The sequence below is a fragment of the Indicator indicator genome, chromosome Z, assembly GCF_027791375.1.
Source record: "Indicator indicator isolate 239-I01 chromosome Z, UM_Iind_1.1, whole genome shotgun sequence".
In the NCBI taxonomy this organism is placed as follows: Eukaryota; Metazoa; Chordata; class Aves; order Piciformes; family Indicatoridae; genus Indicator; species Indicator indicator.
Window position 1 is genome coordinate 74,408,113 of NC_072053.1, and position 261,940 is coordinate 74,670,052.

At 43.6% G+C, this 261,940-nt stretch overlaps 6 protein-coding genes across 12 annotated transcripts; 3 read left to right on the plus strand and 3 right to left on the minus strand.

The window, feature by feature from the left end:
- Positions 1 to 15,700: 15,700 nt before the first annotated feature.
- On the minus strand, positions 15,701 to 33,272 carry HSDL2 (hydroxysteroid dehydrogenase like 2). Of its 6 annotated transcripts, none has more exons than XM_054397447.1 (11): positions 33,250 to 33,272; positions 28,384 to 28,547; positions 27,855 to 27,953; positions 27,614 to 27,728; positions 26,817 to 26,920; positions 25,823 to 25,921; positions 19,620 to 19,814; positions 19,238 to 19,276; positions 17,745 to 17,903; positions 17,090 to 17,218; positions 15,701 to 16,534 (listed from the first exon to the last, which is right to left on the minus strand). In XM_054397447.1, exons 1-11 carry the CDS (start codon positions 33,264 to 33,266, stop codon positions 16,422 to 16,424), a joined length of 1,233 nt encoding a protein of 410 aa, XP_054253422.1. In that variant the 5' UTR covers positions 33,267 to 33,272; the 3' UTR covers positions 15,701 to 16,421. The 6 variants fall into 6 exon arrangements, with proteins under 6 accessions (XP_054253422.1, XP_054253418.1, XP_054253417.1 ...); XM_054397443.1 differs by having other exon boundaries at positions 17,745 to 17,915; XM_054397442.1 differs by having other exon boundaries at positions 17,745 to 17,915; positions 19,205 to 19,276.
- LOC128979411 (hydroxysteroid dehydrogenase-like protein 2) lies at positions 33,265 to 39,110 on the plus strand. The gene is made up of 6 exons (XM_054397626.1): positions 33,265 to 33,300; positions 33,354 to 33,539; positions 34,588 to 34,735; positions 37,183 to 37,353; positions 37,880 to 38,008; positions 38,564 to 39,110. Exons 1-6 carry the CDS (start codon positions 33,265 to 33,267, stop codon positions 38,674 to 38,676), a joined length of 783 nt encoding a protein of 260 aa, XP_054253601.1. The 3' UTR covers positions 38,677 to 39,110.
- Positions 39,111 to 88,831: 49,721 nt separating this feature from the next.
- On the plus strand, positions 88,832 to 133,815 carry KIAA1958 (KIAA1958 ortholog). The gene is made up of 2 exons (XM_054398099.1): positions 88,832 to 89,987; positions 133,694 to 133,815. Exons 1-2 carry the CDS (start codon positions 88,832 to 88,834, stop codon positions 133,813 to 133,815), a joined length of 1,278 nt encoding a protein of 425 aa, XP_054254074.1.
- Positions 133,816 to 164,300: 30,485 nt separating this feature from the next.
- INIP (INTS3 and NABP interacting protein) lies at positions 164,301 to 182,816 on the minus strand. 2 transcript variants are annotated; one of them, XM_054397929.1, is made up of 6 exons: positions 182,767 to 182,816; positions 182,139 to 182,246; positions 181,611 to 181,697; positions 171,452 to 171,554; positions 168,816 to 168,906; positions 164,301 to 164,576 (listed from the first exon to the last, which is right to left on the minus strand). In XM_054397929.1, exons 3-6 carry the CDS (start codon positions 181,633 to 181,635, stop codon positions 164,481 to 164,483), a joined length of 315 nt encoding a protein of 104 aa, XP_054253904.1. In that variant the 5' UTR covers positions 181,636 to 181,697; positions 182,139 to 182,246; positions 182,767 to 182,816; the 3' UTR covers positions 164,301 to 164,480. The 2 variants fall into 2 exon arrangements, with proteins under 2 accessions (XP_054253904.1, XP_054253903.1); XM_054397928.1 differs by having other exon boundaries at positions 168,816 to 168,915.
- A 12,349-nt stretch (positions 182,817 to 195,165) lies between these two features.
- SNX30 (sorting nexin family member 30) lies at positions 195,166 to 243,049 on the plus strand. Its single transcript, XM_054397877.1, has 9 exons — positions 195,166 to 195,327; positions 215,540 to 215,728; positions 220,806 to 220,916; positions 224,284 to 224,442; positions 226,742 to 226,937; positions 227,577 to 227,776; positions 234,379 to 234,465; positions 240,984 to 241,136; positions 242,990 to 243,049. The coding sequence occupies exons 1-9, from the start codon at positions 195,166 to 195,168 to the stop codon at positions 243,047 to 243,049; spliced, it is 1,317 nt and encodes a 438-aa protein (XP_054253852.1).
- Positions 243,050 to 249,651: 6,602 nt separating this feature from the next.
- Positions 249,652 to 255,823, minus strand: SLC46A2 (solute carrier family 46 member 2). The gene is made up of 4 exons (XM_054398117.1): positions 254,671 to 255,823; positions 251,906 to 251,989; positions 250,132 to 250,288; positions 249,652 to 249,709 (listed from the first exon to the last, which is right to left on the minus strand). Exons 1-4 carry the CDS (start codon positions 255,737 to 255,739, stop codon positions 249,652 to 249,654), a joined length of 1,368 nt encoding a protein of 455 aa, XP_054254092.1. The 5' UTR covers positions 255,740 to 255,823.
- Between the last annotated feature and the right edge of the window lie 6,117 nt (positions 255,824 to 261,940).

Consider the following 261,940-nt stretch of genomic DNA (forward strand, 5'->3'; position numbering starts at 1 on the left):
CAGGGACTCACTCCTATTCTGAAACACAGCAATGAGATTATCCATGGTTTATGGTTTGTTTGGTTTGGTTGTTTTGGGGGTATTTTTGTGTTGGGGTTTTTGGGGAGTTTTGGGTTTTTTGTTCGTTTTGGGGTTTTTTGGTGGGTTTTTTGTTTGTTTGGGGTTTTTTTGGTGGGTTTATGTTGTTGTTTTGTTTTGTGTTTTTAAAAGTGTGACAGAGTAATGCTTTGATTCATTGTATGGTCTGTGTGGCAATAAATGTCTCCTACTACCATCAATATTTATTCCCCAGAAGGGCTTCTTAGCTGAAGCTTTAGCTTGATTTCTGACTCTTCATATAATGCTGCCTATAGATTCCTTTCAGGGTTATAATGTATGAAACCAGAATGTAATTCTCAGCCAACCTTCAAAGACAGTATGACATATGATATTAGTGAGACAAATATTGAATACAGACAGAAAATGCCATATCATTTCTGACAGTTTGATAGTTTTGAAAACAATTGGTAAATCCAGAAATAATTTTTGTACATGACATTTTACATATTATTTTCACTGTTCCTTTTCTAGCCCATGACTAAACCAATCTGCTAACTGTAAATTCTGAATTAGTTGTCTTAAGGAGATGAGCTAAAGTTTTAAGGCAGTAATTAGGTGGGTATCTCGGGGTTTGGTGATGGAAATCTTGCACAGACAGGATTTTACTTTCAGCATCCCTGCTTAATAGCTTGGAACAAGCCACAGCATCACTTCAGAAACAAATCACTTGCTCTCAAAAGAAACAGTAGTTAACATTTAAAGTTCTCTTTGGTTCTAGTTTTTAACTTGATGTTGTCTTAAGTAAATGAGTCATAATGTCTTCCTTTCAAAAACTTGGTGCTTCATAATACATGTATGTTCTAAATGTGGCTCTTAACCCAGACTTTGGCTATATTGGCGTCATATAATGGTTAGTGAATTCTGTACCCTGTTAGTGAATCCTGTACCCTGATACCTATCTTCTCCACTGCTGTGAAATATACCCTGTTGAATTCTTTGTTGTTGTCAGCTCCTAAAGGATGAGAAGCTTTGGAGTTATCAAAGCAAAAACCACACACATGAAGTTCAACAAGGCCAAATGTAGACTCCTGCACATGGGGAGGAATAACCCCATGTATCAGTACAGGTTAGGGTCTGACTTACTGGAAAGCAGCTCTGGGGAAAAGGACCTTGGAGTCCTGGTGGAAACCAGAATGACCTTGAGCCAAAAATGTGTCCTTGTGGCCAAAATAGTATCCTGGGATGTGGTCAGCAGATCAAGGGAGGTTCTCTTCCCCTTCTGCTCTGCCATGGTGAGGTCTCATTGGGAATACTGTGTCCAGTTCTGAGCTCCCCAGTTTAAGAAGGATGAGAAACTACTGGAGAAAGTCCAGCAGAGAGCCACTAAGATGGTTAGGGTACTGAAACATCTACCTTAGGAGGAAAGGCTGAAAGGGATCAGCCTGTTTACCCTAGAGAAGATCAAGTGGACATCTTGTTAATACTTACAAATAAAGGACGAATGTTGGGAGGATGGAGACAAACTCTTCTCACTGATGGTCAGTGACAAGACAAGGGGCAGTGGACACATACTGGAACATGGGAGGTTCCACGCAACAAATGGAAAAAACCTTGTCTTTGAGGGTGGCAGGGAACTGGAGAGGCTGTGGAGTCTCTATCTCTGGAGGCATTCAAAATCCACTTGGACATGTTCCTGTGTGATTTACTCTGGGTTATCCTTCTCTGGCATGGGGGTTGGACTCAATGATCTTCAGATTCTGTAATTTCAATGTTGCTATGAAATTCCCTGATGGAGTTTCATAGGAAATAGCAACTGTTAATCCGTTTTCAAAATGTAACCAAAGAATATCATACATATGAATTCATAAAACCTGCAGGACATACAGTTGTCAGATTTCTGAGTTTTAAGTCTGATGGCAGTTTATGTCAATACAACTCTTAAGAACTAAACTATTTGAAAAGTGTTTTTTTCCTCCTGTTGCTCAAAAGCTAAATGCTTAACTTTACAAATCCTTCCAGTGCCTGTGCTATGTTTCAAAACATTAGAAGCAAAAATGCACTTAAGTGCTTGTGTTATTAGACACCATGGATGTACCCTTCAGCAATTTGTACTATCTGGACTGTCCTTACTTACTTTGTCAAAACAGAAGATACTTATTTTAGAATATTTATTTAAATCATAGTCTTGTATGATTCTCTCCCTCTTATGTTTCTAGTCTATTGAAACAAGAGACAAAACTGGAATACTTATCAGTGTACCTTGCTTAAATCTTTCTCTTGGTTTCTCTTGGCTTCAGACTAACCTCTAATGCATGCTGAATGAACATAACAAGATTGAACTGGCTGGAGTTGGCTGGATGGTCATATCCAGAGGGTACAGTGGTCAATGGCTTGATGTCCAGGTGGAGAGGGGTGGCAGGTAGTGTCCCTCTAAGGTCTGTAATGGGACCAGTGCTGTTTAATATCTTCAGCAATAACAGACCATAGGATTGAATGAACCCTCAGCAATTTGTAGATGACACTAATCTGATTGGTACAGTCAACATGCCAGAGAAAGATGTTGTTGAGAGGGACCTGGACAAGCTGGAGAAGTGGGGCTGGTGAATTTCATGAGGTTCAACAAGGCCAAGTGCAAGCAAGGTCCTGCATCTGGGTCAGGACAGTCCTTATTATCAAACTCAGGCTGGGTGATGATGTGATAGAGAGCAGCCCTGCAGGAAAGGACTTGGGGGCAGAAGCCAGCAATGTGCACTTGCACTGCAGAAGGGCAGTTGCATCCTAGGCTGCATCAAAAGAAGCATGGCCAGCAGACTGAGAGAGGTGATTCTGCCTCTCTGCTCTGGTAAGACCTCACCTGGAGTACTGCACCCAGCTCTGTAGCCTGCAATATAGGAAGGACATGGACCTGACGGAGTGGGTCCAGAGGAGGGCCACTAAAATGATCAGAAGGCTAAAGCACTTCTCCTACAAAGTCTGTCTACAAAGACAGGCTGGGAGAGTTGGGGTATTTCAGCATGGAGAACAGAAGGGTCCAGGGAGACCTCATAGCTTCTAGTATGTGAAGGGGCCCTACAAGAAAGGCACTAGAACAAGTTGCCCAGGGAGGCAGTGGAGGCCCCATCTCTGGAGATATTCAAGGTCAGGCTTGATGGGGCGCTGAACAACCTGATCAAGTTGGGGATGTGCTTACTGCAGGGGGCTTGGACTAGATGACCTTTACAGGTCCCTCCCAACCCAATGCATTCTATGATTCAGTGTAATCAGAAAGAACACACACCCTACATATTCACCACTGCTTCAATATCAAAATCATACCCTGTAGATCTCACATGTGAATATTCATCTCCAGGCTTCCCATTTATAAGAACTAACTCACCCACTTATTTTGAAATAATGGAAGACTTTCTTTTATTTACTGATTGGTAAGAAATAAGAAAGAAACTTTGATGTCCTCCCCTTGGAACTGTTGTAATATTTTAGCTTAAGACTCCTGACCTGATTTGTAAGGGTTCAGGTCATGAAGATTAAAATTTTCAAATAAGTGAAAAACAATCATCTACTGCCGTCTCCTTTTTGGGATTATTCTCTTACCACCAAGGTCAGGTAAAAACAGCAGGAGACTAGAAATACACTGTCTGTGAGATAGCTGAAGATGACTTTGTAGTGTTCTCCCAATTTAAAAAAAAAAAAATTTTCTTCCTCATTTAAGCCATGTGACGAGGCTCAGCACAAGTTTCGATCAGCTTCCAAACTGATAGACCTTAGTTAACTTCTCAAGCTCTTTCAAACATCTTTCACTTTCTGTGATGAGTTTTAACAAGTAATATTTTCACAGGATGTTATTGCTCCAGTATGGCTTTCTCTGCCTGTTACACTTTATTTTGTTTTTAGATTTACATGCCTAGTGAGCTATTTGCAAAACCCACTTTCTGTTTTCCTTAAGAAATCAAGGAGGATGCCTTCTGCAGATTAATTCCCTGCCTCATCATTGTTCTAGGTGTAAAGGAAATGTTTCCTTTTTGCAGCAGAACACAGATGAAAGGAAGATCTTAAAGATATCTTTCTGTGCATCACAGACTGGCATCCCTAAGCCAGCTGCTAATGAAATCAGGATGTGCACTCTGTTCCTTTGCACTGTCCTCCCTTTTTTTTTTTTTAATTGCTTTTATTATTTTATCCAAGTGATCTTTCATCTTCCCATCATCAGTTAAAAATCCTTTTGATCTGACATCTTGCTTTACATGACTATGTTTTAAGTGTTGTTGTGTCCATGTGTCCATCCACACAAAGAAAAATACAATACATTCTTTATTTCCACTGAGTACTAGGTGAAGACAATGGGAAAACCTGTGTGGTGGGATGTATCTGCATCTTGCTCCTTGAAATACTTCAGCAACCTCCTGCCTCGTCCTTACTACTCACACACACTCCACCCTGGTGTGGGCAAATTCAGTATCGTTCCCTCCTCTTCCTCCTGGTTTTAGAGTCCATCACTAAGGTCAGAAGAATCTTGCCAGCTCATCATGGAACCCTCTAAAAGATTGAGAGGATCTTTGACAAATTAAAAAAAAAAGAAATAAAACTAAACAGATGTGAATCTCTCAGTCCACGTGCTGCGTTTCTCTTGGCTGGTGCTGAGATTCAAAGGCGTTACAAACCCATGGAACTACCTTGACTTGCACATGACCAAACTAGATGGAGGAACACAAGAAAGAGGATCTTGCCTGTGAATGCTACAGTCATGCTTTAAACAGGAAAGCTGGAGAAGCAGGCCTTTAAGAGACACTGATTTAAAAATTTCCTAGGGAAGAGAGAAAATGCTTTGCAAAGGTGTACTACTGACACTCATTTGGTAAGAGAGACTATTTCATGTCTGGTCAGGCCTGTGTTTTTTATTCGTGAGCGTGATGGTCTTTACATACCACACCACACCATGTATTCTTCTTTGTTCATACCCTTAAGGAGAGAACTGCTGGAATCATAGAAAAATGACACCGTATTCTGATAAGAGTTCTGTTTTCCAGGTGTACTTATCTCAACTCAGTATGTTTGCCATTCCACAATTTTGTTCTCACATGTGACAGTTTGGGCTGGGTGTCCCCTGCCACTGCTGCATGAGATACACCTCTGGTGTCCCAGGTACTCGCCCACTAGGGGTGGACACAGGAAACGGTGTTATTTCTACCCATAAATCCTGCACCCTATAAAGCCATCTGCAGAGTCATCCTCTTTCTCTTGCTTCCCTCTCTGCTCCCATGGGAGATGTCCTCTCTTATCGAGTAATGCCGGGGGGGGGGGTATCTCAGGCCTCTTAGGCCTGACTAGGCCTAATGCCAGGAGGAGAATGGGGCGGGGGGGGGGGGGGGGGGGGGCAGTCTCAGACCTGGCCAGCCTGAGACTTGCCTAGCAGTGGGAATGGGGGGGAAGGAAGAGCCCTGAGGGATTGGGTAGACCCACAGGTGGGAGGAAGGGAGGATTGGGAAGCTTTTGGGAATTCTGTGAGGGGGTTCTATGCTTTGTAGTTTGTAGTTTTCTGTAGCTTCACCAATCGCTTTTCCATCACTCTCCAATCCATTTGTGTGTGTCATTCTTTTGTCCCTTTCGGGGCAAGAGATGTTCTGGCTGGCCTCAAACCAGCACATCACAGTAGCAGTCCGTGGAAACCTGCAATTAAGCCAAGTGTTTCAGAGGAAGTTATAAATGACTGACCTTGATACTAATCATCCCAGTGTAATAGCATCTGAGGCAGCCATGTAGTTAAGTGAGAACTTCAAGGCAAACATACATGGCTGGATGGTGAAGCAGAGGTATTCAAGGCCACTAGGTGGTGAGAATGTTCTTAGAAAGACACAGCAAAGCCTACTCGAAAACATTGTATGTCCACTGGAGTCAAATCTACACAACTAGGACAAAAAGTAAGGAAATCCTTGCTGACTTTAGTAAATCAGAACCACACTCTGAAGGAGTATCTTAGAACAATGTAGCAGCATAAGAGGGGTGTGAATTCTCAGTATTCTCTCTGTTCTGCCACAGGAACAATGCACAAACAACCTTACATATCCACCTTCCACTCTTTATTTCATACTGTTATGGAAGAAAATTTTAACCAGATTTCTCTACTGTGTTGGTTTGGTTTATTTACTTAGGTTTTCTTGTCTGCTGGGTTGGTTGGTTGTTTTTCACTGTGAATGAAGTTGCAGAATTAGTATGGCCTTTCAAGAGAAAGGAGATAATTTCACTAGCTGGATTTCCCATTCTGGTTCATAGCAGGACCACACAGATTTATACCAGCACAGCAGAGCCACAGGCACCATGCAGGACAAAGTGTTGGGGTAGGTTGGAACTCCCTCTGCTGGCAGTGGATGTCTTTTTTCTGTATGTAATTTTCCTATTCACCTTAAACACGAAGAAGCAGGGAGCTTAGCTGAGAAAATCAGAGTGCAGCTCCAGCACATGAGAACATTGATTCCTTCTCTAAATGCCCCAGTCTTTTGTTTCATTTGCTCTGTGTAGATCAGAGCATCCTAGATGATGTCTTCCTGGAGAATCTTCAGAATTCTGTGCTTCTCTGAGGCCAAAAATCCGTTTTGCATTATGAGGCCCTGAGTAACACCACACGAGTAACTGACAGTGCTTTGCACCTTCTTCTTTAGTCCTCGTATTTTCACCTCTACTGACATGACCAACCACTAATGGCTGACAATGGATGTGTTTGCCTATGTGAAGGTATGTTACTGCCCTCTGTGAGAGCACTAAACTTGTGGATGCACACACAGACTAATGGCAATCACAAAGTGTGAGGAAAAGCTGATAATGGTTTCAACTGGGACTAGTCCAAGTAGGCTTTGACATGCTTAATCAGACCTTAGCTAACGTAGGGGCTGGAAAGTCAGTGTAGCTCTATGCAGAATATTCAAAGGCTCCCTTCCATACAGAAACATTCTGCAAATCCAAACCTAAATTTGCATTAAATGGAGAAATAACTAATCCTCAACTTCAGTAAACCAGTTGAACCTGAAGTTTTTGTGGAGATGTATTTTACAGCTTTCTTCTCATGGATCTGGTTCATGTTATTTATTATCTGCATTGTAAGACTGCTTTGCTGTATTATATATAACAATGCATAATACAGTCCCCTTCCCTCTTCTGCTCCAAGACCGCTTGAGGATCATCACATTTTCCAGCAACTCTAACTGCATGAAGTATTCCTAACACAATAATCACAATTAATGTTTCCAAAAAAACAGATAAACTGTAAGAGGAGTGCTGATATTAATATACATTGGTCCAAATTTAATCTGAGATGTAAAGGAGGCTCTTCATATATGGGAGCTTAAAACATACTTAAGATGACAGATTTACCTTCCTCCTGTATTCTGAAAGAACATTTGTATCAGTCAAGGATATCTAAATATCCCAGGCTTTTCCAGGGAATGTTGGAGTATAACATATAAGCAAAAAAAAGAGAGAAAAGAGAATCTCAGAGCACACACAGTTGGTTAATGCTGGTGCAAGATGTGAAGAAAAACAAAACACAGCTAAAGCAAGAGAACATTTGACTCAGCAGCAGAGCAAAATTTCAAACACTCTTTAAAAATAAAATAAAATAAAAAAGCAGTTATGAATAAATAGGATCTTCATTTTAGAAGCTTCTCTAAGGTAAATCAGTTAGAAAAGATGCAAAGGCATGCAGTCACTAGTGGTGTCCCCTGGGGTTCAGTACTGGGGCCTGCTCTCTTTAATATCTTTATCAGTTATCTGGATGAGGGGATTGAGCACACCCTCAGTAAGTTTGCAGATGACACCAAGCAGGGTGGCTGTGTTGATCTGCTAGAAGGTAGGGAGGCTTTACAGTGGAATCTGGACAGGTTAGACTGATGGGCCAAGGCTAACTGCATGAAGTTCAACAAGGCCAAGTGCAAGGTCCTGCACCTGGGTCACAACAACCCCATGGTAAGCTACAGACTTGGGGATGTGTAGTTGGAAAACTGTGACTTGGAGAGGGACCTGGGAGTGTTGGTTGACAGTAGATTAAATATGAGTCAGCAGTGCCCAGGTGGCCAAGAAAGTCAATGGCATCCTGTCTTGTATTAGAAACACCATGGGCAGCAAAAACAGGGAGGTGATCATCCCTCTGTGGCACCAGTGAGGCCACACCTCGAGTATTGTGTTCAGCTCTGGGCCCCTCACTACAAGAGGGACATTGAGATGCTGGAGCATGTTCAGAGAGGGGCAATGAGGCTGGTGAAGGGCCTGGAGCACATGGCCTGCAAGGAGCATCTGAGAGAGATGGGGTTGTTCAGTCAAGTAGAAGGCTGAGGGGAGACCTCATTGCTCTCTACAACTACCTGAAGGGAGGTTGGAGCCAGGAGGGGGCCAGCCTCTTCTCCTTGGTGTCAAGCGACAGAACTAAAGGAAATGGTTTTGAGCTGCAGCAGGGGAAGTTAAGGCTAGATGCTAGGATATACTTCATAGGAGGGTTATCAAACATTGTAATGGTCTGCCCAGGGCAGTGGTGGAGTCACCATCCCTGGAGGTGTTTAAGCAGCATGTGGACCTGGCATTTAGGGACATGGTTTAGTGTTGACCCTTCAGTGCTGGGTCAAAGGTCAGCATGGATGATCTTTGAGGTCTCTTGCAACTGGGTGTTTTCTGTGTGGTTCTGTGTGATATGGTAAGTCGTCTCCTGCCTATACTTGTATCACTGCCAAAAAGAAACCCTAAAAAGGAGTGCTTAAATGGATCCTGAAAAATGGGTAATAACTAGTGCTTACTTTCTCATGAAACAGCCTTTTTTTGTCCCCTTTTGGTAGCAGACAAAAAACTTAAGACTGTGCAAGTGGTTAACATTCTGGTCATGATGCACTGAAAATTCAGTCTTTCAGTTTAAACAGACTGTACTTCTTGGGTAAAAACAGCACATAATGCTGGCTACAAAAACAGCTGCTCCACAGGAGATGCTTGAGGTAGCTGCTTGGCTCTTCAGAATACCGATGGAAGAAATGCATTGCCTGTTGCAGTTCTAAAAAAGTTCTAAAAAAACTCTGCAACTTCTAGGATTTTGTTAAAAGTCCCAAGATTGCACTAACAAGACTTGCGCCAGTTATTTGATCGCTTCATTTCCTGCTGCTGAATGAATGAACTGCTGTGGAGGGCCTGGTGGAGCTTTCTGAAAAGCATGTGTGCCACCTCTGGAGTGGCTGTTGCAGTGCTGAACAGATTGAATACACTTCCACATCCTCCAGAGCAACTGGAGGCCTGTATTATACTTGTGGGTGGTGTAATTCTTTTAAATAGAGTAGAAATATTTCTGATTAAAACAAGCTTATGGAAGTTTATATCATGAGACAAAAATATCACTTATGGAGAAATTACTTATCATTCTTCTTCCCTCCTGAAAACAAGTACACTCCGAAGACAGTTGATTCAATGGCAACAAAATAAAAAATTTCTGTGAGAGCAACTGTGTCCAAAATACAGCCAAAACCTACTATTCCTGAAAGACAGTGCATTCCTAAACAGTGCAAGACAGGTAGTGAAGGATTTTTTCCCTAAGTGTTAATGGAATCGAGGCAGGGGCAGCATGTGCAGACTTACAGAACACACCAGTAAAACACACAGGACACAGCCAGTGGCTGGAAGAACAGAGGCTGGAAGAAGCAAATTTGTTGGGATTGTTAGCTGGAGGAGATGCAGAGTTTTCAAGCCAGTACCTGGCCTGAAAGATTTCACTGCCTTGAAGATATTCTGAGCACAGATGACCTCACTCATTAGGACTATTCTTGTTATCTCCTCTCAATGGCTACTTTCTCTGCTTCACCTTCCTCAGGTGAAGCCAGGTGAGCCATGGGGAAATACTGGGGAATGAGAAACAGATGGAAGGGAAGGGCAGTGGCAAAGGCAGTGGTCTTCAGTGGCAGGGGAGGAGTGGCAGCCAGGGAGGTGTTGCTGCAACACCATGGCAACAGCTGCATAAATGAAAAGGCTGGTGAGGAAAACACCTAAATGCTCACAATTAAAGTAGTTCCTGAAAGAGAAGGGCACACAACCTTCTCGGGTGAGCAGCTGTGGGGTCAGGGGCTAGCTCTCCTCCAGGGTGAACGCTGCATGGTTTCTGCTTCTCAGGCTAAAATGCTTCCTGGGAAGTAAACTGGTCCTCCTGGTGTAGGAACCACCCCCCAGATCCCATTTCCCCTGTTAAATACTGGACACAACAACCACTTGAGGGGATTAAGGCTGAACATGACTAGGAGTCTCTCCTGCAGGTACTTCTGTGCATGGCTGAAACCAGCAGCTCCACACAGCCACGATGGCTCTCTTCCACACAGCTCATGGCAGGCAGGAGGCTTCAAGTTCCAGGACAGCGCTGCCAGTCAACCCTGCCTTACTCCTGGCTTGGACTGGAGAGAGGCTGAGGAGAGTTGTGCCTGAAGATATCTCAGCAACAAGTTTTTTTCTGCTATCTGTGCAACATGCCAACCTTGGGAAAGGTTGCCAAGTGTTCAGACAGCCCATGGGCCCTTGTGGCTTGGTCCTGCATTGTTCCTGCAGGGGTCTGCAGCTCCGTAGCAATGGGAATGGCAGTGACAGTAAAACAACAACTGTCATTATGTCAGCACACAAGGCCTAGTGCATCTGCTTGTGGCTTCATTTGATTTGTAAGTCACTAAAACCATCTGCCTCAGCTCTAACACTGGCTTCACGCCCACCAAATGATCTCTCCTTCTGGCACCAGCTCACTGTGAAAACCAAACCTCACTCAGGATGTTGTGTGGGATCTCTGCATGAAAGCTGAGGGGCAAAAGACAAGCCAAAGGTGGCAGCTGCTGGAAGAGCTCCAACTGCAGCAACAGGTGGGCAGCATGACAAGAGCATGAGATCAGGGAGGAGGTGTAGGAAGAGCTACGTGCAGACGTGGGGTGCAGGGTTTGGAGGTGACGGACAGCCTCACACTTGATGTGACATGGGAGAAGGAGGAGGTGAAGGAGGGGACTGGAATGGTTGGGTGATCAGAAGGTAGATGACACTGCTGCAGGCATTCTGGTAACTGGAAAGGCAGAAGGTGAGATGGAGGCAAAGGCTACAGGGATTTCAGCAGGCCTGAAACAGAGATTAGCACAAAGTGAAAATTCTCACATTCATTAGAGAATGAAAGGATGAGGGAGGCCACTAGACTCAACAGAAGATGGCCAACAAGCATCTATTCACAAAGGCCAACAGGCTTGAAAACAGAGCCCATGCTGTGTTGCAGGTGAGCAGTGTTGCTAATACTTAAATACCTATTTTTTCCCGATAACATAATTTAATATTGGGCAAGAGGGTGCAGTGCAACACCTCAGCGCCCCTTACTGAGCTTCAAAGAAGAGACATTGAAATTGGCTCCATTTGTTGTTTCCCAGCTTGCAGTTCTGAGGAAGGCCAGCAACCTACACTCAGGATCTCTTCATTTCATGTAGGACCCCATCTAGTCTCAGGTTGGCCTATGTCTGTGACCTAAGCAGGCCACCCCTGCTCTCCTCACAGCTGTTTCATACAGCAGGGGTGGTCTCATCCCTAGCCATACCTTCCTGTACAGTGGGCTGCTTCAGTCTGCTGTCCATCCCGTTGGAAGCACATCACACGATGCATCAGACCATAGGTACTGATGAAAAACACTTCCCTCATGTTGTTAGCTAGTACCATTGTCCATTCAGACTTCACAGCAGAGCTTCCCAAAGGTTCTCTAACTCTCCATTCAGTGAAACCTACATCAAATACAGCCCACAGCTTTTTTATCCAGATCTAACATCTAAAACAGTCTTGAAGCTCTGTGTGGGTTTTTTTGTTGGTGGTTTGGGGTTTTGAGGGTTTTTTCTGGTGTTTTTTCTAATGTAGCAGTTTCCTCTATATAAACAGGCAGAGCATGCTGTGGCAGGTACAACTGCCCTGACAAACACAAAAGCCTGACAGACAACTGACAAAGGTCCAAGGCTTGCTGGAAGCTGGTATGGTCAGCCTGATGCCTCTCAGACATCAATTGGTGCCTCCAGGCCCAGGCTCTTACCCTCCTTCTGTGAGGCTTGGCCCTCCAACGACTTGAAATTACCACAGTGCACCCTTGTCTTAGGGCGTAAATGGAATCCATCACAGAGACATTTTGAGTGGTGTCCATGCAGCAAATGGCCTGGCAGTCAGACTTCTCCCCTTAGAATGGGATGCCAACTAAGGATACTTCAGCAGACTGAGTCCTCGCCCCACCTTTGGTGCCTGTTCTGGGTACCCTTGATGGGGAGGTTTCCCCTTGATGAGTGAGGGTGTGCACATTTTGGCCCATCCTGCTAGGAAGAATATTCTTTAAAGCTTTAGGTTAAAGCTTAATTGGTTGTGTAGCAGAATATTCCTGACTGCCATCCTAACTTGTAGTTTATTTGTGGCAGAAGGAGGGCTGAGTAATTTTGGTTACAATGAATGCCCACTCTGGGGTGGCTGTTGATGTCTGTCTTCCTGGTGCCTCCATGACACATGCAAACCTTTTTGCATTGCATTACTGCACTATCACTTCGGACATTTGGTCTTCTTATAAGACTCAGATTTCCAGAGCTGGATCTTCTTTCCCTTCTGTTCCACATGTGGCCTAATATATGCCAGTGCTCCTGCTCTCCTTTATCTGGCAGGACTGTGCAGGTTGACACACAGCAGGCCCATGGTCAGGGACAATCCAAGACACCAGGATGGAGGGGAAGAAGCAGACACTGTCACTCAAGGACCAGCAGCACTGGCAGCAGGGGCATGGTCAGGGAGGGCTGCACAGCAGGCATGGATGTCATGGGGAGCCCCAGGCCAACAACCACGCTGCTGGCTCAGCCAAGCTCACTACCCAGCAGGGATGAGCACACTACAGAGCACAGCCCAGTGCAGCTGCTGGACTGGGAGCAGTCACACAGCCCAACACTGCCCTCTCCTGCTGAGGCCGCTGCCATGCTGCCCAACATGGGGTCAGCCACCCACTCCCTACCACCAAGTCCTCATGCCTGGTGAGAAAGGCTTCCAAGCAGCTTGTGGAGCTGGCACTTAGAGACATGGTTTAGTGTTGACCCTTCAGTGCTGGGTCGAAGGGTGAACTGGATGACCTTTGAAAACATCATCTTTCAACCAGATGTTTTCTGTGATTCTGTAATCCCAGAGACTATAGACACAAAGGTAAATTTCCCACTTTCCGTCTTCCTTCCAGAATGCAATTGCAATGGAGGCACTAAAGATGCAAGCTTTGTAATAAAAAGCAACCTTTGTAATACAGGTCATCAACAATTTTAGACAAACAGGGGCTTTAAAAACATGTAAACTACTGGACTGCTAACTGAAGTAGGAAATAAATCCTAAGCTTTACAAGCTTCTCAGTTTGTTTAACAGAGTCGAACACTCTAAATTCTGTATAGTTCTTTTAGGGACACTGGATAAACATTTTAAGAGATTGCTGCATCTGGCTTTGTGCATGCTGTTGCACGAAGCGGCAGGCCATGCATGCACTTGTCCACTTGCAGAGGGGGGGCTCATGTGCTTTCACTATTGAGCTTCATTCCTTACCAGCTCAAGGGAGGGAAGAGGAAGCGTCTGGCTGCAGTGATGTAGGCTAATCCCCGTAATGCTACGGTAAGGTGCTGCAGAAGGCAGTTGGTGGCAGGGGAGTTTGTGTGGTCTGTGCATGTGCGTACCTCTACACAAAAAAGAAAACTTGCCTGCCAGATGTCTGTGCAGCCTAAGCAATACAGAGCTGTGAGAACTAAGGTAAGTAGTAAACTCAGGAAAGCCTCCCCCCACCCAGAAAAAAAAAAAAAAAAAGAGACCTTCACTCACCAGGTGTAATTACAGCCCTGTCAAAATGACCAGATTGCTTTTAAGCCAGTGCAGGAATCTCTGCATGGCACTTCTATGGCAGAAACAGATCTGCAGGGTGACATTTATTCCCCCTACACCTTTCTTATTGGATGTGTGCAGGGCAGCTATGTGGGAAAAAACTCATTTCACATGTCCTGCATTAATCCAGAGGAAAAGAAGAAAAGAAAACATCTGCAACCTGTGTATTGTCAATAAGGGATTTGTTTAATTACATAAAATATCTTCTTGTCTTTAGACAGTTATTTCTTCCCTAAAAATCTCAGCTTATCTGTGTTGAAAAGGACCTTAAAGATCATCCAGAGTTCCAACCCCCCCACCATGGGCAGGGATACCTTCCACTAGACCAGGTTGCTGAAGGCCCCATCCAACTTTCAGGAAGGGGGCATCCACAACTTCCCTGGGAAACCTCTTCCAGTGTCTCACCACCCTCAGTCTAAAGAATTTCTTCCTAATATCTGGTCTAAATCTACCCTTTTCCAGCTTAAATCCATTCCCCCTTGCCCTGCCACTACATGCCCTTGTAAACAGTCCCTCCCCAGCTCTCTTGTGGACCCCTTTCAGGTACCAGAAAGCCACTATAAAGTCTCCCAGCAACTTCTCCAGGCTGAATAGATACCTGAAAATGCTTTCAATTGATTGTATCTGTAGGTTTCAAAAGATGTTTTGTGTTTTAAGGTGGCTCCCTAAAGAAACAAAATGTGTGTGACCATGCTTTGTTTGCAGATTGAGTTTTGCAATAGCATGAGATCATCAGCCTTTCTTAATGACATCTGGTAGAGAGGGCCAGCTCCTACAGGTTTTGTGAAACCAGTAAGGAAAGAAACCCACTGTTTCTCTCCCAGTCAGAGGAAAAGTTAGTACTGGGTTCAACTCTAATAGTACACTGGAAACAGTTGTGCACCCACTAATGCTGGGATCAGAACTCATAGCCCATTAGACATTAGGTTATTCAAGGATGAGATAATACTACAAGAAATAAATTTCAACTAGTTCTACATATCATGGTAAGAGCAGACAAAGTGAAAATGAAAAACAAAAATCAGAAAATTTCAGATGGCTCCCCCTTCAAATTTGGGGACATGATTTTTCCTTTAATCATTATAGCAAGTTACTAAGAAAAATGTGCTTGTTGTTGGGCCTTACAAGTAGACTGAGTTGTGTCTTCACTAACAATCACAGATTTCATCGATACTTACACTGCATTGTCAAATAAAAATGAGGACTGATATTTTAGAACAGTTTTATAGTTATATATGACAGGCCAGTGTCCTGCTGTTCTTCAAAAATTAACTGTGGCAGCATCTTTTCCAGACTCATTGCTAGCACTGTGTCACCTTTAACAGGTAATTTTTGTGACATGGAAGCCAGGATTTTGTTTAGCTTATCAGAAAAGAAGAAACAGAATCATTAGAAAGTGAGAAGGAACTGGATACAGGCTATGCACTGGAAGCAGTAGTATGGCTACAGTAAGACTCCACATTCTTCAGAAATTTCTCTTTGATGTATACTTTGTATTTTTATCCCCATGGTAAAAATTGTAATTTAGACACTGTGATTAAATCTCGTATCCTTCAAATATCTCAATCTAGCCAAGTATTTCCATATATCAATACCTATGTATATCTATATATCTCACAATATTGAAGCACTTTGCTGAAAAAGGAGGAGGCGAATTAATTAAAATAAAATTTGCTTTTACAGTCCATCTTTAAAGGTATTTTTGAGGACATAACTGTAAAGACAAACTTATTCTAAGTACATCTTTTTTCAAGATTAGTTTGTTCTCATTCCATTTTGAAGTTTTATTAAAGAAGGTTCAGAACCATTTTGAATAGCAACAAATGCAGAAACCTCACTTACAAAGCAGTGCAGTAATTTACATTATGAAAGTTGTGACATTGTCTCTTGTCCAACAAATACTTCACCAGTAAAAACCTTTTCTGGAGCCAGAAAAACTCAGTAAGAGGGCTAAATTGCATCAGATGCTTTGTGCTGTAATTTAATTAAATTATTACATTATGACTGATTTTAGCTGAGACAAGACCATATAACTCACATTTCTGGGGAGGAGAAACAAACCAGATTACTTTCCAGGTTACTTTCCTACCAAGCTCTTCTGTAAAAGCAGTGCACATTTAGCAAACACAGACTAGATAAATCCAACAGATTGACTGGATTCTTTCTGAGGCTACACTCGTTCCTAAAATTTCAGTGTATGGGTTAATAAAAACTTTTGTGTTCTTCCTATTCACAAAAGAGTTCAGAGAAATCCCAGGAGTTCTAGACTGTGAGCCACAAAATACTGAAAGTTCTTCCATCCCAGGATCAGCAAGGAAGGAGAATGTCTCCTTGTCCATCAGCAGGTTTTCTGGGTTTTCTCAGCTTATCCTTCTTACTATCACATTTTATATTTGTTATATTACATCAGAAAAGAACAAGGATTATCATTTTAAAACATATTGCAGTCAAATACGAAAGGCCACTGATCTGCTAGTGAGGGTTTACCCTCATAGTTTAGAGTTCAGCTTTGTTAGCATCTTCTCGAGCTTTATTGCTAGAGCCATGTTACCTTTAATCCTTAATTTTCCTGACATGAAGGCCATGGTTGGCTTTAGTTTACCTAAAACAAAAAAGAAAGAACCATTAGTAAGTGACAAGGGGCAGGAGACAGCCTGTGCTTAGGGACACGTAATGCCACTACAGCGAGACCCAGCAACTGTACCTGCTGCCCAGTTCTGCTGTGGAAGCAGTGCATGTTTAGTAGGCACAGGCTAGAGACATGCACAGGGCCAACCAACTGACTGGATTCTTCCTGCAGCTACACTTGCTGATAAAATACCATTACCAGTCTTCAATAACCCTTGGGTATAGAAGCTTTTCCTCAGGTCTAAACTAAACCTCTGCTGGTGTAATTGATGACATTCCCACTTGTCCTGTCGGTTGTGACTTGTGAGAAGAAACCAACCACCAGCTCTCTACCACCTCTTTTCAGGTAGTTGGAGAAAGCAGTAAGGGCTCCTCTCAGCCTCCCTTTCTTCAGACTGAACAACCCCAGCTCCCGCAGCTGCTTCTTTTCAAGACCCTTCTCCAGCTTCACTGCCTTTGAAGGCAGAAGGTTTCCAGGGCACCAGGACCTATACCTATACGTGCCCTGCCAACTGCCTCTGTCACTCACCTGTGAACATCTTCACAAAGTCAGTACTGGACATGCTCATAACCACATCAGCTGTCACAGGAGGCTTGCCAAAACCAGCACTCCCACTCTTGGTTTTCAGGTCAATGTACCAAGTGCCTCCATCATCACCTGAACAGACAGTGAAGAGAGGTGACAAGGAAGCAAAAAGCAAAACCCTTCTCAGTCCTCATGTCAAACAGCTGCTCCCACGTCCATCTGCAGCAGTTACATGACACTACCTGTGCTGCTAGTGCTCTGCAGTAAGCTGCCCCTCATCCCATGCTCTGTGTGCAAGCAAGGACGACCTCTGGCAGATGCCCACAGCAGACATCTCAGGGACATGGACAGTACAGCCCCAAAGCAGCACTTTGCTGTCTGAGGTGCTGGCAGCCAGTGCTTTGAATGTGACCCTGTGAGGTCTGTTGTCAGGCCACCCCTGTGCTGTGGGGCCACCACTGGGACAAAGCCCACAGCTGCCAGGACTGCCAGCAGCTTCCAGCAGGGGCTGAACTCGGTCCTGAGAAGGAGCAGCACACAGCCCACAACAGAAGGTGGTCTCTCCAGGGACCAGGTCACAAAGGTGTTTCTGTCTGAAAACACCCAGTGCCTTCCGCCAGGAGTGAGCAAGTGAAGGCTACACAAGTGATGCTCTTACCAGATAATTCAAACTGGTAGACCCCCTGAGTGGCTCTCACAAACTCTTCACTTATTGCCCCCTGAATAATTCCAAATGTTTCTGCAACAGGACTCGATGCCTTAGCTCCAGATGGTCCTTCCTGCTGGGAACCACTTAATTTCTTCTCCTCTTTGGATCCTTGGGAAACACCTACAACAAAGACACTGTTTGTCCTATGTGTCTCTTTCAGCTGCAAAACACTTCAAAACTGCACAGAGAACCATGGTAGAGAGCTCTGGGAGAAGATTTCAGATGCACAGTAGACACAATGGCTATTTCCCCATTTCAGTCTTAAGATAAAGGATGGGGTTTGCACCTCTCAATCTCAGCAGAAGTACCTCACAAAAGGTAAGTCTGCAACATGTTTCACTTCCTCATACATCAGAAATGGAAGGAAAATCACAGCACAATTTCAATTCTGCCTACTCACAGCTCATGGCAGAGGCTTACACAGCACATTTTTTTGTTTTCTAATGCAATCCACACGCTCCTGGCAGCATTCACTACAACAAAGCTCTATCTTTAATGTTTGAACACCACTTCCACCTCACAATTCTCCTGTCCTGTACCTTGCTAACTGCACAGGTATCTTCAGTAATTCTGCTCCAAAGGCTTCTAAGCTGTAAAGCAATTCACTGCTTTAATCAGCATTTTCCTCTACCACAGTGACCACCTGGGTTTCACAGTAATGGACAGTGCTGGCAATTCACAGGGCTGATGGAGCTGATCAGCCTCTAAGTATGTTGCAGAAAGTCTCTCAGGTGTCTTCAGCATCGGCGGTTGGGATTATTCTGCCAGCCCCTACTAAATAACAAGTGTTGTGAGGCTCAGGGAAACACACCTGTCCCTGGTCAGTGTGACTGCTCAAAGAGCATCTTCAAAGGAAAGGAACTGTTCAAACTTTACCTCCTCTGCCCTTCTGTGTTCCCTGTTTTGGCACTCCTATGACTCTGTTTGGCATCCTGAGTTCCCCTCCAACTTGACACATCACAATACTAGAAAAACAAAACGAATGCTTTTCTGGAAATGCATTAAGAAGCAATGGAGGGTCTACACTGTCTTAATTTGTATAAATTTTGCAATGCCAATGAAATGCTGCTCCAAAATGTGGTGTTTGCTATTTATTTTTTCAATAATGTTTACCTGTGACCTTTCTCCTATCATAATTCAGACAATTCAAAAAGGATTGTATAAAGTTAGGTTACCTGCAGCAGGTAACATTCTTTCCCTGTCTTTATGTACAGAGTCACTTCCGTTTGACTTCCACTCTTATTTAGAGTCATGGCCTCTCAACAAGAAAAGGGATTTTGCAAAGCAGCCTGAATGGACTCCAAGCTCTTGGGAGAAAATTAAGAGAAGCAAAACCAGCTTGAAATAGAGAGTGCATTCATCTTTGTCAGAAACGATTCAATTTTTTCCATACACTGTTCTCTCCCTACCATATATTTCCTGTTTAATGTCTGTTGTGTTACCTTCAAGATCCAAAAAGAAGTCAGGCATCAGGGGATGACCTAAAACAGAGGAAAAGTATAGTATTAAATTCAAGTAAACTTTCAATGCACAAACAGGAAATTATTTCATATGAAACTATGACTAAATTTGTTAAATAAACACATCTACTGTGTTGATGCATTTTCTTTTCATTAAAGTACTTTTTTAATTTAACATGCACTTGTCTATTAAAGTATCAGTGGACTTGTATGTTCTTCCCAGGAAGGCATGTTCTGAAAGCTGAGGAAAAGCAACTTTTTAGAGATTAATTTAAAAGCCTCTAGAAACAGAACTATGTTAATATTTTCCATATGCCTTTTCATCCTTCATGAACTTAATTCTCATCCTCCAAAGCTCTTTTACCTGGCACAATTGCATAGGCATCAAAATCCTTAACTCCTTCTTCTCTCAGCAGATCTTCATCAATAATGAAGTTTCCAGTGAAAGTTTTTGGTTTTGTTAAGATGCAATATGCAGCATCTGCAATGATGTCTGTTTTCCTGCACTGTTTTTCTATTCCAGCTCCACCCAGCATATCCATAGCAGCTGTATGTATAGCTATAAAGTTTGGAGAGTAAGAAAACAAAGTTTAACACCAATGCCATGAAATTCCCATTTCTCTGCTAAGTACACAAACTTTGGTTTCCTTTCCTGCAAAGGAAAATTGTAGGAAGACAAAGCTATGAAATACTAGTAACCAACAAATACTTCTCTACAAGCACCAGTTAAAAAAAGAAAACTACTGAAAGAACCAAAACAACGGAAAAAAGGGCAGGGCTTCTAATTACATTCACATCCATCTATCCCTTTATCAATATCGCTATGGACTTCCTCTAGGTTATTCAGGAGATGAAAAATTACCAGGACAACTATTTTTCTCAAAGTGAATATATGATAAATCATTCATTAAACTTCCTTTGATGATTATCACACTAAAAATCTCAGTGCTTGGAAGACTTCGTAATTACTCTCATGTGCTACCAAAGTGTCTCTCTTAAGCCAAAGAGAAACCAGATAAAAAAAAAAAAATCAGGTAAGTTGTTCAATATTCCACAGAAAGGCTGTGTTAGACCCAAGAATAAAACAAAGATCTCCTATGCTTCTAGTTGCTTTATTAAAAAATTATACTAACTTCTGCACCGTTCCACTGGTCTTCTTTATACTTCCCCTGAGGGAAGTACTAATATTGTGGCACATTCCAGCATAAGCCTGTAATTTGCTCTTCCAGGCTAAGGAATCCATTCCATTCTTCTTTCATCCTGCTTTTGGATTTTGCCATCTTTCTGCTTTCACAGAATCACAGAATTACTGAGACTGGAAAAGACCTGTGAGATCGTCAAGTCCAGCCTATGACCTAACACCACAACATCAGCTAAACCCTCATACAGCTCTACTTTGTGATTTTTTCCCATCTGCTGTTTAAGATGCAACACTCCGCACCCATGTTTCAGGACATATTCACAGAATCAGAATTGTCAGGGTTGGAAGAGACATCAAGGATCATCTAGTTCCAACCCCCCTGCCATAAGCAGGGACACCCTCCACTAGATCAGGTTGCCCAGAGCCACATCCAGCCTGGCCTTAAAAACCTCCAGGGATGGGGCTTCCACCAGCTCCCTGGGCAACCTGTTCCAGTGTCTCACCACCCTTATGGTGAAGAACTTCTTCCTAACATCTAATCTAAATCTACCCTCCTCTAGCTTGGACCCATTCACCCTAGTCCTATCACTACCCAACACCCTAAAAAGTCCCTCTAAAAAGCTTTCTTGTAGGTCCCCTTCAGATACTGGAAGGCCACAATAAGGTCTCCTCAGAACCTTCTTCTCTACAAATTGAACAGCCCCAACTCTCTCAGCTTGCCTGTTCAATCCTCTCCTGCCCCTGGGGCTAGCAGATCCTGGAGGCAGAAGGATAAACCTGATTTTAACTCAATTTTGTCCTCCTTTCAGTGTTTCCATTTCACACAAAGTTAGCAGCAGCTTTGATGCAGAAATGATCCCAACATCCCTCAAATAGCAAAGAACAGGCACTATGCAGGACACATCCCTCCAAGTTGGATCATTCAGCATCCAAAGTAGGAACTGCAAAAAAGGACTGCAGTCCTCAGTGTTTTCCAGGAAAATGGAAGAGTGGGATGATGTCCTTGTTGACTCCCTTATTTTAGTCCTCAGTGATGAGGATTAGGCCCTAGCTTTCCTTATCCTTTGACCAACATCAGTGGGTTTTTGTGGGTTTTTGTTTTTGGTTTTTTTGCACATACAAAAGGCATCCCTAGGTCTTTTTCTCAAAGACAGGAAACAAATTTGCCTTTCCTTGGTCCTCTGAAATGTGATCTGTGCTTGAAAGTTGATTTTTTTTTTTTTTAAATAACTACCAATAATTCAGAGAATGTTTCTGCCAAACACTCTGATGACATTTACCAGATTCTGTGGATCTGAGTAACTGAAGGATGGGACACCACCCAGAGGGATCAGGATAGGCTGGAGAGGTGGGCTGAGGAGAAGATCATGAGGTTCAGTAAGGCAGAGTGCAAAGTCCTGCATCTAGGTCAGGGCAATCCTAGTTATCAGTTCAGACTGGGGGATGATGAAATTGAGAGCAGCCCTGCAGAAAAGGACTTGCAGGTATTGGATGGGAAGCTGGACATGAGCCAACAGAGACCATAGAGTCCAACATCCCTGCCAAGCAGAATCACCTAGGGCAGGCTGCACAGGAACACACCCAGGTAGGTTTTGAAAGTCTTCAGAGGAGATTCCACGACCTCTCTGGGCAGCCTGTTCCAGTGCTTCTGATATCTGGAGTGCTATAGCATATGCAAACACTGGAAATAAATAATATATTCAACTATGCAACCCAAGACTTAATGCCACTTCTGCCTATAAAGTTAGAAGTCACAGAAATCACAGAAACATTCAGGTTGGAAAAGACCCTCGGGATCACCAAGTCCAAGTGATAACCCTACTCTACAAGGTTCATCCCTAAACCGTATTCCCAAGCACCACATCCAAACAACCTTTAAACACATCCAGGGTTGGTGACTCAACCACCTCCCTGGGCAGCTCATTCCAATGCATGACCACTTCTGTGAAAAATTTTTTCATAATGTCCAGTCTAAATCTGCCCAGTTGCAGCTTGAGGCATTCCCTCTTGTTCTGTCACTAACTACCTGTGAGAAGAGACCAGCACCAGCCTCTCCACAATGTCCATTCAGGTAGCGTAGAGAGCAATGAGGTCTCCCCTCAGCCTCCTCTTTTTCAAACTAAACAGCCCCAGCTCCTTCAGTTGTTCTTCCTAAGATTTATTCTCCAGGCCCTTCACCAGCTTCATTGCCCTCTCTGCATTCACTCCAGCACTTCCACATCTCTCTTGTATTGAGATGCCCAAAACTGAACGCAATACTCAAGGTGTGGCCGCACCAGTGCGAGTACAGGGAGACAATCCCTCCCTACTTACTCCTATTGGACACAGCATTTCTAAGCCAATTAAGGATGCCATTGGCTTTCTTGGCCACCTGGGCATACTGCTTGCTCATAGTCAGTTCCTTGTCAATTAGAACCCCCAGGTCCCTTTTTGCTAGTCATCCCTCCGAGAGATTTCTCACTGTGAGTGGGTGGACAAACTCCCCTAGGTTCTGTTTTCCCTTGCCATGTAAAACAGGAGGCTGAATTACTCACTCATTTCTACAGTAACAGAGGATGTTTCCTCCAGTATATCCAGAATCACAGAGAGGTGATGAAGAATCAGAAAGCTGTGAAAGGTACACATAACATGTCTGTGCAGCATGTAACTATGTGCATTTACAAGTCAAGTAATCTTCTAACACCTTTTCTGTGAGAAAGTAAGTTGAATTAGTCATGCTGTCTGAAGCTCAGTCTGAATGAGATACTCTGGATTAATTCCTTCACAGTCCTCAATTCTCATGTATAATTTTGATCACTTGGTCAGTCAGGTGACTGAAATCCACAAAATGGTAGGTAAAAGATCACTTCTGCTAATGGAAAACCAAATTATTCCTCCCTATAGGGTTCTGAGGAGGTATAAAACCCATTTAGCAGCAGCATTTTATGGAGAAGCCAGCAAGATGGACATGAAGTCCAGACAACCAAAGACTTCAAGAACCAAGTTTCATGGATCTATTTCAAAGGACAAAGACAGATCCTGGGAAATCTCCACTGAATCTTTTCTGTGGTTTCCCTGGAGCACTCAAGAAACATGTATGTGAAAACAAGTGCATGTTTCTTCTAACTCCTTCAGAAATAAAATTACAACAGAGTCCCAAAACCTGTAAGACGAGTTTTCACTCCTCTGCCAGGAAGGCAATCCAGACCCTGAAGGTGTATGTGTAGTTGCCTTCAGTACCTTAGAGATCAAGAGCTTATCCTCTTCAAAACAGACAGCACAGGTTTTGTAGTGATACAGTTATCATGAAGGATATAATTAAAAATTCAGTCCCTTACCAAAGTATTTCTCTGGGTAAAACTCATAATGTGAGCAGAATTATCAAGCATCCATTTACAGGAAGAATTTAAGAGGCAATACCCAGACCAATGAAAAAGGAACAGGTCTGTTAGACACACCAAGCAAGCGTTCAACTGAGTATCATCTAAAGCATTCAAGGAAGAAAACTCAGATGATTTTGTCTGAAATAATTCATTTTTCCAACTCCTAAAAGGAAAATGTTGAAAAGTGGGTCACACTGGAGCACTAGCCCCAGAAGTTCATATTTTTATCTCTTCTTCCTTCTTCCCTCCTTCCACTAATTAAGGTTATAAAGTCTGATGTTGCTATGTTTCATAACACAGTGGCTGGGCTCACCCCATCAAAGGGCAGGGTTACCCTCTGTCTTTACAAACTTTAACATCAGTGTAATTTCTGCACAGATGTACTTGAGTTGAAGAGACTGGCCTCTTTGGCACACAGGTCACCAGGGCTTGAACAGCAGCCTTGATCCACAGACAACAAACTGAAGTTCACAAATTCATAGAATGGTTTAGGTTGGAAGGGAAGATAATCTAGTTACAACCCCACTGCCATGGGCAGGGACACCCTCCACCAGACCAGGTTGCTCAAAGCCTAATCCAACCTGGCCTTAAAGACCTCCAGGGAGGAGGCATCCATGACTTCCATGGGCAGCCTGTTCCAGTGTCTCCCTATCCTCACTGTAAAGAATTTCTTCCTAATATCCAGCATAAATCTGCCCTCCTTCAGCTTCAATCCATTCCCTCTCATTCTATCAATACAAGCCCCTGCAAAAAGTCCCTTCCCAGCTTTCTTGTAGGCTTCCTTTCAGGTACTGAAAGGCTGCTAGAAGGTATCCCCAGAGCCTTCTCTTCTGCAGGCTGAACAGCCCCAACTCTTGTAGCTTGTCTCCATACGGGAGGTGTTCCAGCCCTCTAATCATCTTTGTGGCCCTCCTCTGGACCTGCTCCAGCAGTTCAATGTCCCTCTCATGCAGGGGGCACCAGAACTGCATGCAGTACTCCAGGTGGGGCCTCATGAGAGCAGAATAGAGGGTGAGAATCACCTCCCTCATCCTGCTGGTCACACTTCTTTTGATACAGCCCAGGACAGGGTCAGCCTTCTGGGCTGTAAGTGCACACTGCTGGCTCACGTTGAGTTTTTCATCAACTGACACACTCGAGTCCTTCCACTTGAGACTGCTCTCGAGCCAGTCCTCACCTAGCCTACATTTGTGCTTGGAATTGCCCCAACCCAGGTGTAGGACCTTGCAGCTGGCCTTGTTGAACTTCATGAGATTGGCTTGTGCCCTCCTCTCAAGCCTACCCAAGTCCCTCTGGGTGGCATCTCTTCTCTCCAGTCTGTCAACTGGACCACATAACTTGGTGTCATCCACAAACTTGCTGATAGTGCACTCAATGCCACTGTCCACATAACTGACAAAGACATTAAAGAGCACTCATCCCAGTACTGACCCCTGAGGAATGCCAGGAACTTGGACACTGAGCCACTGACCACAACTCTCTTAAGAGCATCCACGCAGACAATTCAATATTAATACAGCATGGGAGGACTGAGTTGTTTTCTTCCATAGAGGTCTTTAATTTCCTGTGAGTTGCAAGCAGATGGTTCTGTGAATAACCATTTGCTGTCAAAACTTCTAGGAACTAGGGTTTTTTTAATTACTTCTGTACCTGGTTAGTTCCACCTATGCTCTGGCAATTTAACTAGCAAGGAATTCTAAACGCTACCATATACACAGAAGTGTAATGCTTCCTAACAAAAGCATGCTAATACATCTGTGATTCTGTTCAACCCAAAACTCCATTGAGAAAGAGCACAGACATGCCAAGTACCACACAAACGCTTCAGGTAACTGGAAGTGTTGAATGGGTCACAAAGTAGCTGCAGATGAGTTTGGATCAAAGTGGCAATAGTCTAGTGAGAACTAGGAATGAGAGAGTTAGCACCCATGCAGGATGAACAAAGAACATGCAAAAGAACTGCTCAGTCTCATGAAGCAATCCCAGACATTGGAAGTATACTCAAAGTCAAATAAAACAAGCTGCAGAAGACACAAAATACCATTAAATAAAAATAAAAATCACCTGTTTTAGGCCACAAAGCGTTGACAGCAACTTCTCCTTTAAATTCTTCTGCCATTCCCAAGACACACATGGACATCCCATACTTAGAAATGGTATAAGCTAAGACAAGTATTAAAAAAAAAAAGAACAAAAAAAATCACCATTCTATCAACAGAACTTCAATTCTGAAGGGCAGAAAGCCATATAATTTGTTCATAAAAATTCAAAATCTTTCCCTTCTCCCCACTATTGTCACCAGATACAAACTCTTGACTGGTATCTTTTAATTAAAAATAAAATGAGAGCTAGGCATGTTTTGACCAAAACAATGACTGAAGCCTAGCTGTATGGTGGTTTTGTAGTGGTTTTTATACAAAATACATTGACAAGAGTGCTCAATTGTGGTGTGTTTTTTTTTTTCCAAGAAGCTTGAGGCATACCAGCTGCTAATGACCAAACTAGTATTCTAGAGAAAACAAAAAGGAGAAAAAACCATTCTACATCTTTGTCACCTATGAATTCTGAGAAGGGAAATTCTTGGGGGAAAGAACTGGGATGCAGACTTCCTGGAGGAGTTTAACACGATGTGTCCAAAATGGAAAGTTTTTTGGGATTTACAGTTTCAAAGTTAGCAAGATTAACTTCAAGATAAAACAAGGTTCCCTTACCCACCTTCAAATTAATTTCAGTTTTTAAAGACAACATTTTTCTGTATCTTTTCTGTATCAGATCAAATGAAGCTGAATCAGTAAGAAAATAGACTTGGGCTTCAGTTTCTATTTGGAACAGAAAATATTCTCCAGTCTTAAGAATTCCCATGAGAAAGCACAGGCTCTTGAAAACATATAGGATATATTAGGCCATGAAATAAAACAATCTGCTTTAGGTTAGGTACCTTTGTAATGTCAGCCTATATGTAGTGCTGACAATACCAGATCTGGCCTTCTGGGCTGCCATTCCTGCACACTTCACCAGATACTCTCAAATAACAACAAAGGCTCTGAGCGCTACTCACCACAATGATTTTTGAACCACAGGGGATTCAGATTCATAGGTGGACTGAGGTTCAGGATATGTGGGTTCCTACTTTTCTTCAAGTAGGGAAGGCATGTTTTAGACCTGAAAGATGGATTCAGACAAATTAGTCACCTGTTGTTTTATGGGACACCTATAATTATAGTAAAAACTGTGCTAGCAAACCAGTATTTTCATTTTCATGAAAGTCCAACACTAAGCTGAGACCTGCCTCTGTATCAATTATTTAACTCACATAAGGAAAAAAAAAAAAAAAAAACACCCCAAAGTCTGTCCTAGCTCACTTATCTCAGGCCTAGAATTAATTCCTGCTGAAAGTAGACAGAGAACACCTTAGATTAAGTTTTTAACATTTTGTTTTTAACTACAGTTGAGTTATATAAAGTCTGTAATAATAAGAAAGAAGCTTATGAGAAGGAGACAAACAAGAAGTTGCATTTGATGTGTGCAAAAAGTCATTTTGGTTGAAATGAAAGAGCAGACAGCATTTACCAAAACCAAGCTGGAGTGCCATTTGAAATAAACTACTTTCTGCTTCCTGCCTGCAGTGAGGAGCTTATGAACACTTAATGACTACAGAAAAAAGTTCCTATTTACTCCAGCTTGCAATTAATTCTTGCAAATATTAATTTCAAGCATGTTGGACAATAACTGAGCAATTTCCTCTGAGCACTCCAACTCTAAGGAGCAAGACAGCCACACAATTTCTCAGAAAAAAACTGAGATGACATCAGACACTTTGTTACAATTACTTTGCATCCTTGTCTCAGCACTTACGTGAGGTAGGTTCCTCGTACATTGACTTCCATCATAAGATTGACCTTCTTCGTTTCTGTTTCCAAAGTGCCAGTCAAGGAGATGGCGCTTGCGTTGTTCACCAAAATATCAATCCCTGGTTTTAAAACAAGCCATTTCACATCAGCATTTAAAGACAAAAACCACAAGTAAGGCAGGCTGCTCCTTCCTCTTTTTGTTCAAACAATCTGCCTGTTAAGGTCTCTGCCACATGTTAGCATACCTCCAAAAGTCTGCACAGCTTTCTCCACAGCATTAATAATTTGCTGTTCTTCCCTCACATTAACGATGCACGGCAAAGCCTTTCCTCCAGCTGCTTCAACTGCACAAATAAAAAATTAAACACTGTTTTAAAATTGCTTTCAGAAGGAAGGAATAACATGAACCTACTGAGAATCTCTCATTTAATGATGTGCCTGAAGAAGGCAGTGAAAATGTTATTCTCAAATTGCAACCCTTCTACATGTTGCATAAAGAACAGGGAAGCCAAACCCAAATGTTTACAGTGAGAACGTGTATGGTACACACAGGCATCTCAATTAACATAGAATTTTCACATCTATACACTTACATATTCATTACAGTAATATTTGATACTCCCAGCATCCCTTGGAGGCAGAAGAAGCATGCAGCTTAATTTATTAAAGGTGAGTTGGAGTGAAGAGATTCTGTGCAGTTTTCCACTCAGGTTATGGCATAGGGCATACACCCAGCCCAGCATCTGAAGCCCACCCTCATTTATTACAACTTACTCTCTGCTGCAGCAGTGTAGATAGTCCCTGGAAGAGTAGGATGGGTCTCAGCTGTTTTGGCAGCTATCACAATGTTTGCACCATCCTTGGCAGCTTTCAAAGCAATGGCCTTGCCAATGCCACGGCTTGCGCCTGTGATGAAGAGAGTGCATCCTGCTAGTTTCCTAAAGGTGAAGGGGGAAGTGGAGGGTAAAGAAGAGGGAGAACAAAGCAAAGCCTGTAAATTATTGACTCTGAAACACTCTTTAAGGGCAAAAGCATTTAGTGCAGTCTTCCAACTAGATAAATACCTTCATCACTTCACTAAGAAGGCAACCCCCACATACAGAATGGCTAAAGCTAGAGCAAGGTACCGTGTCACCAAAGGTAAGACCACTCTCCAAGTCTGCAAACACTCTAAAGCAAGGAAGTTACCAAATGCCAGTTTCTGTGAGACAGCATGCCTGCAGCTCTCTGTCATTTACTAGCTACAGCCTTCTATACACAAAACCCTGCCTTCTCACTCACTATAGTACACAGTACAAGTTCAGAATCACAATGCTGATACAGGGCACTGCATGCAAGTACCAAAACCTTGATTTTCAGAAATGGCAATCATTTCTAAACTCAACAGTTTCCTAGCAATCATATTTGATCCACTGAATTTCCCCAAAAATGGGTCCATCAAACCTCTGGAGAAACTAGTAAGTTTCAGAGTACCAGAAAGATGTCTGGCTTACACAAACAATGTCCCTGAATTTGTGACAAGGTAAAAGATCGGCTTTCCACATGAAGCAATGTGCACTTTGGTGTTCTGCATGAGGCCTGTGTTATTTCCACAGCTCCATGAACTCTTGGAAAAGAGCTGAGCCAAGAGGCCCCAAGTTTTCAACCTCATATAAACTATGTGCTACAGCAACTTCACTCTTTACTTGCATCACAAATACTACACACCAGGCTCCAACTCTGAACTGGTTATCTGTTCAGCCTGGGCCAGACTTGACTTACTACTGTTCTACCAGGTTTGTTCTTCCCTGCAGTATGAGAGGACCCCTTTTTGAAACCCCTCTATAGGAAGGTGTTTGATTTCAGAAGGCAGAAAACTGAGGTGGGGCAGGGAGGGGGAGGGATCTTCTCCTGCAGTGGCACATGGAATTAAAAATATCACTCGATCATATTGGGGTAGTGGAAAATCAAGGCTGAGGCACATAAATAATGTCAAGGACACAGGAGCAAGAACACAAGGACAGTGTTACACTGGTAGTAAAAGCAGGCCCTTTGCTCAATGAGGTGGGTGAAAGCAAGGCTTTCAATGCCATCTCTCACAACACTTCTGCATACAACTTAAGATATTATGTTCTGGATGGGTAAGCAACCTGAGAGGTAAAAAATCAGCTGGTCGGTCAGGCTCAAGAGAGTGGTGGTTAGTAAGTCATACTCTCCCTAGAGACTGGTAACAAGTGGGCTATCACCTCTCCTGGACAAGCCCTGTTACAGATTTTTACCAACAACCTAAAGGAGGTGACAAAATGCCCTGCGGATGGATAATGACCACTTCATAAGTTTGAGGGCAAGGTTACTATCTAGGTGGTCCCTGACAGGCAAGATGACCAGGAGCCTTGTGAAACTCAACATGGTTGGATGCACAGTCCTGCACCCGGGAAGAGAGTCCCTGCAATGGCGAAGGCTGGGGACTAAATGGCCAGGGTGCACACTCCTGCAAAGGCCTTGGAGACTTGTCAGAGAGCAAACTGAGAGTAAGTCAGCAGTGTGCCTGGCAAAAGAGGCCAGCAGCATCCTGAGCTACAAGAACACCATAACCAGGTGAAGGGAAGGGATTATACCCATCTATTTGGCACTCATAAGACCACATATCCTATAAAGAGTTTTGGATTCCTCAATACAAGGCTTGTGTTGACAAATGAAAGCAAGCTACAAAGGAAGATCGGTGGCTAGAAGCTCAGTGCTTGTGTGAGTGGACTTTAAATTAGGTACCCTATCTGTAATTTTATATATATTAAACTATTTCTCTCCCTGTCTCTTATTCCAAGTCTTCTGATCTGGTCAATCCTAAACCACATCCCTAAGCACCAGGTCCACATGCTGCTTAAACACCTCCAGGGATGGTGACTCCACCACTGCCCTGGGCAGACCATTACAATGTTTGATAATCCTGTGAAGAAATATTTCATATCATCCAGCCTGAACCTCCCATGATGCAGGTGGAAACCATTTCCTCTGATCCTGCTGCTTGACACCAAGGAGAAGAGGCTGGCCCTCTCCTGTCTCCAGCCTCCCTTCAGGTAGTTGTAGAGAGCAATGAGGTCTCCCCTCAGCCTTCTCTTCTACTGACTGAACAACCCCAGCTCCCTCAAACACTCCTTGCAGGCCATGTCCTCTATGCCCTTCACCAGCCTCATTGCCCTTCTTCTCTGGACACACTCCAGAACCTCAATATCCTTCCCACAGTGAGGGGCCCATTCTGAACACAGCACTCAAGGTGTGGTCTCACCAGTGCCGAATACAGGGGGATGATCACCTCCATGTTCCAGCTGGCCACAGTGTTTCTAATAAAACCAGGGATCCTTCTTGCCCACCTGGGAACACTGCTGACTCTAACAGACTGTCAAACAGTATCCCCAGGTCCCTCTCCAAGTCACAGCTTTCCAACCACACATTCCGAAGTCTGTAGTTTGCCACGGGGTTGTTGTGACCCAGGTGCAGGACTTGGCACTTGGCCTTGTTAAACTTTATCCATAGTTAGCCTTGGCCTATCAGTCTAATCTGCCCAGGTCCCACTGTAAAGCCTCCTGACCTTCTAGCAGATCGACACAGCCACCCAGCTTGGTGTCATCTGCAAATTTACTGAGGGTACACTCAATCCCCTCATCCAAATCATTGATAAAGATATTAAAGAAAACAGACTCCAGTACTGAATCCTGCTGTACTGAACCACGGGGAATACCACTACTGACTAGGCACCATCCAGACTTAACTCCATTCACCACCACTCTTTGGGCCTGGCCATTCAACCAGTTTTTAGTCCAATGCAGAGTGCACTTATCCAAGCTGAATGCCATGAGTTTCTGAAGGAGAATGCTGTGGGAGACAGTGTCCAAGGCTTTACTACAGTCCAAGCAGACAATCTCCATGGCACTTCCCTCATTCACTAGGTGGGTCATCTTGTTGTAGAAGGAGCTCAGTCAGTCACAACCTGACTTTCGTAAACCCATGCTGACTGGGCCTGATGGTCTGGTTGCCTTTTAAGTGCCGTGTCATAGCACTCAGGATGATTCCATTCAAAATGTCAAGGCACATATTAATATTTTATTTATTCCAGTTACACTCTGTCTTTCTCCTCCAATCTTTCCTACACTGTTCATCATCCCTCAGATAGTCTTTTCTTCTCAGCACAACTGCATCCCCAGCACACACAAATCTCCCTTTTTTCCCTTAGGTTTATTATCTCTCACACTCCTTTTATTTCTTTTTAAACACCCTTTCTTCTTTATTTTCCTTCTGTGTCTCACTCAAGAAGTTTCATTTGTCCTCTGCAATTTGGTATAACAACATTCATAAAGCCAGATGCACCTGGGTCTTGGGATGTTTATTCGGTGTCCCCAAAAGAACTGCCCAGAATTTAGAGCACTTTACTCTGCTAAGCAAGCTGAGAAGCTTGCAAGACTTGGCATTTATTTCCTCATTCTGCTAACAGTCCAGTAGTTTACAGGTTTTTAAAGCATTTGTTTGTCTAAAACTGCTTATGTCCTGTATTACAAAGCTTTTACCTCTGTTTCCTCCACTGCAGTTGAATTCTGGTAGCAAAACAGAAAACGGCAATTTGCGTCTGCAGTCTCTGGAATCTTGGAAAAAAATGAAGATGGGTGCCTTTCTCACCAGGCAAGACTACTAATAGAGAACCCTGTAGGGCACATTAGGGCTCCTTTTTACAGTTGCTTACACACATTAGGTATGTAATAAAAAATGCCGTTTGTAACGTACAAGAACAAATAATCACGAATTATCTTCCCATCTCTTAGAAGTGCTGGCTCAGAAGAACGGCAGAAAATGCCCCTAAATTAAAATCCTGTGCTGGAAGAAAATTTGATTGCCAGATTGCCAGCTCAGAAGACCTGGATTAAGACAGATAAAGTTTTCCATCTATGTATCTATCTAGGTATCTATCTACGTATCTATATCTATATATATATAAAAAAAATCACAGGTACGGTACCTAATTTAAAGTCCTCAAAGAGCTATCTCCATTGCAAAACTCCAATCAAGGACATTGCTTAACAACCACGAGGAAGGTTTCCAGGATCTCTGCCCCCTTTTATCTCCTGGACAAGACTTCCAGCCGCTGTCATGGAGAAACCCCTGCCCTGGAGCTGTGCGGGTGGACCCCGCGGCCAGCGTGACAGGAGGCCAGCGCGCCCCGAGGCGAGACCGAAACCCACTCCCCGACCCGCTGGACAGAAGCAGAGCTGGTGGGCGGCGGGGAACACCTGTGTGGTGGGGCAGGGCAGGGTAGCTCTACTCTCTGGAAAACCTCACCATTACGGGACCATTCCTGTCGTCCCGTGAAATATTTCACTTCTAGATGCTTATAAGCGCTGTTCCGTGTAACGCGGAGGTGAAAACAAGCCAATGTCGCGGTGAGTGCCCAGCAGCACACCGGCCCCTGTCCAAAGCCCACTTCGCCTCCTGCCCCGAGAGGCCTTGGGCGGCTGAGAAGGCACGGATTTTCCTTCAGCCTTGCCCCCACTGCCCGTTGCTCCGCCCGCCGCTGCCTGAAGAGTGGGAAGCAGCGGCCCGAAGAGAGGACAGGGGTGGGGGTTCTGCGTAGCAGAGTGTGCGGGGGAAGAAGGGCGGGCGACGGTGTCTTACCCGGTGTTGGGCAGCATGGCGACGCGGACACTGGCTGGCCCGGGGCGGGGAGTAGGGTGGGAACAGGCTCGGAGGAGCCTCTAGCGCCTCCCCGCTTCGCGCAGCCGCCGCGACGGCGAAGGGTGGAGCTGTCGGGCGAAGGTGACGGACGGCGGAGGGCGCTTCGTATCCGCCCGGGCATGTCAGGGGAGCCCACGGTGCGGCTACGGGCGAGGCGGCGGCATTATAGGCTGCGGCAGGCAGCTCATGCAGGGGGGGACCGACAAGAGGCTGCACAAGTGTATGACGAGGTGAACAGGGATGGCCTGCTCAGCCAACACTGACTAGCCTGAGACTAGATAGAGTCCTACACGAAATTAAAAGATCTTTAGTGGCGGTTGCTGGCCTTCCTCAGAACTGCAAGCTGGGAAACAACAAATGGAGCCAATTTCAATGTCTCTTCTTTGAAGCTCAGTAAGGGGCGTTGAGGTGTTGCACTGCACCGTCTTGCCCAATAAGAAATCATGTTATCGGGAAAAAATAGGTATTTAAGTATTAGCAACACTGCTCACCTGCAACACAGCATGGGCTCTGTTTTCAAGCCTGTTGGCCTTTGTGAATAGATGCTTGTTGGCCATCTTCTGTTGAGTCTAGTGGCCTCCCTCATCCTGTCATTCTCTAATGAATATGAGAATTTTCACTTTGTGCTAATCTGTTTCAGGCCTGCTGAAATCCCTGTAGCCTTTGCCTCCATCTCACCTTCTGTCTTTCCAGTTACCAGAATGCCTGCAGCAGTGTCATCTACCTTCTGATCACCCAACCATTCCAGTCCTCTCCTTCACCTCCTCCTTCTCCCATGTCACATCAAGTGCGAGGCTGTCACCTCCAAACCCTGCACCCCACGTCTGCACGTAGCTCTTCCTACACCTCCTCCCTGATCTCATGCTCTTGTCATGCTGCCCACCTGTTGCTGCAGTTGGAGCTCTTCCAGCAGCTGCCACCTTTGGCTTGTCTTTTGCCCTTCAGCTTTCATGCAGAGATCCCACACAACATCCTGAGTGAGGTTTGGTTTTCACAGTGAGCTGGTGCCAGAAGGAGAGATCATTTGGTGGGCGTGAAGCCAGTGTTAGAGCTGAGGCAGATGGTTTTAGTGACTTACAAATCAAATGAAGCCACAAGCAGATGCACTAGGCCTTGTGTGCTGACATAATGACAGTTGTTGTTTTACTGTCACTGCCATTCCCATTGCTACAGAGCTGCAGACCCCTGCAGGAACAATGCAGGATCAAGCCAAGGGGCCATAGGCTGTCTGAACACTTGGCAACTGAAGCATCTTTCATCCCCCTTCCTTTCCCAAAGTTGGCATTTTGCACAGATAGAAGAGAAAACCTTTTTGCTGAGATCTTCAGGCACAACTCTCCTCAGCCTCTCTCCAGCCATGCAGCCCGAGCCAGGAGGAAGACAGAGTTGACAGCAACAGCTCCATTCTGGGACTTCCAGCCTCCTGGTGCGTCCTTGTCTTTCAGAAATGACTTCTTTAACTGAGTGCATTCAGGTGTTTTCCCAATCAGCCTTTTCATTTACACAACTGTTGCCATGGTGTTGCCAGGACACCTCCCTGGCTGCCACTGCTTCCCTGCCACTGCAGACCACTGCTTCTGCCACTGCCCTGTTCTTCCAACTGTTTCTCATTCCCCCGTGGCTCACCTGGCTTCACCTGAGCAAGGTGAAGTTGAGAAAGGAGCCATTAAGAATGCAGTAGCAAGAGTAGTCCTAGTGAAGTAAGGTCATCTGGGCTCTGAGTGTCTTCAAGGCAGTGAAATCTATTAGGCCAGAAATTGGCTTAAAAACAGAGTCTCCTCCAGCTTACAAGCAGAACAAAGTTGCTTCTGTCATTTCAGCTTCCTGTGTGAATGAGTGGCATTTGCTATTTTACCATCAGTTGGGCCTCAAGCACTGTTTTTAATCATTGTATCTCAAAATCAATATAGAAGTAGAAGCATCCAATTTTTCAGATGGAAAGTGAGGCAAGCAGAAAAAAACAACAGTTTTGCAGGTTCACCCAACTCACCAGGGGGTAGATCATTGGTATTATTGTCCCCTGGCATGTATTGTATTGTTTCCTCCATCTATTCACTGTTAACAAATGTGCACCCAAATGAACAGTGTGGTTACTTCAACACATTCAGAAGAACATTTTTAGCAGAAGAACCCTTATATTTAAAATACTTCCCTTAAACATGTTACTATTTGCTTGGAGTAGTATTTTTGCTTGAAGTAGTATTTTAATACTTAGCCACAAAGTGTAAGAACATATTTTTGGGTACACTGCTGCTAGAAATGATTCCTGAATTTGGCTCAAACTTTAAGAATTTATAAGAAATAGTTAATGAGAGGGGAGTCGAGGTGTTTGGTTTTATTGTTTTCTTAATAACAAGATAATGACACACACACATATATATATATAAAAATTACAATATAATAAATTGATGGAAATTCCCCAACTCAAAAGTAGTTTTTTGGTTGCCTACAACAATGTATATAACACTGCATATGAGCTAATGACAGGGTTTCTCATCTGCAAATGCTTTTTCTCATCTTCAAATGCTTTGAAAGGCTTCTAGTTTAGATGGAGACAGTAAGGTAGAAAGATATAGTGGGGAAAGCACTGTGTGCAACTTGATGGTTTCTGGTGATAATGAATCCCCTCTGGATTTCAGATTGGTTGATGTTTGTTTTCTCCCAAGAACTTGGACTCCGTTCAAGCTATTTGGCAAAACCCCTGTTCTCCTTTAGAGGATAGGGTTTATGAAAGTGGTGCAAAGCCTCGGTAATTAAAGCTGGGGAAAGAATGATACCTTCCACAGGACTTTGAAATTTCTCTGGTTTATAATCAGTGCATTACTGAAAAATCCTTTTTTATAAAGAAGGTCAGAGGTAGATATTGCTGGAAAATGTCAAAAAGCATGTTGCAGTCTTGATAAATTAGTACAAAACCCCACAGTCTCTAATGTTTCTTAGATGAAACTTGCACAGTTTGCACAGTTTAAATATCACTTCAATTAAACTGAGGAAATTTGTTTCTTCAGAAAAGCATCTATTTTCCTTGAATTGTGGTTTGTCAACATGAAGGGGAACTAAGGATGCCAAACAATTTCATAGGAGTGCCAAAACAGGGAACACAGAAGGGCAGAGGAGGTAAAGTTTGAACAGTTCCTTTCCTTTGAAGATGCTCTTTGAGCAGTCACACTGACCAGGGACAGGTGTGTTTCCCTGAGCCTCACAACACTTGTTATTTAGTAGGGGCTGGCAGAATAATCCCAACCGCCGATGCTGAAGACACCTGAGAGACTTTCTGCAACATACTTAGAGGCTGATCAGCTCCATCAGCCCTGTGAATTGCCAGCACTGTCCATTACTGTGAAACCCAGGTGGTCACTGTGGTAGAGGAAAATGCTGATTAAAGCAGTGAATTGCTTTACAGCTTAGAAGCCTTTGGAGCAGAATTACTGAAGATACCTGTGCAGTTAGCAAGGTACAGGACAGGAGAATTGTGAGGTGGAAGTGGTGTTCAAACATTAAAGATAGAGCTTTGTTGTAGTGAATGCTGCCAGGAGCGTGTGGATTGCATTAGAAAACAAAAAAATGTGCTGTGTAAGCCTCTGCCATGAGCTGTGAGTAGGCAGAATTGAAATTGTGCTGTGATTTTCCTTCCATTTCTGATGTATGAGGAAGTGAAACATGTTGCAGACTTACCTTTTGTGAGGTACTTCTGCTGAGATTGAGAGGTGCAAACCCCATCCTTTATCTTAAGACTGAAATGGGGAAATAGCCATTGTGTCTACTGTGCATCTGAAATCTTCTCCCAGAGCTCTCTACCATGGTTCTCTGTGCAGTTTTGAAGTGTTTTGCAGCTGAAAGAGACACATAGGACAAACAGTGTCTTTGTTGTAGGTGTTTCCCAAGGATCCAAAGAGGAGAAGAAATTAAGTGGTTCCCAGCAGGAAGGACCATCTGGAGCTAAGGCATCGAGTCCTGTTGCAGAAACATTTGGAATTATTCAGGGGGCAATAAGTGAAGAGTTTGTGAGAGCCACTCAGGGGGTCTACCAGTTTGAATTATCTGGTAAGAGCATCACTTGTGTAGCCTTCACTTGCTCACTCCTGGCGGAAGGCACTGGGTGTTTTCAGACAGAAACACCTTTGTGACCTGGTCCCTGGAGAGACCACCTTCTGTTGTGGGCTGTGTGCTGCTCCTTCTCAGGACCGAGTTCAGCCCCTGCTGGAAGCTGCTGGCAGTCCTGGCAGCTGTGGGCTTTGTCCCAGTGGTGGCCCCACAGCACAGGGGTGGCCTGACAACAGACCTCACAGGGTCACATTCAAAGCACTGGCTGCCAGCACCTCAGACAGCAAAGTGCTGCTTTGGGGCTGTACTGTCCATGTCCCTGAGATGTCTGCTGTGGGCATCTGCCAGAGGTCGTCCTTGCTTGCACACAGAGCATGGGATGAGGGGCAGCTTACTGCAGAGCACTAGCAGCACAGGTAGTGTCATGTAACTGCTGCAGATGGACGTGGGAGCAGCTGTTTGACATGAGGACTGAGAAGGGTTTTGCTTTTTGCTTCCTTGTCACCTCTCTTCACTGTCTGTTCAGGTGATGATGGAGGCACTTGGTACATTGACCTGAAAACCAAGAGTGGGAGTGCTGGTTTTGGCAAGCCTCCTGTGACAGCTGATGTGGTTATGAGCATGTCCAGTACTGACTTTGTGAAGATGTTCACAGGTGAGTGACAGAGGCAGTTGGCAGGGCACGTATAGGTATAGGTCCTGGTGCCCTGAAAACCTTCTGCCTTCAAAGGCAGTGAAGCTGGAGAAGGGTCTTGAAAAGAAGCAGCTGCGGGAGCTGGGGTTGTTCAGTCTGAAGAAAGGGAGGCTGAGAGGAGCCCTTACTGCTTTCTCCAACTACCTGAAAAGAGGTGGTAGAGAGCTGGTGGTTGGTTTCTTCTCACAAGTCACAACCGACAGGACAAGTGGGAATGTCATCAATTACACCAGCAGAGGTTTAGTTTAGACCTGAGGAAAAGCTTCTATACCCAAGGGTTATTGAAGACTGGTAATGGTATTTTATCAGCAAGTGTAGCTGCAGGAAGAATCCAGTCAGTTGGTTGGCCCTGTGCATGTCTCTAGCCTGTGCCTACTAAACGTGCACTGCTTCCACAGCAGAACTGGGCAGCAGGTACAGTTGCTGGGTCTCGCTGTAGTGGCATTACGTGTCCCTAAGCACAGGCTGTCTCCTGCCCCTTGTCACTTACTAATGGTTCTTTCTTTTTTGTTTTAGGTAAACTAAAGCCAACCATGGCCTTCATGTCAGGAAAATTAAGGATTAAAGGTAACATGGCTCTAGCAATAAAGCTCGAGAAGATGCTAACAAAGCTGAACTCTAAACTATGAGGGTAAACCCTCACTAGCAGATCAGTGGCCTTTCGTATTTGACTGCAATATGTTTTAAAATGATAATCCTTGTTCTTTTCTGATGTAATATAACAAATATAAAATGTGATAGTAAGAAGGATAAGCTGAGAAAACCCAGAAAACCTGCTGATGGACAAGGAGACATTCTCCTTCCTTGCTGATCCTGGGATGGAAGAACTTTCAGTATTTTGTGGCTCACAGTCTAGAACTCCTGGGATTTCTCTGAACTCTTTTGTGAATAGGAAGAACACAAAAGTTTTTATTAACCCATACACTGAAATTTTAGGAACGAGTGTAGCCTCAGAAAGAATCCAGTCAATCTGTTGGATTTATCTAGTCTGTGTTTGCTAAATGTGCACTGCTTTTACAGAAGAGCTTGGTAGGAAAGTAACCTGGAAAGTAATCTGGTTTGTTTCTCCTCCCCAGAAATATGAGTTATATGGTCTTGTCTCAGCTAAAATCAGTCATAATGTAATAATTTAATTAAATTACAGCACAAAGCATCTGATGCAATTTAGCCCTCTTACTGAGTTTTTCTGGCTCCAGAAAAGGTTTTTACTGGTGAAGTATTTGTTGGACAAGAGACAATGTCACAACTTTCATAATGTAAATTACTGCACTGCTTTGTAAGTGAGGTTTCTGCATTTGTTGCTATTCAAAATGGTTCTGAACCTTCTTTAATAAAACTTCAAAATGGAATGAGAACAAACTAATCTTGAAAAAAGATGTACTTAGAATAAGTTTGTCTTTACAGTTATGTCCTCAAAAATACCTTTAAAGATGGACTGTAAAAGCAAATTTTATTTTAATTAATTCGCCTCCTCCTTTTTCAGCAAAGTGCTTCAATATTGTGAGATATATAGATATACATAGGTATTGATATATGGAAATACTTGGCTAGATTGAGATATTTGAAGGATACGAGATTTAATCACAGTGTCTAAATTACAATTTTTACCATGGGGATAAAAATACAAAGTATACATCAAAGAGAAATTTCTGAAGAATGTGGAGTCTTACTGTAGCCATACTACTGCTTCCAGTGCATAGCCTGTATCCAGTTCCTTCTCACTTTCTAATGATTCTGTTTCTTCTTTTCTGATAAGCTAAACAAAATCCTGGCTTCCATGTCACAAAAATTACCTGTTAAAGGTGACACAGTGCTAGCAATGAGTCTGGAAAAGATGCTGCCACAGTTAATTTTTGAAGAACAGCAGGACACTGGCCTGTCATATATAACTATAAAACTGTTCTAAAATATCAGTCCTCATTTTTATTTGACAATGCAGTGTAAGTATCAATGAAATCTGTGATTGTTAGTGAAGACACAACTCAGTCTACTTGTAAGGCCCAACAACAAGCACATTTTTCTTAGTAACTTGCTATAATGATTAAAGGAAAAATCATGTCCCCAAATTTGAAGGGGGAGCCATCTGAAATTTTCTGATTTTTGTTTTTCATTTTCACTTTGTCTGCTCTTACCATGATATGTAGAACTAGTTGAAATTTATTTCTTGTAGTATTATCTCATCCTTGAATAACCTAATGTCTAATGGGCTATGAGTTCTGATCCCAGCATTAGTGGGTGCACAACTGTTTCCAGTGTGCTATTAGAGTTGAACCCAGTACTAACTTTTCCTCTGACTGGGAGAGAAACAGTGGGTTTCTTTCCTTACTGGTTTCACAAAACCTGTAGGAGCTGGCCCTCTCTACCAGATGTCATTAAGAAAGGCTGATGATCTCATGCTATTGCAAAACTCAATCTGCAAACAAAGCATGGTCACACACATTTTGTTTCTTTAGGGAGCCACCTTAAAACACAAAACATCTTTTGAAACCTACAGATACCTGAAAATGCTTTCAATTGATTGTATCTATTCAGCCTGGAGAAGTTGCTGGGAGACTTTATAGTGGCTTTCTGGTACCTGAAAGGGGTCCACAAGAGAGCTGGGGAGGGACTGTTTACAAGGGCATGTAGTGGCAGGGCAAGGGGGAATGGATTTAAGCTGGAAGAGGGTAGATTTAGACCAGATATTAGGAAGAAATTCTTTAGACTGAGGGTGGTGAGACACTGGAAGAGGTTTCCCAGGGAAGTTGTGGATGCCCCCTTCCTGAAAGTTGGATGGGGCCTTCAGCAACCTGGTCTAGTGGAAGGTATCCCTGCCCATGGTGGGGGGGTTGGAACTCTGGATGATCTTTAAGGTCCTTTTCAACACAGACTTTTCTATGACTGAAAGTACAATTCCAAACACTATGAGAACTGAAGCAGATCAAAGAACTTGGGTATCAAGAGCAGGATTGTTTTAATTTCTACCTATTTCATCAGTAACACTGTTCTTTTGCAGTTTTTCCTTCTGTGAAAATTTTTCTGCCACGTCATTTTATTTTCAGGACTGTGGGGGTGGCAGGGACAGGTGTGCAGTGTTAACTATGTCCTGGCACCTGAAGGCAGTGCATGCTTATTTGCTTCCATGTCTGTCTCTACAGTTAGTGCTGTTCCCTGTGCTTCCTGTGCAGTCCTGCTCTTGCACAGAATGCCTGGTGGTTGTGAATCTCATTTGGTGGGGCCTGTGTAATCCTAGAGAAGGTTATCATCTTTAAAAGAAAAGTGCATTTGTTGGGAGATGGGTCCACAGCTGCAAAACCTGTCTTCAGCTGGCCACTGTGTTTCTTCTGTTTCTCTGGTACATCAGTAGTGGTTTTTGCATGATGGAAGAGTGAGAGCTCACCATGCTGCCCCAGGGGTATACTCATTGCGTCTGGCAGACAGATCAGAGATTACAAGTATTTGCATTATGTCATTCCTGGAGTTTTTTCTGTAAACAGATATGGATGAAAACCATGCCAGTCTGCTGTGCACTGTTAGGACAAGAGCTACAATGGGTGCTACAGTGGGTGCTGCAATGGAGTTACTGCTGCAGGTGTCTGCATTCTGCAGAGGATCTCTACATGATGGCAACACAGATGTCTTGCTATTTAATCTGTTGGTCAATTCACAGCTATTGAGGCCCATAAAAATGAAGTGACTAAACAAATTATGATTGTTCTGCAAGTAACTGGAGAGAAATATGCAGGTTCTTTGGGTGACAGCTCCAACTGCTAAATGAAGAAAACAGCTCTAAGACTCATGTAAAACACAGACTGTCTGCTGACATCTGATGATCAGAATTGCTGGCTCATTGTGCTGCAAATGAGATGTAAGCTCATGCTTCATGTACCCAAGAGCTCTGGTTTGATGCCTTCTGTCGCACCTTTCCAGCAGTTTCACTGTTTCTCCCCACTTTTGAGTCGAGCTGGGATGACTCCAGCTGCCCAGTGTCAGCAGAGGGAGCAGTCAGCACACGGTCTGGCGGTGCCCCCGCAGAATGCTGTTGTGCTGCCAGGCTTGCAGCAGACTTAACTGAAAGGTAACACTTACTAAGGTGCATCAACAGCTTTTTCTGGTCTTGGCAGGGTTCGCAGTGGGAAAGAACGGGATAAGCAGGTTGGTGGCAACAGCCTGGCTCCTCCCTTCCCTCGCTGCTGCCACAGAGTCCCTGCTCAACAGCAAGTGTGTTGGTGTTCTGCTTAGTGACACCAGGACTTGAAATACTTATTCCTCCCACCAAAATAATCAGTGAGAGTGCAATGCTTTGCTTTTGGGGAGAGACTTGGACTGGAAGAACGTTATCCTGAATGCTTAAAAATTTGAAAAAAAAAAAAAACCCACTGAAACTTGGTCTTTGTAATGGAATGTTGTTTAATCTTAGTTTTGTGTAGTGTTTTGTCCTACAATAAGATGTTGCTTTACATATCAAAGTTAAGCAGTAACTAACTATAACTGACTCAAACAACGGTATTGGAGTCTAGCTGCTCCTCTGTATCTCTGCTTCCTACCAGTCCAACTGAGGCATAGCCTTAAAACCACCACAGCTGGTGTTGAAGGAAGAGGATGGGGCCTTGCCACAGGGACTGTATGGGGACAGGATCACTGCACCTATTGAGACAGGTTTACCTGCACAGAGTTTTATCAGGGGGGTCTACACATCCACTGGAAGTTATGATAGGGGGAAATTAATAGAGAAAGAAGGGGGAAACTTGGCCAGCCAAGAAGTGAAGCAATGGGGCCCTCAGAAGAATATCCTTTCCAGTGTCAGCAAGTGGTGAGGATGAGGAAGATGACCATAACTATCCTTCTTAGCCTTTTTCCTCTGTTAGTTAATTCTGTGCCTGGCATTTGGATCCAGCTAAGCTCCCTCTTGGTTCTTCCTGTCTATGGTGCTGTCAGTGCTGACAGGATCACATTTAAGCAGTCACAGGTGGTGCAAGCTGGTCCCCTTGTGCATGCCCATGGCTAGTAATGGTTATGGGGTATTTGCATGAATATTATCTATATTTCTATTTGCTAACTCTTGGTTTTCCCCTAATTCAAACCAAAGTTACAAAACTGGTAGGAAATGCAGGGGGAAGACAGGGGATTTTCAAACTCTTAGCAATTGCTTACTGTAGGAACTTGTTGACATTTGCAGGTGGAAGACCTTGAAGGTAGCAGCACACAGGAAAAAGCATAGGAAGGAAAGAGACTGATACAGAAGCTCATGCAGAAGGCTGCAGAGCTGCAAGTGAAAGCTGGCCACAGAAAAGCACACAGGAGGCCCATGGCATTGCAAGGTGAAGGCACTTGTGCACATCTGTGGGCAGCAGTTGACATGTCTGGCATTTGGCATTTAGTGCTAAAATAGGGTTCACACAACCAAATCATGACTGCAAAACTAGACTTGGAAGCTCACGTATCACAACTTCATAACCAGTGTGCAAGAAAGTTCACACACTGTTAAGCTTACACTGTATGGTTAAGCTCTGTTTTGTGCATAGAAGATAAAGTGGGTTCTGTTAATTTTTTTTCTAACATGAGCTGTAATTTTAAGCTTGTTTCTTTGTTCTTATGTTCTCCCATTGACAGGAACCCCATACCATAAGCATCAACTCTCAAAACATACCTTTTAATTAACTGTCAGTTTTAGAAGGGTATGGGATAACTACTATATAATTAACTTCAGTTGCAGTTTTCATCTTAATTGTGTGTATTGAGAGAATAAATAGCATAAACCCAGTGTACAGAGTTCTAGGGTTTTTTCCTAGAAATGTAATTCATTTTCCATAAAAAATATCTTGTCCAGAAGTGTGCTGCCAACTATTTCTTTATAAGCTCAGAGATTGCTTTCTGCTAAACAATTAAGCATGATACAGTGGGATTTTGTGATCCAGATTTTACTATAAAAGCAGAGTGCATGCGGTCACCTCTATCCACTGAAACTTAGATCTCTCAAACTCCTAAGTTCATGAGGCCAAAAATGGAGGGAACAAAGGAATCACGAGGTTGCCTCACCCAAAGACAGAAAGGAAACAAGCCCAGCTGGCTCACTTGGCTATTTTCTTTGCCAGAGGAGTAAATGCTCCTGTGACAGTGACACTGTAAATAATGCCCTATCGTCATGTTTGCCACCCTGGCTGTTATTTTATTTTCTGTGAAGAAGGAGAGCCACCAAAGTCATGACATATGACATTGTTGTCAGCCTGTTACAGATGGGCAACTGAACCAAGGGCTGGAAATGGTCCCAGGATTTCATAGAAGAACTAAAAATCCTGTACCAGCCCAGCTCTGTCATGGCAAAGCTTCTCACCAGACTCTACTTTTTTGTTGCTGCATTGTGAGCTCTGTTAAGATATCCTGAAATAGAAGCAGGTTAAGCCTTCCCTGGTCAATGTTAAGAGTGAAACAGAAATGGATGTTCTGTGGGTCTGCCACAGCCTTCATACATGACTTGTGGAAAGCTACCCATGTGCTGAACCTAAGAGCTCACAGCTAGCAATGCAAGGGGGTGGAGAGCATGACTCAGTTATGTTTTAAGGCCACTTTTTGTGTTGTGAAGCACTTCAGGGAGTAACACGAGGCCACAGGCTGTAGACCAAAGTGTTATGGTTTCCTAGACATAGAAACAGCCCATTGTCCTTATCCTATATACAGAAATTACACACTGTACATTCTTACTAATGTCAGCCAAATCCCCATCCTATAATTAGCACATACTTAGGCTGCCAAGTCCCCTGCTTTCTTTCAAGTGGGTTTCTTGTTAAGCTGTTATTACGCATTTTTACCATACTCATTATTCAGTCTCTTGTTTAAATTGCTCTGCTTTACCTCTGTGTTTCTGTCATGCAACAGCTGACACTCACCTGATGTTGCCACAGATACATCCTGTTCCACCAAAAGCCAAGGTGTCTCCTTCATCATTATGGGTCTCCCCAAAAACAAACTGGGAGGGGCTATGAAGTTCAAGTGGAAACACAAGGACTCCAGTCCTGCTCCTCTCTGTCTCAACCCTTTCTGTCAGGCAGCTGCTCTGGGGAAGCAGTACAATGTATGCAGTTCATCAAGGCTTTCTCTGATTCTGTTTCTTATTTTCCAGATTAATTTTTTTTTCCTATAAGACATTTATGTTATTCACCTAAAGGAGAACTAATTTTCAGTACTGAAAGAAGCTCATTCTTTTTAGGAATATATTTGCAAGATCTGTGTCTCCCAAGCAAATACTGAAGAAATCAGAAGCTTTTCTGTATTGCATCAGTTCATATTCTGCCTGATTTATACACAGAGAACACCATCAACACAGTTTGTCCTTCCATGAGAAAAAGCAACCAAAACCACTTAATTTGTGTAGGAAAACTGTAGTGAGCACAGAAAATGAGACTTCTAAGACTCTCTGAAGCCATGTCAGACAATAGAAGCCTGGAAAGTAAACTAAATTAAAATCAAATTGAAATCCACAGGAATTTCACACAAAGCAACAACTCTGAAAGTGCACAGACAGCTTTCTCAAGGGTATTTCAGACCTCTGTGAAGTAGCACAGGATTTTCAAAAGCACTTTGGGGATTTATCTTCATAAGGCTTTTTCTGTGTTACTACTTATTGTTAGTTTTAATCTAGTAACAAATCTAACACAGGAAGGACCAGAAGGAAGTTATTCCTGCTGTAATATGCTCAGGTATGAATGTGAAGCAGCCTCATGCCCCCCGGGATGACAAGATTTGTCTGCAGTGTTTGCTACAGCATCATGCACATGTGAAGGAAAGGTAGCTGCCAAACATGACAGTGAGGTCTCAATCAGGAGAAAACTAACAGGCTCTTCTATCATGTTGTTAGCTGCACCAGATGGAGCAAGGAGAAAATTTTGAGCTGATTTTTGGATCTCTCTATAGGCTTTAGTAAGCTGTTACCATGTCATCAATACACACTTTTATTCACTCTGATTGAAAATCAGTTGATTGTTTTGTTTGTTTTGTTTGTTTGTTCATTGTGGGGTTTTTTTGGTTGGTTGTGGGTATTTTTTGAAGTTGGTGGTTAACTGCAATACTAACAAATCCAATCACTGTGTCAAGTGGTCTTTAGTGCTGGTACTTATTTCCACATGTTCCTTCAGGATGTCCAAAGGAAAATGGGATTGTCCATGTGTGCCACAGGGTTGTGATCTCTCTGGGAAGGACAGAAGTCTTCTGTTAATCAATGATTACCAGGAAAACAAAACAAAACCTTTGCTCTGCATTGTGATAGCTGAATCTCTGCTCCTCGGATTGCTTCTCAAGTACTAGGCAGCATGGGAGAAGCTTAGGACACTCCTTGACTGATCACCCTTTAAAATTCAGCCTGGTGTTTCCCATGGGACCAGAAAAGAGGTCTGCTTGAGTTCTTGAATAAGTCTGCCCTGCCCCAGTCAGGCAGAGCAACACCTAGTCATAGCAATCTGCTGCAGGTGGCAGGAGCAGAAGACCATTTTCCTCAAGCTTCCCTGTTCAAATCAGGCTCCTTGTGAGTTTATGTCCTCTGTTACTGACCCAAAAGGAGATTGCTTTCCTCTCCTGTGGATCCTTTTAGCTCTATTTTCTGACCTGTGGAGTAGGGTTGTGGGGGCTGTGTCAATAGCAGCATTACAAGTGCTGAATTAGTGTCAAGCAGAGTGCAACCAGGTGCTGTGGTAAAGGACTGGCTGAGCACAAGGACCATGGTATACCAAAGATGAATTTGTTCTGAAATCATCTCCAAAAGTGACATAAATCTTACAGCAACATGCAGTGACCCCAGTAGTAATTTTTGTGCTGGCAGGTAAGTGAAGGATAAATTAACTGGGAGTGTTTTGCTTTGAAATATTGTGTGTACTTAATTGCAGAGGTTCCAGGAATATGGATATGATGTTTCACAGATTCTGCTTTTAAAAGCTTTCCATACATCAAGAGAAGGCATGATGCTGTGAGGGATAAGTTGCCTGGTTACTTTTCCTCTTTAAGGATCACTCTTAAGCAAAACAATCATGTTGTGATTCTGCTCTGCCCATCCCTTGGTCCATTAATTGACCTTTCAAACACTAAATTTCCATTTTTTCCTGTAGGAAAACAAAACCAAACAAACAATAAAAACCAAACAAACCCCAACAAACCAAAATACTATTAAAGAAAAAACAACAACAAACCCCCCAAAAAACCCCAGATAAAAATCTTGCTCAGAGTTACATTCTCTTCTCTTTATTAGCAATTTCCCAAGGAAATTCCCAACAGCAGCAGCCCTGTCCTGTACTTTCCTCCCTGACAGTGCCAGACAGCTACTGCCCACAGAGATGCTCTCAGTCCTCTGGACAGTTTTAGTTCTGGCCCTGCCTATGCCAGTGTAGCTCTGCTAAACCATCACTGAAAACACAGGGATACAAAGCCCTCTGCACAGGCCATGAGAGAAGGATTCTGCTTCCAGAAACCCTGGGACAGCAGAATGGTGTCACAATACCAGATCTCCACTCTTCATACCAGTTGTCTGCAAGTCAGACACCAGTTCTGTTGGAACTGCCACCCACCGTGCTGTCCTTGACTTCCAGTCATCGTGGCTGGATATCTGGAAGCTGTACCTGCCCCACAGACCCCCCTCTCCAGTTAAAGAGGGGCAGGGATCTACTCAAGAGTGTCCAACAGAGGGCTACCAGGATGATTAAGGGACTGGGGCACTGCCTTATGAGGAGAGGCTGAGAAACCTGAGGCTTTTTAGTCTGGAGAGGAGAAGACTGAGAGGGGATTTAATAAGTGTTTATAAGTATCTGAGGGATGGATGCCAAGAAGGAGGGGACAGGCTCTGCTCAGTTGCACCCTGTGATAGGACAAGGAGCAATGGATACAAACTACAGCACAGGAGTTTCCACTTCAACATGAGGAGGAACTTCTTCACTGTGAAGGCCACAGAGCACTGGAACAGGCTTCCCAGAGAGGCTGTGGAATCTCCTTCTCTGGAGACTTTCAAGATCCAGCTGGATGCATTCCTGTGAGACCTGTGCTAGATTCTATGGTTCTGCTCTTGCAGGGGGGTTGGACTCAATGGTCTTCAGAGGTCCCTTCTAACCCCTAACATCCTGTGATCCTTCCACAGCATTGATATCCCACCAGGGAAATTAGCCCTTGTCCAACCCATTTACACTGAATTACAGCAATTGTCTCTCACCAAGCTCTTTTATCTAGAGAAGTGTGTGGTCAGAGGCTGGGTGGGTTACCTTGAGTTTAGTCCTCTATAGGAGGGCTCCAGACTGACACATGGATGGATGAGGTGGGTAGATGGTTCCCCAGATTTTCTGTGCTCCTATCTTTGAGCTAGAGGCAGTCTCAGTGAAGATCCATCTGTCTGCCTGCAAGCTGGAAGGCTGCCTACAGCAGGGTCCCCTCACAGTGATACAAAGGAGGCAGTTCTGACAGGCATTGCAGCTCACCTGTGACCTTCTGGGACCTCCCAAATATTGCTCTCTCCATACTCCAGCTGACTGATGGGATCACATCTTGCTTGAGTCACAGCAAATGGACTCAATGGTTGGACTTGGTGATCTTAAAGATCTTTACCAATCAAATTGATTCTATGAAATGAAATCTAACAAGGAAGACCTCTTTTAACTCACACTGCTGTCTCAAGGGGCTGCACTTTTTATCAAGCTATTGGCTGGACAAGGAATTTTTCCTGACTCAAAAGTGGTTCTAGGTTAACATCTCGCACTGAGGAGGTAGTTGGATGGGCACATGTTCCTATGAGGAACATACCTTTGAAAAACAGCAAGGTATTCCTACTGTGATGAGACATTGATTCATGGTCTGCATTTGGCTGATGCTAGCCATGATCAGCAGGCCTTGGAGAAGTCATGCCAATGGGAACCCCTGATGAAGTGATGCAAAAGCCTCATGTGGCAGTGGCCTGATCCTGTCCATCTTCCTGTGGTGCAGCCATATTAGGTCAAAAGCATACCTCTTGGCCATTCCTGTCTTCCAGTCTCATTCCAGCTGCTATTGTGGTAGGTCCTTAGCACAATGGGTAAATGTTCTGCTAAAACCAGAAGCATTTTCTGATGGCCTCTGTCTCCCTCCTAGACTGCCTTGCACCTGCCAAAGCATCTTCTCTCCTGCTGGAAGAACTGAGAGAATTTGCGGGGGTAATGTTTTGCCTTTGTGTCTCACCTGGCAAAGCTTCTGGCACACGGTCAGGCTTGTGACTGCTGATGGGGACTGACTGAGAGTCTGTGCATGTGCTGGCACACCCTGCTCAACTGGGCAGGAGGGAGCAAGCCCAGCTGGGGCACAGACTATAGAAATATGACTCATTCGTTGCTTCTTGCTGCCTGGGTCAAATGCAGGGCAGAGCTGGGCAGCAGAAGCGAACCTTTCAGCATGAATCCCAGCTCACCCACCAGTCCTGCACAAATGGGAAACAGGCCCTTGTCCATGTCACTGATCTAAGTCGGTACCCATCTCTTCTCACAGAGGACCTCCCTGGGAAAAGCCAAGCTCTGCTCCATCACTGCTTGAATGCTAGAGGGATGTTGGGGAAGTTGAGCAGGTTCATGATGAAGCCATGTGGTCACTGGGTGTCCATGTGTTCTCCATGAGGTGATAGCATCTGTGCTTTGATGCAGCTGTAACTTGCCATGACTGTGGGGGCTATTTTCAAGCAGGCAGGGGGGCAAGTCCCTTTGCTCCTGTTTGGCAACCGGTGCATCCTATTTCACAACCTACTGGCCCAGCTGATCCTTCCCTGTGGAAGACTTGGTTCTTGTAGGATCTATGATGCTTTTGCCTTTGCCCATTCTTTTTGGCCTACTGGTGGCATTGGTGTTAATGGGGTGGCAGGTAATGCAGCAGGCTGCCTGGTGGTTCAGGAGGGGAGAGCATGAATTTCCACTGAGCACTATAAGCATCAGTTTTCCTGGCTCTGGGGCCAGGACTGAGCAAATTCCTCCTTGTCACACAGCCTGTCAGGGCTGATATGTGGTCATAGCACAGACGGGTAAACAGAGGTTAGTGGCCAAGGTTACAGAAGAAAGTCTATGTTAGGTATGGGATGAGTATGTCATACACCTTCTTCCTCAGTCTGTTGCATTAATGACAAGACCCTACTGCCTCATCTGAGCATGAAGACCATCTATGAAGTGGTGCTTAGCACCTCTGGTAGGTGCACATGCCAACAGTCAGAGCTGTGCCTCGACATGTTTTATGCCAGGTAAGGAATAGGAGGAGAAATGACCAGCAATAACACCACCTCAGGATGGCAGTTCCTCAGCTGTGCAGAGGCCAGCACAGTCCTATCGAGTTAACATCAGCAGCTCTTTATCCCAGAAAAAAAACCTTGCTTTTACAGGAACACTGGTACACACTGCTTGCTGCCTTTCCAGTGCAGTTCCTAACACAGGCAGTGAGCTAACATGAGTTCACTTGAAATTGCAGTTCTGTGCTGAAGTGCTGGTGACATTACTGGGCTAGCCAAGCTAGCAGTGTGTATGATAGGAACCAGAAGCCTCTGATGCAATTACACCTCTGTGTACAAGGCTGTGATGCTAATAGAGCGCAACAGCCAAGCAACCATCTCAGAGGTTAGAGAAGCATTTTCAAACCCTCTTTCTAATTAATGAGTGCAGACATCACATTGACCTGGGGCTGCTCCTAACAATGAAGAAGTGAAGAACGAGTAGAAGAGGTGGGGGAGAAGGTGGGAGGAGGGCAGGTTTTGAGGCTACTTTGTCCTGTTGCCATACATGAGCATGAAAGAAAAAGGGAAAAGCAAAGCAAAAGTACAGTGGAGTTGGGAGAAAGGAAGGAGGGAAATGAGAACAAAGAAGCCATACAGGCAAGACAGGTAATGTCTTTCAGACTGTGGCTTGTGGGCTGCTTCCAAGTGCTCTGCAGAGTTGACTGCAAAAGCAAGTTCATGTCCAATTCAGTATCCTACAGAGAAGTTATGGCCAACAGAGTCTGTTCCTGCACTGCAGAAAGGATGTGAACATGTTGAAGATGCACAGTGATGAGCAAGCCTCTTATGTTGCCTGCCTGCACATGATGTGCCTAGTTTTAAGGTCTTCATGATGCAGACTGTCTAGAAGGCAGATCCCCTCTTCAGGAATTCCTTGTTGACATCGTTGTCAAAATGTAACTATTTGATAGTGAAAAAAAGAGATCAGCAGCCCCACCTCGGAGGCAAGCAGAGCTCTGATTTGAAATGTACAACCCGTGCAGCCTCTGCATAAGAGGTGTGCTGCAGGGGCATACACCAGAAGAGCAGCACTTCTCAGGCTCTGGCAGGACACAAAAGAGTCCAGGAAGGTGATGATCTTGTCCTTGATGATGCTAATGCTCTGACTCCAGATCAGCCAAAAGCATGAAGATGTGGAAGCAGTATGTCACGTGTTTAATCATTATGGATGGAGGCATACTCCCTTTACTCCCTGGAGGAATTAGTCCTTCTATTTAGAGTTCTCCATCTTTAGGAGTCTAACACTGTTCCCTTAAAGTATTAAAGATCTCTGCTGAGTTGCAGTGACACAACAACGACATCTTACTGAAAATAAACAAGAGCAGAAGGGATGGCAGTCTTCCCCAGGCGAGGTTAACACTGCTACCAAATTCCCCTGCTGCATCAGAGGCAAACCCAGAAAGAGCATTACTGCTGGCACAAACACACTTCCAGATTGCCTCCATTATACTCTTGCGTAAGCATTGTTGCCATCGTAGCTAGCAGCATGTGTTAGCCCATTCAAGTTTTGCAAATGTTGGCAGAAGGAAGATGAGGAAAGGAAACCTCTGGGGCATGAAGCAGCCAGTTTGGAACACTGATATTCTCCTAGCAGCAGTCAGGCCTGTCTCCTTCTTGGAGTGTTGCAACAAGGTGGAGGAAAATAAAAGCCCAACAGGAGAGACGTGCAGAGTTTGCTTTGGCACGCACCTCACTTGCTGGGGGAGCACAGGCATCCAGAGAAAATGCTTGCAAGCACATGGTGAGCCTTCCCATGATTAACTGCAAAAGAAACCCCCGATATGAGTAATGTTGCTGTTGAGATCTGTAGCTGCAGACAAATCAAGGAAGTTGCCGTTTTCACGACAGGCAAATTGCAGGTTTTATTGCCCTATATATGGACGTGGGAGGAGTGCATATGTATATATCCCACATAAAATTAATAAACACCTGGTGCTGTATCTATGATCTCATGCAGAAAAGTAAAATAACAGTAAGTGTTTCTCTGTGCCTTCACCAAACAACTGACCCTCAGTCGTGTGGACACAGCTCCTCTGAGTAACTCACGTGGTGCAAGTCAACAGATCTTCATCAGAACGGTTACGATGACATTATTTTATGTCAGCTGAGAGTGGGCTCCTCAGCAGCAGTGTGACAAGTCCGGGTTTGGGAGCACGGGCTCTCCCCAGCCGAGTTCTCAAAGTACGCATTCCTACCCGTTGCAATGCAGGCACGGCAGCTCCATTTGCCTGTTTCCACGCAGCTCTGCGTGGCCATTACCAACCCTCACAGAGCTTTTTCAGCTGCCTTGTGACAAACCAGCTGGCGCTGGTGTGTCCCCTCGGCCAGCTTCCGATGGCACCCGTCCTTCCCGCGGCTCTGTACCCCAGCTCCCCGGGACTGGCTGCGCGCCCGACCCCGGCCCGGGCCCTGCGGGGGGCGGCGGGGGCCGGTGCGGGGGGCGGCGGGTGTGCCATTGCACACTTCCTGCGGTCTGTGCGACCGGCGCCGGTTTCCGGTGGCTGACAGGAGCCGGAGCCCGCCGCTGCCTCCCCCGGCGCGGAGCAGCGTCGCGCAGGGCACCGCACACGCACTGCGGGGGGGGGGCGGAGGAGGAGGAGGGACCTGAACAGCCCCCCCCTTCCCAGCCCCCGAGCACTATCACAGTAAACCCCCCCACGCAGTGCGATGCTAGTGATATCGCACAGCCTCCCGCTCCGCGCTCTCACCGACAGGCACCTGCAGGTACGTGACCCGCCGGGATGCACCGTGGGTGTGCGTGTGTGTGGGTGCGTGTTGGCGTGTGTCCGTGTGTGAGCTTGTGCGTGTGTTTGTCTGTGTGCGTGCTCTTGTGTGTCTGCGCGCTTGTGTGCGTGTGTGTGTTTGCGTGTACATCCAGCGCTGGCCGCCGCGGGGGCGGCCGATATTCTCCGTATCTCTTTGTGCGCTGGGAAGGGCTCTTCAGGAGGCTGGTCCCCCTGCTCCCCGACCTTTCCGAGGGGCAGTGTGCTGGGGGCAGGGAGAGGTATGCCCCCACCGTGCTGCTCGGGAGATGTCGGTGCAGGGGGAGATGTAGGGGGAGGGCAGAAGTGTCTGAGGGGCGTCGAGGTTTGGCATAACACAGGGAGCGGAGTGATCCCCCTTCCTTCCACCCCCATCCGCGGTTGCATCCTCATAAAGAAAAGCGATCCTTATTTGCCCTCTCCCCGCCGCCAACCCGGAGCGGAGTGAGGGATCTGCTGTTTGGGGACACCAGGGTCTGACGGCTGCACCAAGCCCGGGGTGGTGACAGAGGGGCAGTTGCCTGGCAGTGTGTTTGGGCCCCCCGGAGATTCTCGCGTCCCCTGCCCCGGGCATCTGCCAGAGGAAGACAGGGGAGCTCCGGGGGAGCCCCTCTTGCCGCCCACCCGAGCAGGCAGTGGGGTGTGCGCTGGGGGTGGTAGCCCCCTCGCAAACTTGGCTTGTCACTGAAATGAGGCAAGAGCAATAAGGGAAGCTGGAAAACTGTGAAACAAGCTCGGAAAAGATGGTTAAGTGTAGAAGAAAAGACTGAAAACGATGGGGGGATATATAGAGCCTTCTACAGTTTAATTCTGGCTGACAGAAGCAAAGCCATCCCAGCCAGAGGAGTAACTGTGACACATACATTAAAACTCACCTTCCACCCACAGAGTTAATGGTTATAAATATCCTCTGAACACAGCTGGTTATTCAGTAGTACTAGCTGTGGAGTACGCCTGTTTCCATGCCAGTGAATGAAGGTCTGTCGTAGAAACAAAGCAATACACCAGGTAAAAATGAAATCCTCCTTCATATATGGCTGGCTTTCAACATTTGAATTGTTAATCAGTGAAGTTTGCTTTTGCCTGCCTTCTCCCCCATTCCCACACTATCCTTTCTCAAAAATACAACCTCTGCAAGTGGTGCTAAAACAAAGACAGATGCTGTGAACTGCCTGGGATAGTAATGGTTTTCCTCTTAAATGTTGATTTGAAGAGAAATGGGACCAGGCCTTTAGTGTGCTTGTTAACACAGAGTGAGAATTTGCATAAATTAAATTATTACATTCCTGTGCTACGTTCTGAACAATAGCTTTTCAGGTCAGGAGCTAGGCTTGGTTTTGGTGTTTGGTTGTGGGTTGGTTTTTTTTTGTGGTTTTTTTTTTTGTTTTGTTTGTTTGTTTGTTTGTTTGTTTGTTTGTTTTTTCCCCTTCTTTAAACAGCATAACCCCAAAAGGTCTTTTCAGGTCAGGAGTGAGCAGTTCCTGTTTCCCCTCCCCTGCTGCTGCTTCTATTCCTCTCCATGTAATTCGGAGCTCAGAGCCGACAGGACTGTATTCACGTGGTGCTTCAATTAACCTAATAACCCTGGCCAGCACCATGCTGGAGCTGCATGCCTGCCCCACAGCACATGTGCATTGGTTCAGACTGCCTCCAACTGACTGGCATCACCAGAAGCTGAGTAAAAACACCTTGTAGGTCAGGTCTGCCAGTTGTCCCAGGCTGTCAAATGGCATTTCAGCCTTGGCTAAATCTGTCTTTGGCCACTTCTAAAGCCATATAAAAGTCAAAGTCAGAAGCCAACAGTGCTGAGCCTGGCATACAACCTGGCTAAGTGATACCCACAGCTTCTCCTCCCCCTCCTTTGCCTGTGACTTTCAACAAAAAGCTATTTTCCAACCTTCTCCTCAAGTTTATCACCTTTTTGAAATAATTTTTAGGTAAACTAACAAACCAACTAGGTAAACTAACAAACTAACTTGATAGTTTGAAAACCTTGCACCCAAATGAGTGCAAAGAGGTAGGAACTGGCAAAACGATACTCTGTAATAGTAAATGTTCAGGGTATAGTAGATGGACTTACATGCAGGGTAAAGTTTGGTGTGTGTGAGAGAGACAGGCAGTGAGTTACTCCTTTTGGTGTTGCCAATAACTCATCTCAGGAATGCAACACAGTTTTTCTTCATATTCCACTAAAATAACTATTTCCAGGTGGTAACCTGAAAATTGTGGGAAACTGTAATAGCTCAGGTACTTCTCTAAGCCATTGTTAGCAATCTGGTGTGTTGGTTTGCTCTTTAAGCAAGTACATATTGGATCTGCTCCAGTACTGAAGCCTTTGTGCGCTGGTAATCTGCGTGACACCAGGAAGCTTCCTATTGCTGAACTTAGTGAAAGTTTCAAGAGCACATTTATGCAGCGATGATGGGTTTATAGTCAGTGAGTTCCCAAAGCAGTAGCAGTTTCCTGCGTTAGCAATTCACACCTGGCAGTCACCTCACACTTGACAGTCACCAAGTCCACCTTGCCTTGCCTTGCCTTGGTGCCAGTTTGGTATGTGCACAGACTCCAGCTCAGTAAAGACTTTCACAAGTTTCAGAAGTGCCATCTTTTGGTATTTGCAGTCTCCCCTCTGCTTCCCTTACTTGTCAGTTACAAAATGCAGAGACAGGAGGGTTCTGAAGGTCTTTAATATGGGCAGACCTGTGATCTCAGCCTTTGTACTTGTTTCCATGATGTCACTGTGTTTTACCACATCTGCACTCTGAGAGCAATAGCCCATCCATGCACATCTTACAGAGGTGGTGTGAAAATTGACTACTGTTTTTAAGACACCTCATAGAGATGTATATGGCAATTAGTCCTCTCCAGGATTGTTACATATCTGGTAGTTCAAGTGTAACTAGCTGAGCATAAGGCTCTACTGTCAAAGGTTACTGCTGCACACACCTTTCTGCAAAGTAAAATGGGGTGAGATAAAGATTGGTGAGTTAAAGTAGTGAAGATTTTTTTTACAGCCTTTCTGGCTCCTTTTCTGTGAAAAATATTTAAAAAGGAGTGTTAGTTTGAGTCAAATGTTTCCACAATGGATCTACATAGTAGCTTAAAGGCACTTGAAAGACTTAAACCTTATTAGTAACGAAGAAGCTCATGGAGCACAACTGCTTCATCTTCAGTTACTTGACCTTAACTCTGATTTGCTGATTTATTTCCTGTTGGGGCTGGTGAATTCTTTTGCAAGAACAGAAATTATAGCATGCCAGCCCTCTCTGGTTTCTACAGTAACACTTCATAGATTCCCTAATGAGACCCTTGGCTGGCCACTGATTGTCTGCATTTTTCTAGTTTGGTAATTCTGGGCCCTGAAGTAAATAAAAGATCTTGTATATATGACTGTCCAAATTCAAGCAAAGTGGAAGCAGAAATAAAACCATAAATGCCTTCAGCATGGTAAGAATGTGATTTAACCTCAGTTGGCTGGGCTGAGGATGGTATATAAGCAGATAACTTTCAGTGTTGTGTTTTCTTTTGAGAAGAGTACAGTGAAAAGCACCCATCCAGATCTTGGGCTTAGTTTGAGCTTTGTGCCGCTGTTCTGCAGCTGCCTGATGTGTGTGAAAAAAAAAAAAAAAGTAAGTTACTTGCATCATCTGAAGGCTATTTTCAATTACAGGTGTTTTCCATGTTTTCTGGTCTGCCAGTTTTTATCACTTGTATTACTGGAGGCAGGATCTGCAAACTTTTGTTCACTTAACTCGTGTTAGCTCAGAGTCATCACATGAGTCCTGTTGGACCCAGGCATCTTAGGGTTTTAGTCTTGTGAAAAGTTGCAGGAACAAAAGTTTTCCTGTAAGTGCAAAATCACAGGATTAGATTCATGGTATTCACAGAATGAGCACTGCAAGTTTTTGTTTCCACTACAGGAGTCCAAAGTAATTATTTCCTAAACATTGTCATTGCACTTAAAATCTTTTAAATACATGCTCTGTAAGTAGTGCCTAAGATAACTGAAAGAGATAAGAACAGAAAAGAGATGCTTCTCCCTTTCTCCCTCCAGCTTACTCTATTTCATTAATTTTCCCACTCTTTCTTGCATGGTCTGTCCTATTATTTTAATCTGTGATCTTCAGTAAAGTAAGTGTCTTTGTTTGGTTTGGACAATAAGGCAAAAACCCTTCAAAATGTTTTTATTAAAACAGGACCATAAACAAAGCAGTGGGCAAACATCCAAATGCACGTGTTGCTTAGCTTTAGCACCTGGACTAGATGAGAAGTCGTTTTCTTTTCTTGAATAATCAGTGCTGTAGTGTGAAGGCTTTGTTGTTCAGTCCCTTCACCTATGAACATCTGCATCTTAATGAAAGAAATACGCAAGAAAGGAATCCGTTACATAGTATCTTCTTTTTATTCAAAATACGTGTAAAGTTGGCTGCAACTGAACGAAAGTAGTAATTTCACATTTCAGTGGCTATCCTGTCATGGGTCCAGGCTGGAGAAAAGAAAAACCACTGACAGCCTAGTAGTTTACATTAAAATTCTGTCTGTACCCTGCCAGAAGCAGCATCCTGATGACCTGTGGTACTTTAGAGTGCATTATCTCATCCTGCCTTAACGACTGCTGATTGGTGTGACAAACGGAATCAAACTAAGGGGAACAAGTTGGGGGGATGGGGTAGCAATCCATCTTAACGGGAGAGCTCCAGTGGAGAGCTGTGAAATGGCTAACAGCCAGATATCAGGCTGCATTCTGGCTCCTGATGGCTGTCACCTTTGGGTTTAGAGGCAGCAGCGTTTTGAAGCAATGTTTTACCCTGTGTGGAGATGCAGTTGGGATTAATGCTACAGGGGTTCTGCTCTCTCAGCTGCCCCTGTCAAGTACTGTGTCCGAACTCCTGCACACACACCCTCTACAACAACCTTCCCCCGCCCCAGTCATTTATTTTGTAGGTGTAAATTTCCACATGGTCAAGGGATGTGGTTTACAAGCTGTTTTGGGAAATTACTTCCCAGTTTTCCCAGCAGTGACCCAAAATAACTGTGAAGATGTATTGCATATAATTATGAATACTACACAAATCTAACATTATAATAAAGATATGTTTTATATATATATATTATATATACACACATATAATGCTTGTCCTAGATATAGATACTTAAATTTGAAATGTTGTTATGTATTCTGGATTATTCTTATATTAATGTGGTAAATGTGATATTAATCATTATTTATTCCTATCCTATCCTATTCTCAGATGAGAGAGGAAAGAGGTTTCACAGATAAGGTATCTGATCTATGGGAGCTGTGGTTCAGGTGGGATCTGTCCTTCTCTCAGTCCTATCCAAGTGATATAGTCGAAGGAGTAATGCACCTCCCTCCGTACTGCCCCAGAATAGAGCACAAGGCTGGAAGGAACCACAAAAATATGGGAGCAGAAAACTGGGCTTCAAAATAATCTCAGCAGGTCTGAGATCTGGGCAGGAGGTGACAAGCTGGGAGGTATAAAATGTAGGGCTCATCACTGTGGTAGCATTAGGGAAATGGCGAAATTACAAACTAAGTAGGGGGAGGGTTGTTTGTTTGTTTTGTTTTGGCCAATTTTTTTTTCAGGAAAAAAAAATGTTCTGCAAAAGGGAAGGGAATAGCTTTGCACTATGGTCATGGTGGATGGGACAGGAAAACAGTAATTTTCAATAGAAAGGAAGGCCAGGGCTAGGCATCAAAACATGCTCTCCAAGAAAGAGGCTCACAAAGCTCTGGGATAACCTGCAAGGATGCTACCATGAGAATTCCTCACAAGGCTAAATGAGTTTCTGTCAGTAGGAAGAGAGTAACTGTGAGTCTTCTTAAAAGGATCCCTAATTTTTAGTGATTTTTCTTTCATGATTAAACCCAATTGTAGAAAGTTCTTCTCTAGAGCACGAATATAATGGACATTTCCCAACAGGACTGAAGAAAGACAATCAAAAACTAATTTTTTTTTTCAATAGGAAATAGGGATGAGGAGGAAAAGCAGCTGTCTGAAGTAGTAAGTGACTACAAAGCACATCCTTGTAACATAGAGCGGTGTGACCTGGTGTGGTGTGTTAATGCGTGCATGGAGGGATGTTGATGAAGAGGAAAATGTCCTGGTGAAAGGAAAACACTTTTCAATTGGAATATATCTTCACCTTTGTTCTTGTCAGGGTATTGATATCTCCCTAGAAGTAGTCCTGGTGCAGGAGTGCACTTCAACAGTTAGAAACCTCCTTCCTGTTTTGAGCAGCACCCTTACATCTTAGGGCTACAGTCAAGCGCTTCTGTGTAGTTGTGCACAGCAAGTTTCCAGAATGACAGCCAAAATGAGGGAGAGATGAGCTTTTGGCATATGCTTGGTGTTGCAGTTTTCTTCACTTTCTTGTTTATCTCTTCTCCTTAAACCTGAAGCCACAGACCATAATTTCTGTAGTCTGTGTATGGAAAGGAGAGCATGTATGTTCTCTGCTAAGTGTTCTTCTGAAGCTGTAGAGAAAACCCTCACTGCCCTGTGATAGTTTGCAAAATCCACTGCAATACACCATAAGGAGACAGCATGTTTTAGCTGGTAACACTCCAAATGTCACAGCTTAGAATTTGCAAAATATTGCAAGATGGAAAAGAATTAATGAGCTATTCTCAAAATGGGAAGCTGACATGTTTTTCCAATCTGTGCAGTTTTGATCCTTGCTGCTAAGCCAGTTTTGCACAGAAGATGCCAATGTACTCATTCAATGGAACATTTTCTATCCTCCATCATGTGGATTGTTCCCCTACAGCAGTCCATAGTCATACAAGATCATGCCACTCTACACTGTGAACTTAGATAATCACTCAGAATTTTATTTACAGAGTCTTGGTTTTTCATATTTAACTAGGAAAGTGAGTATTTCCTCTGTGACATTTACATTTCATACTGTCTTATTTTTAGCTCTGCTAGGAGCAAAAGTCATGTCTGGCCTTTTTTCTTGTTTTTTTCCTTTAATTTTTAGAATATTTTTTAGTTGAAGCATATTTTAACCTTCTTATCTATAGCTGTAAAGTCAAGGGTGCCTTTTGAATAACTCAGCCCTTACACATAGACTCAGCATGACATTTTTTTTGGCCCAAGAGACAAACTTTCATTGTGCAACTAGTAGATTACAATTGAAACTGTTCCATAAAGTGCTTTCTGTAGCCTGTGCCAGATGTGTGAATCCTAGCAGTTTTAGCAGCTTGTTGCTGATGTGTTGATGACTTAATTTTAAACCGATTAGGTTTATCATTTCCTTTCCAGAAATACAGATAACTGTTGTGGAACTAAACCAGTTAAAAAGAAGTAATATCTTTGTAACAAATGAATGAACATTACATAGAATCATAAAATGGTATGGGTTGGAAGGGACTTCCAAAGGTCATCTAGCCCAGCCCCCTCTGCAATCAGCAGGGGCATCCTCAACTAGATCAGGTTGCCCAGAGCGCTGCCAAACCTCACCTTGAATATCTCCAGGGATGGGACCTCAACCATCTCCCTGGGCATCCTGTTCCAGCGTTCTACTACCTTTATGGTAAAGAAATTGTTCCTAGCATCCAATCTAAATCTACTCTTCTCTAGTTTGAAGCCATTGCCCCTTGTCCTATCATTACAGGCCTTTGTAAACAATCTCTCTCCATCCTTCTTGCAGGCCCCCTTCAGGTACTGGAAGATCGTTATTAGGTCTCCCCAAAGCCTTCTCTTCTCCAGGCTGAACAACCCTAGCTCCCCTAGCCTATCTTTGTAGTAGAGGTGTTCCAACCCCCTGATTGTTTCCATGGTCCTCCTCTGGACCTGCTCCTTCAGGTCCACTAGCAGGCTGATTAATTTCCAAATCTTTTAGATTTCAAGTTAAATTTCAGTGTGGACTCTCCTTACAAGTTTAAAACCTGTGCCCCCATGTCAAGACATGCAAAAACCTCTCATGTTACTTGTGCTCAAGACTTTTTTCAGTTAAATCCTGTTTTCTGCACACAGCTTCACTTCATAGCAGGGTGTAGCTATGAACCCCATAAATGGCATATTTTTGCTGAACTGGATGTTACGAATTAAACAAGCAATGTAGGACTCCATCCACTTTTTCTGACCTGGTGCTTGGCATCAGCCTAAAAATCAGCCTGAGTGCTGAGTGTCTGCTGAAGAGGTGGTGTGATTTGCTTGAAATACAAGTGACTGAGATTTTTTGCCTGAGAAGAGCTGAGTCAGATATTTTTATTTTACAAATCTGTCTTGATTTGAGAGAGAGAAAAGATATTTATTATAGCACTGAGTAAAGAAAGCTAGGAAATTATATATGCAAGATATAGAAATCCACAGCATGTAGATTTTTTTTTTTCACTTTTGTCTTACCCCTAAATAGTCCAAGGGATCAGTCCCATACAATGTCAGACATTGTGGTGCTATCCATCAAAACACAGGTGAATGATCCTCCCAGAAACAGAAATACTGGTTAATTAATGCTTGCAACATTTAGTAGCTAATTAAGTTCTGAGCATTTTTTCTGTGGGTTTTTTCCCTGAAAATGTCTGTGAATTTGTTTCCCCTTCAGCTGGATTTTTTGTCTGAGATAATCTATTATAAAATAATGAGGCTGATTTCAGTATGGAAATGTACAGCAGCCCTTCTTAATAATGCATTCAGATGTATAAAATAATTTAAAATAAGGCTGTCTGGCAGAGGAAAAAAATTGTAATTTTGGATTTACAGTTTATTTTGTACTACAAGAGAATACATTATACTGAGCATCACAAATAAGTCATGTTTTGGAATAGCTCCACAAGATAGTGGAGCATTAGTGGAATACAGCTTCAGGCAATTTGTCTGGATGGTGGTTATTCACCTGGCCCTTTATTTGCAAGAAACATTCCACACTTTGATTGAGCTCTCTTCAGTATGATGCATCTGCTTCGATACACTCTGTTTGCTCTATGCATTTGAGCAGTCTCATAAGGATGGTCAAAATTAGTTTTGGTCTAGCCAGGAGTTGAGGGGAAACAGCAATTGGAGACATATAGCAAAGATAAGAACTATTAACCATTGCAATTTAATTGTGCGTGTTTGTGTCTGTATGCAACATTCAAACCTTTCCTGTTGGATAGTGAACTATGTAAAGCTTAAGTGATCTCTTTCTGGTCAGGCATCTCTAAAACAATCTCCACCTCTGCTGACCTCTTAGATACTGATTAAGCTGTTCAGCTGTGTTTGATTAGCTTAGTTTACAGACCATTTAACTGGTGCAGAAGTATTTACATGGGATGATGCTGTGAAGATTAAAGTAGGGCAAGTAAAAACCCAGAATCACTTCAGCAAGTTTTGTGAAACAAAGAGGACTGAGTCCAGCATATGAGTGTATTTTGAAATCTTAGGGCTCGGTGATTTGTTTCTCTTCCAGAGGAGAAGTCCCTCTTGCTCCTTCAATGGAAGGGGGTCATTTCCCTCAGTGTAGCAGTTCCCCTCGTGGCCATACCCTGCCAATGGTTCCCTGCCCGTGGCTGTGAAATTCACATAGAGCATGAGGAATTTGATTTTTAACAAGGTAAGAGCAGAGGAAATTGTTCCATGTTTTATTTCATTAGTACTAAGGCACTAATAGTGGGACACTAGGTCACTGTCACTGTCCTGGCACAACTGGAAACTGTAAAGTCTGAACATCTAGATGTCAGCTGTTCAGTATCTCTCCTTGGCTGCCTCCACCTGTGAATTCCACTATTTGCCTGTGTTGTGCAGTGTTGGAAGACAGGTTTTCCAGATCCATAAGTTCATAATACCCTGTTGTACCCATCCTTTCCATCAAATGCTCATTTTTCCAGCACTGCCACTGAGGAACGATCTTCATTGACATGTTCCAAGGCAGCCACGAGCCTTTTTTATCTCTCTTGTTTTTCTGGCATACCATAGCTCTTCAGAGAAATTGGCATTACCTGTGCCTGTTCCTTTCCTACCCAGGTCATTCATCATGATGGACTTAATTGTGCCTCTCAGTGAGGAGGTGGAGGAGCATCTGCATGTGGTTTCTGAGACTGCTATGCAGAGGAGCAAGCTGGAGTCTTTACTCAAATGCAACTTTGCCCTGGCCCACACAGGTGTCATTGTCAGGGTTTTGGGACTGGGTTGGCAAATCAGTAGGAAGGCTTGAAGGACACACCTGGTTGTCTTGGCAGTAGTATACAAATCTTCCTGTCAAATTACAGCAGCCTTTGGTAGCTTTGGGGAGGGCATTAGGTGAAGACATCTTGGCTGTGCAGAGGTACCAGTGCTTTTGTGTGGATAAATCTACCATTCCTCTAGGTTTTGTGTGGGTTGTCCATTTTGCACAGTGCACAGTTTGAAGTTGCAGTGAGTTGCATGCAGTCTTGCATGGGATTTTTGTCCCAGGAAGTATGCTTCAGCAGGGGCTGGTTTAAGCAGAAGTTTGCAGCACTGTCAGGTGTAAAAACCTCCTCCCAGCCAAACAGTACCTGGGAGAGTTGGACTCAGACCTTCACGACTAGTGCTACAGCCCTCTGTCAGAAAGGTCTTCAATACATGGTGAGGAGGTCTGCTGTTCCCACAGCACACTGCTTTTATGTGAATTAATACCTATTCTCTAAGGCATGAGGTACCTTGTTGGAGCTTTATCGAAGGTCAAGTAAATTAAGTTGTGTAGGTAATTTTCATCTTCTTAATTCACCTTTCCTCTGTAGTTAATGACTACTTTGAAAGACTCACAGCCATCAGGAGGTAAAGCAAGTTTCCCTCAGTGCAAGTGTGATTCTGTCTCCTTGTGTTTAAGTGCTGCAGAACTTTTAATTCTGCTGTGCTTGTGCAACATTGAATGATAGAATCATAGAATGCTCTGGGCTGTAAGGGACCTCTGAAGATCATCTATTCTAACCCCTCCTGCAGTCAGCAGGGGCATCCTCAACTAGATTGGGCCACCCAGACTCCTGTTGAGCCTCACTGTGAATATCTCCAGAGATGGGGACCCTAACCACCTCCCTGGCCAACCTGTTCCAGAGTTCCACCACGCTCATAGTAAACAGCCGGTTCCTAACATCCAATCTAAATCTGCTCTTCTCCAGTTTGAAGCCATTTTCCTTGTCCTGTCACCACAGGCCTTTGTAAACAGTCTCTCTCCATCCTTCTTGTAGTTCCCCTTCAGGTACTGGAAGGCTGCTATTAGGTCTCCTGGGAGCCATTCTCAAAAATATTATAAGGATGTTCAAGTAAAAATTCCACTGATAGAACATGCTATTTGAGAAACAATGTTTTTGTAATATGGGTTGGTTTGAGGGTTTTGGGGTGTTTTTTTTTTAATTTTGTTTTATTTTTCTGTTTTCAGGGGACTGACAAGAGAAAATGGCATTACCGTTTTTCACATGGTTTGACCCATTCAGATTGTTTGGTAAAAAACTATTTGAGTAGGCAGCAAATTGAATTGGTTTTACATTTTCAAGACACTTAAGACAGAAAATAGAAAAGACAGCACTAGATAAACCGTGCTGCATGTATAATAATATTACTGCCAGGGAAATTTAATTCAGTCTTCAGTGATGGGTTTGGGGAGATGTGTTGCATTCGGCTAGAGATAAGGTAATGCCTGCAGTGCAGTCTCAAGTAAGTAGGAACAGACTGAAACTGATATTTTGCGTTAGTTGTGTATTATTTATTGTATCTGATACAAGCCTACAGCAGACACCGGATCCTACTACCATCTGCCTGGTATCAGATACTGTGTCTGCATATAGAAAAAGGCAAGGTGGTGCTGTCTGGACTTTCTGTGCAAGAGTAGCCTCAGAAAAGCTTTTGTTTTGTAAACTTTGCTAGTGCTGTCCTTGGTAATTTTCTTAATTCACCAAGGCTGTATTTCTGTCATTAAAATTCTAGGTTTCCATTAGTTGTTGGCTGTGCTAGCCTGCAGTAGTCGCAGTAATTTGTCTCAAGATGGTGAGAAACAGCAGTTGTGATCAACTGTTGTATGAAAACAGTATTTATATGCTCTGGCTGAGGGAGCTGGGGGTTAGTCTGGAGAAAAGGAGGCTGAGGTGAGACCTTCTCGCTCTGTTCAACACCCTGAAAGGATGTTGGAGCCAGGTGGGAATCAGTCTCTTCTCCAGAGGAACAAGTTGCATCAGGGGAAGTTTAGGCTCAACATGAGGAACAGTTTCGTCTGAAAAAGGCCTGGATGCCCATCCCATCCCATTCCAATCCCTGGAGGGATTAAAAGCTTCGTAGATGTAGTGCTGAGGGGCATGGTGTAATGGTGCTGGGTTAGTGCTGGGCTAACAGCTGGGCTTCATCTTGGAGGTCTTTTCCAACCAAAACTATTCTATGGGGGTAGGGGACTTCAGGAAGAGAGTTTTGGGATAGTTCGGTATCAGAGGGTACTATGAAAGAGAACAGTCTTACGTTTTCAAGATGGACTTTGGAGTGCTCTGAAGAGATAGATGTCAGTATTCTCTTTATACAGCCAAGGAGAGAAGGAAGAAAACAATGCAAAAAACACAAGGACGTTTCCAGCCATTCAAATGGGAAATAAACTCATGGAAGGAAACTATCTGGTGCACCAGTTAACTTGGTGCTTATGCACCTTGGTGCTGTTTAGGTGGGAGATGAGGTGAGACTATTAAACTTCAGTTTGCCTGTAAAGCTGCACAATTTAGGATTGGTGCTTCCAGGAGAAGCTTGCCATGTTTTTAGTACAAGGGAAAACCAAGTTTTTGAATCCACCGTTCCCTCCAAAATGGTGCAGTCAGCAGTGGTCTGCCTTGGTCCTACCTTCTTTCCATCCAGCGACCCCTGAAGACCCCAGGCAGGACCACCTGGGATGTCTTCAGCGTGCTACCATTTGCACTACAGAAATGTGGCTCCCATTTTACAGAAGGGGAAACTAGGTGAGCGAGACCTGGACTAAAGCCTGTTTTGCTGCTAAAGGGCATGAGGTGCAGAGACCATTTGGTTTCTGACTGCATTCCAAGATGAGAAACACCTCTGGGGTGATGTGCTGGGATAGTCTTGCTCTTCATAAGAGCACTGGCAGCTACAGTTGTTTTTCCTTCCTGCATGCAAAGGGATAAGATCCAGAGAGTCAAAGAAGAATGTTGTAGTGTTGGGCTCAAGCTGTGCAATCCTGCTGTGTGTGTCTGCCCCAGAGTTTGGAGAGGTTTGTCTTTGAGCAGACCACCTTCCCCAAGGAGGAATGTAAGAGCAAAACCTCTGTATCTTAGGCTTTTCTTTTCTTTCCCAGTCCAATAGCTGGATTTTCAGCTATCCCAGTGGTGTCACGTTTATAATTAATGGAATACAGCCTGTTTGTCACTGCTACCTCAGTTTCTCCAAAACCAGGGTTGTTTCCAGAGCACAAAACCAGTGATCTGGTCCCCGAGGAATGGAAACCATGGGTCTGGCGGTCTTAACAGAGTGGCACAAAATGGGGAGAATAATCCTTACCCTCCCACCTGTACTACCAAGAACAGCTACGTCCTTCTTCAAAGTCATGTGAAAATGACTTGAGAGTGAAATGTGTGCAAGAGGCTTGTTCAGCTACAGAAGTGGGCAAAAAATAATGAGCAATGTGTTTTGGTCAATACATGGCACTGCTGAATAGTCATTTGCTGCAGTTCTGATGAAATCTCCACCTCTCCAGGTGGAAGGGAGAGGTACTTAAGAAAAGTGGTGCAGGAATGGTTTGTGATCTTAAGGAGTGCCTGACCCAGCACAGTTGGCTTCCAGGCAGGGCCCAGTGTTTATGCTCTTAAGCTGTGTCACGGGAGACACATGCAGCAAGAAGAATAAAGGACAGGGAACATGAATGAACAGTTGCAAAACAACCTGCACCTGGACAGGACCATGACCTGTCCTGGCATTTTATCAGTAACTCACTCCTTTTGCTTTCCTGGCTCTCAGTTCAGCAAGGTCTGGGAGTGCAGTAGAATCACAGAATGTTATGGCTTGGAAGGGACCTTGAAAGCTCATTGAGTCCAACCCACCTACCAGAGCAGGATCACCTTGAGTAGGTCACCTTGAGTAGGAATGCGTCCAGGTGGGTTTTGAAGTCTCCAGAGCAGACTCTGCAACCTCTGGGCAGCCTGACCTAGTAAAATACCCTTCATCCCCAGACAGGGCCAGAGTGGTAGGTTTGCCTGGTAAGAGGTGGGAACAATATTCAACAATGTCTTTTGGAGCTGGTATCTTAGCCAGTGATACCTTGAAGGGAAAGGGAATACAGATAGGCAGCAAAAAGAAAAAAGTAGGCAACGGAAGGGTTATTTGGTGCTTCCTGATCCTCATCAGCCTATGTCCCGTTTGCCATGCATGGTGTATGTGGACCTCATGCACTCCACTGCACCTGCAGTGCAAAGCAATATGCCTTCATTTTGCTGACAGAAATGGAAAGTTCTTTTGCTCTTCCTTATGGGATGCATTTACTTGCTGTGCTAGGGGAGTTTGGAGTAACCTGGGCAGATGGAGAGAATGACAGTGCATACCCTACAGCAAGACACAGTGTTTGTTCTGACAAAGTCCTGTTTGATTCTGGTTTGTTTTGTGTTTTTTAAAGGGCCTCCTCAGTGCATGCTGGGAATTGAGTGGGCTAGGAGTGGGAAGTTGCATACTGCTGGGGAGAGCAGTTTTTCAGGAACTTTTGCTGCTGTAAATGAAACTCATAGCCTGTCTGGTTGCCAGTTTCTTCCCAGTTACTAGCCAAGGTCCTCTAGAAACTGCCATAAACGGTAATCCTTGATTTTATGTGGTTAAGAGTGGTTTGAGAAGGTTTACAAGCATTGTGAATTTAATTTTACAGGCATCTGTGCATGCGTGGCTCACTGAGTGCCCCCAGTGGCAGTACTCTACACTCTGACCAAAATCACCCCCTGATTTCAAAACCAGGCTATCACACTAGCAAAATATGTCTTGCTTATGTTAAACTCAGTGACAAAGGATTTTAATGTGGCATGAATGAGGAAGTGCAAGGAAAATCAAGTGAGTGTCCTCATGATTTTGCATCACTCAGCATCTAGTGTGTGCCTGGCAACTGGGACTCCCAAGCTGTGACATACATGGCAGCAGCACATGTTATGAAAGTTCAGGGGCTGGATGGAGCTGATGAAGCTGAGCCAGGCAATAAAATTTCATTTTACCTTCCAGCAGTCCCTCTGTGCAGGCCTGGACATATATTTTTCCATGCCTGGATGCCTTGTGGTAGAACTGCTAACATTGTGTTGGGGCAATCAGATGCTATGAGGAGGTATGAAGAGGGTCACAGGTGGATGTGCATCTTGCTGAAGCTGACAGTGAGTGAATTTGTTGGGTAAAGAGCAAATTTCTTAATAGTAATTACTACACTTGGTCTTTGTGTGGAAGCACTTGTTAAAGTAGAGGCAAGTGACGGTGTTGCTGTGTTTCAATGAACAGTTTAGCCCAGTGATAACATGACTATTTGTGTTCTTCATAGATACTTGTTTAAAATATGTCTGTGATAGTTTTTTGGGGGAGGATTTTTGCTAACATCTGTTTCTTAAGTCAATCTTTTCCTAATGTTAACTGCTGGTATCACAGACATTGTACATTACTGGCATCAAAAATATTCCATAGGTATCACAAGTGGGTTGCTTCTTTTTAAAGTGTGCAACTAATAAATAAAGAATGACACCAAAACAGGGAGCCCCGAATGACACTAGAGGTTGCATAGTTGTGGCTGTGGATCAGCTTTGTACCATGTTCCAGTGATAAGCAGGCACTGCCAGCTTAGCTGTGAGGTAATCTGGTGCTGTCACTTGGTGCTGGCCTGAACATTCTCCATGCATTGGAGGGCAGCAAGAGAGAGGATTTTGTCTCCATGCTTTGTATCTTCACAGGGTTGGCTCACATACCAGTTCTCATCACTGAACCAACACTGCTTGCCAAATGATGTTTGTCCCAGGTAGTGCTTTCCTTCATCCTGTGCTGACTTTCTTGCACTGTCCCTTGGATTGGACTCCAAATCTGAAAAAGCAGAAGCTTTACCCTTAAATAACTGTTTTAAAAAATGGCTAGTTACCAAATACAATGTGCTTAGTTATGAAATGTTTACCTTGCAGAGCTGTGCTGCAGAGAGAGAAGACTTTTGACTTCCCTTTCTCCGTTATCTTTCAGAAGTGTACAGCCAAGAGATTTTAATTTCTTGCCTTTTTGCTTTTGGCAGATTTAGTCTTGTGCTGTGCAGCTGTTCTAAACACAAACCTTTTAAAATGCTTGGTGAGGATTTATTTTTGTTCGTTTCTGTTTTAGAAATATTCTTACACCCTTTTGTTTCAGTCTGGCGTAGAGTAAGTAGGTTAAAAGTCCCCTGACATCCCTGAATGTTTTGTTTGGTTTGCTTGGTTAAACTTCACGGTAGTGTAATGCTGGTGGAGCTCAAAATGAAACCTGATTTCAACAATGGTGGCACAACCTCCAAGGGCCAAACTGAAGACCATACTTTATGTTTTTAACTGATTGAAAAGCAGTGACATAAAAAGTGTTTGAAGGGGAAACAGAGAAGTTCAGTTTTATCTCCTGCAGCTGCTGGGCTTTGTGAGGCTGGTAATGTGGAGCTTGCCCTTTGTGAATATAATTTGGGGTGCTCAGACTTCTCAGATGTCCTGTTGTGTTCCCTAAAGTCTTGGAGTGCTTTGTTTCAGAGCAATTGTTTTCATGGAGGTTGGCTGTTGTGGTTTGGTTACAAACAGGCATGGTTACAGATGTGCTAACATTTTGCGCCTTCAGAAGCAACGTTTCAGCATTTGTGGTTTTGCTCCAGCAAAACTTGGGTTTGAAAAGGTGATTGCAGAGAGATCAATTTGTCTATATGGTAGATGACAAAAAGAAAAACACATATGCCTGTCCTGCAAGACTAAGTTGTGTTCTTCTGCTGGGTGTGGCAACATTTATTTTTCTAATCACTACAGGGAAGTATGGGCCAGAAACTGCTTCTAGCCTTTTGTCCAGCCAGGACAGGGGCATGTTTTGCCCCCACAGGATAGTGAGTGAAATGTGCCCTTCCACCTGGCACACCTGCAAAGTCCCCATAAATGGAGCTGCTTTGCTAAGGGGTGCTTTGCATCATTGTTTTTCGTTTGTATGTATAATGGAACTCCTTCTGGAAGTGCCAGATTGTTCTGACCATTCAATGTAACCTCTATAAACAAATGCTGTTGAAACCTTAGACTGAACTGGCAGCATCAGTAGGGTTAGGAAGCTGAATGTTGCAGGGACACTGTAACTTTTTCCTTCATTTCAGTGGTAAGACTCAATACTCACTCTGCACTTTCATCTCTTTTGGTGCCAACATGCACCTTTTACTTGCAGTTAGGCAGGTGGAAGTGGGATGGTGAGAGAATAGGGTATGCCCTTTGGATTTGATAGATGTTGTTTTCTTCTGTCTTCATGTTGTTTTCTTCTGTCTTCATGTTGCACTGGTTCTTGAGATGTTTGGAGCTAAAGCTGTGTGTCAGTGTGAGCTGAAATTCCGCCCCCCCCCCCCCCCCCCCCCCCAGCAATAACCAGGCTAGCTCAGTCTGGAAGCAAATGAAAAGCTGTATTTACAAGCAGAGGAAATGCAATGAATATGTACAAATATACAAAATTCACAACACTTACAAATATATACAATCAACAGAAAAGCACAACCAAGCTCCCTTTGCTTCCCCCCAAGGGGACCCTCCCAAAGGGGCCTCCCTCTCCCAGGAGCTTCCCCCCAGACCTCCCTGGACAGAGAAGCAGAGTTAGTTAGAGCAGAAAGTTGTTAACTTAGCTGCCAAGGTCAGTACGTGTTATCTTCAGCCAGAAGAGAAGAAGAAACAGCAGCCAGACAGCCCAGCAACTGCCCCCACTGCCGAACGCAGAATGTGCAGAATGCCTACTTTGTTTTGGGTAATAGTTCCTAAACATTTCTATCTATCCAATGGAAGTGTTTAGAACAATCGTTATTTTGCTTTCTTACACCCCATAGTGACTTATTTACATTCTTTCACTTTCTCTGTTCTGAACTTTGCAAGGAAAAATTAAAAAGACAGTTTCAAACCACCACAAGCTGAAATGCTGTTAGTGCAAAGCAGAGGTGAAAATCAGCTCAACACTTAGATCCAGTATAAGTCAGGGAAAATTGTCCCTTTGCCTTATTTCTCAGGTTGCTCCAGCACTGAGGATGGACATTGCAATTCACAGCAGGGTGAAAGGAAATCTTACCTTGTCAAAATCAGAGCCAGAGCTGAGAGAGTTACCAGCAATATCACTGCTGGGTTTGGTGGCAGTAATTTTCACTGCACCCCTCACCATCTGTCTCTCATTGGTAATGGTTTACAATTGGAAGATGCCAGCCATGTGTGCAGATATCTAAAGAGCAATGTGAGGCATTACCACCAGACAATACAGACTGTTTTTTTTCTTTTGAACTCACCATAATAGTAAGTAATCAGTGTCTCTGACTGGAGCAGCTCTTTTGAGAGAAGAGGAAAGGAAGCTGTCCAAGCCCATTGCCAAAGAAATCCTTTTGGAAAAATGCCAGCAGAAATCCAAGAAAGCTGCTCAGGGGTGTTCAGTACACTTAGCCCTCCTATTAATGTCATCATGTTCTTTTCCATCTTTTATCCTTTTTGTTTGTGTTTTTAATTTTTAAATAAGAGTTTGCATCCATTCCTCAGTATAATTCCAAAACAACCCTTCCAGGTTCTGCGTTATGCCTCCAAACAACTTGTCTGCTGAATCTGCACGAACAGTTTGTGTGCAAGAAACCTGGCTGGCTTTAAATGCAAACACACTCCATCACACAGTTGGATGAATGGGTCTTTAATGTATGTGTGTCCTTGCAGAAAATGTTTACCAAAATTAGGTTAGTAATTACATGTCAGAAAGCTCTGTGTTACCTATCTTGTGATCCTTAGTTATTCTTGGTGTGTTTGCCAGCACTTGTCATTAATTGCTAGTAGAATCATAGAGTGGTTCAGGCTAGACCTTGAAGATCATCGAGTCCAACCATTAGCCTAACATTACTAAGTCTACTGCTAAACTATGTCCTGTAGCACCGTATCTACAGGTCTTTCAGATATTTCCAGGGATGGTAATTCAACTACTTCCCTGGGCAACCTGTTCCAGTGCTTGACAGCCTTTTCAGTGAAGAAATTTTTTTTAAGGTCCACACTAAACCTCCTTTGGGGCAAGTTGAGGCTATTTCCTCTAGTCCTGTCACTTAGCACCTGGGAGAAGAAACGAACACCCACCTCGCTACAGCCTCCTCTCAGGGAGTTGTAGAAAATTATAGTCTCCTCTCAGACTCCATTTCTTCAGACTGAACAACCCTGGTTCCCTCAGCTGTTCCTTGTAGGACTTGTTCTCTAGACCCTTCATGAGCTTTGCTGGCCTTCTCTGAACCAGCTCCAGCAGCTCAGCATCTGTCTTGTAGTGAGGAGTGCAAAACTGAACATACTGAGGTGTGGTCTCACCAGTGCTCTGAAGTCTGATGCTAGTCTGGCACTATTTCTGATATAGGCCAGGATGCTGTTGGCCTTGACCACATAAGCACACTGCTGGCTCATGTTCAGCTGACTGTCAACCAGCATCCCCAGGTTCTTTTCTACCAGGCAGTTTTCCAGCCACTCAGCCCCTAGCCTGTAGTGTTGTATGGGGTTGTTGTGACCCAAGTGCAGAACCTGGCGCTTGGCCTTGTTGAAACTCACCCAATTGGCCTTGACCCATCAATCCAGCCTGCCCAAGTCTCTCTGGAGAGCCTTCCTTCCACCCAACTTGGTGTCGTCAGCAAGGTTACTAAGGTTACATTTGATCCCTTCATCCAGATGATAGATTATACAGATCTGGAGAGGATTAGAACAAATTAGATTTTGTTATTAACGTCCTTGGAACAACATAGGATATGACACTTCAGTTCATATTTATGGGATAAAGATTTCTTTTTCTGATTGTTATTTCTGAGTGAGTAATGGCTACATATTTTCTACTAACTGTACTCAAAGGCTGGAATAAATACAGCCACAAAAAAGAATTAGTTGGAAACACTGTCAAGCTGATGTAGTAAAACATCTTCTGGTATCTTTGAAATGTACTGTGTTTTAAGAATTATTTTGGTTTCTTGTCTGTCTTTCAATTGGCAAGTGAAGGGAAAGTCTGGAGTACCACAGATGGAAAGATTTATATTTTTAAAGTTTTAGGGTTTTTTTTCTGGTATCTTTGGAGAGATGAAGAAGTTTATCTGGATTCACTTCTTGAAGGCGGTTGGTAGTGTGCTTTTGAGCTGTGCACCTTAAAATAAATTATGTCCTGTTTATAATTACTTCTTTTTACTAGCATGCATTTTGTCTGGAGCCATTTCTCATTCTAATCATGAAATGAACCAGAATGGGCAGAAATGGATCATTCTGGAAAGAATTCCCTTATCTATTTGCTGTAATAGATTCACTACTAATCAAGCATACCGAGAAGGGACTTAGGAAAAAGTGCAATGCAACAATAAGACAGTAGATGCAAAAATATATTCATGACTTTGGCATATACACCTGCTTCCAGTTTATGGATGGCACAATAAATTATTTTTATTTGCTCTGCCAAACTTTCATCAGTGTAAGTAGCATGTTGTTCTGAACTCCAATTGTCCAAAGGCCACGTTTCTGGTTTTGAATCTCAAAGAGGTAATGTGAGAGTTCTTGAGACTCTTGAGAGTCCTGAGAGTCCTTTGTGATAGATAGAGCTCTTTGTCCAAAGTCTTCTTTTGTGTGCCAGCCAACAGTATCTCTTTATGTAAAACATGAATATTCTGGGCTATCTCTGTTTCTTAATCATGCACCGTCTCTACATCTCCATGTTGTGCATGCCAAATCTTGCAATGATGTTAACAAGGACCATGATTGTTTGAAAACTCTGATTTAGCTCTTCTGGCCAAAGCTTTGGAACTTTTAATTTAATTTGGAATGGTAGGGGTTGGAAGAGACTCCTGGAGATCATCAAGTCCAACGCCCCTGCTAGAGCAGCCTCACCTAAAGAATGTCACACAGGAACACATCCAGGTGGTGTCCAGAGATAGAGACTCCACCTTTTTTCCGGACAGCGTCTTCCAGTGCTCTGTCACCCTTCAATTAAAGAAGTTCATCCTCCTGTTTAGATGGAATTTATTTTCAACTCGCCAGTCTAAAGTTTTGGCAGATTTTTTAGACACTTAGGGTCAGATTTTATAGATGTTTACCTGCCTGCAGAAACCTCTGAAAACCCTGATCAGTGCTTGTCCATCCTTTTGATTACATAAATGCCTGTAAGAACTGGGGCTTGGTTTGAATCAGCCAGTCACGGGCAAAGGAACCTTTTCCATGTACATACATTTAAGCCTTTGTAGCTCTAGTCCCACTGAACTCAGACCTGCAGGCTTTGAACATGCTCTACAGAACAGCTTAGGTAGGCTCTGTCTTTGAGATCTGTATGGTGTGCTGTGGCTTGCTCCCTGCTTTCTCCATCGAGAGCCACAGCAGGTCAGACTGCCTGCACTGTGTGCTGGCCACCGACTCCTCACCTGCATATAGGTACAGCATCATGAGGCTTTGGTCTCTTTGGGTACTGTTTAACATCTTTGTCAGCAGCAGGGACAGCAGCATCGAGTGCATCTGCAACAAGTTTGCTAATGACACCAAGCTGTGTGGTGCCCTGGACTCGAGAGAAGGGATACAGTCCAGAAGGATCTTGACAGGCTTGAGAAGTGGACCAGTGCCAGCTGCACGAGGTTCAACAAGTCCCAAGTGCAAGGTCCTGCATCTGGGTTGGGCCCATCCTGGCACAAATACAGGCTGGGTGCAGACTAGCTTGAGAGTAGCTCTGAAGAGTTTTGGGTGTATTGATTGATGAGAAGCTCAACATGAGCCAGTAGTGCACTCATGCAGCCCAAAAGGTAAATCATATCCTGGGCTGCATCAAGAGGAGTGTGGCCAGCAGGTCAAGAGAGATGATTCTCCCCCTTTCCTCTGCTCTTGTGAGACTCCACCTCGAACACTGTGTCTAGTTCTGGTGGCTTCATGATAAGGAGGATAAAGAGTTGTTGGAGCAAGTCCAGAGAAGGGCCACAAGGGTGATCCAAGGACTGGAACACCTCTGCTATGAAGATAGGCTGAGGAAGCTGGGGATGTTCAGCCTAGAGAAGAGAAGAGTCCAGGAAGACCTTATAGCTGCGTTCCAGTACCCAAAGGAATCCTGTAGGAGGTACTTTTCATAAGGGTGTCTAGTGACATATATACTGGATCTTGGGAAGACATTTTTCAGGACTAAGGTTGTGGGACGCTGGAATAGGCTGCCCAGGGAAGTTGTGGATGACTCCTCCCAGGGAGTGCTCAAGGCCAGACTGGATGAGGCTTTGAGCAGCCAAGACTCATTGAGAGGCGTCCCTGCCCCACGGCAGGGAGATTGGAGTAGATAATCTCTAAGGTCCCTTCCAACCTAAACCATTCTATAATTCTATGAAATGTTTCCAGGCATGATAAAAAAAAAACAATCAAACAAACAGTTGGCACATAGTTGGGTGGAGCATATCTAACATTTTTATCTAATGGATGTATTTCTGACTAGCTTACATTTCAGTGCAATTCCTTGCTTTTACTGGCTCACCTCTGGAGCAGCTTTCATATTACTGTTTTTTCTATGTCATGTCGAAGTCTTGTCTAGGAACTTTATTAGGGACTCAGCTGCCTCAGATCTGTTATCAACAATTGAATACAAGCCTGTTTGTGGAAGAATCTGCTGTCTTCGTGTGTCTTGTGTTTTTCTTCAAGTCTGTTTTTCTTTCAATGTTTTCTTCAAGTTTAGGGGTTTTTTGGGTAGGTTTTAAAAAAGCAATTAGTCTGGTACAAAATTTCAGTCTGATAAGGATAATTGTTAATATTTAAAAAGGCATATAATAAAGACAGTTTCAGAATGCTTTTCTTGCTAAGAATTAAGTCCTTGGAAAGTCATTTAGCAATGAAAACCATCTCTCTGGTTTAAAAAAAAAAAAAAAAGGAAAACCTAAATGCTTACCTTCTGGTATAGAAAGTGAAATTTCACCGTCACATGGAAGGGCTGAGATTGTTCTCACTTTCTACAGAAAACAACCCCTCTGTTCTGTATAGGTGGTTTATGGTGTAGTTTCATTTGCACTGTTTAGCCAAATAGTGCATGTTTTAAATAGTGCCATAGTTGCATTTTTACCATTTCCTTTAGTTTAGGAAAGCCCTGAAGTGAGAGAAATCCTACAAGTAGAAATACCAACTGAATCTGGCACAGTAAAATCTTACATCTTCCAGAAGCTGCTTGCATATGCTTGTGAGGAATAGCATTAAACAGTTATCTGGGTTGGGATTGAAGGCATTGCTTTTCCACTAAGAAGATGGAAGGGGTAGGTCTTCATAATTTGTGTGCAAGTCAACATCAATATTCCTGTTTTCTTTTTAGTAAATTATGTGCAGACTTTTCCTTAACACAATTTCTGGGAAAACAAAAGACCAGGGAAAGCATCTTGCCTTCAGGCTGTGTGTGCTTCATTCTTCTCACTGTAATTCTAAAATTACAGAGAGTACACACACGTTGTTGTAAACTCAGGAAATCATATATTTTAATGATTTTCTGAAATTGTGATGCCATTTCTCCATTAAAGAATGATTGTGTGCTGCAAGCTGAAGCAAATGCTAGCATCTTTGCTATGGTGTGGGTTTATATTCATATCATCCTGAGAAATGGTGGGTTTTAAACAGATTTTAATAAACAAAACAAAATAACCAAGCCATGATGTATAAAATTCCTGTTAGCTAAATAAAAGCTAGGCTTTTTTTTTTTTCCCCAAACACTTGGCACTCTGAAATCTTATTGTTGATTAGGCTTTCAGAAATGGTTTACCAGAAAATGTATTCTTGCTTTTAAAATACCCTTTGCTGAATGCAGAGTGAGTAAAATACGAGATGGTCAACATGGTCTTGAGGCTACAGTGAAATTTCCTTCAATGTTTACTAATCCAGGTTGGATAAGGCCTTGAGCTACCTGCTCTAGTGGGAGGAGTCCCTGCCCATGGCAGGGTGGTTGGAACTTGTTGATCTTTAAGGTCCCTTCCTACTCAAATCATTCTGTAATTCTATGATTCTACTAAGGTTTTGACTGGAAGCAGAATTCCCTGACCCTGTCATTTCTGCCTCCTCCAAAGAGCAGCTTTTATGTCAGAGGTTCTGCATCAAGTGCTAGAGGTACCTGAGAATCCCTGTTTGGTTATTGCAAGACCCGATCCTGATAAAATCAGACCAGGAGGAACACGTTGCATTTTCTCTGGAAAGTTGTGTTGCTCTTGTCACACCCCCTCGATCCCCTCCTTCCCCATAGCTTGGTCTCAGTTAGGTTGCCAGCTCTTGTATGAAGCACAGCTTGTAGTCATTAGTAGATGCTTCTAAGAGATGCTGGATTGAGAGAAATGAAACAAGAGATCTTGTTCTTGTTTCCTGGAGGCATGACCCCCTTACTACCTCTGTTCTGAGAGCTACAGAGGTTGCTTCAGGCTCTCATGAACAGTTGGAAATTCCTAGATAAAAATCTAAGTCTGAATCAGAAACTAAAAAGCATTTAAAAGGTTTTCTTGCAGACCTGTAACCCACCTCTGGAGCTGTGCTGGAGCACAGCCTGTGTGTTTACACATGACCTACAAAGCTCTTGAAAGAGCAGATATTGCTATAGGTGGGATTACCCACTCATGCTGAATTCCTCAGCAAATGTCTGTTGAAACCAGGGCATGATAAATCACTTGTCCTACTGTTTTTTTCTTTTGGCCTTTTTTTTAAATTGTGGTTTGTTTGTTTGTGGTTTTCTAATATTAGATTTTGGTAGGCAAAATTTGAGCTCAAAGCAAGAGAAGGAATCAGGCTTACTACAGGCATGAGAGTACTGGGGACTGAGTTGAAAATGCCATCTATCAAATAAAATAATACAAGAACTATATGAGTGTAGAGGCATATTTGAATCAATTCTAGATCCCCAAAGAAGAAAGATCAACATTCATCCATCCAGGGAAGTGGCAGCATCGACATTATTCCTTAATAAAATAGGATTTCTTCATGCTCCTCATAAAATAGATGTTTGGGCCAGGTTCAGTGACCGCTGAGCTCAATGGAGTCCTCATCTCATTAGGTATTAGATCAAGCTCTCCCAAGTAAATTTGATGGTGGATGGTTTGGCTGTTTCACAATACCTATTTGTTTCTGTGCAGCAGTGGTCCTACCTGTATTCCTGGAATGAGCAACAGTGCTTTGATAAAAATGTCAGAGCTAGAAACCTTCATTTTAACTTTGCTATAGGAAGATACTTTATGAAAAGGACATAGGGTGTTTGAAGGTGTGGAAAAGTTCATTATCAGACCTATTACAACCTCCAAGCCAAGCGCAGCTAAATTCAAACAAGTCATAGTTGCACAGCTTTCCATGGGCATATATCCAGGATGGATTTTGCCCTAATCTTTTTTCTTGCTCCGTCCTCTCTGCTGTTGCTAGTGGAGAAAACCATGAATGAAACTGAAAATGTTTACTGTCTCTGCACTTTTGCTCTAGAGAATTTTCCGCCATTGTAGAAACAAATGCTAGAGTGAACAGTGAATAAATCATTATTTCTTGTAGGATGATTAGAGCATTTTTAAGAAAGATGTTGAATTGCTGGAACATGTCCAGAGAAGGGCAACAAAGCTGATGAGGGGTCTGGAGCACGAGCCCTATGAGGAGTGGCTGAGAGAGCTGTGGTTGTTTAGTCTGGAGAAAAGCAGGCTCAGGGGAGGCCTTATTGCTGTCTACAACTTCTTGAAGGGAGGTTGTAGCCAGGTGGGGGTTGGTCTCTTCTCCCAGGCAACCAGCAACAGAATGAGATGACACAGTCCTAAACTGCACCAGGGGAGGGTTAGGTTTGGATGTTAGGAAGAAATTCTTCACAGAAAGAGAAATTGGCCATTGGAATGGGCTGCCTAGGGAGGTAGTAGAGTCCCTGGAAGTGTTTAAGAAAAGACTGGATGAGGCAGTTAGTGCCATGGTTTAGTTGATTAGATGGTGTTGGGTGATAGGGTAGACTCGTGATCTCAAAGGTGTTTTCCAAGCTGGTTAATTCTGTGATTAATGTTTTTAAAAGCAAGATTTGAGCTGGTCCAGCTGGTGTATGTTTATTTTGAAAGTTCTGGTTTGTGTCGTAGCATTCCTAACACATACAGGTATTGGATCATATATGTATTTGGTAATTTTTGGCCACTGCAGCAGACAGCATTCTGAAATGTAAATTCGATGACAGTCTAAAGAAAGGTGAGGCTGGGCTGGGTTCCTCCTAGCTGCAGGAGGAGTCTAATGCTTTAGCAGTTCAATAATGCAGATTTTGGTTTGTGGATTCAGTTCAAGGACATTCGAAACTGATTGTGTTTTCCCTCTGTCAAAACTCTGCCATTTTTGTAAGCATATCAAAAACTGTTATATGAGAGCAATCTTCTGGAAACTGGTTGGTGGGATGTTGAGACTTTAAAGTTAATTTCTGCTCCTTTTCCCTCTCAGACTTGGAACTTAAGATACAGCCAAAAATAAATCCACATATGCACACTGAGCACACAGTTGTGTCCTTCCAGTGGTACATATGTATGTAAAAAAGCCCAAAGCAACAAGCCCCAAACGTTTTTGCAAGGAGGTACTTACTCATTGAATTCTGACATTGAGCTGCAACTAGAACTATAGTGCTGAAGCAGAGGTATTTACTGTGAAGGGATGAGACAGGCAATCTAGATTTCACTGATGATGCAAGCAGCTACAAATGCTGCCCAGCATTGCATGTTGGTGAGGTGAAACGTCGAATCTGAATGCAGCTCACAGAGTGTAAGTAGAGGGGGTAATTATTTCCATGTTAGGTCCCTGCAGTTCCTCTCAGCCTGTGTCACTAGCCTTGTGTGGGGTGGCACACAATGGTCATCAGATCATCTTACAGTCTGTAAGTCTTCAGGACTGCAAGTGCTAAAACTTGTTTTCCTTTGTTCAGCCTGAAGACACAGCTTTCAAACCAGGATAGAGAGTCCATCTTGTCTCTCAGGTCTTCACAGCAGACCACAGTGGGAACTGTCTGCATTAAGCAGAGAGGAAGTTTGAAAGTTTTAGGGGTGCACTTGCTGAATACTGGACTGAACAAGCAGGATTTCTCTGTCTTCTGTGTTTGCACTGTTCAAGCACTATCAACTATGTTTACATGATACAGTGCTTTCAAAATCCTAAAATCTTTCCTGGGTTAAGTGTTACACTGCTCAGTTCTTAGCAGTGTGGAGGGTGAATGTTTTAAAGGATTACCTTAGTTATACAGAGCTTCTGGGAAGAGCAGGGCAAGACATGTCCTTTATGGGATATGCAGGGAAGATGCAAGGTAAAAAAAGGAAGTGTAGCACTGCCAAGTGCTTTGATTTCTTTAGAGCTAGAGGTGCTCAGAAATTTTGCAGATAACATTCATTGACTGTAGAAAGCTTACTTTCCTTTTTGACATATTCCCTGGAAAGAAGATCCTTCCTCAGCAAGAAGCAGCAGTCCCGTGCATTTATGTACTGTTCCCTGAAGATCCTACTTACTGCAAATGAGGACAACCAAGTCAGGCCTATATTCCTGAGAATGGAAGCCCAGTACTGAGAAGCACCAGCACAGGGAGTGGCTTAGTAGAGGATTCATGATAAGGAATTAACTTGTCTAAGCAGTTATCAGGAGAGTCACAGTGAGCTGGGAGAATGGAATGAGAAGCTAGTCAGTCTGAGGAAGCTTAATTTGAGACTTTGGCATCTGGATAAGAAGAGACATTCTTAGGTGACAAGATTCTGCTCAGCTTGCTCAGATTTTTGGTACCATCTGTTTTCCCTTTTCACCTCTTTCTCCTCTTGATGCTCTTTTTGTCCCTTTATGACCCTTCAGCCATGCTGTGTGGGGGCGAGGCTCACTCAGCTCCTTTTTAGTGGGTGCTGAGGGAAAACTACAAAAATAGAAGCAGTTGTGCTTGTAGCATTATATTTGGATTGAGTCCCCAAAGTGTTCCTCAGTCCAATCTTCTGTCAGTGGATTTGGGAGGCTCGTAATCTTGTGGTAGTCTTCAGAGTGAAAAGGCAGGGAAAACCCCAAACGCTTGCCCAGCCAAATAATTTTTTTTTTCCTCAGCCAGCTGAGTGAGTTTCACCAGCAAACAGGTTTTACTGCTTTCCTCAGGCTTGCTGTGATGATGGCTGTAGTTGAAGGCGTGCCACACTTGGCAAGGAGAGCATCTTCTCTGACAACTAACCATCAGCTGAGGAGGAGCTGCGGTCTCGTGGAGCCAGTGTGATAGACAACTGTGAGATTTTTATGAATGGAGAACAGCACTACTTGCCCAGAAAGATGTGAGATTGTTTTCCCTTCCTACTTCCTCCTGTACCCTCATGTCAGGAAAGCATTTTTGGCACTGCTCATTGGTGATAGCAATGATAGGGGAGAAACGCTGGCCTGCTTATTCAACAGCAGAGCTCCTACTGACTTCAGAAAGTCCAAGACAGAAGTGCAGAAGCTTTGAGACACACAAAAGGTGTGGCATAAATGTCTGAATCATAACAACTTGGGATGAGCCTAAAATTGTGGAGGTGAAAAACTAGCATGAAGGGTTTCTTTTGTTCCTGCTGTAAATCTTGATTTATCTCTAAATCAGTTCTTACAGATCTAAAAACATGAACAAATAGGGTAAGCTCACATAATTTGGAATTGTTAGGCTGAGAGGTTGTTTTTTTTCCTTGAAGATACCAGCTGGAGGCTGTACAAAGGCCATAAGAAAACAGTGACAGAGGACAGAGAACCATATCTGCAGGAATTACTCTCTACTTTAAGGATACATGATGTTGCCAAACTATCTCACAGGCTTGCAGAACTTGCCAGAATTTGTGAGCCTTTCCTCTGTAATTTATACCCTTTTGTTTCCTGGAGAGACATTCAATTAAAACTGTGTTTTTCTAACTAAAAGGAATCATGTGCAGTTTGTATCAGATGGAGGTCTGCCCCTTTCCCCCATGGTAAAGTGGGAGACCTAGTTGATTCATACCTTGCCTATAAAATGTAATTATTTTCTATGTGCTGTCTTCCTGTCTTTCTCTTCTTCTTGTTTCATTGTCTTTCTTTCAAGCAGAAAGTAAAGTCGATCACATTTAAGTTCTTTACTCCTTAACTCTAAAATTAGAGAAAATACACTGACATATTCCCAGCCCTTCCTGTTTGTTGGGATGAGCGACTGTCCATCTCAGTCCTTTGGCAAGTTAAAGACAACCTTAGCAATATCGGTGAAGAAATAAAGATCCTTGGGTTAAAGAGGCTGAGCTTTAACTCCACTGTTTGTTGCAGTCCCCATGTAGGAGATAGGGAAGGTAAGTTAACAGTGGCATTATTCTCGGTGGTCTGTTGTATGGCTGGGGCCTCTGGCATTTGGAGACTGCTTCATGAAGGAGGCAGCAGCCCCTGTTGAATCTGCTTCAGCCTCTTACTTTGGGAGGGAGAAATAATGCCTTAAGTCCTGAGCTAATGGCTAGCAGGACCTCTGAGACCACAGCAGGACCTCACGTGGACCTCAGTACTTCTCTGCCTTCTGTGACAAATGGACACTTGGGTTTCTGCACCTGCTATCTTCAGTCGTTTAGCAACGATAAGTATTTGGCTTAAGAACTGCTAATAAAAAAAGAAGCCCTAATATTGTCCTTTGACCAAAATGGTGAATGAGATAGATACTTAACACCATGGTGGCCAAACTTTAATTTGCAGTGCTCTCAGTCTGTTAGTTGCCAATTGTGTTTCCTTGTTTCTAAGTATGAAAACAACGATCCTTCAAAATGAAGCAATGCTCCCTTCAGGTGGTGTCAGGGTAACAGCCAGGCAAGTCCCAGGGCAGAGAGGCTGGAAACAAAGAGGAGTTGAAACTTCCTGAGCATCTTTTGCTAGTATGGGAAAGCAGAGCCCAACACAAAAAGATTTTTGACCTCTCAATGTAGAAGCTATTAAAACATTGCTTCTCCTTAAAAAACACCTAAAAGCCAGATTTCAGCTGTTGTAAGATTGGTTTGAAATCTATGTAAGATTGGTTTTACATGCTATGTAAAATGATTAAGTTCAGATTGTTGTACACCTGCCTTTCAATGTTTTAGAGTTTTATACAGCTTATAAGATTACTTTTTATTACTAGCAAAAGTAATTTCTTGCAAATCAGTCTCACCTGAGAATCTTTGTCTTATAGCATATTGTCAGTAGTATCAACCTTGAGATTGTGCCCCAAGAGTTGGTTCAGGTGGCCATGGCTATGCTGTTCCTCTGAAGAAAAATCAACAAAAAGTTCCTGAAATGCTAATAGTCACTAGTGGTAACAGAAGTTCAAACATTCATGTGTATGATGCAAGTTAGTCTGCGCTGACTTGTCTGATGTTACCCTAGGAAAGAAATCCATTGCTAACTGCCTGTGAGAGGATAGGATCCCTACGAGTTTCCTTCATTACCTCAAAATGCACCCATCACCCTCCCTGAGCTATAGGTCTAACAAATGCATGTTCCAGTGTTCAGACGCTGCTGGTGGACACCTAGTTCCCACTGCACACCTGTGCTTCATTGCATTTTTTTTTTATTCACTGCATGCTCACCTCCACTGGCTCTTTTCTGGGTGAGCTACATCACAGATTTCCCCATTTGTCCTGAAGAACTTTCCATGAGGTCCTAACGGAGACTCCACTGCAGCACTCTCATTTGCAAGGAAGCAAAGGAGGGAAGGTAGATGAAGTACCTAAGTACCATTGGGATTTGTTCATTCTCTGCATAGCATAAGGGAAAGAGGTCATGATCGCCACAGCTACCAGCTGCTGTTGATCATTGAACTTGCTGTCAGTTCTTGTCTGGGTCACAATGAAGGGCCTGTTCCTACTGCTATGTATAAAATTAGGAAAAATTTTGTCTTCATGAAACCAGCTAAGCCAAGTCACATGCTGTAACATGGAAGAGGGATGCTCTCTAGAGGCTGCTGTTTTTCATTACCCTTTGGTTGCCAAGTAGCTCTACTGTTGCAAAACCCTGGTTCTGGATACAGAAAGTGTTCCCCTTTCCCGAATTAAATGATGTTCCAGTTGATGCATCAATGGATCTCAAGGAATGATTTTGCAGCAATAACACCTTCTGGCATAAGCATGTGTTTTGTACACAGAACACGTTAGGCACTACAGCGACATGTTGCAAATGAGGTTGTAAAACCCAAACAAGCCATAAAATCAGATTCTTAATTTAAAGTCCAGATAGCTCAGTGAATTTCCAGCACCTAGATGTGCTTCATCCTGAATTAGATATTGCTAGGCTCTAAACTGCAGAAGAGTATAAAGGCTTCGCTATCTGTAAAGCAGCTGAAATGCCAGTGTTATTCACCCTGAAGCTATAGTGTTTCTGTGTTTCTGCCAGCCACTGTATGATTTCAGAGCGTTCATGTTAGCAGGTTATTTTTCAGCATGAGTCATCTCATCAAATCTTGCTAGTATGAATGAAGGATTCCTATAATCTTTAAAATGTGATTTAGCAAAGAAGAGCAGACTGTCAGCTAGCAGGATGCTGTCTGACTGAGCAGATGAGGTCCCTCTTCAGGAAACTGAGTAGATAATGATGAATTTGCTGTGCTTTCTACAGGATGAGTCTCTCCTTGCCAAAGTGCTGTTGTCAACTTCTGCTGCAGCTGGTGAACTGAAGGCATATTGCTTCTGAATAACTGATGTCTCTGGATTTTCAGTCCTGCACAAACAATCTAGACTGTGGCAGCTGACCTGATCCCATTTCCCTGTGGGGAAAATGGTTCACCAGCCAAACTCGGCTTTCTGTCTTTCCAACATACATCTCAGGTCATGCAGCAACTGAGCAGCTCCATGCTTTCCCCTGAGTTAGCACTGATGTAGCTTCCGACTGTGGCCCTGACTACAGCTCTCCCTCATTTCCCCTGTTCACTTTGCAGATTGTCCTCTTTGCCTTGTGTGAGTATGGGTTTACTCCTCTCATCCTTCTTCTGAGGCAGAGTGCACTGTAAGTCCGTATCTTAGAATATAGCAGTAAGCAGAGATGTAGGTGCCCTGGGGGTTTTTGACCTCTGTCTGGACTGACAGTGTATCTTTAAAGGATTTAGAACAAATAACCAAATACAAGAAGCTTTTAAATGTTCAAAAGCTGTATGTTTGAAAAGGGGAGCCTTCTCCAGTGCCTGAAACCTGGAGAGGAGGGGACTTACTGCACTCACTATACTGCACAGAGGCACTGGTCATGGAAAGCACTTTGTGTTGCAGGTGATTCTGTGAGATCTGTATGGTTGCTGGGGTTTCATGTGGGCAATAATAGAAGCTGGAATTTGAGTTATTGTAGTAGCTCACTGTGCACGCACCCTGGCTGGAGCTACTATGAAAACAGGCTTGAATCTTGCAGCATTGTATCTTGTTTCCTAACAATCTTCCTGTTCATCCTCTGTCCAGGACTCTTCTCCATGTCATGCTTAATTTTGAAGATGTTGAAATATACCTAGAAGTTTGCCAAGTATCTAGAAATTTCTGTGCAGATTCCCATTCCTGAACACACCAGTGAGGCACAGCACCTGGTTGGGGAGGAAGGACCCATAATCAGGCTCCTGGCAGTACTTGTCCATTCTTTTCACAGTTTTGGTTTGCACAGGCCACCTATTGAGCAAGACTGGTGAGCAGGGATACACAGCTTGCAAAACATCTGAAACACAGCCTCTTCCCCTCCCGTGGCACCGAGCAAACATGGTGATCTGCAGCTAGCTGGCAGGCAGCTTCAAAGAGTGAGTGAGTAGGCAGGTAATAATTTGTGTTGATCTTGGGGAAAGCATTCTCCAGGGGCACTTAGCCACCACGTAGCACATGACATGGTTCATTTTTGCTTCTCACAATGCTTGTGTAGAAGAGGGCAATGAATAAAATGAGGTGTAAGACTGGCTGCAAATGAATGCTGCACTTCAGTTGGGAAAAATGTAAAGGGCTTTTCTGCCTTTATGAAAATGCAAGTAAAATGAGAACGTCAGGAGCTCCAAGTATTGCAGCCCGTTTTCACAAAGCACAGGAAGGAGAAGGTTAGAGAGAGCCTCCAAATTGGCCTGCAAAAATTAGCAGATGTTCCCAGTTGCTTTTAGCTGTCTGAGAAAGTCACAAGAGGTGATTCCTCTCTCATCAGGTGCATACAAAGAGACTCTCAGACCTTGTTATCACCTGACAGTGCTGAAGTTTCTTTGGTACCCCTTCATTACTTTAAGGAGAAAGTTCCATTTAGGTGATTAATAATTTAAAATATGTATTTACCAAATTGAAATTCTATTGAGATGTGATCCCTTGTTTGAAAAAGTGACCTCTAGCAGGTAAGAGCTGGTGAGCAGGAAACATGGGTGTTGTTAGAGGAATATAAATGTACATTTAATCTCTATTAGTTTAGCTCAAAACATTATCAGCCCAGCCTGTGCCCCACAACCATGAATTTTTTTGAGTTGTTTGAGCTCTTTTATTACTGATCTTCTTCAGCCTCTCCACATGTATTTTAACGGTAAGATAACAGCCTGAGGAAGAGAGGCTGTGCAGTTCTGAACTAATAATAATGAGGACCCTGGCTGAGGGCTGTGTTTTGGGGTCCATTTTTGAAGTGCTAACTTTCTTACAGCCCTCTAGAATCCCTGTTACCTGGACCTGTTCAAGTCAAATAAAGCTTCACAGTTGACTCTGATCTATTTCAGCTGTGGTCCTTGAGGATCTTTACAGTAGGGGGTAATAATTTCCCACCTCAGAAAAGACTACTGAGGGTTTCAGTATCTCAGTAGTGGGATCTATGTGCAAACTAATTTCAATGAGTTCATTGCTTAGGATATATGATTCTCATTTAGATATGAAACCCCAAAATCTGGTATTTTCAGTAGTTAAGTAATAAAATGCCTGCATAACAGCAAAATGAGTATTGTCTGAAGCTTAAATCTGGAAGTGTGTGAAATACAGAACATTATAAGCAAAATGAAAGTTAAAAACTATTATCAGCAAACCCTCCTGTGAAGAACCTCTTTACAGAAGCAGGTGATCTAGAGCCAATATGAGAGGCACCCATGGGCTTTAACAGCACTGCTCAGCCTGCTCTGGAACCTGCACCCGTGCCCTGACAATGGCCCAGGAGCAGGCTCAGGCTGGGTCTGTCAGTCCAGCACCCAATGCCTGGGTCTGGGGCTGCCCCAACTGCCTAGGCACTCAGTCCCAGCGTTGTCTTCATGTCCATCAAGCAGTGACCAAGCCCAATGACATTAATTCTAGACATACCTTATAGCTATTATTACATATAATCAGAAGCTTGCTACTCAGATTGTGGAGTTTTGATACCTTGGTAAACCACTCAGGTAAAAGAAAGCTACAGTCCAAGAAGTTACCTGTAAACAATTTCAGTAGCTACAGTCCAAGAAGTTACCTGTAAACAATTTCAGTATTTTCACTTGAGTTATAGTACAATTTCTTGCTCTTCTTTGTTTACTTGATGGTTAATCTTTAATGTATTTTTTCCTTCTTTTCCTCTCCATCACTTCAACTAGTGAAGCATCTTCTGCATCATGTTTCATTGTCTTTTATGGTGATTAAAAAAAATGCAGACCAGAGGAACAGCTCCAAAGTCTCCTAGAAAGTCCTGATACTGAAGCTCTGAGAAGTTCAGGTCTTGCAGTCTTGTGAGAGATGAGATGTTGCTTGGAAAGTAGTTGTACAGTGTAAGCAAGAAGCAGGAAAAGATGACCATGTTCAAGTTTTGTATTTTTATGTTTGACCTGAGATACTGTAGTGTTCATGGCTTTGGCACAGAGGTTTGTGCCCTATGCTGCTAATTTCTGACTAGTTCTGATGAAAGTGGCAAGTGTTTTGTCTTGAATAAAATGATGGTTTACGTCTAGGAAAATAGACAATATGATAAAAAGTCAAAAAGCTGACTCTCAGAGTTTAAGGAAGGTTATGACTTAAAACTTGCAAGTCCTTTAAGCTTCTCATAAGCCTTTGGACAGCTGATGACTGTCAGTATAACCCAGCAAATAGTGAGCTTGTGTGGTGTTGTTTTGTTTTTTTCTTATATGGAAAACTAAAGTTTCTGCCCTTTTGATGCCTGTCACACTCAGTTGAAAAGAAGATACCTGCTACATTGGAGAATCTGGATAAATTATGTAAAATGTCACAAAGTTTCATCAATTGCAGTGGGAGTGTCTGAGTTGATGCTTAGTTGCTACCCTGTTGTTCAGTATGAATTGTTATGTTTTAAGATCTTATTTAATTTTAATTTCCTAAGTATGAAGACACAATCACCATTTTATGGGCTGCATTTGCATTTTGACAGAGATTTAAACTTCAAATTATATTCCCACTGTCACTGCACTAGCTTGTTTGAAAAGGCATTTTATTTTAGTTGTGTTTGGTGGGGATATTCCTTCCCCTGAGCTTAAAATAAGGTATTTATCAGACAGGTTGAGGAAGGAGACGCTTAAAAGCAGGCATTGTTTTGAGAAATGTCTTTAGAGCACGTGAGATGAGGGTGAAATGGGTTTAGCTGAGCTTACAAATGTTTCACTTGCCCGTGCAAACGAGGTCTTGCTTTGGGAGTGCTGAAGAGCGGGGTTTTGCTCTCTGTTTGCAGGTGAACAGCAAGCATGATCTTAGCAACACGCAGCTGTGATTGCCAGGACCCTGTGATCTGAACCACGTCTTCAGCTGACTTCCCAGTGGCGAGGCAGTGTTGATTGATTCCATACCATGGAGGACTGTCTTCACACCTCCTCTGAAAACCTCTCCAAGCTGGTGAGCTGGGCCCACAGCCATGGGACCATCTGCAGCCTCATTCCGAACCTCAAGCACCTACTCTCCGAGGGGACCCACGGCAACCTGACAGCCATGTGGGGCTGTAGTGCCGGCCATGCCTACCACTGGCCTCTGGCTGCCACTTGCCGGGCTGGCTCCCAGGAGCGTGTCTGCTTCCAGGACAGCCGCAGCTTCAACTCGGACAGCCCCAGCATGCTGGGGGTGCCCTCGGAGGTGCAGGCCAGCCCGCTGGAACGCTACCCAAACAGGACAGGGAAGGCCAAGCTGGACTGCACCCGCACCCGTGACTCCTGCGACTTCTCCTACTGCAGTGAGCCGTCTGAGCTGGGTGAGCCTGTGGAGGAGTATGAGGATGAGGCCACCCTCTTTGACATGGTCTGTGAGTCCTCTGTCACTGACGAGGACAGCGACTTTGAGCCGCATCCCCACCGGGCCCCCACCGGCCCCCGCAAGCGTCCGGCTGCTGGCCTGCCCACCGCTGCCCAGGCCCATCCCGCTGACGACGGTGGTGGTGAGGTGCTCCTCAAGAAGATCAAGCAGGAGCTCCCTGAGGACTACTACATAGTGGCCAACGCCGAGCTGACGGCTGGCGCTGATGGGCCGGCCCTGGCCCTGACGCAGATGTCCAAGCCCAAGCCGCAAGTGCAGGCGGGGCCCTCCTGCCTGGGCCCTGCCAGGGCCCCGCCTCAGCCCACCGGCGGCCCTGACCCCGATCCACAGCTCCTCTCCGCCTCCCCTCCAGGCGCGCTCCGGCAGGCCACACAGAGACCACCCCGGGGCCCCTTGGCCTCCCCAGCACGGGGGCCGGGCGGGGGCCCTGTGGCTGCCCTGCAGGTGCCGGCCACCAGCTCCAACACCACAGCCGCCACCGGGAAGCCAATCAGCATTCCCCTCTCGGCCCTGCAGCTGCCTGGCCAGGAGGAGCCGCCGAGCACGGAGGAGACCCTCCCCCCTGCCCCACAGCTGGCCCCGGGTGTCGAGGTGGCCAGCTCACCCTCGGTGAGTGCCGAGCCTGAGGTCAGCTCCAGCCAGCAGCAGCCCCATGCTGCGCCTGCCACCACCCCCGAAGCAGCGGCGCAGTTGATGCCAGGTAGGATGCTTGGAGGGTGGTTTTTGGGGGTGCCCCCCAGGCACAGCTCAGTTAGAGGGTGGCCAAGGAGGTGCCGTGTTGCATGAGGGTGCCCTGGTTCCATGGGCTTGTAAGGTTGTACGTAGAGAAATTGTCCCTGCTTGGAGTAGGGTTTGAAAGAGGTCAGCTGAGCAACGCCAGGCACACTGCCTGTGAGCAAAGGCACCACTGCCACAGGGAAAGCACTGTTTTAGAGCAGGCTTGCGGTTTGTTTTGGGTTCAGTTGTGTCATGGGAGAGGGTATGAAGCCACCTTGCTGTGTGCACAGGGTGGAGAAGACACGAAACTTGACTATGCACTCTCTGAAGAACCAGAATGTGGTCTCAGCCAGTGGAGCCTAGAGTTGGGGTTGGGTGTTGCCTTCATCTTGTCAGAAAAGTGGTGTTTGACCTGGACAGGTAAAGGAGGACACAAGGAAAATACCTAGAGAGTGGCTTGCACTTCTGTAAATCTTTGTTAAATGGTTTCTCTGACCTGTAAGACAGAGCAGCTTGCAGAGACAAGAAGGGTGACCACAACTTAAACCATGGAATTGATAACACTTTAAGAGAAATTTTTTTTTTCCCTGTTCTGAGTGAAAATTCTCATATTCCTTGTCCTTCATGATTTTCATCTCTTGCTGCTGTCAAAGCACAAGAATTGACACAAAAGATCAATGTTATAGGATAAAGCTCATGTTAAAACAGCATGTATCTGCTGAATGATTGCTGCTCCCTGTTGGCTGTAGGTCCTTTAGAAGGGAGGAGATTTGTTTCTTGAGCAGAGTTGCCAGCTTCCACTGGACCTGAGTTCAGACAGTGCTGGCTTTACTCTTGCAGCTATCAAGTGGTGCCATCATGGGAAGATGTAAAGGCAGGAGCAAGTTCTCCATCTGCTCCATTTCTGGTTCAGCCCAAGAGTGTCTGGTCAGACAGAGCAGAGACTAACAGTGGAGGGGAGAAAAACTTGCCTGTATGAAATCCCTGTGGCAGCTACCATGACTTTTTAACAGCCTGGGGTGATACTTCAACCTGAGCACCCTAAAATCTGATTGAATAGTAGTACATCTTTTAATTGGCAAGAGTTTGCAGATCTTACCAAATAAAACAGTAGGCAAACTTAAATACCCAGTTTTGCTAATTAATAACCCCAGTAAGCATTAGAAATAAAGAAAAGCAACCTAAATTCTTCTTTGCTACCCATTTCTGTATGCCTGCATCTTAAGATGTTGCTTTGCAGTAGTCCTGTCTGTAATATCCCTCATGGAAATTCCCTTACAAAACTCTCTGATTTAGAACTGACTGCTCAGCTAAATATGATAGAAGATGACTGATGTCGATCTGAATTGGGTAGTGAAGATACTTACTCCTTGGTTTATAGTGTATTTCTGCTGCATTTACTGGAACTGAGTTTGACCAACATGCCCCTGCAACCTGTCCATCCCAAACCTGCAAGCTGTGACAACAGAATTCAAACCTAGGCAGAATTTGTCCATGTAGATGTATGCTATCTGGGAGAGTGATTTACTTTCAACAGATTCATTAAAAAAAAAACCAAATACACAAACCCTTTCAAACTGCTTTGTGAGGTTCTCAGAAGCCAAACAAGGTCAGCAGTTGTTACTGCTTAGTTTTTACTGCTGCCTCACAGAAATGGACATAGCTGCCACATTATCACATTTGTCAAGTTTCCTGAGCAGGGTTAGCCTCTGTCTGTTGTTGCACTGTGAGGACAAAGTGAGATTGTGCCTTGATCTATACCTACTGCATGAATCAACCCTCAAAACCTCCTAGCACTTCTCGTGTACACAGCAACATTATATCAGTGTGTTCTCTAAATTCCAGTTCAGTCAGTTATGTTCTCAGTACCTAAATTTCCTACGTTGCTCTCAAAAACTGCATGGCAGTTCCGCTCCTCAGTCTGGTGTAGTGTTGCAGTACTATGCTGTTACTGTGCTCAGAGGTAGCTGCATTTTACCAGAAGTAAAATGATTGACATATGACTAAAACTTGATATGTCAGTAAAGTCTCTGATTTCCATAGAGCCAGCTCCTTTGGGAAAGAAGTGCTGGCATTAATAAATCTCCAAGTTGCAGAAAAATGATTAATGTTGTCAAGTGAATTTATTACAGATGCGTAACTCTGCACAGCAGATTTTTGCAGATAGAATGTGGAGGACTGATGAAAGACTAGAGTAGGGTGATCACTCATGTACAGTGATTTCATTAGGTTGTTAACAAAGAGCAATGTACTGGAAGTGGTGCATACATGATACATAAAATTTTGAGCAATATGGAACTACAAGAGGTTGTATGTAAAAATGCTTCTCTCCTAAACAGACAGAAACAATGGTGAGTATAATTCTTATGTAAAAAAATGCAGGACGTAATTATAGCAAGGAGCTTAAAGCTCAGTGCATCCTTGACAATCAAAAGTACAAATTGAAAGTAAATAGGAAGTTTAAATTCTGCCTTGTTTCCTACAAAGTGTTGCTTAATTTTAAAATAATCTGTGAAGCCTTGCTACTGGTCCCATTAAGAACTGGTTGAATGTTTATGAGGTCTTTGCAGGACTAAGGCCCTAAATGATAAGTTGTGATTAAAGGGTGCAATCCAACCTGCAAGAAATAAAATGTTAAGTCACATATCTTTGCATTTATATCAGTCACAGCTCATGCATAGTAATCTAGTAGGCCAGGAAAGTTTGGGTGAGATTCTCCGTGAAGTCCAAATTATTAATGATATATGTTAGCTTAGGCCAGTTTTAAGGCACGTTGTGCTTTTGGAATAATTTCACTTCCAAACTTTTTTCCCCCCTCTTTAATTAACCTGTGGCAACTGAATGTGCAAGCAGGGGCGTTACAAAGGTATTTTTGTCTTAGAAGTAAAGTGGCATCGCAATGAAGATTCAATGAGATTAGACACTGGTTTTGGTTGGGCTCAGGTGTCTGATCTGGTGATCAGCTTGGCCTGGTAACTTGGGCAAAGATCTCATTCTGGTCCTGTGCTCTCCTGGCAGGAAGGTGCAAGCAGGGGTTGCAGCCTTTCATGACTGGAACCTAATGTGGGTTGACTCACTCTGCTCTCAAGTGTGGACATCCATGCTGGCTCCAGATGTTCATATACGGTCTCTATCAGAACATGACCATTATAAAACGCAGTGCATCTGGGGGTTGTCTGATACTGATGTGCAACTTCTAGATGGAATGTTTTGAAGTATTACTCTGCAATCAAAAGTACTAGGGCCTCTCCCTTCCTCCCTACCCCTTTCTGTGCAGTTGTGTGCCTTTAAATTCAGTGGGATCTCACATCCTTGTGTGATCATAAGACTCATGCAATAGGAGCTGTTAGATGAGCATCAGAATGTTACAAGACTTACCCGTCATGAATTGCCAGTTTTGGCTAGTTTTAGCATAAACTCCATGATCACTACAGTGCAGAAGAAAAAAATCTCAGCTAGCACATACCAAAAGAAGTGCAAACACAAAAAAAAAGTGCCTTTTTTTTTTTTTCTTAAAAAAGTATAAAAAACATCAGCTATACATACACAAAGGACAAATTAATTCCTGCTGTTATTCTTCCAAGGCCAGTGGAACTGTGCCAAGAATAAATGTAAGGCAAATAATCCTGTCAAAAGAAAATCACAAAACTTTATTTAAGTTCTTCCAGAACAATCTAATAATTGCTGATTGTTGTCTGTAATTTATGTACAAAGATTGATGAATTTTGGCTAAAGTGACTGCTGAAGCCTGCTTCCAGGGAGATGCTAAATGTGGTCAAGAGAACAATTAAACATATGTAGGGTGAGATAGCCTTCTCCTCTTTGTGTTGGACTACAGGGTTGAGAGTCCACTGGTGACTCTACAGGTCCCTTAATTCTTGCTTTAGTAGCTGGACTAAAAATAGTAAGTGCTGAAATACATAATTTAAGAAAGCGTAGTACTTTTTTTTTTTTAATTGCAAGGCCCTGACTTACTTAGAACAGTAAAATTAGATCATTATAGTTTTAATTGTCAGAAAGAGGAAGTTAGTGAGATGATTCTCCACCTCCTGCTTTGCCACTGCCTTCTAATCGTGAAGCATGGATTGCTTAACCTACTTCCACCCTTAATTTTCTATGTCCAAATGATGTTTAATTATAGACTAATATTTTGGGGGCTTTATCCTAGAAGTTCTACTAGTGAGGCTAGTATCTGTACGATATTGTAAGAGAGTTCTGTTTAATAGCAGGGCAGTATTATAAACAGGACAAGTTCAGCTTTGGCAAAATAGTCATCTGTTTGCTTTTTTCATCTGGATGCACAGCATGACAATCAAATGTTTTGAAAAATGGAATTGTAGTACTAATAATTCTAATACAAGGGTATGTATTAGAAGAAGCATTTATCAAGTTATTATGTCTTGCAGAAGAACACTGAAATGAAGACTCATCAATTATTACAACTTCTTTAGATTTTCACTGTATTTAAGAGATGTATTTATCATAATTTCAGGATTCTGCATGTATTTTCTTCAGTGGAAATTCCTTCCAGACAATAATGCTTATGCCAGCCTCTTTGCAACCTTAAGACCAGAAGTGGACTTCTCATATAGAGATGTGCTGGTTTGAGGCCAGACAGATCCTCTCTTGCCCCGAGAGGGACAAAAGAATGACGCTCGCACAAACGGATTGGAGAGTGATGGAAAGTTTAAATGGAAAAGCAATTGGTGAAACTACAAAAGACTACAAAGCATAGTGCCAAGAATATCCCAAAGCATACAGAGCCCCTCACATAATACCCAAAGGCTTCCCAATTCTTCCATTTTTCTACCTGAGGGTATGCCCAAAACCCCCAGGGCTCTTTCTTCCCCCCCACTGCTAGGCTAGTCTCAGGCTGGCCAGGTCTGAGACAGCGCCCCCCCCCCCCCCCCCCCCCCCTTTCTCCTTCTGGCATTAGGCCTAGATGGGCTTAAGAGGCCTTGAGAATCTCCCTCACCATTACCCGACGAGAGAGCATCTCCCACGGGAGCAGAGAGGGAAGAAAGAGGAAGAGAAATGACATTGCAGATGGATTTATAGGGGTAGAAATACGCTGTTTCCTGTGTCCACCTTATTGGGTGGACACTCGGGACACCTGAGGTGTAGCTTATGTGGCAGCAACAGGAGGCACCCAGCCTAAACTGCCACAGTACACTATATTCTGAAGGTAGCTATGCTGAATTTTCAAAGTAGCCATCACAGAACCACTCCTTATGCTTCAAATTCCAATGCTAGACCAAGTTTGTGAACACCTGCGTTGATGTTCTTGCCATCCAACAAAGCTGACAGTGTCATTTTAATAACCTGTCTTTAAAATCTGAGTGTATCCTAATCCAACCAGACTGGAATTGTTCACTTCAGCACAAAATGAGGCATCTGGGTCAATCTGGTACTTGGCTGGTATTCCAAAGCGTGTGTTGCTGTTCCTAACCGTCCAGGCAAACTGCACAGCAGTTTCCAGTTTATTGTTCACCTTCTGGTAAATGGAGCCACTGCACTCCCTGCCATCATTCCAGAACCGTCCTTGCCGAGGGCCACCAGGCCGCAGCCACACGGTACGAGAAGGCAGAAAGCGCGGCCTGCCGGGATACGACTCCCACCGGCTGCCACCATCCTGCCGGGCACCCTCCGCAGACGTGGAGGTGGTTTTGATCAGACATTTGTTTTCTTTGTGTGTTGCATCCAGAGAAGGACCTTAAGAATGATCAGAGGACTGAAAGAGCTGCCATCTGAGGAGAGGCTGAGAGAACTGGGTTTATTCAGCTTTGAGAAGAGAAGAATTAGGAAGGACCTTATTGCCATAATGGGTGGCTATCAGGACAACGAAGACTCTGTTTTTATGAGGCACGTGGAAAAGATAAGGGGTAATGGGTACAAGTTACTCCTAGGGAGATTTTGATTGGAATCAAGAAGAAATTTTTTCACAGTGAGAATAGTTAGACATTGGAATCATCTCCCAAGAGAAGTAGTGCATTCCCCTACATTGGTCAGTTTTGAGACACAGTTTGACAGGCTGCTGGCCCATCTTTATTTAAACTGCACTGTCACCTAGAAAGGTTCACCAGATGATCTTTGGGGTCCCTTACAGCCCAGCGTTCTGTGAATTTTCATCTTATGATTTGTAAGTCTCTAAGTAAGAAAAGAGAGGCAAGGTAGGATCAGATTGGGATCTGCAGAGGAAATAAAGCGCAGCAGACAAGGGAGGCACTGACCTTGGAAAGGCCTCAGACATGCACTTTACTTTTGCACTTTGGATGGGTGTGCTGGAATGGAAAGGGAATGCAGGACTAGACATTTTTCCACTTTGGACGAGGCCGGTATTTAAGTAAGTATCTACAGAAGAAATATTTCATATATGTATTCAAGGTGTAAGCTTTTAATAGCAGCAATAAACCATGGGAAGAACACTTTTCACCTGCCTCCATGATGAGAACATGCCATTTTTGCATAAGGTGTTCTGTGAAGCCAGCAGACTTTTAATTTCTCACATTTTTCTCACACCTTAATTATTTCTGTCTTAGTGAGTCTTGCTCTGTCATGTCATCTTCTTTTTGTGCTTCCAGTGAACCTAGAATCTACTGAAACAGCTAAGTAAAAATTTCTGAGTGTATTTTTTGTCTAAGCAAGTAACAGTTTTGAGTATGGAAATTCTTGTTTGAATTTGTCCGCAAAAGAAAAGAGAAACAGTTTGTCATGCCTGGCACAGTACAGATCAGTGTTTGCTAAAACATCCAGATCCTGGAAGCACTGGAACATGCTGGAATCCATCTCTCTTCAGTACAGTATGCTTCGATGAAGCATATGCCCATGCTGTTTGTAGGAAGTATCAAACAAGGCTATTAAATGAGAGCCTTGAGAGAGACTGAAATGCCTACTCTCCCTGATGAATCTTTCTTGGGGGGGCACTCCACAGACAGACTGGTCACACAAAAGCTGCCATCAGTAATATGGCTAGTAGCCTGTGTGGCAGAGCTGTGTTTTCATTTCCCAAATGAGTCCGCATTTGTCTGGAGCCAAGCGGTGCTGCCCTGAAGAACTGGTAGGATGCTGCTGATCACACAAACCTTTGTGTTGGAGGCATTAGTTCCTAGGTCCTGCCTGTCACTGAATCCTGCCCCTGCAGGAGCTGTGAACAAGTCTTCCTGCTTGCATGTTTATAGGAAGTGGTGCTGTGGACTTTGCTGAGTCTTTTGAAAGATTTACATTATGTGTTTAATTATACATTGCAATTATGCAATGTAGCAAGTGCATTGGCTGCATCTTGCTTCTAACATGTACCTATCAGTTCCATTAATCCAAATTAAACAGTAAATGTACATGCAGACAGGGAAACACTGAGTGTGTTTGTGGTGGCTTAACCCCACCCAGCAATTAAGCACCACTAACTCCCTAACAGCCTGGTTGGACTGGGAATGAGAATCAGGAGAAAACTACAAACCTCTGTGGGCTGAGATAAGGAGAGTTTAATAAAACACACAAAGATAGAAAAAAACAACAGTAGTAACAGTAGTAAGTAATGAATTAAAGTGTAAAATGTGTGATGTGCAACACACATCACTGCCGCTTACTTGGAACCTGACACTCATTGATGACCCCGCTGAGCTCTGCATACTTCCCCCAAGAAGCACTGTATACCAGTATGGTGTCACACAGGGCTAGTTCAGTTGGCTATCCTGGCTGTGGTCCCTCCCAGCCTTTTGTGAAAATTAACCCTATCCTAGCCAAATCCAAACCATTTTTGTTAAATTCAGAATATCTCCAGACTGGCAGTGACACTGGTCTGTTGTTGCCTTTCATTAACGAGGTGTTCATTGTGGAAACATCACTTGAAACCATATGACCATGAATGAGTAATCACTTGCTTACTGATTTGTCCTTGGGGAAATAACAACAACAACTACAGAAAACAGCAAGAAAAAGACCAACCTTCTGTTTTGTTCAGAGAAGGAAAAAAGTATTCTGAGGTATTCTGACCTGGGTCGCATCACCCCAGTGCAGAGGCCAAATGTGCTGTGTTACTGAATTGTTTCAAGCAAGATACTCCTGTACCCAAAGTCAAGCTTGTGAAAGATAAGGACATTAATCCCTGATCTTTGAGTAGCTTGCCTCAGTTTTCTCTTTAAACTCACCTTCCCCGTGACTGAGTATTTGCCTAATCTCTGCTTTCCTTCTGTGGCTGGTCAAGGATAGCAGTACCAATGAGTTACAAAAGCATGCATGGTTTTGTATGGGAATCATTTAATTTTGTCCAAAACTTGGAGGACTCTTTCCCATGGTGGTGAGCTCTGTCCTTCAGGCATGTGGATGTGCTGGGGAACAGGGATTTTTTTTCTGCCATTGGCTCATGGAGAATGGAGCACTACCAGTTTCTTGGGACTTGCACTCTCTTATTATCTTATTATCTTATTATCATCAGAGCAAACAAATTAACACATAGGAAATCTTGGCATTGCACAGTATTCATGCCTGTATGTACTTGCTTTGTGCTCACAAATTTATTTTTTCCCCCTTCTCTATATAAAGAAGTGTCTTTTTGCCTCTGCTGGCACTCGATTTCAGATAGCCCTCAGAAAACTTAGTCTGACAAATAATTTGCTCCGTTTACCATTCACTTGTACAGTTGTTAAATTAATCACAGTTTATTGTGCTAGACCATAATAAAATAGCCTTATATATGTATAGCATACAACCATAATTATATCCATTAAACTGTACTCCATGTCATCTCTTACATGAATTAGTTGGTGTCAGATTTGGTGTGAACTCATTTAGTAACAGGGGAACTGATTGTTCGTATCCCATATAGAAGAACAAATTATTTTTATGGAAATAACAATACAGTCTTGACAGGAAAATTTTGACAGCATAATTACAAAAGAGAAGTAATAACAATATTCTGAGCAGCAAGTAGATGTGTGGTGTATGCTCTCTCTGTTGCATAGAATCATAGAATGGCCTGGCTGGAAGGGACCTCCAAAGGCTGTATAGTCCAACCCCCTCTGCAGTCAGCAGGGGCATCCTCAACTTTAGATCTGGTTGTCCAGAGCCCTGTTGAGCCTCACCTTGAACATCTCCAGGGATAGGGCCTCAACTACCTCCCTGGGCAACCTATTCCAATGTTCTACAACCCTTATGGTAAAAAACCTGTTCCTAACACCCAATCTAAATCTGTTGTTCTCTAGTTTGAAACCATTGCCCCTTGTCCTATCACTCCACACCTCTGTAAATAGTCTCTCTCCAGCCTTCTTGTAGGCCCCCTTCAGGTACTGGAAGGTTGTTATTAGGTCTCCCCAAAGCCTTCTGTTCTCCAAGCTAAACAACCCCAGCTCCCCTAGCCTGTCCTCATAGCAGAGGTTCTCCAACCCCCTGATCATTTCTGTGGCCCTCCTCTGGACCCGCTCCATCAGGTCCATGTCCTTCCTGTATTGAGGCCTCCAGACCTGTACACAGTCTTACTAGAGCAGAGCAAAATGGCAGAATCACCTCTTTGTTTCTTCTGGCCACGCATATTTTGATGCAGCCTAGGATGTAATTTGCCTTCTGGGGTGCAAGCTCACACTGCCTGCTCATGTCCAGGTTCTAATCCACCAGCACCCCCAAGTCCTTTTCCACAAGGTTGCTTTCTATCACCTCATCCCCTAATCTGTATTAATAGTGAGGATTTTTCTGGTATGTGCATAGCTAGAAAAAATGTCTTAACTCCTCAATTTAGAGACTTCACTTAAGCAGTGCTGCAAAACGTGAGTAAATATCTATTCAAGTAAACTATGATAAAGTAAATTTAAACATCTGTCTATTCCAGGACAGAAATTAATCTCTTCATATCCTCCTCTCTGTGCACAGTTTCCAGCTGTTTCTGTGCCTCTTGGGGCTCCTTGTCCTGGCAAATGCCTAGATGTGCCATGGGTGGTCTGGAAGTAAATGCATGCTCTTTGGTCAAGCAGAGTGTGAGAGCAGCTGCCCAGCAGAGTGTATAAATGCCTTAGGTCTGTGGTCTTTCACCAAGTTAGGATGTATTCATGTCTCTGCCTTCTGCCCAGCTGTTGAGTCCTCTTCACCCTTGTAAGACCTTTATGTCTTTGAACTTCCAGTCCTTCCTAAGATGGTGAGAGTTGTGTTTACAAATGTTAAAATGAAGTTCAAAGTCATCATTTTTTCTGGAGTGTCAGGAAATAAGGACTCTCAGCATGGGTTCAAAAGAGAACAGCAGGCTAAAAAGTCCACTTTAAGTTTTGCACTTCATCCTCTCTAGAGAATTGTGTCAAGAGCTATTCCTTAAATTCTGCTCTCTGACCCAGTGAAGACAGAGGAAATATAGTGGTAAAAGTGTGCACTGAAACTACTTAGGCAAGGTTGTAAACTGTGAGCTCTTTGTAGAGTTTGTGCCATTCACAGCTTGCTTCACTCAAACTGGAGCCTATACAGATCTGAAAAGTAAAAGCAAATTGGTCTGGTTGAGAAAATCACTGACAGAATTTCAAAAAATAAAAATACAAGCTCCCTAACAAGGCAGTTAGAGTACTTTGCTAAATTAAAGATGAAGATGGGACAAAAGGTGCCAAAATGAATGAATCTGGGACACGTGCTGCAGTCTCTGTTCTCAGAAGACAATGGCACAAGCTCCCAACACTGTTACACCTGCAGGAAGTAGTTCAGCCAAAATAGAAAAGGGTACCTTTTGATTCACTACCAGTGGCACTTTAATAAAACAGAGGGAGAAATGTCTGCAGTCTCTAATAAGCAGTATATCAACCACGTGCTGTCAGCCTATGTAGAGAGCTCCAGAGCATGATTTATTATGTTAATTACAGTCATGTGGGCCTCATGCTCTTAAGCCTGAAACTGCTCACATTCTCAGCTTGATTTAAGAATATGCTTTGGCCAAGACTTAAAGTGCAGCTTATTATGATTAATGTAATAAAATTTTTATTACATACTGCTTTTCTTTGTTTCAGTGCTTGTTGCCCCAGTTAGACTGTCTCATTCTGAAACAGTGATATAAATTAGATTTCAGATGACGAGGATCCTCATCTGTTTTTAATTTCACTTCAGAGTAGCTCTTTTTTTTCCACATCCCTTTGTTTTGATTCTCCCGTCTCTCCTCCTGATCTTTTATTCCCCTCCTCCCCCCTCCCCCCACCCCCCATGTTTCCCAACTCTGCTCCTTGGCTGCTGTCTGCAGTGAATAAAAAGCAGGCAAACCTCACAGCCCTGGCTCATCCCTTCGAGACCTCTTGCATTATTTCTCAACTATGCTTATTAAAGTGAGCTCTTAAATGCAGTGACATTAAAACTAGTGGTAGGCCATAGCTGGGAGTATGCGAAGCCTCTGGTGATACGTGGCGGCATGTGAAGAGGAGACTGAGCTGTTGGGGGATATATAATTGTGGCCTGTTTCTCATTCTTCTTCATGGGGTTTGCAACTGCATATAGGCACCAGATTTTCCAAGATGCCATATAAATTTGTACCTGTGATTTTGTGCAAACCAGCCCACTAGTTAAATTGCTGGCTGGGATGCTTGCACGTGTCTGCATATGTAACGCCCTGTATGACCAAGATAAAAAACTTACAGAAACTGTAGTTTCTTGGGTTTCTTATATAAAAAACAGGGGGGTTGCCATGAGAATTTGTATTTTTCCCTAATGCTTCTTTTCTTTTTTAATTATAAGCTTAATTCAACAAAGGAAGTGTTTCTCAGATCTTTACAGTTTTTCTCATTTTGATTTTTGCTTCTTGGGTTTTTTTTTCCTTAGCAATTTAAGTGAGCCATCTTATGTGTTATCCATTTTTTCCCTCTTCCACCTTCTAAACATACAACAACTTAGACTATTTGATGTCTCATTTCTATATAAGCATATACTTCCATACAAGCACCTCAATCCACAATGCACTTAAAGTGTACTTCATTGAATTGGAAACTTACCTGGGAGAAAAACAGCCTGCTTTCAGGAGTGGTGCCAAGCCAGCCAAGTCCTCTTGGAAAATGAGGGCATAATTTCTGCCCTGCATCATCCAGCTTCCAGTTCTCAGGGTAGGTTAGACAATCCCTAATACAGTCCTTTAATTTCTTCTGACACAGGTCATAAAGTGAATAACATTCTTTGAAAGGGCAGCATTTCTCTGTGTTACTAAGAAGTCCTGGTAAAAAAGAATTCCATTTTCTAGAGTTAAATATTTAACTTGAGGAAAATCATTAGCAAAAAATGTCTCTTGTCTTTAGCCTTAAACTATCAAGCCTTAAACTGTGAAGGGCACAAGTCTCTTTTCTTTAGCCTTAAACTTTGGATTTTCTAAGTGGAGTTAGCCATAAATTGTTTGGAAATTATATGCTGAATACAAAGATGCATGTGCAACATAAAGCTGATAGTTGCTTCACATTCCAGGGAGTGTTTTGCCACTTACTAACTCCAGCAGCACTCCAGTTTCACCAGTCAGTCTGCCTGACTTTTTTCACCTGATCTCTGAAAGAGGAGCAATTATATGGTAGAAGTGAACATATCTAAAGAAGTTTAGCCAGTTATTTTAAAAGGAAAGGATTTTCACATTTTAAGAAAAAAAAAGTTTTCTAATGTTTTTAAGTTTGCAGTATAGAAAATACCAAGCATGGCTTTTATATCCTCCACCCCTGTGAAGAGCTGGGTCTCTGAACCTCAGCCAATTATATATGTGTCCAAATAATTTATTTGCATAAACCTTCTGTGAAGGTAATCGCTCATATGGAAACAAGAGAGAGATGAGACAAGGAAGGTAGACCTGGAGCTGGCTTTAGGGTTGGGTATAATCCAGGTGACTGACTTGGAAGACTGCAGCTGAATTGGACACTCCCATTCACCTGTGGGCTGAGTATGTTTTGTCTGGGCATCACCAAAGTGCCAGATATGTGGCTTTCTCCAGTGATCTTGCAAAATACCTTCTGCTTCTGCTTTTCTCCATGTTTGTGTCCCAGGATACAGCTGTGAAGTGCTGCTGGGCAAGCCTAGAAGAGATGGAGTTGTTGTATTGGTTCCTAACAAATACAGGGGGGATCGGGGTAAATATGAATTGAGTAGCACCACTGTCAGGGTACAGGGGGGATGCATCCTGTTTTGCAGTTCACACCAGTGCATCACAGAACAATTCGAAAAGGAGATGGGAAGCTTTGAAGTCTCACACCTGAGAAGTACCACTGCAAGTGCTCAGTGAAAGAAGTGAAATGTGAGGTAGAACTAGCATGCAACATTTCTCTTCCACTAGCCCTGACAAAACCAAAACTAGATAAATAGATGAAATGGAGATCATACTTTTTTTTTTTTTAAGAAAATGCATTTTTAGAGTCTTTTTGTTGAAATATCTCAGATATCATGTACATTAGGGTGAAGAAGGAAGGGAGCCTGGTAGAAATGGAAGTGCCCAGAGCAAAAGTGGTTGCTAGTATCCACTGCACCAAAGGTTGATCCAGTCAGTCATAACAGGACATAAATTCTGGTCATAGCTACAATTTTTCTGTCACCTGAGGGTCACAGAATTTTATTACTGGCATTGCCAGCAGCCAAACTGCACCTTGTATCTTTTCAGGCAATGTTGTTAGAAAGTAGTGGAAGTGAGCACAGACTGGTGCCTGAGTGAGCTTCTATTTACCACACCATTCTGTACCTTGCAAAAGATGTACAGATTACTAAAGTTTATTTTAGTGACTCTTACTTCATTGAAGTGAGATAGCAATATATAAATATTCCTGTGCTCATTTGCTTGCAATCTTTGTCCTTCTTTCTGTGACAGAATCTGAAGTGTTTTAATTTTAGAACCATAAAATATTTCACTGACAAGTGGGTTGGAGGAGGTTAACTGAATGGAAGCATAATTTGGTTTTGCCAGAATACAGAACATCTTTCATAAATGGATTTCATTTAATGAATTTCCATCGTACTACAGGTTTTACATGCTAATGATAGTCTTTCTTGAAAATGTTAAACTACATAGAGTTTGACTTAATGTAGTGGAGGTAGGGAACTTTAACTTTTAGTCAGCAACATCAGATGGATATGGTAGAAATTCAAGAAAAAGTGCAGGAGTGCTTTCTTCTGCTTCAGTATTCTGCAGCTAGCAAGTTAATCCTTTGATCCTGCAGAGCTCAGAAGCTGTTACATGTCAAAACCTGATGAAAGTCCCCAGGCAGTCAGTGGGTTTTCCCCTCTCTTGGCTCACCAAGCCCAGGCTTAAATAATTATGGTTATTATGGCATGGGAAGTGCACTTTATTTGGCCTTAGGACTTCCTAAAGAAATGGTTATTGTTGGATATGAAATAATTACATTAAAAAGTATGCATTTCTGACTTAAGCCTTTGACTGCTGCATGAGTGCAGGAAACTAGTCTGTAGCAGAATAAGTGCCAAAAATATCATTCTCTGAGTGTTTAGCTCTCCTGTCTCTTAATCTCAGAGAGCTTCTGCAAATGCTGAAAGACATGTCTGTCAGGAAGACATTCTGCTGTAACTCTCACCCTCTGTCTTCAGTTATTCCTGTGACAGCAATGAAAACTGGCTGTCAGCTTTCCACACTTGGCATGCAGAAAGATGACTGATGTTGGGGGATGCCATGGTACTTCAGTGGCATTCACCTGGTCCTGACAGGAAGGCTGTAGCGCTGATTCCAGGATAGCATTTTTATCATAGGGCTCCCTAGCCTTTGCTCTCATAACTTGACCATACCTCTCGTGCAATAGCACAGCCTCTGCCCAGTGCAGTTGACTTGAGAATGTAATTTGTCTGCCATTAACTGTTTTAGTGGGCTGCCTTGCTGCTTTTCCATAAACACAGAGCAGGGGGAAGAGTCACCCTGCAAAGTGCTGGAGAGAGAGCACTTAGCTTGAATGTGCAGGTACGTGGTGCTTTCTCACCTAAATGAGAGCATTTTGAGGGAGGCAGGTCTGTTGCAGAAGCATTTTCCCAGTTGGTGGACAAATTGTGCAGAGGATGCTTTGGCTGGTGATGTGATTGCCACCAACCCCCTCACCTTTTAATGCACTTTCGAGATCTTACTGCCTGCCTTAAGCAGACCTGAAGACCTTTTGCAATAATAGCTCAGGTACACGACTGCCACCAATATTACAAACCCTCTGAACACTAGTAATCTACATCTGTCTGTCATGAAAGCAAGTACCTTTTCCCCCCACCATACATAATTACAGAGGTTATGTCCTTTCCAGGGAGTCTGAGCATAGACATGTGTGTGAGCTGAAATAAAACCAACCCCGCATTTGATAACTGCACTGGAAATGTTGTCTTGGCTGCATTAAGATCAGATTATTAAAAGATCAGAAGACAGCTGTTGCTCTGTGGGAGGGATCAACTTATGGTTGCAGGCTAGTCTGGGACATGCAGCTCCCACTAGGTTGTCTGTTTCATCTCTGCTAGGTCCCTTTATCTCAGGCTACATTTGAACTGGAACATCTAAACAGCTTGGCACTTTTCCAGACTCTTATTAATTGGGAGTTTACCCTGGATCCCACAGTAGGGCAGGTTTTGCTGGGGTTTTCTGCCACGATCTGGGTTTTTTCTTTTTTTTTTTTGACATGAAGCTCTAATAAGGGATCGGACAGGAAACACAAGGGTCCCAGCCAAGTCCTTTGTGCAGTGCTGCATCTGAGGGGCAGGACCTCAGGAAAAGCATCTTCGAGTGTGTTTGTTTTTTGTATTTCTGCTCCTAGTCTGTAAAAGAGATGTAACAGCAGTACCAACTCCAAAGTTTGCATTGTAGCAGGGGAAAGGCATTATGCATAACTTGGCTTGGTTAAGCAGTGATGACAATTTTTTTGGTTGGGTGGCTCTGACAGTTTTACCAGCAGAGAGAAATTAGACCATAACATGAGAGCATATGACTTCCTAGAGCCTAACATGTGCCTACAGGGGACCGCAATAGAGATGCAAGCTTATATGTCACCTCCCCACTCACCTGTCCTTCAGAAACTTAGGGGCCTTCCTGATACAAAAGTGTTCTTTTATATTGAGAAGTGCTTTTTGGGTTTGGGTTGGGTTGAGGTTTTTTCTGTGCTTTTACCCAGTTTTAAAACCCGTGCACACTGAAGAGCTGATGATACTGGGGCAGTGAAGGCCCAAGAGCAAACAGGTTTGTGTTTGCAGTAGTCAAGGAACTAATGTACCTCCCTGCCTGTGTTTTTAGTAGTTTTCAGCAGAACCACAGAAAATTAAAAAAAAAAAAAAAAAAAGTAAGCCTTGACCTAAAGAACTTTTGGTCTCTACTCAGCAATATGGCAGCGAAGTGAAACCAAGCAACCATCTGGGAGCTGTTAAACTGAGAATACCCCTGTCTCAGGACAGCAGCATTCACTTTCAGTACACATGCCCAGAGATGAACTCTTGTACCTCAACAGTTCTCCCAGCTTGTCAGTTCCTTACCATGACATGCACATTTTCAAAACTTCACTATGATGACACTTGAGGTGCCTTTTAGTCGTAATGATTGAATTACTTTTATGTAGCCTCTCTTTATCTGTCATCCTGGGTGTATTTTTAAGGAACCAAATGACATGACATCGGCCTAATCTTCTCCAGTAAGGTCACAAGGCCATATGGCTAGAGCAGAAGCAATCAATGCCAGATATCCAGAATCTCTTAGAAAGTCTTGGATTCTGTTTCTACTTAGTGCCTGCAGGCAAAATAGAGATGTGTAGAGTGGGGAGGCTTGTTTTAAGTATTTTACAAGGGCCATTTTCAGGCTGCACTTAGTGAATAATCTTTATTGTCTCCTTGCCCTGTCAAAGGTCGTATGGAAAGGATGCAAGATCTTGGGTACTGTTTCATTAGTGATCCAAATGGCATAACTGTACAGGGTCTGGGTGCAATGGAGCCAACTTTCTTCATAGCCACCCATACCCATCTGTGTTTCGTATGGGTTACTAAAACACTGTTAATGACACACCAGCGTTTTGCCTGTTGATGAGCCAGGCTTGCACAGTTTCAAGACTTTCTCATTTTCCCACTGTGTCCCACTAGCAGCTAGATGTAGGACAGGCAAGAGTCTGGGAAGAAACACAGCAGGGGCAGCTGGTCCAGGCTAAGCCCTGTGACATCAAGCTCAGCAATAAAAAAAGGAAGGGAGAGATTTTCTGTGGAAGTGAGCATTGCTGAGAGACTTGGCTGGCATTGGTCTGTTTATGAGAGGTGGTGAGTGATTGCGTGTGTATCACGTGTCAGTTGGGTTTCTTTTTTCTCTTCCCTTCAGTTACTAAACTTTTTCTTGACTGATAGCTTGCTCTTCTTATTCTCTTGCCTTCAGGGACAGGGAGTGAGCAAATGTTTATGAGGTGCTTAGGCACTGGCTTGGGTCAGACACCATAATAATAGGAAGATGATGAAGTTAGGAGAAAGCACAAGGTTTGGCAGTATTAAAGGCATGCTGGATACATTTTATTTCAAGTTGGTAGTTGGAAATGGATTATATTGTTTCTTTCAGCACTATGAAATATTTTTGCTTAAAAGATGTAAGATTTTTAATAACAAGAGGAGTTTTGTCTCCTTCCTAAGTTAGGCTATAAAGAGCTGTCTTGGTTAAGTTAGGCCCAGCTGCATCATCTGCTTTTGCTGTGGGTGAAGAGATGACATCTGATGACTTTGGCTTTCTCAGGCTGTGTTCATTTGATCTCACGGCTTCCCTGCATTTGTCCCATGCTATGAGATAGCCCTGATGTTTGAGCTGTCTCATAGGAAGGAGTGATCCACTGCCACTGCAGATTCACAGCCAAAACTGACATTGCTGCCATGATGTGGCTGGATGAGAAGCTGACCTATTATCTTTAACACTTCCCACCTGCCCTGCGGAGTAACACACAAAAGCAGTGCGGGAGTGTGGTGTTTCTGGAGTACTGTTTCACTCATGCAACTTCAGGGTATCTTTAATTCATCACAGGTTTTATAGCTGCTAACTGCAGATACAGCAATTTCCTTTGCAGATGAAGGAAAGATGCCATAACAGAAATGACTAACTGGGTGTCACTGCTATGTTGTGACAGGCTGTCCTCTAGGAGGTAGTGATTGATGGCGTGTATAAAACTGAGCCATTACATGTGCTGTTTATATTGAAACAGTACTTAAAATGTGGGCTGTCAGTCAAAGCACTGATTACTTGCGTAGTGCTATCAAATGTGGTGGTGGGTGCAGTGAACAAGGTACCAGAGTAAATGTTAATTCTGGGGCCTCAAACAGTGTTACCTCTTTACTTGCAGCCTGCACCTAGCTGTAATAACAGGATCTGTCCTTTACATACATACACACATATATGCATGTATGCATGTGTGTGTATATATATATATATATCTCCTATATGAGTTGGGGCTATTCAACCTGGAGAAGAGAAGGCACCAAGGAGACCTTATTGTGGCCTTCCAGTATCTTAAGGGGGCCTAGAAGAAAGCTGGGGAAGAACTTTTTAGAGTGTCAGGTAGTGATAGGACTAGGGGGAATGGAAAAAAATAGAAATGGGTAGATTCAGATTGGATGTTAGGAAGAAATTCTTCACGATGAGGGTGGTGAGACACTGGAACAGGTTGCCCAGGGAGGTGGTGGAAGCCTCATCCCTGGAGGTTTTTAAGGCCAGGCTGGATGTGGCTCCAAGCAACCTGATCTAGCGTGAGGTGTCCCTGCCCACGGCAGGGGGGTTGGAACTAGATGCTCCTTGAGGTCCCTTCCAGCCCTAACAATTCTATGATTCTATACGTTGTCTAAAGCATGAGCCTTCACTACAGGCTACTAGAAGTTCATTGGTACTGACATCAGAACTACAACCAGTTTCTGAAACAGGCCGGTGACCTTTTCTTTTTCCCCTTGAGCAAACTTCAAGCAAACTTCAGTGCTCTGTGGCAGCCTTTTTCCATGTTACAGAAGCCTCCACAGGCCTGCAGACTTTTCCACTTTGTGCTTTGCAGAGAGTTTGAGGACCCCTCTCAGTAGGTTTCATGAAGTGCTGTGAATGTAGTAGATGCCTCACAGAGAAGACATAAGCCCTGGTCCTGGGGGAAATGAGCTCAGCTTTGTTTCTGGCCTGCTGACAAGTCCTTCAGCAAATTGCTTGTCATGTCTGTGCAGCTGTAGTGTGGTGGTGATGGGATGAACTCTTTACAGTTACTCTGTAGGTGGGTAGAATGGGAAGCTGCCTAGCTGTGTACTCATGTTTCTGCACTGCATGAAACATTGCAGGTGGGCTTGCAGAGCAGACTGGGCATAAGAAGCAAGTGTCTGAGCACTGCTGCAAAGCAGAGATGTGCTACTTGGCCTCACAATGAGCTTGGCCTAAATGGCAGAAAGGTAATGGGAACTTCACCTAATCTTGTAGCACTTTGTGGTATGTTGGATGGGAAACACCCAGCAAGTGTTACTATTGCACTACTGAAAGGACACTGAAGCTTAAGGGGTTTGCAATGAGATAGAAGAAAACAGAACTTACATTTTTCTTCTCTTCTGGTTATTAGTCACTTACAGAGAATAGTCAAATCCTTGAATTTTCCCTTTGCATTTGCTGTTCATTTTCTAAAACCTTTTAAGGTTTATCACATTCATCGTAACATCTGAACACTGTGGTTTGCTATGTCACTAATTGTAAGGACCTTTGAGTATAACCTTACAAAGCAACACAAATTTGTTTACAGAATTTGATTTTTCTGCAAAATGAAATTAAATGGGTGCAATTGTACTTTCGCTGTCAAGGTACAGCTTGATTACATAGAGAGAGAGACTGTATAATCATGGTTTTCTTCCATATCTTCTCATATTTTTTACTCTTATGCATTTGTAAATTACACATTTTTCTGTAGCAGTTTTACCTGCCCACTGCTTTGTTAGGGTGTGCCCCATTATTTTGCACTGTGCATTCCTGCCTATATTTACTTTGCATTTTTAATATGTATGTCATTAAAGACAATTTTTACTCTCATAAACCTGACTTAGTTTAAATTTTTTTAGGTTATTTAGGTTAGTTACTTTTTTGTAGGAAAAAAAAATTGGAACCAGTACAACTTCTGGGTTCACAAATGAAGCAATTCAGAATGGGTTTATTACTTGAACTGGGCCCTGCACACAGCATTGGGATCCACAGAAAACCATTCTACCTCATTTACATTGCCTCTAAACTGTCTAATCACCAGTGCCTCCCACAAATCTCCATGCCCAAAACTGTGCCCCAGTATCTTGAAGAGCTGATTTTGGTTTTGTGTTGTATTTTAGTACATAATTGGTGCAATTTAAGTAAGTTGGGTTTCCAGTCACATGATAGGTATGTAATGATGTTTTCCAGTGCTCTTTGTGAAATTGATTTTAATTTTTTTTCCTTTTTTCCCCTTTTTTTTTCCTCTCTAAAGATGTTTGTTTTGCACAAACTCACTGCTTCTGCTCTCTTTTGTCTTTCTGCTTTCCCCTCTTCCAGACCAGGATGAGAGAGCAGCAGAGCTTAGCAGGGAGCAGAACGAGAAGACCATTCGCAGCACACAGACAGCTCTCCGCAATTTCCGAGAGTTCCTCATCTCCAAGTACCCCTCTGAGACCCGGGAGATCTATGTCATCCCCTGCAAAGAGCTTGACGCCTACCTTGCTTCCTTCTTTGTGGATGCCAGACAAAAAGATGGGTCTGAATACGAGCCAAACAGTCTGGCCAACTATCAGTGTGGGCTGGAACGGTATCTCAAAGAGCACAGGTATGGATACAGTATTACAAGGGATAAGGAGTTCAAGAGGTCCCAGGAAGCTCTAAAGCAAAAGCAGATTGAGCTGAGGTGTAAAGGAAAAGGAAACAAGCCACACAAATCCATGAAGCTCACCTTTGCTGATGAGCTTATCCTGCGGAAAAGAGGCTTACTGAGCCGGTACAATCCCGAAGGACTGCTGAACCTTGTCTGGCTAAACAACACGAAGGCATTCGGACACTGCACAGGTTTCCATGGGTCCACCCTCAAGTGGGGAGACATTCGGCTGCGTGTGACAGAGACTGGGTTGGAGTACCTGGAATGGATGGGGCCGGACAACGGAGATGTCAACGCCAAGAGCAAGAGAGGCGGGACGGACTCGCGGGTGTACGCCACCCAGCACTCCCCACAGACCTGCCCCGTGCAGGACTACAAGGAGTACGCACAGAGGCGGCCTCCCGCCATGCGCTACGAGGATGCACCTTTTTACCTGTCCATCAAACCTGTTGTCAACCTGGCTGCGCTGCACTGGTACAACTGCCAGGCCCTGGGGAAAAACAAGCTTGCCAAGATGGTAAAGACCATGTGCGAGAAAGGCAACATCCCCGGACGGAAGACCAACTTCAGTGTCTACCAGAGCTGCAGCACCCTCTCAGAAGCGCAGAGCAACCAGCTGGTGCTGATCTGCAATAACTTGAGCCAGCAGGCTGCCCAGTCCATGGCAAGCCACTCCAATACTGGAAACTTCATTGTGTCAGCATCCTATGACTCTTCCTCTGACACGGCTTGAAGGAGAGACACCACCTGAAAACTTCCCTTCTTTTCCCTTTTTCTTTTTTCTTTTTTTTTTTTTGTCTCAAGCATTGAATTTGTGCCCAATAATACACATCAGCTGTGATTGTACACTATTCCCCCATAGCCCTCTCTTCAGTGTTAATTCACTTTATAAAAATATATAAATATATAATATATTTTTCTTTTACAAATAAGTCAATAGAAATAGTTTAGTATTACTTACATAGTATTTATAGTGTTAATACAAATATGAAAGGTACTTATGGGTTATAATATAAATGCAGACTTTAAAAGGACAGAAATGGTTCTCAGGCAATGCAAGATAGACTGGAAATACCATTTTTTAACATGCACACATCAGTGAGTGTAAATCCCCAGGGAGGCTTACGTAGCAATTCTATTTTAAAGCATTTTTTCAACTTCTTAGTTTAACATGACCTCCTAGAATGGAGGAGACAGACTTATCACTGGCTGCTGCTTCTTACCTGCTGGCTTATTCTGATCAGCAACAAATAAGAGATACATCAATGTAAGTTCATTAAACCATTTACATTTTTTTGTCTGTTCTGGTTTTTTTTTTATTGTTGTTTTTGTTTGTTTGGGTTGATTTGTTTTGGTTTGTTTTCAATTTTGTTTCCTGAGGCTCATTTATGCTAAATGGGGAGAATTTCCTGAAGTCAGCTAAAGGCTACTTCTAGCTTTTGGGTTTTCTTTTTTGTTGTTGATTATTTTCTATGTTCAAAATGTTACTAGTCCTTAGACTAAAAACTATTGTTTTCAATAATATGCAAAAGTATAATGGCAAAACCACTGTCATATGCATAATTTTAACTTTTTGAGCACAGGTTGTTAGTATTTTGTCTCTGTGTATACATAATGGGATGTCTGCTGGCTTAAAGCCACTCTTTCAGTGTTCTGGGAAACGAGTGCAGAAAACCCCACAATTTTATCTCAAAGTGTACAGGGGGAAAAAAAGGAAGCATCAATTATAAATGAAGCCATCATTTGAAAACCTCAAAAAAATCATAAAGTGTCATGTTAGTACATACTTACTACAGAAAATGAAAAGCTGGGTAGTTTTAAATGCTGGAAAACAAATTTAAGTCAGGTGCACATAATCTGTTCCCATTGCAGACAGTAGAAAATGTGCACATGAATGAACAAAGGCAGAATTTGATCCCTAAAGCCCTGAAATAATGAGTACTACTGTTCCAACATTTGACTTTGCAGTGTGGTTGTTCTTCTCTAAGTGCAGGGAACACATTAACAAATTCAGTATTTCAGTGCATGATTCTAATTCTTGACCTTTAAATTTATATAAGGTACTTCTTAAGTAATTCAGCTTAGTTTATGTTCCATGAAGATATCCGAGGGCCATGATGAGGGCTTAGGCAAGTCTGCCCATTGAAGTCTATGAAAGAGACTTCCCAGCTGACTTCCCATGAGTGTTGGATCAAACTGTTACTGAGGGGCTTTTTTTTTGTTTTGTTTTAGTTGGTTTTGTGGGGTTTTTTCATTGTTGTGTTTCTTCATGCTTGTTTGTGTTTATTCCTTCACATTCCTGCATTGTCCTTCATATTTTTTAGATCTGCAGCTGTGCAGTGACTTTTATCATCACTAATTCCAAAGAAAGGTGAATCAAAGGTAGCAGACAGAAATGAAAATAACCCACTTGTTGCCATTTAAAACCTGTTTTCTCTGTTGCTAGGATGGAATGTTCCTGTATGGGAGGGAGGTGGCAGAATGCCTGCACCTCATTTAAGCCTTATTGAAGGTCTATTTTGGGGATAGGTAGGTAGCAGGTGTGCCACTGGAAGGTTTAAGAGCAGAGATTTCCACCATAATAAACATCTATCCTCCCACAAAGCTTCTTGCAGGTGATACAGCCTGACTCTGATCATTTGTGCTACACATATAGCAAGGCTGGTACAAAGTCTGGATGTTGTATGTGCCAGCTGTTCCAGGGTCCTGCAGGCTGTGGCAGTGTAACCACCAAATCTGCAGCCTCTGAGTTCCTAGCTGCTGTCTCTCAGGGCTGTAAGGTAGGCAGTGGATTGATGAGCACTGGTGGTCATTCCTGCTGCAGAGCTATGCCCCTGTAACTTCATTCTGGGGCTTGAGACCAAATCATGACACTGCTGAGGTGAGTGTAAGCTGTGTCCATGGCTTCAATTTGCACTATGGCAAATAAAACTTCTAGGTAAAGGAGGAAGAAGTACAAAAAGACTTTGGGTGGTGCCAGCAAGGCAGCTGTCTGGCTTCCAGAGGAGGTCATCCATCCAATTACTGTTTGCACAGCCTTACCTTTTCATGGCAGTGATTTTAATGTAGTACAGTTAAAAACAGCCTCTCAAGGCCTGTGCTGCTCTCTGTGGGATTCCTTTGCTGTGCTCTTAATGTAGGGGGTCTGCAGTGTAGGGGGTCATATGACAAGTATCTCTCTCCCATTGGCACTCGTCTCCGTTTCCATGGTTCCCAGTAGCAGCTATTGCAGGATCTGACCTGCTTCCCCACCTTACCTTTCCTGTGCTGCAACACAAGGCCTGGGTATGAGCTGGCCTTTTTGGGCCAGTGTATCTCTGTTTCCCACCTCTCCTTCCCTGCCCAGCCACCTCGCTATAATGGGAAGAGCTACCTTCAGCTTCTAGGGGAAAGAAACCACCCCAAGTTATGACTGCTTTGTGTCTCTCCTCAAGCCCCACAAAGCAGAAAACCAGAACTTACAACCAGATTGCTTCTCTCACTGCTATCAGGCTCAGAGCTTGGCAGTGGTTCACATCTTCTGTGGGTATGCCCTAAGCTTCATAGTGGACTATTTTGTGTGGCCTATTTAGTGTGGTAATTCCACAATTATTCTTGTCTCTGGATGTGGATGTGCCATGCTGCAAGCAGGTCTTGGAAGTACTGCTTCATATTAGTGCTGTATTTCAGCCTTTACACAGAGCTTGGCTCCACTGGCAGAAGCCAAAATACTCAGAGTGGCCCCGAGGAAAGAAGATAGGCATTTTTGGGGTTTGAGCTGGGAGGTCATAAAAAGAATTTCCCATGACTACTTGACTCCACATATTGAGTTGTGATTTGCTGTTGTATTAGGATGCTAATATCAAGCCTGTGCACTTGGTGAGTCACTATCTCTGATACCCTTGGCTTAGCAGGGCACATCTGCACCTTTTGCTAGCCTGCTTTGGAGATAAGCTGTGGAGGATGTGTGCCTGCTGTCATGGCCTCAGTGTTACAGGGCTGAGTTTGTTCTTTACAACATCTCTAGTAACTCCCATCTTCAGTTGGTGCCATGGCAGGCTGCCTGGCAAATTCTATCAGAGCAGCCCCAGATAGACTATTTGTTGAAGCAATGGAATGCATATGGCCAGAATATGATACCCAAGTAGTATCATAACCTCAAAATACATCTATTACCTTTGAAAGGCATTTAGCACAACATATTACATAATCTTCATTTGTGGACAGTAGCAAGGAATTGAATGACCTAAGCTTAAAGAAGGAAGGCTCTAGAAGGGTTGTTATCTCAGTGGGAGAGAGACTTTTGTTTTAAACCACTCTCGTGCTTTTGTCCCATGCTAGTGGGACAGTAGAAGTCACGGTCACTGTGGCTCAGTTTGCAAGTGATAACTTAGTTGCTTGCGAGAGACAATTGTCTCATTGCTTCAAGTGCAGGTGTCAAACCTGCTGCACCAGCAAGTTGCAAGCTCACCATGGTGATGGGCAGCTTTCCTGGTTCTAAAACATGGCAATGTAACCTGAGACTAGTGATGCCAATGCTTACAAGCCTTCCTCTCTGCCTAAGCGAAGGATTGAGATCTTCTACCATGGCTCTGGGTACTGAGTACCAAGTATCATGCAACCAGAAGGGCAGCTGGCAAAGCACTGTGCTGCTGCTGGCCAGCGTAGGCTGTAAGCTGGGTGGAGTAGCTTACAGTGAGGCACTGCAGGCAGCTGGCTGCACTCCTGACTGCGTTGTGCCCCCATGTAAAAGCTGAGCTTTTGCCCCATGCTAAAGTCTGTGATTCCTATAAGATGCGGGTAGCAGGCTCCAAAGTGGGGCTCACTTCTCTCCTTACATTTTCTTTTTTTTCCTGACACTCACTATTCTTTGATCTGGTGTTGGACCTCTTTAGTGAGTCATCTCAGCTCACTAACCCAGCAGAAAATGCAGTAGAAAAAGGAAGAAGTCAGATAACATTCTGCCAGATTAGTGATTTGAATCTGCTCACAAACTGAGATGCAGAGCCGGTGGGAGAGACTGAAGAAGGTTTTTCCCTACCAGCGTCACACAGTCTTTAGCCTGGCTCAGCTACTGGTGTCCTTGGAAACCCATTAAAAGTTTAATGCTGACTGAAAGCCTTCTGAATTGTTTGCAGACATGTTGTTTGCCTTCAGAACCATCTACCAGCTTTTGAGAGATCTGCTCAGTGCTACCAAGAGCAAAATTTGGCCTTGAACTCAAGAAAGAGGCAGAGTGCCAAAGCACAGGCCTGCACACAGTGCGAAGGAGTCTGCACCAGTGTGCTCAGGCTTTCCCACATGGCCTTCTCATGACACCAAACCAAGAGTCAGACATGGGGGTTACACATGGGTGCCACTGGACTGATCCGGATGCAGCTGTGCACAACACATGCACTTGGATCTGTTCATGTGATTTGACATACAGCTGGTTACCATAACAGCTGGGCAGAGCTGTGGGCAGTTGGGTGGCCTAACTCCTGGGTTAGCAGTCGCTCATGCATGTACTGTGGGTTTGCACAATGTATGTGTGTTCATGCAGGTGGTTGGAACTGAAGTCACAGAATCACAGAGTCACAGAATTTGAAGGGTTGGAAGGGACCTCCAGTCTGACCCCCCCTGCCAACGCAGGATCACCTAGCACAGGCCACACAGGAACACATCTTGGTTGGCTTTGAAAGTCTCCAGAGACGGAGACTCCACAACTCTGCCTGGGCAGCCTGTTCCAGTGCTCCATCACCCTCACCATAAAGAAGTGTCTCCTCATGCTGAGGTGGAACCTCCTGTGTTCTAGCTTGTACCCATTGTTCCTTGGCCTGTTTTTGGGCACCACCAAAAAGAGCCTGGCACCTTCATCTTGACACCCACCTGTCAGATATTTACAGACCCTGATAAGATCCCTTCTCAGCCTTCTCTTCTTAAGGCTAAACAGCCCCAGGTCTCTCAGTCTGTCTTCATAGGAGAGATGTTCAAATCCCACAATCATCATTGTAGCTCAGCTGGACTCTTTCCAGCAGATCCCCGTGTCTCTTGAACTGGAGAGCCTGAAACTGGCCACAGTCTTCCAGGTGTGGTCTCACCAGGTCAGAGTAGAGGGGGAGGAGAACCTCCCTAAACCTGCTATACACACTTTTCTTAAGGCACACTAGGATGCCAGGAAATCTTTGATATGTGAGTGTTCAAACTGCCTGTTTAGTTTTCAAATATTTGTGCAACAAAATGTATTTTGTTAAGTGCAGAAGAATGAGATACTGTTGGGAACTACATTGTAGACTACACTACAAGGAATCACTAAAATAACAGCACATCCCTTACTCATTTGCATAGTGCAATAATTCTATGGCTGAACATCCAGGCTATTGGCATGTAGAACAACCTAACAATGGAATCAGTGTCCCTGTGGCACATTGTCCTCCATGAAGAATATCAACATTTTTGAGCTGTTTTGTGGGTTTGGTTTGCTGTGCACTGGTACTCAGTCTACAGCATGGCTGCCCTCTTAGAAAGCTGAATAGAGAATGCAATGCAAGCGCAACATGTTGTAGTGCTGTGCATGCTTGTCTCAGAGGTTTGTGACCACATCTTGTTCTGCTGCTTGTGCAAGCAATGTGGGGTGGGAAGATGGGGATCAGGAAGAGCAGGTGTTGTGTCACTCTAGAGCCTGGGCCCTAAGGACTGAAACAACCTTAAAGGAAGCTGAGATTCCTGTTGCACTAGGTTTCCTCCCTGTCCAGCTCATATTTACCCTTTCTTGTCATTGTGTCTGAATACATCCCATAAGTGCATTGACTGACCTGACCAGCACATGTGATGCATGGGCTGATCATTCTTTTTGACAATAAGCTGCAAGTGACTGTGATGGACTGATTGATCTTCCCCATCCTCAACATCCCTACTCCTCTGACTGTCCATGGTGCTCTAAATATTCCCCTTTCCTGGCATCTGCACTGTGGGGCATGGGGACTGTTTTGTACAAGGGCAGCTCTTGGCCGAGAGCTTCCTCTCTGCTTACCAAGTGACCTTTAGCTTTGGGGATAACACACTCAGGGCAGACCGCCTTGCGCTGGGTACGCGGGGCTCATGGGATACTGTGTGCGAGCACTCCTGACGCTCGCATCACTCCTGTAGAAGCACTCTCCCTCTCTCTTCTCTCCTTTTTGTGAGGGAGCTTTCAGATCATGAAATGAGACAAAATCCATTCCTCTGTAGAGGACCAGCAACGCATCTGTGTGCTGTTTGTCCTTCCACTGACGTCTTTAAAACAGGACTGAAGTGATTCATCCTGGACAGTACACAACTTGTGGCCTCACTCCATCGTCTCCTGTGGTGTGGGCAACAGGGCATTGGGACCCCCTGACTGGACTCCCAGAGGCAGTGTGAATGCATGGGAAGGGGGAGAGCTTACAGGACGCAGAAATGTAATTTAATTTGCCTGAAAGGAGCGAATTCATGCCTCTGGGTTAGGGTGGAGAAGAACTCAGCTCTTCACTATGAAACATGGTGGGAAGTGGATCTGCACTTCTTAACAAGAGTACTTTATTAAATGTCAGTGTGAAGAGGTGGCTACTTTGCTGTCCTTGAGAGAGAGGATGTATTTTCTTTCTCTGCTTTCATGTGTGTACTGAATCTGCACTCTCAGAGCTGAGGAGGAGTGTGGAGAGAAGGCAGTCCAGTGTAAAGCGTGGCTATATTACTAGCCAAAAAAAAAATTGAACTATGTTTTGTGGTAACAGTCTCCATGTTCTGAGCTGTGCTTTGGGGTTGGGGTCATTACCACATCAGCTTGGCAGATGTGTTTCATTGCTTAGCTAGCATGGTGTTGCTGCACCACTCTCCAAAAATCAAAAGCCTGGGGTAGCTTGTCAAGGACACTCCTATCAGCCAGGCATCTGCAAGTCAAGAAGTGGGGGAGGCCGTAAGCACAAATAATGACAGTGCTTTCCCCATGGACAGCATATGATGGATACATGAGACCAGGCCATATCTCCCCAAGGGTTTTGGAAAGCTGAGGGCCACCAGAAATACCACTCCTCCACCTCTTTCACAGCAGCCTAACTTCAGCTGGTGATGGAGTGACCCTTCTGAGGACAAGTTGGGTTCCTCCAAGCCCTGGTGAGTTGTATGGTTGCACTGTTTCCAGCTCCAGTTGTGTGAACCAGGTGCTAGCTCGTTTCTCCCCACTGCACTCTCTCTGGCTGAGGCCCTGCGAAGCTCTGCTGAAGTTGTCCTCCAGCACCTCAACTCTTCCTGGAAGCAGCAGAGAGGCATTTACAGAGGTAAAATGCTGGAAAGTTTAAAAGCCCCACAGCTTAGAGACCCCTGTGAGGTTACTGAAAAGTTTGCTTCTAGCCATTTGTTGGAATGAGTTCAAAGCAGTGGTGATGTCTAAAGCTTTAATTCCTAATCTGATAGGGAAAAAAACATCAGTTTGGCATGAAATTTGCTCATTACATGAACTAATGGGTTTTAACATAGTCTCTGGAATCTCTGTCATGAGCAAGGATTTCTTTTTCCCTCTGTTTTACTGATTGGTTGGAACGTCAGTTGGTAATGCAGACAAAATTCTATTTGTTTTATTATACAAATGCCATTAAATGAATTGTCTGTGCAATGGAAATGGACTTAGTGTTTCAAAGGGATTAGTGCTTTTGCCTGATCTTTTATTGTTATGCTCAGCATTCATTACACAGCAGTCTCTGAAAAAAAATCAGTACCTTTCAGATTTCAATTTGATCTTTTGTAATGAATAGAGATTTTGTGCACAGTGTTTAAGAGACTGGTGAGGTAGGTGCTTGCTATCACTGAAATTCAGTACAGTTCAGGGTACAGTTTCAGTGTGAATGAGGAGAGGTGTTTAGCACTTTCACAATGCTTTAGGAATCTACCTTTCTGGGGTTTGGTTACTGCTACACTTTTATACAGTCCAGAACAAGCAAACACAAACCAACACTCCAAAAACAGTCTGGTGAAGGGAAAATAATCAAGAAAATGCAAAATGTTTTGGACAAAAATGTGTTATTTTTACACTAGAAACCCAAAATCTTAATATTACAGATACTATCTCTGCCACTTCAGCTATTATTTTGTTAGCAAAGACATTTCTTATGCCTAGAATTTGGTCTGCTTTCTGAAGGCTGCAGTTTTGCTGGGACTGCCCTCCTTATTACTACAGCATGTTCTCAGCTGACCTAAATCACAGCCTTAAGTAGACCTTGGTCTGCACCACATTACTCCTGCCAGAAATCTTCTTCTGCTATCATGCATTTAATACACTTACATTTCCAGCCTGAAAACAGGCCAGTGCAGGGCACACATTTCAGCCTCTGTATCTTCAGCAGTGGGTGCAAACCACAGATGCAGAAGGCAAGGCAATAGCAATTGGCTTCAAACTGATAGCTTTTCTGTAGGAAGACAAATCTGTTAATGGCTCTGACTCTGAGCCTGCACCAAACAATGCCTGACTAAATTGCTTTTGTTTTCTTCATGATGCATATGGTTCACATCTTGCAAGCTTTGCCTTCTGCAGGAGCTTTCTCTCTGAGCAGATTGCAAGTCTGGATCCCTCTGCACAAGGGTAGGTGCCTGGATGAGAAGTGTAGGTGCAGAAATACACAGAGTATTCAGGGATATGCAGACAGAATGTGACATGAAATCTCTTAATGGAGTCTGAAAGCTGTGAGGGGAAGAGATGGTTAGAACCTGGTTTTGCTCTCATTTGTGGCAGTGCTGGCAAGCCGGGTGGTACTACTGCTGGAGAGGATTTGGTGTCAGCTGTGCAGAGCACTGTGAGAAATGCATGCCTGTGGTGCCTGCTTCCACTAAGTTGGGCTGTAAACTGCACCTGGCTGTAAGCTCATGTCTAGCCCCTCTGGAGCAAATGGGTCTGAAGTCTGGGAAAGGACATCACTTGGCCATAGCTGGGTTGTCAGCATGTTCTATCTCTCAAAATCATCTTGAGAGCGGTCAGGGCAGATCAAACATTCAAGACTGGAAGAAAAGGAAGTGGCAGAGTATCAAGAGTATGGTGAAGATAGGGGGGAAGAGCAATGGGCAAGCCTGGCAAAAACAGAAATTCTGGTTTTGTTTTTTCTAATGAAGGCAAGCATAATCCTTATCATTTAATATCCTGCTTTGTTTTACACTGGAATTAGAAAATCTTTGCATTTATTTAATTATCTTCTGGCTATAAGTCTGCCTGTGAAAAGCATTTTTGCTGTGACAACCCTCGGTCTCATGGTGAGTAGTGCTATGGAGAAACAACTACAGTAAGGCTTTTATCTTTCCCTGCATGCAATGTTTAATCTTTCTAATCTTTTAATGTGAATGTTTTCTTCCATTTTGTAGACTGACAAGATTAGTCCTGCTTCTTCCAAAACAGCAGCTGAAAAATGTATCTTGCTTAAATGTAACCAAATTTCCACCTAACAATGTGAATTCTCCTAAGTGACCAATTCATTCATTCTGTAAGTTAAACCTCTCTCTAAGGCTAACTTCCACTCACTGACTTTAAGGACAACTCAACTTTTTAAAGAACAGTTTGTTAAAAAAAAAATATATATATATATATAAAAAAGAAGTAGATTTTGTTAATTCTTTTTGGTTTGTTTTATAAGAAAAAGATTCACTGTCTTGCCAAATTATTATTAATAATAATAATGATGATTCTATGCATTGTCTGATTCAGTGGTGTTGCTGTTGAAATTTTGCATGTTTTCCAGATGTTCTGACATTTGTGTGTGTATCTGGTACTTGTAAAAATGCTAACCATTGCTGCTATGATCACCACTGTTGTAGGTAACTGAAAACTATACTATGAAGCTGTGCCAGTTAGCAGGGGTTTTGTGTGTGTGTGTCATGGTAAAACTCTGCATTCTGCTGTTCATTTCCTGTTTTAAGCCAGTATTTAGTGCCTTCTGTAGAAGGAATCAATATGTTGTGGTAGATGGGAGGTGCCAAACTTATAATATCTTGTTCTGCACAGATGATCACTTACCAGCTTGAAAAGTAAAAAGAAAAAAATTAAAAAAAAAAAGAATTCTCTTCTCCATCTTTCTTTGAAGTCTATTTTCATTAGTTTTCATTTAGGAAAAAAAATACACCACCACAAAAAAAAAAAAAAAAAAAAAAAACACCAAAAAAACCCCAAACAAACAAAAAAAAACCAACCACCTTTACTAGAACTGAAAAGAAGCCATCTTCCCCAGCAACACCTCCTGCAGAAGCAGTCTGCCAACTGTGAGTGCAAGGGGTACCCAAATGAATGCGTGGTACCCAAATGCTCCCAAAGGATCCAGTGATTAGCTGAGCCTGTTCAAGTCACTGCAGCCCTCTGATCTCCATCAGAAAGTGTTAGCTCTTGCAGCAGTTGTGAGCTTGCCCTTGTAAACAAGTACCAGCCTGGTCAAGTGGTGAATTCGAGTTCCATATCCACTGAAGCTGTAACTGCTGCCAAATGAAACTTGGAAGTGATTCAAGCCCATGATTTTTGGTTTCATGCTTTCATGGCACACAAGCCTTGTTTATCAAAATTCTGACATTGCATTTTCGGTTCCTTTTCCACCCTCTGCTTAGAATCTGTCAGCATAGCAAACAGATGCTCACATGCACATTCGTATTGGTTTTGACAAGATTGTGACAGGCTGAAATTGTAGCATACTGCAATCGTGTAACAGAGACAGGCAGGAGGGAAATGCAAGATGTTTGTGTCTTGTGCATTTCCCAGCCATCCAGCATGGTCAGCTGTACCTGGGTGAGTCTTTAAAAGAGCGTTTTGTATGGAGACAAGACTAACCATCAATTTTCCATCTCTACTGCATCAGTTTTCCATCTCCACTGAGAGCTGAAAGCTTGTTACAGGTCTTTAAAAGGTTTCAAATCAGAATGCCAAGTTGTCAGAAAAAATGTGTTATTGGGAAAGTCAGAGTCCATTGAATCCATCCTTCAGATACTGGTCTGAAGCCATCTCTGTTCCTCAGCATGACAATTTACATCCTGTGTGTTGTAAAATACTTCCAAACAAGAAGTTTATGTCAAAACTTTCAATGTAGCTGCTCCTTTTTGTGATAAAAAAGCAATAGTAAAGGATTCACTGAAAATTGTCCCATGTACTAGGTTGCAAACCAGGCCCCTGCAAACTGATGACTTTGAAAACTCCAGGTGAAGATCTAAACCTTATTAGGGTGCTCAGAAGTCTTTTACAGAACTTCAGTTCCCATGTCTGGATGGAACAGGGCTCTTTTCAGAAATGCTGGACCCTTTTACTGTGCTTCAAAGAGCAACATCTCAGGCTCCTTCTGCTAGCTCAGAAGTCATCTGAGACCACTTACATCGTGTTTCTCAGTGTTTTGCTTCCTCAGTGAGGAAGTTTTGACTTGGCAGAACACCCATCCATGTGGCCCCAATACTAAATATACAAGGCAGCAATACACTGTGTGTCATGCAATTCTTCTGTTTGTAGCTAGATCTGAGTCTCCAGGGCCCCACCAGTTGCACTGATTGTCTTCCCAGTTGGTCTTCCTAGCTCCTTCTATGAGTTGGCCCAACTTGCAAAATACAAAGGAAAACATAGATTCCTGCAGCACAGCAGCTGATCTTCCCCCATCCTCTTCTGCTGTGAAGCCTTGCAGACCTGCATTATCTTCAGCTTAGTTCTGAATCAAGAGAGAGATCAATACCCTTTGTTTAGCAATTTGCATGCTGGCAAGGCAGTTACAGTCCTGCAGATGCAGACCTGGCATTAGGATTTAGCCTGCTGCCTAAAGCATGCCAGTCTCTAGTGGCATTTGTTTGCTTTCCTCCATGGGTGACTGGTTTCAAGACACAAGCTGGTTGATACTAATGATGTGCTGGTTCAGATACCACCTTCCAGTCACTGTGATGCCTTCAGTGTACATGTTGTCAGTCCTGTAATTGCTTCTGTAATTGAATTTTGACTGAAGAGCAGTATATTGCAGAACAAACTTTCTTTTATCTTTCTTCCCTTCTCCCTTCCCCCCTGTTTTTCTAATCTCAAAAAACCCAACCCCCCAAATCAAACAACAAAACAAACCCACAAACAACAGCAACCACCAAAAAAACAAACAAACAAAAAAATACCCCAGCTTAGGCTGTGCTGCTGAAAGGGGCCAGGAGAGAATTTTCCATCTAAACTCCCCCAGTGGAATTTGGAGATTTAGCCCCAGCTGTAGTCAGCTATTTAAGGCAGAAATCTTAGCATAAACAGTGCTGTGTAATTTCCACTCTAAATGCAATTTTTGGTAGACAGAGCACCTTACTACACTGATCTCTTGCTCCTGCATTTGAGAGATTATATATACAACAATTTATTAGGAATGCATTTTAATGCATTAGACTTTACAAATCTAGAATATCTGAGTGGGGGGGAGGAGTGAGACAGGGAAGTCTACTAGATAGTTTTCTGAAAACATGAGAAAATTTGGCAATTACATTCCATTTTCAGAGCTACCTGTACAATGTCATTGTCCTCAAATTGCTTTGTTTCTGGAAGTTGTACAGTGTCCTGAGAAAAACGAGCAAAAATACTTCACTGCTGTAAATGAAGAAAGATTTCATAACCTGCCTTGAGCTCCAGATCTCCACCTGGGTTTCCAGGGCTAGTAATCCTTTTACTCATCAGCTGGGTAAGTTTTGATCCATATGGGTGCCATATTGCTATTTCTGCAATGCAGTTTTAAGAAGAAAACTTCATACAGGGTAAAGGACCTTCACAGGTGAAGCCTGATATGGTCAACAAAGCAGTCTGTCAGTTGTGCCAGCTGAGAACTGACTTTTAGTTGTGGCTTTTTGTTTGTTTGTTTTTCTACTGCACTCCACTCTTCTTTAATTGAGACTGAGTAAACAAATGTATGCTGTACTACTGTCTGCCACACTTCAGTCAGATGTCTCCTTGTAAAAGGTTCTTCCAGTGTTGGAGTGCAAAAGTGCCCTCAGTAAGAAGGAAATAAAATAAAAGAGTTGTTTTTTTTTTTTTAATGGTGTTTGAGTTTCATCCCTTTCTCAGTTGTCAGATAATTAGGCTTTTGAAAAGAAAGGATTCAGTCGTGTCAATTACTGTATGACATTCACTTTTACTGATCCAAACACTCTGGAGGTATTCTGATCTTTACTGCACTTCAGCTCCACTTTTATTCCCTTATGATAATCATTAAGTCTGGTTCTGCTGCATTAGAGACTGATTTCACTGATTGTACCACATTTGGTACTGTTGCAGTGTGACATTTATTTTTTGGGTTTGTTTTGTTTTGTTTTGTTTTCAAATTTGTATTGGTACAGCCTTTAAGAATTAAAGATCATTTAAAACATAATCAAGATAGTTGTTGATGTCTGTGCTAAGTGCATGCTTTATTCACAGTATTTTGTCTGTAATTAGGTGTAGCAACCAAGTCTCATGTATTTAATAAACTGTTTTCTGCAAACTTGACTGCTTGCTTTAATCAGGTGAAAACAATTTACTTGGTTCTTTGAAGTACATTGCATAAAAAAACACAGCTTGCTCTCAGCTTTTCAAGCATCAGCAATAGCTGGGAAGTTCCCATGGACCTGTGATGCTTTTCATTTATCAGGGCACAGATAGGCTCACCAAGAACTAATTGCTCTCATACCCTCTCTTACTTATGGGGTTGTGTTTCAAGAAAGCATTTAAACAATTGTTGAAGTCCTTCCCTGCTCAGGAAAGTACCTAGAAGCAAGCATGACTTGAATCATGTGCTCATATAATCTCACTTCAGCAGGACTGAAAGCCTACATCCTGAGAGCCTTTTTGGAATTAATTTTCCTGAACCTCACCTGATTACATTAAATCCAAGGCACAGTTTGTCTTGAAATAATTTATTTTGCATTTAGAAGTTCAGCAGTAAGGCCTGCTACCATGTAGGTGTTCTTTTTAAATGTTCATGTAGAATAATATTAAAGATATATCCAAGGGTATATATGCATCTTTTAAGAGAGTTGCTTGTCAAGTTTGAATTTTACCTTTGTTCAAGAGGTTCTAAAATCAAAGGACCAGAAAAATTGAAGTGAGTAAATCCCCTATATTGTGAAAGAGAAACAGTCCAGGTGAAAAAAATCCCTCAAGAGCTCCAGCTAAATCCTACTGAGCTGCTAATCAGGGGATGACAATTGTGTTGGAGAAGGTCAGAGCATCTCAGGTTCTGCCAAAGGAACATGAGAAACAGGAAAAATTCACAGGTGAGGGACACAGGAGCATGACTTAAACCAGATTTTCTGGGGCTGCATTTCCATCACCTGGAAAATTCTGCTAAATAAATCCCCTTCATGCTCCTTAGTGCTAGTGGTGGGATTGTGTGGTGGTGTTGCTCACCCCATCAGCATGTGAAAGGCATTGTGCCTGCCCTGGTTTCATCTGGGACAGAGCTCAATTTTCCTTCTTAGTAGCTGTAATAGTGTTGTGTTTTGTGTTCAGTATGAGAAGAATGTTGATTCTATAAGTTGTTGCTAGGAAATCGTTTCAGCTTCCCATGTGTTGCTAGTGTGGAGGAGCACAAGAAGCTGGGAAGGAGCATGGCCAAGGCAGCTGACTCAGGCTTGCTGAAAAGAGTATTCCAAACCATAGAACATCATGCTCAGTATACAAACTGGGGGGCAGCTGGCCAGTGGTGACAGATTGCTGCTTGGATATCAGTCAGCAGGTGGTGAGCAATTGCATCGTGCATCACTTCCTCCCTCTTTTAATTCCTCCCTCCCCCCACTCCCTCTCTCCTTCCCTTCCTTCTTCCTTCCCTCCCTCCTTGTCGTTGTTATTATTTTATTTTTATCTTTTAATTATTAGACTGTTCTTAACCCAAGAGATTTGGGGATTTTTTCCAGTTCTCCTCCCCACCCCACTGGGAGGAGTGAGGAAGCAGCTCTGTGGTGTTTAGCTGCTGGCTGTGATTAAACCATGATGATGACAAAGGGCCTGCCATGGTCCCTGTGACAGGTAGAAATTAAAAACAGAAACGTTTGGATGAAGAGACAGGAAAGTGAGGTATGGAGAGGTGATAGTCAGGGGCTACCAGGTGCTTTTGCTGTCTGTTGCAAACCTGTTTCAATTAAAATCCATAGCTTGGATTAAACTGTCTTCACAGAGGTTCCTTTGGTCTAAAAGTGAGTATGCAGATGGCTAATGGTTAACATAGTTAATGCAGGGTCAGCTGAGCAAACTCGTGGAGTTCTGGTAGGTCAGCTACCTTCAATTTTCCCTTTGCACTCTGTTTTAACCCAGACTGGCACTTTAAGAACTTCTGTGGTTCTGTGGCCCAGGAGATGGCTGCATGTCCTCTTCTCCTCCTCTCATAGCCAAGGGTAACCAGCAGCAGCATGCACAGGTTGTGTGCAGTCTTGCAGGATTCATGCCTTATTGCCTATTAGCTAGGCAAACAGCACTGAGCAATCTGGAGTGCTTGCCCAGGATGATCTCACAACCCTGATGAAGTTTCCTGGTTGCAGCGGAATGTATCTGAATATTTTGCTTGAGATACTCCTTAGAGATGTTGCTTCAGAATGTCATGACTTCAACTGCAGGACTGTCATGATGCTCTGGATTATTATGGCACATTGCCTCTTAAGACAAGCTTTGGAGATGGCAAAGTGGGGTCTGTAACTCACTCTTGGTTTGCTCTGTCAAATACACCAAAGACAAACGTGTGTCAGCAACTATTCCTGGAAAAATCTACAAGATTTCTTTTTAGAATAGCCTGATGGCCTACTGTCTTACAATCCTGAAGACAAAGCCCTGCATGTAGAATGATTTTTCATCTCAGAGCTTGTGTGCTTGCAGCTGCAGGCTTTTTAGTTACGAGTCCCACACAAAACATAGAAAAATCTGCTTCAGATGTACACAAACGGAAGGGCAGGCAGAAGCTGAGGAGATAGGATGCTGCTAGCCATGAAGCCATTAATGCTGTAATACAAGACTAGGCCACTCATCTGCATTTGGAAGGAGATTTCTGTGTGTCTGGACATTGGTGAGGGACACTGAAACATTGCTGGAGCCCCACGGTGGACAAATGTTTTCATGTGCAGAGGATTGCCTAAAGGATGGAGCTAAGCTGTGTCCTTTGCAATGCTATCTGCTGTGGACATTGTCTCTCCACAACTTCTGTGTCCTTCAGGCTCCTGGGTATGGAACCTCTTCTAGAAGAGGGGCTGAATACATGGTTGTAAAATGTTGTCACCAAGCTGTTCAGTAGATCATAAATTTGTCAGGCCATATTGGTGCTGTATCAAATGCTTGGTGCCTGAACGCCATCATGGAGTAGAGGAGGGTCTCCCTGCCAGCTGTGAGAGAACCAGGTGGCCCCTAAACAGCATCTGAAATCCCTGCTGCTTCTGGATGACACTGGTATCTGCCAGGAGCCTCCAATACATGTCAGTGTCTTTGCAGTATGGGCTAACACAAAAATTAGTTCAAGATGAGTAGAATCTGGGGATTTTAGGAACATCCAGATATGGCTGGGATATTTACCTTCTTTATTTAGGGTAGATGAGCGGAGGGAGGATGGAAAGTCCCCACTTTTTTGGATGTAGTGCCACAGAGACGGTGACGGCTAATTTGCAGTATGAACAGCAGCAGGCACTGTGTGAGGAACTGCCTTTGCTTTAGAAGAACAATTCAGAGATGTAAAAGGAAACAAGATCTGAGACCTCACCAGTTCTGATAGCAACTTACAAGGTCCTCTGGCAGCCCTCCCATTCTTCCCTCACCAAATACACACAGAGCACAGCTCCTGGCCTCAGCGTGAAGAAAAGCATTAGGTGTCTAGACATTTACCATGTGCATTTCAAGTTAAAAGGTCTGGCATGGAGCACCTACAAACCATCAGATAACAGCATGTTTGTCTGCATGGAGATAGGGTGTGTGCATGTTCTGGCAAGAAATGACACACATAACTGTTTCTTTCCTGTATGATGCATCATCTCAGTGACAGAAGTTTGGCACGAAGGCTTGTGCCTGCACAGATGTCTGTTTAGTGTGATTCTGCAGGATTTCTGTCTGTTTAGTGTGATTCTGCCACGAGTGTGACGCTGGAGAATCCAAACACCAAGAGGATTTTTTCAAAGGAACCGTCGTTACCAAGGTGCTCAAGTGCTGCACATTCACAAAGCAGCCCACATACCCTGAGGTGATTTTGAAAATAGGCTCTCGAGTAAGCTCCAAGAAGAGGGGGCAAAAGAACAAACAAACAAAACTAGGGGTGAAGGAGCAGGACTCAGACTGAGGTACAAGACCTCTTCTGTGTTTCTTAGTTACTCATGACCTGCCTGCAGCAGCACAGAGTCTGGACTTGCTTTCTCAAGGCTGCCTGTGAATTCACACATGAAAATGCAGTCTCGTAGGACTTCATCCAGAACCTGCAAGTGCTGATGTGATTACATCCCAGAGTATCATTGTCTGCAAGACCTTTCTGGTATGGGGACTATGTTTCTGGCTGCTTAATGCTGCTCCTAATTCTGTTCAGCAGGTCGCAGTGACAGCTCCTGTCCAATGCTCAGTAAGGCTGTAGGTTTTGTTACTGTCTTCTGGTGTTTCCCAGCACCTCAGTCAAGTACTCCATGAAGTGTTCAGGCATCATTTAAAACTCTTAGAACGTCATCCAGCTGCTGACAGGCAATGTTGGGCAAAGAGCTTTGTGTTTTAATATGCAGCTGTTAAAGTCAGCAAAGAAGGCAGCATGGGAATACTCTTATCTTTGAGCAGAGCCTGTGCACTGGTACGCTTCAGAACTAAGATCTCAGCCTTTCCCAGGTCTTCTCCACACTATCCAAGAATGAAAGGGACAAATTATTTTCTCCTGGACAAAATAAGAGAAAAGCAAGGATGATCTGTTTCCTGAAGGAGTAGAAAACTGGGTAATTCTTGTTCCAGTCATCAGAAGACAATACAGCACCCTCACAGATGGTGGCTGATAACACACCTGCCACCACTGCATCGTTTGTTTATTTCGTTTAAATTTTATTACTCTAAGACTGCAACTATTAGAGCTGCACACTGCTCACAGCAGCCATTGCTTCCTGATCTGGCCACACTTTCAAGACTTAGAGGAACTCAACCTGATTTTTGTAGTTCGAGTTCGTGAGGACAAGGTGTCCAGTGGTAAGAAAATTAAAAAGGTGATATAGACTTTAATGAGCACACTGCACATAAGGTATGAACCACCCCTGAAGGGTTATCTCTCTAGCCTCTTCCAGAGCAGCATTTTGCTCATGTCTTGGGTCTGAATTAGCTCTAACAACAAGCTGTTATTAGCTGAGATTGCTCAGCTTGGTGAAGAGAAGGCTCCAGGGAGACCTAATAACCTTCTAGTGCCCGAAGGGGGCCTGCAAGAGGGATGGAGAGAGACTGTTTTTAAAGGTCTGGAGTGATAGGACAAGGGGCAACGGCTTCAAACTGGAGAAGAGTAGATTTAGATTGGATGTTAGGAACAAGTTCTCTACCATGAGGGTAGTGGGACACTGGAACAGGTTGCCAGGAAGGCAGTTGAGGCCCCATCCCTGGAGATACTCAAGGTGAGGCTTGGCAGTGCTCTGGTCAACCTGATCTAGTTGAGGATGCCCCTGCTGACTGCAGAGCGGGGTGGACTGGGTGATCTTTGGAGGTCCTTTCCAATCCAGACCATTCTATGATTCTGTGTAATTCTATGTTACTATTTGCACTATAAACTATCAGAGCTCAGCTCAAACCAGATGCCCCAGTTTTGAAAATCCGGAATTTGGAGAAACGAGAAACTATAACTTAATTTTCTAGTACATAGTAAACCCTGCCTTGGGAAGCCAGAAGCAATCCAAGTCTCTGTCTTCAGCTGTGGTTTGGTAAATTGCTTAAATGATGAAATTATTCAAGAAATGGCCACCATAATTTTCAAACTAAGTCCTGTCAGAAATTAATTAATCCCTGTGGGATTAATTGCAGTCTGAGGACTTTAGTGAGGCTGGTGCTGTTATGTCATGCGGGGCAACTGGCATTATTGATTTTAGCAGAGTGGCTGGAGAGCAGCCGGTAGGAAAGGGACCCCGGGGTATCGGTTGACAGGAGGCTGAACATGAGCCAGCAGTGTGCTCAGGTGGCCAAAAAGGCTAATGGCATCCTGGCCTACATCAGGAATAGTGTGGCCAGCAGGAGCAGGGAAGTCATTCTGCCCTGTACTCAGCACTGGTTAGGCCACACTTTGAGTACTGTGTCCAGTTCTGGGTCCTCAATTCTAGAAAGATGTTGAGATGCTCAAACATGTCCAGAGAAGGGCAAGAAGGCTGGTAAGGGGTCTGGAGCACAGCCCTACAAGGAGAGGCTGAGGGAGCTGGGACTGTTTAGCCTGGAGAAGAGGAGGCTCAGGGGAGACCTTATTGCTCTCTACAACTACCTGAAGGGAGGTTGTAGCCAGGAGGGGTTTGGTCTCTTCTCCCAGGCAACCAGCACCAGAACAAGAGGACACAGTCTCAAACTGTGCCAGGGGGAAATTTAGGCTTGATCTTAGAAACCATGCCTGAACAGCCATTGCAGGAGAGCTGCAGCAAGGCCTGAGGGCACAAGAGAGCAAATGCTTGCCAAGAATACTGCTGCCAGATGAACAGCTCATCATTACCATTAACACCCTGGCCTTTCTGAAGCACAGCTGTTTGCCTACTAACTTACCATGCAGGCCTCATGAAGCTGCTGACCAGAGAGACTTCCATCTAAGTTAATGGCACCTGAATTTTTCGCAATATTCCTGCAGCTCCATCCCTGGGCTAGCGGGAAAACAAGGTGGCTCCACAGGCAGTGGTCATCACCACAGAGAGAGGAGGATCATTTGCCCTCAGCAAAATTGGTAAACACATCCAAGTTTAGAAAAAATACTTACAGCCTGTCTTTCACATGGAAAGAAGTAATATTTTTGTCTGCTCACCATCTGCAATGTACAGTATCATACAGAATCACAGACCATTAAGGGTTGGAAGGGACCTCAAAAGATCCCTTCCAGAGCAGGATCACCTGGAGTGGGTCACACAGGAACATGTCCAGGCAGGCTTTGAATGCATCCAGAGAAGGAGACTGCAACCTCCCTGGGCAGCCTCTTCTAGTGAAAAAAATTCACCCTCACAGTGAAAAAAATTTTCCTTATGTTCACATGGATCCTCCTGTGCTCCAGCTTGCACCCACTGTCCCTTGTCCTGTCACTGGACATCTCTGAGAAGAGCCTGGCTCTGTCCTCCTGCCACTCGCCCTTCACATATTAATAAACATTAATGAGGTCACCTCTAAGCCTCCTCTTCTCCAAGCTACAGGACTCAGCTCCCTCAGCCTTTCCTCATAAAGGAGATGTTCCACTCCTTAATCATTTTTGTGGCACTCTGCTGCGCTCTTTCAAGCAATTCCCTGTCCTTCTTGAACTGAGCAGCCCAGAACTGAACACAGTACTCCACAAGCAGCCTCACCAGGGCAGAGCAGAGAAGGAGGAGAACCTGTGTTGACCTACTAACCACACCCCTTCTAATAGACCCCAGAATGGCATTGGCCTTCTTGACCACAAGGGCGCATTGCTGGCTCATGGTCATCCATCTACCCACCAGGACCCCTAGGTCCCTCTCTTCTGCACTGTTCTCCAGCAGGTCAGTCCCTATTCTATACTGTTCTTTCACAGACACAAGACTCTACACTTGCCCTTGTAGTTTGTGAGACCTTTCCTCCTTGTCAGGCTTGCATGGCAATGTGTGTTTTTCAGATGTGCATAACTCTTTTTTTTCCCAGCCTTCTTCATTGGAGGCTTCAGGAGGAGAGCCTAGGCTGTCAGCGTTCCACAGACCACAGACCAAGGACTCCTGTTTCAGAAGTGTCCAGAGCTCAGAGGATCAGAAAATATGCTTACATTGGCAGCCTGTTCATGGTGCATCTACTCAGCTTCCAAGCTTGTTTTGCTTGCCATGGGTTCTTCAGTTGGTTTTATGCTGTTTCTTTACCCTGCACATACTACATTAAGAGCAAAAGCTGCAACAATGAAAGTCTCTTTTTAAAACCACCTCTTTGTGCAGAGTTACACCTCTGCAGCTGTAGTAATAGTCAGGTATGGCTGCAGAATTAAGGGTTAGAAGGAGAAATCCATCCTCTTGGGTGTACCACATTTGTGCTTTTCCTGCCACACTGAGATGGTCACCATGGGGATCATAAGCTCAATGCACAGATGCTCAGAGCAACCTTTCACAGCTAACATGTACTGAGCTGCAAAATCTACTAGCTTCAGCCCTGTAAAAAGTAGACTTAAAGTATAGTGGCTATAATAAAATTATAGTGGTATCATAAAAATGTATTACTCTTTCATAAAGGATATTAAGTGTCTGCACATCTATAAAAAGGTTCCACATCAATCCTCTACTTTCAGTTCCTGTCTGTGGCGCTGAAGCTCTCCTTTTAGGAATTCACTCTTCATATCTTCACTTAAATCATGGTGTTCATAAAGATACACCTGCCTTTGGTCTCACTGAAGCAAGGGGTCCTGACTCTGTTGTGCTTACCAAGAAGTAGGAAGGGGATATGAGTGGAAAATCCTACATGCTTAGCATTGCCTGTCCAGCTTGCAGACACTCATGGAGGTGTGACACACTGGAAGCACAGTCAGGCTGTGTGTGAATAGGACAAGTGTTTTTCTCTGCTTCCTGAACTGATAACAAAGGAACAACCTTTGCCTTTGTCACCTTCCCACTGTTTCTGCAACAAGGTAAAAGGTACTATGTTAGCCTCTCTGTGTGACAGTACCTTTTTAGCTTTGCAGCAGCCTTAGGGTGGCTTTATGTTGTTGCCCTTCACACTGTATCTGGGTTTTCAGCTCAGAAACTCATGGGAAATCATCACATCATGTGTTTCATCTTTCTTAAATTCCTCATGTTGTAGAAACCATCAAGTTGCTCTTAGTCAGAAATGGTGACAGCATGTCTCTAGGGCAAGTGGGTTTTATCTTCTTTCTTTGTTTTCTAGCCTATTTGACTAAGCTCAACAAGTTTGCTGTCTCTAATTCTGATGACGACCTCAAGTACCTGTGCATTAGTGCTATGAGCCCCAACACCACCAAGGCTACCCTCTATGCTCTCAACCTGTAGACACACTGGTGTACAACCAAAGAACTCTGAGACTACACAGACATCACCAAGCTTAGAAAACTTTGCAAAATTCTGGGTTTTTTTCACTGTGAAGGTAGCCAGCCCTCCTGATCAAACAAAGTTACCATGAAGATTGAAAAGAAGTGCCATTTCAGCATCCTTTGCATCCTTGTGTTCTTGGAGACCTTCCAAGTTTCTCTTAATAAAGCTGTAACCTTTTCTAATTCACTCTCTACTGCCTTCATGGTTGAGCCAGTAGCTTGGAGATCCAGGGTGATACTAAAGATTTCCATATTCATAAGACTTGCAGACAGTCTTGGCCTCATGCTGCTGTGTGACAAGATTTCCTGCTGTCATCCTAAGGATGTATTACTGGCAGGATGTCTGCTCCCAGAGCGAGCCAATGAAATTCAGAGCACTGGATTTTCGTTTTCTCCAAAAATGAACTCCCAGCAAAATCGGTGCACACATGAAAGTTAAGGACTGTGGCTAAGGTCCACAGCTTGCAAAGCCCCACTCAACAATTTTAGAATTTTCTGTTAAGTTGATCTCAGCTAAAGCAGCCTGACTGCAATACTGACATCTCATGGCCAAAAGAAGAAGATGCTGCTGCTGCTACTTTTTTATCCTCCTCCTTTCTCCTCCTCTTCCTTTTTCACCTAAAAAAACCCCAACAAAACAAAAAACCAAAACAAAAAAAAATTAAACAAACCCAAAAAACTGTATGTATCAGGTAACAGAGTATTACCTCCAAGTGTGTGGTAGATCACACATATGAACACAATCCCATTTCTGTGTGACTGAAACATTCATAAAAGCCAGGAATTTGCCTCCTTTCTTCTGAATCTGGTTGGTTGGTGGCATTTTTGGATTTTTTTTTTTACAGCTGGTGGACAAGTGGTGCCAGCCAGTGAAATGGATCTGGTCTGCCTGCACCATGAGTTTTCATTGCATCTCTTTTGCTTAAATAAACATGTAGCTTTTCCTCAAGGATCTAGGTCACCAAGAAACAACATTCTGGGGAATTGTGGAAGGTGATGCAGATTTCTTCAGACAGAGTACAGAGAAGCCCTAAACATGTCTTCCCCATCTGTAATGCATTTCCTTCCCATAAGGATCTTGACTTATCTTTGCCCTTCCTCTTGTTCCAGATCCCATCAATGAAGCTGAGTGAACAGCTGGAGGACTTTTACATCACCATGAAAAAAACACAGATGGTTCTGACTTTCTAGCCACATCCCACCAGGCTATCCAATGGGGCCTCAAGAATCCTGGTGCTAGTTCCTCCCTTACTAGCAGCACTTGCAGGTCTTCTATGAGAAAGATCAAGGAGAAGCTTAAGGTCTTGATCAAGGCTGAACTGGTTGACAGCCAGCTGAACATGAGCCAGCAGTGTGCCCAGGTGGCCAAGAAGGCCAGGGGCATCCTGGCCTGTATCAGGAACAGTGTGGCCAGCAGGACAAGGGAGGTCATTCTACCCCTGTACTCAGCACTGGTTAGGCCACACTTTGAGTACTGTGTCCAGTTCTGGGCTCCTCAATTCTAGAAAGATGTTGAGTTGCTCAAATATGTCCAGAGAAGGGCAAGAAGGCTTATGAGGGTTCTGGAGCACAGCCCTATGAGGAGAGGCTGAGGGAGCTGGGGTTGTTTAGCCTGGAGAAGAGGAGGCTCAGGGGAGACCTCATTGCTGTCTACAACTACCTGAAGGGAGACTGTAGCCAGGTGGGGGTTGGTCTCTTCTCCCAGGCAACCAGCACCAGAACAAGAGGACACAGTCTCAAGCTGTGTAAGGGGAAGTTTAGGCTTAATCTTAGGAAGAAGTTCTTCACAGAAAGAGAGATTGGCCATTGGAATGTGCTGCCCAGGGAGGGGGTGGGGTCAATGTCCTAGAGGTGTTTAAGAAGGGACTAGATGAGGTACACAGTGCCATTGTCTAGTTGATTAGTTAGGGTTGGGTGATCAATTGGACTTGATCTTGGAGGTCTCTTCCAGCCTTGTTGATTCTGTGATTCTGTGCCCTGTCTCACAACTGTGTCTACTTCTCCCTTTCTGACAAGGAAGAAGTGTGGTGGATGGGATGCCTTGGAGACGACAGCCCTGTAGCTTGGCTGTCTATAGCGCTGAAACACAACAGCCAGTACCTGAACATGCAAATATCACAGGAGCATGTGGACTTCACGTTTGGTGACATTGAATTGCCCAGAGACTCCCATGAGAGGCTGGTTTTCACCAGAACAGAAAGCATGAAGCAAGAAAACAGGGTGAAGGTGAACAGAGCATGGCTGGATGTACTGCCAGTGCTCAAAGGGAACAATCTCTGCCCATACTGCTTCCCCTACAAGTCCGTATACACACACTTGCTCATAGTGCAGGTGGAGGCCACACCTTCCTTCTACCTGATGGCACAGAAGGAGGTGAGCAGCATGGGGAATGTCTGATTCAAGCAGCAGAGGATGGGGATCTGCTCCCTCAGGGGTGTTATCCCCAAGCTAGCAAAGAAACTAAAGCTGGAACACTGTAAATGTTTTACTTTTGTTTCCACCCCTCAGGCTTCCAGGAAGTTTGTCCCTCTTAGCTTCCACCAATAACTTAACTCTCACCAGCCAGCATTCCAAGTGCTTTGCTCAGTAGCTTTAGTGTGATGTGAAGAGGGCAGGCTGCTTTCAAATAAGAGCAAAAAGTGGAAAGACAGGACAATAAATTCTTCCTGATCAGTGTGCAGTCCCATTCTGGGGATGAATACAGGCTTGTTCTAAAAAGCAGGGATGCAGTGGTCTCCTTCACTACTGACACATCTTCTGAGCAAAGAGGTGGTGGAGAGCATTTTCCTTATAGGAGGCAGTGATTTGTGTACTGTGGATTTTCCTCCTCAGCAAGCCTAGCTAGGAGAAAGGAGGCTGAGTTTTGGGGACCTCTTGAAGCTGAAGGGTTTATGCTTTCTTTTCAGAACTACTGTACAAATGTTACTGTCTTGTGAAGCATACTTTTTGATGGTTCCCAGTTTTCTTCACTTGTTTGGTGCATTGTAAGTAGGTATTTTTCAATACCTGGTCGTTTACACTGGGTCTGTGGTTAGTGCTAGAAACCACAATTTGCTTTACCAAATAAACAGATTAAATTAATTACAGCATGCCCATAAGACAGCATTTGTAGTCTGTCATTCCTAACTGGTGAACACTTAACTCAAAAATCATCAGTTTAGGGTTGTCCAGGTTCTGACACATCTTAAAAGAGGCTTATATCAGAAGTCAAATCTCCTGAAAATGGAAACACTCTTAGATCTGGCATCCAAATTGTGTAACTTTGAAAAATCAGTAGAAATAATTGCCTGGAATTTCTGCAGCTACAGCTTGGTCAGCTTTGTATTGAGAGGAAAGCTTCATTTCAGCTGGAGCTGAGTCAGCCATTGAATCACAAAGGAGAAAACCTGGGATATCTAAAAAAGATCTGGGGACATGCAATCTGAACATTTGCAATCTGCTTCTATTCTAATAGAAAGTTATGGCTTTTTTCCCACCAGGTTGCAAGGCTGTGAGAGAACTGATGAAGTTTACCAACCCTATATATGGTCATTGATTTTCTAGTAAAGTGTAACACCTTGAAATCACAACTTCAGTCCAAGAGGTACATGGTTGCAAAGATTAAATAATGACCTTTTTTTTAAAGACAGCCTATCCTTCCCTCAAACTTCTTGAATTCTTTTATTTTTAAATATTATCTTGATTTATAGCACCTCTATGTTGTAAAATGTAATACTTCTCCTCTCTTTTAAATGCTTTTGGACAGCATTATTTTTATTTTTTAAGAAAGTAATTAGCTGGATATTGAAACAGCAGCATCAATTTTTGCAGGGGAAAGATCTGCTAGAAAGATCTGCTATCTACAACCCTCATAGGCTTTGGACACTACTTCCCACTATTAGGGTGATTTTTTCCCAAGATTCTGACCTTGGCAAACCTTGGCAGCCTTTGCTGGAGAAGGCAGAGTATGTTCAGGAATTCCAGACAAGCTCATGTGATGGAAATAGGAGCTTCTGCACAAAAAGGCCTTTAGGTGTACACTGTGGGCATTGTACCCAGAAGAAAGATGCTATTCGTCATCATTTTATTCTGTTCATTGTTTGATGATGAAGTGCATTCCTTGCTAAGAAATACCATTCTGAGTCATGCAGGGCAAACCACCAGTTAAGAGGGAGGAAAAGCAGAAGTTGGGCTGGGACAGGATCTGTCTGTGAAAGGTGCAGAACCATCTGTGCTTACACAAACTATTTTGAATCCTGTGTGTACCCAGAATCAAATTCTGTTCAGTAACTAGTCGAGGAACTCGTTCTTCAGAGCTGCTGACCTGCTTGGAGCTCCTCCTGCAGTCACTGCAACCAAGCAATTACCAGCCTGGGATCTTCTGCTGGCTGCTGACTGTAAAAGCAGTTCTAGTAGGCTGTGCTTAGGCACCAACAGGAGGTATGACAAGCCCAGTGGACCTCCCTCTGATCTCTGGAAACTGTTTGTTTTATTTGGGGTTTTTTTGTTTGTTTGGGTTGGGTTTTGTTTGGTTGGTTGGGTTTGGGTTGTTGGGTTTTTTGGTTTGCTTTTTTGTTTTGTGTTTGTTTGGGTTTTTTTGTTTGGTTTGGTTTGGGGTTTTTTGTTTGGTTTGGTTTGGTTTTGCCCTTAATTTCTTTGTTCAGCTGTTGTAGCTGTAATGGGTGGGTCAGAAATGCTCTGTGGTAGGCTCCAGAATCCTGGCGCCATGGCAGCACAGAGTGGGGTGTTTCCTAGAGAAGACCTCAGCTCCTTTCTCAACCCCTGTGCTCAGGGGAAATCTAATTTTGTAGGAGAAGTGGGCTCTTGCCTGGGTTCAGCCTCTGCAAAATGATCAACTTGTTCCATATATCAGCAGAAGGAACACACAGAGGTGACTGATTTAAGGCATGGTGATAGGGACTGCTACAGCTCCTCACAACAGCTGCAGACTTTTCCCTGCTCCCCTCTGTGCTGGTTTGAGGCCAGACAGATCCTCTCTTGCCCCAAAAGGGACAAAAGAATGACACTCACAAAAATGGACTGAAGAGCGATGGAAAGTTTAAATTGAAAAGCAGTGGGTGAAACTACAAAAACTAGAAGCAGAGTGGCAAAGATATCCCAAAGAGTACAGAGTCCCTTACACAACACCCAAAGACCTCCCAACTCTTCCCTTCTTCCCACCTGAGGGTATACCCAAAACCCCCAGGGCTCTTTCTTCCCCCCACCCCCCCCTCCCTTCTAGGCTAGTCTCAGGCTGGCCAGGTCTGAGTCTGCCCTCCTCTCCTGGCATTAGGCCTAGATAGGCTTAAGAGACCTTGAGATACTCCCCCACTGTTACCTGATAGGGAAACATCTCCCTCGGGAGCAGAGAGGGAAGAAAGAGGCAGAGAATGACTTTGGATTGATAGGGCAGAGGATTTATGGGTAGAAATATGCTGTTTCCTCTGTCCACTTTATTGGGTTGGACACTCAGGACACCAGAGGTGTAACTCATGTGGCAGTGAGAGGAGGCACCCAGCCTAAACTGCCACACCCTCAGCAGTGTCAAGGCACTAGGAGCAGTGTCTCTAACTAGACATCATCCTTCTGCCCATGCAGATGTTGTTTATACAAGTCAACAAATATCTAAGGAAAGCATTTAGCTTTTGTCCAGTCTCCTAAGCAGGAGAATAGTTCCTTTTCCATGTTTTGCAAAGAACTGAGTATGCTCTGTATGAAAACTGAGCACATCCCCAGGGTTGGTAGGTATCATGCAATTCAGACTGACTTTTGAGTTATCCTTTTTGTTGTCCTGTTCTTGTTCTCTCGCAGTTGCATCTGACACCACCGAGGAAACGCTCACAGTGCATCAGAGTACCACGAGGCATTTTTTAATAGTGATGAAGTGAGTGAAAAAGTGAGGAAAAGTGTTACTGGGTGCTTTTGTGAATAGTTGGTCTTGGCTTCATCTCACAGGATGTCTTACTCCTTTTTCTGACGTCCTCGAGTTTGGCAGTTTGATGACTCTTTTCTCACGAGCAGTGCTCTGGAATAAAAGCAGTATCATCTTTGTCAGCTGTGGAACCATTATGAACTAAACAGTTACAGAAATTACTTGGATATGGGGGAGAACAGGTGGCGTTTAACTTGATTTTTATCACAAGGAATATTTGCCAATTAGCCAAACTTCTTCACTGCTTACCATCTTTTTTTCTTTCTTTTTTTTTTTTCCTTTTTATTTTCCTTTGGCAGCTCCTCAAATCCATGATCCTGAAATCTCTGTTTTATCTAACAATATTTAACCCATTTGACTCAGTATATAATTATCTGCATTTCAGCAGTGGTTAATGTGTTGCAGTGAGACCATCATCATGTTATTTGTATGTAGTTTTATATAAAGGAGGCAATTTCCCTTTTGAAGCCTACCAAAAGGCAAAAGTACAGGGCCAAAAGAGGTGTGACATGACTTGCCAAAGGTCACAACATGGGCCAGTAGCAGGGTACAGCCATTGTTTCAGCCACATCCATGTGTGACACCCCTCAACTGCATGATCATTATTGATAGATGCAGTTCCTTTGGGAGTCCTGTAAGAGCTGGTACTCAACAACCACCTAGTCAAAAAAGAAAATCAGGGTATGTCAAGAGCAGCACTACCCATTTTCATAGAATCATAGCATCATAGAATGGCCTAAGCTGGAAGAGACCTTAGAGATCATCTAATCCAACCTCCCTGCGGTGGGCAGGGATGCCTTTCAACTAGACCAGATTACTGAAGGCCCCATCCACCCTGGCCTTGAACATCTCTGGGGAGGAGGAATCCACAGCCTTTCTAGACAATCCATTCCAGAGTCTTGCCACCCTCATAGTGAAGAATTTCGTCCTAAGACCTAATCAAAACCTACTCTCCTTCAGTTTAAATCCATTTCCCCGTGTCCTGTTGGTGGACACTCTTGTAAAACATCCCTCTCCAGCCTTCCTGTAGGTTTCTTTCAGGTATTAGAAGGCAGTTATAAGGTCCTCCTGGAGTTTTCTCTTCTCCAGGCTGAATAATCCCAGTTCCCTTAACCTATCCTCATAGCAGAGGTGTTCCAGCCTCTGGGTCATCTTCTTGGCCCTCCTCTGGACTTGTTCCAACAGATCTATGTCCCTATGGTGAGGACTATTTATTTTGACTTTAGATAAATATTCAAGTGCTGCAAAGGACATAGAAACACCCCCTTTGCATCTCTGGTATGGCCCCATTCCCAGCCAAGGCAGGTGTTGTCTGTTCTGTGCCCAAACACCCAAATTCTAGGTAGATGGGGTTTATAACAGCCCTGTGCTTCTGGGTTGCACTGAAGAGCTGGCCATGAGTTTTGTTTCCAGCCATGTCTCACATGCTGGTCTGTGCTCTGTCCTTGTTGAGAAGCTAACTCTTGCAGACTTACAAGCCAGGCATGCATTATTTAAATCACAGAATCACAGAATGTCAGGGGCTGGAAGGAACCTTGAGAAATCATCTATTCCAAACCCCCTGCCAGAGCAGGATCACCTATACCAGGCCACACAGGAACTCATCGAGGCAGGTCTTGAATATCTCCAGAGAGGGAGATTCTACAACCACCCTGGGCAGCCTGTTCCAGTGTTCTGTCACCCTCACAGTGAAATAATTCTTCCTCCTGTTTCCATGGAACTTCCTATGCCTGAACTTCCATCCATTGCCTCTTGTTCTGTCGTTGGGTATCACCAAGAAGAGCCTGGCTCCGTCCTCTCGGCACTTACCCTTGATGTATTTTTAAACATGAATGAGGTCACCCCTTAGTCAAGTGTTCCTTTCACTTAACACCTTTCTTTGAAATACCTCTTGCATTGCAAAACCAGAGCATTTTGCAAAACCAGAGCATTTAGCAAATCCTGACTGTGTTAATTTTTGTGGGCCATGGAGATTATGCTGGCACAGCCTTATCCTTTGTTCTGTGTTCTAAGGTAGACAGCATTACAGTTCATTCAGAATTTGCTGTTAATTGCAGGGACTTTATTTTGCAGTCCCTCTCCACTCAGCCCAGATCAAACACATCTATGATGTGAGGCATACACTCATCTGGCAGGCCACAGAATTATGCCCAAGATCCATCCTAGGGTGCTGAGAGAGCTGGCAGATGAGCTGGCCAAGCCACTCTCCATCATTTATCAGCAGTCCTGGCTCACAGGTAAGGTCCCTGATGACTGGAGGCTGGCCAATGTGATGCCCGTCCACAAGAAGGGCCTGAAGGAGGAACCAGGAAATTACAGACCTGTCAGCCTGACCTCAGTGCCAGGCAAGGTCATGGAACAGGTCATCCTGAGTACAATCACACAGAACCTGCAAGATGGTCAGGGGATCAGGCCCAGCCAGCATGGATTCAGGAGGGGCAGGTCCTGCCTGACCAACCTGATCTGCTTTTATGATCAGGTTACTGCCTGGTGAATGCAGGGAAGGCTGTGGATGTAGTCTACCTGGACTTCAGCAAAGCCTTTGACACTGTCTGCCACAAGAAGCTCCTGGCAAAGCTGGCAGCTCGTGGTTTGGACAGATTCACTCTGAAATGGGTCAAAAACTGGCTGGAGGGCTGGGCCCACAGAGTGGTGGTGAATGGTGCCACATCCAGCTGGTGGCCAGTCACTGGTGGTGTCCCCCAGGAACCAGTGCTGGGCCCCATCCTGTTCAATATCTTTATTGATGATCTGGATGAGGGGATTGAGTCCATCATCAATAAGTTTGCAGATGACACCAAGTTAGGAGCAGGTGTTGATCTGTTGGAGGGTGGAAGGGTCCTGCAGAGGGACCTGGACAGGCTGGATGGATGGGCAGAGGCCAATAGGATGAGATTCAACAAGTCCAAGTGCAGGGTTCTACACTTTGGCCACAACAACCCCATGCAGAGCTACAGGCTGGGGACAGAGTGGCTGGAGAGCAGCCAGGCAGAAAGGGACCTGGGGATGCTGAGTGATAGTAGGCTGAACATGAGCCAGCAGTGTGCCTAGGTGGCCAAGAGAGCCAATGGCATCCTGGCCTGTATCAGGAATAGTGTAGCCAGCAGGACAAGGGAGGTTATTCTTCCCCTGTACTCAGCACTGGTCAGGCCACACCTTGAGTCCTGTGTCCAGTTCTGGGGCTCCTCAATTCAAGAGAGAAGATGAGGTACTGGAATATGTCCAGAGAAGGGCAATGAAGCTGGTGAGGGGTCTGGAACACAAACCCTATGAGGAGAGGCTGAGGGAGCTGGGGTTGTTTAGCCTGGAGAAGAGGAGGCTCAGGGCAGACCTCATTGCTGTCTACAACTACCTGAAGGGAGGTTGTAGCCAGGAGGGGGTTGGTCTCTTCTCCCAGGCAACCAGCACCAGAACAAGGGGACACATTCTCAAGTTGTGCCAGGGGAGGTATAGGCTGAATATTAGGAGGAAGTTCTTCACAGAGAGAGTGATTGCCCATTGGAATGTGCTGCCCAGGGAGGTGGTGGAGTCGCCGTCCCTGGAGATGTTCAAGAGGAGACTGGATGAGGCACTTAGTGCCATGGTCTAGTTGATTGGATAGGGCTGGGTGAGAGGTTGGACTGGATGATCTTGGAGGTCTCTTCCAACCTGGTTGATTCTATGATTCTAGGATTATCAAAATGCTGCCTAACTGAGAGGCTAGCACACTAGTAAGTCATCAGGGCTTGTGATCTTGAGGCCTTTGAGGCTTTTCTGCAGTGTGTCAGGTTGGACACTCATAAAATGCTTGTCACTTTGGAAGTTTTTTGTACAGCTAAGAACAATTACCACTGCCATGGGTGGAAGGGGACACGTGTACATCTCTCCTTTCCAGAGTGGGGCTGTACACTTATGTGCTTATCAGACAGACCTGGTGTTTTAGATTTAACATCCTTTCTCAATAGGAAGGATGATTAATACAATGTCCTCCTACAGTTTTGTGTGCTGGGGAGGGAAGCAGACATTTGTGTTGGAGTCAAAGTGTGCATTTGTATCTTCACTTTGAAATGTGTTCTCTTCAGAGTTGTACATAGGGCATGGAGCCAGCAGAGAATCTGGCATGATGCATCCATTCCACTTGGTTTAGGTTGAAATTAAATGATGTTTCAGTTTTGCTCCAAGAATGTGTTTTTCTCAAGCCAACTCTCAAGAAATACATTTAATTCAATCAAGTAAAGAGTTCCATTCTTCGGCAGATTTTCATTTACTCAGAACATTGATTTCAGACCTTATCTGCTCAGTCACAAACTAAGTCACAAAAGCTTTCCTGAAAAACAAAACAAACCCCAAATTGCCACATACTACAGTCCTGAGCCAGGCCAAGTAGAATTACATCCCCACACAGGCAGAGTACAAAGAAACCTATGTTTGTAATCCACTCACAAGTTTCCTATGGACTGAAATGAATGTCCTTTCCTAAGGACTGACTGAAAATAGCAACAGTTTAAGATGTTGTTATTTGTTGAAAACATTTACTTTAAATAAATCTCATGTACTTTTTGTGTGTGTGTGTGTGTGTGTTTGTTGTTTGGGTTTTTTTCCCCCTCACTCCCATTATTGTCTCTTTGCCAGTCTGATGACTAGGGGGCAGAGGGCTCAGCATTAAGGAGTTGAATACTTTGGGTGACAAGGCTGCAGTCCTTTGTGCTGGACTGAAAGTTTCTCACTGCCATGGTAGCTCAAACATAGTAACATTTTTCACTGTAGGCAGGCTCTTCACTACATTCCTACTGAAGACAGACACTGAGCATCCACAGAGCACATGTAGCTCATCTCTTGACCATGCTCTAGACTGAGCATCCTTATGCAAGGGGAAGACAAAATATTAACAAACCAGGACTGAGATACCAGGTCAAAATTAGAGAAGCAAAGGGAGACAGACTGACAGCTGCAAATCCTATACTCACATCTCCATGAAGGAGTCTAAGGCACAGGAAAATGTTACCTAGAAAAAGCTCTGCTTGGAAGGACATTCAGGCTAGGAAACAGAGAAATACCTCTCAGCCTCAACCAGCAGCCCCAAGTCCAGATATGAGAGAGTCTGCAAAGCCACAAGCAAGTATGATATGTTAATTATTTAATATTTTTCTGCTCTGAAGGGAAACCTTGCCATGAACTCTACACCACCCTGACTAATTTGTTCCCTGACAAAACAAGAGCTCTCATTATTGGTGCTAGTGCTAGGGACAGAAAAGCCCCTGGCAACTGTGGAAGAAGCAGCAGGTGAGCAGACAATTAATTAAGAAGCACAGAGAAAAAACAGATGGCATTAGGGAAGAGGTGTGGGTGCAGGAAGGAGAGCAGAGAATCACAGAATCACTGAATGATAAGGATTGGAACCTGGCAAGGGCAGGTTCACCAAGAGCAGACAGAACAGCAACATGTCGCACTTGGTGCCATGGTTTAGATAGTCATGAGGTTTAGGGTGACAGGTTGGACTCGATGATCTTTGAGGTCTCTTCCAGCCTTCTTGATTCTATGATTCTATGATTCTATGTCCAGGCAGGATTTGAATGGCTCACAGACCATTCCCAGTAGCCTCATTCCCAGAGGTTCCAAGACAGAATGGGTGCAGCCAGAGTAGCCCCTCCCAGAGAGAGGGATGGAGAAAGTCCTGCAGCTGCAGAGAAAGTCGCTGCCTGGTGGCTGAGGGCCTTTAGTCATCCTCAGGCCAGCTGTAGCATGGTCAGTCCCTGGGTGAGCCACCCATTCCTTGGGGTCATGCCAAGACACTTCAGGACTTACCTGAAATAGCCCGATCTGACTTCTGTACATGCGGTGGATGAGGTTGCTTTTGCAGATCTCACTGATGATGCTTGTGGGAATATGGAGCCTGTCTGGGGAAAATCAGTTGAAGGAGATGTAATCAGCTCATGTCATGCTGAAGCAAGAGAAGTGAGGTTCAGCCACCGAGGTTATTCTCAAAAAAGAGCTTCTCATATCTACTTAAAACACAGACCCAAAGGAAACCATATCATCAGTAATCTCCTCAGGAGCTTGTAAGCATCTATCCCAGCTCTACCAGCCAAGGTCACAGGTGTGCTGGTAGTTGGAGAATAGGCTGTTGTTCATGATCTTATTCAAAGAAGAGCCATAGGCAGTTCTATCTGCCTTCTGCTCCTGCTGGTGTGGAAGGAGAGTATAGCTGGAAACAGTTCTGCACAATGTGGCTGGAGCTTTTTAATTTGATGCTTTTGAATAAACCTGCTGCTTTCAAAAACTTACTGCCCATTTCTTGGTTTCTGCTAGGAGCAGCTCAGTTTGAGGTGCACCCAGTTAGGTTGAGTCCTTGGGGCGTGTTTCTGCTCTTCTTGAAATATTAACCCTTAATTCCTGCTTTATGAGGGTCTCTCAGTCTCTCACTTGCCTAAGAAAAACCCACCCAAGACCTCCAGCACCTTGCTGAGATCCTCCTTGCTCTGTGTAGAGAGAAAGGGACCTCACCTTGTTTCCTGTGTGCTGCTGCAAAGTAGCTTCTTTCCCAAGGGTGAGGAAAGTCACTGAGTTTGTTCAAAGCCTGCTGAGCATTCTTCTCAGTGACAGCAGGGTCTGCTGGCCTGCTTCAATGCCTTCTGCTTTTCAGGGTTACCATTTGCATCACTGGAATGCAGCTGCACCTACAAACAGGAGAGCAGCTGTGTCCTGGGAACACACATTTTCTGAGGATGAAGGTGGAGGAAGATATTGAGAGGCTGGTGAGAACACTATGGGATTTGAATGGCTTCTCTGATGTTGTGTGTTGGCTATTTCAAACATGAATAGACTTGAAGGGCCAGCTGATGGCTGCTTTTCAAAGCAGGGTGTGTTCTGGGGGGCACTTACCTGTGCTTTAGGAGAACACCTGTGTTTTAAACACCTCCAAGTATCAGAAAAACAAAGCTGTGGTGCCAGGCAAAACAGGTCTGAGGGGCAGGATCACTGTTTGCATAACCAGAGGGTTCATTCTGAAGTTGAGCAATGCCTTGCTGATTATTCTGCTGTTCATGCAAATACAGCAGACTGGGTGGGACAATGTCCCCACAGGGACTATCTGTCATGTCTAGCAGTTTTGACACAACACCCAAGCTGAGTCAAGCTGGGGATAGAGCTTGAAGGAACATGTCACTCCTTCTTCCTCTCCTACTTGTTACCTTGGGTTTTCATTTGTTTTCATTTTGTTTCCATGAAGGCATTCATATAGTAGATGAACAGCCACTGACTGTAAATCACATTGGAACAATGCTTAAAAGAAAATAGAGGACAAACAGAAGATGATGAACCTGTGTGCTGAAGCTGGCATCAGCTTCATAAGCTTGCTTGTCAGAAGCAATTCCATCTTGTCACAGGCAAGGATTTACTAGAAAGAAGGACTCCAAGATGCAACTTAAGTCCACACTCCAGACTCAAGTCCTGACAGTGAATCATCCTGCACATCTGCTGGGTGCTGAGCCAGGGTTTTTGTTCCCTGACATTTCCCACCAGCCCTGGCCCCGAGGGAGAGCCATCATCGGCTGCTTGGCACTGAAGTGCTGGAGAGCTCCTGAGCACCCTAGTGAGGGCTTGCCTTCTGCTGAGGCTGCAGAGCCCCTCCAGCCAGCAACCCTGCTCCTGCAAGGAAGAAGCACATTTCCTTGCCCTGGGGCGAGCCACGGGCTCTGGCTCCTGTACAATTTTCTCCTCCTTTTCAAAAATCAAGTCCTTAAGTCTCAGCTCTGCCACACAGGGACATTGTTCCTGGTTTTCCCTGGCATGAGTTTCTCTGGGTGATGAGTGTCTGATCCATTTCTCATCAGAGTCTTGTAACTGCCATTGTCTTTATTGAGTCATTATCATTCTTATGGCCTGATGAGACCCTGGAGCATCTTAATTTAATTTGGCAATATCTTTTCCCTCATATCTGTGCAACTTGTGGTGACATTGCATCTCTCCCCAGCAACGCTGGCCTTACTTTCAGATGAATCCTAACTGGCTGCCAAGTCAGACATTGCCCTGTGATCTACTACCATGAGGTCCATGTCAAGGTGTGGTAGCCTTTCTCACCAGGCACTTGATTATCTTCTGACTGTTTGCTACCAGCCTGTTGTAGAGGTTAATGGGATCTCATGGAGACCTCTGCCAAGGCAGTCATTACTGCAGACTGCTGCAGTGCTAAATGGAGGCCAGCCAGCCAGGGACATGAATGTGTTCACTGTATCACACCACATGAAGACTTGCCTGGCTACTACATGTCATTTATTTATTTAGTTGTTATAGAATCATGGAATGGATTGGGTTGGAAGGTACCTTAAAGATCATCCACTTCTAACCCCCTCTGCCATGAGCAGAGACACCTTGCACTAGACTAGGGGGGTCAAAGCCTCATTCAACCTGCCCTTGGACACTTCCAGGGAGGGGGCATCCACAACTTCTCTAGGCAACCTGTTCCACTGTCTCACCACCCTCAAGTAAAGATTTCTTCCCAATATCCAGCCTAAATCTACCCTTTTTCCTTTAGGCCTAGAAATACAGCTGTGAGGAAAGGTCCAAATGACAGGACAAGCAGGTATTTTTTTAGACACTTCTGGAGGTGATTCACTTGTCCCATACCAACAGCACTGGCTTTTGCACTTGGTGCAAGCTTGTACCTCTGATTTTAACCTGCTTTAGCAAAATCCTGAAATGCTTTAGTAAAATCCTTGTAATCACTTTCTGTAACATTTGAAGGATCACCACCTTGGAGTCTTTAAGCTAAACCACAGTGAGAAGTAAGACTTCATCTTTCTAGTGCTGGTCTCAGGGGACCTTTGAATGGCTGAGGTAAATTTCTAAAAGGTCTTACATTTGACCTGTGTTCTGAAAGGTTCTTTCTTCACCTACACCCTGTTTCAGCCCTGATGGGGGTTTTACATGCTGGGTTTTTTTGTCTTTTTCCTGAGCCTTTATTAGTGCTGGAACAACATAGCATTTCATGACCACTCACTGATTGAGGCACTTTCAGGAGATCTGGATGTGCTCCTTCATGCTCCAACAAGTCTGTGGTCTAAATAGAGAGCTTCAGCATCAGAGACATTGTGCCCAAAGCCATAGCAATACAGGCCTGGTCTTAACAACCTCCTGGTATATGTGGTATGTGCAGGGGAATGGCAAGTTCAGCACTTAGGCACTCCAAGAGGACTGGGACTTCTGCTTGTGGACTGCTAAGGTCCAAACAGAAACCACAGACCCAGGGCTAGAGTAGGTAATAGCTCAGTGAACAAACCCAAATGCACTCCTCCTTCCCTCCCCTGCTCTAGATGGGGACAACTAGTGACAGCAAAGAACAGAATCATAGGGTCATAGAATGCAGTGTGTTGGAATGGACCCTCAAAAGTCCATGTAGTCCAAGGTCCCTGCAGTAAGCAGGGACATGCCCAACTAGATCAGGTTGTCCAGAGCCCCATCAAGCCTGGCCTTGAACGTCTCCAGGGACTGAACCCCTACAGCCCCTACAAGCTATCTGGACAACCTGTTTCAGTGTTCCACCACCCTCAGAGTAAAGAACTTATTCCTAACATCCATCCTAAATCTACCCCTCTATAGTTTATACAATCATTGGCTCTCATCCTGTTGCTGCATGCCCTTGGAAACAGACCCTTTCCAGCTTTCTTGTAGGCCCCCTTCAGGTACTGGAATGTTGCTATGAGGTCTCCCTGGAGCTTTCTCTTCTCCAGGCTGAACAACCCCAACTCTCCCAGCCTGTCTTCACAGGAGAGGTGCTCCAGCCTCCTGAACATTGATGTGGACCCTCACTATCAGGTCCATGTCTCTCTTATTTTGAGGACTCCAGAGCAGTGTTCTGGGTGAAGTGTCACCAGAGCAAAGTGGCAGAATTACCTCTCTTGATCTGGTGGTCACACTTCTTTTGATGCAGCCCAGGATGTGCTGCAAGCACACATTGTTGGCTCATGTCCAGCTTCTCATCCACCAGTACCCCCAAGTCCTTTTCTGCAGGGCTGCTCTCTGAAACATCCTTCCCCAGCCTGTATTAATAATGAGGATTGTTCCAAACCAAGTGCAAGGTTCTGCACTTGGTCTTGTTGCACCTCATGAGATTCACTTGGGCCAAATTCTCCATCTTGTCCAGGTCCCTCTGGATAGCATCAGCTTGATGTCATCTGCAAACATGTTGAGGGTGCATTGATCACACTGTCTGTGTCATCACTGAAGATACTAAACAGCACTGTTCCCCAGACAGATCTCTGAGGGACACCACTTGTCACTACTCTCCATCTGGACTTCAAGCCATTGAGCAGTACCCTCTGGATGCGGCCGTCCAGCCAGTTCCTTATCCACCACTGAATCCATAATTCTCCATCTTAAAGAGAAGGATATTCTGGGGGACTGTGTCAAGGGCCTTGAAGAAGTCCATATGAGATGACATTCATTGCCCTTCCCTTGTCCACTGATGTAGTCATTTCACTGCAGAAGACTCCATACTGTATGTGGTGCAAATCCTGATCACTTTGTATGTGATGAAGAGTGAGAAGACCTGTTTCAGTTTGTAAAGCTCTCAGAGGAAGCTCATCCAGATCACAGGGGTAGAGGCTGAGGAGCAAGGAAAGCCCTGCCCTCGAGAGGAAAAATGTACAATTTGTTTTACACCATTTTGAATTCCAGCTGCACACTGTGTACTTGCCTTTGTGCCAGGTGCCAACACTCAGAAGCAGGGCAAACTTCTTCAGACCTGCCTACAGGCTTCTGTGGGGGGTAGTTTCTTCAGACCTGCCTACAGAATTCTGAATCACATCTGGTTTTGGTAGGTGCATCTGTAGGCAGGTCTGAAGAAACTGTTACAGATCACTAGATCACTACAGGGCTTATCTTTCCCTGGGACAAGTCCCAGTGCTTTGAACAGAAACAAGACCTACAACTGAGGCTGGGGATTCCATTCCCCAGTGCTGCATGAAGCAGCAGTGTGGGACCACCTCTCCAGGAGTTAGAGTATACAGTGCTGTTACTACTTCAAGTGCTATTCACAGGGATTTTTCAACAGGACATTGAAGTCCAGAAAGGTAGCAGGGATACATGCTGTGAGCAGATAAAGTGTCTTCTGCCTTGACACCTAGGCTTGGAATGATTTGACTGTGTCTTGAGGAATGGTCTGGGACCATTCCTGGGCTATTGCTATGCTTCTTTGGAAACTTATATCTCAGGTCAGGTATAAGGTGTCCAAAATCATCACTGCTCAAAGCCAAACACATTTCAAATTAAGTTTCTTGAGACATGAAACAAATATGCTGTCTTTGGAGGCTTCTGCAGTCTTACTCTTCTGGAGCTGTGCTCCCTGCTCTTTTTCTTCTGGAGCTGTGCTCCCTGCTCTTTTCCAGTGAAACTCCTCTTTCTACCCTTTTTATCTAGGTTGTTTTTAATGTAGATGATTGATCCTTGGAAAGGGATTATTTAATCCTTGGAAAGAAGTATTGGGCGGGGAAATGAAATTTAAAGAACAAACCCAAAAAACCCTAACCAGCAACAACAACGAAGAAAAACTAACCAACCGATCAAACCAAACCCCACCCAACCAAACCAAACCAAACCAAACCAAACCAAACCAAACCAAACCCTCAAGCAACCAAAACAAAAACCCCACCCAACCAAAACAAAAAACCCACCCAATCAAAAACCTAACCAACCAAAACAAACAAAATTAAACCCCAACCAACAACAACAACAAAAAACCACCACCACCAAAACAAAACAAATAGCCAACAAACAAAATATCCCAAGCTTTTTGAGATGGTTTGCCCTCATGTTCAGATGTGCTTCTCAGCAGTTTGTGATGACAGAACAGTGGGAGGGAAGCTTAAAGGTGTGTGATGAAGACAGGGTGATGTATGTTAAGAGGATGTATCTCTACTGCAGTCACGTAGATGCATGCATTTGTAGAGCAGTTTGTGCTGTGCTTTACAAATAATGTAGGAAGCACAACTAAAAGCCTGCCACAGACATTAGAGAACCTATCAACTGCAAAGACATGAATGTGTTTCTACACTGCAGTCATGAGGGTATTGGTGGTAGGTATTTTTTTTGAGGTACCTTACCACTAAGATCTGCTAGGCTTAGAGAATGAGTGACAATGAGACACTTGGCATCAAGAGACAAGAAAAGAAGAGGAAGAGAGAGGAAGAAAAAAGTAGTTGATAGGCCATTGGTATGGGGAGGTTTGGGTTCTCACATTTTCTCTGCCCACACGTAACTACATAATCTCAGCAAGGCACTCCTCCTTTCTTTGACTCAATTTACATTTCTATTCAGTGAGGAAAAAAAACACCTACAGCTTGCTAATGTTCTTCCACAATCATTGGCACAGAATGATGAAAGATTGGTCCTCTACGTTTAGATCAAGCACTCTCACTGGGAGAGGCATTCTACTGTGAGATCAAATGTTCCCACCTTTCCCTGCCGTGTCAAACTAAAGCAGAGCATCATGGCATAATTGTTGATCATCTTCTGACTAGTAAACGGAGTAAAACCTTCCAACTGATTTACCTGCAGGTAGAATCCCTAAGTCAACAAAGGATGATTCCTCTCTCACCTGAGTTTTGATTATTTTTTTTACTTTTTTATTTCCAAAGCCAGGCACTGAACACAAAAGCATTAAAGACAACTCCTATCTATGATATGGAATACCAACATTATGAGATGCTAACAGCTGATGATAAATAATGCATGGTCAGACTGGTAAGAACCACAGCAGTGATTCAGTGTTCTGCTTGGTTCCTCATGAAAATGGTCTCAGTTTTGCAAAGCTGTCATATTTGTGAGAGATTGCACTGTGCATTTTGTAACTCACTATAAACGTTATTTGCAGGGGTAATTCTGAGATCAGTTTGGCTGTCAGACAGAACACTGTATGTGTTAGGAAATCCCATAGGTGTTTTTCCTTCTGCCACTTGAAGCCAGTATTGTGGGAAACAGCTAACAGAGAAGCTAGATGGTGAGGGAAAGGAGGCCAGGCATGGGCTGTCATTTGCTGCAAGTATCAAAAGCAAGAAACAGATCTATAATGACATGTCTCCATGGAATGCACAATGCATACTGAACACATAACATAGAACTGGGGGGCAATGAATTGTCATCTGATGGAGAGGTGGGCAAAGGGAAAAGCTCTGTATTAATTGCATTTGGGTGTGAACTGCTGCGAGGGTTGTAGCCTCCTCATTTCAGTCTAGCATTACGCTCCTCCTGACCATATATTAAAATGCTCACTAGGATGGGATAGACATTTTCATGATTCACCTTTCTCAACCTCCCTCTTTGCAGCTGTGATCCTGTTTAGATAAAAAATGAATATTCACTGGCTTTGACCAGAACTGACCTTCTTACCTCATGGGTCAGGCTCTCACCTGGCCCGTTCCAATGAATATTCACCATTTATCCAAAGGGAAGGAGCTCCGTCAAAGGAGACTGAGAGCACACTGACTTTCTAAACCTGAATCCAGGTGTTCTCTCATGGAATGGAGGTGAGACTCAAACCCCAGGCCTGGACAAGGTGAAGCACAGACTGCTCCTGGATGGTTTTTACCTCTGGGGTAAAATGCTGCCTTTTTATATGGGTAGAGTTGAATCTGATGCTGTTGTTCCTACCATGCTGCAGACATGCCAGTTTCAAAAATGAAAGTGCTGGCTGGAGTAAAGTATTACGGGGCTTGAAATTCAGATGGTAACATGGGAGGCTTCCTGTTCTGGTTGCTGCTTCAGGGTTCTTGGTTCTTGGGTTTTGGCTTCTTTCTGCAGGCATGGTGGTGGAACAGGTGGGACTCAGGTAGCTGCTGGTTTTGGTTTTCTGTTTTATGTTGGGTTTTTCCCTGTATTTCGCTGAGCTGCTTCTGCAAACAGGCTAGGCTAAGGTAATCATGCATTGTATTATTAGATTAGTAGGATTATTAGCTAAGGTAATTATGTATTGTGATTATGATGTGTTATATTAAACTCTTATCTCTTTATCTCAGCCCTGAGTTTTGTGTGTCACTTTCACTCACACTTTTGTGTTGGGGGAGCAAGCAGGTTAGCCCTGGCACTGAACCATTACAGATGGCCTGAAAAGGACCAGCACAGAGTAAGTCCTAAGAGCTTATTGGAAAGGAAGAAGCATTCCCCACTCCAGTTTTAATCCTCATTTTGCATTTCAAGAGACATTTCCTCTTTCTGGCAGAAAGGTGAAGTTTAAGGATGTCTCTAGGGAACAAATAGGGACTGAGATTTCTCCAGGGCTAAAAGGACAGAGGTGCTCCCACATGTACAATGTAAATCTATGCTGGAAAACAGCACTGATGTCTCACCTTGCAGCCCCTAGGCCCACAAGAGAAACATTCATCCAACCACCACTTACCACACTTAAAATCCAGTGGCAAAAAACAAGTTTCTGTGAGTGCTGTGCCAATTGCCTTCAAGAGGGTCAGAAGCAGACTGCCCACACCATGGCTGCACATGCTCTCTGCAGGCAACAGTAGGGAAGCCTTGCATGCCTTTGCCTTAACCTGTCCCCAGATTGCTCTGGACTGAGATGAGTTGGTATGAGTTTTATCAGGTGGTGGTGGTGCTTACCTAATGTAAAGTTCACCAAAACTGGGTAGCATCCCTTACTTGTGTGACCAGGTTTGGGCTCCAACTGCAGTCAGCCAGCACTTCTTGGCTTGCAAAAGCTCTAGGCAATCATAGAATCATAGAATCAGTCAGGGTTGGAAGGGACCACAAGGATCATCTAGTTCCAACCCCCCTGCCATGGGCAGGGACACCTCACACTACATCAGGCTGGCCAGAGCCTCATCCAGCCTGGCCTTAAACACCTCAAGGGATGGGGCCTCAACCACCTCCCTGGACAACCCATTCCAGGCTCTCACCACTCTCATAGTGAAGAATTTCTTCCTCACATCCAGCCTGAATCTCCCCACTTCCAGCTTTGTTCCATTCCCCCTAGTCCTATCACTACAATTTCCTCATTAGCAAACTTTGAGCACATTAGGGTGATGCTGAGCTACTTTCCACAGCTGAATGCACTCTCAGAGGTCCCAAAAGTAAGTTTCTGATCCCAGTCTTGCTTACATCTGTCAAGCAATATATTTACATCTTCTTTAGTACTGAATAGAGCTTCATTAAAACACATTTGATGGTATAAAGAGGTAGCTGAGTGCTGTGGTTTGACCCAGCTGACAACTAAGCCCTGCACAGCCACTTCCTCACTGCCTTCATGATGGGATGGGGAAGAGAATCGAAGAGTAAAAGAAAACTCATGGGTTGAGATAAAGAAAGTTTAATAGGTAAGGCAAATGCCATGTGTGCAAGCCAAGCAGAACAAGCAATTAATTCACCACTTCCCATCAACAGGTGTTGAGCCATCTGGAGGAAAGCAAGAGTTCCATGACACAGGGATTGGTTACTTGGGAAGACAAACACCCTAAGTCTGAACATCCCCCCCTCCCTTCTTCTTCCCCAGCTTTATAGGCTGACCTTGATGTCATATGGTATGAGATAGCCCTTTGGTCAGCTGTCCCAGCTGTGTACCTCCAACCTCTTGTGCATCCACAGTTTACTGACTGGTGGGGAACCGAAAAGGCCCTGACTGTGTAAGCTCTGCTTAACAATAAGGAAAACATCCCTGCATGACCAACACTGGTCCCCGCACTAACCCAAAACATCACCTCAAACAAGCTGCTATGGAGAAAATTAACTCTACCCCAGGCAAAACCAACACACTGAGGTAAGGGATAGCAAACAGGGAGGGAAGGAATAAGCAATACAATGCAATTGAGAGGATGTTTGTGGGAGAGGAGGAATGGTAGCACTGACAGGCATTACCTTACAAAGTCTTAAGAAAATGCTGAGAAGTCCAAAGGACTGAAAGGGTATAATAAACAGCTCAGTAAGAATCACAGACTACAGAGGCATGGAAAGGCTGAAAAGCAATAATCACAGGAACAAGAAACATTGTGCTTCCCATCTGCTTTAAGGCTCAGTTGCTATACTGAGGTGTCTCCAGCTTAGACGGCAGAGTATCACCTGCTGCCCTTAGCATATGCGAACAGACTGCATTGTCATAAAGCTTCACTGAGTGCTCTGGCATTGTGCTCTCTTCTGCACTGCAGCACCACTGCCAAAGCCCCATGTGGGGATCAGGACATCACACTGGCAAGTCTCTCTAAAACTCTGTCTCTGTCATTGGAATACGACACAAAGCAGCCTGAGGATGCAGATGACATCAAGTTGGGAGAGGGGTTGATCGGTTAGAGGGTAGGAGGGCTCTGCAGAGGGACCTTGACTGACTGGACAGATGGGCAGAATCCAAGAGGATGGCATTCAACGAGTCCAAGTGCCAGGTGCTGCACTTTGGCCACAACAACCCCATGCAGAGCTACAGGCTGGGGACAGAGTGGCTGGAGAGCAGCCAGACAGAAAAGGACCTGGGGGTACTGGGTGACAGCAGCTGAACATGAGCCAGCAGTGTGCCCAGGTGGCCAAGAAGGCCAATGGCATCCTGGCCTGCATCAGGAATAGTGTGGCTAGCAGGAGCAGGGAAGACATTCTGCCCCTGTACTCAGCACTGGTTAGGCCACACTTTGAGTCCTGTGTCCAGTTCTGGGCTTCTCAATTTAAGAAGGACATTGAGATACTTGAACGTGTCCAGAGAAGGGCAACGAGGCTGGTGAGAGGCCTTGAGCACAAGCCCTATGAGGAGAGGCTGAAGGAGCTGGGGTTGTTTAGCCTGGAGAAGAGGAGGCTCAGGGCAGACCTCATTGCTGTCTACAACTACCTGAAGGGAGGTTGTAGCCAGGAGGGGGTTGGTCTCTTCTCCCAGGCAACCAGCACCAGAACAAGAGGACACAGTCTCAAGCTGTGCCAGGGGAAGTTTAGGCTGGAGGTGAGGAGAAAGTTCTTCACAGAGAGAGTTGATAGGCGTTGGAATGTGCTGCCCAGGGAGGTGGTGGAATCACCATCCCTGGAGGTGTTCAAGAGGGGATTGGACATGGCACCTGGTGACATAGTTTAGTAGTCATGAGGTCGTGGGTGATAGGCTGGACTTTGATGATCCTTGAGGTCTTTTCCAGCCTTGTTGATTCTGTGATTCTGTGGGGGATATTACCATAAATGGGAATAAATATATAGACACTGCCCTAGGAATTCTGAGCCAAAAGGAAGACCAGTGACAGAGGTTGAACCAGCAGCATCTGCCACTATAAATGATCTCCTCTGCTTAGCAACCTGTCTTAACTCAGGACTCCATTGTGCCAAATGATGAACAAACACATTGATGGTCCATCCAACACAGCAGGGTAATCAGGCTCATTTATTGACAGAGGAAACTAATTGATTTAAGACACTAAACGTGAAAGTGATTACACCTGAATCTGCCCAAAACATTTTCTACATGTGTCTAAGACTGGGACCCATATCTAAGCTTAGCTCAAGGGGTAACCCAGCCTTTGAAGACCTCAAAGTCCAGAAAAGCAAGCTATACTCAGAATGAAGTAGCTTCAAGCCAAGCTGACACAATGCCACCTTCATTTGGATGGGACAGAAACCATCTGGTTCTTAGGGGTGCTGCCAGGGTTGAATCATAGAATGGTTTGGGTTGGAAAGGGCCTTAAAGATCATTTAGTTCCAACCTTCCTGCCATGGGCAGGGACACTTTCCACTAGACCAGGTTGCTCAAGGCACTGTCCAACCTGGCTTTGAACACTTACAGGGGTTGATGGCACTGCAGCATGCTGGTCAGCCAGCTGTGCAAAGGCTGATGGCACAGCCATTTTGCTGTCCTTTGACCAACAAGACATCTACTAGAATTAAGTTTGAAAACATGACTCTTATTGTGTCTTTTCTTGACAGGCTGTAATGATCCATGGCAGCAAACATGCAGTTTCCCTGACCCCTGTCCCAGCTCTCGGACAGCTATGCAGAGCTCTTGCTGGCATAGAAACATGGACATGGCAGCTTTGGCTTGGGCTCACATCTGGCCATTCCCACCTCCACAAGCAGATGCTCACTGACAGATGTAGAAGGTCAGTTGTCCAGGCAAGCAGACACTGCAGTGTACTCCCATTTAGGGCATAAAACAACGGCTAAGCCCAGTATAATGGACAAGTTCATCAGGTCCCTCTTGCAAAGAACAAATACACTCACCCTTGCTTTCAAACACTGAGTGTAATACTGCTGTATTTTTATCATCTTTTTTTATGATCTTAGAAGTCTTTTTCAACCTTAATGATTCTATGATCAGTGAGGTGGATTGAGAAATGACTGAACAACAAAGCGTTGAGGGTTGTGATCAGTGGTGCAGGCTCTAGTCGGAGGTCGGTAGCTAGCGGTGCTCCCCAGGGGGCAAGTAGTGGGCCCAGTCCAGTTCAGCATCTTCATCAATGACCTGGATGAACCTCATGAAGTTCAACAAGGGCAAGTGTAGAGTCCTGCACCAGTACAAGTATGGGATTGACCTGCTGGAAAGCAGCTCTGCAGAGAAGGATCTGTACCAGTGGACACATTCACCATAAGCCAGCTATGTGTCCTCCTAGTCAAGAAGGCAAATGGTATTCTGTGGTCCATTAAGAAATGCATGGCCAGCAGGTTGAGGGAGGTTCTGTAGTATTGTGTCCAGTTCTGGAACCCCCAACACAAGAGAGACATAAACCTGCTGGAGAGAGTCCAGAGGAGGCCCACAAAGATGATCAGAAGTCTGGAGCACCTTTCCTATGAAGACAGGCTGAAGGAATAGGGGTTGTGTAGCCTGGAGAAGAGAAGGATTTGGAGAGACCTACATTTCAGTACCTGAAGGGGACATATGGGAAGGCTGAAGAAGGACTGTTTAGGAGGACTTGTAGCGATAGGATGAAGGGCAATGATATTAAACTGAAGAGAGACAGAAAACTGCTGGACAGAGCCACAAAGATGATGAGAGAACTCTCATATGAGGAAAGGCTGAGAGGCCTGGGGCTTTTCAGCCTGGAAGAAGGAAGGCTGAGAGGGAATCTTGTCAATGCATATAAGTATCTGAAAGGTGGTGGTCAAGAGGATGGGGCTGGGCTTTTTTTTAGTGGTGGCCAGTAATATGACGAGGAGCAACAGGTACAAACTGGAACACAGGAGATTTCACTTGAACTTAAGGAGAAACTTCTTTCATGGTGCCAGTGAACTGGAACAGGCTGTCCAGAGAGGTTGTGGAGTCTCCTCCTCTAGAGACACATTCCTGTGCACTGACGTAGGTGTACCTGCTCTAGTGTGGGGGTTGGACTAGATGATCCCTGGAGGTCCCTTCCAACCCCTACTATTCTATGATTCTGGGAGGGGTAGATGAACCAGCTGCTGGTGTGGGATGCAGAGCAGCAGTCTCCAGATGATGCCTCACACCAGCTGAGTATCAGGAGCCACTGCTGACAACTCCAGGGGCTTTCTCTGTAGCTGCAGGCATTGCAGTCCTTTTGCATTTTTCTCCACCTGCAAAACTGAAGATAAAAGTGACTAGTTCACATGATGTGGCAATTCAGGTAACCTGAAGATGGAAATAAATCTACACGTATTTTTAACAGAGAGACCTCTTCCCCCACTGAAAGAAACTCTCTACCAACTGGCAATACACATATTCTGACATAGAGTGCAAGGCATGTGCATAGTGAAGGTGGTGTGCGAGCTTGTGATTTGCACTTTTAAATGAACCAGTACAAAAATTGGGCAGACTCTGAACAATTTCCAGACCAAAAGTAGTATCCACTAATAGTAAAGCATCCAAGTTAGAGGTCTTAACAAGAACAGATTGAGAACTGTGACATCAGCTTTCATAATTCAGGTTCTGAATGAACCTGTCAGAATAAAAGAGGAGAAAAGCTATTTCCTTACCAGTATTGTTTTTCCATAATGCTCCATCACACTTAAACTTTTCTCCATTTAGTAAACCTGTATTCAAAAAAGGACTGTAAAAATCATCTCTTCAGGAAGGTATGGTACTTGATTCCTTATATCAAAAGCAAGAGCCAGGAAACAAGGTGCTGTCCTTGTGAAAAACCTGGGGCAAGTTCTGTGGTTCTGACAACTGCAGAAACTCACTGGAGTTTAACCCCACAGCATGTGAAATCCACTTCACTAATCAGTCTTTGAAGTCACTGTTCACCACAGAAAGCTCTGCATTGCATAAAGAGGATTCCCTACAGCCTCCAGAAGTGTTTCAGAACATGCTGATTACCCATCTTTCCAGAGACAGGAGTGTTACTAGCAGACACTGTATGATTTTTCCTGTGTCATAAATCAGGCACATATTCTGGGGGGGAAGGTTCTTCCAGCTGGGTGCAGACAATCCTTCCCTCTTTCTCCACCTCCTCCTTCAGAGGCGTCAGTGCACACAGACCACCCAGCAAACAGCTGCCTTGTCGTAGCTTTCCCCTTAGGATTCACATCTCTTTTAGGTTACCACCTGTTCCCTGGAACACTGAAATTACCTTTGGTTTCAGCAGAAGTCCATAGCACAGTGAACTAGCCTAGTGTTACAGTGTGAGAGCTGAAATCTCCCTCCCACACTGACAATAACCAGCTAGCTCAGTCTGGAAGCAAATGAAGCTGTATTTACAGGCAAAACTATAATCTATGATGAATATGTATTCACAACATTCACAAATATGTACAATCAACAGAAAAACACAACCAAGCCCCCTGGCTTTCCCCTAAGGGGCCAAACCAGAAGGACTCTCCCCAGACCCTGCTGGCAGAAGGCAGAGAGCCAAGAAGCAGAGAGGCTGTTAGACTGAGCTTGTCAAGGTCAGTATGCAGGTGTGTCTGTTATCTTCAGCCAGAAAAGAAGGCGGCCGACTGAGAGAAGACGGACTGTGAGACTGCCCAACTGCCCAGCCTTGTTTTGAGTAGTAGTTCTTAAACATTTCTCTCTCCAATGAAGTGTTTAGAATAATCATTATTTTGCTTTCTTACACCCAGTAGTGACTTATTTACATTCTTTCACTTTTCTGCTCGAACTTTACGAGAGGAAAAATTACAGACAGTCTTAAAACCATCACACCTAGTCCTTCAGAAAACCTTCTTTTTGAGCTGGTCTGACAAGCAGAATCATTAGTGCCATAATTTTGACCAACAGGAATCATTTAGCTCTTTCTCAGGCATCCTCCAGATTTTGATACATTTAAGCAGACATAAAGTGAAAAGACATCACCTGCATTAGGACAGCTATTCTTAGCAACCCTTCCCCCTGGTGAAGCCCTGTTTTAACTATCATACTGCTTAAGAGGATGTGTTGAGATAGTCACTGCTTTCTCACAGGTGTGACTGCATGCCACACTAAGAATCATAGCTTGCCTTCAGTCCTTGTGCTGTGTCCCTAAGCTCTGCAAGCACAATAGCAACTCTAACTACAAAACGTTGTGCACTCAAGACACAGTTGTCTGCACTTCCTTCCACCAGTTCAGGCCAACACCTTCTTCTTCTTTCTAAACAGGAAGGGAAAAGCTTGGCCTCATCATACATTTCTACATGGTTAGGGGCAGAGCACTGACCTTGCTGCTGTGGACCAAGAGGATGAATGACCTCCAGCTTCTTAAGTGATATATGTGAGCCAAGACTAGAATCACACAAAGTGTCTACCTCAGATAACACTCCTCAGTGTGGACAGTGGGAGCCAGCTGTGTTCACAGGACTTCTGAATTACCGCTGGCTTGCCCTGTGCTGCCTGCACATGAAGGCAGAAGTAGCATTCAGCTATTTTAACTGCCTGAACACATCAAAAAAGCTATGATGAAGTTTCCAGCAAGTGGTATCAGGGGGTGCAATTTCTTCCCAATAATTAGTTTCATGGGGTAGTCTGTGTTCTGACAGAAAGTGCAAATGTAACATTAGGAACTACTGATTAGCTTTATATCAGTGCTTCTAAGAGACCAGTAGAATGAAAATACAAACAAAAAATGTAGATTAACGCTATAATGGTAGGAAACTGTGTGTGGTTCTACAGGTCAGGCTTGGACTAGATGACCTTGAAAGATCCCTTCTGACCCAAAACATTCTATGATTCCGTTATTTTCCAGAGCCTGTACTGGTGGTGAAATGGTGACTTTGGAACATAAAGATGTGGAGAGCAACCTTGTCCAGGGGAAGCGAAACAGCATAGAGCTAAGAAGAAACTGTGGCTCAGTTCTTTCAGTGAGAGTTCAGGATCTCTTGTTCTTGAGATTATAATTCTGCCATTGCTTATACCTCACTGTATGTTAGCCCACCTCCCACTTACCTGATCTGCTCAGCATTAAGACCTGCCCATACCCCACCACAGAGTACTCATACAGACTGTAAACCAGTGTAGAGTGGAAAGTCTCATTACTGCTGTAGCAAATGAAGTAAAATTATCTTGAGCAATAATGTGTATTAAGATACTTTTCAATACACAAAGTTGGCCTTCTGCTTTTCTGTGATCAAGTTAATGGTTACTGCCAGCAAGGCATCCCAGATACATCCTAGTTTGGGTATATTCTAACTAGTAATGATTAGAATTTGAACACACAATTCCAACAGAAGATTTTGCTGAAATTACTGTACAGGGATAGATTAATGGTTTTAATACTGATTAATAAGAGAAAGAGTGGAAAAAGCGACAAGACAAATTCATGCATCTAACACTAATTGCTAGTCTATGGTTTCTATGATTAATTGTATCCACGCTTATCACCAAGTTCCTCCTGATTACACAGAATAATCGGAGGAATTATAACTTAAAAATATTACAACAGCAGTGAGAATTTTTCCCTCTTTTTTGAGTATCTCCAACTTTGAACCCAAGCCTTGGATGTCCAAAAAGCAGATCTTTCAGTACTCAGGATGAACGCCTTTTGTGGAGCAACTCTAGCTTTCCAAAGGAGAAGAATCTTTACTGCTTCATTGTCTGGATCAAGACAGTGTCTGCATCAACACTGAGATTCTATAGCTCAATTCATTAGCACAGAGGGTCTCTTTCTAGAGAAAGCAGACATTCTTTTGCCAAAGCAACTGTTAAAATACCCAGCCTACTTTTAAAATTCAACTAGAGTCTAAGATACAAACTTCTTGCTATATCTGATTTATCTTCTTTGTTGTTATGTGTTTCCAAGTGTGGACTGATTTACAGCTGCCTCTTCTACACACAGAGACTTGAAGATCTTTTCTTCAAAGCATGTAAGGTACTCAGCTCACACTACAGAATCAAAGAGTAGTCAGGGCAGCTTCATGATGAAGTTACTCTTGGTACTACATAGAGACAACCAGTGAAAACAGAAATGAGAGTACTCCTTTCTCCATTGCCCACAAACCCCATCATCATTCCCATGACTCACCACACCAGACCTCTCAAGAAAGTACACAATATGGATAGTTCATATTAACAGTTGCACGTCTTTTAAACTCTGTTAGGCCTTGAAAATGTTTCAGTATGCTATGCTACAGCTTCTGAAAGGGTCTGTACTCAGCAGAACTACATGGATATGGTAGCATTTTCCTCATACTTGCACACATTTCTTGGCCCTCACTCTGTACTCGTCCGAAAGGCAGCTGTTAACAGTGCGTACAATTCAGTGGTGCCCACTGGCTCCAGGCTGATGGAAACAGGATACACTGAATGTCATTAAGGAAATTTGAAGATTACAACCCTGGAAAGTTCATGGGACAACTAAGTTTCTGGAAAGGACAAGGCTGCTCCAGATGGACATCAATTTAACTGATGCTTTCTGAATTCGAGTACTCAGTTAAGTTCTCTTGCTCTTTTTGTTCTCTAAAACTTGCTTCCACAGTTAGAGCAATCACTGTGCTATAGTACAGTTGGATTAGTAAAGCTCTAGAGATGTAACAACGTCTATGTAAGGACTATTTTTCACTCTAGGTCATGTTATCCTGGTAGCATGACAACAATCCTTAAGATCAACAGGTTTTCTTTTAGCATAGTGCTGGAACTGGTTACCACAAATAAAAAGAGCAAGGAAAAAAAAGGCAAACAAAAATGAAACACATTAAATACTGAAAAAGGCATAACTAGAAAGCGTGACCTTTTAAACTGAATTGTCCTTGCAGACACCACTTTCCATCTGAAACATAAACAGAACTTAGAAGACTTCTTTTGTCTCTTCATCTGTTTGAAACAACTGGTTTTTTTCCCCACTTTACTTCATTGTCATGTTTCACAAAAGCAGGCACACTGTGTGTACAGACTTGAGAGAGATGATACTACAACAGCAGACAGAACACCAGCGATGTGCCTGCGTGCACTGGGGAGTGGGAAGACTGACTGGTGGGTTTGATAAATTCAGACCTGTTTGCATGGACAAAAGTAACTTTTGTCTTTCATTATAGTCCAATACAGCACCTGTACACAATAAAAATAAACACAAATGCTGGCAGAGTGTGCACCTCTTGGTGAATCTTGCATGGACATTTATTTATTTCAAGGAAGCACGGAAATAGGGAAGAGCAAGCGCTATGCACCTCACACACCAGGAAGTCTTATGTCTGACTTTGACCTGACAGAAAACAGAAATTGCAGATTAAAAAAAAAAAAAAAACAAACCTATCTTCAACAGCATTGCTTCTTCATCATTTAGAGTCCACACTCCCAAAAAAGCAAGCATAAAAAAATCCAGAAATAAAATAGGTTTTAGGGCAAGTAAAGAAACTAAAAGGTCAGGCAGTCCCTGCTATGGACGAAAATCAGTCCTTGCAGTTCTGAAAAACAACATTTGTCATTCTGCCTCAAGTCGAGGCAAGACAGGAAGAATAAGATTTCCAAATGCAGAGTCTTGAGTTATGAAGTATCCTGAGGAATGTGCATGTGCGTGCTGGAAAGAGAAAAAAAAAAGTTTGTTAAAGCATAATTCCCTGCAGCACTGATAATAATTCAAGACTTTACAACCCTGCAATGTAAATTATTAATTTCTCCCAGTCTGCTCCTGCACTGTGATAGTCAAATTCAAAACCAGCATTTTATCTCAAAGTAGGGCCCATCAAAGGAATTAACTTGGCCATTCTCTGCTGCTCCTTTTTCAGCAAATCCCATTGTGGTAGGGAGAGCGGTGAGCAAACTCCTGATCACCCTCCTCTGCCCAGACCCTATGCTTCCACTCCCATCTAGAACCAACCTACAGGTCTTGATTTGTGACAGCTGCTACATACAACAGCCACAAGCGTGCATCAATAGCATCACAGAACCTGAAGCTGCATGACAGGTGAGACAGCCTGCATATTCCTCCCTTCCACCACCAGTGTGCCCTTACAGTGATGCCCTACCAGCATAATCTGCTTCATCAGCCACAGCACAGCAGCAGGCCAAGGCAAGCTACCCACCAGGCTGCATTTGTGATCGCTTTGGTTTGAGACACAAACCAGAGGGAGTCCCAAGCAGACACAGCTGGGCTGGAGTTCTCAGCATCCAGTGGTATAGTGAGAGGACTGAGCTTCTCTAAGCAGACCAAGCTGATGGGAGATACTATGCTGTTTTCAGATACCCAGTGACAGGATACAGAAAAGATGGACCCAGACTCAGAGCCAAGAAAAGCTGTGAGAAGCGCTCCCTGGAGAGCTTCAAAACTTGACCTGATGTCATGGGTTGTGTTGAATCTGTGTTGAATTCATGCTCACCTCACACCAGCTTCAAAATCAAAGTGCTGGCTGGAGCAAAGTGTCATGGGGCTCAAAGTTCAGATTTTAACAGGAGAGGTTTCCCATTCCAACTGCTGCTTTTGGGTTCCAGGTTGAGGGTGGGAGTCTCTTGCCAACGGGATGGTGGTGGGACAGGGAGGGTGGGAGTTGGTTAGCTCACTGGCTTCTGCATTTTGCTGTGCTTTGTCTGCAAATAGGCTCAAGTAATTGTGCATCTTATGATCTCATTTTTTTCCTCAGTAAAGCTTTTTATCTCAACTCTTCATCTCAGCCTGGATATTTTTTGGGGATGTTACTTTCCTTCACTTCTGTGTTATAGGGAAAAAAGGGGGTTTAACCCATTACATTTTTTGCACCAAATGTGGGGCATGAAAGCAGCTGTCTTAATACAGCTGATTTTTTTTTTTTGGCAGACGGCAAGGGGGTGGAGATAACGAGAAGCAAGATGATGACAAGATTCAATTAAGGCCTGACACTTGTTAAGAGAGTTCTATATACTTTTCTTCTTCTCTGGTGTGTTTGCTATGCTGATGCAATTGCTTTCCTGGAGTGGCTGGGGCCAGTTTGCTGGGCTGGGTCCTGTATGTGCCCTCTCTGGTGATGTGTGTGACCTCAGGGGAATGGCTTAAAGATGTGCTGCTGCTGCTGTGCCTCTTACTGACATATCATGATGCAGTTATTCCACTGGACACTTCTGCAACTTCATTTACATGTATGTTATCTCACATAACTGATGGGCCAGGCTTCATCCAGAACAATACAGGACTCTCTTAAGAATACCACTGAGAGATCTGCCCCAAGGCTGGATAATTATGAGTGGCAGGGTGGGTGAGAGAACATGGGTGGACTTTTAGGCCAGTGGAGCCTCTGGTGGTTTGGAATTTCACTTCTGAGCAACTGCAAAAGCCTGACAAGCTAGTGAAATGTTTGGAAAAAGTCTGTTGTCAGTCTGGAAGTTTCCAAGACACAAATCACTGTGGTGTATCAGGGCCTGGCCCATGCCTATTAAGCCCTCCTCATCGCTGTTCAGTGTGCTAGAGGCACGAGAAGGTCTCTGTGTCCACAGGCAGACCAGCAGTCATGGCAGCTGCACTAGACAACCAGCCTGTGCCAGTACGAGTTGCCCCTGTATGGGGAGACAAAAAAAAGGCACAAAAGGAAAGCAGCTTGACCTGCAAAAGACAAGGATGAACCAGGGCCACCATGGGAACAAGAGAAAGAGCCAGGGCTGCTCATTCAGTTTTTATCTCTGTTTTTGAAAGATGGTCAAGGACAAGCAGTGGATGAAATGAGCAGCAAGCCCCAGGAAGCTGAGGGAAGTCTCTCTTCCTCCGTCCAGGCCTGTTGTTTCAACTGTGAAAGAATTGTTCTGGGAGGTCCATCAGCTCAAGAAGACGTTCTGCTCCCCACCTGTACAGTCTGTGATTCAGCCATGTGGAGCAGGCACTTCCCTAGCCAAGGGGGAAAATCTGGGAGCTACACACCACAGTGTACCCAGTGGTTTTACTTGTGTGACCATGGGGAGGACATGAGGAAGTGGAACAGAAAACCCACTCCAGTTCTAGCTACAAGAGTACATGAATTACAGGGGAATTCTCCCCGAAGGACGCTGCCTCAGTTTCCACTGGAAAGTCACCCAAAAAAGGGCAGACAATCTGATACTGCTTCTGATCCTCCTGAAGGGACTCCCAAAGCTTATTCACAAGATGCAAGTGATTCCAGTCAGAATTAGAGGGGGCCTTGCCTCCAACCAGATGGAGCAGAGGGACAATTGGGGTCGTTGGACTGTACAGAACTGATGGTTTGGCAAGTTGAACTCACATGGGTATAAAGCTTTAGTAGATACACCCAGTGTAATCTGATGCCATTAAACTATGAGGGGTGGAACCTATCTGTGTGACAAGTTTTTCTATATTTCTGGTGTGACAGGGTGATCTCCATACTTGGATGTGTTGGAAGTTGAGCACTGGAATGCAAGCCACAATTTGCTTTCACTTGAGGGGGTGGAAGGTGTCACTGGAATCGACTGCCCCAGGAATGGAAACACAGCCCTACCATTTAGACTGGTCACAGACTGACCCAGACTACTGGAATAGAGTAGAGCTCCAGAGCACCTGCAGTGAGAAATCTTCTGTGTACTGCAAAGCAATATCACCTTGAGTGGGAATGGACAATACATGATTTATGTTGTTTGTTGTATGTCAACTCCATCTGGGCATGACATAGATGGTACAGAGTGAGGGGCAAGAACGTCATAGGTTGTATTGAACCTGCTGCTATCCATCCTGTGCCCATGTCCTTCAAATGCTTCAAAATGAAAGTGCTGGCTGGAGCAAAGTATTATGGGATTTGAAGTTCAGATTGTAGCATGAGAAGCCTCTTGTTTCAGTTACTGTTTTCAGGTTCGAGATTTGGGGGTGTGGGTTTCTTCCACTGAGCTGGTGGTGGGATGGGGAAGAAGTTGGTTAGCTCACTGGCTTCTGCTTTATGCTGCTGCTTCACATTTTCCTGAGCTTTTTCTGCAAACAGGCTAAGGTAATTGAGCATTGTGTATTCTCATTTTTTCTCAGTAAGGCTTTTTTATCTCAACTCTATCTCAACCTGGAGAGTTGGTTTTGTGTCTTACTTTTCCCTCACTTCTGTGTTGTAAGTAAAGAGGCTGTTTAAGCCATTACACCTGCTGCTAGTCACACTCTGAGCAAGGTTCTAGACTTCCTTTGGAGGTTCCTTCCAGCCTGATCAACACAAGACACCACCAAGAACTCCCTTTGGTTCCTATTCATTTCAGGAGAAGCAATCTGGGACCCTTTACTGGGTAGCAGAAATACAGCAATTCATAGGGTAAGTAAACAGAGATGCTAGTTTGCATCTCAATGTTTTTGCCATTCCTCTATTATCAGATCATGCTGCCTAGAGTGCCAGGAAAGCAGGTGACTTTACTGCTCAATTTCCAGTTTCAACACTGAAATCAGCCTCCCCTGAAATGAGCAAAACAGAGCAAATAGAAGCCTATAAATGTACAAATAATTCTTCCAAATCTTTCACCCCTTTCACTTTCCAAAAGTGTAGGGTATTTGCTTGCCATCTACTCAGACTCAACTAAGAAAAGCCTGGCTTAGTCCTCTCTATACTTCCTGAGACACTCAGAAGCATGATGAAAACAGCTCTTGACTGCAATGTACAAACCAGCTATGACAATACTGTAGGCTCCATTCTTAACACCTTATCAAGGGAGAATGAGCTGACAGTGAAGCTTCCATCATAACAGAAGAAGAAACTTCATTTGTAACAAATTCAGAAACGCATGAAACCTAACTTCAAAAGGGGTTTTTCATTTTCTTCAGGTGCAGGACTCTCTCTGAAGGGCTGCACATCTAAAACATAGCCAAGCTAAACACTACCCGATGGCACCAGCTTACCTGCAGTGCAGCCTTCTGCTGTGCTGCAATGTGCTGTTGCTCGGCATGATCACGGAAATCCTTGTTCAGTGATGATCTTGTAAGTGCAATGCTGCAAAACCTCCAAGATGTTATAACACATATCACAGATAAAAATGTGTCCTTGCCATTCTAGCCACAGCTTCCATGACTGCCACACCTAATCATTTATTTGGCTCACAGCCTGAGAATTGCTAACTATTGTTTGGAGTTATTATTTGCTAATGCTGCATCATTTGACCTAATGTAAGAAACTGATGCCAAACTAAACCCAGAAGACACTCAGTCCTCAATCCTGTTGTGGATTTCACACGTGGGTGGAGTCCCACTGAAGTCAGTGGAACCACCAGGGTGCAGTGTTAGACGGTGTCAGCAATTCCATTACTCAGTCACTCACTGACCGCTTTAAATAACCATGACAAACAAAACTCCGCAGTCTTTGGTGTGAGACCAGTCCTTTGGCAAGTGGGCAGAATGCTTATGGTAAAGGATGTAACTGAAATCATGGTCCTCTGATGATAGTTTTGAGGACCTAGAATTGATATCGATTATCCATGTCAGTGCAACATACATTAGGTTTTGAATTAAGACTTCTAAATAGATTTTCTTGGCTTTTGTATCTTAAGACTTGTCCACCTTCTAAACAAAAAAGAACACAAAGCCTGTGTAAGTAACCTGGTCAGCCATACTCCAGACAATAATCAGTGATCAGCTGTAATTCAAGGCAATTCACACCTACCCTGAAACTGGCTCTCGAGCCTGGTGGTAAAAGCCCAGCTCTCTTCAGACACTGAGCCAAAAGTATGAACGACCACAAGGGTTCCAAATAAACTTATCAGCTGACCTTTCCCAGCAGCTTCATTGTCAACAGCTGATTTAGTAAATCGATTTTTCAAAAGCAGCAATGCTCATGAAAAGACCGTAAGTCAAATCTATGTCTAAATTCATAGTGAAAGCTAAGCAACAATCTTCTGAATTTATGACAAATATTAAGGTAAGCTTCATGGCTGGAGAAAAGCACTACTCAGAGCTTATTTAAATCATAACATTCTTATTTCTTCTCAAGGCATTTATTTTGTATTTAATTCTATACCCTCTAATTTTTCAATATTATTTCTGTACATAACCTTAAGGCTTCATCATAAACTGACTCTTTAAGAGAGATGTTCTGGTTTTGGATAGAGAGTTTCCATATGCCAAGACCAGAAATCAGTGAACTTATTCACCCTTATGCTGGCCAAGCCACTACTGTGCTATAGCTAAATCAAGCTCTTTTCTGCCAAGTCTGCAGAATTGCTGTGGTCCCAACTGCCATCTTCTCAAAAACCACACATTAGCCCACCACAGCAAAGCAGAGAGTTTGACTGCTGCAGTTCCCTGACATAAAAATGAGTACTTCCAATTCTGCTCACTAGCACACAGTGCTATTTTTCCTTAAAGAAAAAAAGACCCTGCTGAGACAAAGTATGGACACTGTTGCCAGGAGTTGTACGTAACAGTGTATCTGTATTTTCTTCTCTAATCAGTAACTTTGCCTGATAGTAACTGTACATAGCTATTGAGAGGTCTAACTCAGGGGACATCAAATACACTGCATGTTTTTTGAGAGCATGAAGGAATTAAAGGTGATGTACAATCTCCTTGAAAAAACATAGGCAGGACTCAACTGTATTCAGAGTATTCTCTTGTCCAGATACTCTGTCTAGACCATGGCACTGCACTCACTCCAGAAGTTCAAACTATCTCAATTTCTCCAGATAAACCAGTGTGTGATTTTCTTAGTGATTTGTGACAAAAAAAATCTAACCTATTTTGTCTTAAAAGGGAGAAAGTTCAGTAACAGTTCTTAGTTAAGGTCCGATTAGATTATTATACCTTATGGTGCAGAACCAACCTTACAACATCACATCTGTTACAAGAGGATCAGTAGCAACAAACTGGCTTTATCTTGCACACAGGGAGTTTCAAGGATAACTCATTCCCTGCTGTACCTGTTCTACTCTAAACACACCCTGAATCTAACCAGCACCAGAACAAGAGGACACAGTCTCAAGCTGCGCCAGAGGAGGTTTAGGCTGGAGGTGAGGAGAAAGTTCTTCACAGAGAGAGTGGTTGGCCATTGGAATGGGCTGCCCAGAGAGGTGGTGGAGTCACCATCCCTGGAGGTGTTCAAGAGGGGATTGGACGTGGCAGTTGGTGCCATGGTTTAGATAGTCATGAGGTTTAGGGTGACAGGTTGGACTCGATCTTTGAGGTCTCTTCCAGCCTTCTTGATTCCATTCTATTCTAATTCCCTTCCTTAAGGCATTTCAGCTTAATAATTAAATGCTTTCTTAGTGCCCACTCCCCAATTCCTCTGTAAGGTTGACTTTAATATGCTTGAGTAAATGTATCTGTTTCTCCTCTTCTCAGACAGAAATTATGTAAGCCAAATTCAGGGTCTGCAAACAATTTTCAATACTAATATGCTCCTATAGTATAAGGTCTCACAGACTGGTTACTGAGGATGGTCAAAAAAAAACCCCAATTCTGGTTTTATGTAAATTTACAGCTCACTGGGCATTTTTTATCTTTGATGTAATCAGTGATGTCCAAACATGTCTAAGAATATAAAATACCTGGCTCCAGGGTGATTTGTGGAAGACTGGTTTTGCATAAGTAACTTTCTCTTCTCCTTGTCAAGTTCTGCCAGGATCGCAACCCTGTTTTTATTCTGGAAACCTGGTGAGAACGACAGAAAAACATTATAGAGAGATTTACTTGATCTCTGTGGCCCAACCCTAACCTTGTGGAATTAAATTTCTGTACAATAAGACATTATGATGAACACACTAATTTACAAAGCTTTGCACCCCTCTTAAAAGGCTGTGAATAAATAGGTTTCGTTTTTCCTTTTCTCATTTTACAACATGAAATAGCTTCCTTCAGCTATCATACATATTAATACAGTTTTCTATGTCAAGTTAGATCCTACCTCTAACCAAGACAGCTCTGGAACTATAAACAAGGTACATGATCAAATACTTTTCTTTCAAAAAAAGGTAAACTTAGCAGTTTCTGTATTTAAGAGTCACTGAATGCACAACCCAGTGACATCAATGGAGTAATTTACTCATAGGGACTAATTTCTCATGCCAGTTAACTCAAACTATAATACAAATTTCACACATGTAAGAATGAGACAACCCCTAAGCTTGCACATGTGCTTCTACAACCTTTTATTCAAGATATGCAGAGAGGCTTTCATTTTAATATACTGATAGCACTTACTTTGAGTATGACTCTAAGTATGAGTGCTAGAAGGGGGCACAGTCAAACTGTCTGGACACGAGAACATAGCCTTTATTTGCTTTGTACATGACCTTCCAAAAGGGACCTTGTATATCAGAGAAGGGATTCAGAAACAACAGTGACAGAGGGAATTTAGAAAAATGCCTAAAATAGCTATTTGTGCATTTTACAAGTCGCTTTCTAAATGAAAATGTGTCAAGGGTGCTGTGCTTACACAAGACTCTTGCATGGTAAGTGAAGCACTGGTGTGGGCTTTGCCAAAAACAATCTCAGGAACAAACAGGGAAAACGTGGGCCCACTGCTGAATGAGGAGGAAGGCCCTGCAACAGAGGATGCAGCAAAGGTGGAGTTACTGAGTGCTGCCTTTGCTTCAGTCTTTACTGCTAAGACCAGCCCTCAGGAATCCCAAACTCCGGTATCAAGCCTGGAAGGAAGACTCTCTACTCATGAGGGAGGATTGGCTTGAGTAAGCTGAACATAGACAAATCCATGGGCCCTGATGGGATGCACCCACAAGAGCAGATAAGAGTTGGCTGATGTTGTTGCTTACCACTCTCCATCTTTGAAAGGGAATGGGAGAGGAGCCTAAAGACTGGAGAAAAGCCAGTGTCACTCCAGTGCTCAAAAAGCATAAGAGATGGACCCAAGAAACTAGATAGAGACCAGTCAGCTCACCTCCATCCCTGGAAAGGTGATGTAACAGCTCACTCTAGAGGTTGTCTCTAAGCACATGGAAGAAAATAAGGTTATCAGGAGTAGCTAGTATGGATTTACCAAGAGGAAATCACATTTGACTAATCTGATAGCCTTCTGCAATGGTGTGACTGAATATAAGGATATAAGATATAAGGAGAGCCGCGGATGTTGTCTTCCTTGACTTTAGTAAGGATTTTGACACTGCTTCCCATAACATCCTTGTGGGAAAGCCAGAAGTGTGGCTTAGAAGAGCAGACAATGAGATGGATTGAGAACTGGCTAAACAACAGAACCCAGAGGGTCATGATCAACAGTGCAGAGTTCAGCTGGTGGTGTTCCCCAGGGGTCAGTACTGAGTCCAGTCTTGTTCAACATCTTCAACATCATGGGTGAGGGGACAGAGTGTACCCTCAGCAAGTTTGCTGACAATACAAAACTAGGAGGAGTGGCTGACACAACATAATGCTGTGCTCCTCTTCAGTAAGACCTGGACAGCTAGGCAAAGACAAACCTAATGAAGTTCAACAAGGGTAAGTGCAGAGTCCTGTACCTCGTCAGGAATAAAACCATGCACCAGTAGAGGTTAGGGGTTCACCTGCTGGGAGAGTAGCTTCACAGAGAAGGACCTTGGAGTCCTGCTGATAAAAGTTATCCATAAGACAGGAATGAAACCTCATGGCCAAGAAGGTCAATAGTACACTCAGATGCATTAAGAAGAGTGTGTCCAGCAGGTTGAGGGAGGTTCTCCCTTTCCCTCTACTCAGCTCTAGTTAGACCACATCTAGAATACTGTGTGCAGTTCTGGACTCCCCAGTTCAAAAGTGACAGGGAACTACTGGAGAGTTCAACGGAGGGCTACAGGGAAAGACTAAGAGACCTGGGGCTGTTCAGTCTGGAGAAGAGAAGGCTGAGAGGGGACCTTATCAATGTCTGCAAATATCTGAAGGGTGGCTGTCAGGAGAATGAAACCTCTCTCTTTTGAGTGATACCCAGTGGTAGCATGAGGGGCAATGGATGTAAACTGAGTCACAGGAAATTACACCTCAACATGAGATAAAACATTTTTACTGTGAGGGTGGTGGAACACCAAAAGAAGTTGCCCAGAGAGGTTGTGGAGTTTTCCCTAGAGATCTTCAAAACCTGCCTTAATGTGTTGCTGTGTGACCTGGCCTAAGTGGCCCTGCTTTGCAGGGCAGTGGGACTTATTTCTCCAGTTGTCCTCCAACCCCTAGCATTCTATGACTCCATGAAATGGCCCTGGGGAGCACTGCAAATAAGGCTGGCAACAGGGCGTGGTGCAGCAGTTTGCATGCAGGGAGGACCCTGAATCTTGTAGGACCACGGACTAGGAAATTGCTCTAGGTATCTGCCAAAACGGTGGGAACCTGCTTCAGAGCTAAAATCTGCATTCCTGTGGAACAAGCCTCTGAGAAGTCCAACATACCCTCTAGACAGAACTCATAAAGAACTAAACTTCAGCACAGACTGTAGGTTTCAATGAGAGCCCAGGCCCTTCTCCTGGAGAAAATGTAAGTAGCTGCATAAAGTGTGCACAGGTTGATGATCTCTTGCATCAGGTGGTCATGCTGCAGAAAACAATTAAAGGGCTGCACAGCATCAGAAGGGTGAGACAGGCATGAGTACATAGTTTCAGAACCTTGCTCCTCTGCAGTGAATGAGGCACCTTGGACTCTGCTGACCCTCAAAACCAGAACTCTGCTTCACTCCCTGCTTCAGCCCCCACCCTCCAGCATTAAACCAAAAACAGGTAAGCAGCTTTAACAGCCATAGACACCCATGAGAAAGGTACCAGGAGCACACCACAAAAAGAAGTGATGAGTTCTTTAGTGGATTATTCTGTTAGGGTCCACTGAGGTACCCATCTGCCAGCCTGACAGGGAGTTATGAGAGGTCTGCTGCATTCTGGGAGTGAAAGTCTGAGGTGCTGCCAAGAGGGTGCCAGAACTTGCTAAAAGCACAGACACTGCTACTCTTCCATGGGGCATGAACGATACCACAAGCTGGAACATAGGCAGAAAATCAAGGAAACTCTGGGGGTGAACAAGTGTAAAACTTTGGTGCTCAAGTTATCTTTTCCTGCATTTCACCAGTTAGAGGAAAAAAGGAGCAGTCAGAAACATAGGCATAATGTAAATCAATTTCTGGCTTCACAGCTGGTGCTATCACAAGTGTTTTGGCTTTTGTGACAAAAAGACATTCTTCAAGCCCTGTAACACATTAGGGAGGAATGGGATTTACCTGTTTATAAGAGGGAAGAGACTCTTTGGCATCAGGGTGGCAAATTTGGTGAAGTGGGCTTTTAACCAAGAAGCTGGACACAAGCAGACACTGTGAACTTGCAGCCCAGAAGGCAAATCACATCCTGGCCTGCATCAAAAGAAGTGTGGCCAGCAGATCGAGTGAGGTAATTCTGCCATTTTACTCTGCTCTGTTAAGGCCTTACCTGCAATACTGTGTCCAGCTCTGGAGCCCTCAATACAGGAAAGACATGGACCTACATGGAGCAGATCCAGAGGAGGGACATGAAAATGATCAGGGGGTTGAAGCACCTCTGCTACAAAGACAGACTAAAGGAGATGGGTTTTTTCAGCGTGGAGAAGAGAAGGCTCCAAGGAGACCTAGTAACAACCTTCTAGTACCTGAAGGGTCCTACAAGAAGGATGGAGAAAGACTGTTTACAAAGGCTTGTAGTGATAGGACAAGGGGCAATGGTTTCAAACTAAAGAGTAGATTTAGATTGGATGTTAGGAACTACTTCTTTACCATGAGGTTAGTGGAACACTTTAACAGGTTGCCCAGGGAGGTGATTGAGGCCCCATCCCTGAAGATACTCAAGGTCAGGCTCAACAGGGCTGTGGACAACCTGATCTAGTTGAGGATGCCCCTGCTGACTACAGAGGGTTTGGACTAGATAAACCTTTAAAGGTCCCTTCCAACCAAAATCATTCTAGGATTCTACAGATCCTCACAGTTTTCTGTGCTGCTAAGAACTCTCCTCATAGGAACAATATACACTTTTTTTTAATATCTACTTTGCAGCTATTCTATAAATATCAAGCTACCACACTGTCATAACGAAGAGATACAGAAGTCTTCTCCTTTATTTGCTCCATGCAAAAAGTCAAAGTCATTCCCTGTAGAAGCTGCTGATGTTATGCAGCCCTGAGCACTGTTTTAGGAACACCACTAAAAAATGGTAGCCCAATCTGTTACCAAGGCCAGCCATGGTAACTTTTGAAAGGAGTGCTAGCATTTCAAGGTAAAATGACTTCAAATTCATTTTCAGTAGCTGCACTCAAAGCTCATTTCCTTTGAGAGATCTTCTGTTGCTCAATTATGTAACCTAATATTCCTTTCATCAGCATGGCTCAATGAAGGAAGCGATTACTACTTCCAACTCTAACAATTTGCATTCCTATTGCCTTGTTATCAAACCCTCACCTTCTGTTTCTATGACAAACATACACACACCTGAGCCCAAATTTTTGAACACAATCATTTGATGACATTTTACTGTGGTTTTAGGCAAGATTAGCCATAATCAGATCTACATTTGTTAATGGATTTTAAATTAATTAATTGCTATTTTCCTGTCAATCTCTCCTCCTCACATGGTATTTGTTTAAAGTCCTTTTGGTAAGTGTATTGATAAGGTCTTCCACACTTCTCTATTCCTCAGGTACTGCATGCTGTTTTTGAACACCGCACACTTGCTATGAGCCTTGGAACACTACAACACAGCTCACTCAGCTCTGAGAGGAACAAAGACTGAGAGATCTTGCCAACAAACAAGATTCAACATTCCTGAGCTGCAGCCAGCCCAGACTTTGCTTCCTTGTAAATTCTGAAGACACTGCTGTAAAAGGATGACTGAAATACCTCTAAGAAGATCTGAGTTAAAGTGATGATGTCTAAGTTCATTCCACAGTTTTCAGCCAAAAAGCTTAATATTTGACATATTACTCAGCAGTGGTAATTTTACTGTGGTAAAAATATTACTCTGCTGATGCTTGCTTATTCTGAACCACATATATTTAATACGTTTGGAATTTAAACAACATGGTGATTTAGGCAAGAAAAAGGAGACCACTTTTTTAACATAAATGGCTGTCAGATAAAAAAAATAAAGACTAAGTATGCTTACATTTAGCACAAAGCAGATGGTATGATTCAGAAAGGCTAGAGGCGTGTAAGAATAAAAATTTAAATGCCGTTTTTAAACTGTGATTGAAAACTGTGCAAGATTCTCACTGCCTTCTATTTTTGTCTATGTTACAGTACCTTATGGCATAAATTCTAGAGCATTTCAGAACATATATAAATACATACAAAATACCCAAGTATTTTTTCTTCCATTTCTTATCCCTCTACTAAGAGAGGGTTTGGATTTTTTTTTTAAAGCAGTATTTTGCTCTAGAACTCAAGAGTGCCTAGCAGCAACCTGATACACTGAAAAAGTCATTTAAGAGAGTTTGTTAATAAATAGAAAAAAGCCCACTCGAGAAAATAGAGGAAGATATCCAACGTATACATGTTTGAGCTGTGCTGGTGAGCAATATGAAGTTTAACTTTTTTTTTTAATACAAAATAAAACCTGGGTCATGTAGAAGTTAACAATGGAGTGGGCACGACAGGAAAACTCCATTTCAGACAGAAAACATGGCATTATAACAAAATAATTCAACGTATACTCCAACACGTTAAGTGATACTTCCACTTATATTCTTCCCTGCTCATGAACCCAAAGTGCATCCATAAAGGCCAACTTTAAACAGCTACAGAAGCTTCCTCCTTCCATCATAAAGAAAGTAATTTTTCATCTGTATATTTGATATGCCTATTCTGCTTTCTAGTACTAAAAATACAGACATCAAAAAAAAAGCCATCCTTAGTACAGACCAAATTCCTATCTGTGAAAGGAAGTACAGATTTTCAAACACAGCAACTTCTTGGCAAATCTTAAGTTTAGACTTCCCTTAACTGGTCTTAGTTGCACTACTATTTTGAGCTTGAACAGTTCATGAATATTGCAGTTCGTTGATACTCTTCTTCACAGACACAAGAGTCCTGACACAAAACAACCAGTTCAAGGCAGCTAAGCAGATTAAGAGCAGTCTCAGATGACTTACTAAGCACCTGGATACACAGATCACTCTCCAAAGTAGTAGATTCAGGACATTTAAAATTTAGACATGTTCTTTCTGACACTTCTATTTCCAACACTGAGCATTTTATGATGTGCTCTGTGCAAGAGCTAAAATTTTAGCATGTGAAAGGCAGAAAATTAGGGAAAGCTGAAATCTTGCTGAGTGATCTTGGTAGTTTTAAGAGCTCACAGCAAGCTTCACTACTTAACCTTTTAGTAACACCTAAACCTACCACCCTACCTCACTAATACCTCTGCCAGTTAGTTCTACTAGCTAACTCTTCACAGCAAGGAACAGTATTACCTTTACCTACTTTAAAGTTCTTGCTTTTCATCTCCTATTTTTCCCTGATCTGTTGGTTGCTTCAAATTCACAGTATGAGAGTTTTTTTCCAAATATATATTATTTATCATTTGTCCATAAACGTGTAATAGCACAAAAGAGCCCTCTGCTACACACACTTCTACTTGGAAAAATGGTTTCAAAACTGGATGCCTACTCTAAGCACTGCACATTAAAGAACACTGACACTGAACACTTCTGCCTGCTCAACATGGAAATCATTTCACAGCAGCTTCTTCAGTGAGTGCATTCCTTCACAAATGGTAGTCTTCACGAAGTGAGGCAGCAACCTCTTAAAACACAGATTCTAAAGACCTTGTTAAACATACAACACTTGGGAAACAGGATGGAGTAACTATATTTCTATTTCCTCTTCTGCTTAAGACTACAGCACCACAAAACATCATCTAGCAGTCTGCTGCACATCAATACCTTTCAGCAACAATTTACATTTGAATACGCTTTCATGTACATGGTGTGACAATGAAACAACAGACATGCTAGCAATTCAGTAAATTAACTTGAATTACTCCAAGATACTAGTGTTTCGTTTGTCCCTCCAGAAAATTACTACATTCATAGCTGAATTAAGTCACTTGACTGCTTTATGGATGCAAAGTTCTTCAGGGAGGAGCTGCACTACAGACCTCAAGTACTGTGCTGGCACACGGACCAGGCAGATGCAGAGCTGCAAAGTTTGTACACAATGACACAATTCAATGCAGAACAGCACAATCTTCCTTTGTAAGAGACCCAGTGAACAGAACGATAAATCAAGCTGCTCAGTCTGCGTTACAGGAACCTGCTCACACACCTTTAGGCCAAAAGTGTAAACAATTGCCAGGACAGAGAGACCTTGTAGAATTGCAACAGCCTGAATGTTAGAACTGTGTATGTATGTCTAGAGCTTGGCTCTTTCAATGCATCAGATTCATCCTTTCCAGCCCTGTCTGAAGCAGGATCTGTACTTCTTCACCTTTGGGGACCTAAAGGAGAGCTCCTTCCTGAACACTCATATTTCTCTCACCTCAGGCTTCCTTTAGGAGAACTCATACATGGAGTAACATGTAAGGTATACTCTGGCTTTGCCATACACAAGCAAAAGCAATACAAAGCAGCCTTATTAAAGCATGTAGCATAAGCAGCATGAGGTTCTGTTGCAGACAGTGTATTACTAACCACCTGAAAGTGATTTCTGTAATTTAGACCCTGATTTCCCCCCCACCCCTACTAAAATGTACTACTCTGGTACACAAGCTCATCTTGCAGACAACACACAGCATGCTAAAAGCTTTTCCATCTCTTTTAAATGCTGTAATCATTCTCATGCAATCACTGAAATCAGTTCCATGTAGTATTAACAGCCTGAAATAAGGCTTTCAATCAATTCCATTTTTTTTTTGCTACCCTCAAATGCAGCTACTCATCTTTGAAATTCTAATGAAAAGACTGTTTCCCTAAGAGACCAATGCATTGAAAGAAGTACAGTACACAAAATCTTAACCTTTGTAGTCCAAGTCGGCAATTAACAAAAAACTCAATTAGCTCCTAGGGGAGTACCAGGTACTCATTAAAAGGGAAAGAAACCACTCAGTACAAAAAAATTTCAAACACAATCCACCCGTGGAGAAGGCTAATGTTCAATTCATCCTTACACTTCTGTCTGGCTAAGTGCTGCCATTCATAACCCTTTCAGTCAGTATTTCAGTAAATCCTGTTGTTTTTGTCCAAGAAGAGGGAAATAAGAGAATTAATTGTTTGACAGTACCAATATGCCCTCCATGCAGCAAACTGAAAATGTGCTGTCTTGATCATTTTCATTACTAGACTGCATCTGGCCAAGAGAAAGGCCTTGAACCTCTGCTCATATTTACCTATTTCTTTCCAATTTTTCTGGGTGTATTATTTACAGACGCAGTTTGAGTTATTAAACTTGACCGTGCTCCTTGCCCTCGTACAACTAATTTTCAGATGATAATTAAATATTATTTTCCTTTAGTGAAGGAATTGGACATTTATCTTCCTTTAGTGATTCTCTGACGGGTATGTCAAGGTATAAAAGCAGATTCCAAATCACTATTAAATTATAAGCCTCTGGAATCTGGCAGAAAGCAAAGCCAGGCGGGCATTAAACCCCCTTTCCTTGTCAGAAAAATTCACATATTTAAGAAAAAGCATTTTTTAAGTCTCAATGACAAGTCTCTTCCTTGCAATAGTGCTGACTTCATATTTACAGAATAAAACAAGATTTGCCATTACACATCAAAAGCTTCTCAGAGTTAAAGCTTGAAACAGATGACTATCTGCAATCTGCACTACTCATCTCTCAACACTTCACAAAAGCTCAATGAGTGTTCCAAAACCACTTTTCATTAAGCAGCTAGTAAAATCTGTGTTTTGTACCAACTCATTTTTTCTGTATTTGTTTTGAAAGCAGATGGCTGCTGAGAGAGTGCAGGGAGGGAACCACACAGGTGATCTGGTACCCTTTCAAAGTACCAGCACTTCAGAATTAATTACACGCAGCTTTGTGGAACTGCTTTCCCAGATAACCCTCTGGTGGCTGGGTAAATGAATTCATTTTTCATATCTAGTTAATGAGCAGCTATACCTGAAACTCTTTCTCCTCAGCACTTCCGTAGAAGAGACAAGCCTCAGGAGTTCCACGGAAATTTCCAGAAAGTACCTCTAGAGGGCGATTTAAGACCCTCCTTAACTTCGCACGTGAAACCCCCACACCAGGCCCGCCGCTGCCTCTATCGCATACCCCTCGGCTAGAGAGACGGACAATGTCCGTGTCCAGAATCGGTTTACGGATGCAATTTGGATGCAGCATCACGTAAACAAACATTTCATCCTCCTAGGCCTGGTCACTTGTTATCTATCTTTGATAGCTATTACTGCCCAGGTCTTGCTGCTCCTATCATGATATGGAATATAATAGGACTTACAGCTGTTCCTTGATGCTGAGCACAAGAGCTGTAAGTCAACACTGAACCTTCTATGTGTCCAAAATATGCTTCAGGAAAGAACCACACACATGGTATGTAATAACCTGATCAGGAAGAAATGCACTGTAATTCAGAGCTCCCCAGCCATCAGGAGTCTTTTCCAACCATTTAATCTGTGTGAATTCCCAGGTGGCTTGCTCACATTCTGCTATTCCCACGTCACCACCCTGTCTCTCTCCCCCTTTTTGCTCTTTCTATAAATAAATTTATAGTTTTGGTGACATTTTGCACATAGTCTTTCCCTTGAATACTTAAGGTTAAAACATACCCTGTCCTGTAGGATTTGCTGCCATCCTTCAATTTTCAGTCTTTGTTTTATTCAGTTGTGCCTCAAATCTTCTAACCCCACCAATACCTGCAAAACAGATACAGTGTAAGATAAACATATTCCTTTAAAAGAAAAGCTTGGATGTTTGTTATAGATGTCACAAATATGTTACAAAGCACAAGCCAAACACAGCATGCATATTGCTTAAAACACGTATCTAACTAAAATTTTTAGTCTGAAGTAATAAGAGTTGTGATAAATTGTTTTTCATATTCTAGGAACTTAGTAATAATCTTTAGAGTCATTCCAGATCCATACACAATTTTTCCTAACAGAACTTCTTCCTAACGAAGTATGGAATTAAGTTAAAGCATTACACTCCTTCAATGCAAAAGCCATGAAAAACTTTAATTAAAGCTCTAACTCAAGAAAACCGATTATCTGAGGAAGGTCAACTTAAATCCCAGCCATAAGGCCTGCAGCTGCGCCAAAGCAAAAAGGGATGCTGGATCCCCCACCATACATCACCTTGGGCCACCATTAACTTCTGTTTCCATTAATGTGCCAGGCTGTGAAATGCAACGGCGGCGAGCTCCAGCTCAGCCGGGTGGAGGACAGAGATGAAAACACCAATTCCTGCGGGGAAGGCCAACCAGAAGGCTCAGACACATTTCAACAGGAGACCAGTAATAGTTAACAACACATGACTACGGGGCCCTTAGCAGCGACCCTCCCGTAACGAAACCGTAACACTAGTACCAGCTACAAGCAGTGACGCTGGTCAGACCGCGTTTCTCCACCAGGAGAGTCGACCTGCGCGGCGGGCCAGTGAGAGGCACCCACGGGGGCCAGGCCCTGCTGCAGCTCCCCAGGGTCCGCGGGGCCGACCCACCCTTCCGCAAACGGGCGAGTCCCAGAGCCCGGCGGCGGCCCGAGAGGGCAGGGGCTGGCCCCTGGGCTGGGAGGAGAGGCGAGACGAGGCTGCGCGAGCGCGTTCTCCTGTGCCTGCTTGTCCCCGCCCGCCGGCATGGACTCTCCCCTCGACCTCCCCCCGCGGTGCGTTTGGATTCTCCCGCTCGCCTTCTCGCCCTGTCTACAAGGGACATTCGCCCCGCTGGGACCCACCCGGCTAGGCCCCTGCCCTCCCAGTACCCACCTTCCACAGTAACCCAGCTCCGTTCGCCTCTCGCTCACCCGCCTGCCTGCCCCGAGCCGCAGCCCGGCAACCCCACGTTCCCCCACCCTCCCCTACTCCCCGACTTGCCTTGCCCCGCCCAGCCCAGCCGCAGCCAATGAGCTCGCGACACAACCCATGACGCAGACACAGCAGGACCCCACCGCTTCCACTCGCGCCGTCAAAGCATCTTCCGGGACGGCGAAGGAGTGCGTCACTTGACAGGCGTGTGGGTGTGTCCAATCCTCTTCAAGGGGGTGAGTCGGGCCCGCTCCCGCCTCTCTCTGGGTCCGCCCCTGCTCCCTAGGCAACGAGGCGGGACCGTCATGGTGGCCCGGCCGGGTCCCGCGGTGAGGTGGGAGTCCTCATAGGCCTCCCCTGCCCGCGAGCGAGGCGGAGCCTGGGCGAAGGGGTAGGGGTTAGAGGAGACGGGCATGTGCATGGGGAGATTTAGTAGGCCCCAGTAAGTGTCTCGGGTAGGCGTCCGTGGCTCTTGCGGGGCGCATTAGCCCGGGTACGGGAGAGACTCGAGAGCAAGTGTAATGATCACGCTAAAGGGGATTGAGGCATCAGTGTGGGGGGGAAAAAGGAAAGTGGAAGGGAAGGATTGTTGAGTTTGTCAGACCCACAGAGTTTGAATACAGCAGGAATGATTACTTAGCATGAATTTCAGAAAGAGTTTTGCTTTCATGTTACTAATCACAGAACCACAGAATGGTAGACGTTGAAAGGGATCTCTGAAGATCACCTTCAACCCTTCTCCTAGAGTAAACCACACAGAAACAGGTGCAGGCTCCACAGCATCTCTGGGCAACCTGGGCTAGTGCTCTGTCACCCTGAAAGTGAAGGGATTTTTTTTTGTGTGTTTATATGAAAGTGCCTCTGTTCCAGTTTGTGTCAACTGACCATTGTCCTGTCGCTGGACACCACTGAGAAGTGTATCTCAATCGTCCTGACACACTTATGATATTTGGAATAATTAATGTGATACCCCGTCAATCTCCTCCAGTCTATATAGCCCCTTTCCCCATAGGGTGGATACTCCAGTCCCCTAATGATCTTAGTGGCTCTCCTCTCCTTCCTGACCTAGGGAGCCCGTACCTGGACACTATTCCGGATGAGGCCTCCACAGAGCAAATCAGAGGGGCAGAAGAATCTCCCTTGACCTGCTGGCCACACTTAATGCATCCCAGGATGCCATTGGCCTAATGTATGTTTTCTTTCTGATATGTCAAGTAACTGCTTTGTAAATGAGAATATCTTAGGTTATCAATTCTGTCCTGGAGGATAAGCTGTAGTCCTAAGCAGCGATTTCTGACTTTTAAGTCCTTATGGTTACACTACTTCATTTTGACTCAAACCAAGCTGAATAATCATTTGAACTGTGGCCCTTAACAGCTGCACCTCTGACCATACTTGAATGAAATAAATTCTTAAGACCTGCAATAAATAAATAAATAATACATTTGTCTGTGAACAGATGGGGCCAACACTGACCTCTGGCTAGCCAAGAAATCACTCATGTGACCTATTTACATTTTATATGTGGGTTTTTTTTCAAGGCAGTAAACAATTCCCCTAAAATCAAGATTTTTCTTTAAGAACCAAATTTAAGTACAGAAAATAAAGGAGGGTTTAGTAAGTCTCAGTTCAAGGTGTCTCCAGTTATATATGCTTTTTTTAATGGAGGATATCAGATTTTTCATACTGATGTTTTGGTGGTGTACATAATGGGCATTTCTGAGCAAACAGCACTTACTTATGGAAAGGGTGATCTTGGATCTGGTAGTCAAATGTTCTGTACACTACAGGGCATTTGAATTCATTGACTTTCCATTAAATCTTAAAAGTCCATAACCTCATCACTTCCCAAGCTTAGAGTGGAAAAAGGGCTTATTTGAAACTGTTGTTTTAACTATGACAGAATTATTTACATTGGTAAGAACAGACACAGGCTGTACACAATACTAAGTGCTACACTAGTGCTTTAGGTTAGACAACCAAATATATGCTGAATGGTGAAAGGCAATGAAAAAATTGTTAAGATCTAGGTATGCAAAATTATGTAGAAATAAATTATTTTTTGAGAGTATACAGAATGTATAAAAATCCTGTCAATATTCGTAACTATTGATTTATTTGACTTAAGACAGTGTGCATTAGTATTATGCATACAAATTCTGTAGCTTTAGGGAATGTGCTGCTAACCAAATATGCTATAGTCCATGCATCTTCCATACTTACTTTTCAAACTCTCACTAAGTGTAACAATGGTAAACTGGAATAAAGTTATGTCTAGAGACTTATAATGTCCAGATTTAGAATTTAGTAAAATTAATCTCTGCATGTTTGTGTCTGTGTGTGCTAATGAAACCCAAAACCAGCACCTGAGCAACCAGCAAACATCTGACAGTCTCAGGGAGTTTTCTGTTTGCCTTAAAGCTCTGTTAATTTATATTGTGAAAGGCAAACATTGATGCCTTTCCCACATATAGGAATTATTTTCAGCTCTTCTCTTGGCCTGAAAAGCAGATAGTGTGTCTTTCCTCCTTCTGATATTGGCTTTTTTTTTTTTAACTTTCCATTTCTGTAATTTCTTATTGTGCCTTGAGAAGTCCAATATATAGGGGTTTTTGGTTTGTTAAGTGGTCAGGTTTTGTTTGCTTGTTTGTGGGGTTTTGCTTTGTTTTGCTTTGTTTGGGGCTTTTTGGTTTGTTTTGGTTTTGGTTGGTTGGTTTTGTTGTTTTTAAAATTAGTCTGTCTTGGATGACCTTGGCGTTCTGCTCAGTTCCCTCAGAGGCAAGGGTGTACACTGAAAGGAACAGGAGAACCAATGCCATCAACAGATGGATCAAGGGATGGTGCCAGCAGTGGGATTTTGGGTTCCTTGATCAAGGGGCAACTTTTACCATACCTGACCTGCTGGACCTAGATGGGGTGTATCTATTTAGAAAGGGCAAGAGGATTCTAGCACAAGGGTTGGCAGGGCTCATTGGGAAGGATTTAAACTAAGTTTGAAGGGGTTGAGTGATGAAACCAGTCTCTCTGGAGAGGAGAGAGAGGAACATAAACTAGAGTTAGTCGAGAAATCAGCAGCCCAGCTGAAGTGCATGTACACCAATGCATGCAGTATGGGTAACAAACAAAAGGAACTGGAAGTCTTGGTTCACCAGCAAAACTATGATATAGTTGCCATTACAGAAACATGGTGGGAAGATTCACACAATTGGAGCACTGCACTGGATGATTACAAGCTCTTTAAGCAAGACAGGTGAGGGAGAAGAGGAGGAGGGGTGGCCCTGTATATTATATATGTATATTATATTATGTATGGGAATCTCTTGATGCCCCAGAACTTGAGGTAGAAGATGAAAGGATTGAGTGCCTGTGGGTTAAAATTAGAGCGAGGGCTAACAAAAGTGACATCCTGATTGGAGACCACCCAGTCAGGATAAAGCGGTCGATGAAATATTCTACAAGCAGCTGGAGGCTGTCTCAAGATCATCAGACCTTGTCCTTGTGGGTGACTTTAACCTGCCAGACATCTGCTGGGAACTTAAATCAGCAGAGAGGAGGCAGTCTAGAAGGCTCTTGCAGCGTATGGAGAATAGCTTCTTGATGCAGATGTTATGTGAGCCTACCAGGGGTGAGGCCCTGCTTGATCTGCTGTTCTCAAATAGAGAAGGGCTGGGGGAGATGTGATGACAGGAGGCTGTCTGGGGTTCAGCAACCATGAGATAGCGGAGTTTTCAATATGCAGGGAAACAAGGAGGAGCAATAACAGAACCCTTATTTTGGACTTCCGGAGGGCAAACTTCACCTTATTTAAGCAACTAATTCAGAGAGTACCCTGGGTAGAAGCCCTTGAGGACAAAGGGGTCCAGGACGGTTGGACCTACTTCAAACAGGAGCTCTTGAAGGCACAGGAGCAGGCTGTGCCCATGTGCCAAAAGATGAGCCGCCAGGGAAGGTGACCGGCCTGGATGGGCAAGCATCCTCTGAAGGAATTAAAGGAAAAAAGAGGGTGTATCACCTCTGGAAAGGGGGGGAGGCAACTCGAGGTATGTTTAAAGATGTTGTTAGATCATGTAGGAGAAAAATTAGAGAGGCAAAAGCCCAGTTAGAACTTAAACTGGCCACTTCTGTGAAAGACAATAAAAAGCATTTTTATAAATATATTAATGCCAAAAAGAGGGGCAAGAAAAACTTCCACTCTTTATTGGATTTGGAGGGGAATGTTGTAACCAAAGATGAGGAAAAGGCTGAGGTACTAAATACCTTTTTTGCCTCCATTTTCAACAGCAAGGCAGGAGGACTTCAGAATAACTGGCCTCCTGAACTGGTAGATGGGGGCAGGGGGCAGTATAATCCCCCTGAAATCCAGGAGGAAGTAGTTAGGGACTTGCTGAACCACTTGGATACTGACAAGTCCGTGGGACCAGATGGGATCCATCCAAAGGTACTGAGAGATCTGGCAGATGAGCTGGTCAAGCCACTGTCCATCATTTACCACCACTCCTGGCTCACCGGAGAGGTCCCAGATGACTGGAAGCTGGCCAATGTGATGCCCATCCACAAGAAGGGCCAGATCGATGAACCTGGAAACTACAGGCCTGTCAGCCTGACCTCAGTGCCAGGCAAGATTATGGAGCAGATCATATTGGAGGAAATCACAGTGCATGTGCAGGATGGCCAAGGGATCAGGCCCAGCCAGAATGGATTTAGGAAGGGCAGGTCCTGCCTGACCAACCTGATCTCCCTCTATGATCAGGTTACCCACCTGGTGGATGTGAGGCAGGCTGTGGATGTAGTCTATCTGGACTTCAGCAAAGCCTTTGACACCATCCCCCACAGGAAACTCCTGGCCAAGCTGTCAGCCTATGGCTTGGACAGGAGCACTCTGTGCTGGGTTAGGAACTGGCTGGAGGGCCGAGCCCAGAGAGTGGTGGTGAATGGTGCCACATCCAGCTGGCAGCCTGTCACTAGTGGTGTCCCCCAGGGATCAGTGTTGGGCCCCATCCTGGTCAATATCTTTACTGATGATCTGGATGAGGGGATCGAGTCCACCATTAGTAAATTTGCAGATGACATCAAGTTAGGAGCAGGTGTCAATCTGTTAGAGGGTAGAAGGGCTCTGCAGAGGGACCTTGACAGCCTAGTCAGATGGGCAGCGTCCAAGAGGATGGCATTTAACAAGTCCAAGTGCTGGGTGCTGCACTTTGGCTACAGGCTGGGGTCAGAGTGGCTGGAGAGCAGCCAGGCAGAGAGGGACCTGGGGGTACTGATTGACAACGGGCTGAATATGAGCCAGCAGTGTGCCCAGGTGGCCAAGAAGGCCAGGGGCATCCTGGTCTGCATCAGGAATACTGTGGCCAGCAGGGGCAGGGAAGTCATTGTGCCCCTGTACTCAGCACTGGTTAGGCCACACCTTGAGTACTGTGTCCAGTTCTGGGCTTCTCAATTTAAGGAAGGACATTGAGATACTTGAACGTGTCCAGAGAAGGGCAACGAGGCTGGTGAGAGGTCTGGAGCACAAGCCCTATGAGGAGAGGCTGAAGGAGCTGGGGTTGTTTAGCCTGGAGAAGAGGAGGCTCAGGGCAGACCTCATTGCTGTCTACAACTACCTGAAGGGAGACTGTAGCCAGGAGGGGGTTGATCTCTTCTCTCAGGCAACCAGCACCAGAACAAGAGGACACAGTCTCAAGCTGTGCCAGGGCAAGTTTAGGCTCGAGGTGAGGAGAAAGTTCTTCACAGAGAGAGTTGATAGACATTGGAATGTGCTGCCCAGGGAGGTGGTGGAGTCACTGTCCCTGGAGGTGTTCAAGAGGGGATTGGACGTGGCACTTGGTGCCATGGTTTAGTTAGTCATGAGGTGCTGGGTGTTAGGTTGGACTTGATGATCTCTGAGGTCTTTTCCAGCCTTGTTGATTCTATGACCTGTGGTCCATTTTACATAGATTTACGTACCATTTGTAATCCTTAAATGCTGAGAAGCATTGTGAGCGATGAGCAGCACAGTGGCCAAGCCTGGTGCACTTGTGTGCATTGTCATGCCAGGATGGAGGATGCAAGTGATTCTGAAAAGCTACATTTTGAGACAGATAGGCTTAGGTGCTAGGCTCCTTGACACCGCTAATGCTAGTAAGAAGAATGAAGTAGTGGTCTGTGCTTCTTGCCTGGGAAGAGAGGGAGGGAAGGAGGGAAGAAGGGGGATGAGCTGCTCCAACCTTTTTAGGTAATAGCATAGTTTAACTGAGATGGCCCATTAGGGCAAGGAGGACGCTCATCAGCCCTAGGTGATTCTGCTTTGGCAGAGGGTTTGAACTCAATAATGGAGGTCCCTTCCAACACCTAACATCCTGTGATTCTGTGATTAAGTCATTTGGCTTTGGGAGGAGTTTCATATCAGTAAATTAATTTCCTCCATGAGTTGTAGAAACAGGAAAGAATGTAGGCCTTGAAAGGAATGGAGTCTAATCTCTTATGCATCAAAGTACCTTAATTTTCCCTGAAATTCCTTCTTCACCTTAATTAAACAAAACAATCTTTTGAGAGTCATTACAAAATCTTTAGTTTTAATAAAGGTCCTTCTTGAACATTGCCTCACAAATCCGGCCATGCTGCTTCTTGAGCCAACAAAATGCTGTTTTTCAGGCTGGCTGTTCTTGCCACCTCTTTGTAGGGGGAGCTGTGTATCTGATGAAATAAATAAAAGCTGAGTTAAAATGGATGTCATATTGAATGATCATAAACTGCAGTACTTCAGAATGAATGTGGGCAGTTCTTTTCACTATAGGCTGCTTGCAGCTGACAAACTGTGGTTCTAAGTGAAAATGGGCTGTATAGGGTATCTCCTTGGCTTGAGCCAAAATTTTCCAGAATGCCACTGTTATTTCCAGCTGACAGTGCTACTCATACAGATTCACTCTAAACACTTCCTTTTATTTCTGTATTTATTGTGCACATCACAAAAAAACAAAAACAAAAAAACCCCAATGAACCAATCAACCAAAAAACACTAACTAAACAATCCAACCAACCAAAAACCAAAACAAATGAAAAAAAACCCCACCAATTAAACAAACAAACCAAAAAACAACCAAACAAAACCCAAATCAAACTGGGTTGGACTTCTGATTTTTAATTTGACAGCCATTTAGCACAAAATTCCACTTTCTGTCATAAACACCCTGTCTTCCCACAACCCCATTTATTGCTCCCTCATCAAATTTGATAGCTTTGAAGGCTTTTGATGCAGCAAAAGCTTAAATGTGTGCGTGAATAGTGTTTTTGACGTGAAAGTGATCCCATCACTGTACAGAGGCAACAGGCATGCACATGAGATTTGACTGGGTTGGGTCAAAAGCCTGCTTTCTCCACTTTGTGCAGTACAAGACATGAATTGTAGTAGGGGGAAAGAAAAAGTCGTTTGCAAAAGGCAATAGATTTTAGTTGTTTTACACTCTCTGGAATGGTCTTGTTTTGTACTAGTTCCATGTGCTTCTGTGCCAATAGGCACAAATGTTATCCTATCCTAGAGTATGGGGGGAAAAGAAAAAGCTGTCAAGGAGAGGCTGTCCACACTGGGGGAAAAAAGCTTTTAGTACCACTGGCTGATGTAGCCTCCAGCCTACTTTATTATTTGTTTTCTGTACTGTCTGGAGCATGCTATAGAGAAGAATCCTGTAATTTAGGCTTCACATAGAATACGTGATGAAAAGCAGGTGGGATTCACATGTCTCATCTAGTAAATAAATTCAACCTGAAGTTAGCCTCCTGCTCTTCGTTGCAAACCCTATTGCCATTTTATATCTCATTATCTGAACAAGATGATGAAGATGCATTACAAAAAGAATGTTATGAAACATTTGAGAGTCCTTTTCAGACTCAAGCTGAGCACTTACAAAGCCATCTGCCATTATAAAGACATCCTGAGTGGTATGATTGGAGTACCTGTTACTCCAGATCAGAACAGCAGTAAACCACTGGTGCTGCCTATTCTTAAATTTGTAAATAGGTTTTCCTGTAGATGACTTTCTGTTATTATTAAGGAATTGCTCCAATCCTTGCGTTGAAGAAAAGCCCTTTGCCACCTAATATTGTATTTGCTGCTTTCTGTAGTATCTGTCAACTGATTTTAAAATTAGGAATTGCATTAAATAAGAAAATGGTCTCTGTATAGGGGATTTAGATGGGCTATAGGAAAAACACCTAGATCTTAGGACCTACCAACAAACCACTTCTATACCAAAAAATGCTCGTGTATTGTATTTAATGCAACTCCATAGCACTGCACAGAATCTCTTCGAAATTCCTGTCCTTGCTTATGTTGGCCTTTGTCCCACTCTTAGTAAGTGACAGAAGATGTGGCATACACAGAATGATGTCCATTTTGAGGCCAGAGATTATAACATATGTCAGCCCTGCTTGAGAAGGCACAACTAAACAGCAACAGTAATATGAGTACTTCCTGAACTAACACTGCATTAACAGTGGTACGAGAGTGACATTGAAAAGGCAGGATGAGAGGGCAACCTGTGGATCCTTCCCCTCACTATCCTAGTAACAATCCCAAGAGATAGCCTGTAGGACTTTCATTTCAAAGATACAGAAGCAGAACTATTTTCTTCAAGAAAAAAAAGAAAAAAGTCAAACTGGTGACATTTATCTTGAATTGATGAGGTTCTTGATCCCCAAAAGGACTGATTATTTGCTTTCTTGTGCAGTCAGTACTATACCTATTCTGTTATATCTTGTTGCTCAGATGAAATTATCTAAATATAATAAATAGTTCAGATTTTGCTATGAGACCATGCCAGGTTTTCTTAGGTTAACTTGGGTTAATGGATAGGCATTGAACAGCATTTTCTCTTCAGCCAGTCACTGATTTTGATTCTTATTGTGTATTATTCTGCTGATTGCATGTTGCATGTGCTGATTTGTTTTAGCTTGGTCAATGTTTAACAAAAAGAAAGCTATGAATAAAAATGACAGGAAAAATGTTACGGGTGTAAAATTATACCACCACAGCTGGTGGTATGTAACAGGACCTGGGGAATGGAACATTACCATGTTTTTCATCACTCATAATTTCTTAACCAAATTAAGACATTTATTTATTTCAGTGCTGGTACTGTTAGAAAAACAGACACTTTCCTTCATGTTTTTGGCTGTACACTCTTGTGCTTGCTGCTGAAGCCAGATGACCACATGCTGATGCATTTAGAGGTTTTTGTGTGTGACTGTATGTGTGTAAAACACTTCCTACAAGCAGTCAAGTGCATAGGATACTTTTTTTTTCTGTTTTTTTTTCCATGCACAAAAGATTTTGAATTGTTAATGGCCTCTGTTGATAATGTGTGTCTAGTTCCAAAAGAGGTACAAGAATTTGCTCCTAACCCTAATTTTTCAACTGTATGTCTGGAGGGGACCTAGGGAGATCTCTGGTTCAATCTCTTCTTTAAAGGAGGGTCAAACATGAGATCAGAGCAGACTGTCTTGAAAATCTCCAGGGGTGGGGGCTGTACAACTTCTCTCCACAACCTGCTCCACTGCTTGGCTGTCTCCAGGGAGAAAGAAGTTCTTAGGATCCATCAGGAATTTCCTGTTTCATTTTATGTCCTTTGTCTCTTGTCTGCCAGCTGTGAAGAGCCCAGCTCCATCTCTTCCATCTTCTCCTTATGGGGTACTGGGGGCTGCCATTAAGTGCCTGTGAAGCCATGTTTCCTCCAGGCTGAAAAAGCCTGGGCTCTGCAGCCATCTCAGTGCCCTCCTCTGAACTTTCTCCAGTTTGTCAGTGTTTTTCTTGTAACAAGGAGCCCACAATCTGATAATCAAAGTCCTAATGAGCACCATGCAAAGAGTGATAAGGCCTGTCCTTGATCTGCTGCTTATGGCGTTTGCTGATAAGGTAGCCTTGATATCCTTGGTCTTTCTTGCTGCAAAGATGCAGAAGGCTGATCCTCAGGTCACTGCCCACTAAGAGTGGATTTAATAAGCAGAAAGTTGTTTTTACCCACATGGAGCTAGACAGCTCCCAGATTTCCAGGTTTTGATGGTGTTGGTATAAGGGTCCTTGACCAGCTTCCTGTGGAGAAGGGTCTGAGCTGGGTGAGGGTCAGTTGTCAGCCTTTAAGAGACAGGCTTTCAAAGAAATTAAGGGAATTGGTTCCTGAGCAGTGTGGCAGATATACAACCTGCCTGCTGCTTTATCACAATAGGGTTCACTTAAGATTTGGGTAGTGTTGAAGACAGCTGAGGTGTATGTATTTATGCTGACTAATTTGTATCGTTTGCTTTTCCTGATAGATCAGTAGGTTGTTGTTTCTTAAGTGTAATGAACAAAGCATATTTCACAGCATCTTTCTCACTGGGGCCTGGGACCTGGCTGGGGCTTTTGATTGTTACCAGAGGTCAAACATTACATAACATTAAGTAGTTATTTATAGTAGAGATTGATTTTTTTTTTTCCCATAGTTTTCCCCCACCCCCCCTGTATCACGTATCTTTTTGTAGCAGACATTCACAGAGCTGCACTCCCATCGGCACCTGCTGATAGCATGGGTAAAACTTCCCAACTTAGGTTTAGGTCGTGGTGCTGCCCTTCTGCCTTCAGTGAGCAATAACCCCCTGGAAAAATGTTTACAGCATCCCAGGCCAGTTTGGTCAGGGATCTGTGTGCCTATCTTTATATATCTCTACATAGCCAGAAGGGATTATGACAGTCTCACAGTGATCCAACTCTTCCCCCCGCAGCATGTTACTCTGTTACGCCTCATTAATGCCAAGCAAATTATTTGCAAAGAATAATTTATCACACAAATGTGGCTGCTTTATCTGTTCAGGGAATGTCTTAAATTAGACTATGATTTTTTTCTCCTATTTATTAATTATTCATCAGTCATCAACACCTTTTTCGCATCATTAACTGTTATCACTGAATTTTTGTAATTGATACATGCTGTTAGACAGATTTGCATGGATCATTTCTACTGGACTTGAGGTAATCTTTCAGCTCATTTTGGCAAACCACAGAAGAGCCTGAATTTAAGGTTGCCTGGCAAAATACCAAAATTCTTTCCACGCAGGGTCAGAGGAAACTTTTCAGTGCATCTTTTCTTAAATTCATGTTTTCAAATATAACAATTATTCTCTATCATGAATCCCAAGCAGCTGCACTAATGAAACGATGTTCTACAAAGCTCTGAGATCTCTTAAGTGCAGTGCGATGTAAACAGTCGCGGACCCTTGAGCCCATCCCTTACTGCACTGGCCTTAGGCACAAGGTGTCTCCTTGCGTGTTGCCTTGTACCCCCAAAACCAGGTCCTCGAGGATTGCGTTGCCCTTCTCCCTGCCCCGGTGGGTCAATCTCGCTTGTGGGACTGGAGGAGGCACCCTGTCAGCCCGACTACCATTTTGCCCACCCTCATGCCCATGTCCCGACCGACACGGGCTCTCGCCCTGCACGAACACCCGCATCTTTTGCGGTTCCCTTTCGAAGACATGAGTAGTTCGCAGTCGACGAACCGAGCCTGAAACAGCGGAAGACCCAAATTGCTTGTCTGGCGTTTAACCGCTGTTCGACACCAGCGTGCCGCCCCACGGCAAGGCCGAGGACACGCGGGACCCCGCTGCCTGTCCCACCGGCCTGCCAAGGAGCAGCCCGCCCGGCCAGTCGGCGGCTGGCACCGGTCGCCCTGCCCCCCGCCCCCGCCGGAGCCTGACGAGGGCGGTACCCAGGCCCGCAGCAGCCCCGCCTGCTGCCGCCGCGCTCTGGCGGCCCCGCGCCTTCCGCCTGCCGCCCGGGACAGGGGGCGTGAGGCCCAGGCAGCTGGGTGGCCACCGCCTGGTCGGGCGGGAGAAGGAGGGAGGAAGGAGGCAGGTGGCGAAGACGGTGCTTTGTAAAGGGGCGGGCGGCAGTGGCGCGGCCAGGCGCTGCTCTCGCTCCTCCTCCTCCGCCTCCTCGTCCTCTTCGTAGCGTGGTGGCGGTGGGTAGGCTGCGGTCGCGCCCTGCCCCCCGCCCCCGCCGGAGCCTGACGAGGGCGGCACCCAGGCCCGCAGCAGCCCCGCCCGCTGCCGCCGCGCTGTGGCGGCCCCGCGCCTTCCGCCGGCCGCCCGGGACAGGGGGCGGGAGGCCCAGGCAGCTGGGTGGCCACCGCCTGGTCGGGCGGGGCGGGAGGAGGGAGGAAGGAGGCAGGTGGCGAAGACGGTGCTGGGGGCGGCGGTAGCGCGGCCAGGCGCTGCTCTCGCTCCTCCTCCTCCGCCTCTTCGTCCTCTTCGTAGCGCGGTGGCGGTGGGTAGGCTGCGGTCGCGTAGCTCCCCGCCGAGGCGGTGCGGCCTCCCTTCCCTTCTTATTTCAGTTGCTGCCCGACCCAGGCGCGATGTCGGGCGGCGCAGCTGGTGGCCCCAAGCCTCTTCCGTCCTCCGGGCCCAAGTCGCTGCGGGAGATGCCACATCCCCTGGCCACGACCAGCAGCGAAGAGATGGGGCCGGCACTCACCCCCAGTCCCGATCTGCTCCTGCCCCGCAGTATCGCCGACAAGGTACAGCCTGGGGAATGGGAAGCTGGGCGATATTTGGAGGGGTGTTTTCTAGGGGAGCATGGAGAGGAAGAAGGACTGTGTGTCTGTTTCTATGCCCCGTCCCCGGTTGCATTGCGCGGGTAAATGAAGCCCTGGGCACTGATGACATTCCTTGCAAGAGCCTGGGGCTTCCTTGAAGGGGAGAAAGCACCCCGTGTGGGGGCTGCAGGCGTCGTGTTGCCTTCTGCGAGGGTCTAGCGCGGACACCGGTGCTCCACTCAACGGGGTGGGTGCGAGAGGCAAGGTTTTACTAATCGTACCTTCCTATAGCTCATACTCTCTAGCGATGGGTCTAAACGCTTCAGGAATTGCTGCATTGTTGTTGATACCTTCTTCCAGTAGCCCTCACGAGGAAGGCTTGGAGCTGCTGGTGTTTTTTGCCATCAAGCTTGCCGTCAACTTATCCATGATTGTCCTCTCCAGAGCCGAGCTCCTGCTCTCCTCTTTGTAGCAGTGCAATACGGAAGGGGTGCTATTAAAAGAGTGTCTGCGCCCGCTTCCCATCCTGAATTCTGACATGTGTCCACAGGGCGCGATCAAGCTTTGTGAAGTGCCTTGCCCGTGTGTGGGCCTTGGATGTGATAACTCCTGAACGTGAAAGTGGTAGTTGCAGCACAGCGCTGCTGTTACATTAACTGCTCTTAAAAGGACTTCGTGTCTCTCAGGACAGACTTCCTGAAATGTGTTACGGTAGGATTTCCTGGGAGCAGGGGTTGCAGGGAGTGAGATCGGTTCGAAACTTCAAAATAAGCAGTTCTGGGGCGGCTGGTGTGCTTACAATGTGTTGTAGAGCTGCTGGTGGCAGGAGATGGTTCCTCTGGCTGTTGGCCTGAAGAGTGTGGAGCATGCTGCTGGGCAGGACAGATTCGCTATCCTCCAAATGCCTTGGGGCTACCACCCCAAGTGTATCTGGTTGATACACTCCCATGCTTTAAGGGAACGAGTCGAGGTAGTCTGACTTCTCCTATGTGTCATCTACTGCCCTGTAACTATGCTGCACGGATTCAGCACTTGTTCCTAACCATGTAAGGAGCCCTCTCCTTGAACATTTCCCTACTGTTGCACAAGTGAGAAGCTAGGCTTACCTACTCTTTGGTAACATACACCCTAATTTCAATTTGTCAAAAAATTTGATGGCCCTCAGAAAAGGGGGTATGTGAATAAGGTGGGAGTAGGAATCATGGAGTTGTTTTGGTCTATTGTAGATTGGATTTATTAATGTAACTGGTTTGCTATCTGAACAACCTGTAGCAATAGAAATTGTCAGTTACCTTCATGGGTGTTGTTGCAGCTCAGGAATGCAGTGGTGGCACTGTACTCCCTCTGGCCATCCTATTCATACTACTGTGTAGCTGCTGAGAAGCTCCATTCTGAGCAATAGCTTCCATGCTATAGCTTTCCTCAGCTCTTTTAAAGAGCTTTTGGTTTTTTGCTTTTTGCTTTTGGGGCACAAGCAAGCTCCTCTCAGTTTTACTGTTTTGAGATGTCCAAGAAATGTATCAGCTTCCTCACTATCCTGTGGCTGTGATCAGCTAACTTCTCATCGGTAGGGAGGCTCTTGCCCAGTTTTTCCATCAGCAGTACTGATGAACTCCACCTTCTAGTACCTGTATGTATAGTACCACCTTATTTTAGGCATTTGGCAGCAAGAAGCGCCCTGAAGTGGAAGAGCAAAAAGGGGCTGAGATAGAACTGCTCTCAAATCTAAAAATTGCCTGTGATTGACCTGGAAATGGCACTAGGGTAATGAGCCTTGCAGAATAAAAGGACTTCCAGTAGGAAGAGAGTGGCATTAACGTTTTTTTTTTTTTTTGTTGTTTTTGTTTTGGTCCTTCCTAGGTGAATTAGCAGAGAAAGCCAAATGACTGATACTTTTGATGAAAGGAGTCCCAACAGATCTGCTGTGAGGGATGTCCCTTTTGCTTAATGCCTGATGTGCCGACAAGAATAAACTGAGTTGACTTCCTGTCCGTTTGAGGAAAAACTTAAGTGAACGAACAGGTGTTCCTGCCTTTAAGGCAATGGTAAAACTTCAACAGCTTGCACATTGAGTAGTCTAGAGAGCAAGTATGGTTAGGTGGAAACTAACAGGTAAAACCACTTCTTGGTGGTTAGCATGTCTCTTAGTCTCTGGTGGTGGGTCATTAATCCCTGGAAAGGTTGGCTCACTAATCAGCTAAGGATGTGTGGATAGCTCCAGTAGTTTGGTAACAGAGGGAGGTCACTATTCAAGTCTGGCTCAGGCTTAAAGCTCTGCAGCTGCTCTGTACTGATTCGTGAACAGAAGCTGTGCTTCTCTGCTCTCTTGGCCTTTCCAAGGGCCCTTCTGGAGAGTCTGGTGATAAGTCCTGCAGGAGAAGTTTGTGTTTGAGTCTCCTTCTCCAAAATGGCTTTGTGTCACTAAGCTTCTGTAAAGACCACTGTCTATAACCAGGCCTGTTTTAGGACATCCCTCTGGCAGAGCGATAGCTAACCCATCACCATGCCCTGGATAACATACTTTTTTCTGGGTGGTTCTTACCTGCTCTGAGCAAATATTTCCTAAACAGTGCTGTTTAGGAAAGTACCTAAGACTAAAGTACTCTGAAGAAAGAAAGTGGAGAAGGGGAGTTGTCTGCCTGTAAAGCACTGTTATAATTTCCACTGCCACAGATGTGCAGTCTGAAGTGGTTGAACCTCTGCCATCACTGTTTTGCATTCTTTAAAACATGATTTGCTCACTTTTTGGAGTCACTGGAGCTACTTTATCCTGAGTCAGAGGAACCTAGAGGACAGGAATACTGCCTGCTTGTCTTCTGTTGGGTTTTGGTTCAAACATGGGAATAATCTAGTAGCTTTGACCCTGTCTAACTTTGAAGCCTCATAAACCTTTGTTTCTGTTTAAGAACAGCAGCTAACACTACTAGTGCAGTAGGTCATGGGAAAGGGAAGAAAAATGTCCTGCCCTGTATTCTGTGGCTTTCCTGGTTCTGAGTCACTTTAAGTAGACTAGTCCCAATTTTTCTGAGTTTTAGGAAGTGGGCTGCAGGGTTTTCACTGGCTGAAATTGTGTCCTCATCCTGACTTGTAGGAGAGGGTAGTTTTAGGAGCCAGAAAACCTTGATCTATTAGCACATCTAGCCCCTGAGCACCATCTAGCCTCTTAAATGAAAATAGACATTTCTGGCTAAGTGCTTGACTTTCACAGTCATTCTGCAGCAAATGTGATTCTTGTCTCTAAAGCATTTCTATATTGGCCAGATCTTTGTGTTCTCAAATCTAATTACATAAAACATGTGTCTTGATACCTGACTACCATCAGCTTTTTTGAACTTATCCTCCCTCAACCCTTGCTAGCCCCCAAATAAAGAGACAGCCAAAACTGGACCTAAACAGTACTAACCTTCCCACTTTTTTGGTGTTTTGTCTTCAGGCAAAAGGGAACCATGCAGGAGGAAACGATTTCTCAGGAGGTGTGGCAGGGTCCACTGCAAAGTTATCTATAAAACCAAGTTCTTGCTCTCTTACAGAATTCTTGAAAGGTGTACAAGTTGATTTATCTGCTTTTCAGAGCTGATCATCTGCAGAGGAAGTTAGGGCAAATGTGGAACTGTCAGTGTGGATTTCTGTTCAAGTTCTGCTTGCATGTGACTACTTAACTCCGTTTCACTATTTTTTCACTTTCAATAGCAAATCTACTCTGTGCACTAGAACAAACCCTTTGAGGAGAAAAGGTGTTATTTATGTATTACTACGTTTGGAGAAGAGATAGTAAGTAGACAGTATTCTGCTGTGTGATTGTACCCAGATGATTGTAGAGGTGTTGATAAGACTCTGGATGTAGCCCTGCTGAGGTTGTGCAGGCTTAACAGCATGCTGCTAAGTGTTGGATGTATTAGACTGTGTGGAATTTGAAAGTGTTCTCTGTGCAGCTTGCTCTTGCTGTCCTCTATCTGTGGTCTTTGTAGTCACTCAAGTCCTGAAGTATCTTCCTACACAGTGGTGTTGACTGTTCTTGTTGTGATCTGACAGTTATCTGATAGGGTCCAACTCCTCGTACTGGTTTCTTGCTTATCACTCCAGTTACCTATAACCCGTTCATTTTTACTTTTTTTTGTTTTTCCTTTGAAGATGCACATGACTTGTGTTTGGCTCTATTATCACTACAGAGCTGAACCAACCTTCAAGGCTGGTTTACAAGTAGTATATCGAACAGAGCTGATGTGGAGTACCAGGCTTTCAATGAATGCATAGCTTTAACTTACTAATTTCTACATTAAAACTCCTTCTGAAACCTTCTGTTTAACTGAAAACCATTGACTGCTCATCTGCTACCAAGCTACCACCCTGATGAGCCCATAGGCCTGTATCAGCACCTGATCAAGTATGAATACTTGATGTGTTTGCTGGTATGCTGTTACTTAGCACTTGTTCTGGAAGGGAGCCTGTCAGCTCTCTAATAAGAAAAGTCTACTGAGAGTCTGGAGCTCTACTTTCAGCCTTCTTGGTTGCTAGTTTATAATTATTGCTCTTAACTTCATCCACCCACAGATGAAACTGGTTTGCAGTATAATCTGAAAGCTTAAAATAGATCAGCCTGATCTTCTTCAAACTTCTTCCTTCTCTGACTAAATGAGAACTGTTAAGACTACCATCATGTATTGTTTTTAAAGCAAGCTGGAGGTAATTACTGAGTTTTAGGAGAGACTGAAACTGAAGAGTCAAATTTGGTGAGCTAGTGAGACAAGGTCGGTATGGGTCAGTTGATCTTGGGTCCTATCTACAGGAACACAAAACTCACAGTCACAGAGAAGTTGAGTCTGGAAAGCAGCTCTGGGTATTTTCTGGACCAACCCCTTGGCTCAGAGCAGGGTTATCTAGACCAGGCTATCCAGGATGCTGTGAAGCTGTTTTGAATATTCCTCTGGGCAGCCTGTTCCTGCAGCCAGACACCTGCAGAGTAAAATTTCTTGCATTTAAGTGAAACTTCCAATATTTAAATTTGTGCCCGCTGCCTCTCATTCTGTTGTTGGATCCACTGAGAAGAGCCTGTCACCACGTTCTTTTCACCCACCTTCCCATCAGGTATTTATCTGTACTGTTCAGGCTGTTGGCCTTGTTTGCCTTGAGGCATATTGTTAGTCTATGGCCAGCTTTTCCATTGGGATCTGCTGTATGTGGTGTCAGGGACTTTTTGTGAATGGATTGTTTGTTGTTTTTTGGTTTATTTGGGGTATGTGTTGTGGGTTTTTTTTTTATTCTGCCGGGCTGCTTTGCAGCCAGTCAGGCCTGATCTTATAATGCTTCATAAGGTTGTTCCTGTCAGATGCAGAACTTTGCATTTCCTCATGTTGAATTTCGAGAGGCACATGTCAACTTATTTCTCCAGCCTGTTGAGCTTGGTTTGAAAGACAGCACAACTATATGATGTGTCAAGCAACTACCCAGTTCTGTACCTTCGGCAGACTTGCTGAGGATTTATTCTGTCCCATTATTTAGGTCATTAAGATGTTAAACAGTAGTGGTCTGTTTTGCTGGGGTACTCCACTAACAAGCCCTCTAGCTGGAATTTGTGGGCTCTGAACCCTTTGAGCCCAGCACTTCAGCCAGTTTTCACTCCATTTTACTGCACATCTGCCTAGCTTGTACCTCATCAGATTAGGAGGATGTTAGAGGAGACAGTGTTGATAGTTTTTCTTAATATGCACCATGTTATAGCTTGCTTCATCTACACGAGGGCTGTCATGTTCTCATAGCAGGTGCTGGGTTGATTAAATATGACTTCCCTTGAATTCGTGCTGACTTCTCGTTGCCATGTTGTTCGTATATTTGGAAAGTTTCCAGTATGTGCTCCATCGCCTTTCCAAAGTCTGAGATGAGGCTGGCTGGCCTGTAGTTCTCTATCTGCCTTCCTGAAGACAGGAGAGACACTTGGTTTCTTCCAGTCCTCAACAAGCTCATTCACCACCATAACAAGAAAACTGAAAGTATCGTTGCCATGACATCATCTAGCTTGCCCAGCACTTGGGTCCATCTCCTCAGTGGTTTATGACTGTCTGGTTTGTTGAAAAGCTCCCTAATCTGGTCCTCCCTCACTAAAGGTGAGTTTGTCTTATTCCAGACTTCCCAGTGGGTTCAGGGGCCTGGGATTCCTGAAGGCTGGTTATTTCAATAAAGGCTGGGGCAAAAAAGGCACTAAGTACCTCAGCCTTATCAGTGTCCTTTGCCATCAGATTGTTTGCCTCACCAGGACTGCATTTTTCTTATTCCTTGTTTTGCTGTGATGTATGCCTCTTGAAGCCTTTCTTGTTGCAGTTCTCATCCTTTACCAGACTGGCTTCATCCCTGCATGTTCAGTGTTTTTGCTTGATTTCCTGCTTAGTGGTATGGATTCGGTTCCTTGAAAGTCAACTGTTTCTCTGGGATCTCTCCAGGGCCATGTGTCACTTTCCTAGCAGATCCCTGAAGAGGCCATAATCTGCCCACTGGAAGTCAGAGGCAGTGGTCTGTCTTTGCTTTTCTCCCTCCTCTGCCTTCACATCCCTTACTGATTCTTCCTTTCTTGTAAGACTGAAGTTCAGCAAAGCATCTTCCCTCATCGGTTTATTGATCACCTGTAGTAGGCAGTTCAAACTGCACAAGGCAGTTCAATGCACTTCAGAAAACTCCGCTGTGTTGTCCATCCAGAAAATGTAATGATTCAAGTTACAGAATCACAGAATCAACCACGTCGGAAGAGACTTCCAGGATCATCAAGTCCAATCGATCACCCAACCCTAACTAATCAGCTAGATCATTGCACTCAGTGCTTCATCCAGTCTCTTCTTAAACACCTCCAGGGATGCTGACCCACCACCTCCCTGGGCAGTCCATTCCAATGGCCAATCTCTCTCTCTGTAGAGAACTTCTTTCTAAGATCAAGCCTAAACTTCCCCTTACACAGCTTGAGACTCTGTCTTCTTGTTCTGGTGCTGGTTGCCTGGGAGAAGAGACCAACCCCCACGTGGCTACAATCACCCTTCAGGCGGTTGTAGACAGCAATAAGGTCTCCCCTGAGCTTCCTCTTCTCCAGGCTAAACAACTCCAGCTCCCTCAGCTGCTCCTCACAGGACTTGTGCTCCAGACCCCTCACCAGCCTTGTTGCCCTTCTCTGGACATGCTCCAGCAATTCAACATCTTTCCTAAACTGAGGGGCCCGGAACTGGGCACAGTACTCAAAGTGTGGCCTAACCAGTGCTGAGTACAGGGGTACAATGACCTCCCTGCTCCTGCTGGCCACACCTAGAGGGACTTCTGAATATGAGCCTTCTTCCAGTAAACCCTGCTCTGCTTGAGGAACATGGAAATGTTGTTTTCCACTTAGGACAGTAGGATTGTTGGTTTGGCTGAACTGTGTCCTAACTGATTCAGAATTTGCCTCTTCAGGACACTGTTCTCTTAGTCTCTGCACATTGTTATATTAAATTACCGAGCCATGGTTCTTAGGCCAGGAAGCTTTTTACGTATAAGCAATTGTCTGCCATGTAAGTGTCTGCTTCATAAGTAGGCCATAATCTCTGAGGCTGAATTTAGTAGCCATCTTTAAAGAAGCTGCTTTCTCTCCTCTGTGGCACTGTGTGCATGTGTACACAAGCCTGCATCAGACAGCTCTTCTTTAGTCTCCTAGTTAAAAGAAGTGATTTAAATGTAGCATGGCTTTCAGCTTGCCAACTGTACTCTGCACACTGCCAAGCTGCTGAATCCCATTTCCCATCTCTTATAATGATGATGGGTAGAGCTGTTTTCTCTACCTATTTAATCTCTCAAACTCAGGGAATCACTTGCATATGTTAATACCATGGTATATTATTTTAAAGATAGAGTGCTTTTGTCATTCTTTCTTGTAGCCATGCTAGGGTTTGCTGTGGAAGCTTGTACAACACCACATTGGTGTGCTTGCTTACAGTTGCCTTAATTTACAAAAATGGGATTTTATTGGTAAGGGTGCTTTAATGGTGTCTTACAAGGTAGGTGTTCTAATACTGTTGTAAAACTGTACATAGTGGTCAACAATTTTCAAGTAGTATCCAGAGTTTCTCTGCAGCTGGCAATTCTCATCTCTTGTGAACAAGAGGAAGGATAGCTGACACTTAACTTGGGGCAAAGACTGGCATTAACATAACAGTTACTCTTTTATTCTTTCCATTTGGTAAAACTGAACATAGCTTCTGCTGTGTAACAGTATTATTACTTTGTGGTTCTTATTTCAGCTTAATGGAGGGAGGGTTATGCTTCTAGATTGAATTCAGTGTTGCACAACTTCCATAATCTTTTCAACGGGATTGCTTCATACTTAATGACACAGAGTATTGAAAACAGATACTCCAAATGTACATAGAGGAACTTGGTTTTTCAGCTCGGTTTCAGAAGGGTAAATCTTGGCAATAACTTGTCAGCCATGGTGGAAAAAGTTATGTTCGGTGGTTGGAAAGAATCTTCCCGGCTGCCTTTGCTGGAAAGCCTCAAATGTACCAGAGTTGCTGGATGCTCCCTGAACTCCTTCATGGGAGAAGGGCATAAGTAGGTTGATTAAGAAGCTTTCTTTTTACAGTTGTGTGGGCACATCATTCTCCTGCTGGTGCCTCAGGGGTTTGTAATGAGTCCTAGGCAGCATGTCCTTGTAATTAACGATGAGAGGTGCAGAGGATAAAGACTGTGGCTTTTCTGTTGACACACTGTAATCTGGGAGACATCAATTCCTAGGTTAGCCTGCAAACTATTGTTCTGATATTGTCTAGCATGTGGATTACTCTTGTGGTGTCTGGCTGTCACACTAGACAGTCAGTCCCTTATCTGAGTGCAGAGGCTTGTTTGTGTAAAGTAGGTCAGGACATGGGGCAGAAGCTCTTAAGGTGCAGTGAGACTTAACTCAGTACTGCTACATGAAAATCTACTTGTAATGCCTAAACTGCATCTTTGAGATTAATTCGCATGTGCTTTCAGTCTGCAGAAGACAATATACCAATTAAAGCTGGCATTTGATCAGAAGTAATTTCACTGAAACATCTCTGGTGACCTTGAGCATGATCTTAATGCTGAACTCTACTGACTCTGTAAGGTATGGCTGACTTGACTGCCTAAACCTGGGATGCTGTTCAGCTGAGATTTTAAGCCCTTGTAGCTGGAGAAATCTGATTCCATCACTAGGATGAAATGGGGCAGAAAGCTCCAAACTCCACCTTGGAGGTGGTGATAGCAGCAACCATGTTGTAAAAGTTGCACTCATTAATTTACTAAGAATTTGTTCTTAGTAAATTACTGAAAAACTGGAGAACATGTTTCTCTTCCAGTTACCAAGGATGATAACTGACAGCAGGGTAGATGCTAGGAATTCTGCAATGACAAACTGAAGATGGAAAACAAATCCAGTGAGCTGCAGCTGTTTTTAAGGATTTTGCATTCCCAATGTCCAATTTAACTGGTTTACTGACAGATGAACTTGTGGCATGTTTTATTTTCTGAATTGAGAGGAGTGGGGGGCAAAAGGTGGTGTTGCCTTCAGCTGCAGATGATGTTATAAATGCCAAAACTGTTTATTCTAAACTAGGTATTTTGGAGAAATGAAGCCTCTAAATAAGCATGTGGGTGTCACAGGGTGGTGGAACTGGCTGATATTGTTGAAACTGTAACACTGCCTATCCCGTGAGCATAGCTAGTAGGGTCTCAAAGACGAAATACTAGCAGGTGAAGCTTCTCCCTGTCGCATCTACCAGGAAAGCTGTTCCTACACTGGTTCAATGTCCTGTTCCCATGGGAAAAAGTTGCCTTACATTGCTTGAATGGAACTTCCTATATCCTTTCAAACCTCATAGGGAATAAAAGAATTCTATCTTAAAACTTGTCTTCATGGTTGGTCTCACTTTTCCAGTGAGCTTTAACGACGTGACGTGTTCCTTGAAAGGAGTGCTGCAGTGCAGGTGTTGCTCAAGGGCAGAGAAGCCTCTTTCCCCCTCAGTGCTGCAGATGGTTTTAGCAACAGCTACTTTTGACTAGCTCAGTGGAGAAAGAGCTGACATATGGGAACAGTAGGTGATAGACTACTCCAGACAATACTCAAACCCATGCATATCTGAGTGGAACTGGCACCTTTGTTGTAGATTTTCAGACGCTAGTATAAAGCAAATTGTAAGTGGAAATTTTGGGCACTGACAAAATGAGGCTGTATTTTGGATTGTCACCAAGAAAATTTCAGGAAAATGTTAATCAGTACTTTTATTAGCAGTAATCAGCTTGGCTGCTTCAGAATTTGTATGCTGGCTTTGTGTGCTGACTTAGCTCACTCCTGGATCAGTATTCTTCACTTGAAGCCATGTGTAACAAACACCTGTGTGTGCCACAGTGGCTGTCAGGAGCCTAGGCTGTATAAATGAAGGGTGTTTCAATCGATGAATTGCTGTGTAGGTACTATGCTTTGTTTCTTCAGAAGTCTCTAGGTAATTTTCATACTGTGAAGAAACACTGTATGATGGCTGTTCCTCACTGATAGCCTTAAAGCAGGGAGTAAAGTGATAATACTCTGTGGAGTTTTGTTTTGGGTTTTGTTTGGTAGTGTGTTGTTTGCATTATTATTTATTATTATTAGCTGGTTTTGGTTTTTTTCTAATATATAATACACAGTGTTTATTTTGCCTGTTGGGGAGTGACTGCCTTTCTGCTGTAAGGTGTCCTGCATGTATCAGCAAATTCGATGGAAGGCTATCCCTTAAATTGCACCTATGTACAGTAACTTAGAGCTCCTCCAAGAGCATGCTCTTCAAGGATTTGAGTTCTCTCCTTTGAATATCTTTGTCTTCTTTGTCTTGTCAGTCTGACTTGCCCTCCTGAAACCTCCAGGTATCTTGTTTCCCCACACGCCAATTCAACTCATCTAAAAGCGTAGGCATGAGGAAACAAACAGGCATCATAATGCAGTATGGAGGTGTAGTCTTGCTTGTTCAAATAAAGTATTCACCAGGATACTTCAGGGCTTTCTAGCTCTCCGTCATCTCTTCCCTGTTTTTTCTCCCCCATTCTCTGTTCACATTTAAGAGATAGTACTGTTTGCTCTCAAAAACACCTCAGCTGAAATGGTTCTTCGGTGCCACTGGGTATCTAGGTGACTGATGTAGCTAAACCTACTTCTAAAGCCTGAACAGGAAAAAAGTCCTCCTGCACAGTGTGACTGCAGAGCTCTGACATGAAACTGTATGTCTCTAGGAGAAAGCAGTTTAATTTGGACAAGCTTAAACTGTTCCATCTGTAATCAGATACATATCTGGCTTCTTGGTTTGGGAATGACTCCTAGTCATATGCTGGATTCAAGTTTTCCTGTACAAGCCCTGAATCCTGGCTGATGCTTTGCTATTTAGAAGGTCAGAGCACAGGTTCTGAGAATGAAGTTTTAAATAAAACACTGGGTGTGTTAGGTTTGATCATTAACAAGGTTCTCTTCAGCATGTTAAAATGGGTTATGGTAGTCCTATACACATGGCTCAAGAACTCTTCTGATAATAATTAAAACCTTATGACAAACACTGTTCATGAAACAAGCTGTGCAGTTGAACAGGGAATCTAACAGAGCTAGAGGAGAGCTGAAACTTGATTCAAAAGGTCTGCATTTTTCTAAATTTTCTAAAGACATAGTTTCTGTCATTTGTGTGGATCTCTGAGGATAGTGTAGTTGATGCGTGTTGGCTTTTACTGAGAACTGTAGAATGAAGAAAGAAACTATTTTTGCTGAAGGATGTAAATCCAAGTCTGCCCCAAAGTTAAACTCTCTTGCTTTCCTTTGGGTCACAAGGGTTTATCTTCTGCTTTCTACAGCTTAAATATAACTGAAGTAATCTGGCTGGACAGTTGCCAGACTAGCTTTTTGCTTAGGAAAATAGATAAAACTTTCTGGGAGGACTCTTGTGCTTTGTAAACGGATGTAGAAGCTGACCTTGGATCTGAGACTATCTCTTCCAAGAGAAGAAATGCATCCGTTGGATTTCTTAAAATGCCTCGGCATGTAAAATACCTTGCAACAGTAAGGGAGCTATAAGATGTGGCACACATCCAGTTACTTCTCACACTTTCCTTCCTGTTCAAATGGTGTGGGGGAAGTACATGTCCCTTTACATTTTGCCTAATAAACGTCTGCCCCAGATAACTCACTGCATCTGTCAGATGCACTGCCTGCAAAATCTTTTGACCCTTTCTACACAAAGTAGCACAGTAACATTGTTTTTAAATAATATTGAATGACTTAACTGCTGTAAAACATATGAGAGATTCCACTTGTGATCCTCATTTTTGGAGTGTAGCCTGAACCACATTTAGCTTTAGTGTGCCATTGCACAGTTTCCTTTCCAGACTAGGAAATGAGGCTACCTACCCTCTTAAGGGCTCTGTGAGAAGATAGACATATAGTCAAACTGTATGAACAGATGGTCTGATGTGGTACTTGACACCTTCTTGTGATGGTCCTCTTTGCCCCTGTGAACAGTGAGGCTGAAACTGAGCCATATTGTACTTGAGTCCCTGAGGACTTCAGCAACAGAGGTAGATGACTTACTATTTTTGCTGAAAACAGTGTTTGCCCACATTCTTGCTCAGGTTAGCTTGACTGCTATGACTTATGGGAGAACAAACCACAAAGTAAACTAATCCATTCTATAAATCTTGGCTGTTAGCTTCAGAAAAGAAGTGGTAATACCATGTCCTGCATGAGAAGGCTTGGGAAGTGCTGGTGTCAGTCATGTAGTCTTTGTGACGCTTGTTTCAGTGTCTCCCTGTCCAGCCAAAGTGCAAAGAAACGCTGCTCCAAGTATGATACCATTATAAGCAAGAATGCTTCCTCTCAGGTCTTGAGTGGTACAAAACTGCTGTTACAATCAGCTGCTGTATCTGAAACAGTTTGGGTTTTTTGGGGGGGAGATACTGAGGAATTTGTTTCCAGGCAACTCCGACCTACAGAGCAGAAACACTATCTTGAGTGATGAAGTCCAGAACAAAGTCATCAGACTCATGGCTTGGCAGCTTGCTGTACTCTGACACCCATATAAAATGCCCAGAGAGCAAATTGATCCAGCCTTTATTGAGTGGCTTTTTTGTTAGATGGGCAGAATATCAGTGGTGCTGCTGGAACTATAGAGGTGAGGCTTAGATTAGGTGTGCTGTGCATTCCCCATTAGATTTAGGGGCATTCTGCCCAGTGCTGCAGGGCCCACAGACTTACTGCGTAATACCTCACACCAGGGCCAGGAAGCACATGTTGGTGCTTTTGTCCTCAGCACTGTCCCTCCTCTGCTGACACATTTCCAGGTAAAAGCAAGAAGAATTGCTTCTGATTTGAGCATTGTCTGTATTGCTCTTAAAATAGCTTCAGCCTTGCAGTCTGATTCTAGATGATTAATATTGTTGAAAACACTGACCTCTTCTACGGGTGTCATCTTGTTCCTTGTGAGTACACCCACACATTCTGCTCTCTTCTTCCCATTACTGGAGAAGGATGTCAGGAGCTGATATATGTGTAAACACTTACCCTTTCTCAGGTGAGAAAAGTTCAGCCTCAGAAGTTGATTCTCACAGTTGTTGTCAAAACACAACTTAGCACTGCCTTCTTTGTGGATCAGTGTAGAAATGTGCATTACTCCTCCTCATGGAAATGTATGGGGTTCTTGGAATTTAACTGATTTTTTTTTTTTTTTTTTGAGCAAAACTGCTGCCTTATCCTCGCTTCCCTATTGTGTCCAGAGCATTCTCATTTCTCTGTCTGGATCCCCACTTCAGTCACTCTTGCCTTAAAACTAACTGCCCAAAGACTGTGTGTGTCCTCTTCTCTTGCACTTACCTGCCTTGTAAGTGTAGGGAAACAAAGGTGACCTGCAGTACTCAAAGTGTGATGCTGATGCCTTGTAGAGAATGTAATTGAATATATATCAAGGAGAAGCAAATCCTTCTTCTTCCTTTATATCTGAAGAACAGGTATTTGTCTGCAGCTAGTACTGGATAAGAGTCTTGTGCAAACTCATTTCACTATAGAGATGCTCAGTAAGATCTTACAGGATGCTATGCCAGCAGAGACAGATGAACTGGAGAATGTGAAGGTGCTTTCTTCTACTATGCAGGGCTGGCCTATACAGGCCAGTGGCAGAGAACTCTACAAACAAAAAATATCAGCTTTCAAAAATTGCTGGGCTGAGACAAGTAGTGCTATGAGCAGAAACTGTAGAAACCAAGTAAATGCAAGTATCTAGAGTGTCGTTGGGAATATCTATGTCTAAATTATTTTAGTTTTCTACTCACCAGCAGCAATTCTGGTACAACCGTTGTCATGTGCTGTAAGCACAACGAAAGCAAGACTATTCCAGAAACCAGCTGCAATTGTTATGTGGAATCATTGTCACCTCAACATGACAGTATCTGCACCTGGGAAATGGATGGCAAAAGCAACAGAACACCTTGAAACACAGGGAGAAAGGTACAGCACTCTGAATTTCAGAAGCAAAGCAGTGGGACTCTAGGTGTAGTTCAGGCCTGGCTATGAGGTCTAAGAGTTAGGCAGGGTTGTTTTGGATTAAATGCACTACTTGCTTCTGAACAGCAACATTTCTAAATGTTTCCTACTGTTGTCTATTGACTGTTGAATGTCGTCCTGCTGTTGAATGAGAGGAATGTGCTTGCAGCATTTGGTAGTTTCAGGCTAACCTGTTCCGGAGGCAAGCTTATGTGCTTGGAAGACCTGTCTAAACCACATCATCTGCTTTCTTCACAGATTACTTGTAGTGATGAGGGCAATGGTTTCAAAATAGAGAAGAGTGGGTCTAGATTGGTTGTTAGGAACAAGTTATTTACTGTGAAGGGTTGTGGAACCCTGGAACAGGTTGTTCGGGGAGGTAGTTGAGGCCCCATCCCTAGAAATACTCAAGATGAGGCTCAGCAGAGCTGTGGACAACCTGATCTAGTTGAGAATGCCCCTGCTTACTGCAGAGAGGGTGGAACTAGATGACCTTTAGAGGTCCCTTCCAACCCAGACCACTCTGTGATTCTACTTAGATAGTTTTGCCATCTGGTTAAGCTGTACACTTGCTGAAGGATAGAATTTTGTAGAAGTTGCAGCACTGTCTGGCTGCACTCTGAAGAAATTGATTTAGGGACCAGAACCCCAGACACTGTCTTACTGATAGAAGGAGATGCTTTAACCCTGATGGGTGGCAAACCCTGGGAACAGAGCACAGCTAGAAGGAAAACACAAACAGGTTGGCTCCCTAGAGGCCACTGTGACCCTAAGGAAGTTATGCAGGGACCTGATAACAAGAACAAAGCAAAACTTAGGACAGAATTATGGAATCCCTTTATCTCTTGCCTGATGTATGCTTAAGCCTTCTGAAAAACATATGCGTTCATGTGATACTTTCTCTCTGTAGCCAATCATGAATTTACAACTGTAGTATGGACATACTAATGACTAATTACAAGCTGCCTTCTGATACTATGTTAACCTATATAAAGAAAAAGCTTTGTACAATAAATCGACACTTGGCTTGCATCAGGCCGCATCCTGTCTCTCAATCACAGCAGCACTCCACTATCAGGAGATAGCATGATCTTCACTTGGCAATAAACCAATACCTACGGAATTTTAGACCACCTTCAAGGCCCTAAGCCTTGGATGCTTTTTCTGCTGTATACTGCTTCACTGTGGGAGGCTGCCATTCAGGAGACTGAATACCAAGCTCCTGAGGTTTTACTTTATATGTATCCAAGCTGCTCTGTAAACCCAAAGTCTTGGAAAATCTCCTGGGAGAATGAAGGAGGGAGAGGATTACATCAGTTGGAAACATCCCAACTTGCTTTGCATCTTGCATGCAGACTTCAAGTTTATAAAATTTGACTGAATTTTAAGCTTGGATGAAATTAACTTCTCAATAGATTCAGTATCTGTTTCTTTCCAGGATAACCAGTCAAGGTGTTTAGACTGCATAGTACATGAAAAAACATGGAGCTGCTTCCTTAGCAGTTAGCAGCCCCAGTAGTTGCCAGGGCTCACGGATTTCCAGCACAGGCAGTTAGTTCTGCTTTCCCTGCACTGTAGGATACCAAATGTGTGCTGCTAGAGTTGTCTGATCTCATGTACACATGAATTTGCATGTCTTGAGAAATCCTGCAAAATCTATAGGAATGAACCAAGCGTCTGGTTCTTCAAGTGTGCACGAAAGTCTAGTCCTTAACCAGTAGATCATGAACCTGAAAGAGTCTAACTGTCATATCTGCTATAGATTGTAATCTAGGCCTTGCTATACCTTAATCTGATTTGCTTTGGCAAGTGACAGAGCTATGAGACTGGCCTGAGGAGGTGAGGGCAGAGGTGAAGAATTTTTGCACTTTAGAGAAACTGTGAAACTTGAGGAAGTCTTCATAAATACTCTCTTAGACTTAATGATTTAAGTACTTTGTGTTGGAAGAATGTCTTGACAGAATCTGTCCTCCATTCTGGCTGCCAGGAGCAGACTTCCTTCCTGCCTGTTGTGGGACTGCTCAGATTCGTGGTAGGCTGATTGTATGGTCAGTAACAGGTGTTGCGACAAAAAGGCTTTTTCTTTTTTGTGAAGAGCTTTGTGAGTGGTAGGTACCTGCTAGGACTTGGATTGTGCTGATCTCTGATAATACAGTTAGGTGCTTAAACCAGTGGAGGGCAGCTACTTAGAGCATTGAAGGTGAAGCTGGTGCATGAGTATCTGTAATGAAATTGGACTTTGTTATAAGACCCCACAATTAGTATTATTCAATATTTCAAGTGCTGTGGCTATTACAACTATACCGACAGGTAGAAATGCAGATGGCTGCAGATCTCTTCCTTCTAGGCTCTGCAGGATGTGCTTATCTTTCTGTGGTAAAAGCAGGCTAGAACAGATGATGTAGTCCTGTTTCCCCTACTGCAAAATTCCCAAGTCTTGTGGAAGAAAGCCAGTGCCAATTAACATGATGAGGTGCTCTGATGAAAGGATTGCAGACTGAGACAACTTAGATTGCCAGGCCATCTGCTGTGACACTTCAAAGCCTACCTCTTTCTAGTAATAGCGTAAGACTTCAGCAAGCTGATCCTGGTGACTGTTAAACACAGGTTCAGCAGTAATGAGCGTTGCTCCTTGTGCAGCTATCTAGGGAGCCTTGCCCGTCAAGATGGACAGTTACCTTCTAACTTGGCCTTTGACTACTGAAAACTAGCTGAGTAGCAGGACATGATGCCAGCTGTGACTGCCAGGGAGGTTACTGCCACCATAGATGAGGCAGTATAGCACAGTAGTACTTTCAATGGACACATCCCATGTCCTTTCTACCCACCAGCGATAGTGGTCCTTCTGCTCCTAACCAGAGGTGATCCAGAACCATTTCTTGATCTAGATCTAGGATGTTTCATCCAAGGCAGAAATCAGGTAAAACTCACAGCCTTGATTTAAGAATGCCACAGGAATTCAAGCACGTTAACGTGGATTCTAGCCTTTGTAAACTTCTGTCTTGCTTAAAAAGTGCAAGACATGCTACTATGCTATTGCTATCTCCCAACAGAACGGGTGAGTGAAATGGGAAACTTCATGCAAGTGGTTGCAAGCTCCATCTTTGGTTCTTCCTTCAGTTCTGACACCTTGATGCAGGTTTCATTTTTTAAAGCAGATTCCATCATAATCTCTAAACTCTTTTTTTGGAAGGATTCTGTTACAAGCTTTTAAGATCTCCTGTGCAACCAGGCTTAAGTTATTTCTGCAAGTTAATTCATTTCCATACTGGAAGCGCTGAATTTGGCTGGCTGCAGTTTTGGCATAACTCTTCTTAAAATAATGCTTATTGCACATGGTCAATGAAGAGCTGTCTTTTCCTTTTGGAAATGGAAAAGATTTGTCTAGAGCTACTGTGCTGTCCCAGGGTTTCCTTTGTGTTTTACTTTGGTCAGACAGATTCTCCTGTCTAGCTGAACTACAGCTTTTCTGAAGCTACCTTCTGGTGATAATCTTATCCTGTCTTCTTATTCTGTTTTGTAACTCCCCATAGAACTCCTTATCTATCTGCTGAGTTACTGTAGTGTTGCTTCTTCCTGTTGTACTCACTCCTGTTACAGGAAGCCTGAGCCAGCTGCTTGTGTAGTTCAAGCTGTCTACCACATGTGTGAGCTGGCAAGCTGTGCCATCCTCATCCTGATCTCTTGCCCTTTTAAGAGAGCAGTTGAGTGCTTACTTTCCAGTTCTTGCTTGCTTGCCAGTTAAGTCTGAAATCTCTCATCTCTTGGCAACCAATTCTGAGCATTAGGTGGAGGAATGCATTTCACCCCTGTGTTAGACATACTGTGATTTTTTTTCGTTACCCCCTTACCAAAATGTCTAGACTGAAGTATTTTCTCCCTCACTTCCTAAGGCAGCCCTCAAGGTGAAGAGCAATGCTACGACAGCTCTTCAGAACTGCAGCAGGCAGAGGGCTATCTGCAAAATCCCAGCACTCCTGTGATGGTCTTGTGACAAAGACTGGTAGGAACTTAGTCCTGTTCTCAGACACTGTCAAAGTCAGATCTTTATAAGCAGCTTTAACTTGAAGCTGTCACCTGTACTTTTGAAGCTTTGAACAAAGAGGAACTTCTTTTGAAGACAGGGACTATATTTGTCCAGTTGGAAGATAAACCACAATTGTATAAGGAATACTGATGAACAAAGAGGATCTTACTCAAACAAGATTGCTTTGCTAAGATTACACATTTCATGTAACCACTTAAAGACTGTGAAGCCACATCTAAACAGTAATTCTAAAGCTAAAACTTGTAGTTAGTGTACTATTTATTAGTGATGCTTGTCTGGCAGCCAAAGGAACCTTTGCCCTTACAAGGGAAACGCTGTGGCTAAATCCAGTTTTGTGCTGCTAGTAGTTAAGCAAAACCCCTCCTCTCTGTAAAGGAGAGCTGTGTATTTCTATGACTTTCTGATACTGTTGTCGTATGTTCCTATATGTCCTACAACTTGTCACATGCTGTCAGCTCCCTCAGCTACAAAGCCAGAGCAGAGAACACGTGAAGTCACTGTGGTATTTATGCTGAATAATCACTGGTTGTACAGAGTATTTGTTCTGTGTCAAAGTATGAGACTTGAAGGTGTGGGGAATGTACCAAGCTGGCTATGAAGTTGAAGGATTTTTCCCTGCTGCTGAGTCAGTTTCAAGGAATTAGAGGCTTTCCAAACTCTCTTGTGCATCTTTTCCTAAAATAGCCACTTGCTGGTTCTTCTGGCCTGTTGTCCCTAGGCACTGGAGGATACACTTGGAGTTAGGAGGGTGCAAACAAGGACCTCTTTGGGCAAAACCCCAGTATTTTTATTTCCCTTAGGGCTCTGAAAGATGTGTGCATGGACACTGGTGCTGGAGTGTATGATTGGTGACTGTCTTGTTGCGCAGGGATAGCAATTTAATCTGTGACTGCAGCTGGAAGTTAATGGACTGGATGGGATGCCTCTGATATAAGTCTCATCTTTCTACAGTCAGGTGATAGGATGAGAGGAAGTGGCCTGAAATTGTGCCAGAGGAGCTTTAGGTTGGATATTAGAAAAAATTTCTCTACGAAAAGTCAGGCATTGGTATAGGTTGTGTGGGGAGGTGGTGGAGTCACTGTTGCTGGAGGTGTTCAAGAAATGTGTGGACATGGAACTTTGGGATGAGGTTTAATGGCCATGGTTGTCTTAGGTCAATGGTTGGACTCAAGGTCTTCTCCAACCAAAACAATTCTGTGATTCTATATAGGAATCTCCAGAGGCAAATGTTGACTGCATTCCAGTCAACTGAACTGTTACCAGTTTGCCTGAAGCTGATCTTACAAGTAGGTCTAGTTTGATTTGCCTAGCTGTTTTGTTTTCAGAGTCTAAGTTGGTTCAGTTGCACCAGGAACTGCAAGTACAGCAATGCTTCTGCTTCATGAATAGACACCAGGTTGCACTGTACGAAGGGGAGGTGCTGGGAATGCATTTTCTCTTCAGCTTTTGGAACAATAGAACAACGTAATGCTCAAAGCCCAGGGGACTGCTCAGGTGTCCTTGAACAGCACGATTCTTGAGCCTGCTGGAATAACATAACTCTTGTAATGTATCAGTGAAGTGAATGCTATGCTTGACAGAGAATCTCCTTGCCAATAAAAACTTACTGTTTTTCCCCTCTACTACAGGATCTTAGTCTACCCAATGGCACACCTGTGGACACTTCTAGCCCAGCCTCCTCCTCCTCTCTCCTCAACAGACTGCAGCTGGATGATGACTTTGATGGGGAAACTAGAGACCTCTTTGTTACTGTTGACGATCCCAAAAAACACGTGTGCACCATGGAGACATATGTCACATACAGGGTTACAACAAAGGTATAAAGCAACATTTTTTGTTCCTAGTACTTTTTTGGGGGGGAGGGAGTTTTTTAGAATGCATTCTGTGCCTTGCATTGTATTTCCTTATCTTGAAGGACAGAAATTTAGTGCCTTCCAGTATCTTGTGAATATGTTGAAGTTGTGACTTCTTTCAGTAGAACAGTTAATACTTAAGCATGTGAAACTATGCAAAATCATTCAAGTGTCTAACTCTTAAATGGGACTGTTTGTAAACTTGCAAGGCAAGTTTCTTTTATTAACTCTGAATTTTGTTCTTATAAAGTAATCTGACACCTGTTTTGTTTGAGTTTCCTACCCTGAAGGAGAATGTGCCTTGTTGTTGCTCTGTTAATCACATTTTCACATTTTGCCAGCCCTTTTCTGAAATACTTAAAACTTAGTGTTCACCACGCTTTGTCAGCCACTTATGTAAGTTGTGATCGTGATCCTCAGCTGTAAACTAACTTCCATTCTGTGTTGGTACAGAAGGCTGTAGTCGTAACTGCTACTAAAACTAGTTTGGCTAAGAATGCTACTGCATGCCAAAAATCTATAAGAGATTTTTTTCAATGTTGTTGTAGTTCAATCATTGGATGCAATCTAATGACAGTAATAGAATGATCTGAGAAGTCTGCTGCAGTCACAACTGGAACATTTTGATAGCTAGCTCATTCTCATTAGCATTAGCTCCTAGGTGATACTGACATCTGTTTTGGGCACTTATAGTTACCCAATACTTTCCAGTGTTCTCTAACTTCTCTAGGAATGTACTTGATCCACTTGTCCAGAAAAATTAGCATTCCTCTGGTCCACTTAGGTGGTACTGTATTCTTTGAGGTGGGGAAGGATTTACAGGCTACAGATTTTTTTTTTTTTTTTTATTTTCCCTCCAAAATGACTTTCAGACTGCACAGGAGAAAAATGTGGTTTCTTTGTAATAGTTCCTACCTCTTACTGAACACTTAAGATAGGTCTGTTAGTCTTTATTGCTCTAAGCATGTTAGCATTTTCTAGTAGTTAAGATTAAGGAGTATTGTAGGAAACTTCTGTAGCTGGAGCAATTTATCCTTCAGCTGTTACATAATCAGGAAGAATTAGAAGCACAAATTAAGATGCAGTTTTCTACAGGCAAATGGCTAAAACTGGAGGTTGGGGGTTTGTGATTTTTTTGTTTGTTTGTTTTTGTGTTTTTTTTCCTCTTAAGATCTAGTTATTCTTCCAAGATAAAATACTTCTGTGCAGTGGTACCCTAATAATATTCCTTTGCGTAGTAACCTATATTCTTAAATCTTCCCTTCTTAAAGGAGACCCCCTGCAACATGGGTAAGGTATTTACAGGATTTGGATCAGATGTTTTATCCAGCAGTTTTGCTTTTTTTTTTAACTAAAAAACCCTCATCCTGTACTTTGTTTTTTTGCATGCCTACCTGTTAATACTTGTGGTAGCACCTAAATCTGCTGTATCATAGTATTACAATACTGTTATGAAACAGTACATAATTTATTCTTGTCACCATGAAAGCTTTAACTCTTCAGGTTTATTGTAAAATTCTGGCTAACCTCTAGCACTACCTACTGTTCAAAGAATGATGGGTTTGTAAGGCTGAGGGTATTAATGGTCTGTCTTGCCACACAATTAATGCCTCTTTGCCAAGCTAATTGCCCAATTAGCTGTTGTAGCTGGAAGTGCTAATTAAACACAGCAAGAAAGCTGTCTAGGATTAATTCCTGGACAGGGATGACAATGTGTGGATGCTTGCACCTTCAGGTACTAGGTTAAAGTTCTACAGCAGACCTTGCTCCTGTCATCACTGTAGAGCTGTACCTTCCTTGCAAAGGCTTGCAAAGGGCTGCTGGCTCTGGATTATGATGAGGCAGGGATAGCTACTTTTTTTTTTTTTTTCCCCTTGCTGCACATAACAGTGCTACTGGAACTACTGGAATGCTACTCAAAAGGTTTTGACAAACATAGGCCCTAGAATGAGTTATGCTGGAAACTTCCTTGCTATGAAAAGCAGCATCACCAACTGTATTTCCTTTCTCTCCTGCCATTCTTCTTTCACTAGTTAAAAGATTTTTGCTTCAGTTTAAATGATAACATGGAGGGGAATCTGTAATCAGGTGTAGTAAGAGGCCAGAACTAGGGTCAAAACGACTTTGTTTATCACAGGCTATCTTTAGATTTGACTGCGAACTTCTTTCTTGAAAGACAAGAATCTTGCACAACACCAAGACTTAGTGATTGCCTTAATATTGCTTCAAGCCAAAACTATTCTAACAGAGGTAGAAGTGTCTGCAACCCTGCCTTCCTTCCAGCAAGTAAAACTGAGCCCTGAACACTGAGTCAATGCTTCCTTAGTGGAACTGTGCTGGTGCCTTCAATAAATCCCTGGAAATGTCTTGCCCATTATTTTTTGGAGGTTGAGATCTGCCATGTAAATTTTTAGCTTCTTTTGGGAGAGAGATACATATCCTTGCAAGATGAGATTTGTGAATGCTAAGAAGGCTGGGGGAATTCAGTTGTCAAAAACACAGACATTTCACTTACTGTTCCTGGTTGGTGGCAAGACCTTCCTTTCATGTGCAGTCTGGAAAAAATAACTTGTGCTAAGCTAATGAACGGTTTGATCTGAGATACTAATCCTTTTAGTAAGGTGGAAAAAAAACCTTGAAGTACCCCTATGTTCTGTCCAAATAGTCTTTGAAAAGGTTATCTTCTGTCTAAATTTGACAGCCTGTACAGCAAATACTGAAATGCTAACGACTGTGATGTATTTTCATCTGCCTCCCTCTGAGGAGCAAAACCTAATACATGGAAAACTTTGCAAATCTATTTGTGATGTGAAGGCAGCAGGAGCAGTTTCCTAGAGGTGAACGATAATTAATGTCAAGTTTGTGCTCTGGGACATCTCCTGCTTTCCCACTTCTAGACCAAATAGTACCTATATAGTTTTCCTTAGCTGTTAGCACAGTACTGGTTTATAAGGTTCTTGGTAGTAGGGATACTTCACTTTGATCCTTCTGCTATAGGATAAAACACTGTAGTGTGGATACATCTTGATTACTCTCATTGATTCAGTGCCTGATCTCTTTTAAGAGGCGTTTGCCCAGTGACAGCCACCTCACAAAAGCTATCTTTTTTTTTTTTTTTGTGTTAAGTCATCTCCTGCAAGGCTGAGCTGTAGCTGCCCTATTAAGAGGGCAAAGCAGTCAGCTCTGCTGGCTAATGAGAGCTGTCTAAATGTCAGTGAATTGTCCCATTGAAGTATAGCACTGTGTTCACTCAGAACAAGTGAAAATGGCTCATATGAAGTCTGGAGTTTCATTTATGGTGTGGTGCTCTTGGTACATTAAATGAGTTAGCATTACCTTGAGGTGTAGCAGACTGAAGCTCAAATCTGCAGCGTATATCTAGGTCTTGGTAGTCTTTCAACTACGAACAGAACAGCTCCACTGGTGAGCATTCATTATATTAGTCCATGGACTAAAGTGTGTATCTCTTACCATAGCTAGCAGGTCAAAAGAGAGGGAGAGGTGAGCTTAATTGCTTCTTCTCTGTGTCTTGCTATCTTCCTTTTCTATAAACCAAGCCATTTCATAAGTGATACCACATTATCATGCTGTTTATAATATACTAGAGCTACCGTTCTGTTGATAGTGTGCTAAGGCTTCCTCCTGGAAAGATTTCTGGTATAGAACTTGTACTAGATTTCCAGTGGGGGACTGGTGGGAGTAATGTGCAGTAACTGAAGAGATGAAGCCACCTGGAGAGCCACTGAAAAGGTGGACTGCAGTTAAAAGCTGCTCATTGGCTCTGTCCAAATATTGCTGTCAGAGTGCAAGTAAATCCAGCATCTTTGCTGGAATTTAGCAGGCAGCTTTAGCAGCTGGGAGCAGGAAAGCAATCTAGTGCTGGGCTCAGTTCATGTAGTGTGCTGGTGCTGCAGCATCACCTGTGTTACTAGATGGTCGTAATACCACGTAATTAAGTATAACAATCTATGCTTCTCTGAGCTGTGCTTCTGAATGGAAAATAACACCCATCTGCTATGAAATCAGGGCTGCTGCAACACCAGGCTTTGTAGCAGAGTCTCCTAGTTGGTACAATTGCATTAGTACTTTCAGACAGTTGCAGTACATGCTGTGCAAGCGGCTTTATCTAGTCAGCTTCCCAGGCTATGGATGGTTTGAGAACCAGATAAAACATTTCCTCTGTATGCTTACCATCTGTCTCAAACTTGGAATCACAGCTTTAACTCCCTTGCCCTTAATGAAAACTTTTGAACTCTTTTAACTTTATGTACTAATATATCTAGTCAGGCATACACAAACTTGATATCAACAAACTTGTTTCTTCTCAGAAATCAACAAAACTTTTTTCTTCTTTTTTTTCCCCCTTCAAACCTAGTAATGGTTTATATTCTAATCTTTTAACCCTGAAGGAGTGTAATAAGCTTGCCACTACTGGAATACACTGTGGTGGTGAAACATTTTTTTCACCCAGTTTATGCATGTCATAGAATAAACAAGTCATTGGATATCTTTGCTTTAAAGTCTTGATGGCTAAAGTAGATCTGCCATGACTGAAGAATTTATATGGTCTTCTTCACAACCAGGTAACTGCTAAGAGATTAACACAATGCACAGTATTGTCCTCTACAGATTCATCCCATAAAGGTTATCTGAGCAGAATGTAAAATGAAGTACAAAAAGATCTTAAGAACACCTCAGCTCCAAATACCCTTTTTTGTTTTGTGGTAATCTTGGCTTTCCCACTGCCTGAATGGTCAGAGAATCTTTCTCTAATGCTGGCTGCAAAGGTAATTTTCACGATGGAGCCTCCATGCAAGTGTTTTCTGGACTCACCCCTGCCAGTGATGGCTATACTGCACTTCATAGCATCATGGAATGTTGTGGAGGGAATCCAAATAGAATGCAAGGGATCTTAAAGATTATAGTTCCAATCCCTCTGCCCTGGGCAGGAACATCCCTACTGAAAGCTGCACTTGCTGCTAAACACCAAATTCTGAGGGTTTGGTGCAAACTAAGCACATCCTATTCTTTTCTCTCGCAGACCACACGAGCAGAGTTTGATTTGCCAGAGTATTCTGTCCGCCGGCGGTACCAAGACTTCGACTGGTTGAGAAACAAGCTGGAAGAGTCTCAGCCAACGCATCTCATTCCCGTAGGTAGTAAACAAGGATCTATTAAGGACAGTCTTTATCTGTCTTCCAAGGGTGATATTTTGGGGATATTTTAGGTTCAAATACTTGTTCTCTTCTACTCTCTTACATACCTGAGAGGTGGGCTTTGCAGCCAGTATGTGTGATGACTGCATTTGTTGTGGTTTAATGGAATATGCTTTATTTGATCAATTATTGCAGCTAGATTTCCAAGTATCTGAAGTTTATAAAAAGCCACACAGGTACTTGAGGTGCTAATCTCAGTCAGTTTTCAAGATGCCCTTTTGAGCTGGTGTTAGAATATTTTAAAGCTATTTCTGCTAGCACTTAATAGTACCTGTTAGCCTCTGGCTTGGTAGCTATTTTCATCCTTCCGTAGTCAGAAGTTTACTTCATGAGATTAGCTAGACTACTGCACCCCTTCTGGTCACTGAAGCTGGTAGTCTGATCACCTTATGTGATCTGATGCTCTCTTGAACAAATTTTTAAAAGGCCTGTAAGGAAGTTGTTTTTGGAAAATTCTGATACCACACCTTACCTTTCCTGTCTGGGGCTGGTGGGGGAGTTTCTCTGCTCTCCGTCTCTAAGCAAGGATTAGGCTATGTGAGAAGTATTCAGTTAGACTGTTCCACGGTAGAGAGCTATTTAAGTCTTTGATTACTTTGGGACTTGACTCTTAAGTGGAACGATAGCTCAATTTCTCAAAGATAAGAAATGCTTCACAAAGTCGTGTGACACCACCAATTGGCAGCAAACATGTATACCAAGAGGTAAGGAGAAGAGAGAGAGGCTTGCTGGGGTCCATGTGTTAGCTGCCCAGACCCTATTTTCTCCCTTCCTGTTGTCTGAACAGCTGGAACTGAGGTTAAGCTTCTAGAGATTGAGTGTACTAACAGTCTGCCAGCCCTGTCTGAAGGCTTGCAAGGTGACAAATAATAGTCTAGTAGCAGAGGGTGAGTCACAGCCAGGGAATCAAGCTGTTTTGCTGTGATCTGGAATTTGTTGCACACAGGCATATTTGGCACAAGTGGCTCTAATGCTGAGCATGAAATTGCAGAGCAAGGCAGTCTCTTAAGTGCCTCTCTTAAGCATAAGGATGCACTGCCCTTATTTGTCTATGCACGAGTTAGTACTTAAGAAATTTTCTATTAATCTCCTCCATGCAGTAATATGGTGGGAGACAACTGAATGCTTGATGTATTTATTGCCTAGAAGCAGATGGGGAATAGAAGCTAAAGGCACTGTGGCCCAAGTGTATTCTGAAGGGATGTGTCAAGCCAGCCTGAGAGTATCTCTATTTGTAACCAGGGATACTTCAATCCCTGGAGTCCTTCTGAATTAACAAAATAGCAAAAGGGGGTTGTCTTCCCAATCTGAGTATTGTGTATACCTAAAATCTTCCTGTAACAAACTATGTGTCTTCTCAGTACTGAGGGTCATGGTAGCCTATACTTAGGAGCCTAAACTAAACTGAGTATGTGTTGCTTTTGATCTCTTTTGTTACTGATTTTTTTCACTTTATTTGTTTGTTTGTTTTTATGACCTGAAACTTTTGTTTTAGCCTGTGCTTTCAAACAACAGTAAAAATGCTCTCAGATCCCTTTCTAGGTTAGAAAGACAGCCTACTCTAGTCTTTGATGTAACATGGCCAAGGATCTTGTCTTTGGCTGGTGATGTTAGGATACTTAAGGCAACTTCTGACTGCAGTGGAGTCTGCTCACATGTCTAAGCAGGGAAAAGTAGACTGTTAAGCTTGAAGACTATGAGGTATATAAATAGCATACAGTTAAAGGAGAGTATCAGTTGTTAGCTGCTTGGGATGGACCTCCAAAGGCCTGAAATGTAAAGGACTATAACTACTGCTGTAGCTAAACCCATGTCAAATGGCAGAAGTCTCTCTAATAGAGGTGCACCCTTTTGTGAGTCTCAAATGCTCAAACTTACATGATTTTTCAGTGCCAGTTTGCATTTATTTGTTGACCTAGGGTTCTTTAATCTCCCAGCTTGTCGTTTTCCTCCTGCCATGGTGCCGAGGTCGTGATTTCCTAAAGTACAGAGTCTCAGTTGAAGTTTAGAAAGCAAGAGAGTTTCTTCCTTCCTGGAGACTCCTGCACTAAGCATTGTTCAGAACTGAAGTCTAATTGGGGTGTACCATACACTGGTTTAACTAGATGTGAATTCTAAGCATAGTAAGTCTTAAATTACAAGTATTAAGTAATAGTGAAAAAAGTGTAGCTGTGTTGAAGTTAAGTAATGCTGGATGGGTTGTTGTTTTGGGTTTTTTTAGGAGGTGGAAGCTTCATGTTCATCCTACATCAGCTAGGGTATGATGGGAAAGACATGCACACACTTTGTGCTGGTTTTTTTTAGTTCGTTTTTTCTTTCTTTTGAAGTATTTTTTTCCCAGATTTCAGAGAAGAATTCTGATTCCTGAAGTGAGTGAGAATGGCTGTCTTTGCTGGCTCAGGAGCAAGCACATTATCAGTCTGGACAGACCATTTCACAAGAATATAATGTGAAACGGTTTTAAAACTGATACTTGTCTTAGAGCCCAGGCTGTCTGGAGCGGACAAAAGCAGAGTGAGTGGTAGAGCTGAGACTAACCATGCTGAAGCTTGAGGAGGTGCCATCTATCTGAAGCTTTACTATGAAATCTGGAGTCTAAGTGTTAACAGGAGGGACTGCAGAACCAGCAAATCTGGAGGCAGACTTGGGCTTGCGTGTTAAGCTAAACTGCAGAGATGAACTGGTGGAGTTGAAATAGAAGTAAAATGGAGTGTATCTGTTGGCAGACCTTCGTCACTTACGCAAACATTCTCAGGAATATTTACTGACCATGTGTGCAAGTGCTTCAGGAGGGCTGCAGCCTGTGTCAGGCCTCCTCATTTATCTTTGCTCAGACTATCAGCGTTACAGAGAAGGACCCTGAACAGGAGCTCCAAATTCTTCAGAATGGGAGGGAAAAGAATAAGTGGACTGACTAAATTTTCTGTGTTTCCTTGGATGGAGCAGCCTCGTTTCAACATGAAGGGTGGTGGGGTGCATTGCTGTAGTGAATAGTGTGCCCTCTGCAGTCTTGTCTGGAGCTGAAGCTTGAAGATGGGTACTGGCAGAGAAGAACTGAGCTATGAACTACTGAGCAATGTTAGAAGTGAGTGCTGCCTGGGCTTCACTGTTGTGACTTCTAGCAGAAGCTACTCAGAATTGCCAGTAATTAGGCCAGAGCAGATCAAGGGTCATTTGGAGCAGGCCTTGCATCACTATTTCGGTTCCTGTTAAAACTGGAGTTTAATTGCGTTACATGTTTCCAAATAACAGAAGCAAGTTTTTGGTCTCTTGATTCTAACATATTTTGCTTGTCTCTGACAGCCTCTTCCTGAGAAATTTGTGGTGAAAGGTGTTGTCGATCGCTTTTCTGAAGAGTTTGTGGAGACAAGGAGGAAGGCTTTAGACAAATTCTTGAAGAGAATAACTGATCACCCCGTGCTTTCATTCAATGAGCATTTCAACGTGTTTCTCACAGCCAAGGTAAGCCGGTGACTTCCAAACACAGTCGTAGATAGGGACAACAGAACAGGTACCTTTGCAGTCCCTTGAAATGAAGATTAAAAGGCTTTAATAAAACTACATGTGCAGATCAGAGCTTTTCTTAAAATGCCAGAGCTGCTGGGGACCCTGAGTGTGGTGTGACAGACACCTGTAGGTCACAACTATATGGATTCTCTGTGCTTGAAGGAAGAGGGAGGGAGGTGGTCTGCAGGTTTACAAATTCAGTTCTCCAGACCTGTTTGATTTTTGTGTCCCTGCGTCTAGAACGTACTCCTCTGATGCAAGAGAGGTTAAAAATTTAGAAAATTGTAGACTTTGTAAAATCCTCTTCTGGGAAAGAAGAGGGATGTCTCCTGCACAAAAGCATGAAAGTTTTTCTGAATTTTTGTTTGTGCCTTCTATACCGGTTGCACTTATTGTCCTCTCAGCTAGGCATGAAGACCTCATTCTTGTTTGTTCTGAGTCAACAATTTCATGCTCATCTTCTGTGTGACTCATCTAGCAACAGTGCAATTTTCTCTGGATGTCTTTTGAACTGTATTTTAAATAAGACTAGGAGGACCTACAGTCATGCTTGGTTTTGACCTGATAAGTCAGGAGAGCTGTGAAAGCACATCTTTCCAATGTCACATTCTACTAACTCACTCAGATGTGACACTTAGCACAAGCTTGAAATAAGCTCAAATTATGCTTGCTGGTATTGTGAGACTCAGTCTCCAGTTCCCTTTTCTTTCTCAAACCTCCATGGCAAACTTAACTGCTGGAACAAGCCAGAAATGCAGAATTTGTTTAGGACTTAGATAGTTAAATCACAAATAGCTTTTTAGCTGCCAAAGATTGATGCAACTTTCTTAGCTGCTTAGTCATGTTCTCCCACCCCTATAAAGTAAATGGTATGGGCTTTATCCTCAGCCTTGGGCAGGGCTTGCCTTGAGAAGACAAGCATCCAGGGGAAGGCTGAGGAAAAGGGATACATCTTTTTCTGGCTGTGTCTAGTGTTGGAACTTGCTGTATTGCAGCAGTGAGGTGTCCATGTGCTAAGACTTCACAGAGTTTATTTACTGCAGGAAGTCATGAAGCCACCTCTCACCTGAAAAAAAAAAAAAGAAACAGACCTTTCTTTGAGTTCACTGTTTGGACCAGTAACACACCAGAATGCTTGAAAGGTGTGTGAATAACATTGAGTTAAAAGGGTTTTTTTCTGATGCCTGTCTGCAGGTAGTGCTTAAGGCAGATGAAACCCGGGAGTCAAGGTACCACCACATTAAAATGCAGACATAGTCCAAAATTATAGCAGATGCTGAGATGTCATCTTCTCTTAATCAGATTTGCATCTGACCTACGTATAAGCTTTTGAAAAGAATAACACAGCACATGTTTTGAAGATGGCTGTTCTAGTTTTTTTCTCTTTTTTTTTTTTTTTCAAGAACAATTAAGCTTTTAGCCTAGGCTGTAATACTATGTCTGGATTCTTGACCTCTACGGGTCTGCTTGGTTTTCAAACATCTCTTCCTCAGGCTGCATGTGATAGCCTGTTCTGAGGTGTTGAATAATGACCCCTGCTGGAAGGAGTGAAATGCAGAACGGACAGTGTTTTGGCTAAAACTAGTTCTTTTTTTTCTGATATGATGGCAATGTGAAATCCTCTCAAACTTGTAGGCAAACAACCTTATTCACATAGGTTTTCTGAATGTTGGGTGTTGTGGTTTTTTTATTCCAAACCTGTAAAGGAAATTTGAGTTATCTGTGCAGGCAATGTGGCTGTGCTAGTCTCCCTATGCTATGTTCTTTCTCTGTACAGTCTTGTCCTGCCTTCTATCTAACTGCATAACTGGTGTGAGGAGGCTGCTGACCAAATAGGTATAACATATGTAGCTCTGTGCTAGGTCACCAGAACCAGCTGATACATTTGCATAAGGCTAATATTGTGAGCTTTGACGTAAGTATGTGTGGATGAGTGGCATGAATAGTATAGTATTGATGGAAACAGAGCTGTTAATATCACTGCTTCCCAAGTGCCAATACAGGGATGTGGCAGTCCTGGTCATGTGTAAAGGTGGACCATTTATTTGTGTTGTACTTTATACCATTCTGCTGCATATCTTGTCTTTCTGTGGTTAGCTGTACAGCTTGTACAAAGTGAGGTTTTGTCCAAGACTGTCACATATTAATCTCTTATTTTCACAAGATTTTGTCTTGTCTGGGAAGTGTCCTTCACTGTATTAATCTTCCAACATCTAACTGAAATATTTCTAATTTTTTTTTCTTAACTTCCTAGGATCTTAATGCCTACAAAAAGCAAGGAATGGCATTGCTATCAAAGATGGGGGAGTCTGTCAAGTATGTCACAGGAGGCTACAAATTAAGAAGTCGACCACTGGAGTTTGCAGCCATTGGGGAATATTTAGACACATTCTCTCTAAAGCTTGGTACCATTGACAGAATAGCACAACGAATTATCAAGGAACAGTTGGGTAAGAACTCAAGGTTGTAACAACTGAGTGCTCTGTATCTTGTTTTGTTTGACACAACCAAGGCAACTTGTGTCAGTAATTCTGGACTGTAAAGAGCCACACATAGAGCAAATCTCTAGTGCCTCTTAGAGATTTAAAACTGGCCCACAGCCTAACACAGTATCTTATATTAGCAACTCTCTTTTTTTTTTTTTTTTTTGTTTTTTTGTTAATTTGCTCTTGTTTGTATCAACCTGCTTTCACACTAGAGTAATTTTTAGAAAGACTTTTGGGAGGAGGAAAAACTTATAGATTCCATCTGGAGCAGTACAGATGGAATTCCTAGATGAAGATAATCTTTACAGACCTCTCTTAGTAGAGTCAAGTTTTACATATGCTCAAAAAAATTACTTTGGCTACTGCATAGATGCAAGTGTATTTGTATTGGAAGCTTGTACAAATGGGGAGTTAAGCAGGAGTCATCTTGGACCTGTCACCTGTGCAGCCATGTCTATTAAGATGCTAATGCAATACAAGACTTGACTCCTCAGGGAGTTACTATTTGCTAAGCTTGGCGTGTAGTTTCTCCTGTTTGATATGAGTGTTTGCAGATCTTTGAGACTCACTCTGTTAATCCACTTTTCCACCTGCCTCTTGCAGAATACTTGGTGGAATTACGAGAATATGGACCTGTTTATTCAACCTGGGGAGGGCTGGAGGTTGAGCTGTCAGAGCCACTGGAAGGAGTGTCTGCCTGTATTGGGAACTGTTGCACAGCTCTTGAAGAACTCAGTGAAGAAATGACAGAAGACTTCCTGCCTGTGCTTAGGGAATATATATTGTACTCAGAGTCAATGAAGGTAAAGTGAGCCTTATGGCAGAAGAGACTATTCTTGTGTTTGAATTGAATGATGGATTAGCAAGTGCATCCTTTATAACAGTGAGAATGCTGGTGGTGGAAAAAGTGAGAACGCGAATCATACAATAGGTAGAAGAATGGTTTAAAAACCAGATCAAAACTAAGTATGTTTAGCAGCAGGGTACTGCATGGGTGGCATTATCTGTCTGCTCTGCTATTCAGTCAAGTTTAGGTCAGTAGTGCTAGGGTGCTCGCAAAATGTGTAGAGTTGCTCCTTCTCTGGAGTGGCAGGAAGAGGCCTCTGTAGGAGGCATTGTGGCTGGCTAGAATCTTCTCTTTCAATTACTAGAAAGTAAAGTCACGTCTCAGTTTATCACTCCAGGGTCAGTATTTGGCCTTGCAGAAAAGGTAGTATTAACAGGTCTTGTCAGTTTTATGTAGCAGGGTTGAGTGGCCTTTTTTAGAACCCTGTGTCCAAGTGACAGACACAGCTTCCTCTTCTATTCTCATACTCTAGACAGGATATGAAGTTTTCAAGTTCTGTTAAGTTCTGTATACAAAGAAACTGCTTAAGGATGTTGTTCTGGGACTCTTAATCCCTCTAAGAAGTCAATATCTTACTGCTTATACAGAAGTAATGAAAGCTACTTAATGGAGTTTTTATACTGTCAAGGTTAAGAACCACTGGTAGTAAATCAGCTTCTTAGAATAGTTTGGGTTGGAAGGGGTCTTAAAGATCATCTAATTCCAACCCCACTGCCATGGGCAGGGACACCCCCTACTTGACCAGGTTGCTCAAGGCCTCATCCAACCTGTCCTTGAACACCTTCAGGGAGGGGACATCCATACCTTCTTGGGCAACCTGTTCTGGTGTCTCACCATGCTTATTGTAAAAAATTTATTTCTCATATCTAGTCTAAAACTGACCTCCTCAAGCTTCAGTCCATTCCCTCTCATTCTATCACAACAATCCCTTTAAAAAACACCCTTCTTGGTTTTCTTGTAGACCTCTTCTAGGTTCTCTTCTCCAGGCTGAACAGCCCCATCTCTTGTGGTCTGTCCTCATAGGAGATGCGTTCTAGCCCTCTGATCATCTTTGTGGCCCTCCTTTGGACCTGCTCCAGCAGTTCAATGTCCCTTTTACATTGAGGGCACCAGAATTAAACACAATAATCCAGGTGGAGTCTCAGAAGCACAGAGGGGAGAATCACCTCCCTCATCCTGCTGGTCACACTTCTTTTGATGCAGTACAGGACATGCTTGACCTTCTGGGCTGCAACCACCCATTGCCAGCTCATGTTGGGCTTTTCATCGTCTGACATGCCCATGTATTTCTTCTCAAGACTGTTCTTGAGCCACACCTTTCCCAGCCTATATTTGTGTTTGGGATTGCCCTGACCCAGGTGTAGGACCTTGCACTTCTTGGCTTTGAACTTCCTGAGGTTGGCTTGGACCCACCTCTCAACCCTGTCCAAGTCTCTCTGAGCAGCAATCCCTTCCCTCCAGCATGTCAGGAAGACTACACAGCTTGGTGTCATCCACAGACTTGCTGAGGGTGCACTCAATGCCACTGTCCATATTGCTGACAAAGATGTTAAGCAGCACTGGTTCCATTACTGACTCCTGAGGGACACCACTTGTCACTGGTCTCTGGACGTTGAGACATTGAATGCAGCTCTGAGTGCATCCACCCAGTTCTGTATCCAGCAAGTGGTCCACCCCTCAGTCACACAGTGAAAGAGTTAGTTAATTGCACTGAAGACTGAAACCAAGGACTTCAGTTTGGCTGTTAGCTTTTCACCACATGCCTATGGTACTGTGTGTATCACCAGTCCCTCTACATGGTGCTAACAAAGTCATTCTGAGGAGTCTCCACTTGGAACAATTACAAGGCTGTAGTATGCAGTTATTTAAAGACCAAATAGCCCATTGTACACCTACAGTCTGAACATGGTAGTCCTTTCTATCTTAGTCATTTTATACTTCCCAAACTGAGAATTGAGACATTTACTTGCAGATTCCTTTTCACAGCTTTAGATGGATAGTTGTATGGCTCCTGTCTTGCCTGGCTGAAGTATTCTTGCAGAAGCCTTTGTGTAAATTCCAGGAGTATATTCTTTGCTTTCATAGTCTTGGTAATGACCCCAGCATAAATAAGGTGTATTTTCTTTACAAGACTAACATCCATGTATTGGTGGAAGCCTTGAACCAATGTGTTTAGACTTATCTTTATTCTGTAGAAAGAGTTGTACATGTGCTTTGAAATAAACAGAGCATGAGGTTAGTGGCTAAAGCTTCTAGCCTAGAACATCTGGCTGTCAATGCTGCAAATGCCAGGGCCTTTTGGAGATGGCATCTCAAGTGGTAAGCTGAGTTGTGAGAGGTGCTTTTTACAAATGTAGTGGGGGAAGAATTTTGTAAGCTAAAAAGCAAGGATTTCTTCAGCTGAAGAGGTCCTTCAGGCAGTTAAACAGTACTTAGCCAGCATTAAAGACTACCTGTTGGCTTGGAGACAGCCACATTCTAAAAAGGCTCTTGTGAGATGATGACAAAGACACTGAGTGCAGTCTTGAAGCCAATAGGTAGTTTAGCTGCAAGTCTTTTAATGCTGCTCTCCATGTGGTAAGTACTGTTTAACTGCCTGAGGTACCTCTTCAGCTGGAGAAATCCTTTCTTTTTAGCTTAATTTGTAGACTGTTGCCTTTCTAGTGCCCTAAGGGATTAACTCTTCTGTCTGCTATTCTCTAGTAACAGACTCAACATACTCACTGTGCTTTTGCTTTGGAACTGCTTGGATCTAGACAGTACACTTGAAAAATAGCAGTAAATAGTAAGTAAGGATCATGTTGCAAACTTAGTGTTCAGCTTGGGCATCTTGTTAGACTTTAATCTTTCTGAAAATCAAGGATGAAAACTGCTGTTAGCCAATGCAGACCATTTTTCATTTCCTCTAAAACACTAAAACTGAAATGTCTTGGGTCATACCATGTGCCAATTTCTTGTGCTGGGAAATACCAGTTTGTTGCTATTTCTGCACAAAGCAGCTGCAGAACTGTTTTTCTTGACTCTGTAAAACTAAATAACTGCAAAGGGGGCTGACTGCTCTTGGAATGCAGGAAACTATTCTCTTCACTAGCAATGTAGTCCTATTCATTAGGTCTTGTAAGGCCTGCTTGTGAAATTAACACCTTACAGAGCATAGCTTTTGGACAGGGTACTTGAAACTAAGTCTTTAGGTACAGAGAGTTCAATGCAATGTTAGCTTTCTCTGCTGCACACTGTGCCCCAGGTATAAGTGTGGGAACTTGATTTGTAGAGCAATCTCTAGCTGAGCAAATATTTTTCAGAGTAAGAATTATCTTCACTGTTTTGGAGGTGAATGGTCATCTTTATTGTATCCAGGAGCACTGTTATGCCTGAGGTGAGAAGCCCGAGGGATCTGTGCATACAGAGGAAAAGCTCAGTAGCTGTGGTGGAAAGAAATACTGTCTGACTCCAGGGAAGCCTGTCACTGGGTTTGTTTGAAAGATTTGCAGAATAGGGAGAGGCTGACAGCATGGGCTGGAGTTAAAATGGGTGTGGGAAAGAAACACAGGCCATGCATGAGATTGCCAGATGACATCTTGAATCCCAGTGCACTGAGGGCCTTGTCAGCAGACATGTGATACCACATAATTTCATAGAATCATAGAACTGCTGGGTTTGGAAGGGGCTTCAAGGATCATATAGTTCCAAGCCCCCTGCCATGGGCAGGGATGTTTCTCACTAGACAAGGTTGCTCAGAGCCCCATCCAGTCTGGCCTTAAAAATCTCTGGGGATGGGGCTTCTACCACCTCCCTGCAGTGTCTCACTACCCTCATGGTGCAGAACTTCTTCCTAACTTCTTCCTTTGTGGTAGGCTGGTGTTCCTCAGGGAGGCGAGTGCAGAGGGTCAATGCTGCTCTACGTAATTCAATGCTGATATTTTAAAGAGTCAACTCTGTATGCTTAACACTGCCAGAAAGGCTTCTCAGATGATATGATCCCCTGCTATGTGCTTGGACATTATTTTAAACACATATTTAAAACAAGCACTACACGAATAGCTCTCTAAAGGCATGCAGTAAATAATGGTCCTGTTGTGAGGTCCAGTAGTAGTGGGAGGCTTTGTGATGTACAGTTGGCATGGGATTGCAGTTTGAGAAAGGAGGCTGATGGCAAAACTCCTGAAGTTCATTCAGAAACATGGGCCAAGGTGAGATGTTTCAAATAATACAAAATGGCGAAGAACCTGTCTCTTGAAAGCAAGCTAGCCTTGCTTCTGCAGGGACCAGTGATTTAATTCTGTGGTGAGTGGTTTGTTTGTTTTTTTTTTTCTGTTTGGTGTTAGTTTCTAACCACTTTAAAAAAAAATTAAAAAACATTTTTATTCTAAAATATTCGTTCTCTAAAGCCTTAACTAGCATAAGTATTGCATGGTCTGTGGTAAGTCTGGGGATGCTTGGTACTGAGCTTTTCAGAGGATCTGCTGAAGCATTAACATATTGATCTGCAACTGCGGGGAGATTGCCTGGACGTGCCAGAGGAAAGATTTCCTTTCACACAAAGGACAAGTGAGAAGGAAGGCAATGTTTTTCTCATCACTTACAGGTCGACTGTTAATGGATACTTAAAGCTGTATTGAGAAGTGTATTGTTAATGGTACACAGTGGATGGACTTGAGCACTTTAGGAGAAATAAGACACCTGCCCTTTGAATCTGGTATTAATCATTGGCTACTGGTACAGCTCTAGCTTGCTGCACTGATTCCAGGCTCCTAAAGGCTGAATGCAATTGTTCGAGGCAGTTGTTTTTCTGAGAAGAAAATTCAATTGGCTCAGGTTCAAAAGGCAGTACAAAGTAGAAATACCTGTTAAATCTTAGGTTTTTGTTGTGTTGGTAACCACAGTTGCTTAAGGGCTATTCCACATAATTGCTTAGATTATGTGGAAGGGAATGTTGTTTTTTTCAAGCGAACACAACAATCTCTTTTGGGGGCAAAAGGGAGGGTTAAGACGTTGAAGGTGTATTTTTCAGTTTTGCCCCCTTTCTTGCCTAGACCAACAGCGGTATTGTGGATGGGCTGCCATTCCCATTTTTCATGGGCTGAGGTTTGTAAGAATATTAATTGCAGTCTCTTATCTGTACTCTCGAGCAACTGTACTGATACCCTTCCTTTGACTTAAGAGGGAGGAGGGGGAAAACGATGATACAGTGCTTGTACTTCTGTAATTAGGAGACAGTTCTTGTCTAGACTGGCTCTTAGTTCTGAGAACTACTGTTTTAAATAGCTGTTATGTAGGCATCACTGCACATGACTGGTGCTGCTTTACTAGCCTTGCCTGAAACTTAAAATGGCACATTACCTCCTTTTGTCCTAGTGGTGTAATTCATTCTGGGTGGCATAAGAGAAGACATAAAGCATTAACTGGCCAGGTTGGCTGCCACAGTTCAGATTTACAGGTGCCTTAGCAGTGAGTTGGCTGACTTCTCTCTGAGCATTTTTAATAATAGCTTTGCATCAACTGAATTAATAATAAATTACTAGTTATTTCCTTGTGAAGACTGAAGAAGTAAGTTTCCCACTCTTGCAGACACAAATATTGTATTATTTAGTAGTATATTCTTAGACCTACTTTTTGTGGTTGCTTTTAAGTTTAAATGCTGTAGTATAATCTTAGTGAAGATCTAGGCTTATGTGTGTAACATGATAATACCCTTATCTTTTGTTCTCTAGTCTGAGAGTACTCTGTCAAAATGTTTAGTGGATGTAGCTAGTTCTGTGCTTTTCACATAAATTGTGCTTTCATAATCCTTTTTTTTTTTTTTTAATTAACCCAAACCCCACCACCCCCAAAAGAACAAACGGAAGCTTTGCTTTTAGATCAAACATGAGAAGGTAGCAGCTTGCTGTAGAGGACTTTGAGGAGTGTTTGCAAGTGAAAGCGAGATGTAACAACTTGTGTGCTGCCCTTCCTCTAGCTCTTGGTCCAGTCTGTTGTCTCTGCTGCTTCAGGATATCAAAAGCTTTGCAGTAGTCCTTGGCAGCTTTGATCCTTTCTGTGCCAATAGGTGAACTGAAGAATTGAATTTACTTAGGTTATAGAATCATAGAATCAGTCAGGGCTGGAAGGGACCACAAGGATCATCTAGTTCCAACCCTCCTGTCATGGGCAGGGACACCTCACACTAGATCAGGCTGGCCAGAGCCTCATCCAGCCTGGCCTTAAACACCTCCAGGGATGGGGCCTCAACCACCTCCCTGGACAACCCATTCCAGGCTCTCACCACTCTCATGGGGAAGAACTACTTATATCCATGGTTACATGGCAGTGGCTGTCTTGCACACTCCACCTTGTCCAAGAGTTGAATTTTATCTGACCCTTCCAGCTCTTGGATAATAAATGCTCTTTGTTTTTTAAATGCTACTTCCTAAATACTCTAAAATAGGACACAGTAAGTCTGAAAGCCTGATTTGTGACTGAGTTAGCAATTGAGCTATATCACTTCACAGTTTAGTGCAGGGTGTGGAAGGAAGGAACCAGAAGGATTCCTCTCATAGCTGTCTCTTCTCTTGCCCATAGAACGTGTTGAAGAAGAGAGACCAAGTTCAAGCAGAGTATGAAGCAAAACTGGAAGCAGTAGCCTTGAAAAAAGAAGACCGTCCGAAGGTGAGCACTTAAAACTACTATACAGAAATTTAATTTAGGCTTGCACTGAGTCTTCTTTCCTGGGAACAATGGAGAAACAGAACTTCCTTTGTTGAGGGCTGGCAGTTTGCTTGCAATTTCTGGCAGAACAGAAGTTTGTCGACAAGTTGATATGAAATGAAGACCTAGGTATGAACATACTCTATCAACCTTGGTATTACTGATCTCCCACTGCTCAGAGCCGGGTGGCTCTAGCCTGTGTGACACTTGAATAATAGCCAGCAATCAGTTGGGAGTGTTTAGTGACATGGGCTGAAGCAGTGGTAGAGCAGTCCTGGTGACCTAGCAGCATGTCACTTAGCCAAGTTAAGGTCCAAGCCCTGGCACTGATTAACTGTATTGCAGGACACCTGTTTTGGCTGTGGTAGATTCCATATTTTGCCTCTTTTACTAGGGAATTCTGTGGTGCTGAACAGACACAGCAGCATCACCACACGACAGGTTTTGGCTGGGCTTCATGGAGAAGCAAAGCCGTGTACTGATGTGCTTATGCTGCCACCTGCTTTCTGCTCAAAGCAATGTGCAAAAGCCATACCTTAAATCACTGCATTTTCCACCAGCCATGACAGCAGGGTTTGTTCTGTTCCTCTGCTTGGTGGGGGCTTTTTGTTTGTTTTCTTTCCAGTTCCCCTTCGTCTTTATTTGCCAATGGATGATTTTCCATCGTTATGGATAATGTATGATAATCTTGCAGAAGACTTACAAAGTATCTTTAAGAAGATGAAGAGGGCCATGGCCTAGAAATGCAAACTAGTATTTTTCTGTTTTTGTCTGTCACATACTCTACAGGTAGTGGTGTCTTGGGTATCTTGTGGTGTTCTTGTATTTTGGACTTGTGCTTGCCTCCCAGCAGGCAGGTGTGTCAGGTGCTCTTACTTCCATGGGGTATATTCCTTCATAGAAACAGGTATTCTAACAAGTTGTGTGCAGATGGAGGGAACTAAATCTAGCATATGCAGCAAGCCAAATGAGTGTTTTTTAGCCATAAGGATTTGTTGCAGCAATCAGAATTGCTGAACTTTGCTGATCTCTCACTTATTCTAAAAGCTTTTGTGTCTTGGCTCTGAGTGGGCTTATTGTGTGAAGTACAGCACTTAAACAGCTATCTAAGAACATTTGGACAAAACTGGGGGAACATGCTCACCTTTCCAGAGTATAATCATATCTTTTGGCAAATCCTTATACCCCTTTTTATCTGACATTTAAGTCTTTTGTATCATTTACAAGGTGAAGTTGAACAAACCTTGCATATTTGCAGAACACTAGCTTGAGATTTCCAGATCCTCTCCACCTAGAAGGAATGTCTTGGTCTGTAAGAGCTAGTAGCTTGGAGCTGTGGCTAGCAGTATGTCTTACATTCAGTCATGTCTCCTGGCTGTGGCTTACTGGAAGCTAAAAGCAGACAGAAGGGCTTGAGCTGGGTTATAAACGAGCAGCATTTGTGTTCAGCGTGTTTAGCTGGTTTGTCAGAAATTGTGTTTAAAAACAAAACCAACCAAAAACCCCCAATTAAAACTCAACAACAGAAAAACAAGCTAAACAAAAAATAAAGGAGAAAAAGGGCTGCTTGTTGATCACAAAATGAGAGCCTGTCATGACTTGTTGATCTCTTCCACTGGAGGGCATTCTGCGACTTGCTGTACAAGTAATCTGTCTGGCTTCACAAAGCTCAGTGTCATTAGATCATTCTCCCATTGGGATGATCAGCTCAGAACTCAACGGCCTACAAATGCAGAGGACTTGTAGGGCTGCTGTAAATACCTGTGAGCAAATACTGATCAGAATGCTGAAGTTTACACTGAAAGCCTAGCTTGTGAGTGTGGTGTGTTTTAATGGTAATGGAAGAGTATTAGTGCAGAGTCAGCAGCCTTTCTGTTTCTAACAAGTACAGTGGTGAACCACTGCACTTAGCCATTTCCAACCCACAGTGGAGATGGTTTTCAGAAAATCACAGGGGTTGGAAGGGACCTATAGAGATCATCTGTCCTACCCTTCCTGCTAAGGGAGGGACACCTAGATCAAGTTGTAGAGAATCATGTCCAGGCAGGTTTTGAATGTCCCCAGAGAAGGAAACTCACCTCAAAAAGAGGAGAAAATTCTTTACAGTGAGGGTGATGGAGCACTGGAACAGGCTCCCCAGGGAGGTTGTGGAGTCTCCTTCTGTGGAGACTTTCAAAACCCACTTGGATGCATTCCTGTGCAGACTACCCTAAGTGATCCTGCTCTGGCAGGGGGGATGAGCTCTGATCTCTGGAGGCCCCTTCCAACCTCTAATATACTGTGATCATGTATGTGTGTAGGAAAGGAGAGAAAAAAAGGAATAGGTGTAGATACAGAACCTCATATCATATGAGGTGACCAGGCTCTTGAATATAAAATGTCATGCTTAGGTCTTGCTTGCATATAATCTCAGTTTTAATTGACTTACTAAAACAGTGATGGGTCCTTCCAGAGTGTATTGGAGTTTGAACCAGTTGTAACTTGTTAATACTATTAGGATTAAGGTTTTGGGTTTTTTTGAGTTATTTTGGTCTGAGAGAAACCATCAGTAAGAAAGTAGCAATTTCCCCCAAAGTCTAGTCATCTTTTCTCAGTTCCTAATTGCTAGCCAATACTTAGTATCTCCACTAGTAAACTCAGATAGTCTCAGCGTTGATATTTCAATTTATGGCCAAATTTGGTGTTTGAACTATAGCCTCTTTTTATTAATCTTATGCAAGATATAAAGTGCTCAAAAGCTGTTAGTGAAATTAAATTTTTGTTTTAGCTAGTCAGTTGCAACTTCTGCTCCAGGAAGCTGCAGTTTTGCAAGGAAAGCTCCCAAACAGGAGTGGTGCACATGCAGACACTGCTTTCATGATGCCTGTGGAGACTTAGCTGGAGGTTGTTGCTTTTGTTTCTTAGAGCATATATGATCCATTTACTGATCTCTGGGTAGGTTAATCTGATCACACTGTAGCCTTCAGCTTTCTCAGCCTGGCCTGCATGAGAACTGGTTGTGAGAAAGAACAGCTTTTTTTTTTGTGGTTGGTTTGGTTTTTTTCTCTTCTCTTCATTGTGATTTGAGATCCTGACAGAAGCAGGAAGTGGGTGAGTGCTTGGAAACTAATTTAATTGGTTTGGAAAATCTGTGGTTTTGCTGCTAGACTTCGTGACTTTTTCTGTTGATAGCTTAACCTTTCCCATTAAGATAGACTACTTAAAAATATGGCATTTTCCCTTTAAAGGGGAGCATCTTCTAAGTCTTCAAGTCACTGACTTGGTAGTTCTCCAAAGTGTATAAGGGAACATTATGCCTGGAATTGCAGCAGAGTGGATCCTTTAGCCAGAATCATAATGTTTAGAGGGGGGAAGTGTGTAGCTACTGAACCCTCAAGTAGCATGTAACTCCAGTTGCATGAATAAAAGGGTACTCAAATCCTCTGAATATGAAGGAGGTGTTTCCTGTGTCTTGAAGAGCTTCTCTGAGTGTTAGTTGATATAATACTTCAGTGATTGGCCCTAATCCACATCATGGAGAAAAACAGATTGATATGTTTCATGGATTCCTACAGTGGTTTGGGCTGTAAAGGTCCTTAAAGATCATCTAGTTCCAACCCCCCTGCTCTGGGCAGGGATACCCCCTGCTAGACCACATTGCTCAAGGCCTTATTGAACTTGGCCTTGAACACCTCCAGGGAGGGGGCACCCACTTCTGTGGGCAACCTGTTCCAGTGTGTCTCCACCCTTACTGTAAAGAATTTCTTCCTAATATCTAGTTGAACTCTGCCCTCCTCAAGCTTTAATCAATTCTCTTTTGTCCTATCACTACAAGCCTTGTAAAAAGTCCCTTCCTGGCTTTCTCGTAGGCCTTTTTCAGGGACTGGAAGGCTGATACAAGGTCTCACAGAGCCTTCTCTTCTCCAGGCTGAACAGCCCCACTTTTTGTCACCTGGCCTTGTTGAAGTTGGCTTGTGGTTAGCTTGTGCCCACCTCTCAAGCCTGTCCAAGTCCCTCTTGGCATCCTTTCCCTCCAGCGTGCCAGCTGGACCACACAGCATGATGTCATCCACAAACTTGCTGAGGTTGCACTCAATTTCACTGTCCATGTTGCAGCACTGGTCCTGGTACTGACCCTTGAGGGACATCACTTGTCACTGCTTGTCATTTGAAAACTGAGACACGACGTGCAACTCTTTGAATGCAGCCAGCCACCTCCTTATCCAGTGAGTGGTTTCTCCTTAAACAGTGCACCTTTCCAGACTCCAAAGCAGTAGCACACCTCTAACTTCCCATATTGTTAACCACCTGAAACTTACACAATCTTTTCATCCTATTCCTTCATTCCCCTCAAAGAAGATGGAAATTTCCTGAAAGTATCAAGTATAAGAGGAGCCACTACAAGCTTCTGCAAATATTCTTCTTCATCTTGCCTTTTATGCAAGTTGTGGCTTCTAGAGTAGAAGTTCCCTTATGTGTGTGTGTGTTAGAGCTCATGGGTTTCTTCTTCTGAGGTCATGGGCTTAGCCTGCATGTCCTTGCAGGTTTCCCATCTGTGTAGGCCATCCAGCACAAGCAGAAGGGAGAGAAAAGTGTTCATGGTTTTCCTGCTGGAAGAAACATTTGTCAATTGGTGATGTAGTTGCCTGGTGGTATACATGATGTTAGTTAAAATGTAAGCAAAGAACACGAACTTCTTTGTAAAGCCTTTGACACAACATCCTCCTTCTAAGCTGGAGAGATGGACTTGATGGGTGGACTCTCGATAAATAATTTGTTGGATGATTACGTTCAAAAGGTAGTTGTCAATGACTTCATGTCCAGATGGAGACAGGTGACAAGTGGTGTCCTTCAAGGGTCTGTTTTGGGACCAGTGCTGTTCAATATCTTCAGCACTGATATGGGCAGTGAGATTGGGGGCACCTTTAGCAAGTCTGCAAATGATACCAAGCCAAGTGGTGCAGTTGATAAGACTGAAGGACAGGATACCATCCAGAGGGACCTGGACAGGCTGGAGAGGTGAGCTGAAGAGAATCTCATGAAGTTCAATAAGGCAAAGTGCACCTAGGTCAGAGTAATCCTAGGAATCAGGCTGAGAGCAGCCCTGCAGAAAAGGACTTAGGGGTGCTAGTGGATGAGAAGCTGGACATGAGCCAACAATGTGTGCTTGCAGCCCAGAAGGCAAATCACATGCTGGCCTGCATCAGGAAAAGTGTGGCCAGCAGATGGAGAGGTGATTCTGCCACTTTGCTCTGGTAAAACTTCACCTGGAATACTGTGTCTGGCTATGGAGCCGCACAACACAAGAAGGACAGGAGGGCCAATAAAATGATCAAGGGGCTGGAACACCTCTGCAATGAGGACAGGCTGAGGGAGCTGTGATTGTTCAGCCTGGAGAAGAGAAGGCTCTGGGGAAACCTAATAGTGGCCTTCCAGTACCTGAAGGAGAACTACAAGAAGGATGGAGGGAGACTGCTTACAAAGGCCTGCAGTGATAGGGTGAGGGGCAAAGGTGTTAAACTAGAGAAGATTTAGATTGGACATTAGGAACAAGCTCTTTACCGTGAGGGTGGTGGAACACTGGAACAGGTTGCCCAGGGAGTGGTTGAAGCTCCATCCCTGGAGCTCTTCAAAGTTAGGTTTGACAAGGCTCTGCACAATCTGATGTGGAGGATGTTCCTGCTTACTGCGGGACCTTTGGAGGTCCCTTCTGACCCAAACCATTCTATGATTCTTTGGTCTAATGTGCATCTACCTTGGGCTGGTGACTACTAGGTTTGCTATAGGCTGTCCTTCAAGATTTCTCCTATTGCTTGTGTGATTAGATGTCCAACAGTGAGACCAAAGCCTATGAGCCAATCAACAGTAATGATCGTTAGTGCTCTGCACTTTCATTTAATTTGTTTTATAGACAGCCTGTAAGGTTAAAAGTGGAAGCTAGAAACTGGAGGCTTGGGAGTTTTATTCCACAGCCGTGGGTGATCATTGCTGTTTGTATGCAGTGGTTGAGAGATAACACTGAGGTCTTTTTTCAGCACTTTGGGCAAACATAAATGTTGTTTCATACACACTAGTGTAAATGGGGGAATGCCTAGTGCAACTGTAAATGGGAAGGGAAAGAAAAACTTGCTCTGGAGCTGTAGTCAGTCTGCTCAGTTTGAGAACTAGGAGCTGAACCTAGACACCCAACAATTGCATCTAGTAGTTTTCTTTTTCTATATGCCTCTAGCAAGTTCTTCCTCAGTCTGCCTCTATCTGGCTTGGAGGTGGATGAGCACAACTGTGTACCACTTAAATGGTAGAAAACAAATTAGGCAATCTTGTCTTCTCACTAGCACAGAATTAGGGCTTTAGTCCCTGCAACCATAACTGGATTTATTCAAGGTAACTACCAGACTGTTAACTTACCCCTTCCTCTGTGAGATTTGAGCTAGTTCAGCAGTCCAGAATTAGTAGTTCACTCTCAGTGACTGTTTCAATCTTCCTTTCTTTTCCTGCAGGTACCTACAGATGTGGAGAAATGTCAAGACCGAGTAGAGTGTTTCAATGCTGACCTGAAAGCAGATATGGAGAGATGGCAGAACAACAAAAGACAAGACTTTAGGCAGCTACTCATGGGGATGGCAGATAAGAACATTCAATACTACGAGAAGGTAGGTGGCACTGCTGGAACACTGGCAGGAATAAGAGTAATTACTTTTCATCTGAGGTGGTTATAGTTCTTCATGAAATCTTCACACTGTCTTGAAGAAAAGAATCTTGGACATCTAAATCAGTTCTCTAGTGCTGTGGAAGCTACTCTTTGGCAGCACCTTTACGTAATTTATTGAGCTGCTGGTCATGCTCAAGTGATTTGCATGGGACTAGGAGTCTTTTGTAAGGCAATCCTGTAACAGTATTTCATCCTGGATGCTTGTCCCTATTGCATTCTTGAATTGAACAAATTGCTGAGTGGTAGTAGTGGAAATTAAAAGACATAACCTGCATGTTCTAGTACTACCAGACTAGAAAATTTTTTTGTTTCCACCTTTTTTTTAATGACCCAAGCTACAAGGGTTCATGTACATTCCTGAATCCATGTGAAGATTACACCTGGTAGGCAGAAATCATTCTAAGCTCTGTCCTCCTGTGCATAATTCTGTCCCTTGTATGCTAGTCCTGGAAATACGTAGTCAGGTGCCCCTGCCCTTTATCAGCTGGTGCACATGCACCAGAGATTCAGCATCAGATATTTCTTTTTAAAGGCCTTGACATTTAACTGCATATGTTCCTAATCTAGGTTTCCTTCATGCTAGAATGGTGCTGCCTAATGCAGCAGCTGATATATTGCTTATACATGGTCACATGCCTTATCTTCTTTCCTATAGCTTTTTTCCGTATCTGCTGTGCAAACTTCTTCCTGTGCAAGGTTGCCTCTCCAAGTGATATTAATATGCACATCCTTTACTACTTCTAGTATCTGTCATGTCAGTCATTCATAACTAGTCACACAGAACTTCCTTCACCCTGGTCTCTTCTCTCTCTTGAGGCTGCTGTGGAATGGGGTGTTAAAAGATTCCACTGAACATCCAGCAGTATCTCTGCAATTAATAGTTAAATCTGTACCTTTGAGTTTTGCTCTGAGCTTCAGCAAGGAAGCTTTTTGGTAGGGAAGCAACTAATCTGGATACACGAATAGAAGTACTCTTTCCACCTTTAGTACAACCAGCAAGATTAGTGGGAAGACGCTTGACAATGGTCACTATTAAGTATAAGAGCTGGTAATGAGTTTGCCCATTACCAATGTTTAATAATATGTATTCTGCCTGCATTTGTCCAATTTGATGTCTGGGTTATACATGGTTGAAAATAATGGCACACAGCAGGAGGACTGGAGTAAGTTTGTGTCTGGGGAAAGGACTCCAAAGCCTGGAGTGATCCGGAAACCAGACTCCATTCATCTTACTATACCAGACACTACCAGTTCAGCAGCAGCAGAGTCAAGTCCCAGAGGTGTACTGGAGTATGCTGTGTCTCTGAATTATATTCCTCGAATGCATTTCAAATAAACTTGCTGGAGGTGTTCTGCCATTGTGTCCAAATCAGCCCTCTCCCACAGTCACACCAGAAAGATGTGAATTTCTGCTAGAAACAGTTTGTCTGCCCAGCTGCAAGCTGTGGTATTCCTCAGCTAACTAATCTAACTTGGTATTATGGAATTCTGGAATAATCCAACTTGATAGTATGAAATCCTGTGTGTTCTGATTTTTTTTTTTTCCCCTTAATGGCTTGAGCCACCTGATGACTTCAGAAAGCTTTAATTTGTTTTCGTTGAAAACTGCAGTTATTCTTTCTGAACACTTTATTGCTGTTTGAGATTGTGGGGTTTTCTCCCTCTTTCTGTAATGATCTGTGAAGACCCAGCTGCCCTTTTTGAACTTGTATTCTGTTTGTTTGGAGGAGTTGGTCAGAAGTTACAAGAACTGATGTACAGTCCATTTCAAAATTCTTTTATTTCTTTCTTCAGTGCCTTACGGCGTGGGAGTCAATTATACCACTATTGCAAGACAAGCCAGAGACCAAATAAGAAGTACCTTCATGGACAGTCTAGCACTTCTGTGCCCAGTACCACTAGACATACTGGAACTGTTTGAAGAACTCCTTTTGTCAAGCTAACTGAAATGCCAGCTGCACATAAGCTGGAACAGATGCTCTGAAAACTCTTTGATTTTATTTTTTTTTTCTCTCCTCACTTTCTCTGTTTAAACTGGGGTATGTTTCATCTTTTTGAGTTATCTTGAATGGTTCCTTCTTTATCCTATGGAGTGATTGGGGGTTTATAGTGAAAGTGCACGGGGATCTTTATAAAACTTACCTCTCTAGTCTGGAAGGAACTGATGAGTTGAACACTAAAAAGATGAAGATAAAACTCTACTGCAAGGTGCCAAATGACATCTTTATTACCCTTCTGGTTTGTTTGCAAAGAAAAAAAAAATTACTTACTCCCTAACTAATCCTTACTTTGTTTTGGGATGGACAGGGAAAGGCTGGAGATTAATATTTTCTGGTTTGCTACTTACTACCTGTGTGCTCCCTATGGATAAAATGGTTTCTGGAGACTTTTCTGTGTGGAGTTGGGCTGGTCCTAGGAAGAACATACCAACACCACCTGCAGATAGCCTATGATGCAAGCATGAACTGTGGTTTTTGTGAGTGTGGCATGCTGTTGGTTCATATTGAGTATCTTTATTTATCTTGGTGATTATGAAGTAATGTCAGTTGGCTGAAGCGTAGTTGTGACTGACTTGGGGATCAAAATCAGCCTAGTGGTGGCAGTGAGTTGAACAGTAGCCTTTCAGGGCAGGCTTGTGGGAATTGTGGAAGCAAGTTTGAGTCTTTTGTGTATCTTATAAACCTAGCTCTGGAAGTTGCATGGTAGTATTCTCTTGGTCCATGCTTCACACTTGGTTTGGTTTGGGTTCATTGTTTTTTCTGAGCTAGAGCCACTTTGGGCTTGGTCACTTAAGGTGCCTACTGTAGTGAAGACAGAACTCCTTTCTCTCCCTGTGATGACTTTTATTTTTTTTTTGGTAGCAGCAGCCAAAAGGTGTCAAATGCTTGCTAATACCAAGCATCATTATGTATGAAACTTGCCTTAAATAGATTAATTTGGGGTCGATGGGTACTCTGTTGGGTACACATGGGTGACACCTGTCTCTACTGAACCACATAGCAAGTCTTTTAAGACTGCTTTTGGTACAGATTTTTCATAATAGTTTTTATTGGCATTTTGAAATGCAGGTGCTTCTGCAAGTCTTTTTTTTTTCCCCCTTTCTCTCGCAGTCCAACCTCAAGTAAATATTTATTTGGTGTTAATACCCTTTTGGTATTAATGGCCTTAGGAGTGCCACCGTGATTCCCAGGGTGATTCTTGGTTTAACAGCATGCAGGTAAGATAGTTAAAAATAATCTGAGTGAGGGGGTTTGAGGCTAGTGTCAGTGTAATACTGGGATTTAGGGGAATAAGTAACTCTTGAGTGCTTACTGCTAAACTTCAGTGATTACTTGATTTTTCAGCAACATTCTTGTGAAGAATCTGAGCAGTAAATCAGTATGTGCAACTTCTGTGTTCTCCTCTGATCTACCAGATACCAGTCTGGTTTGGACTTTATCCTTTCATAAATGCCAAGTATAACTGAAGCCCCAGTTTGGTGGCTGTACAGCAACTGTCAAGATGAACTGTTGCAACCATGGTGTAGCAGTCACACGAATGAGATGATGTTTTTGGGTGCAAAAGTCAAGTTTAAGACATTTTAAGAGGTCTTCCTTTCTAACTGAGTCTCCACTGACAGCTTTGTAGTACTAAATACGCTTTTTGGCTTAAAGTCACAGCTTGTCAATATGCACTTACTTGGTGTAAATAAGAACTATTCTGTAAGTTGCTGTTAGGTCCAGAATGACAAACTACTCTTGTTGTGCAAGGGAAGTGCTTAATGAGATCATCTTAAAGCAGTAAACAATTGTTTTTCTCAGTCTTTCCCTTCTAAAATAAGCACTTGTGTACCATTTAACACTGTGACCTTCATGGTTATGATCTTCCTTAGATTCCACAAACAGATCCATGTGCTTTTTTGGTCTGGTTCTTGTGTGGTAAAAGGAATTTTGTAGCTGACACTGCAACATCACTGAGAGTCAAGTAAAATGTAATTTGAGCTAATATTTCCAGTCTTCCCTTCAACTTATCCAAAGAAAGAAGTGAAATATGAGTAGAAAGGATTCTGGTGTGTTTTTCTGCAGGTAGATAGGTTTCATTTGATGCCTTGTAACACTGAGGTTCTGTTCCCTCTTAGCTTTACGTCAAACTGAAGTGGGTGTTGATTCTGGGGAATTTAGCAGTTGACATCACAGCTGTTCGTGGGAAGCATAATGAACAATGAGGAGTACCAAGTGAAGTTCAAATCAGTGTGTGACTGAAGCTGGAGCTGTTGAAGGTCAACTTATTTTCTTTAATGCCACTGTTTCTGCAGTATGGTTTTTAAGGTAGACCTTGTCCAAATCAGGTTTCAATTGCAGATAATCCCTTTCTGGGATTATCTAAGAAATAAACTAAGCTGTTGAAAGCAGGCATTCTTTGCACTTCTCTGTTGCAGTATGTGGCTCTGTGGCACCTGCAAGTTGGTTTTGAGAAGTTGGAGCATGTGCCTCAGGATGTGGCCACTAAACAGGGTTTCTTACATGATCTAGAGACCCAACATCTTTTAAGTTCCTGCAAGAGAAATAACACAACATTCTAGAGATGAATCCTCTGCAGGGATCACTGCTCTGTAAGAAGGGTGTAGTGTTGAATCTCTTGGCTCCTATAGGCTATGGAGAAGTCACTTTATAAAAGGCTGTTTTAAATCACCACATAACTTTGGAAGAAGCTGTGAGGTTGTGGGGAGGATGCTGACTGTGAGGTAGGAGGCAGTAGCACCAAATGAGAGAACTGCAAAACAGCAGAAAAATTCTCTAAGATGTAAAGAGTGCACTTATTTAACTGCTGTTTGGGATTTAACTGAGTTTGGGATTGTAACTGTTGAGTAAAACTTTGATGTGGTATTCTTACAGGATAGGAATTATTCCTTTGTGTGGACCAAACCTTAAGTGTGAAAAGTAAAAGGTGTTGGTAAAGGGAAGCATGAGCAGTGCAGGAGCTTCATTTTGGAGTTACTTCTGGAGCATTCAGTTACTTAAGGCTACCCTTTATGCGTGCACTAAAATGATGTCAAAAACTAACTGCACCTTTTCTATGAGCCTATGTAACACGTGGGTCCTTCCATTGTCCTTGAATTAGCCCAGTTTTCCTTGTCACCCATAGCCAGACCAAGTTCCCCCTCTCTCAAAGGATGCATAACTCACTGCTGTCCTGGTTACTGCTCTAATTTCTGGGTCATTTCTTTCTTCTCTTAACTGGCACCAGCATAATAAAGCAAGCACTGAGATGATGTCATGCTTGGTAGTAATCTGTGCATTGTTCATATGTATCCTTACCAGGTTCTGTCTTATGCAATAATATATAGAGGTTGAAACATCATGGCTTTTTCAGGTATTCCTCTAGAAAGTGAAAAAGGAATAGTACTGAAGACATGAACTTTTCTGATGCAAGTTATGTCAAAAAATAAACTAAGAATTCTTTATTGAAGCCTACCTGGATTTTTGTCACACTGACACTTGTGCTAAGGATAGAGTAGTGGGAGAAGTGGTAGAAGGAAACATCTGCAAAGCACAAGTGGCAGAGACAGTCCTGTAGAAGTCTACTGAGGTAGCCTGCAGCAGAGGCTCTGTATAGATAATATATTTCTTCAGGCTTTGGTCCTACAGATGCCAAGATACTAAAGAGTTCCAGCCCACCAGGGACTGCTGAGGGTTTTAACAGGAACCATGCTTTTATTAAAACTTGCACAATTTAACAGTACAATTGTGATTAATGTTGCAGACTGTTCAAAATCCTGGTGCTGAAAAACTACTGAGCAAAATCGCATAGGTAAACTTGCTCATGAAATGTTCAGTCTTAAATTGTCAAGGTAGAACACTCTTTCCCTTGTTACGTTAACTTTTATTACAACAACAAATATGTAGGGGAAATTTTGCCTTTTTTTAAGGTAGTGGAGTTGTTAACTGCTTGCCAGGTTTTTTTTAAACTTTTTTTTTTGGTCAAGTTAACTGGGTATCACAAGAATAACCCTGCCTTCTGGCAGTGTGAGTGTTGAATTTAACACATTTTTGGGAGTGCTGTTTAACCAACCTCCTGGAATATAATGGCAATGCTTAATTCCATGCTTGGCACTTTGCAGTCTTGCTGAGGTACCTGGTGTGCACTCTGTAATGACCTGGCCTGCTTCTAAGGTTGCACGGCAAAGGCACAATACTTGTGCAGAATATAATGCCACCATGTAAGTTACATGGTAAAACATTAAAGGGTGGTTGCTGTCCTAGACTACTTTGAAGGCCTTGGTACCATCTTTGAAGCAAAACCTTTTCTTTAACTCTGCTGCTGGGATATGTATCTGTACCTTAAGATCAAACAGCAGGGTTGGGTCCAGTGCCACATTCCCACTGCACAGGGAGATGGATTGCAGAGAAAGAGTCTTAAAACAGCCAAAGGGCTTTTGCCTCCAGTATGTGAAAATAAAGCAGCACTGTTCTTGTTCTCTTTTCCTCTGTGCCTACATCTCTCTGTTCCTCCTTAAGGTTTGGAGCATTGGGCTGTGCGGGTGAAGGCAAGCTGGATGTGAGCAGAGGTGCATCTCATCTCTCTCCTTGTTGAAGGTGTCGGTGCTGTGAACCAAAACAATGCTGGTTTATTGCCAAGACTCTTCTGCTTTCAGCCTCACCAGAATTAGAGTAGCTGTTCATACCATTAAAAACCAAAATGAAAGCTGTGAAAAGACTTGTCTCTGTGTGAATTGGGTTGTAAACAATATAAACATGAGAAGGAGGCTTTTGTTTCCTGCACTTGACCAAATCTGGCAACTGTTCCTTTGTTCAGACTTGCAGGCTAGGAAATGTTGTTCTTGCCTTCTGGTGCTGGCATGTTTCTATACCCTTTCATATATCTCTGTATAAATATAGTTTGTGTATTGTTTACTATGGAACTAGTATTGATGGAGAAAAACACTTTGAGGTAAAACTGTTTGCAATTCTCTATTAGTGTGTACATTTTTTTTAAATGCAACGTTTGTTTACCTCAATTAATTTAATGGAATGGACCAATAAATGTATTGAAAGATTACTTAGATTACTTCTTTATGTAGAATATAGTTTCTTTTTTTTTTTTGTCCAGCCTTTGCCATTGAAATGTGTGCATTTCAAACACCTTTTTATCTTACTGCATAAATACCCTTCCCTTTTAAAATTTTGTTCCACTGCTGACTTAACTGTCATATGTCTGATGCTGCAGTACATCTGGTACTACTTGAAAGTGAAGCCTGGAGCTGAAGATTTCAAGTGTGTGTGTAGGGGGAGCAGAGGTGCCAGAAACTTCTTCTGAATAAGGGGCTGCATAAGGAGTAATCAGTTCTGCGTGCTGCATCCCTGGTTTGAACTGAAGCTGCCTGATTTTTCTCCAGAGTATTTCAGTTGCTGAGGGGCTTTTAACTTGTCTTTACTAACTAACTCTAGGACCTTGGAATCCACTTAATCCTTGCTAATTCAATTAGCATGTGAGTAGACATAATTTAAGCATGAGGCATGCTAATATTTTGAATCGTGTTTGGGTTTTGCTGACAGCATCTTACACCTGTTGCTGTATCATATGGGATTCCTTTTGGCAGGGGTTTCAACCCAGTATAAAGCTGCAGTAACAAGGCATCAGTGTTGCTACGCCTCTGTAAAGCCTGCAGGAATAGAATGCTACACTTACCTGTTCTTAACATGTTACAGTACTACATCCCAGTGCTGTGGGTTGAAGTGCCAGTATCTATTCTTGACTCAGAGATGTCCTCCCATGAGCTCTGTTAAAGCACAGTCCAGGGACAATATCCCAGAAGTCAGGGGCGTGAATGTCAAGAGTTATTTATTTATTTGTAGGGATTACTGAAAGTGCCTTATTTTTAGTTTTGTTTGTTTGTTTGGGGTTTGGTTTGGTTTGGTTTTTAACAGTGATATTTCTGTGTTTAGTGGTTTTCTACACAATACTGATCAGCTGGGCTGACACATCTTCTGTAGCCCTTGTAGAGTAGGTGTGGCCTGCTGACAACTGTGCACATGGCTTGTGGACCTTTTCTTCATCATCCAAAGCCACAGACTGGTTTCTGAAGGAATAGACAAGAATGAACTAATGGAAAACTGATCTTCTGCTTTCCCCTTCCACTCCTGATGTGCCTAGAAATACCATTTTTATTTCTACCCTGTTCTTGTCCCTCTGCACTGTTGCTAATTAGACAAGCAGGAAAGCAAAATGCTCTGAACACTAGTAGCATGCAGGAGCCAATGCTTGTGCTGTGCAAGATGATGCAGCATAATTTTCTTTGTCCTGGGTGATCTCAAGTGGTTGAGAGGCTGTGGCATACTGTGAAATGGAAACACAAATGAGATGCTTCCTGTGGTGATTATGATGATGACTGTGAGGACTAATGCTTGGCACACCTTCCACTTCAGTAGCTCAGAGCTGATAAACGCCAGAAGATTCTTTAAGTGGTACATCCTCTGTCACTTGGTCAGAATCTCAAGGGAGCCAGAGGTTGAGCGTTGCTTGATGGCCACAATGCTGTGAAGAGCAATAAAAATGCAGGTAATGAGAGCTAACAGCTGCTGGTTTTATTGTTGTAAGGTTATTCCCTCATTCTACTTCTTTTTGCAATGTCAAGCACCGCATTTGTGCGAAGGCTTTGTTCCCTGGGATTATTACTACTTAAACTCTGACAAATATTCCTCCTTACAGCAATTCATGTTAAACACAAAGATAAAAAACATTGGTTAGTTCACTTGCAAATTTCATTCTTTGAATCTCCTTGATGCTTGCAAGCTCATTTCTGCGTGTTTTTTATGTATCCTTTTACAATTTTTTAAAATTCAAGATTTTAATTTTTAATTTTTTTTTTCCACATCTGTGTTATACACTTTAGATGTAGAATTGGAATGAAGGAAATATAACATACCCTTTTGGACAAAACCTTTCCTATTCCTTACCTTAAAGGGAGGAGACTCAGGCAGCCCACTAGAAAGGACAAAATGAAACAGAAGCCGCTGTACCAGTTCAGTGTGTTTTGGTAGATCTTGTTGTAGACTGTAGATGTTACTACTCCTGTGGTGACTAAAGACAACTGAAGCAGGACAAACACCTTACCTGTAAGACAAGGACATAGTTTGTTACCAGGGAGAAGAAAACCAGTTCTGGTACCTCCCTAACAATTCCAGGAGCAACCACTGGCATGGAAGAGCAATGTGATCATTGCTTCACCAGTGACAGACAGCACAACCTTGTGCCTGCTTCTGTTCTTGACCAGAATTGCATTAATTGCATTTTCTTTCTTTTAGGCATAGGGTAAAAGATCCAACTATAAAACTGTCTGCTTAAACAATCTAGATGTAAATGTAGTTGCTTGGAAGTGCAGCAATAAACTAGCAGTAAGTGCTTCTTTCACTGTGAGGTAGAAAAGTAGTCTTGGGCAAACACCTTCAGGAAGGGAGAAATTTTAGTCTGTTCTAGGCCAGAAAAGTGGTCCATTAGGTTAAAATAATGCCTGAAGTGAGGAGGTTTGTCATTTGGGTGATGTTTAGGGCAGAGGGAAGGCAGAAACTGAAACCAATTGGAAGCAGCTTTTGCTGAAGTCAAGTAACCTTCTGTTTCTGTCATGGTACATAAGAAAAGAAATAACCTGACCTTCCTGGGATGCACAAACTGTGAGCAAGGTCAGGGCTATCCATGGAGCTTGCTCCTCCAACCCCCTTCTCCATCCACACAGCACCGGTGCCCACCACCTTAGGAGACCACTCTACTACCATGAGACAAGGGCTGCACTGCTGAGTGGTCCTGCTTCAGATCTGGTGTGCCACTGTAACCAGGTGCAGGCTACATGGCTCACAGTGGGGATTAACACCGTCATTATTAATAACAATGGTTAATTCAGGGTGTGAGCTGTGCTATTTGTGGCAGGTAGGTGAGTTGGCTGCAGAGCAAGTCAAGGAGCACAAGCAGTAGAAAGAAACTGGTGACAGAGCAATGTGTTCATATGGCAGAAGGGAAAAAGGTGCAAAAATGGCTGTGGGAACATGTTTGGAGGAGGCAGGTCTGAATTGAGGGACAGTGCTGTCTGTCAGGTCCAAATCCAGTTCATTGAGGTAAAAATGGTAGTCTTCAATATAGTGTTTCATTGTAAAATACAAGTATTTTACTCATTTCTTTTCTGTTTAAAAGTATATTAGAATTTCTGCTCCCAATGGCCAAATTTTTTTTTATGCAGGGATTATCCTTTGTGAGTTAAATCATGATCTGACAGGAACAAATTGTCAGGTAACACTTAAAGAGCATAACTGAAAAAAGAATGAAGAAATTCACCCTTCCTAAAACTGGAAGTGAAAAAAGCCAAATACAAATGGTGTGAATACCCCTGTGCTTCATCCTAGCATCTTGCTTCTCATGGGTTGTCTCTCAAATACTGTGGTTTTGAGCAGCACCTCAAATATTTTCTCTGCTTTTGAGCTGTACACTGATACCAACTTCTCGAAGCACAGGCTGAAAGTTTTGTAGGCAAATGTTGATGTAACTGAGGACAAAAGTTTGGATGTGACAGTCTTGTCCTGCAAGTTTCTCTGCTCCTCCCTTCCCGTTTGCAATACCAACTCTTCTGGTTTGATTAAGCAAAGCACAGATTGCAGCAATAATTTACCTTTCTCTTTGTACCTTAGGCTGAATGGAAGGATTTCAGAGTTTTTTGATCTGTAAGATAACCAAAGCACTTACCATAGGATGATCCTTCAACATGCTTGGATAACATGGACCTGATTGTTGGTAAGGGGATGAGGGCAAAGAGCATCACTGCCCGTGCTGCAATGCAAGGAAAATGTAGTTATCAGTACCTTCACCTTATCTCTCAACAGTGACTACACGCCTCTGGCTTGGGCAGGGCCTTTGCTTCACCTTTTTTTGGCCCTTGAGTACCAAGAAGTAGTACAAATCTTTGGAAGGAGTGTAGATTTTCACTTCATCAAAGTGGTGGTGGATAAGCTATCTATTGCTCCCACTAGCAGAGGTAGTTTGCCCAAACCAGCCATGATCTCTTGATCTTAGATAGGAATCCTAGGAGAGATGGAATATAGCACTGTCCTTTGAGATAGTGTGCTCAATGATTTAATAAAATTGTAGAGTGGTTTGGTTTAGAAAATATCTTAAATATCATCTAGGTCCAACCCCTCTGCCCTGGACAGGGACAACATCTGTTAGACCAGGCCCCATCCAGCCTGGCTTTAAACACCTTCAGGGTTGGAGTCCCCACAGCTTCTCTGGGCAACATGTTCCAGTGCCTTATTACCATTATGATGAAGACTTTAATGCTTAATCTAAATCTAGCTTCTCTCAGTTTGAAGCCATTACCCTTCATCCTGCCACTATGTGGCTTTGTAAAATGTGCCTCTCCAGCTGTCCTGTAGACCCCTTCAAAAACTAGTAGGCTGCAATAAAGTCTCCTCAGAGCCTTCTCTTCTCTGCACTGAATGACCCCAGCTGTCTCAGCCTGTCTTCATAGGAGAGATTCTCCAGCCCTCTGATCATTTTCGTGGTCCTCCCTTCTCTCTAACAGTTTCGTAGCATTCATGGCTCCAGTGCTGGATGCAGTATTCCAGGTAGGTGCTCACAAGGGTTGGGTAGAGGGGAAGGATCACCTCTCTTGACTTGCTGGCCATGTTGCTTTGGATGCAGCTCACTATATGGTTGGCTTTCTGGGCTGCAGTGCACATCTTTGGCTCATGTTGAGCTTCTCATCAACCAGCACCCCAAATCCCTTCTCCTCAGGCCTTCTTTATCCATTCAGCCTGTGTTTGTGCTTGGGATTGCCCTAACCCAGGTGCAGTACCTTGCATTTAGTTTTGTTGAACTTCAAAAGGCTGGTGTTGAACCACCTCTTTGCAGAGCACCACTTGTCACTGGTATCTACTTGGACATCGAGCCATTGACCATCGCTCTTTGAGTGCAATCAATCATCACACCAATGCTTTTTCCACTGAATGGTCCACCCATCAAATCCATGTCTTTCCAATTTAGAGACCAGGATGTCATGGGGGAGAGTGTCAAACACTTTGCACAAGTCCAGATAGACATCAGTTGTTTTCCCTTTGTCTGTCAACACTTAGCCCTGTCATAGAAGCCCACATAAGTTTGTCAGGCAGTGTTTGCCCTTGGTGAAGCCATTTTGGCTGCCACCAATCATCTCTTCATTTTTCATGTAGATTTTATTTGAATCCAACCAGCAGGGAGAGCACCTGATGCTTGACAGGGACAGTACCTTTTATCACACTGCAGCTGTTTTCTCTCTTGGTGTTTCTGGCTTGCAGTATTTTAGGGTTTTGCTAGTGTGGAAGCTTTTAGGGAGCTGGAGTGAAACTCCTGCTGACAGAACTGACCTCAAGTGAAGCCTTGGGCCATATCTAGCATTCTGAGGTGTTTCTGCAATGCAGGGAGTAAGCACCCTGCACACCATGTAGCAGCATGTGCTTATTAAGTACTTGATATTGAACACTTAGAAATTTTTAATATTTTGTTCCCTAGCTGGATTACCTGAATGAAAAAAAAGAAAAACTCCTAAAAAATTTCACACAGCATTTGGCTGAGTACACAAACAAAATATCCTGCCCTCTTTCCCTTTAGAATAACTCTATTTGTTTTTCCATTTCTCATTCCCTGCAGGGGCAGACAGAAAAATCAATCCAGGTTCTTTTTCTTAGATATTTTTCTCACTTTAAGAAGCAAAACCTCAAAGCTGTTCAACGCATGATGCTGCGTTTGTCAGGTATAAATCATCCATCTCAGTGCCACAATGGATGCAGTTCTTGGGTTTTGTTTTCAGTATCCCTTCAGAGGCAAACCCAAATTTGCCTCATCTTTGTGGTGGGATGCTACCCCACTTACTGTCCCTTGGTCTTTTATACACATTGTAAGATACGTGTGCTACAGTATCATGATATTTTATTTGCTAAATCAGCTCCAATGTTTCACTATTAAGATTCCTGTAGGTCGTAAATGCCTTAATAATAATAAAAATAGATGACATCTTAAGATGTTTGCTTAGCAGGAAAGCTTTGCCAGTTTGTTTCTGTTGTAGTCTTAAGCCTTACATTGCAAGAAACAAGTGCTTCCTGTTAATGCAGCAGTGTGGTCTGACTCATACAGGTAGCCAGCAGCAATCCTTGCTCCCCCACTGTGTGAGAGGTTTGATACCTTGCTCAGATCAGAGTTATGACTGAGTGATGAATTACAAGTCAGCCAGTCTTAAACTAAGCCTTGGCAGAAGTCTGTGCCTCCTCTGGACACTGTAGAGTGTAGGGGTAAAAGGGGGAGACGTGCGGAGAGGGGAATAATAACGAAGCCCTCAGGAACTGCTCATGGGATGATCTGCCAGGCTTCCTGATCTGGAACTCGCAGTGAAGTAGAACAAAAACCCTTCTCCTGACTCCAGAAAGCCCCTGCCCCTTTCTTAGGGTGCACTTGCTCATGCAAGCAGTCATTCAACTCACCGACGTAGAACAGAAACGTCCACCGCACGAAGGCCATGATGAGAATGCCAGCGCTGAAGGATGCCACTCCAATCATGATCATGCTAATGTCCCTCAGGTATTTGGAGAACACAAATACCCCTAGGAAGCTGGTGATGAAAATTACATATCCAGCAGCATTGCCATAGCCAATCTCCACAGCATTCCAGCTCAATGGCTCCCTAAGCAAGAAGAGTGGGAGTATGTTCATTGCACCGACCACAGCAAGGTCATAGAGGATTGCTGCCACAAACAGCATGATGATGACAAGTCTTGAGGGGGATATTGGAGCGGATTTGCTGCTCTCTGAAGGCTGGGAACTCTCTGCTACTGTCACTTCTGTGCAGTCTGGTGGCTGACTGCCCACCTCCTCTGCACTCTTGGCTCTAGCTGGGCAGGAAGCTGCTGGTTTGGGGACTGTCAGGACAAAAATGCTGTAGAGGAGGCAGAAAGCATAGCAAGCAATGCTGCAGCCCACCAGCACAGTTCCCTCTCGATGGTGGTCACTGAAGCCAACAAAAAGGTAGCCAGATGCCATGCTTCCTAGAAAGCCAGCGAGGCCATATACCATCTCCATAATGATGAGCCGCAGAGACCTCCTCCTCTCTGAGGACCCCAGGGATCCCAGAGCCATGACACCTGCCCAGAGCGTGGTGAAACCTCCCGTCAGCCCATTGAAGGCAGCAGCACCATACATCACCTCAATCGGCCAGTCCAGCAGAATCAGGAAGAGGAGGAGTGATTTGGAGCCCAAGTACCCAAGAAGAGGGAAGCAGATGGGGATCTTCCGATGTATCCTGTCCCCCAGCTTGGACAAAATGTAGGCTGACACCAGTGGGCTCAGGCCCAGGACTAGGTTGTAGATGATATAAAAATTAGAGACAGCCTTCTGCTGAGCATCTTCCAGTGCATGAGAGGGAGTGGTGGTATTGGTGTGATTGTAGTAGTTCTTCACCACCAGCAGCAGTGCAGTGTCGTAGAAAGTGCTGCCCAGTTGAGAACCTGCAACCACTGGCTCAATCCATGTCCTTATCACTGCCACCCCCACCATTCTTCTGGTGACCACCTCTTGTTGGGGAGAGCTGGCTAGAGGGAAATGTGCAGGAGGAAACAACTCTTCAGAAGCTGTGCTCTGGAGGCATGCTTCGAGAGGAACAGTGAAGAAAAAAACTAGGCTGCACAGAATCAGTTGCGCAAGAGATGATCTGGCTGGGAGGGTATTTGTACCTCACCTTTCTATGTATCAGTATGCATCCCTTCGCTTCTCTGATCCTCAGCTTACACAGCAGAGGCTTTTGTACAGCTGGAGAACGCCCTTGCACTCCCCACTGCTGCTGCTCTTCTTCCTGGTGTAGTTTCAACACAGGTCAGATGACCCAGGGGAATTTCTCTCCTGGTTTAGGAAGTGAAAATGCCCTGACCAAGTAATTGCTGCAGTTAGGGGTGGTGATTTGGTTCCTGTTTGCCTTGGTTTGGCTTGTAGTTTTGTTTTTGTTTTCTTTTGGCATCCTTCACCTGTCAGAGGACTCTCAGAGTGGCTGTGGAGGCAGGAGAGTGCTCTGTGCTTTTGTCAGGTAATCTGTGAATTGCCCTTACTGCCAGCTCTTTTTATGTTCTTCTGCACAAATTATGCCTCTTGTTACTGACTCCTCTGCTCTTACCTGCTCCTCTAAGCTCAGCTGCTGTGTTGTGTCCCTTATCTCGTTGTTTCAAAAATGTATGCAGGAAATAACACTAAAAAGAAATTGAAAGGGGAAAAACCCTAATTTTGTTAACCTCCCACTCTGCTCCTTTGGCTCTACAATGTGGGAGTTTCCAGGAGAAGAAGACCCAATTTATCCAAAGGCTTTGGTGACTGCTGTGCTCCAGTAATCATGCAGCTGAGCTGGAGGCTGGGGTGGGTGAGACTCCACCTTCAGGGAAGCATTTTCCAGTCCTAGGTCCTCAGGGCAGCGGCCATGCCTCTCTGCATGTGCTGATGCCGCATGCAGCTTTGCAGCTGGAAGGTCTGATTTTGCTGCTGCCCAAGTGGGTGAAGCAAAGTGACCCACCCCAAGCAACTCAGGGTTCTGTGGGCATGATGAAAAGACTGGTCAGAGGCACAAGAAACTCTTGGAGAAGAATAGAGTGTAAGCAGGCTGCCAGCTCCAAGGAAGATGCTTGTGGTCCCAGCTGCAGGAAATACTTGGAGGATATTTGGCAGCCTCAGAAATGCTAACTGAAAGGATAATGATCTCATTGTGCACTGGTTTAATGAATCATAGCACAAGGAATAACAATCCATTCTAGGAAGATTTATGAAGATAACTTAAAAAAATAAGTTAATGGCTAATTTGCAAGAACAATGCTGAAACCTCCATCTGTTTCGCACTCTTGCTTCAGGTGACATTTACTCAATGCCTGTGCACTCACAGCTCAAGGGTTTCAGTCTTTCATTTTAGATCAGTTGTGCAATACTTTTGGTTTATATTATGATTCAAGGGGGGGGAGGTGGGGGGGAAGTCCCCAGAACTAACAGGGAATGGAGTGAAGAACTGTCTGCTAGAATGATTCACTGCTGACAATTTCAGTTTCTCCAGAGGATTTTTTCTTTTTTTCAGGCCAAAAGATTCTTAGCCAGCTGTAGAATATAATGTGGGTTGTTCCAACAGTTGGCTTTTTTATTATTATTATTATTAATTTTTTCTTCATATCTTCTACAAAAAGTGTCTAGTTTCTTTAATTCTTATTCAGAAGTGGGACAAATCTTTTCCTCCAAAGCCTGGAATCATTCCAGAGGATGGAAATTCAGTTTTACTGAAAACCCCAAAGAATCAGCCTGTGACCAGTTTGAGCAACAAACTCAACCAGAAGAATTGCTATATATTGCTTCACCCAGGGAATGTCTTCTACCAGACATTAGAGGGAAAGACAAATTATTTTTTTTCCAATTCAAGCTACAATTTGAGACATTAGTTATCTGGGAGTGCAGAGGTGACCTAGAGGCACTGTGCTTGAGAGACTGCAGATCTGCTCAACTCTTAAATGAGGGCTATTTTTCCTCTACACTTTTTTTGCATTTGCAGGCTGTCTGGTTTATTCATCTGACACTCTTGACTTTTGGGTGATACCTTGTTATGCTTAATGCTATTCAGATCTAGGTAGCTAATGAACTCTGCTTAAATGTCATTAATGATCTCATGACTTACAGACGTGTTTCCATACTCTGTTCATTCACATTAAATGTACTTTTTTTTTGAACTAGTTATTGTGAAGGATATAATTTCATGTCAGTAATTACAAAACAGTGAGTGCTAAAGTAAGAGTTTAACCCAGGTTCTAGAATATTTCCCATGCAAAATACTTTAATGCCATATATATTTGATGCTGCAAAGACCTCAAAATTACTATTCTTTAGCATCATCTTCCCCATGAGACCCAGTTCTTCTATTACTAATATTTATAGGCACATTTGCATCCACTTTAAAATACATTTGTGTAGCATAAACGTGGTGGAACCTTAAGAATCTTAAAAGATTTGTCCTTGACATTTAAGAAAAATGCACTTACAGAATCACTGAGACCAGTCCAAAAGCAAAAATACTTTGTGCAGCTTGCTGGAGAAGAAGCATATTGGTGTAGGACTTCTCTTTCTAGACTCACCTTGTCACCAGCTTTTGGACATTTGTTCTGGCCAAATAAAGGTGTCTAATGTCTCCCTGTGGAGGTTTTACACATTCGTATGCATTATTGCTTTTTGGTTCTTTTAGAACGTTTATGACTGTTACTTTTCCTTTCTAAACAGGTTTGCTCTAGGAATTTCAGTATGCTGGGGCAGCCAAGCTTTGCAGATACCAGCATTTTCTAACAGTTGTGTAAAGGGAGATGTTAGGTTATGGCTGGACTCGACGATCTGAAGGTCTTTTCAAACCAGGCAGTTCTGTGATTCTATGATTTTGGAGTTTGGTCTTCAGCACATTGTCTGCAAAGATCCTTTTGACATCCAGGACTGTAATCCAACATAGGTGCGCAAGCCCTCTCCATCTCTCTCACCTAAGCCTGCTGATGTGATCTATGATTTACAGTCTCTGGCTGGCAAGGCATTTCACCTCCAGAGTGGTAAACTAGGTCCATAATTCCTCCTCTTTGGTACTTGCAGATCATCCAGACCCCTACTCCAACTTTGTGGCAGTGGCTAGGCAAGTAAAAGTGGATGGGGACTGGGAGGTGCCCAAATCTGAGCCTGGATGGAGCTGCAGTCATGTTACAGCACTGAGGAAAGGGGCAGTTGAAAACACCAAGGAGGAGCAGCTATTTTGGAGATAGACATATTTTCTGAAGGAAAACAGGCTTTTTTGGTAAATGACCACAGATTATAATGCCAAGTTGTGCTCTTTCTGTGGTTTGAAAAGCTGGCCTCCTCACCAACTGCTTTCTAATTATGTATTGAACCTGTCATCACAAGGCACCTGATTCTGCTCAGAGAACAGTGGAGTGAAGGCTGCACAGAGAACCAGGTGCACTGGACATGAAGAGCAACTCCTGGCAGCTGCTGCATTGCCACAGGGATGGGGTGTTCTGGTCCAAAGCTGTTGTCTTGTGGGATCCAGAGCCACTGAAGATAGATGCTGATGACTGGATATAAAAGGTGGTTCCCCAGCAGCCTCCTTTCAGCAGCTCTGGAAAATGACATCCAGGCTGTTTGGGAAATCATGGTGCTGGTTATCAGTGTCTGTTGCATGACAGCACCATACCATTATGTGTGCACCTTAAGGTGTCTCAGACACTGAGCCCCCTGGGCCAGCAGTCTGGCATTCAGGAGGCATAGCACCACTACAGATGTTAAAATCATATATGGGGACATCTGCTTTTCTTGGCTGCTCACATGAGAGGAAGATGAAGCCCAGGCCACAGGCAGTGCTGTTACATAGCTCCATGTGCCCTCACGCCTTGAGGCCTCATCTGTTGCCACACATGAGCAAAGCCTAAGGCAGTGTACAGGCTGCAAAAAAGCTGGAGAATGGATTTGCTCCATGAAGAGACCTCATGGGGTGTACTGACATGAAGCACAGTGAGGAGTGCTGACCCCCTTACTAAGGTAGGGGAGGTCCACCAGTCTTGCCTTAGAAGAAGCTACTGCTCCCCATTTCTTTGAGAACAACATGGGAGAGCAGTGAGGAGCTCTAAAGTGCAACACTGTCCTGTTTCCTTTGGGATAAAAGCTGGCTGACCCAACAGCACCAGAAATTGGTATTGTCTTGCTTTCACCCCCACATGCCATGTTTTTGTCTATTTTTCTTGTTTCAGAATATCCTCCTTACCTTGTTGGAGTTTCCTGTGCACTTCTTCCTTCTGCTAGAAAGGCAGAACATACCACCCCTGACACATGAATTTTTGCTAAGCTGGTTTTAGACAATTAATAGTGCTGACACCTAACTCTATGCCTGAACATTAATCCTCTCCATGTTGTACATGGTCTCTGCCTGATCAGCTGGACCACAGAACAAATCCTCCTGTAGTTCTTAGATAAGCTCCAAATAATCCTGGTGCTAAATTACATTTGTGTGTGTGTGTGTGCACATCCTGATTTTCGTTAATATATTTTTAACATTGTCAGCATATATAGGTTTGGCATGGAAGCTCTGCAAAGTTCAAGTGTGTGCAGGCACAAATGGACTTCAGAAGTGGGATGAAACCAACTATTTTAAACTACAGAAATGCTTACTCCAGAGGGGGTTGGACTAGATGACCTTCAGAGGTCCCTTCCAACCCAGATCATTCTGTGATACAGCCTGTGTTGACTAAAGCGAAAGTGGACAGTCTGGAAAAAATGAAATACCCACAGCAAAAACATGACTATTAAAAAATGTCACTACTCAGTAAACTACAGTCAGTTTATAAACACTTGGTTCAAAAACAAAAGCTGCCCTCCTCCTCCCAAGTGCTCCCCAAGGTATTTAGAGACAATTTTGGTTATCTCCTTCACATTTGCATAGTTTTTGGTAGGTGTAGAAGCTTTTGTAGTAATGGTGAATGGGAAACAAAAAGCCCACAAACACGTTTAAATAACAGTAACTTTGAGAATAGGCACCAAGGGTGAATCAAAGCTCTGTAGATGGAGTATCTGAGTGAATTTGACTTGGAATTTATAAGATTGGAGAAGAATTGTGTGTTAAGTCTGGATGTGAATTAGAGGAAGACTATACACATACATTGGAAAGGTTAATGTGACAAAATAAAGGAAGAAAAAGAAGTAGTAACCCACCTTTCCTTGTGGAGAAAGGAGGAGAAAGAAAGAAAAGAGGAGCAAGAGAAAGGGCTGAAGGTTTTTCTGGGCTGGTAGGACCTTTGCTAGATAACTTAGCCCTATCCAGGTCCAATTCGAGGGAATGACTATCTCTCCATAGGACTGCAGCTCCATGGAGGTAAGAAAAGCAGTTAGCAGAGACATTAGGACAATGAAGAGAATTCGGACAACTCCACCCCATTTTCCAGGGTTAGAGGTGGAAGCAGTCAGAAGCATCATAAATGCTTAAAGCTATGAGCTCTACCTTATGGTTTGTGTAAAGCATAGTGCTTTTTGGGGAGAGGAGGGGAAGGTAAAGTATTTCTTTGACTCTTAGCTCTTGTGAAAGCATCCTTGCCTGGTAACCCAGTTGTTTTTGCCTGGCAAGTCTCCAGTTAGTCCTTTTTGTGGCTAAATTTACATTTTGAATGCCCGTAGAGTGTTAAAGCCATCACTTGAAGTAAGTGCTGGGTAATACCCACCCCAGACATTCAGAGCAGACAGATAGTAACCCCTTCTCTGTTTATTCTGCTGGGATAGGACCTGAGAACAGAAATTGGCAAGAAGGGTCAACTCTGGTTTCAGTCACTTTGTTGTTTATACTATCAAGACTATTTTATGTACATCCTTTCAAACATATTCACACAGTTAAGAAACTGCATACAAAATCCAAAAGCTGCAGATGTTGTGGCACACTGGTGACTTTTATGAGCCTTGTCACCCTCTTCTTCCAGTGGGGTGTGTTGGCTGAGCCTCTGTAGCTCAGAAATAAAAAAAAAACAAAAAAAACCCCACAACACATGAAACTGGATAACAAGCTCTCAAACCCTTTCCTTGATTACAGAACACTATCTGCTCAGAGCCAGGCATGTCCTCCATGGACCGCTTTCAAGCCCCTCTGTGCAGCTGGTGGTGGCTGCTGAACCCAGGCCAAGGTGGTTTTGGGGGTACAGGGTTTCATGACAGTGCTTATTAGTGTTTTTCTCA

Coding starts and splice junctions, on each gene's coding strand:
- INIP (XM_054397928.1), bottom strand. CDS start 181,635: ATGGCAGCAAATCCTACAGGACAGG. Junction 171,555..181,610: donor AGCAAATCCTACAGGACAGG/GTATGTTTTAAC, acceptor CGTTCTCACCAG/GTTTCCAGAATAAAAACAGG. Junction 168,916..171,451: donor ACAAATCACCCTGGAGCCAG/GTATTTTATATT, acceptor AACATCTTGGAG/GTTTTGCAGCATTGCACTTA.
- SNX30 (XM_054397877.1), top strand. CDS start 195,166: ATGTCGGGCGGCGCAGCTGGTGGCCCCAAGCCTCTTCCGTCCTCCGGG. Junction 220,917..224,283: donor AGCCAACGCATCTCATTCCC/GTAGGTAGTAAA, acceptor TGTCTCTGACAG/CCTCTTCCTGAGAAATTTGT. Junction 227,777..234,378: donor TGTACTCAGAGTCAATGAAG/GTAAAGTGAGCC, acceptor TCTTGCCCATAG/AACGTGTTGAAGAAGAGAGA.
- KIAA1958 (XM_054398099.1), top strand. CDS start 88,832: ATGGAGGACTGTCTTCACACCTCCTCTGAAAACCTCTCCAAGCTGGTG. Junction 89,988..133,693: donor AGCGGCGCAGTTGATGCCAG/GTAGGATGCTTG, acceptor TTTGTTTTCTAG/CCTATTTGACTAAGCTCAAC.
- HSDL2 (XM_054397442.1), bottom strand. Junction 26,921..27,613: donor GTACGAGGAACCTACCTCAC/GTAAGTGCTGAG, acceptor TCCATCTTTCAG/GTCTAAAACATGCCTTCCCT. Junction 16,535..17,089: donor CTTTGTGAAGATGTTCACAG/GTGAGTGACAGA, acceptor TTTTTGTTTTAG/GTAAACTAAAGCCAACCATG.
- LOC128979411 (XM_054397626.1), top strand. CDS start 33,265: ATGGCGACGCGGACACTGGCTGGCCCGGGGCGGGGA. Junction 33,540..34,587: donor CTGCACAAGTGTATGACGAG/GTGAACAGGGAT, acceptor CCTTTCCCAAAG/TTGGCATTTTGCACAGATAG. Junction 37,354..37,879: donor CTACCAGTTTGAATTATCTG/GTAAGAGCATCA, acceptor CTGTCTGTTCAG/GTGATGATGGAGGCACTTGG.
- SLC46A2 (XM_054398117.1), bottom strand. CDS start 255,739: ATGGTGGGGGTGGCAGTGATAAGGACATGGATTGAGCCAGTGGTTGCA. Junction 251,990..254,670: donor GACGTTTCTGTTCTACGTCG/GTGAGTTGAATG, acceptor CTTGCATTGCAG/CACGGGCAGTGATGCTCTTT. Junction 249,710..250,131: donor CTGAGTCTCCTCCCTTTAAG/GTAAGGAATAGG, acceptor TGCTCTTCACAG/CATTGTGGCCATCAAGCAAC.